The following is a 288,358-nucleotide window of genomic DNA, read 5'->3' as shown; positions in this document are numbered from 1 at the left end:
GGTCCACGATCGATCCGCTTAAGAAAGGGATCAATCGCGAACACGTATAAAAGCGGGCTCAAAGGACAACCCTGGCGGACGCCAGACCCAACCTCAAAAGAGCAGCCAGACCAACCGTTCACAAGCGGGAAACTCTCTGCCCCTGCATACAAGATCTTTAACCAATCGACAAACCCCCCCGGCAGGCCATACTTCAGAAGGACCGACCAGAGGTACTCATGGTTCACCCGATCAAACGCCTTTGCTTGATCTAAGGACAGCATGTACCCCCTCCAGTAGCCTGCTCTACTCTGCTCCACTGCCTCTCGGACACCGAGTACAGCACTAAAAGTGCTGCGGCCTGGAACCGAGCAATGCTGGGCCACCGAAAGGAGTTGGGGTGCAAATTTTACCAGCCTATTAAAAAGTATCTTGGCCAGAATCTTTCTGTCCGTATTAAGAAGTGCTATGGGACGCCAGTTCTCAATACGTCTCGGATCTTTACCCTTTGATAGAAGGATCAGAGCTGACCTCCTCATTGACCGAGGCAGACTGCCCGAGGATAAACACTCATTGAATACCTCAGTCAAGAGGGGACATAAAGAGTCCTTAAAGGTCTTATAAAACTCAGATGTTAAGCCATCCGGGCCTGGCGACTTCTTCAGAGCTAACCCTTCCACCGCCAGGATAACTTCCTCCTTCCTGATCTCTTCTACCAAACCGTCAAAAGAGAGGTGAGCTCCTGACTCAGGGGTGACCCCAGCCAGGAAAGCCGACATCTTGTCCCGATCAAGATCCCTCCTCCCCAAGAGGCACGAGTAAAAGGATCTAACGACTTCCAGGATCCCTGATCTGGACCTGCTCAGAGATCCCGTACTATCGACCAGTCCTGTTATTAACTTACTCTTCACTGACATCTTACAATTTCTGTAGGGGTCGGGCGAGCGGTACCTCCCAAAGTCCCTCTCAAAAACTAAAGATGTGTGCCTATCATACTGGCACCTCTTGAGCAAAGATTTCACCCTGGAGATATCCTCGCGGCTACCACCAGTCGAGACCAGATGCTCGAGTTTCCTCCTCAGACCCTGATACAGGCGGTACCTGTCCAGGGACCTGAGGCTCGAGAGCCGGCGGAAGAACCTTGCAGCCCGATCTTTGAATATCTCCCACCACTCTGACTTAGTATCACAGAGATCCAGTAAAGGTACCTGACTCTGAAGGAAGTCCTCAAAGGATTGTCTCACCTCCGCTTCCACCAAGACACCCGAATTCAGCTTCCAATAACCTCTTCCCATTTGGGGGGATTCTGAAATATTAAGAGAAAACATAATCAAACAGTGATCGGAGAATTCCACCTCCACAACCCTTAAGGGTGAAAAGGTAGCCTCCTCCTTCAAATAAAACCTATCTATTCTAGACCTTACCTGACTACCTCTATAGAAAGTGAAACCCCCGTGGCCTGGGGTATGCCTAATGTGGACATCCTCCAGACGAGCCTCACTAGCTACTCTATTCAGAAAAATACTATCATAAGTCAGCTGGTTTCTGGTGCCTCCCCTGTCTTGGGGCCTTGTGACAGTATTAAAGTCCCCACCAAAAACCACCTGCCGGCTTGTAAAAAGGAAAGGCTTAATCCTCATAAAGAGACATTTCCTGTCCCACCTGGACTGGGGCCCGTAGATATTAATCAGGCGCAGTTCCTGTCCCTTCATGAGGACATCCAAGATCAAACACCTCCCCATTTCTAATTCAATTACTCGTCGGCATTCTACCGGTGCGGTAAAAAGGACCGCCACTCCGCTATACGGCTCAGCCGCAAGAGACCAGTAGGAGGGCCCTGGTCTCCACTCCCTCTTGGCTTTATAAATCGCTGCCAAATCTGGCAGCCTGGTCTCTTGCAAAAACAAAATGTCAGCTTCAACACGGCTGAGAAAATCGAAGGCTGTGAAACGAGCCGCATCCGACTTAATGCTGGCGACATTAATGGTCGCCAGAGTCAGCAGAGTGGGTACCGCCATAAAGAGTAGTTAAATTAGACGGCCTTCTTCCCATCCTTCTCCCCCCTCCCGGGGCTGCCTTCTAGAGCAGCACGACCTCTCTTGAGGGAGATAGTGGTATCCATCTCTGCCACCACCACCTCCCTCTGCGCACCACTCCTGGCTTTCTCAGTCTCAGGGCCCGGTTTTGCCACCCCTCCTGAGGACCTTGCATCCCCACCAGAGGGGGGCGCGGGGCCCCCTGAAGGCCCTCCCTCCTTCGCCCCCCGGCCCCTCACCTTCAACCCCCTCCTCAGCAGAGGAGGCAGAGGTCTCATCCAAGATGAGGTACCGGTTGGAGAGCTCCAGAGGGGAGCCGGTTACACCTTCCCTGGCAACTTTGGTCGGGCTAGATCTTCTTTTAGTACGCCGTTTCCGTCTACTTTGGGACTCTGCCCCACTACCCTCTGCAGAACTTTCGTAGTGCGAGGACAGAGTCTCTTCGGCCCGGTCCAGTCTCTCAATCTCCTCCTCCAGCTCGCTGCCCCCTAGGGTCTCGGATTCAGGAGGGGCAGTCGTTTGGGAAGGAGCGGGCATCACCCCAGGACGAGGTTCCTCCCCCTCCCTCTCCGCCTGACGCCTCTCTCTCCGCCTCTGCCGGGACGGGTTGTTTCGGTTCCTCACTGACCCCTTAACTCCACTGCCTTTGCCAGTACCCGCCTCAGCCGAATGGACCTCCCAGCCCGCTCCTGCATGAGCTCGGGCCGCATTGGCCTCAGAGAGAGGACAGCGACTGAAGGGATGCCCGAGCTCCCCACACAGGTTGCATCTAATCTCCTCACAAGATGCAGCAAGATGACCAGTCCCCCCACACAACGCGCACTTCTGCACTTGGCAGCTGGCGCTGAAGTGTGTGGGGCTGCCGCACTTGTGACAGAGCTTAGGCTGCCCCCTGTAAAAAACCAAGATCCTGTCTCGGCCGATAAAGGCAGATGATGGAATGTGGGAAACTGTACTGCCCAGACGCCTAAGCTTGATATTAAACGTCCAGGCACCCGACCAAATGCCAAACTCGTCCAGGTTTTTAGCTGGTATTCCCTGGACCTCTCCGTACCTTCCCAGCCAGGTCATGATGTCAATACAAGAGAGCGACTCGTTACGGGTCAGAACGGTCACTCTCTTGACCTCACTCTGGCGGGTTATCGCTTTTGCAACGAAACCACGCCAGTCCGGCATGTTCTTCACCAGCTCATATCTGGACCAGAAGAGCTCAAGCCCCTCCGGCCGGACAAAGCTGATGTCAAACTCCTTGGAGCCAAAAGGATGGATCAAGGCAAAGATGTCAGTAGCCTTGAAACCCATCCCAAGCAGGAGCTCCACTACCCTCTTTCTAGTAGGGCAAGCTTCATCGCCACTCCACTTGAGACAGACCACATTCCGTCTGGCTCCAGGGCCGGTTGTGGGTGAAGACCAGGTGGTCTCGCCCCCGTTCTGTTCTCGGAAGGTCCGAACGCCATGTCTGTTGAACCAGAATGAACAATCCACCTTCTCTCCCTCTACGGAAAAGGAGCTCTCCCCCATTTTGAGGGCCTCCAACAGTCGCCGCTGCAAGTCACCATTACCAGGCCCTGAGAGTGAGGAAGCCAAAGAGGCCAGCCCCTCCCCCCCTACGGCCGCAGCCACACTGGCATAACTTCTGCCAGGCGCCACGGACGCAGGAGGGGTAGCAGAACCGGCTCCCCCCCCCCCTCTACCTGCCTCAACTGTCGCACCGGATCCCTCTGAGGGGGCCACACGGGGGGACCCCGCCACTTTTCCAGCAGCAGGGCAACCCCCCGCATTCACCCCCCCATCGGAACCCGGAGCGACCCCTAAACTAACACCCCCTCCATGACCCTTTTGGGTGACCACTTTTTCAGTAGTCACCTTTACAGGGACTAGCTCAATCACATTGGACCCCATACACACTGCTGGGCCAGCTGACACTTTATTTACATCATTTACATTGCTTTTATTTATATCGTCACTTTTAACCTTTTTACCCCTCTTATCCTTCCCTCTGCTACCACCTGCCCCACACAGAACCTGGGCACTGGTGGTCACTACCCCCACTTCCCCTGCGCTTGATTCAGCGCTGGGGGCAGAGGCAGAAGCGGAGGGAATGACACCAGTGGCCACATAGGCGGCCATGGAGGAGGGGGAGACACATCCCCTCCTCCTAACAGTTGTTCTTCTTAAAAAGCGCCGTGCCGTGGCACCACTGTGCTCAGCAAGCCGATGCCCTTCACTCCTAAATTGTCCTTTAGGAGCGCTCTTAATCTCATCCAGGGACACACCGACAGACACGTCCCCCGGCCCGCCCACCACCCCCGCAGCACCGCTCTCCGCCACCAACACTGCGGCGCAGGAGGGCGGAGCAACGGGCACTACCGGAGCAGCGGGACCGGGGGACAAAACAGGGAAACCTGGAGCCTTCTTTATGGGAGAGAGGGGAGGAGCGCCGGCCACGGCAGTCGCCCCCACCACGTCACTCCGCCGCAGGTCCACCACACACCCATTCAGTGTGTTTAGGACCGCGGCGGGGACGGGCGGGGTCAGCCGCGTCATCGGAAAGCCCCCCCACCCTCCGAACTCGCCGCCCTCAATGCCTGCGTGTTGGACTTTTCAGTCCCTCCTTCTCTGGGGCCGCCCCCACTACTGCAAGTGAGGACGGCGTCTTCCGCCATCTTGGACACCTCGTGTTTTTTCTCCCCACTCCCGTCGCCCGGTCCCACAGCAGAGACCGGGGCTGGGAGGATGGTGGGGGTTGCAATCCAAGCAGCCTTTTCAGCCTGCCCGGATTGCTGGGGGTGAGAAACATACACATATCTCACCTCCACTCTGCTTTTCTCTTTCTTCTTTTTTCCCTTCTTTTTTTTCTTTTCAATATCTTCATCCTCATCTGGAAGTTCTTCTCCAAACAAAAAACTGCCTTCATGGAGCCGGGGTGACTCCAAGCGTTTAATCTCAGCCATGAGCCCTCCCCCGACTCCACTACTTCCACTTTCAAATTCATCCTCTGAGCTTGTGAGAGGCAGGCACACCTGTTCAGCTGTGATCCCAGTGTCCATGGCCTGCTCCTCTTTCTCTGTCTTTCTCTCTGCCTTTTTCTCTGCCTCTGGTTCTTCCTCATCGTCTGGGGGGTCAGCCATTTGCAGACTTCCCTGGGCCATGATGAAAAATCTTTCCTCGTTTTTTAGTTTTTCTTGGAAGGGACCACTACTTTCCAGTATAATTGCCCTCCTTGCTTCCATTTCCTTTATCTTTTCTTTTAGGACCTTTATCCTTTCTGATATCTCAGGTCTTTTATTTTTTGAAGCCTTGTACGCCTTTACTCTTTCCAGCTTAATGTCGCTTCTGAGCTTTTTCAAGGCTTTGCCAGCGTCTTCATATTCCCTGAGGTAGGCCGCAATACGGGAGCTGTACATGGAGACCGATTCCTGGGGCCTTTTGATGCTCCAGTCAGTCTCCATCCTCCCTGGCCCACCCCAAGGAACACTCCGCTCACCTGCAGGGTTACCATCCACCCTCCCGGACTTGCTGGTGGTCTTCACAGCTCCGCTCCCAGGGGCTGCAGGGGACACCACAGCATGACCCCTGCTCGATCTTCTGACCGCTGAGACGGATGATGGTGCAGAGGCCGGTAACTCGCCTCCCCTACCTCCCGCCGGCCTACCCCGGGAAGCAGGATCCCGGGTCCCAACTGGAGACATAGCTCCAGGCCTCCACCAACTCCCTAAGGAGAGGCAGGGCCTGGGCTGGGGAGAGGTGCTGAAAACTCCCCGCATGCCTGGAGCTCCTCCTGGGAAGCAGATGTTAGAAAACTCCCCAGAGAGGCCCACTCCCCAGAAGTTCCAGGAGCTCAGTGGAAACACCTCCTCACTCTGTGGCTGCAGGAACCAGACACGCCCAAGTCTGATTCTCTGTTACGGGACCTCTCTCCTCTGCCTGTGTGCTGGGCCTAAATATATGCCAATGGACTGTTGCAGTGGTGGCTGACGTGAAGCCTGATTCTCTGCTATGACATGCAGACTGATTCTCTGCTGACATGAAGCCAGATCCTCTGTTACGGGACCTCTCTCCTCTGCCTGGGTGCTGGGCCTAAATATCTGACAATGGACTGTTGCAGTGGTGGCTGACGTGAAGCCTGATTCTCTGCTATGACATGCAGACTAATTCTCTGCTGACATGAAGCCAGATTCTCTGTTACGGGACCTCTCTCCTCTGCCTGGGTGCTGGGCCTAAATATCTGACAATGGACTGTTGCAGTGGTGGCTGACGTGAAGCCTGATTCTCTGCTATGACATGCAGACTAATTCTCTGCTGACATGAAGACAGATTCTCTGTTACGGGACCTCTCTCCTCTGCCTGTGTGCTGGGCCTAAATATATGCCAATGGACTGTTCCAATGTTGGCTGACGTGAAGCCTGATTCTCTGCTATGACATGCAGACTGATTCTCTGCTGACATGAAGCCAGATTCTCTGTTACGGGACCTCTCTCCTCTGCCTGGGTGCTGGGCCTAAATATCTGACAATGGACTGTTGCAGTGGTGGCTGACATGAAGCCTGATTCTCTGCTATGACATGCAGACTGATTCTCTGCTGACATGAAGACAGATTCTCTGTTACGGGACCTCTCTCCTCTGCCTGGGTGCTGGGCCTAAATATCTGACAATGGACTGTTGCAGTGGTGGCTGACATGAAGCCTGATTCTCTGCTATGACATGCAGACTGATTCTCTGCTGACATGAAGACAGATTCTCTGTTTACGGGACCTCTCTCCTCTGCCTGTGTGCTGGGCCTAAATATATGCCAATGGACTGTTGCAGTGGTGGCTGACGTGAAGCCTGATTCTCTGCTATGACATGCAGACTGATTCTCTGCTGACATGAAGCCAGATCCTCTGTTACGGGACCTCTCTCCTCTGCCTGGGTGCTGGGCCTAAATATCTGACAATGGACTGTTGCAGTGGTGGCTGACGTGAAGCCTGATTCTCTGCTATGACATGCAGACTAATTCTCTGCTGACATGAAGCCAGATTCTCTGTTACGGGACCTCTCTCCTCTGCCTGGGTGCTGGGCCTAAATATCTGACAATGGACTGTTGCAGTGGTGGCTGACATGAAGCCTGATTCTCTGCTATGACATGCAGACTGATTCTCTGCTGACATGAAGACAGATTCTCTGTTACGGGACCTCTCTCCTCTGCCTGTGTGCTGGGCCTAAATATATGCCAATGGACTGTTGCAGTGGTGGCTGACGTGAAGCCTGATTCTCTGCTATGACATGCAGACTGATTCTCTGCTGACATGAAGCCAGATCCTCTGTTACGGGACCTCTCTCCTCTGCCTGGGTGCTGGGCCTAAATATCTGACAATGGACTGCTGCAGTGGTGGCTGACGTGAAGCCTGATTCTCTGCTATGACATGCAGACTAATTCTCTGCTGACATGAAGCAAGATTCTCTGTTACGGGACCTCTCTCCTCTGCCTGGGTGCTGGGCCTAAATATCTGACAATGGACTGTTGCAGTGGTGGCTGACGTGAAGCCTGATTCTCTGCTATGGGACCTCTCTCCAATTGATATTGGTTAATTTTTATTTATTTTATTTTTATTCATTTCCCTATCCACATTTGTTTGCAGGGGATTTACCTACATGTTGCTGCCTTTTGCAGCCCTCTAGCCCTTTCCTGGGCTGTTTTACAGCCTTTTTAGTGCCGAAAAGTTCGGGTCCCCATTGACTTCAATGGGGTTCGGGTTCGGGACGAAGTTCGGATCGGGTTCGGATCCCGAACCCGAACATTTCCGGGAAGTTCGGCCGAACTTCTCGAACCCGAACATCCAGGTGTCCGCTCAACTCTACTCGTGAGGTTCAAAACAGAAGTAGAGAATAATTGAGCTCTACCTATTTCCTTTCTTGTCTGTATTGAATTGGTTATCATAGGTGAGGTGTGTATGCTACAAGCTTTTCATTCAAATGATCACCAGAGGATCACCGCAAAGGTTTAAATTACTGTTAAAGAGTTAACTTTATGCTACAGAGTTAAATGTAATAGCATTTATCTCTGTACTTAGCATGAGAATCAGGGAGATCACTGTTGTTCTCATCTTCTTTGTGTGGTGCCAAATCAATTAGAAGGAAAGGTATGCATGTGCTATACTACTTTCATAATGAGACCAGACACACAAGTTGGTTTCACGGAAAAGCACTTCCTCATCCCCCTGAGCCAGAACAAGAGAGAGCTTTATTCAAGTTACATTCACTTAAATAGCAGACATGACATCACAAAAGAGGTGTTCCTTAAGAAGAGACTATTGGCTCCTTAACTTGATAGGAGTGGTTTCAACAACTATTTGAAAACTGCAACCTAATTCCTCTCCCTCTCCCCCAGTGACTTTAAAGGGCTTCTGTCACCCCACTAAAGTCATATTTTTTTGGGGGGCTAGTTACATTCCTTATAGTGCAAATACAAAAAATCAGCAGCACTCATCAATTGTAGCAAATATGGTGTAGGTTTATTCCATAAAAAAGACCAAGATGATGCGACGTTTCGACCGTTCCCGGTCTTTTGTAAGCTAATTGTTACTGCCACCACAACAGGGTCAAACTGTAACCCATAGCAACCGTTACTCTAAAGCAGCAATCCCCAACCACCGGGCTGTGGATCATTTGGTACTGGTCCATAGGAGCACCGGAGATGAACGACAGGGACAGGAACTATTGGCTCCTGTGCCACGCCATTCAAACTCATAGGCTAAAGGCTGCTAGATATGAGGCTAGCACCAGGGGGTGAATGATGGAGGTCCATTTGGTTACAATAAATTCTTTCTTTACTAAAAAGATGATGGGAGTTGAAGTACATATGACAGCAACAGGCACAGTTCTGAGGTATGTTACAGAGTAGGCTCTTCCCAATAGATGCATATAGACAGCAGCAATGCTGATAGTGTAAGAGAGAGGTTTTTATCCTCTATATATAAATATGACGTCTTCTCACTGAAAGAGAAGACGTCATTGGCGCAGGCGCACTGAGGGAGTTCTGAGGAGACGAGCCTCCTCATCTCAGAGCGCCTGCGCCGAATGAACAGAGGCGCGCGATTTTTAAAATGCTGACAGGGCCGGCCGGAGGAGGAGATCGCGGCTGGCCCTGTCAATCAACACGACGAGGGGGCGGTTTTTTGCGGCGGCTACCAGCAAGTAGACGCCCTACTTGCTGGTAGAGACCTGATTTACATATTATAAAACTTTGTTTTTATAAGAAACGGCTGAATGAAAGTAAGTAACACCATTATATTTTCATATATCGCACTATAAGGAATGTAACTAGCCCAAAAAAAAAAAATGACTTTAGTGGGGTGACAGAAGCCCTTTAACCACCTCCCGACCGCTGTACGCACCGATGCGTCCGGGAGGTGGTTGTTTAGTTCCTCCTGGACGCATCGGCGCGTCCTCTCGCGAGACGCGAGATTACGTCACAGCCGGCCCGCGCGTGCGCATCGCGGGCCGGCATTTCGCAGAAGACTATTTCGTCAGCAGCCTGCCGGCCACGATCATTGGCTGGCAGGCTGCTGATTTTTAAAAAATCCAATCAGCAGCCATATAACCCCACATATTAGTAAATATGATGGGGTTATATGGCTGCTGTGCTCCTCTGCTCCTTCTTTTGGTCGGTTGGTTCCAGCAGAGGAGCAGAGGAGCACATCTTTACTGTGAGTACCCACCACACCACATTTAGCCCCCAGATCACCCCAATTAACCCTTTGATCACCCCTTTTATCCCCCCCCTGTCAATCACTAGTGAAAGGAAAAAAGTGATCAGTGCAAACTGTCACTTTTTTTTTTCACTGTTATTGACCGTTAGGTTTTAGGTATAGTTTAGGTCCCTTGGTTAGGTAGTTAGCGATCAGTTAGCGCCCAGCCCACCGCACCGCAGTCCGTTATTCGCTGATTAGCGTATCGCTAATCAGCATTTGTACTTTTATAGTATCTGAAAGTGATCAAAACTGATCACGGTCAGATCTATAATAGTACTAGTGTCACTTTAGTTCGCCCTCCACCCAAAACGCAGTGTTTGCCCGATCAGGCCTGATCGGTCGCCCACACGTGCGTTCGCCCACACCCGCCCCACCGCAGTGACAAAAATATTTTTTTTTTTGATCACTGCACATTCACTTTACACGCACTGCGGCGATAAAAAAATCAGTTTTGATATTTTTTATCAACCGCAGCAGCCTCCGGTACTTCGCTAGCCTCCCCTTTGTAAGACAGGCTTGCTTTTTTTTTCTTGGGTAGTCTCAGGGAATACCCCTAAATTTAGTTGCCCACATGTCAAACAGGGGGTATTCCTCTGAAGAGGCCTACAGGCTTCTGACCCAGTCGGATGAGGAGTGGGAACCCTCATCTGATGAATCCAGCGGGTCAGAATACGAACCTGTAGAAAGCAGTGGCTCTCTGACCCAAAGTTCGGACGAGGAGGCTGAGGTCCCTGATAGCAGCAGGCGTACCCGGCCCCGTGTCGCTAGACCGCAGGTTGCGCAGGATCCGCTTCAAGAGCAGCAGAGTGGGGCTGGTGCTGTCGGATTACGTGGTGAGGCATACACCAGCAGCCCAGCCCTTCCTGGACCTAGTACCAGCACTGCCGTACAACCTGGTGAAGTAGCGAGCACCAGAAGGGCAGTTGAAGCTGGTACGGTGGCACGTGCAGTAGTGACCCCGTCGCAGCCACCGCAAAGACGTGCCCGTAGAGCCCCTAGAATCCCAGAGGTGCTGGCAAACCCTGATTGGCAGTCCCCAACTTCAGCCGCACCCGTAGTTTTCCCTTTCACCGCCCAGTCTGGAGTTCGGGTTGAGACGGCTCAGATCGGTTCGGCCCTGGGATTTTTTGAGCTGTTCTTGACTGCGGAGCTTTTAGACTTAGTCGTGGCAGAGACAAACCGGTATGCCACACAATTTATCACCGCTAACCCGGAAAGCTTTTATGCCCAGCCTTTCCGGTGGAAACCAGTCCAAGTTTCCGAATTTAAAACTTTTCTGGGCCTCCTCCTCAACATGGGCCTGACAAAAAAACATGAATTGCGGTCATATTGGTCCACGAACCCAATTCATCACATGCCCATGTTCTCTGCTGCTATGTCCAGGACACGATTTGAGGTCATCCTGCGTTTCCTGCACTTTAGCGACAACACCGCCTCCCGTCCCAGGGGCCACCCTGCTTTTGACCGGCTCCACAAAATTCGGCCCCTCATAGACCATTTCAACCAGAAATTTGCAGATTTGTATACCCCTGAGCAAAACATCTGCATAGACGAGTCCCTAATACATTTTACCGGGCGCCTTGGCTTCAAACAATACATCCCAAGCAAGCGCGCCCGGTATGGGGTCAAATTGTATAAGCTCTGTGAAAGGGCCACAGGCTATACCCACAAATTTCGGGTCTATGAGGGAAAAGATCAGACCCTGGAGCCGGTCGGTTGCCCTGACTACCTGGGGAGCAGTGGGAAGACAGTTTGGGACTTGGTGTCACCCTTATACGGCAAGGGGTACCATCTTTATGTGGACAATTTTTACACAAGTGTGGCCCTCTTTAGGCATTTGTTTCTAGAACGGATTGGCGCATGTGGTACCGCGCGAACTAGTCGCGCGGGCTTCCCCCAACGGCTCGTTACCACCCGTCTTGCAAGGGGGCAGAGGGCCGCACTGTGTAACGAAGAACTGCTCGCGGTGAAATGGAGAGACAAGCGTGACGTTTACATGCTCTCCTCTTTTCACGCAGACACGACAATCCAAATTGAGCGAGCAACTCGTGTCATTGAAAAGCCCCTCTCAGTCCACGACTATAACCTCCACATGGGAGGGGTCGACTTCAATGACCAGATGTTGGCTCCGTATTTAGTTTCCCGACGCACCAGACGCTGGTATAAGAAGGTGTCTGTATATTTAATTCAATTGGCTCTGTACAATAGTTTTGTTCTCTACAGTAAGGCTGGGAGAACTGGATCCTTCCTCAAATTTCAGGAAGAGATCATCGCGAACCTCCTGTATCCAGGAGGTTCCGTGGCCCCATCCACCAGTGTAGTTAGCCGTCTACACGAGCGACACTTCCCCAGTGTCGTTGCTGGTACCTCAAACCGACCGCCACCCCGAAAAAAATGTCGTGTCTGTAGCAGGAGTGGAATAAGGCGTGACACCCGTTATTTCTGTCCTGACTGTCCCGACCACCCTGCCCTATGCTTAGGGGAGTGTTTCCGAAAGTACCACACACAGGTACACCTAGCATAGGGATCACATCTCACCAGGATAGGCACACAGGGCTATTAGGGCCCATTCACTCACAGCTGCTGCAAACGTCTCCTTTCACATGGGACAAAGTGCATAACGCACTTCGCCACATCTTTGGGCGATTTGCGCTTTGCACATTGACCCATGGGGAAGGAGAGGTTTGTTCTATAAAGGTAAAAAAAAAAAAAAAAAAACAGGTAAGCAAACAGGTTAATGTTTAGTTCCAAAAGTTAAAGTTACATGTTCTGTTCCAAAGTTAATAAAATTATTGCGTTGTGGCCTGGTTTTTTTTTTTTTTTTTTTTTTTTGTCTTTTTACCTTCCAGGTGGACCAACCGATCTACTAGCTGCAGCACCGATGTGCATTCTGACAGAAGCATTGCGCTGCTGTCAGATTACACGCAAGTCGGTGTATGCGGCGCTGCAAGACGGGATTTTCTCCTCTGCAGTGACAGATACGTTTGCCAAGGCATACGAGCTGAGGAGGAGGCGGCGTTCCTATGCTTTGGCAAGCATTTTGTATATATATATATATATATATATATATATATAAAAAAAAAAAAATCCCGGCAATGATTTATTCATCCACATCGATTGATGCGAATGGAGAAATCTGGTTTGCCAGGGCATACGAGCTAAGTGGGTATGGATGTAGGGCGGAGCTCCTATGTCCTGGCAGACGCCTTTCCCCTCCATTTTTTTTTTTTGGCAGAGATTTTTTCATCCACATTGATCGATGCGAATGAAGAAATCTGTGCCGTTCATTTTTTTCTTTCAGCCCAGAGGCTGAACGGAAAAAAAAATCTCATTACCTGTATGCTCAATATAAGGAGAATAGCAGAAACTCCTAATGCTGGCCATACATGTAATGATTGCGGAGACCCTCAAATGCCAGGGCAGTACAAACACCCCACAACTGACCCCATTTTGGAAAGAAGACACCCCAAGGTATTTGCTGAGGGGCATATTGAGTCCATGAAAGATTGAAATTTTTGTCCTAAGTTAGCGGAAAGTGAGACTTTGTGAGAAAAAACAAAAAAAAATCAATTTCCGCTAACTTATGCGAAAAAAAAAAAATTCTATGAACTTGCCAGGCCCCTCATTGGATACCTTGGGGTGTCTTCTTTCCAAAGTGGGGTCACATGTGGGGTATTTATACTGCCCTGGCTTTTTAGGGGCCCTAAAGCGTGAGAAGAAGTCTGGGATCCAAATGTCTAAAAATGCCCTCCTAAAAGGAATTTGGGCCCCTTTGCGCATCTAGGCTGCAAAAAAGTGTGACACATCTGGTATCGCCGTACTCAGAAGAAGTTGGGGAATGTGTTTTGGGGTGTCATTTTACATATACCCATGCTGGGTGAGAAAAATATCTTGGTCAAATGCCAACTTTGTATAAAAAAATGGGAAAAGTTGTCGTTTGCCAAGATATTTCTCTCACCCAGCATGGGTATATGTAAAATGACACCCCAAAACACATTCCCCAACTTCTCCTGAGTACGGCGATACCAGATGTGTGACACTTTTTTGATGCCAAGGTGGGCAAAGGGGCGCATATTCCAAAGTGCACCTTTCGTATTTCACCGGTCATTTTTTACAGATTTTGATTGCAAAGTACTTCTCACACATATGGGCCCCTAAATTGCCAGGGCCAGGGGCGTAGCTAAAGTCTCATGGGCCCTGGTGCAAAAGTTCAGCTTGGGCCCCCCTTCCTCATTGCTTTGTGGCAAGGGGTAGAGAAGCACAAAGTCTTGACGCTGCGCACTCCCACTCCCCTCCAGCCAGAGGTGTAACTTGACCAGCATGCATTTTCTATAATACCAGTGTCTTCTTATGCACCACAACGTTCTTTGAGCCCCCTCAGGCTCCTGGGCCCGGTAGCGACTGCTACCTCTGCACCCCCTATAGCTACGCCCCTGACTATGTGATTATCAATATAGGCATGCAAGCAAAGGGCCAGTCCGAGTCTGTGTAAGCGGATCCAACTTGACAGAAGGCAAGGGCAAAACAGGTAGTCAGGGGCCAGTGATACCACAGTGCGGCACAAAATACTGCCGCCCCCACTGTGGTAGAATTCAGGAGGGCACCTGGTGCTCCTAGCATTAAATAATGCTGACAGCACCAGAGTGTTATGTACCCATCCAACGGCTGTGAGGAGGGCTCGGGCGGCCCCCAGGGGTAGGCAACCTCCGGCACTCCAGCTGTTGTGAAACTACAACTCCCAGCAGTCATAATTGCTCTGCTCTTAAAACTGCTGGGAATTGCAGTTCAACAACAGCTGGGGTGCCGAAGGTGGCTGACCCCTGATGTAGGGTCTGTGACAGGTCTGCCCTTACCCCCCCCCCCCCCCCCCCAACGAGTTCTAGCCAGGAGCATGATATGATGGCGGTTAGGGCTCATGCACACAGCTTTCAAATATATATAATGAAAGCGATAATTGGGAGGAATATGCGGTGTCAGGCCATTGCTGAAATACATGAAGCCCACGGGGGCACTCAGGAAAGCGGCATTTGATATTTGCCATTCGGTGTTCTTGGAAAGGAGGGTGACCACTTTTTTGCGCGCAGTAATGGCGGACATATTGCTTAAGACTCATAGTCATTGGTTATTATTTTTGAACTTTTATTTTTGAAGAAAATTTTCCACAGCTCACAGATAGAACATTTTCCCTCAGAGCCTATGTTCATTTTTGAGGGCTATTTTCCCTCAGCACAGTTCAGTCATTAATCCCAATTCATCCCTGTTTACTAAAACTTCCCCCGACGTTAGTCTCCACACCTCCCCATTGACTGCGACCTTCATCTGTATTAGTACTGTAGAGGGCCCGGCCAGAGGCTATTCAAAACTCACCTCGCGCCGCCAGCCACCGCACGTCCGCTCAGTCACTTCCGGCTGCTGCTTCTGAGTGTCTGACTGGGAGGGAGCCGGAGATGCGCGGAAACCACGCCTCCGGGCGGCTCCTCCTCACTCAGACCTCACTCAATGTCTGCTTCCGCGGCCGCCCCCTCTGACACACGTGAGCTGCCTACTGCGCTGCGCCGTGCGCACTGCCCCCGGCACTATTAGATCCCATTTTGAATAGGAGGCGGTGGGGGGGCCGTGGGCCCCCCTGGCTCAGGGGCCCGGTCGCAATTGCGACCGCTGCGACCCCTGTAGCTACGCCACTGGCCAGGGCAGTATAACTACGCCACAAGTGACCCCATTTTGGAAAGAAGACACCCCAAGGTATTCCGTGAGGGGCATGGCGAGTTCCTAGAATTTTTTATTTTTTGTCGCAAGTTAGTGGAATATGAGACTTTGTAAGGAAAAAAGAGAAAGAAAAAAAAATCATCATTTTCCGCTAACTTGTGACAAAAAATAAAAAATTCTAGGAACTCGCCGTGCCCTTCACGGAATACCTTGGGGTGTCTTCTTTCCAAAATGGGGTCACTTGTGGCGTAGTTATACTGCCCTGGCAATTTAGGGGCCCAAATGTGTGAGAAGTACCTTGCAATCAAAATGTGTAAAAAATGCCCTGCAAAATCCGAAAGGTGCACTTTGGAATATGTGCCCCTTTGCCCACCTTGGCAGCAAAAAAGTGTGACACATCTGGTATCGCTGTACTCAGGAGAAGTTGGGGAATGTGTTTTGGGGTGTCATTTTACATATACCCATGCTGGGTGAGAAAAATATCTTGGTCAAATGCCAACTTTGTATAAAAAAATGGGAAAAGTTGTCTTTTGCCAAGATATTTCTCTCACCCAGCATGGGTATATGTAAAATGACACCCCAAAACACATTCCCCAACTTCTCCTGAGTACGGCGATACCACATGTGTGACACTTTTTTGCTGCCAAGGTGGGCAAAGGGGCGCATATTCCAAAGTGCACCTTTCGGATTTCACCGGTCATTTCTTACACATTTTGATTGCAAAGTTCTTCTCACACATTTGGGCCCCTAAATTGCCAGGGCAGTATAACTACGCCACAAGTGACCCCATTTTGGAAAGAAGACACCCCAAGGTATTCTGTGAGGGGCATGGCGAGTTCCTAGAATTTTTTATTTTTTGTCGCAAGTTAGTGGAATATGAGACTTTGTAAGAAAAAAAATAAAATAAAAATCATCATCATTTTCCGCTAACTTGTGACAAAAAATAAAAAGTTCTATGAACTCACTATGCCCATCAGCGAATACCTTAGGGTGTCTACTTTCCGAAATGGGGTCATTTGTGGGGTAGTTATACTGTTTGGGCATTGTAGAACCTCAGGAAACATGACAGGTGCTCAGAAAATCAGAGCCGTTTCAAAAAGCGGAAATTCACATTTTTGTACCATAGTTTGTAAATGCTATAACTTTTACCCAAACCATTTTTTTTTTGCCCAAACATTTTTTTTTATCAAAGACATGTAGAACTATAAATTTAGCGAAAAATTTATATATGGATGTCGTTTTTTTTGCAAAATTTCACAGCTGAAAGTGAAAAATGTCATTTTTTTTGCAAAAAAATCGTTATATTTTGATTAATAACAAAAAAAGTAAAAATGTCAGCAGCAATAAAATACCACCAAATGAAAGCTCCATTAGTGAGAAGAAAAGGAGGTAAAATTCATTTGGGTGGTAAGTTGCATGACCGAGCGATAAACGGTGAAAGGAGTGTAGTGCCGAAGTGTAAAAAGTGGCCTGGTCATGAAGGGGGTTTCACCTAGCGGGGCTGAAGTGGTTAAGACGAAGGAATGCACATGAGGCTCACATATCTGGTTTGCTGCCATCTAGTGGACGACAATGTGTACTACAGAATGTTTACATTATATATATAGAGAATAAAAACCTCTCTCTTACACTATCAGCATTGCTGCTGTCTATATACAGCTATTGGGAAGAGCCTACTCTGTAACATACCTCAGAACTGTGCCTGTTGCTGTCATATGTACTTCAACTCCCATCATCTTTTTAGTAAAGAAAGAATTTATTGTAACCAAATGGACCTCCATCATTCACCCCCTGGTGCTAGCCTCATATCTAGCAGCCTTTAGCCTATGAGTTTGAATGGCGAGGCACAGGAGCCAACAGTTCCTGTCCCTGTCGTTCATCTCCGGCGCTCCTATGGACCAGTACCAAATGATCCACAGCCCGGTGGTTGGGGATTGCTGCTTTAGAGTAACAGTTGCTATGGGTTACAGTTTGACCCTGTTGTGGTGGCAGTAACAATTAGTTGAATGGCAGTATGACTATAACAAGTCAGCATTGTTATAATGTTATATTTAAGCATGCTATTTATATCTCTTAGAAACTAATATACAAACCGGATTCCAAAAAAGTTGGGACACTAAACAAATTGTGAATAAAAACTGAATGCAATGATGTGGAGATGGCAAATGTCAATATTTTATTTGTAATAGAACGTAGATGACAGATCAAACGTTTAATCCGAGTAAATGTATCATTTTAAAGGAAAAATATGGGTTTTTTTCACGGTGTCAACAAATCCCAAAAAAGTTGGGACAAGTAGCAATAAGAGGCTGGAAAAAGTAAATTTGAGCATAACGAAGAGCTGGAAGACCAATTAACACTAATTAGGTCAAATGGCAACATGATTGGGTATAAAAGAGCTTCTCAGAGTGGCAGTGTCTCTCAGAAGCCAAGATGGGTAGAGGATCACCAATTCCCAAAATGTTGTGCAGAAAGATAGTGGAGCAATATCAGAAAGGTGTTACCCAGCGAAAAATTGCAAAGACTTTGCATCTATCATCATCAACTGTGCATAACATAATCCGAAGATTCAGAGAATCTGGAACAATCTCTGTGCGTAAGGGTCAAGGACGTAAAACCATACTGGATGCCCGTGATCTCCGGGCCCTTAAACGACACTGCACCACAAACAGGAATGCTACTGTAAAGGAAATCACAGAATGGGCTCAGGAATACTTCCAGAAACCATTGTCAGTGAACACAATCCACCGTGCCATCTGCCGTTGCCAGCTGAAACTCTACAGTGCAAAGAAGAAGCCATTTCTAAGCAAGATCCACAGGCTCAGGTGTTTTCACTGGGCCAGGGATCATTTAAAATGGAGTGTGGCAAAATGGAAGACTGTTCTGTGGTCAGACGAGTCACGATTCGAAGTTCTTTTTGGAAATCTGGGACGCCATGTCATCCGGACCAAAGAGGACAAGGACAACCCAACTTTGGTCCGATGTTATCAACGCTCAGTTCAGAAGCCTGCATCTCTGATGGTATGGGGTTGCATGAGTGCGTGTGGCATGGGCAGCTTGCATGTCTGGAAAGGCACCATCAATGCAGAAAAATATATTCAGGTTCTAGAACAACATATGCTCCCATCCAGACGTCATCTCTTTCAGGGAAGACCCTGCATTTTTCAACAAGATAATGCCAGACCACATTCTGCATCAATCACAACATCATGGCTGCGTAGGAGAAATGGCCAGTCTGCAGTCCAGATCTTTCACCTATAGAGAACATTTGGCGCATCATAAAGAGGAACGTGCAACAAAGAAGGCCCAAGACATTTGAACAGTTAGAGGCCTGTATTAGACAAGAATGGGAGAGCATTCCTATTTCTAAACTTGAGAAACTGGTCTCCTCGGTCCCCAGACGTCTGTTGAGTGTTGTAAGAAAAAGGGGAGATGCCACACAGTGGTGAAAATGGCCTTGTCCCAACTTTTTGGGGATTTGTTGACACCATGAAATTCTGATTCAACATATTTTTCCCTTAAAATGGTACATTTTCTCAGTTTAAACTTTTGTTCCGTGATTTATGTTCTATTCTGAATAAAATATTAGAAGTTGGCACCTCTTCATCGTTGCATTCAGTTTTTATTCACGATTTGTATAGTGTCCCAACTTTTTTGGAATCCGGTTGGGTAGAATGTGATTGACATGTGACGTGCATAGAACTGAAGTTATGCTGCCACCTGTTAAGCTATTTTTTTTTACCACAGTTTGAGAATACAAAGTTCTTTCTGATAAGCTGACCTATTTTGGGCTGTATTGAGCTCTTGGAGAACCGCGCACAGGAAGGTCCTTTGTACTGAAAACATATGTGCTGTATGAAAGCATAAATAAGATTGCCATGTATGCCTCATGTTCAGAGTTAGACAGGAAGGGAAGAGACAGATCCAGTGTGCATTCCTACATGTTCCATGTTGTTTTCAGAAGCAGCTCAAGGACAGATGTCCTAACATTTTCCTTTACAATTTGCTGGTATAATTCAGAATTCATTGTTACATCAATGATGCCAAGCTGTCCTTACTCAGATGCAGAAAAACAGGCCCAAACCATGATACTACCACCACCACCACCACCACAGATGGGATGAGGCGCATTTACCTAGTTCATCTTCTGCACCATTTATAATCTGTTCTCTTATACATAGACTTAAAGTGCATCAGACTTATTGTCAACAGGCGGTCTAATATACAGGTGTGTTTATCTAGTTTATCTGCTGCACCATGTATACTTAATCTCTTCTGTCATACTGTACATAGACTAACTGTGCATCAGACTCATTGTCAACAGGTGGTCTAATATATAGGCGCATTTCCCTAGTTCACTTGCTGCGCCATTAATACTTAATCTGTTCTGTTATAGATAGACACAATGATTAATAGATAAGCAATTCTATTAGGACCTTATTCACAAATTTGGGTGATACACCTGCGTTGTTCTACTGTTTGTGGTGTGTCCTCAATGATTAATAGATAAGCAATTTTATTAGACTCTGCAAGGTGGATCAAGCCTAGCAGTTGGATTATTGCCATACAGGAGTAGTGTCGTTATTGGAATGAACCACACAATTCACTCCACCAACTTGACCCAAATTCATTGTAGCTAATACGTTCTTTTAGTTAGTGTTTGGTCAGTGTTTTTCATCAGTATTTGTAAGCTAAAAGCAGGAGTGGGTTAAAAACACAGTTGAGATGCACATAATTCCACTACATTTTATCCCTGTTTTGGATCCACTCCTGTTTTTGGCTTACAATTATTAATCAAATACTGATGCAAAACACTGACAAAATACTGACCGTCTTTAAGAGGCTTTGGACGCTCAAAATACTTGTTTTATGTTCTTTTGACAGATTAGAAGAACAGAAACATAAAAAGTGATGTTAACAGAGCCTTACTGCCATTGCTGCTGCCCCCCCCTCCACCCTCTGTCATGGGGCCACTTTTGTCATGGTTACTGCCATTGCTACTGCTGCTGCCACCATTTCCACTCTGTCATCGGTCCACTACTGCCGTTTCTGTTGCTGTCACTGTCCCAACTCAGTCATGGGGCCACTACTTGAATCCTGGGGGACTGCACAGTTAAGGCTACTTTCACACTTGCGTTCAGAGCGGATCCGTCTGGTGTCTGCACAGACGGATCCGCTCCTATAATGCAGACGATGGGATCCGTTCAGAACGGATCCGTCTGCATTATATTTTAGAAAAAATTCTAAGTGTGAAAGTTGCTTAGACGGATCTGTCCAGACTTTACATTGAAAATCAATGGGGGACGGATCCGTTTGAAATTGAGGCATATTATGTCAACGTCAAACGGATCCGTCCCCATTGACTTACATTGTAAGTCTGGACGGATCCGTTTGCCTCCGCACGGCCAGGCGGACACCCGAACGCTGCAAGCAGTGTTCGGGTGTCCGCCTGCTGAGCGGAGCGGAGGACAAACGCTGCCAGACTGATGCATTCTGAGCGGATCCGCATCCACTCAGAATGCATTGGGGCTGGATGGATGCGTTCGGGGCCGCTTGTGAGAGCCTTCAAACGAAACTCACAAGCGGAACCCCGAACGCAAGTGTGAAAGTAGCCTAAGTCCATGGTGATAAATTTGACCTGGCGCTTTTATTGATGCACAGTAATTCCACAGCTAACAGAAGTGATTAGCCTTGAAACTTGGTGTCCTGCACAGTGATGTAGATGGCAATAAATTACAACTGCCTTTACAATACTGATGGCACAGTACCTATAGAACAGATTAACTATTAATGTGGGAGCACTAGAATGTAATGCACACGGCAATACCCTCTTCCTGTACTCTCCCTGCAAACTTCTCTGCACTGTCCCAGCATTTTAAGTTCCAAGCCTTCACACTGAGATTGTGCCACCAAGTCAGAACAAATCAAATTTCTTGAAGAACTTTGGCAAATTGTCGGAACTGAATTTTTCAAAACTTTGTTCATCTCTAATTTTTTACTCTTTTTTTTATTTGTTGATCTTTATGTTCTTTTAGGACTTATGTTAAAATCTGACGTAGTTTTCGGTCAAATGTATACACAAATATAGAAAATCTGAATGGTTCACATACTTTTAAGCACTACTATAAAAGAGACAGGCTTCAAGTGAATCATGAGGTAAAGCTATCACGATAGATAAGCATGAGTGCAATGGTTGTGAAGCAAAGTACCGGAACTTGGGAGCGTGTGTGCGCCAATTGGAAAGGTATCCTTGTTGATAAGTACAAATAAAGCCATCTACATTGTTGCCAGTCTGAGAAGACCAGAGCAAGAGTGTTGAATCTAGGGAGATTGAATGCAATGCAAATCAGAGGAAAAGTGAGGCGTTACTTCTTAAAGGGACAATAATGTATTTGTTGCCCCTTAAAAAGACAGTGTGACAAATTATGCTATTGCCTGTAACTAAGCCTGTGCCATCATTGAAAGACTGTAACCACTAAGTCTGTATCCTGTCAAAGACTGTTGACTATAAACTTGTTACCCCCTATGAGTCAAGCAAAAGCTTCCTTGTTCAAGTTACAAGTGTGCCGCCTTATTCCTCCCGCCATCCTAGAGTGGAGATCCACTCATACCACTTGGGGCCAAAAATATCCTCTACTTTTCTGTAAGGGGACCTGTTTACTACCCATTATATACAGAAACTGAGCTCATTTCGATACCCTCCCATAGCCCTGGAAGATTTTCTTTTCTATCTTGGCAGCTACGAGCTCCTCACAAATGTGAAGATCCTTTTTAACCAGAATAAATCAGCAATGATGAAGTTGTGGAGTGTCAGATTCAGTTTTCATTATCTTTATCTGTAATTTAATCATGTTAAGTTGTTATTGTAGGTTCGGTTTTATTCCTGGTTGTGAAACAACTTGTGAAGCGGCTACTCATGATAATGTCATCAGAATCCTGCCCAGAGCCCTAAAGGAACCTTCTGTCCCTCTGGGTTTAAAATATGTACTCAGCCAAGCTGCCGATATTCATCCAGTTGATATTTGTAATAGACACTAACATCCGGCAGAATGGATTTAAGTGGAAAATCACTGAACTGCAAAATGTAGCGTGAAATAATTACACTGCTTGTGCATCAGTGGGTACCTGTAGACCCACACAACCAGGAGTAAAGAGACAAAGAACAAAGAGAAAGAATGAAAAAGTCAAAAAGTAATCTATTATCTTGGGTTATTTTAATGTATTGTATTTACTACAGAGCCATTGGAGATGTCTTTAGGTTGGTGGGGACCCTATACCACCTTTGACTCCCTACTGCAGTCACATATACACTGTGTGCACAATTATTGAGAAGTGAGTATTTTGACCATATCATCATGGAGCCATTGGAGATGTCTTTAGGTTGGTGGGGACCCTATACCACCTTTGACTCCCTACTGCAGTCACATATACACTGTGTGCACAATTATTGAGAAGTGAGTATTTTGACCATATCATCATGGAGCCATTGGAGATGTCTTTAGGTTGGTGGGGACCCTATACCACCTTTGACTCCCTACTGCAGTCACATATACACTGTGTGCACAATTATTAAGCAAGTGAGTACCGTAGTTACCACAACATTGTTTCTTACTGCCAATTTCCCATTGGTCAACATAGTCAAGCCTCCGTAGTCAACCATCAGGATTCTCCTAAGCTCACTAAATTCAGATAAAACCTCTCAATACACTGAAACTGAGTCAGAACCATTCCCATTCCTTAACCTCTTAAATACCAGGCCTATTTTCATTTTTGCATTATTGTTTTTTCTCCCCACATTCCAATAGCCATATATTTTTTAATTTACCATTTATATAGCCATATGGGGCAAATTTTTTGCAGGATAAGTGTATTTTTTTATGGCACCATTAATTTAGCATGTCTTCTAATGGAAAACATTGGAATACAATTACAGCTATACCAAATTAGAATATTATTTTTTACTACTTAAAAAAAAAAAATTTTTTTAAAGATCAACATTTTCTTTGCATCGCCATTTTCTGACAGCCATTACTTTTGCATACCGTAAGGTATATTTTCTTATTTTAAGAATTATTTTCTGCGTCTTATGGGTTGAATACTAATGAGCGCTTCCATTATGGAAGCGCTCATTAGTACCGGAGGACAGGGAAGCGTTGAATGCTCAGTACTCACTGCTTCCTGGTCCTCTGCTGTCGGCTGTGCTGTGGCTATGCATAGCATGAGGGCAGTAGGAATAGCAGGAGAAGCGCTGGAGGTGAGGAGTGGCGGCGTCCGGAGCAGGAGAGGTAAGTGGTTTATTTATTTTATCTGACATGAGGCTTGGGGGCTGATATGAGGCATGGTGGCTGATGAGAGAGGCATATGGAGGCTGATGAGAGGCATATGGGAGCTGATAAGTGGCATACGGGGGCTGATATGAGGCAATGGGGGCTGATGAGAGGCATACGGGGGATGATATGAGGCAATGGATGCTGATGAGAGGCATATAGGGGTTAATGAGAGGCATATGGGGACTGATGAGAGGAATGGGGCTCTTATTTGAGGTCTGATTGGGGGTCATTCTGATTGGGGTCTTATTAACATTGGGGGTCTGATTGGGGCTGTCAGTTGAGGTTTGATTAACATTAGGGGTCAACTGAGGTCTAATAAAAAAAAAAATTCTTATTGTCCTCCTCTAAAACCTAGGTGCGTCTTATGGTCCGGTGCGTCTTATAGGGCAAAAAATACGGTATTTCTGTCTACAGAGCTGTATGAGGGATTGTTTTTTGTGGCACAAAATTTATTTTCTATTGGTACCTATTTTGGGTACATACAACTTTTTGTTCACTGTTAGGCTAGGCTAGGTGACCAGGAAATGGCAAATCGCATTTTTTTCTGTTACGATCTACACCATGCAGGAAAAATATTGTTATATTTTAATAGTTTTCAGACACGGTGTTAGCTGTTTTTCTAGGCAGGTTTATGATGGTTATATTATGAGGCTTCAGACCTCCACACCCGTGAATATTTCCCTGTGCAACGAATATCCCCTTTGCTTCTAATCAGAGAGATAAGACAACCCTGACTCAACATAGGTTGTCAATATCTGAAATCTTTATTTTCCAGCACATAATTATAGTGTTTCTTGGGGGTGGGAACATTGTGTCCTTCCAGATTCAATTGCACCAATCCTCCTAGAATTCAGCAGGCGTTTGGGAATCATGTGTTTGTCAATATACAGTTGAAACTTTGCTAAACAATGCTGACATCTGCTCTATACAATACATGAAAGGGTTATTTTACATTGAACAGGTTTTTTCTCTCCATGCTAACAAGTTAAATAGGAAATCACAGGTTCCTGTAAATGTATGTGAGGTGAGGTGTTAAATAGCCTTTTGGTCAGGAAGGCTGCTATTGTGTCCCGGACTGGCAGAGGAAGTGAGATATGTTAATGCTAGGTACTGTATTTCCATAAGAGATGAGGCTTGTATAATATATGTCTCTAATCTGTAATGTATCAAAAGTAAGATTATGAAAATCCCTTTCACACGGCAATACCTGTGTTTCTTTTTTAGGGTAATTTTACACTTGCGTTGTTGGATTCCGGCAGGCAGTTCCGTCGCCGGCAATCTGTATGCGAACTGATACTATTTGTAGACGGATCCGAATGCAGATCCGTTTCACAAATGCATTGCAATACCGGATCCGTCTCTCGGGTTGTCATTTGGAAAAACGGATCCGGTATTTATCTTTTTCACATTTTTAAAGGCCTGCACAGACCGCAAACCCGGATCCGTTTTTCCAGAACACTTGGGGCAGGATCTGGCATTAATGCATTTCAATGGAAAATAATTCCCGGATCCAGCATTCCGGCAAGTGTTCCGTACAGTGACTGAACTGAAGACATCCTGATGCATACTGAACCGATTGTTCTCCATTCAGAATGCATTAGGATAAAACTGATCAGTTTTTTTCCGGTATTGAGCCCATAGGACGGAACTTAATACCAGAAAAGTTTAACGCAAGTGTGAAAGTACCCTTAATTATATATTTTTTTAATGTAAAATTGGGAAAGGGGGTGATTTAAACTTTGAATATTTTTGGTTTTTTTAACTTTTTTTTTACTTTCTATATAATAAATTTTAGCCTACTTAGGGCTAGAACCTAGGATCTTTTGATCTCTTGTCCCATTCACCATAATAGAGCACTATCATGGTGAATGGGATTCTGCCGTTCTGCCTGCTGAGCGATGCTTTGTGCACAGCTTTGCAGGCAGATTACCATGACAGGCCTAGGAACCTTTATCAGGCCCCAGGCTGTCATGGTAAGCGATCTGACCCCCCGCGATTTCAATGCAGGAGCTTCGACAGGAATTTAAAAGGAGCCTTCTCCCTGTGCATGACTCCACAGTGATCACTGTTGACTGCGGCATCTGATGGGTTAAATGACCAGGTTCTACTCCATCAGCAATCTCAGTCATTGCAGCCGATGCCTGCTGCATTATACAGCCGGAACCCGCCTCATATGTAGTGGGCTCAGCGTAGCCCATATGAACTTATCCTCCGCAGCAGAGGTGACTCTTGGTCTTCCTTTTCTGGGGCGGTCCGCATGTGAGCCAGTTTCTTTGTAGCGCTTGATGGTTTTTGTGACAGCACTTGAGGACACTTTCAAAATTTTCCCAATTTTTCAGACTGACTGACCTTCATTTCTTAAAGTAATGATGGCCACTCGTTTTACTTTACTTAGCTGCTTTTTTCTTGCCATAATACAAATTCTAACAGTCTATTCAGTAGGACTATCAGCTGTGTATCCACCTGACTTCTCCACAACGCAACTGATGGTCCCAACCCCATTTATAAGGCAAGAAATCCCACTTATTAAACTTGACAGGGCACACCTGTGAAGTGAAAACCACTTCAGGTGACTACCTTTTGAAGCTCATCAAGAGAAGGCTACTTTGAAGAACCTAGAATATGACATATTTTCAGTTGTTTCACACTTTTTTGTTATGTATATAATTCCACATGTGTTAATTCATAGTTTTTACGCCTTCAGTGTGAATCTACTATTTTCATAGTCATGAAAATAAAGAAAACTCTTTGAATGAGAAGGTGTGTCCAAACTTTTGGTCTGTACTGTATATATATAATTACTACAAGACACAAGGCATAGCAGCAATCTACCTGTGTGTATTAAAGATACATTGAGCCTCAATAGTCTGTTCATGTACTGTATATTTCGTTTCCACATGCTCACAATTTAAATTTTTGGGGGATTTGTTCAGTTTAATTAAACCAGCATATACAGTAGGTGATCAATGCAAAGGCCAGCACGCAAAAGTACCTTTGAGGTATAACGAATTTAGGCCTAAATCAGTTTCCCTATATTCACACTTTTTTTATCTTTTATTTTTGGGGGGGGTCGTTGATTATATTCAAACTAGCAGTATATATACGTGTTTACTGCACCAATACACAAGGTAGTGCACAACATTATATGAGATGGTGGTGGTTATAGTGGCACCTGTAGCCACGGCATGGATGGTGGGGGCAATGGGAAAACAGAGCAGGGGAGGGGGGCTCAGGAGCCCACCATGTTATCTCACAGTTTGATAAAAGTGGCAGGGAGGGATGATTGTGTGCTGGACAGGACCCGGGAGCCAGATCGGGGTGCTGAGGAGGAGGCAACATCAGAGGAGAAGGACAGTGGCGGCAGCAATAAAGAGCAAAGGCCACGTAGCTCCTAAAGAACAGGTAGAGTCTTCTTTAGGATCTGATGATGCTGCTGATGCTGGGGGTGGGTTAGGCCCAAAATGTGCCAGAGCTTAGCCCAGCTTGGCTGACTGTAGCTCTGTGCAATCAACTGCAGTATGGTTCTTTTTCTCCACAAGAAAGGCCCTCAAAACCACAGCAGTGTGCATGATCTGTAAGATTAAAGTAAGCCAAGGTCTGTAAGATTAAAGTAAGCCAAAAAAGACGACTGAGGGGAGATCTAATTAATATGTATAAATATATCAAGGGTCAGTACAGAGATCTATCCCATCAGCTATTTATCCCCAGGACTGTGACTGTGACGAGGGGACATCCTCTGCGCCTGGAGGAAAGAAGGTTTGTACACAAACATAGAAAATGATTCTTTACGGTAAGAGCAGTGAGAATATGGAACTCTCTGCCTGAGGAGGTGGTGATGGTGAGTACAATAAAGGAATTCAAGAGGGCCATGGACGTATTTCTGGAGCTTAATAATATTACAGGCTATAGCTACTAGAGAGGGGTCTTCCTCTGGATCAACTTGCGGGATAACAGGCCGAACTGGATGGACAAATGTCTTTTTTCGGCCTTATGTACTATGTTACTATGTTATTCAAACACAATTATAGGTAATAGAGGTCTATTGCAGCACATAAGGCGGCATTACCAGATCCTTTGGGAAAATACAACTGGCCAGCATTCCCATTCAGAACAAGTCTGTCTCTATTTTCCTCGTTCTCTTTGTGGAAGCAAAAATGCACCCCAAGCAGTACGGTACCTTTGTCATCATCTTCATGTTCATCACGCTCTTCTTCTCCTGCTTAGACTCCTCCTTGTCATTGGCTTTATCGTGAGACATCTATAACAGAACATTTGGCCATGAAAAAACTTTTCTCCACCAGCAATTATCTTGTCTACAAGCTAAACCCCCACCTGGCCATGTTGCTGGCGGTGCAGTTGCTGTAGTACCATTGTAGTAGAACCTTGTACTCTCATGTGGCAGAGAATGCAGACCACTCCTTGCGATTCTCACTGTGCATCAAGCTGCACTCTACAGTGGACACCTGGAGGAGCTTTTACAGGGACAGTACATTTACGCCCAGCAATATGGCCAGGTCCTTATGACTACCTTCCACCATATCATAGGGCTGGCTCCCACAGCAGGCACTTATCTGCCTCCTCCACCTCCTCCATGGACACGGTCCCGTCCTCAACAGCAGCAGGGCACAGGGTCACTCTCCCTACCTCTTCTTGCTATCACATGTGTTGGGTTGTTGCCATGCCATGTGGGAGCTGATCGGCCTTGGAGAGAGTAGCCACACTGGTGAGCAGTTGCTCAACTACATCATGAAGCAAACATCCAGCTGGCTGTCACCCTGCCAACTCCAACTGGGCAAGGTGGTTAGCGACAATGGGTGCAATGTGGCCACACTGAACTTGGGTGAAATAACACATGCTCCCTGCATGGCACACGTGATATCTAGTGGTGCAGCGCTTTCTAAATAAGTACAGTAGCTTGTGCAAGGTGCTAGCAAAGTCCAAGAGACTGTCCAAGCACTTCAGTCTCAATTACATGGAGAGGAACTCTCTCCTGGACCTGCAGCAATAAAACGGCATGCAGCTACACCGCTTAATCTGCAACATGCCAACTCTATGGAATTTGACATTGCACATGCTTGAGCGTTTGTACAAGCAGCAGAAAGCTGTGAATGATTTTGTCATGCACCAGACAGCCTCATCAGCAGTGAGGATGTGTTGCTTCGAGGTCAGGCAGTGGCAGCTCATCCATGACACCTGTTGGGTGCTGCAGCCCTTCAAAGAAGCCACAAAATTTTATCAGCAGGGACAACTGCGACATGAACAACAGCATCAAAAACATCACTTTTGTCACAATTAACCAAGCCTGGATTCAGGAAGATTTTCACACTCTTTCTGCTGGCGGTGCCCCATCTTGCCACTGTTGCTGTCTGACTGCTGTCTGTCTACCTATTATCATGTTCTATATGGCTGCTGCGGCCTGCATCATGCTACTAATGCCTCTCAATCATCAGTTTACGTGTATTCAGTTTCCACACAGTTGAAAATAGTAAAATTCTGTATGTTATTGCTTACAGATCAAAAAATATATAAAACATAACATAAAATAAATTATTTAATTTATTTAAGGCGCAGCATAAATGTACGTGAATACTGCCTCAATATCAACATTTTGTCACAGTCCAGGCAATGCTGAGGCCTGCATCATTTCACTTATGCCTGAGGGTCTGTTTCCGTGTGCGCACTTACTACATGGTTGAAATATATACATTTTTTTGGGGGGGGGGGGGTATATTTTTTTTTAAGGCGCAGCATAAATGTACGTGATTACTACTACCTCAATGCTGACATTTTTTCGAAGACAAGGCAATGCTGGGGCCTATAGTACAGTGGCTGGCTTTGAGGTAGCCCCATCGCTACACTGGGTCCCCTGGACACCGTTGAGTTGTCACCACATGTTGCTGCTCTCCGGAAGAGATGGTAAAGCATGGTGCACCCCAATGGGAAATAAGTCCAGAGAGTCAGGGTCCGCAATAAACCAGTGTGCTTATTTACTGGAGGCATAGGTCTGGCTTCTCCAGTCTCCTCCCTGGCAGAAGAAAATTCAGTGAACTGGACCCGAAACAAATCTCAACTGCTTTGCTCATGTCCAACTGTTCAATGTTTCAGTACTTTTTGCACAACTTGCTGTTCTCTAACAAGGAGCTTAACTGCAAAATTGACAACAGGTGTTTGATCCATGAATTGCCCAATACATTTCCTGGTTCAATTAGAATTTGTATTAAAACGATCCTCCTCATCATGCTGTTCACATTTTAACATCATGAGACTAAGATGACACCTAACAATTGATCAACAGTATCTCGCCATTGCAAGGCTTCAAGCAGGATGTTCTCAGACAGAAGTGTCACAGAGTGTCATCAGCAGGTTGTGACAGAGATACAGAGAGACTGGAAGAGTCACAGAAAGGCATAGAAAAGGACGTCCTTTGGCCACATCGCAAACTGATGACCACTTCATTGTGAACAATGCCCTGTGGAACCGGATAAAGAAAGCCACTGAACTCCATTTACGATTGAAAACCATTTACATCTGTGCGGTCTACGTGCTAGATGACCTGCAAGGGTACCTGACCATACCACCAGGCACAGGCATGATCATTTCACATGGGCCAGGGAGCATCTACGTTGGATGAGGGATTCACAATAAGCAGAAATTATGGTGGCCAACGATGTTGGAGACGTCAAGGAGAGTGCTATGCATCAGCAACTGTTGTCACCAGATGAGCCTTTGGTTATTGTAGTGTTACAGTGTGGACAGGTGTGTCTAGTCAATACAGAACTGCCCTACACTTTGTAAATGGTACAGTGATAAGCCCATACTACTTGAATAACATCATTAATCCAGTCATTGTGTCTCTGTATGAACAACGCAGGCCTAATTTCATCTTCATGGATGACAATGCCCCAGCTCATTGAGGTTGTGTCATTAGGGAACGGCTGCTGGAGACTGGGGTGCCTCAAATGGAGTGGCCTGCACTTTCTCCAGACCTGAATCCCATTGAAAACCAATGGGATCAGCTGAGCCGCCATATAGAGGCTCGTAACTCTGTACCCCAGAACCTCAATGACATGAGGACCGTCCTTCAAGAAGAGAGGGATGCCATGCCTCAGCAGACAATAAGTTGACTTGTGAACAGTATGAGACATGGTTGTCAAGCTGTAATTGATGCTCAAGGCCACATGACAAGTTATTGAGACATTGACACTTTCTGTGGGGGTATAACAAACACTGTTCTTGATTGATTGGAAATGACCATTGCATGCTTATACTTAAATGCCCTACTTTCATGATATAATACCATTCTTTGTGCAGCTTCTTTACTACATATACAGGACCTGTCTTTTAACCCCTTAAGGACACAGCCTTATTTCACCTTAAGGACCAGGCCATTTTTTGCAAATCTGACCAGTGTCACTTTAAGTGGTGATAACTTTAATACACTTTGACTTATTCAGGCCATTCTGAGATTGTTTTTTTGTCACATATTGTACTTCATGACACCGGTAAAATGAAGTAAAAAAAAAAAACATTTTTATTTATAAAAAAATACCAAATTTGCCAAAAATATGTAAAAAATAGCAAATTTCCAAGTTTCTATTTCTCTATTTCTATAATACATAGTAATACCTACAAAAATAGTTATTACTTTACATTCCCCATATGTCTACTTCATGTTTGGATCAATTTGGGAATGATATTTTATTTTTGGGGGATGTTACAAGGCTTAGAAGTTTAGAAGCAAATCTTGAAATTTTTCAGAAATTTTCAAAAAAACACTTTTTAGGGACCAGTTCAGGTCTGAAGTCACTTTGTGAGGCTTACATAATGGAAACCACCCAAAAATGACCCCATTCTAGAAACTACACCCCTCAAGGTAATCAAAACTGATTTTGCAAACTTTGTTAACCCTTTAGATGTTGCACAAGATGGAGCAAATGGAGATGAAATGTGAGAATTTCAATTTTTGGGCAAATTTTCCATTTTAATCAATTTTTTCCAGTAACAAAGCAAGGGTTAACAGCCAAACAAAATGCTGTATTTATTGCCCCGATTCTGTAGTTTGCAGAAACACCCCATATGTGGCCGTAAACTACTGTACGGGCACACAGTAGGGCGTAGAGGCAAAGGTGCGCCGTATGATTTTTGGAAGGCAGATTTTGCTGGACTGTTTTTTTTTACACCATGTCCCATTTGAAGCCCCCCTGATGCACCCCTAGAGTACAAACTCCATAGAAGTGACCCCATCTAAGAAACTACACCCTAAAGGTATTTAAAACTGATTTTACAAACTTTGTTAACCCTTTAGGTGTTGCACAAGATTTAATGGAAAATAGAGACACAATTTCAAAATTTCACTTTTTTGGGCAGATTTTCCATTTTAATTTTTTTTTTTACAGTTAAATAGCAAGGGTTAACAGCCAAACAAAACTCATTATTTATGGCCCTGATTCTGTAGTTTACAGAAACACCCCATATGTGGTCGTAAACCGCTGTACGGGCATATGGCAGGGCGCAGAAGGAAAAGAATGCCATATGGTTTTTGGAAGGCAGATTTTGGTAGACTGTTTTTTTGGACACCATGTCCCATTTGAAGCCCCCCTGATGCACCCCTAGAGTAGAAACTCCAAAAAAGTGACCCTATTTTAGAAACTACTGGATAGGGTGGAAGTTTTGTTGGTACTAGTTTAGGGTACATATGATTTTTGGTTGCTCTATATTACACTTTTTGTGAGGCAAGGTAACAAGAAATAGCTTTTTTGGCACCGTTTTTTTTTTTGTTATTTACAACATTCATCTGACAGGTTAGATCATGGGGTATTTTTATAGACATGTTGTCACGGACGCGGCGATACCTAATATGTATACAATTTTTTTATTTATGTAAGTTTTACACAATGATTTCATTTTTGAAACAAAAAAAATCATGTTTTAGTGTCTCCATAGTCTGAGAGCTATAGTTTTTTCAGTTTTTGGACGATTATCTTAGGTAGGGTCTCATTTTTTGTGGGATGAGATGATGGTTTTATTGGCACTATTTTGGGGTGCATATGACTTTTTGATCGCTTGCTATTACACTTTTTGTGACGTAAGATGACAAAAATGGCTTTTTTTTTACCGTTTTTATTTAAAAAAATTTACGGTGTTCACCTGATGGGTTAGGTCATGTGATATTTTTATAGAGCCGGTCAATACGGACGCGGCGATACCTAATATGTATACTTTTTATTTATTTATGTAAGTTTTACACAATGATTTCATTTTTTAAACAAAAAAAATCATGTTTTAGTGTTTCCATAGTCTAAGAGCCATAGTTTTTTCAGTTTTTGGGCGATTATCTTGGGTAGGGTATGATTTTTGCAGAATGAGATGATGGTTTGATTGGTACTATTTTGGCGTACATGCGACTTTTTTGTTCACTTTTATTACCTTTTTTGGGAAGTAAGGAGGGCAAAATTTCAATTTCCTCATAGTTTATGTTTATCTTTTATGGCGTTCACCGTGCGGGAAAAGTAACATGACCGTTTTATAGATCAGGTCGTTATGGACTCGGCGATACCTAATATGTGTAGTGTATTTTTATTTATTTTTTTATTCAGTGATAAATGTGTTTTTTTTTATCTTTACTTTTTTCACTTTATAAAAAAAATTGACCCAGATCCACTTGGTTCTTGAAGATCCAGAGGGTCTGATGTCTGTATAATACAGTACAGTACACTATATAGTGTATTGTACTGTATTTTACTTACACTTTGTTTGAACAGATCTATGCCTTTAGCACAGATCTGTTCAGCACCATGGACAGCAGGATGCCTGAGAAGGCGTCCTGTTGCCATGGGAACCTTCCCCGTCTGCCACAACTGAGCAGACGGGGAAGGGGAAGGAGGAGGGCTCCCTCCCTCTGTGACCCCATCCTGTCTGGGGGCTGCAAAGGGATGATTATTGGCTTTTGGGCCAAGGGTTTTGGTATTTCGGAAACTGTGCAGTTTGTGAACTGTTCGCATGCTGCTGTTGTGAAATTGTACAGTGAGTTGGTAAATGGCACCATTGCAAATAAGTGACATGGAAACTGCAGAGCATCAAGTGCCATTGAAGTGAGAGGTGAATGTTGGCTATGAAAGTGTGCAAGGGTGGACTGACATGATAAAGTGGAGTATCTAACCTCCAAAATAATCCCGGGGGTTACCAGACTTGTGTCTAAAATAACAGTTCAGTGAACCCTACTGCGTATGGGGCTCAGAAGCAGACAGATGGTCTCTGCACCTCTAACAAATTTGGATTGGCAGAAAGGGCTTTCATTTTCAGAGTAATATCGGAATTGGACCTTCACTGATTGGCAAAGGGTTGTTTTTTCCAATGAGTCACATTTTCTGCTTCATTGAGCGGATGTTTATTGGCGCATCAGACGAGGGAACAAACAACCTGCAACAATTGCTGGAATAACACAAGCTGGTGGTGGCATGGTTATGGTCTGGGGCTTCCCTCCCCTGAGACACCCCACGCCGCTGTCGACCCAGGTCCACTAAACCATGCACCAACTCCCGTAACCCAGTCCAAAGCTCCCCTATCCACCACTAGCCACCGCCCCCGGGTCCCCCCCACCCCATCATATTTGCTACTTCCAAGGGGTTACTCCCTTGCGACTCACCTGGCTGCACAGATGCTGTGACTCCGCCAGCCGGAACGCAAGCTTGAGGGTATTGCATGCAGTCGCCTCCCTGTCCTGGGATTCTCAGGAACTCCTCTGCAGAGATTTCTTCTCCTCCTGTAGCCTGGGCGCACAGTTCCACTGCTGTACCACTAGGTGTCGCAAAAGCTTCAGAAGACAGTGAGCCAGCACTGTGCTTCCCGGCTTTTGAAGCAGATGCCGTGCCTCCATCTTGGCCACGCCATTCCTGCTGCTCTCCCCTGCCATCTCTCCCTCGCTGGGCATCGGAACCCCTGCTCAGAGGCCCTGTTGCACCTGGTCCTGCTGCCCACCTCCACTAAAGAAGAAGGGTATCAACTCCCCACGCCTGGGTCCCGCCATGCTGTCAGATTCCTCCTCGCCCGTGCCTGCCTGGAACTAACCTGCCCCACAGCAGCACAAACCGGAGGGTCCCTGGAGGCGATTCTCACTCTGCGTTATACCCTCGGGGTCACCTCTCGGCTCAGGCGCACCTTAACCCCTTGCCTGCTATTTTCTCCCCACTCCCTCCAAACCAGTCATGCAGGCCCGCCCCCAGGCTTGCAGCCCAGGTCCGGCCAGTCCTGAGTTGCAAAAAGGGATGATTATTGGCTTTTGGGCCAAGGGTGGCCCAATTTTCACAGTAATATCCGAATTGGACCTTCACTGATTGGCAAAGGGTTGCTTTCTCCGATGAGTCACATGAGTTACATTTTCTCCCATGGTGGCATGGTTATGGTCTGGGGAATAAACATATTTCACATGAAAACTTACAATTACTTGGCTTGGCCCTTGCGGATCTCGGACACCACTTCAACACTTGGCTGGGGAGCTCGGTGGAGCTGATGTTGTGTTTTATCCTAATGAGAAAGATTTCATAATAAGGATTTGGAGAAGGGGCAGAGGGATAGCAGAGCAGGGAGAGGCTGGTGCTGCTACTAGGGGGTCATACCATGGGGGAGTAATAAAGCCTACCATAATGCCCCCCCCCCCCCAGTAGAAATAATTCTCCTTATAATGTGACAGTGCAAAAAATACCCTCTTGTAATGCCGCCAGTTGAGCTAATGTCCCCATAGTGACCCCCAGTAATTGCCCCCATAGTGCTCCTCTCCCCACTTCCTCCTAGTGCCCCCCCCATAATATACCAATATAAAATGCCCCATATATAGTGCCCCAGTAGATGCCCTCAGTGTCTCCCATAATTTGACCCCATGGTACTCCTCTCCCCCCTTCCCCATAGTACCAACCATAATGTGTCCTGGTATAAAATTCTACTGTACAGAGCCCCCCATATAAAATACCACTTCTTTGTGGCCTCATTAGATGCCCCTATAGTGCCCCCAATAATGTGCCAGTAATAAGTGCCCCCAATAATGTGCCAGTAATAAGTGCCCCCAATTATGTGCCAGTAAAATGTGCCCCCATAGATGCCCCCCAATCATGCGCCAGTAACAAGAGGTCCCCCTATCATGTGCCAGTAATAAAAGCACCCCCCATAATGTGGCAGTAATAAGAGCCCCCCCATTATGTGCCAGTAATAAGAGCCCACCCATCATGTGCCAGTAATAAGAGCCCCCCATCATGTGCCAGTAATAAGAGCCCACCCATCATGTGCCAGTAATAAGAGCCCACCCATCATGTGCCAGTAACAAGAGCTCCCCCAATGTGCCAGTAACAAGAGCCCCCCCATCATGTGCCAGTAATAACAGCCCCCCATCATGTGCCAGTAAAAGTATTGTACATAAAAAAAAAAAATAATACTTAACTCCATGTCAGCAATGCGATGCAGGCCTCTTCCGGCCTGTGTCCCACGCTGTACGGCTCAGGCGGCGCGATTACGTCATCGCGCCGCCTGCGCCAGCCTCTGATAGGCTGCCGGCCTAGGGCCTGCAGCCTATCAGAGGAAAGGGAAGGGACACGCCTCTCCCTTCCCTGCCTCAGCACTGTCATCTGTATCGCTGTCCTGAGGACAGCGATACAGATGACTATGGAGATGAGCGCTTCCACAATGAGCAGGGCCGCGCTGCCAGGTCGGGGGGGGGGGTTATTCCCCTATTGCCTCCCCCCCCCCCCCCCCGGATCCGCCAGTGGTTGGATGAGATATTCTAGAAAGACAATGTGACAAGATACTCAGCTAGAAATATGTGACATTGTTTTGAAAAGCATGACCGAGAATTCAAAGTGCTATCCTGGCCCCCTACTTCCCCAGACTTGAACTTAGACATCTTCGATCATGGTGTTCTCTATATGGATCCTCCCCAACACATCCTCCAGCAGCTGTGGGATGTACTGCAGACAGCAAGGCTCCAAATACTGTACCTGTGACAACCTGCCAGGACTATTGAGTGACTCCTAGCCCATTTGGCAGTTGTCCGTGCTCCACACGGTGGTTATTCTAAATATTATAATAGAAATATAATAATGTGACTCAACTGTGTAGTATTGACAGTTGTCTAATTGCCAGATAGCAGGGGCAGATATTTAAGTTGCTGTCTCTTTAAGATAAAGAAATTCTGTGTTCCATGTTGTGCCTTTGATAAGGAGTTAAAGAAAAAGGAACATATTTTTCCATAGAATGAGCTTGCGGCTTCTTCAAACATTTGTTCAGCTCCCCTCTGATCTAACGCTGATGGCCTGTCCTGAGAATAGGCTATCAATATTAGAAAACTGGATCACCACTTTAATGCAGTAGCTGCTTTAGTTGGTGCAGTACCCCAGATGACAACTGCGAAGGGTTAATTATTGCTAAGGAGTTCATTTAAAGTATAACTGTCATATATGTTTTTTTTCCCATATTTTGATAAAGGTGATTAGTATCACCTTAGTGGCCATCTTCAAATTTTATATAAATTCTTCCTAAACCCTTAAAATCATTCAATTTGTCCCCCATAGCGCCTATTCTCACCTTACCCTAAAACTGCGTTGCTAGGAGAGGTCCGTCTATCTGTTGGCTCCACTGGAGGATGTGAGACGCACAAGCAGGCTGCCCTGCTACGTGCGTGCGTGCTCACATCCATTCCCGGAAGTGAGAACGCTGTACAGCCGAGTCTCGCCGAGTCCCGCCCGAGATACAATGGTATATTTTAACCCCCAGGAGTTCCCATGGTGATGAGGACGCTTGCCTGGGGGTTAGAATATACCATCGGATCTGAGTTTTCACGATCTCAGTGAGATCGTGAAAACTCAAATCCGAAATCCGATGGCATATTCTAACTCCCAGGCGTTCCCATGGTGACAGGGACGGAGCGACAAGAAGAGGCTGATGCCATGAAGATAGTACTGGGCATGTGCGGGATTTCACCGCGTCGGGAGAAAAAAAAAGCTGGGTGGCACTAAGAGACGGCAGTTGGGGCGCAGCTGGGCACAGAACTGAATGAGGGACAGCCCCCTGGGCACAAAGTAAGGTAATTAGCATATTGATAAAAACACTTTTTATCAAGTAAAGGAAAGGCAGCGAGGGGTGATAATGGTATAGTTTAATTAAGCATATTAAGACCAATAGAAGAATATATGTCACTTTATACGGTATGCTCTAACGGCCTGTCAGTGTCCCTTTACTGGGGAGGAGGGGGGGTGCACTGCCCACCGATGATTTTAATACTGGGGGGAGGGCGCACTGCCCACCAATGTAAACATTGTAGAAGGCACCCGACCTCTGACAGGGAGCTGCTGTCGCGCAATTAACCCCTCGGGTGCCGCGGATGGCAGCGCCCTGTCAGAGGTGCGTCCCCATCACCATAGGAACGCCTCCAGGTTAGAATATACCATCAGATCGGAGTGTATGTGATGGAAGGAGGAGGGGGGCATGTTTAAAGGGAACCTGTTACCAGTTTTATGGTGTCCTAACTAAGGGCAACATAAATAAGTGACTGATTCGCTTAGTAAAATGTTGGGTCACTTTCTTTAATTGACCCAGTCAATCTGCCAACATCTTGTATTGAAAAGCACCAGCTGATAATGATGAGTCCTGAATATTTATGAGCTCCTGACTCTCCCCGCCCACCTGCTGCTGAATGACAGTTTGTTTCCATATGAATCAGCAGCAGGTGGGCAGGGGAGTGGCTATAGCTCTGAATTAAATATACGCTGGACTCAATGACATCACGCCGGACTCCAATCAGCTCATTAGCATGCGGCATGTGGCATCTTTGTGTGTATATTATGAGGTAACCATCTGTCACACCAGTAAGTGAATACATCTAAGGTACTTTTTAGTAGTTAATGATTGTATATAATTAGTTAGATTATAATCAAATATCCACATGACAGGTTCCCTTTAAGTGGGGAGAGCTCGGATTGGTTGAGGTGCAGAAGCTCGTTCATGAGAGGAGCTGAATGCATAGTTGGTAGTGAGGGCAGGATGGTTTAGTCTCAGGGTGAGGGCATCAGCGGCCATCTTAACAAGAGAGTGAGATTGTAGTTTTGTGCAGACTGGTTGCTAAGGGCTGAATCCTATTAAATATAGGGAAAGTAAGTCTAATAGTTATTGATTCGGGAATATCCTGTTATTAGTAACTACATATCTGAAAATTGAAATTTTGGTCTAAATGTGACAGTTATCCTTTAATGTTAAAGCAGTGTGAACCAGTGACTCGACCTATAGACCGGATGAATAAGGGTGCTCACGATTGTCTGGCGAATTTTTTCAGGGCCCTTCTCCATTGGGTATTCATTTTATTTTATGCATTTTAGGATATTTTATGGAAATTTTTAACATTGTGATTGTTTGATGCATTGGCTTTTTAATAGGATTAATAAAATCTAGCCATTATTAATTTGCTGTTTGTATTCCCTTATACGGAGTGCCCCTCATTTATCTACTATCCTTTAATGTTACTGAGTTATGTAATTTTTTGTTAAAGAACTTATCTTTCTATGCTCTGAGTATTCCAAATAGAAATGTATTGGCAAATATAGGGTTTACGTTGGCAGATTGGTTAGGTTACCAGGGTGATGGACTTAGCCCACCCCTTGCTTATTTGGTGGGTCTAGTCTGAGCAGAGCTTTCGGAAGGTGGTTGATTGAGTTCCTGCAGACTAGGCCCAAGTCCAGAGAACCTCTGTCTCTGAGATCACAGCTGCCAAACAAGCTACTCTACTACCAGAGTACCGGTAAAAAAAATGGGATCTTAAAAGGTCCCGAATGTGTGCAGGATTTCGACAGCAAGATATTCGCTTGTTTATAGCATTGAGACTTTGTTGCTCTGAAAAGGATTTGAGATAGACTGGCCATCCAGTTCTAAATTGTCTAGCCATTGGCCCAGAAACTGCAGAATGGGTTAATACATACAGAATTGCATGCCTATGGTTATTAGTGGAGAGACTGTAAAGTGTTCTTAGAAGAAGAGACAAGGAGTATTACAGCTACCATCTTTATTGGCAATACATATCTATTGTGAAAAGTAACCTCTATGAGATACTTTGGAACTGTGTAGCTGCTGCTATTTGTACTACTACTCTTATCATAAGACTTCATTTATTGCAACCAAAGGGGCCAGATTATTGACTCCACCATCCATCCGCTGACCCTGTATTCATACTCCTGCCTTGTACCCATACAAACTTTTCACCATAAAGGTACCCCAACTACCACCAAGCAGGAGCCCCAGCACCAGTTTGTGCCCTGAGTAATGAAAGGGTGCACACTTCAGTCACTGCATGGCCCTAAAGAGCGCCAGTGTGGAGCTAACCACCGTGAACTGTGAGTACTACTGTAGTGAGCCACAGGGGAGCCACAGAGGATGGAAGTGGTTGTACTCATGGTGGAAGTGCTTGCTATGTCACTCCCTGGGCAATGGAGTGATGAGAAGGGTGCACCTTTCTTCCCTTTGGGGCACTCCCTGGCTTTGAGAATTCTCCTGCCTGATGGTAGTTCAGGTGCCCTTGGTGGTGATAGGTTTTGAGGTACCAGGCAGGGTCCCACAAAGTGTGTCAATGATGAGGCTGGGTTTAATGCAACATTTTCACTGTACCTTAACTGTTACCAGTTCAGTAGATGGTTGACACAGGCACTATACACATGAAATGCAGTCCTTACCTTACAGTTGGAATATGCAGTTCCAAAGGCTGTGTGTATATTGTGGGGATGTGCTCGTGGTAGGCTACGGTAGCGGCGGCAGTATTGAGGCAATCACAGACAGTCTTTGTGATACACCGTGACTTTATTCACACCAAAGGCATAACAGGCAATGTGCAGACCACACAGGGGCATATTCACATAAAACAAAAGTCCTTCCATAGATAATAAACAGCAGGTTTGAGTCACCTTGGTTTGGACAGACCACAGCAGTTCTGCAGGCTTGTAAGCTACCTGCCTTTGTCTCCCTCAGGCCAGAGCCCCTCCGGCTCGTAGCACCACAGGTCCCAGGGCTATCCTTCAATGTGTGCTGCGCCCAGACTCTCCTTCACCAGCACTGACTCTGTCTGTGGAAATCTCCAGCACAGCAAGACACACCCCACCCCCATCATCAGCAGGCTGGGTTCTTAAAGGCCCAGCTCCACCAAAGACCTGGGCTGGCCGTGGGGAACAGGCACCCCCCCACTCTTTACCTGTTCCCAGTAAGAACCGGCCCGGACACGCTGCGCCACCAGCATTCGCCGCTGTAACCGCAATGATCCGGTTCTTACTCCACCGAGGCCAGGACCTCTGGTGGCACGTATCGTCCGTCCATTATTATTCCGGGGACTCTCCTACAATATATACAAAGAAAGTCCAGCTCACCCACAATCCAAAAACACCTGCGTGCACGGAAAATGGCTGGTGAGCCTCTGTAGCGTTAATACTTGAAAGCAAGGAATTCCAGCACTTACGATTTTGGTAGCTAAAACTTCGTCTTTTATTCAGGCAGTAGACAAATGTACAGGACATCCACCCACAAGTGTAGCAAACTTGACGCTTTTCGAACAAAAGTTCTTATTCTTAACAATGAACTGTGGCTCCCTTGGTGGTTTTATACCATTTGGAAAAGCATTAGATCTCCTTCCACCTGGAGGGCGGGGAATGTAGGAGGAGGGAAACACATTAACCCTCTCTTTTCCAAAGGAAGCCCAGTTCATGTGTTTTACAATATAAAATTACGCATCTCTATAACCTCACTGAGTTTTACATGATCATAAATCTAAAGTGAAAATAACCACAAATAAGCACAAGTAAAACAGTGAACATAGTTAAAAGGTTGCGATCATATGTCGAAAAAAAATTATTTGTAACACTAAGTATGGATTAAAGAATTTAGTAACTATGAATTCATATGTGTTGAACAATATAAATTTCGACATTAGACCTTTTTTTCTCTATTTCTTTTAGGACAGAATGGAACAGAGTCGAAAGTTAAAAATTCGACTGGAAATAAGAGGATACGAAAATAGCTATAAAAATTGAAAATAGAAAATAGGAAAATCTGATTTTCTTCGATTATTTAATCTTAGAAAAATCGGATTTTCTTCGATTATTTCGACTCATTTTTCATATTGAGACCGTTTGGATGTCTGGTATTCAATTTAAAGATCCAAAAGGCCTCTCTAAGTCTCACCATACGTTTGAGATCTCCTACTCTTTTTGGTAGTCTCACTTGTTCGATTGCATAGGCTTTAAAATTTCGCACTTGTCGTTCATGTTTGTTAATGAAGTGTTTGGCCGCGTTCAATGTATTCACACTATGCAGATTTTTTATGTAGTTGAGATGCTCCAAAATTCGAACTTTGAATTTTCTGGTAGTACAACCCACATACATTATGTCACAGGTTATGCATATAATGATATATATTGCCCCTGTTGAATTACAATTAATATAAGATTTAATTGGATATGTATGTGAGTTATTAGCATCATGAAAAGTTTTTGTATTAAATGCAAATGAACATGTGCGGCAGCAGGAGCCTCCGCATTTTGTAAAGCCTTTGTATATAAACCAAGGATCACTCCTTTGTTTAACCCTTTGAGTATATAGGGAAGGGGATAGATCATTACCCAAAGTTTTGGGTCTTCTTGACACAATTTTACAACCTTGTTTTAGCATACAGTGCAATTGCTCATCATCGTAAAGAATAGGCAGATATTTCTGAATTGTTTGTTGAATTATTTTAAACTGTTTACTGTATGTCAAAACAAGTGTAGGTATATTCTTAAAGTTATCATTTTTCTCATTTTTGGCCCTTTGTTTATAACGGCTTGTCTTTTCATTTGCATTCAATTATATTTTTATTTTCATTTTGCCGTTTCTATCTTGTCTGAATTGAGGGATAGTTGTTGAGAAAAGTAGATCCTCTCTACTCTTTTTCTTCATTATGGCCAAACCTCTTGCTATCATCCATTTGGGGTATGCTCTCTGAATCAGCCTGCTTTCAATGATCTGAACTTCTTTTTCAAAGGCCGCAGCAGTGCTGCAGTTTCTATACGCACGTGTGAATTCTCCCACGGGGATCGATTTTATCGTATGAGCAGGATGGTGGCTATCTGCACGCAACAATGTGTTTCCTGTAATTTCCTTGCGAAAGGTTTTTGTTTGTATAGTTTGATCGGGTATTCCCGAAAGTGTTAGATCAAGAAAATTAGTATTTTCGGAGTGTTCTGTATATGTAAATTTTAAGTTATACTGATTATTTCCGAGGTAGTGCATGAAGTGTTGTATGGCAGGCACATCGCCACTCCATATTAGGAGCATATCGTTGATGTACCTGCCATACCACACCACATGCTCTGCAAATGGATTTTTGATGTTGTATCCTCCCAATAGGACATGGTTAGATTGGCCAGAGACGGTGAAACCCCTGAAATTTGGACATAATATGTAGAATTAAACGAAAAATAGTTGTGAGACATAAGGAACTGGGTAACGGCCAGAGTATAATCGATAAAATCATCGGAAAAAACACTATATTTATGCAGATGAAATTCGAGTGCTAACATCGCCACATGGTGTGGTATCGATGGGTATAATGACACCACATCGATAGTTAACCACCTATAGTTCTGTGCCCAAGTCATATCGTAAAAGGACTTTAAAACCGTTGAAGTGTCTTTAATATAGCCAGGGATTCTCTTAACAAGGGGCTGTAGGCTACAATCTAGCCAGTCACCCAGCTTCTCTGTTAAAGATCCGATTCCACTGACTATAGGACGTAAGGGGGGAGGGAACTGACCCTTATGAACGTTAGGAAGGGCATGCATTATAGGTGTAACTATATTCTCCACATTTATATACGTGAAATGTTTTTGGTTAATGTGGCCATGTTCTAAACCTGTGCGCAAAATTTCGAGAAATTCCACCTTGTATTTAGGCAAGGGATCTGTGTCCAGCCTATGATACACTGTGGAATCTGACAGAAGTTTATTCATTTGATCACAATATAAGTCGCTATCCAGGACGACTACAGAGCCTCCCTTGTCAGCCAGTTTTATGACTATACGATTATTATCGGACAATTCTTTGATCGCCTTTTTGTAATTCAAATTGGATGGCCCTCCTTCGTCTCGGATGCGACTATATATTTGTTTAAGCTCTCTTTCTATGATGTCCTGGAAAATATCCATATTGGTAGTTCTGGACATAATTGGGTAAAAACCTGGGTTATATGTTTTGAACTTCTGGACTAAAGGCTGGTCTTTTGCTCTTTTCAATCAGACTGTACAATCTCTTCTTTCCTGGCCTAAGGAGTTCACTTTCTCTCCTCACTCTCTCTCTCTCGCTCTCTCTTTCTCTCTCTCTCTCTCTCTCTCTCTCTATATATATATACACTCACCTAAAGAATTATTAGGAACACCTGTTCTATTTCTCATTAATGCGATTTTCTAGTCAACCAATCACATGGCAGTTGCTTCAATGCATGTAGGGTTGTGGTCCTGGTCAAGACAATCTCCTGAACTCCAAACTGAATGTCAGAATGGGAAAGAAAGGTGGGCTACAACAGCAGAAGACCCCACCGGGTACCACTCATCTCCACTACAAATAGGAAAAAGAGGCTACAATTTGCACGAGCTCACCAAAATTGGACTGTTGAAGACTGGAAGAATGTTGACTGGTCTGATGAGTCTCGATTTCTGTTGAGACATTCAAATGGTAGAATCCAAATTTGGCGTAAACAGAATGAGAACATGTATCCATCATGCCTTGTTACCACTGTGCAGGCTGGTGGTGGTGGTGGTGTAATGGTGTGGGGGATGTTTTCTGGGCAAACTTTAGGCCCCTTAGTGCCAATTGGCCATCGTTTAAATGCCACGGGCTACCTGAGCATTGTTTCTGACCATGTCATCCCTTCATGACCACCATGTACCCATCCTCTGATGGCTACTTCCAGCATGATAATGCACCATGTCACAAAGCTCGAATCATTTCAAATTGGTTTCTTGAACATGACAATGAGTTCACTGTACTAAAATGGCCCCCACAGTCACCAGATCTCAACCCAATAGAGCATCTTTGGGATTTGGTGGAACGGGGCCAACATTTCTAAAGAATGCTATCAGCACCTTGTTGAATCAATGCCATGTAGAATTAAGGCAGTTCTGAAGGCAAAAGGGGGTCCAACACCCAGGGGCGGATTAAGTGCATCATAGGCCCGGGGCTGTTTCCCAAACTTGGGCCCCTTTTCTCTATTTATCAATGACCCCGCGTCCCCCCCCCCCCCCCCCAATTCGGTGTTCTGCCCCATATTTATAGTAAATATTTAAAGATAACTACACAACATGAAATTCTTTGCAAACTTCGAACCTTTATTGAAGTTTTTATCACAATAGTAAATGGTCCTTCAAATAATATATTAAATGGATGTATTTCTTTTTATTACAGGGAAAGATTTATCCAAACTAAATTAAAAGGAAAAGTGACTTGGGTGACTTGGTTACTTAAAGCAAACAATCAGATTCCACCTTTCATTTCCCAAACGAGATCTGAAAAATGAAAGGTGGGATCTGATTGGTTGCTCGGGACAACCAAGTCAGTTTTCTGTACAACCAGTTTGGAAAATGTACAATAGTGCCATACTGTATACAATAGTAAGTGTCAGAGGACATACAGACCACATACATTTATAACATCCCCCATAATCATGTTCAGAAAATGAACAATCTAGAATCCGAAAATATTACAAAATCATATGTGCACTCTCCACCCAGTAACTGCCTCCAAGGTTGGCGCAAGTAAATGTGCCTTGTGTATAATTAGACCCCAGTATAAGGCTTTGTCTCACTTCAGTAAGTGGCATTTATCATGTAGAGAAAGTTAACACAAGGCACTTACTAATGTATTGTGATTGTCCATATTGCCTCCTTTGCTGGATGCATTTTTCCATCACATTATAACACTGCTTATTTTCATGCTTATTATGACCACCCTGCAATTCATCAAATCCATCAGTAGTGGTAATGCTAGCACACTATAGGAAAGATTGTGCACTCATGTGGTCTCGGCCACCAGCGAGTCTGGAACTTTCTCCTATAGTGTGCACGCACGACCACCGCTGCTGGATTATAGGGTGGTCGTACCTATGGAAACTAGCAGTGTATAAGGTGATGGAAAAATGAATCAAGCCAGGAAAGGAGACAATATGGATAATCACTATACATTAGTAAGTGGCTCATGTTAACATTGTCTACGAGATAAATGCCATTAGCTGAAGTGAAAACCGCTTAAGTATAGAAAAAGCAGAGGGTTATACATGTATAAGTTACAAGTTTGGATGAATATTTAACCCAAAAAACGTATAAAGCTCCTTTTGCTATATAAAAGTTATGTCTACAGTTGAGGACGAGTTGAAGAAAGCCAAGTTTTATTCCATATCTGTTGATATTTTATATCAATCCTTCATACAGCAGATTTGAACTTTACTACCTGGTGGCAGGTTACTTTTTTTTTATAATGGATTATTCTGCACTATATAGGCCAAAAAAATGAGTACGTAGTGCTTTAACTGGTTATTAAAGGGCTTCTGTCCCCCCCCCCCAAACTTATTTTTCATTTTTGGGCATATTAAAATCCTTATTGGACGACTATTCCCTATATAGGGCTCTTACCTTGTTCTGTGGCTTGGTTTCACTAAAAATCAATCTTTTAAAATATGCAAATGACTTCACTACCAGCAAGTAGGGCGTCTACTTGCTGGTAGCCGCCGCATCCTCCTTTAAAAATAAAAATAAAAACACCCCCTCCTCCAGTTGATTGACAGGGCCAGCGAGCGCTCTCCTCCTCCAGATGGCCCTGTCTGCAATTCAAATCCCGCGCCTGCGTCTTACGTGTCTTCATTCGGCGCAGGCACTCTGAGAGAAGGACGCTCGCTTCCTCAGCACTTCCTCAGTGCGCCTGCGCCGATGACGTCTTCTATTTTGGGTTTAGAAGTGATGTCATCGGCGCAGGGAGTGCTGAGGAAAAGAGCGTCCTTCTCTCAGAGCGCCTGCGCCAAATGAAGACACGTAAGACGCAGGCGCGGGATTTGAATTGCAGACAGGGCCAGCTGGAGGAGGAGAGCGCTCGCTGGCCCTGTCAATCAACTGGAGGAGGGGGTGTTTTTTTTTTAAAGGAGGATGCAGCGGCTTCCAGTAAGTAGACGCTCTACTTGCTGGTAGTGAAGTCATTTGCATATTTTAAAAGCTCGATTTTTTTTTTTTTTTTTTTGTGTGTGAAACCAAGCCACAGAACAAGGTAAGAGCCCTATATAGGGAATAGTCGTCCAATAAGGATTTTAATATGCCCAAAAATGAAAAATGAGTTTTGGGGGTGACAGAAGCCCTTTAAAACTGAAATATACGGTTGCTCACTTCAGTCATTAGCCGCTCTGAAAATTGCAATGTATGTCCACATGCAAACATTTCTCAATAGACCAAAGCCTTGCATTTGTTTACACTAAATTTCCTTTTATAGGGAAGAATGTTTTAGGCAGTCAGACAAACCAAAAGTTCCCAATAACTACTTGATCAGCAGAGATGAAGGTGCATTCAAGAGGACCTTTCACCTCTCCTGACATGCCTGTATTAATAGCTACATGCATTCCCCATGTAATAACAATTGTGGAACATCTATTCTTATGTCTGCATGTTGTGTCATTCCTCTATTATTCCTACTAGAAGTTATGAATGAATTGCTAGCAGTCTGCAGTAAGGGTACAGAGGGAAGGTAACAAGTTGGGGGGTGTCCTTGCACAGACTCACTCTATCCAATCAGTGCTGCCATTTTCAGAGTGTGCAGGGACACACCCCAACTGGTTACCTCCCCTCTGTACCCTTACTGCAGACTGCTAGCAATTCATTCATAACTTCTAGTAGAAATAATAGAGGAATGGCACAACATAGAGCCATAAGAATAGATGTTCCACAATTGTTATTACATGGGGAATGCATGAAGCTATTAAAACGGGCATGTCAGGAGTGGGGAGAGTATACGCAGAGGTTTGGCAGCACTACTGAGCCCAAAAGATAGGGAAAGCCATAAAAAATACCTTAAAAGGTGATGGTGGTGCAAGCAGATGAGGATCTTGGCTAATGGTCCCAACGTCAAATAAAATGCAAAAAATCTGCAGCACTCGCCAATGTGGAAAATCCAATTGTGGTTTTATTAAAAAACAGCAAGGTGATGCAACGTTTCGACCTTCCTCTGTCTTTTTCAAGCAATACAATGAATTAACAAACATGTGCCTTATATAGTGCCCAGTGGGTGGGATTAACCCTCCCCCAGGTGAGGTGATACATCCTTATTCATATATATATTCATACGTCATCATATACATTCATAGATATGGATCACTTCCGATACAACTCAGTATATTACAAAAGCTTCCAGTGAATTGTACAATCTTATAAGTTAATATTACCTCTTATGTTGTGATGGCGTCCCCGGGGTATTATACCATGTCCGCAGAGTTTGTAAAGTGAGCCGAACTCGGCGTCCCGGAAGCTACAGTGCGCATGCGCTCTCATCCGTCATCAGCCAATGGGGAAAATTCCCCAAGTGACGTCAGCTGTTGCCAATGCCATGGAGGCAGATTATGCTCCACGGCACTGCAGCACACAGAACATGTCGCTTATCGATGATGCAAGGGTTGCCATGGAGACGCGGCCATCCACAAAACAAAGTCATGGATCGTCCGCGTCGCACGGCTCCTCACTTCATCAACACTACAGTGGCTGCAGGATAGGTCCTAGTAGGCGGAGGTCCAATCAACTAAGGCTACTTTCACACTAGCGTTCTGCTGTCCGCTCGTGAGCTCCGTTTGAAGGAGCTCACGAGCGGAGCAGAACGCTTCCGTCCAGCCCTGATGCAGTCTGAATGGATGCGGATCCGCTCAGACTGCATCAGTCTGGCGGCGTTCAGCCTCCGCTCCGCTCGCCTCCGCGCGGCCAGGCGGATAGCTGAACGCTGCTTGCAGCGTTCAGCTGTCCGCCTGGCCGTGCGGATCCATCCAGACTTACAATGTAAGTCAATGGGAACGGATCCGCTTGAAGATGACACCATATGGCTCAATCTTCAAGTGGATCCGTCCCCCATTGACTTTACATTGAAAGTCTGAACAGATCCGCTCAGGCTGCTTTCGCACTTAGAAATCTTTCTAAGTTATTAATGCAGACGGATCCGTCTGCATTAATGCAGACGGATCCGTACTGAACCTCCGTCTGCATCATATTAATGCAGACGGAGCCTCCGTCTGCATTAATATGATCGGATCCGTTCAGAACGGATCCGATCAAACGCAAGTGTGAAAGTAGCCTAAGTCGCCACACCTCCAGGGCATGTGGTGACTTAGTTGATTGGACCTCCGCCTACTAGGACCTATCCTGGAGCCACTGTAGTGTTGATGAAGTGAGGAGCCGTGCGACGCGGACGATCCATGACTTTGTTTTGTGGATGGCCGCGTCTCCATGGCAACCCTTGCGTCATCGATAAGCGACATGTTCTGTGTGCTGCAGTGCCGTGGAGCATAATCTGCCTCCATGGCATCGGCAACAGCTGACATCACTTGGGGAATTTTCCCCATTGGCTGACGGATGAGGTGCATGCGCACTGCAGCTTCCCGGGACGCCGAGTTCGGCTCACTTTACAAACTCTGCGGACATGGTATAATACCCCGGGGACGCCATCACAACATAAGAGGTAATATTAACTTATAAGATTGTACAATTCACTGGAAGCTTTTGTAATATACTGAGTTGTATCGGAAGTGATCCATATCTATGAATGTATATGATGACGTATGAATATATATATGAATAAGGATGTATCACCTCACCTGGGGGAGGGTTAATCCCACCCACTGGGCACTATATAAGGGTCCATTCACACGTCCGTTGTTTCTTTCCTGATCTGTTCCGTTTTTTGCGGAACAGATCTGGACCCATTAATTTTCAATGGGTCCTGAAAAAAAAAAAAAACGGACAGCACAATGTCTGATTTTTTTTTCAGGACCCATTGAAAATTAATGGGTCCAGATCTGTTCCGCAAAAAACAAAACAGATCAGGAAAGAAACAACGGACGTGTGAAAGTGAGGCCTACACAAAGATAAGGTACAATTTCAATATTTGCACCTATTTTGTGACTCACGCCTGGTTTTGGCTCATAGTTACCAATGGAAATCACAGACCAAAAGACTGAAATATGAACTAGGCCTAATGATCGGTCTCGGTAAAAGGAAGTTAACATCTTAAACTTAAAGAATTTTCCTTCGAGACTTTCGGTGGCTGAAATCATTGATGATTTCCGATAGGTCGAGACTTCTTAATAGCTCATGTTCAATGCTCATTAAAGAGAGATTATTGAGTCTTTCTTGTCCCATTTGACTCCTTAGCTCATTTTTAATCAGTTTTAATTTTGAGAAGGATCTCTCACCTGTGCAGTTTGAAACCATCATACATAAATATATTCTCAAAATTATCTCAGTGTTGAAAAAGGTTTGTGTGAGGCCATTTTGATGAAGAAATAAGAACATATGTAGTTCTGGTATTTTTTCACCACAGGATGTCATTGTTTGTGACTTTGAAGTAGAGAGAAAACTTGAAAATTGAATCAATTCCGTCTCAGTCACCTCTGGCATTAGGTCATCTGGATATGACTGAACCAGGTTTGCAGCGGCTTCCCGAATTTTAGAAGTGGCAAGTGTAGACAGGTTGGATAAAAATCCAAACTTGGAGCAGAGATCATTATAAGCCTCCAGTCTTTGCTGTAAACCACTATATAAGTGATCAATGACAATGGTAAAAACATCAAATTTGAATTTCTCCCTGGGTGTCAGTACAGTGCTTTCTCCTTGCCCTTCATCATAGCGTGGATTACGTGGCCGAACCCGCTTTAGAGCAGCATTATAATCGCTGTGGCCACATAACGCAATTGCTTTCTGTTCAAAATGGTCAAAATTTTCTCTTTGGCTCTGTACAAAACTTGAAAGAGATTGCAGTAAAGAAACTACAGTGTTTAAATTCAAGCCAGCTTCTTGCAGCGAAAGGTTTGTATTCTGAAACCTTTCTAAAATGGTGTTCCAAAAAACTAAAAGAATAGTAGAATCAAGTTCAGAAAACTTGTCCAGCAAAGAGCAGGCTTCATTTTTACATGATGAATAGTCAGTGTCAGAGGACAAGCACTGTAACAGACCACATATAGACTCATAACCCTTATAAAGTGCTGATACAGCATCATATCGTGCAGACCATCTGGTACCAGAAAGATGCTTAACAACTGGTAGACCTAAAGCTTTCTGTTTTTCAACAAGCTGTCTCCATCTTGGAGATGATGAAGAAAAAAATACATAAAGTTGTTCAAGATTGTTAAAAAATGAGTAGACAACTTGGTTGCATTCTGCACTGTTTTTACCCACTAGATTAAGAGAGTGTGCAGCACATGGAATAAATGATGCGTAACAGCATCGCTCTCTTATTATAGTTTGGACACCATTATACTTGCCACTCATGTTGGCAGCGTTATCATAAGATTGACCCCGACAATCTTTGATATCAATTTTATGTTTATGTAGGAAATCCAAAATTAGCTGAGCTATTTTTTTGCCAGAGTGACCAAATACTGGTAAAAATGTTAAAAACCTTTCAACAGGGCCTGTTGGTAACACATATCGTACAATGAAAGTTAACTGGTCAGAGTGTGTGATATCAGGTGTAGAATCTACAGATATGGAATAAAACTTAGCTTTCTTCAACTCATCCATAATTTTACACATAACTTTGGACCCCAAAATTTGTATAAGTTCTTCACAGACAGTGGAGGAAAGATAAGATGTGTGGCCTTTTCCTTTGTTAGCATAATGCTTGATGTGCTCTTCAAGAAATGCATTAACATGTCCCATAACTTCTAAGATCCCTAAATAATTTCCATTATGGGGGGAGCCAATAATTTCATCTTTGCCTCTCAGCGGAAGGCCTCTTTCAGCAAGGTGCTGGATGACAATTATACATCTCTTAAGTACCTTGCGCCAGTACAGCGTTTCAGCTTCTAACTGTGAAATTATTTGACTGTCAACTCTCCCACAGCTTTGACCTCTTGCTACTAGTGCTAACACTGATTTTTTGTGATTATCACTACTTTCATGCCTGATGATACGACACACTGCATGTTTCCAATCATTAAAGCCAACAGTGAAAGGGCCACGTGTACTGGCTATCAGTTTGCAAGCAAAGCAATCTAACTTTCCATTACATGGAGAATAACATAACCAACTTCTCTCTGAGATTTCGTTGGTTTTTGGGTTAACATGAGTGAAGAATGATTTTTTACAGTAACGATAATATCCATCACTGGAAAATACACCATTTTTTTTAAAGTCTGCATCTACAAATTGGCAAACCTTACTTCCCTTGGAAACAAAGTACTCCAAAAATTCTTTGGAGATATGTTCTCCCCACATTCCTAGATCACTAGGAAATTGCACCATTTCGTCATGCGCATCCAAATCTTGAAGATGTTCCACAGGATCTTCTGTATGAACGTCTAATACAGAATCAGATGACTCTAATTCAATGGATATATTATTTGGGTCGCATGATAAAATAGGTGTTACACTGGTGCTAGGCTCATGGTCTGTTCCAGGCTGAGTTTTCTTTGTGAAGAATGAAGCTATCTTTGGCATTTTAGCAAGCTGTTCTCTTTGCTGTTGCTCTCTTAACTGTTGTTCTTTCCTTTTTTGAGCTCCTGATTTCTGTGTTGAATGCATCTATTAAAATATCAATTAAAGAAAAGTAAGTAAGAGTGCCGATCTTACTTATTTATAAAAATATGATGGTAGAAATTTGGTATGTATGTTATCACTCAGGGTATGGCCTCTTGCACACGACCGTATGCCCTCCGAGACATACGGTCCGTGAGCGGGCCATATGTCACGGAGCGGCATTAATCGTGCGCAGGGGAACACACAGCATCATAGATTACAATGATGCTGTGCACGTCGGGCCGCCAGCGGGACTATTGTCCCACACTCATATGATCTTATGAGTGCAGGACATTAGTCCCAAGGGTGGCCCAACGTGCACAGCATCATTGTAATCTATGATGCTGTGTGTTCCCCTGCGCACGATCAATGCCGCTCCGTGACATATGGCCCGCTCATGGACCGTATGTCTCAAAGGGCATACGGTCATGTGCAAGAAGCCTATAACAAATGTGAGAATAGTGCAGTGCAGTGTCTAAAGTGCAATAATAGGGGGAAATAGCTTACCTTCCCATATGGAGGATCCAGTCCTGTTCGGTTGTTGCTGATATCTGAAAGCACTGGATGCTTATCTGCAAGGTTAAAACAAAGCTTTTTATTTTATTTTATTAGACCATTTTGAAAAATAAATATAACTGTAGATAATATATTGTTACCAGATACCACAGGAGTCTATGTCTCATTGGGTTAGCTTCAGGGGACCAACACAATATGAGGAAGCAGCTTCTAATGTTGGGATTGATACCATTGATTGATGGACATATATGCCAAACAATAACAAAAGGATGCTCACCACAGCTCCTTCTCCTAATGCAATGTGCTTTCCCCATGGCTCAAAACAAGTCCGCAGACCAATGGACAGAAAACCAGTTGCAGCAAGCCTTGGTTAAAATCAAACTTTTATTCCATCGTCTGAATAAAATTAGCAGTACGGTAGTAGATCACCCATAACTTACGTGTAGGTTATGGGTGAACTACTACTGTATCGCTACTTTTGTTCAAATGATAAAAAAAAAAAAAAAAAGTAGAATGATTTTAACAAATGATTTGGTTTTCTGATTTACATATGCTCCATATATAAATATATTTAACTTCTCACCTTTGAAATGAATGGCTTGTGATTTTCTTGTTGGACTACCAGCCCTTGTCTTGTCAGACTGACTGCCTGCCCTCGTCTTGTAGGCTTCTGTGAGACGTATTTCGGAGGCGATAATGATATCTGTAGAATAAATATAACATATTCTAGCTGCACACTAAAATCCTTAAAGGGGTTGGACACTTTCTGACTACTGTTGATCAATGTGTTTGTGAGATCATTATATAGCACTTACTAATATAGTCCTTGTTGAAATTCTTCACCATTTTCTATATTTTATCAAGTATGCTTCCTTATTTCCATAGAGATCCTGTCCATAAAATAGCAGCTGATGGTCCTGTGACCAGGGAAATCACCTCCATTTGATGGCTCATTCATTCAAACACACTGCACCTGTACTAAACTCCGAACAGAACAAGTACACATGGCAGATGCAGTGGCTTTGAATTGAAGAGACATCACATGGAGGTGATTTGCCTGGTCACATGACCCTCCATCAGCGGCCATCTTATGGACAGGACCTCTGTGTGGACATCACAAGAGACTTTGTAAACAAGGGAGCATACCTTATGAAATATAGAAAATGGTGCAGAACTTCACCAAGGACTATTAGTAAGTGTCATATCATCTCAGAAACACATTGGTCAACAATTACCAGAATGTGGCCAACCCCTTTAAAGGGAATTTCTCACCAGCGACCTGCCTACCAGACAGTTTGCATAGACACAGCTTCGTACCGTCAAAATGAATGGCTTGTGATCCTCTTGTAGGACGGACTGCTGTTGTCTTGTAGGCTTCTGTGAGACGTATTTCGGAGGTGATAATGATATCTGTAGAATAAATATAACATATTCTAGCTGCACACTAAAATCCTTAAAGGGAATTTCTCACCAGTGACCTGCCTACCAAACAGTTTGCATAGACACAGCTTCTTACCGTCAAAATTAATGGCTTGTGATCCTGTTGTAGGACGGACTGCCGTTGTCTTGTAGGCTTCTGTGAGACGTATTTCGGAGGTGATAATGATATCTGTAGAATAAATATAACATATTCTAGCTGCACACTAAAATCCTTAAAGGGAATTTCTCACCAGTGACCTGCCTACCAAACAGTTTGCATAGACACAGCTTCTTACCGTCAAAATGAATGGCTTGTGATCCTGTTGTAGGACGGACTGCCGTTGTCTTGTAGGCTTCTGTGAGACGTATTTCGGAGGTGATAATGATATCTGTAGAATAAATATAACATATTCTAGCTGCACACTAAAATCCTTAAAGGGAATTTCTCACCAGCGACCTGCCTACCAAACAGTTTGCATAGACACAGCTTCTTACCGTCAAAATTAATGGCTTGTGATCCTCTTGTAGGACGGACTGCCGTTGTGTTTTTTGCTTCTGTGAGATGCTGGATTTCACTGGCGGTAATGATAGTGGAATAAGCAGATCTGTAGAATAAATAGAACATGATGGTGGATTAGTAATCTCTATATTTGAGGAGGAACCACTCTGGAGCTTTGGCTCGGTTCTGACTGAAATGGCGACTGCTGGCCAATGTCTCTGTGCCACTGCTCTTTCTCTCTCCTCACAGGTGCCCAGTAGTGTTGAGTGAACTTCTGTTTTCAAGTTCGGTATATAAGCTATGGGTTATCTAAGAATTCCGTTATAGATTCTGCAAACAGAAACCATAACTTAGGGTCCGTGGTAGTGGAATATCCATAACGGAATTCTTAGATAACCCGAACCTTATACGCCAAACTTAAAAACATAAGTTCGCTCATCCCTAGTGCCCAGCACACCAAGTGTTTGAACATCAAAATGGTGGATTACTATTGATCCTTCTCCTCACACGTGCTCATACCAGCACAACAAGTGTTTGAACATCAAAATGGTGGATTAGTAATCCCTGTATCAGATTCATACAGGGATTAATAATCCATCATTTTGATGGTCAACAACTTGGGTGTGCTGGGCTAGGCACCTATAAAGAGAAGGATCAATTGTAATCCACCATTTTAATATCAAACACTTGGTGTAATAATCCATAATTTTTATAGTCAAACACACTTTGTGATGGGCAGTGGCACCTGTGAAAAAAAAGAGGCAAAGCAGAGGCCAGACAGCAGCAGCCATTTCAGTCAGATTAGAGCCAAAGCTGCAGACTAAATTCCTGTAGCCTGTAATCTGACTAAAATGGCGGTGGCTGGCCAATGTCTCTTTCTCTCTCCTCACAGGTGCCCAGTAGTGTTGAGCGAACTTCTGTTTTCAAGTTCGGTATATAAGCTATAAGTTATCTAAGAATTCCGTTATGGATTCTGCAAACAGGAACCATAACTTAGGGTCTGTGGTAGCGGTCGGAATATCCATAATGGAATTCTTAGATAACCGGAACCTTATACGCCGAACTTGAAAACAGAAGTTCACTCATCCCTAGTGCCCAGCCCAGCACACCAAGTGTTTGAACATCAAAATGGTGGATTATTAATCCCTATATCATACAGGGATTAATAATGCATCATTTTGATGGTCAAAAACTTGGTGTGCTGGGCTAGGCACCTGTAAAGAGAAGGATCAATTGTAATCCACCATTTTAATATCAAACACTTAGTGTAATAAATAATCCATAATTTTTATAGTCAAACACACTTTGTCATGGGCAGTGGCACCTGTGAAAAAAAGAGGCAGAGCAGAGGCCAGACAGCAGCAGCCATTTTAGTCAGATTAGAGCCAAAACTGCAGAGTGGCTGTAGCCTGTAATCTGACTAAAATGTCCACTGCTGCTCTGCCTCTCACTCACAGACACAGGCAGGCAGCCCACAGTTCCACTGCCCTGCTGCCCAGGCCATCACCATTCATAAAAATGTACTAGCTTTGGCTGTTGCTGCGCCTGCTCACTGGAATGCTGGAAGTTTCAAAGCAGGTCCTCCTTGGTGCTTTCTCTCACAAGAGTCCCCAGCCAGGCTGTGGCTGTCCTGACTCCTGGTGCTGGCACTGAGAAGACTGGGGGCGGGCACATCGGTGGCGGGAACAAAGCACTGCAGCGCGCCTTCTGTGACGCTGTGTAGGAGGCGGAGCTACAGTGAGTGACTGACTGAGTCACATGCCCCCCTCCTCTCCTCAGCAGTCTGTCTTCCGCCGAATCCGCCCTGCTTCATTTTTACAGGCAGCCTTCCACCGCGACGCTGACGGGGGCGGGATCAAGCAAGCCGCCCGGCTGTTACTGTCAGGCAGCGCAGCGGCGTGTGTAAGTGAAGCGTTGGCTGTGCGTCGCGCCTACTACTGCAGATATGTTTAACTTTTAGTAACTTTGCGGTCTGGTGGTGGCGCAAAATGGGGCGTTTAGGATGGCAAATTGGCGATGGGCCCTTCACTCACCCTGGGCCCGGGGCTGCCGACCCAAACGCCCCAATTATAATCCGCCACTGCCAACACCGTATTAGTATGGTGTTCCTAATAATTCTTTAGGTGAGTGTATATAGATAGATAGATAGATAGATAGATAAAAACAAACACTCCTGGGCAGCACCACCAACCAAACGTACAAAGTGGAGTGCCAGCGGTCGAGGCAGTGGTCCAACTGCTATTTAACATCCATTAAAAATACGAGTATCGCGGCACTTCCATAAAATGACATGGGCTTTATTCACCTATAAGGCGCGACGTTTCGGTTTACTCCATGGAACTTTCACTGCTTGAAAAAGGTTCCATGGAGTGAACCAAAACGTTGCGCCTTATAGGTGAATAAAGCACATGTCACTTTATGGAAGTGCCGCGATACTCGTATTTTATATATATATACATGCAGTGAGCCGTTTTGGGACTAATGCACACTAGCGCAATACTAAGTGCTGACTGGGTCAGGTTTAGGTATAGTTAATAGTTTTTGTTTGTGATGCCAATTGCAATGTGTGCAGGCTATAGTCGCAGGGCCCTTTAAGATGTTATAACTCACGTACCAGGTGAGGAATGCCAGAGGGGGAATAATGTCTCTGTGTAGTGTCAACGGTGTCTCCTACCTTGGTACTGCTGGACTCCTGGATCCTGGCTCACTTGCAATAAATTTTGTGTTGCTAGTAGGAGTAACTGAGGAACTTTGGTAGTAAGGAATGAGATCCAGACTAGTGATATAATCCAACTTGTCTTTACTTAATGCAGCATTAATCCACATGAGTTACAGCAATAGTCCTTTAGGTCCCAGCAGGTATTGGCAATATGTGGCAGGGATCAATATCTCTTCTGCTTCTATACTATGTGCCTGGAGAATATGGCAGGTATCTATCTTCTGCTCTATCTTCTGCTTTGTATGGGCCTGACTAGCTGAGGAGGAATTTGGGCTTCTCCTGGACTCTGGATATGTACTCACAGCTTGGCTCACAGGGAATGCTTCTTCCTGGAGGCTGGAGGTGGCTGCTTCTCTTGTCAACCAGCTGAGGCTGATTGCTCGGGCTGGGAATGTCCTCTGGTCTCAACCGAGAGAGGGTCCTGATTTGGGATTCCTATTTGCTAGAAGCTCCAACTAACACAACCTTCCCCAAGCAGGGGTGGCTGGTACACTCCCTAGAACTTCCTTCTCCTCCCCATGAGACAGGACATGGGACCGGCCCACTTCTGCTCACAGAGGGGAAGTAAAACTGGAATGAACTATTCCAGTCTAGCAATACTAAACTGGCTATGGTCCTGCTACATACTGCTGCCACCTGCTGGTGCACATGGAAATTACAGCATAATACATGAAACAGGCCTAGAAAATACATATAATGACAATAATGACAATATGATTACACTTAACATGTGGTAGCAGGGAAAAAGAGTTTGGTAGCATAACTCCGGGATGTTATATAGATACACAGTCAGAGGTTTTGTCTGGGAAAAGAGGTATTTTCCTCCCAGCATGTGCTGCTGGGCTGATTTACAGCCAGGTAAGGTCAAGTACCGGACCGGATTTTAAGTGCCGGTCCGGGTTTTGGCAGCACCTGGCTGTCCTTAAATAGGCAGCTGTGCTCAGAAGCCAGGTCTCTGTGTTGGGATCTGGGAGCCTTGTGTCTGGATGAAGGCTTGCTACCTGTTTGGCGTGAAAACAGTTTGGTGCTGCTATAGTCAAGGACTCTTTGAGGCAGAATTGCCGCATGGTGTAAATTACTATCGACACCGCAAGGTGACTTTTTGTTTGATTATGACTGCTTGTTTTGTCACTTGCCTAAAGTGTGAATAAAACACTGAAGGGGTGCAAGGGGTGGTGTCAGCCCTGACTAGAAACAGTGTCTAGAAACTTCCCACTCTCTCCATCTACTGCCTATCGTACTTACAATGCACAGAATAAAATACATTAACATTTGCAGTGGGAACACTGCACTACTAGCACTATCATAGTCACTACCACTTCTCCTTCCATGCTCGCCTCCCCTCTGGTTCACTGCAGTGGTACTTGTGCTACTGCAGAAATATAGACTTGATGGTTGACTTGTTTAAGACGACTTGGGTTGACCCAATGCAGTGTGGTCTATTGACAAAATCAAAAGTAATGCATTTTTATTTTAACCAATGCGTATGAGAAAATGAAGCGCAGAAGAACATTCTCCAGATCTTCTTAAGCTGAGGCTACAAAAATCTGCAAGCCATTAGTATAAAAATAAATGGGGAAGCTCTGCAGAAAATACACCCATAAAAAGGAAAATCCCCCTTGTAAAATAACATATTTCTCATACTGTGTGTACATTGGCTCACTGAAATGTATCACATCCTTACCACAAAGCAGACACTATCCAGGGTGCGGTGTAGACATCAGAGCAAGTGCCTTTTTGGCCTTCAGTTGGATTCATTTAAAATATATGTACCTGGGATTAGATCTTTAAATGGGTTTGTATTGGAGAAGCTGCATGAAGCTGGTTAGCCACGGGATCCTCTGGAAATTGTTGAGGAACATTTCTGTAGACCCGAGCCAAGTACAACATTGCCTCTTCTGACATGAAACAACTTGTGTTATTAAATATTTTTATCCTTGTTGATTTGCTCTGTATCTATGATTCTTTTTATTATTGTTCAGGTTTTATTCATCATTGGACATGTGTTCTGTCTAGAACAGTATCATGATATCAAAAAGTCCTTAAAATATAGTTTTGGCTGTCTGAAGAATGAGAATAGAAAAAGGATAAATGAAAGATCCAAAAAGTCTGAGTCTCAGCATTTGACTTGTACCAGGACAGGTATTTGATAGGACTGCCCTTAAAAAAAAACAAGGAAAGTCCAGACAAATTCAGGACAGTTGGCAAGTATGCATCTGTTGCTAAGTAGTGACCAGATTCAAACTGGACCATCAAAAGGTCTGCCCCTGGGACAAGATACTGGCTCAATGACAAAATAGGTCCATCAGGATACAACCCTATCTGAAGTTCACATCTGAAAATCATTTGCTTCCTGGGGTTACACTGAAAAACTTCCTAATGAACAAGTAGAATTTAAAATTAATTTATTTGTAGGGTTGCCCTTTGACCTTTACCACACATGTACCACAGCGAAATAGCTAATCTAAAATCAAGATGACAACAAGCGTCACACACAATTAGATTTTCCATGATTCCAAAAAGAACTGTCTAGGCATTTAGTGATATGTATTCAACAGATATTCTATAATCTCTTTGTATAAACACTTTGAATGACCCAATTGACTCTCAAACACCAAAAAGATATTCTAATTAGAAGGTGAATTACTGTAGCTAAAGGCATGGCCAAAGTGGTCAGCAGCAGCAGGGTTCTTTAGGAAACCTTAGACCAGTTCTCTGGGATTAGAAAAAAAAAAGGATATTTGTGTTCTTCCCAAAACAGTATTTGGGGGGGTACTATGTCTCCTTGGAATGAGGAGACTTATAGGCCATACCCTGATTAAGGCACTCTCTCCCCAAGGAGAGCTAGTACCTCCAAATCCTGACTCTGGCCTGTCACCCATTTAATCCAGTACTCTCTGCTCTGCATTGATGAGGGGCAATCACCCCATAACAGCTGTCTGGAGATGAGATGCTGGCTTATTTAACCCTTTCATGACCGGGCCCAAAAAGGCCTGAGTGTCCAGGCAACTTTTTTGTGATTTTGTGCACCTGGTGGGTTAGTGACCATAGCTTTTTTATTTGTTTTAAGTGACTTTTTATTAGAATGTTTTTTTATATTTTATTTTTATTTTTTTAGGTTTAATTTGGAGGGAAAACATTAATTATTATTATTATTATTATTAAAAGTAATTATAGCTTTTTATTTCTTAACTATTAAAACTGACAGAAAAAATTATGATTGCAATGGGTTCCCTATTTTGCGACGATCGTTTTCATATATAACATGTATTGGTTTGAGAGAACAGGGCGACTATGGTGATGGCTTGTGTTAGCGATGGCATTTTTAATATAAAAAAAAAATATGTTATTTGTATTTTTGTTGTCATATGTAAATATTTTTTTTGCCACATAGAGGAAATATAGAGGAAAACAGCCTGCTGTGGGGTCAATACACACAGTCAGAGCTGATCAGGGTCTCCTGCTCCAGACCCCACCCCCCTGGCCGTCAAGACCGCAGGGACTAACAGAGGAAGCGGCTTCCTGTTCCCTCCACTGTGCGCTCCTTCAGTGACCTCCTGCCAGCACAGGAGAAGGCAGAAGCGGTAATAAACCACTCCTTTCTTCTCCTCAGGGTCCCCGCTTACTCTTTCAGCCAGGGCCCGATCTGCTCCTGCTAGATTGCAGGAGCAGGAGCTTTAATCTTTAAACGGGGCATGTGCAGATAGCACATATATAGCTGTATGGCAGTCAGAAAGGGGTTAATATCCGAGTCATGTCTCAAGGCCTATTTAAAGGGACAAACATTGACTTATAGGATAACTGCTTTACATCTGGTGGCGTTAGAGGCAGGCCTCTTAAGAGCTCATTTACATCCTTTATTCCCAAAACAGTGGCACACCTGTCCACAGTTCGAATGTATTAATGCAGCTCAGATCTATTCACTTCAATGGATCTGAGCTACAATACGAGACAAACGCATTAAGATGTGTGGCGCAGCTCATGGAAGAAAGCAGACATTTTTTTGTAATCTAACACAACCCTCTTAACTTAGGCAGTCACCATTTGTTAAATGATGTGAAGTTTGTATAAAGAAGAGTAGCAAAGCTCAGGTAAACCCTAAACTCCTTCTCTATGGGCAATTAAACCAAATCTCCACACCACTTATAGGGAACCATACCACCTATCACTGCCCTCAAGAATTCAAAGTAAAGGTGCACTAGGCTCTACTGTCTTTGGATGATGGAGTAATAGCAGCATGAATGGGGGAAGCAAGGACACATTTCAAGTTTTCTTTTGGTGCCTTAGGGGTCATTTCAATATTTTCTCTAACTATAATTTTTGTCTGACGCTGATGGAGTCAATAGAGTTAATGGTCTTCTGGTGGACAGGCTTTGATGGATCCTTAGAGATCCCTCAAAAACCAGACCTAGCACTTGAGAAGCCCTAATGGCACCAAGCACAAAAACATAATCACATTCAGAAATTCCCTTCACTTTTAATACGTTTGGACTAGAGAATTCCATATGTTTTCCAGGAGACGTAACATGATCGTTTTTAACAGGGCTGTAAATGTCTCAAGTTTTTGACCTGATTATTCAAGTTCTGAAGTAATATTGAATCGATGTGCCAGAAGCTCTGGTCTCTATTACTGGTCCTGCCAAAGAAAAGACCTCAAAGCTTTTTTTTGTTCTAATCTCCTGAGCCAAAACCCATACACCACATCCAAGCAGTAATACTGTATACACACTGCACAGGAAAAACTTGGAAACCATATCTTTTTAATGCACTTTGCAGACAGGAAGTGCATTGTATGGTATAGCTTCTACTATAGACAAATAAGGAACTCGATACGACACATGGTCAATAAAACAGGCAATTCTGGCTGAGGAATATTTTGGAAGTATGCTGATTCTGGGAAATTATTAAAAGATCTGTTTGTCTTTCAAATTAAGAAATATGACTACAATCTCTGGAAAATAACAGCTACTGCCTACATAACTCCAATACCATAAAGAAAAGCATATGCTGGATGTTATAAAAAGTCTGCCATTAGTTGGCTGGGAATAGAGATGAACAGGCCACAATCAATTCTACCCAAATTGAAAGTGCTCCAATTTGCCTGCAAATTTGTGGATGACACTTTGAGGTCTCGTAGGACTAATATATTTTCTCTCTCGTCTCTCAGGTTTTTAATTTTTTTTATAAATTTTCTTATTTTTTTTTTTTCTCACCTGAATCCATTCACCTAAACTTCAGTATTACAACATTTGGATCACATTCCACTTTCTATCTCTTTGTGTAACTGTCTCAAGATCTCAAATCACTTCTCTGGGCAGCGGCTGTAATCTGATCTTTCAGTGTAAAGCCGGTTCAAAACGGATCAGTTTGCATCAGTTCAGTCTCCATTCCGCTTTGGATACAGGTACCAAAACACTGCTTGCAGCGTTTTGGTGTCCGTCTGATGAAACTGAGCCAAACGGATCCGTCCTGGCACACAATGTAAGTCAATGGGGACGGATCCATTTTCACTGACACAATCTGGCACAATAAAAAACTGATCTGTCCTCTATTGACTTTCAATGGTGTTCAAGACCGATCCGTCTTGGCTATGTTAAAGATAATACAAACGGATCCATTCGGAACGGATGCAGACGGTTGTATTATCTGAAAGGGTCCGTCTATGACGGATCCGCACAAAACGCGAACGTGAAAGTATTCTTAAGCCCCCAAGATGTCGGAGTTGTAGATAATTGAAGAATTTGTCTTCCCTCGTGTACTGTAATTGCTGACTTATTATTCACTAGGCAATATGCCCACAGTCTCAAGGCATGACAATAAAGGTCCAATCAGGCATGGGCATAGGGATCACCATAGCAGCCATAGCACTGGCTATGGGGCCCTACGCCACTGGGGGCCCGGGCTGCCTGCTGAGGATTATTATAATTTTTTTAATTCATGTGGTATAGCTACAGGGGTCGCAGGCCCCTCCAGGACAGACAGAGAAGGCGCTATCTGCAGGGCCTGTAGGCTGTGGGCAGTGCGATAGGGGGCGGCTGGAGGCAGAGAGGCGTACCTGCAGTGAGGAGAGGGAGTGGTCCCGCTCCCAGTCTGGGCGGCAGTCCTACTGGCCGGAAGTGGAAGAGGCGGAGCGTACAGCGAAGCTGCGTGCTGCTGGGCCTGGCAGCACTGCTGGAGTGTGGGCGCGCAGACGTTCAAGTGGCTGTGAGGTGAGGGCTGGCTGACTCTGGGACTGGTAAAATTTACTCTGGAGTCCTGGACCATTATATCTAGGGAGGAGGGGGGGAGCAGGACCCTGGAGGTCTGGACCAGTACATTTAAGGAGAAGGGGGGAGCAGGACCTGGAGGTATGGTCTGGACCATTATATAGGGGGGAACATGACACTGGACCATTATATCTTGGGAGGAGGGGGAGCAGGACCCTGGAGGTCTGGACCATTATATTTAGGGGGAAGCAGGACCCTGGAGGTCTAGACCAATTTATTGAGCGGGGAGCCGCAGGATCTCCAAGGTCTAAACCATTAAATTGTGGGGGGGAGCAGGACACTTGATGTCTGGACCATTATATCTGGGGACTGGCAGTGGGATATTTAGGATGGGTGTGGGGGTGGGAGGTCTTGGAGGAGTGTGGGGATGCTGGGGTGGGAGGTACTGGAGGGGTGTTTGGGTGGAAGCTCTGGAAGGGGTGGGAGGTCTGAGAGGTATGTGGGGGTGGGAGATCCGGCAGGGGGGCCCATACATTTTTTGCTATGGGGCCCAGTCATTTCTAGCTACGCCCCTGCAAGCAGGGGTTGCTCAGGTTGCAGTTTTTTACTGTGATGCGCACAGGATGACAGCAGGATGAGACTGTAACACTAGATGAATTTTACAACCAAATATATACATAGGGCTCTTATATAACACCCATTGTTTACACCAGTAACACCACACCTATTTACACCCTCCGACCATTGTGCTTTCCAACCCCCTCACCCAACCATTATCACACATCTCACACTTGTCCTGCCACTGGAAGTCTCTTGAACAGGGATGCTCAACCTGCAGCCCTCCAGCTATTGTAAAACTACAACTCCTACCATGTCCTGCTGTAGGCTGTCCAGGAATGCTGGGAGTTGTAGTTTTACAACAGCTGGAGGGCCACGAGTTGAGCATCCCTGCTCTAAAATATTCCTTCCAAATTCCTGGAGGGCTGATTAAGAAACCTCCATCTTAACCAGAAGCCTCTAGAACTGTGATGGCTAACCTCCAGCACTCCTGCTGTGGTAAAACTACAACTCCCAAGATGCACACTTGTTTAGCTGTTTTCAGAACTCAATAGAAATGAATGAAGCATGCTGGGAGTCGTAGTTTCACCACAGCTGGAGTGACAGAGGTTAGCCATCATTGCTCTAGAACAGGGACGCTCAACCTGCGGCCCTCCAGCAGTTGTAAAACTACAACTCCCACGATGCCCTTCTGTAGGATGATGTAGGCTGTCAGGGAATGATGGGAGTTGTAATTTTGCAACAGCTGGTTGAGCATGCCTGCTCTAGAATATTCATTCATTATATAACACAGAATTTGAATTGTATTATACTACTCTCTCCTACATCAGGGAGGAGGAGAGTCTAATTAGTTGAGCAACAAGTGTGTTTGTGTAATAAGATATATTACATAGTTTCTTTTGTTTGGTTGTGCTATTGGTTTAAGATAAAAAATAAAGTTTTGTTCTTCTTTAAGGTCAACCGCGATAGTATTTTGTTATTACCAAAGTAATATTTTGAGGCTCCTGGCACCAACACAAATCTATTAAAGGTCCCCTCCTATAATGTACCATTTACCACTGGTGTCTGAGGGGTCCAACCCAGAAAAGGCAGACACACAACCAGTTAATAAACTGTTAGTCACCATTAGAAGAAACTCTTTGCTTGTCACCAAGAAATTCTCTGTTAAACCAGGCGCAATGCCTTGTAAGATTAGCTTAGCTGAATGTAATGATACCTTTCACTTACCAATACATTGCTTTAGGCTACTTTCATACTAGCGTTTTAGTTTTCCGGTATTGAGATCCGTTATAGGGGCTCAATACCGGAAAAAAATGCTTCAGTTTTGCCCCAATTCATTGTCAATGGGGACAAAACTGAACTGAACAGAACGGAATGCTCTAAAGTGCATTCCATTACGTTTAGTTGCGTTCCGAAACCGGAGAGCAAACCGCAGCATGTTGTAGTTTGCTTTCCATCCTGGGATGTGGAGCAAGACGGATCCAGCATGACCCCAAATGCAAGTCAATGGGGACGGATCAGTTTTCTCTGCTACAATCTGCCACAATAGAAAACGGATCCGTCCTCCATTGACTTTCAATTGAGTTCATGACAGATCCATCTTGGCTATGTTAAAGACAATACAACCGGATCCGTTCATAAAGGATGCAGATGGTTGTATTATCAGTAACGGAAGCATTTTTGCTGAACCCTGACAGATCCAGCAAAAACGCTAGTGTGAAAGTAGCCTTATTCTAGAGAAAGTATACTTTTAATTCATATGCAAATAAGCAGTTATGTAAGGTGGGTCCAAGCCACCCTGTGCGCCTATGCACCTCCTGCTTCCTCTACTAGCACCTCCCTCTCCATCATGATGGATAGATCCAGAAAAGATGACTATGTCAATTAATAAGGAGAGGAAGGGACTGGTAGAGAAAGCAGGAGGAGCAGCCTGGGCTGCCCTCGGTGAATGTAAGTGCTCATTTGATTATAAATTAAAAGTGCTTTTTTCTCCAGAATGAAGCAACAGATAGCTAAGTGAAAGGAATCATTACATTCATCTAGCTAGGCAGTGTACCTGGTTCAGCAGTGAATTTGCTGATGTCAGATTCCCTTTAAGTTTAGTGGAAGCCATATGAATCCATATGTAATGAGCTCCACCTGGTGGTGGTTTGAGGTGGAAAGAATGTTTCCATTCAACTCCCACTGTTATCTGAAATTGTTTGCTGTTTCAGAAAAAGTAATCATGTTGTATGAAGGTGAATGAGTAGAGCCTTGACGACATTTGAAAAACAGCAAAGATTGAAGCTTTTTATCGTCTTTACCAACCAAATAAATAAAGACTTCTGTTTTGTCAGACTGAATTTTATTATAATGAAGAACAGATGGTGATGTCTTCCTCTCTGGCATGTGTAGTATTCCACAATCCACATGTAAATGTCACTGGTCTATTTTTATTCCCTCAACACATGAAAATATCCCCGAGCAGTGAAGGGCACAGGACTGTCTTTTGTCTGCACTTCTGAACCATGAATGTGCAGCTGATGGTTGTAAGCAGCACGCAGCCTTCTCTTGCATTATATGCTATGTTACCCAATGGAATTAAACATGATCTGTGCTGTCAGATGCTGGCACATCCTTAATTCTTTCAGTTAAAGTAAATTAACCTTACTAGTCAGGTTATTAGAATGTCTGAAATTATGGAGAAATTTTTCATATGAAATAAGTAAGAAAAAAATGAATCGTCGCCAAGTATAAGTGGTGGCGGACTGGTTTCACTGGGTGCTTATTCAGGGAGCTCTTGACTAATGGAACCCAATAAAGGGGCTGAGATGTCATTACTAGAGTTGAGCGAACACCTGGATGTTCGGGTTCGAGAAGTTCGGCCGAACTTCCCGGAAATGTTCGGGTTCGGGACCCGAACCCGACCCGAACTTCGTCCCGAACCCGAACCCCATTGAAGTCAATGGGGACCCGAACTTTTCGGCACTAAAAAGGCTGTAAAACAGCCCAGGAAAGAGCTAGAAGGCTGCAAAAGGCAGAAACATGTAGGTAAATCCCCTGCAAACAAATGTGGATAGGGAAATTAATAAAAATAAAATAAATAAAAATTAACCAATATCAATTGGAGAGAGGTCCCATAGCAGAGAATATGGCTTCACGTCACCAACCACTGTAACAGTGCATTGTCAGATATTTAGGCCCAGGCACCCAGGCAGAGGAGAGAGGTCCCGTAACAGAGAATCTGGCTTCATGTCAGCAGAGAATCAGTCTGCATGTCATAGCAGAGAATCAGGCTTCACGTCAGCCACCACTGTAACAGTCCATTGTCAGATATTTAGGCCCAGGCACCCAGGCAGAGGAGAGAGGTCCTGTAACAGAGAATCTGGCTTCATGTCAGCAGAGAATCAGTCTGCATGTCATAGCAGAGAATCAGGCTTCACGTCAGCCACCACTGTAACAGTCCATTGTCAGATATTTAGGCCCAGGCACCCAGGCAGAGGAGAGAGGTCCCGTAACAGAGAATCTGGCTTCATGTCAGCAGAGAATCAGTCTGCATGTCATAGCAGAGAATCAGGCTTCACGTCAGCCACCACTGCAACAGTCCATTGTCATATATTTAGGCCCAGGCACCCAGGCAGAGGAGAGAGGTCCCGTAACAGAGAATCTGGCTTCATGTCAGCAGAGAATCAGTCTGCATGTCATAGCAGAGAATCAGGCTTCACGTCACCCAACATTGGAACAGTCCATTGGCATATATTTAGGCCCCGGCACCCAGACAGAGGAGAGGTTCATTCAACTTTGGGTAGCCTCGCAATATAATGGTAAAATGAAAATAAAAATAGGATTGAATGAGGAAGTGCCCTGGAGTACAATAATATATGGTTAAGGGGAGGTAGTTAATGTCTAATCTGCACAAGGGATGGACAGGTCCTGTGGGATCCATGCCTGGTTCATTTTTATGAACATCAGCTTGTCCACATTGGCTGTAATGACGCCCCCTGCCGTGCTGAATACATGTTCAGACAAAACGCTGGCCGCCGGGCAGGCCAGCACCTCCAAGGCATAAAAGGCTAGCTCTGGCCACGTGGACAATTTAGAGACCCAGAAGTTGAATGGGGACGAACCATCAGTCAGTACGTGGAGGGGTGTGCACACATACTGTTCCACCATGTTAGTGAAATGTTGCCTCCTGCTAACACGTTGCGTATCAGGTGGTGGTGCAGTTAGCTGTGGCGTGTTGACAAAACTTTTCCACATCTCTGCCATGCTAACCTTGCCCTCAGAGGAGCTGGCCGTGACACAGCTGCCTTGGCGACCTCTTGCTCCTCCTCTGCCTTGGCCTTGGGCTTCCACTTGTTCCCCTGTGACATTTGGGAATGCTCTCAGTAGCGCGTCTACCAACGTGCGCTTGTACTCGCGCATCTTCCTATCACGCTCCAGTGCAGGAAGTAAGGTGGGCACATTGTCTTTGTACCGTGGATCCAGCAGGGTGGCAACCCAGTAGTCCGCACACGTTAAAATGTGGGCAACTCTGCTGTCGTTGCGCAGGCACTGTAGCATGTAGTCGCTCATGTGTGCCAGGCTGCCCAGGGGTAAGGACAAGCTGTCCTCTGTGGGAGGCGTATCGTCATGCGTTTCCCCCCAGCCACGCACCAGTGATGGGCCCGAGCTGCGTTGGGTGCCACCCCGCTGTGACCATGCTTCATCCTCATCCTCCTCCACCTCCTCCTCATCCTCGTCCTCCTCGTCCTCCAGTAGTGAGCCCTGGCTGGCCACATTTGTACCTGGCCTCTGCTGTTGCAAAAAAACTCCCTCTGAGTCACTTCTAAGAGACTGGCCTGAAAGTGCTAAAAATGACCCCTCTTCCTCCTCCTCCTCCTCCTGGGCCACCTCCTCTTCCATCATCGCCCTAAGTGTTTTCTCAAGGAGACATAGAAGTGGTATTGTAACGCTGATAACGACGTCATCGCCACTGGCCATGTTGGTGGAGTACTCGAAACAGCGCAACAGGGCACACAGGTCTCGCATGGAGGCCCAGTCATTGGTGGTGAAGTGGTGCTGTTCCGCAGTGCGATTGACCCGTGCGTGCTGCAGCTGAAACTCCACTATGGCCTGCTGCTGCTCGCACAGTCTGTCCAGCATGTGCAAGGTGGAGTTCCATCTGGTGGGCACGTCGCATATGAGGCGGTGAGCGGGAAGGCCGAAGTTACGCTGTAGCGCAGACAGGCGAGCAGCGGCAGGATGTGAACGCCGGAAGCGCGAACAGACGGCCCGCACTTTATGCAGCAGCTCTGACATGTCGGGGTAGTTGTGAATGAACTTCTGCACCACCAAATTCAGCACATGCACCAAGCAAGGGATGTGCGTTAAACCGGCTAGTCCTAGAGCTGCAACGAGATTTCGCCCATTATCGCACACCACCAGGCCGGGCTTGAGGCTCACCGGCAGCAACCACTCGTTGGTCTGTTGTTCTATACCCCGCCACAACTCCTGTGCAGTGTGGGGCCTGTCCCCCAAACATATGAGTTTCAGAATGGCCTGCTGACGTTTACCCCGGGCTGTGCTGAAGTTGGTGGTGAAGGTTTGTGGCTGACTGGATGAGCAGGTGGAAGAAGAGGAGGAGGAAGCTGAGTAGGAGAAGGTGGTAACAGGAGGCAAAGAATGTTGCCCTGCGATCCTTGGCGGTGGAAGGACGTGGGCCAAACAGCTCTCCGCCTGGGGCCCAGCCGCCACTACATTTACCCAGTGTGCAGTTAGGGAGATATAGCGTCCCTGGCCGTGCTTACTGGTCCACGTATCTGTGGTTAGGTGGACCTTGCCACAGATGGCGTTGCGCAGTGCAGACTTGATTTTATCGGATACTTGGTTGTGCAGGGAAGGCTCGGCTCTCTTGGAGAAGTAGTGCCAGCTGGGAACAACATACTGTTAGACAGCAAGCGACATGAGCTGTTTGAAGCTGTCTGTGTCCACCAGCCTAAATGACAGCATTTCATAGGACAGTAGTTTAGAAATGCTGGCATTCAGGGCCAGGGATCGAGGGTGGCTAGGTGGGAATTTACGCTTTCTCTCAAATGTTTGTGAGATGGAGAGCTGAACGCTGCCGTGTGACATGGTTGAGATGCTTGGTGACGGAGGTGGTGGTGTTGGTGGTACATCCCCTGTTTGCTGGGCGGAAGGTGCCAACGTTCCTCCAGAGGCGGAGTAAGAGGCCAAGGCGGCAGCAGCAGAAGAGGCCGAGGCAGCAGCAGCAGAAGAGGCCGAGGCGGCAGCAGCAGAAGAGGCCGAGGCGGCAGCAGCAGAAGAGGTAGCAGGGGGAGCCTGAGTGACTTCCTTGTTTTTAAGGTGTTTACTCCACTGCAGTTCATGCTTTGCATGCAGGTGCCTGGTCATGCAGGTTGTGCTAAGGTTCAGAACGTTAATGCCTCGCTTCAGGCTCTGATGGCACAGCGTGCAAACCACTCGGGTCTTGTCGTCAGCACATTGTTTGAAGAAGTGCCATGCCAGGGAACTCTTTGAAGCTGCCTTTGGGGTGCTCGGTCCCAGATGGCGGCGGTCAGTAGCAGGCAGAGTCTCTTGGCGGCGGGTGTTCTGCTTTTGCCCACTGCTCCCTATTTTGCTACGCTGTTGGCTCGGTCTCACCACTGCCTCTTCCTCTGAACTGTGAAAGTCAGTGGCACGACCTTCATTCCATGTGGGGTCTAGGACCTCATCGTCCCCTGCATCGTCTTCCACCCAGTCTTCCTCCCTGACCTCCTGTTCAGTCTGCACACTGCAGAAAGACGCAGCAGTTGGCACCTGTGTTTCGTCATCATCAGAGACGTGCTGAGGTGGTATTCCCATGTCCTCATCATCAGGAAACATAAGTGTTGTGCGTCAGTGCATTCTATGTCTTCCACCGCTGGGGAAAGGCTAGGTGCCCTTGGGAAACCCTGCCAGCAGAGTCTTCAAACAGCATAAGAGACTGCTGCATAACTTGCGGCTCAGACAGTTTCCCTGGTATGCATGGGGGTGATGTGACAGACTGATGGGCTTGGTTTTCAGGCGCCATCTGTGCGCTTTCTGCAGAAGACTGGGTGGGAGATAATGTGAATGTGCTGGATCCACTGTCGGCCACCCAATTGACTAATGCCTGTACCTGCTCAGGCCTTAGCATCCTTAGAACGGCATTGGGCCCCACCAAATATCGCTGTAAATGATGGCGGCTACTGGGACCTGAGGTAGTTGGTACACTAGGACGTGTGGCTGTGGCAGAACGGCCACGTCCTCTCCCAGCACCAGAGGGTCCACTAACACCACCACGACCATGTCCGCGTCCGCGTCCCTTACTAGATGTTTTACTCATTGTTACCGTTCACCACAATAAGAAAAATATTATTTGGCCCAATGTATTGAATTCAAATTCAGGCCTTTTTTTACAGACACCTAACACTATCTGGCTATCTATTTAGGTACCGTATTACACTAATACAGGCACAGCAGTAATGACAGATTTAGCTGGATATAAATTTGAGGCCTATTATTTAGGCGCTGGGTGACAGGTATAGGTTTACTGACAGAATTAGACTTGGAAATGTACAGTAGCATGTGTGTAAAGTTATTCAGAATGACCCTATGTGCACCTTGAATCTTATATACCCTTTTAGGGATAGATTTAAAATAGCTCTGATACAGCAGAAACCACTAAATTAGGAAATTGCTAAATTGGGAATTGTATTTCAACCCAGAACAAAAACTGTGCTTTGACGGACACTAAATAACTTGACCAGCCACAGCAGTAATGACAGGTTTAGCTGGATATAAATTTGAGGCCTAGTATTTAGGCGCTGGGTGACAGGTATAGGTTTACTGACAGAATTAGACTTGGAAATGTACAGTAGCATGTGTGTGAAGTTATTCAGAATGACCCTATGTGCACCTTGAATCTTATATACCCTTTTAGGGATAGATTTAAAATAGCTCTGATACAGCAGAAACCACTAAATTAGGAAATTGCTAAATTGGGAATTGTATTTCAACCCAGAACAAAAACTGTGCTTTGACGGACACTAAATAACTTGACCAGCCACAGCAGTAATGACAGGTTTAGCTGGATATAAATTTGAGGCCTAGTATTTAGGCGCTGGGTGACAGGTATAGGTTTACTGACAGAATTAGACTTGGAAATGTACAGTAGCATGTGTGTGAAGTTATTCAGAATGACCCTATGTGCACCTTGAATCTTATATACCCTTTTAGGGATAGATTTAAAATAGCTCTGATACAGCAGAAACCACTAAATTAGGAAATTGCTAAATTGGGAATTGTATTTCAACCCAGAACAAAAACTGTGCTTTGACGGACACTAAATAACTTGACCAGCCACAGCAGTAATGACAGGTTTAGCTGGATATAAATTTGAGGCCTAGTATTTAGGCGCTGGGTGACAGGTATAGGTTTACTGACAGAATTAGACTTGGAAATGCACAGTAGCGTGTGTGTGAAGTTATTCAGAATGATCCTATGTGCACCTTGAATCTTATATACCCTTTTAGGGATAGATTTAAAGAAGCTCTGATACAGCAGAAACTACTAAATTATGAAATTGCTAAATTGGGAATTGTATTTCAACCCAGAACAAAAACTGTGCTTTGACGGACACTAAATAACTTGACCAGCCACAGCAGTAATGACAGATTTAGCTGGATATAAATTTGAGGCCTAGTATTTAGGCGCTGGGTGACAGGTATAGGTTTACTGACAGAATTAGACTTGGAAATGCACAGTAGCGTGTGTGTGAAGTTATTCAGAATGACCCTATGTGCACCTTGAAACTTATATACCATTTTAGGGATAGATTTAAAGTAGCTCTGATACAGTAGAAACCACTAAATTAGGAAATTGCTAAATTGGGAATTGTATTTCAACCCAGAACAAAAACTGTGCTTTGACGGACACTAAATAACTTGACCAGCCACAGCAGTAACGACAGATTTAGCTGGATATAAATTTGAGGCCTAGTATTTAGGCGCTGGGTGACAGGTATAGGTTTACTGACAGAATTAGACTTGGAAATGCACAGTAGCGTGTGTGTGAAGTTATTCAGAATGACCCTATGTGCACCTTGAATCTTATATACCCTTTTAGGGATAGATTTAAAGTAGCTCTGATACAGTAGAAACCACTAAATTAGGAAATTGCTAAATTGGGAATTGTATTTCAACCCAGAACAAAAACTGTGCTTTGACGGACACTAAATAACTTGACCAGCCACAGCAGTAACAACAGATTTAGCTGGATATAAATTTGAGGCCTAGTATTTAGGCGCTGGGTGACAGGTATAGGTTTACTGACAGAATTAGACTTAGAAATGCACAGTAGCGTGTGTGTGAAGTTATTCAGAATGACCCTATGTGCACCTTGAATCTTATATACCCTTTCAGGGATAGATTTAAAGTAGCTCTGATACAGTAGAAACCACTAAATTAGGAAATTGCTAAATTGGGAATTGTATTTCAACCCAGAACAAAAACTGTGCTTTGACGGACACTAAATAACTTGACCAGCCACAGCAGTAATGACAGATTTAGCTGGATATAAATTTGAGGCCTAGTATTTAGGCGCTGGGTGACAGGTATAGGTTTACTGACAGAATTAGACTTGGAAATGCACAGTAGCGTGTGTGTGAAGTTATTCAGAATGACCCTATGTGCACCTTGAATCTTATATACCCTTTTAGGGATAGATTTAAAGTAGCTCTGATACAGCAGAAACCACTAAATTAGGAAATTGCTAAATTGGGAATTGTATTTTAACCCAGAACAAAAACTGTGCTTTGACGGACACTAAATAACTTGCCCAGCCACAGCAATAACCACAGATTTAGCTGACTATAAATTTGAGGCCTACTATTTAGGCGCTGGGTGACAGGTATACGTTTACTGACAGAATTAGACTGGGATATGGCCAAAAAATAACCACATTATTGATGGTTAAATGCACTTGGTGTGACAGCTTGACCAACCACACTATTGAGGGTTAAATGCACTTGGTGACAGCTTGCCCCTGATGTAGTATATGGCCAAAAAATAACCAGACTATTGATGGTTAAATGCACTTGGTGTGACAGCTTGACCCTGATGTAGGATTTAGCCAAAAAACAACCACACCATTGAGGGTTAAATGCACTTGGTGACAGCTTGCCCCTGATGTAGTATATGGCCAAAAAATAACCACACTATTGCTGGTTAAATGCACTTGGTGTGACAGCTTGACCCTGATGTAGGATTTAGCCAAAAAACAACCGCACTATTGAGGGTAAAATGCACTTGGTGACAGGCTCAGCTTGCCCCTGATGTAGTATATGGCCAAAAAATAACCAGACTATTGATGGTTAAATGCACTTGGTGTGACAGCTTGACCCTGATGTAGGATTTAGCCAAAAAACAACCACACTACTGAGGGTTAAATGCACTTGTTGGCAGCTTGTGCTGGCGCACCACAAGACACAAAATGGCCGCCGATCACCCCAGAAAAAAGTGACTGAAAAACGCACTGGGCAGCCTAAAAACAGTGAGCAATTCAATAGCAGCAGTTCAATCATCCACAGCTGCAGATCGATCTCTGAATGAAGTCTTTTGGAGGAGTTAATTACTGCCTAATCTCGCCCTAATGTCGCAGCTGCAACCTCTCCCTATACTGATCAGAGCAGAGTGACGTGCGGCGCTACGTGACTCCAGCTTAAATAGAGGCTGGGTCACATGCTGCACTGGCCAATCACAGCCATGCCAATAGTAGGCATGGCTGTGACGGCCTCTTGGGGCAAGTAGTATGACGCTTGTTGATTGGCTGCTTTGCAGCCTTTCAAAAAGCGCCAAGAAAGCGACGAACACCGAACCCGAACCGACTTTTACGAAAATGTCCGGGTTCGGGTCCGTGTCACGGACACCCCAAAATTCGGTACGAACCCGAACTATACAGTTCGGGTTCGCTCATCCCTAGTCATTGCCCCTTTGACCTGCCCTCCTATTGTGCTAAGATCATATGCTGGGGTTGTCTTCCCCTTGTCACGGACGTTACCACGACAGGTGGCAGGAGATAGGTGAGATTGGCAACATGTGGTTTGATCTGACAGGTTTTCCTTGTGGATCAATAGGTGTCTGTGTTGTTTCTGGTAATGGCCACACCCCTTGCCTTAGGTGTTGCTAATGTGGTCATTAAGGCTGGGTTCAGAACTGAGCGTTTTACAGCGCGTTCCTACGCACTGTAAAACGCTCAACAGGCAAGAACCAATGATTCCCTATGGGAATGGTTCTCACCTGAGCGTTTTACAGCGCGTACGATCGCACTGTAAAACGCCCGACGCCCCAAGAAGTACATGAGCTTCTTTGGGGCGTTTTGTCACGCGTTCCCGGACATAGACTTCAGCGGGAATGCACGACAATGGGCGTTCGCTTGTCTCTGTATGCGCGATTGTCAAACGCCCGTACAATCGCGCATACAGAGCGCTCCATCGCGAACGCTCAGGTCTGAACCCAGCGTTAGCCTTCCTTATTTATTGTTGCTTCCTGCACAATGCTGCGCGGTTTATAGCTTCAGTTTCAGTTGTGGGTAGCTGGTGTTTCCATTGCTCCTTTGAAGATAAGTCTTTCCTTTCCCTTTTTGTATTTTGTTTGGGGTCTGTGTGATGCATTTCCCTATTGTTTGTATTAGGCCTGAAGGAGACTCCAGTTCATCCTTCCTTTTGGAGGAACAGGTAGTCTCGTCCATGCCATTAGTGCCAGGGTCCTATAGGGCTAGATAGGACCTAGGTATTCCTGTGTATGAATACACCTACCTCTGTGGTCTGTTCATACTGGTAGTCAGTCGGGATTTTGGTTAGGGTTTTACTAGGAGATGTCCATCTTCCTTCCCTAGTTCTCAGGCCTGATTCCCTGTTCCCCCCCCCCCTTCCCTTTTATGCTCGGTGTGGAGTTTTCCTCACACATTGAAGCGTGACACTCCTCCATTTAACCCCTTTCTGACACAGTAATCTTTTACCATCCAACACAGCCTATTTTTGAAAATCTGACATATCAGTTTGTATGCTTTAACATATCCAAGCCATTTGGAATGTTGTAGAAAACTGTGGCACTCCAATGCTTCAGAAATTCTTAAAATTTTATTCACACCGAATGTAGCGACGTTTTGACTGCGTTGGTCTTTATCAAGCTCATATAAACAAACAAATAGTGAACATATATAACCCTAAAACACCTATAATTGGCTAATATTAGCTCCACCTTAATTTAATATAAACACCTCCCCCTTTTTTTTTTTTATCATTCTTTATCAACCACATTAACATATAGTCTTATATCTAAAGTCATTATTCATATCCATTGCTCCATTTCTTACCTATGTCTCAGGCTGCAGGATACATACATGGGGGCATTGTAAATTTAATTAACTCACGCCGTATGTAACACACATGGTGTGTGTGTGGCGTCCCCGCATTCCCATCGCGCATGTGCCGCAACGTCACCTCTATCGTCAATTGTGACGTCTATTGTATTGGACAGCAGCCATCACTATAAGCGGTCAGTCATTAGTTCCGCCTTCTTCGGTCATGTGCGTCCTCATCTGATTTGTCACATGATCTAGTCATAAGATCTGCTTAGACATCACTGAATGGCGGCACTGTTCTATATGTTTTTTAACAGTTAATCATCGCTGCATTATTTTTCATGTTATCGGAGATCCCTTGGCCACGTAAACGAATTATTATTTGAAGATTCGCATTATCTAAATGTAGGTATTACTGATAGAAAGTATATATTTTTTTTAAAACATAGTAACAATGCCGTTCACCATCCTCGATGGGTCGCTGGCTGCCACATCCCTCACCCCTTAATAGGGCTGAAACTCAGACCAACGTATCAACCAAAGGGCGCATCCATATAATCATCCATTTTTTATATATAAAAATTAATAAATGTCAGGGCTTGTCTTTAGAGGGAACACATCATTTACTCCGGGCTTCAGTAGTATCTCAATTCCATTATTCATATCTTATTTAAGCCTGTTACCTTATGCCAGTTATTATCTCTTGGCCATAGGCTTCTGCCCATATATTTAGTCAGGGTTCACGCATTCTGAGTAACCTCTAACTAATTTCCAAGGAGGGAATTTATATTCCTCTTTCCCTATTAGGGTATAGACCATCATCAGACTATATAACTCTACTACCCGCAATTCATTTCACTCTGCTCACATACAACCCTCTCAATAGGCATCTTATATCTTGCCCCAACTTATTTTCTAATGAGTCAAATGGTGTGACATCAAGTCCACATAACTTCCCCACAGGAAATAAGCGGTGTTTGCCCAACGATCCTATCTTGGTGTTCCCAACATTGTAACTATTTTATCATTACTCATCTTTGATGGTTCCTTCAATTCATATCTTCAGATAATGTCTAATGTAAAGAATTCATAGTCCTTCCTCCATGGATGTTATTCCCACTGCCTGCACATAGAGATACCTGTAATAGATACAAAAGACAAATAATGTTAAAAACAACTAAAAACAAACACGGCTTGTGTTTGTTTTTAACATTCTTTATCTTTTGTATCTATTAGAGGTAGCTCTATGTGTAGGCAGTGGGAATGACACCCATGGAAGAAGGACTATGAGTTTTTTACATTGGAGCTGCTTGGCAATTGCCCCGTAGCCCTTTCCAGCCTTGTGGAGGTCCACAATTTTGTCTCTGGTGTCTTTTGACAGCTCTTTGTTCTTGCCCATGGTAGTAGTTGGCGTCTGACTGACTGTGGGGTGGATAGGGGTGTTTAAAGAGCTCATACAGGTGCTACTAAGTTAGATTAATGAGTGGAGTAGAGGTGGACTTTTCAAAGGCACAGGAACAGGTCTTTGAGAGTCAGAATTCTTGATGTTTCTCAGGTGTTCAAATACTTATGTTCAGCAGTGCAAGACAAATACATTCTTTAAAAATCATACAATGTGATTTCCTGATTTATTTATTTTTTATTCTGTCTCTCAGAGTGGGATGCACCTACAATGTGAATTTCAGACCCCTCCATGATTTCTAAGTGGGAGAACTTGCAAAATCGCACGGTGTTCAAATATTTCTGTTCCTCACTGTATATGGTTGTAAGCTGCTGTATGGGTACACTGTGTAGTTCAGAAGGGAAGGAGCGCCACATTGTTTTTGCTATAATAGTTTTTGGGTGTCATATCACATTTGAAGTGACCGTAAGTTACACCCATAATGGAACTCCCAAAAACTGATTTTGGAAACTGCACCCCTGAAAGAATTTATTAAGGGATTTCATAAAACTTAGAAACACTTGGCTGTGAAAATTAAAAATGTAATTTCTTTCAATAAAATGATAAATTTTCACAAGGGTAATAGGAGAAAAAGTACTCCACAATTTGTTACTCATTTTCTGCTGAACACGGCAACATCTCATATGTGGTCATAAACTTAGGTATGGGCACAGCACGTGGCTCACATAGGAAGGAGCGCCATATGGCTTTTGGAGGGCAGATTTTGCAGAAATTATTTTCAGGCACCATGGCACTTTTGAAGAGACCCTTATGTACCCCTACAGTTGAAACTCCCCCTAAAAATTATGCAATTTTGCTAACTAACCCCCCCCCCCCCCCAAGAAATTTATTGAAAAGTCTAGTGAGTGCTTTTATATAGTGTGTGTATAGAGTAAGTGTAGTCTGTATAGTGTGTGTATAGGGTAAGTGAGATCTATATAGTCTGTATAGGGTAAGTGAAGTCTATATAGTGTGAGTATAGGGTAAGTGTAGTCTATACAGTGTGTATATAGGGTAAATGTAGTCTATAGATGCATGAATAGGGTAAGTAAAATCTATATGGTGTGAGTATAGGGTAAGTGAAGTCTATATAGCGTGTACATAGGATAAATGCAGTCTGTATGGCATGTGTGTATAGGGTAAATGTAGTCTATATAGTGTGTGTGTATAGGGTAAGTGAGGTCTATATAGTGTGTATAAGGTGAGTGAAGTCTATATAGTGTGAGTATAGGGTAAGTGTAGTATATATAGCATGAATATAGGGTAAATGTAGTTTATAAAGTATGTGTGTATAGGGTAAGTGTAGTCTATATAGTGTGTGTGTAGGGTAAGTGTAGTCTATATAGTGTGTACAGGGTAAGTATAGTCTGTATAGTGTGTATTGGGTAAGTGTAGTATATATTGTATGTATATAGGGTAAGTGTAGTCTATATAGTTTGTGTATAGGGTAAATGAAGTATGCATAGTGTGTATAGAGTAAGTGTAGTCTATATAGTGTGTATAGGGTAAGTATAGTCTATATAGTGTGTATAGGGTAAGTGAAGTATGTATAGTGTGTGTATAGGGTAAGTGAAGTTTAAATAGGGTATGTATAGGGTAAGTTAAGTCTATATAGTGTGTATAGGGTAAGTGAAGTATATATAGTGTTAGTATAGGGTAAGTGTAGTCTATATAGCGCGCATATAGGGTAAATGTAGTCTACATAGTGTGTGTAGGTAAGTGTAGTCTATATAATGTGTGTATATGGTAAGTGAAGTCTATATAGTGTGTGTGTGTATATAGTAAGTGTAGACTATATAGCATGTATATAGGGTAAGTGTAGTCTATATAGTGTGTATAGGGTAAGTGAAGTCTATATAGTGTGTGTAGGGTAAGTGAAGTCTATATAGTGTGAGTATAGCATAAGTGTAGTTTATATAGTGCGTATAGGGTAAATGTAGTCTATTTAGTGTGTATATGGTATGTGTGATTTATATAGTGTGTGTTTAGGGTAAGTGTAGTATGTAGAGTGCATGTATAAGGTAAGTGTAGTCTATATAGCGTGTGTATAGAGTAGGTGAAGTCTATATAGTGTGTGTATAGGGTAATTGTAGTCTATATAGTGTGTATAGGGTAAGTATACTCTATATAGTGTGTATAGGGTAAGTTAAGTATGTAAAGTGTGAGTATAGGGTAAGTGAAGTCTATATAGTGTGTATATAGGGTAATTGTAGTCTATATAGTGTGTATAGGGTAAGTATACTCTATATAGTGTGTGTATAGGGTAAGTTAAGTATGTAAAGTGTGAGTATAGGGTAAGTGAAGTCTATATAGTGTGTGTATAGGGTAAGTATACTCTATATAGTGTGTGTATAGGGTAAGTTAAGTATGTAAAAGTGTGAGTATAGGGTAAGTGAAGTCTATATAGTGTGTGTATAGGGTAAGTATACTCTATATAGTGTGTGTATAGGGTAAGTTAAGTATGTATAGTGTGGGTATAGGGTAAGTGAAGTCTATATAGTGTATGTATAGAGTAAATGTAGTCTACATAGTGTCTGGAGGGCAAGTGTAGTCTATATAGTGTGTTTATAGGCTAAGTATAGTCTATATAGTGTGTGTATCGAGTAAGTGTAGTCTGTATAGTGTGTGTAGGGTAAGTGAAGTTTACATAGTGTGTAGTGAAGTCTATATAGTTTGATTATAGGGTAAATGCAGTCTGTATGGTGTGTGTGTGTGTGTGTGTGTGTATAGAGTAAATGTAGTCTATATAGTGTGTGTATATGGTAAATGTAGTCTATACAGTGTGTGCATAAGGTAAGTGAAGTGTATATAATGTGTGTATAGGGTAAGTGTAGTCTATATAGTTTGTGTATAGGGTAAGTGAAGTATGTATAGTGTGTGTATAGGGTAAGTGAAGTCTATATAGTGTGTTTATTAGGTAAGTGTAGGCGATATAGTATGTATATAGGGTAAATGTAGTCTATAGTTTGTGTACAGTGTAAGTGAAGTATGTATAGTGTGTATAAGGTTAGTGAAGTCTGTAGTGTAGTGTGATGTAGGATGAGTGTAGTTGAATGCTCTTTGTATTGTGTCACTCTGTGTATTAATATTAGCAACTCCCTCATAAGCCAGTGCTTAGTGGGCCCCAAGTCCACCACCACCATATTTAAAGGGGTAATCCAGTATCTACAGCAACTGGATAACCCCTTTAAGCTTGGTCACTCCCGCCCATAGCAGTCATGGCACTACCATTACTAAGGGGCTCAGTTGTCTTCAATATCTATTTGATTTCAGTTGTGTTTTTAGCACATAAAATAGATTTGTCAACCTGTGGTACACATACACTAGGGGGCACACACCACAAGGAAAACAAACAAAAACTTCCCTGCTAATATTTCATTACTGGTTGCCAGAACCTAACATGCAAGCTTATGTCTTGTCAGAGAGAACCCAGCTCAGGCTACCCGTCCCCCACTCTGTATCTGTACTGCCAATGTCCTGCCATCCTCTGCAGCCTGGTTTCCTTACTGCCACCACAGGAAAAAATTTTTTTTAAGGTTTATGGACATTGGATGACATTGATATGGTCTTATCTTGGGTCTTTACGTGAAGGAGGATCTGTATATGTAAGGGCCAGTTCACACAGTCTATTTGTGGTGATTGTGGAGCATTTCACCTCAAAACAGCCTCCAATTCATTTCAATGGGAAACAGCATTTGCTTTTTTTTACACATGGAAAAAATAAGCATGGAAAAAATAAGCAGTGTGCGCTATCTTGAAACAGAATCAGCCCTAAATCTCCCATTGAAATGAATAGGAAGCAGAAAACAAAGTTCCATGAAAGTCCATGCTTTTTTGTGAATTTTCCTCGCTTTTTTGGCACATATCTGCTTCAAAAACCTTAAGCAGAAAAGTCAGCTTTGTAATGAAGTGAACACCCATTGGTTATGCAGTGGCCCGGTTTGGGGTGGCCCCAATGATACACTGGGTCCCCCAGACACCGTTGAGGTGTCACCACGTGTTGCTGCTGGGGCATTCCTATAGATCAGGGATGCTCAACCTGCGGCCCTCCAGCTGTTGGAAAACTACAACTCCCACCATTGCCCTGCTGTAGGCTGATAGCTGTACGCTGTCTGGGAATGCTGGGAGTTGTAGTTTTGCAACAGCTGGAGGGCCGCAGGTTGAGCATGCCTGCTATAGATGCTACTGGCTGTCTTGATCCTTTGGGGCTGGTTCCTCAATGACTTGCTCTGCTGGCACTGGGCCGTATCCTGTTCATGATGCCAAAGTGTAGTGGCCAGGTTTGGGTTGGCCCCAACACTACGCTGGGTCCCCCGCACATTGTCGAGGTGTCACCAAGTGTTGCTACTCTCCGGGAGGGATGGTAAGGCATGGTACACCCCAATATGAAATAAGTCTAGGGAGTTATAGTCTGCATAGGGCTGGCTTCTTCAGTTTCCTACCTGGCAGAAGGACAGTTCTGGAACGTCCATTCAGAGATGTCAGCTCCAGTTACAGGAGAAATCAATGGTGGAAAAAAAAAGTAAAGGTAAATGTCCCCCAGAGGTCTTGTATGACCTTATGGGGGACGCAAAGTGTACAACAAAAAAAATGAAAAAATAAAGTGTTTTAAAGAAAAATAAAAGAAAAGGTTTACACATGTTAAAAAAAAAATCCCCAATTAAGTAATAAAAAAAGGTAAAAAAAGAAATAAAATAGACATTTTGGGTATTGCTGCGTCCGTAACGACCGGCTCTATAAATATATCACATGATCCACCACGTCCGATAAACACCATAAAAAACTGTCAAAAAAAGCCATTTTTGTCACCTTACATCGCAAAAAGTGCAACTCCAAGTGATCAAAAAGGCGTATGTCCCACAAAATGGCAACAATAAAACCGTCACCTCATCCCACAAAAAATGAGCCCCTACATGTTTCAAAAATGCTATTATTGTGTTTATTATAAGTGAAAAAAATAAATAAAATGTATACATGTTAGGTATCACTGCATCCGCAACAAGCAGCTCTATAAAAATCACATGACCTAACCCCTGAGGTGAACACTGTAAAAAAAAATATGAAAACCGTGCCAAAAAAGCAATTTTTTGTCACTTTACATCACAAAAATTGCAATACCAAGCGATCAAAAAGGCGTATCCCCCTCAAAAAAGTACCAATCAAAAATTCACCTCATCTCACAAAAAATGAGACCCTAGTTAAGACAATCGGTCAAAAAATAAAAAAAACTACGACTCTCAGACAATGAAGACACTAAAATATGTTTTTTTTCCTTCAAAACTGATGTTATTGTTTTAAAGTGAAATAAATATTAAAAAGTAGACATATTAGGTATTGCCGCATCCATAAAAAACTATCACATGACCTAGCCCCTCAGGTGAACACTGTAAAAAAATAAAATAAAAACAGTGACAAAAAAAACATTTTTTGTCACCTAACATCACATAAAGTGCAACACCAAGTGATCAAAAAGGCGTAGGCCCCCAAAATAGTAGCAATTAAACCGTCACCTCATCCTGCAAAAAATTAGATCCTAACTAAGACAATCGGTCAAAAAATAAAAAAGCTATGGCTCTCAGACTACAGAGACACTAAAACATCATCAATTTTTTGGTTTCAAAAATGCTATTATTGTGTAAAACTTAAATAAATAATAAAAAGTATACATATTCGGTATTACCACGTCCGTAACAATCTTATCTAAAAAAAGTCACATGACTTAACCCCTCAGGTAAACGCTTTTAAAATAAATAAATAAAAACTGTGCTAATTTTTTGGTCACCTTGCCCCATAAAGTGAAATAATGAATGATAAAAAAATGATATGCACCCAAAAATGGTACCAATAAAACTGTCAACTCTTCCTGCAAAAAACGAGCCCCTGCACCAGACGATCGGCAGAAAAATTTAAAAAAATATGGCGTTCAGAAAATTGAGACACAAAAACATAATGAAAGAAACAAACACAGAAAGTAGACATATTTGATATAATTGCGTCCATAACTACTTGGTCTATAAAAATAGCACATAAACTACCCTGTCAGATAAATGTTATAAAAATAAAAACAGTGGTTAAAAAAATTATATGTACTCCAAAATAGTACCAATAAAACTGGCACTTTATCCCGTGTTTCCCAAATGGGGTCACTATTTGGGAGTTTCTACTGTAAGGGTGCATCGGGGGGGCTTCAAATGGGACATTGCATCTAAAAACCAGTTCAGGTAAATCTGCCTTCCAAAAACCATACGGCACTCATTTTCTTCTGCGCCCTGCCGCGTGCCCTTACATTAGTTAACTACCACATGTGGGGTAAAATGGAATAAAATGTTAAATCTGCCCAAAAAAATGAAATTTAGAAATGTCATCTCCCTTTTCTTTTAATTCTTGTGGAACACATAAAGGGTTAACAAAGTTTGTAAAATCAGTTTTGAGTAACTCATTTATGGGGGGGTTTCCACTATGTAAGCCCCACAAAGTGACTTCAGACCTGAACTGGTCCTTAAAAAGTGGGTTTGGGAAATTCTAAGCCTTCTAACGTCCTAAAAAATTTAATTAACATTTCCGAAATGATGCAAACATAAAGTAGACATATGGAGAATGTTAAGTAATAAATATTTTATGATGTGGTATCACCTTCTGTTTTAAAAGCAGAGAAATAGAAATTTTGAAAATTGCAAATTTTAAACAATTTTGGGTAAATTTTGGATTATTTTATAAATAAAGGTGAAATACAGTACAGACCAAAAGTTTGGACACACCTTCTCATTCAAAGAGTTTTCTTTATTTTCATGACTATGAAAATTGTAGATTCACACTGAAGGCATCAAAACTATGAATTAACACATGTGGAATTATATACATAACAAAAAAGTGTGAAACAACTGAAAATATGTCATATTCTAGGTTCTTCAAAGTAGCCACCTTTTTCTTTGATTACTGCTTTGCACACTCTTGGCATTCTCTTGATGAGCTTCAAGAGGTAGTCACCTGAAATGATTTTCATTTCACAGGTGTTCCCTGTCAGGTTTAATAAGTGGGATTTCTTGCCTTATAAATGGGGTTGGGACCCTCAGTTGCGTTGAGAAGTGGATACACAGCTGATAGTCCTACTGAATAGACTGTTAGAATTTGTATTATGGCAAGAAAAAAGCAGTTAAGTAAAGAAAAACAAGTGGCCATCATTACTTTAAGAAATGAAGGTCAGTCAGTCCGAAAAATTGGGAAAACTTTGAAAGTGTCCCCAAGTGCAGTCACAAAAACCATCAAGCGCTACAAAGAAACTGGCTCACATGCGGACCGCCCCAGGAAAGGAAGACCAAGAGTCACCTCTGCTGCGGAGGATAAGTTCATCCGAGTCACCAGCCTCAGAAATCGCAGGTTAACAGCAGCTCAGATTAGAGACCAGGTCAATGCCACACAGAGTTCTAGCAGCAGACACATCTTTAGAACAACTGTTAAGAGGAGACTGTGTGAATCAGGCCTTCATGGTAGAATATCTGCTAGGAAACCACTGCTAAGGACAGGCAACAAGCAGAAGAGACTTGTTTGGGCTAAAGAACACAAGGAATGGACATTAGACCAGTGGAAATCTGTGCTTTGGTCTGATGAGTCCAAATTTGAGATCTTTGGTTCTTTGAGATCTTTTCTGTGTCTTTGTGCGACGCAGAAAAGGTGAACGGATGGACTCTACATGCCTGGTTCCCACCGTGAAGCATGGAGGAGGAGGTGTGATGGTGTGATGGTGTGGGGGTGCTTTGCTGATGACACTGTTGGGGATTTATTCAAAATTGAAGGCATACTGAACCAGCATGGCTACCACAGCATCTTGCTGAGGCATGCTATTCCATCCGGTTTGCGTTTAGTTGGACCATCATTTATTTTTCAACAGGACAATGACCCCAAACACACCTCCAGGCTGTGTAAGGGCTATTTGACCATGAAGGAGAGTGATGGGGTGCTGCGCCAGATGACCTGGCCTCCACAGTCACCGAACCTGAACCCAATCGAGATGGTTTGGGGTGAGCTGGACCGCAGAGTGAAGGCAAAAGGGCCAACAAGTGCTAAGCATCTCTGGGAACTCCTTGTTGGAAGACCATTTCAGGTAACTACCTCTTGAAGCTTATCAAGAGAATGCCAAGAGTGTGCAAAGCAGTAATGAAAGCAAAAGGCGGCTACTTTGAAGAACCTAGAATATGACATATTTTCAGTTGTTTCACACTTTTTTGTTATGTATATGATTCCACATGTGTTAATTCATAGTTTTGATGCCTTCAGTGTGAATCTACAATTTTCATAGTCATGAAAATAAATAAAACTCTGTGAATGAGAAGGTGTGTCCAAACTTTTAGTCTGTACTGTATATTGACTCAAATTTACCACGGTCATGATGTACAACGTGTCACGAGTAAACAATCTCAGAATGGCTTGGATAATAAAAGCGTTCCAAAATTATTACCACATAACGTGACACATGTCAGATTTGCAAAATTAGGCTCTGTCAGGAAGGGGGAAATGGCCCGGATGTGAAGTGGTGAACAGTAGGGTTTGAAGGAAGGGGTTAGGTTGAGAATTTGGAATGGGAGGTTGCCGTTTCAATTTTTGCCTCAGGCAGCAGAAAGGCTAGGTGCCACTGGCTACAAAGGGGGGTCACAAGCTGAACTCTTGCACCAGGGCCCATGAGCATTTATCTACACCCCTGATCACAACATACATATAAAATGCAGTATTAAACAGTGCAAGTTAACCCTTTCAAGTTAGATAAAGTAAGAACTTTATAACTTTGGATAGGGGAAACAGAGGAAAATATCCACAAATATCTAGACTTCACAGTACCCCTGCTCCAAGGCACTACAGTTTAAAAAAAGATACGTCTAAAAACGCATCCAAAATGCGTCAAAAAAGCATGAAAAAATAAACGTTGATTTTTTTTAAAAATCAGTCTTGTGAACTGGCCCTTGGCCTGCACTGTAAATGTTTACATGGTCTGTTCAATAAAAATATGGTAACATTTAATTCTTTGTGTGTTATTAGTTTAAGCAGACTGTGATTGTCTATTGTTGTGACTTAGAGGAAGATCAGATCACATTTTATGACCAATTTGTGCAGAAATCCATATCATTCCAAATGGTTCAGGTACTTTTTCATGCAACTGTAGATGACAGACCACTGAAATCAACTCGCCTGTCTCTACTTTTATTGGCCCACAGACAGGAATCAGTCTGTAGATTCCTCTATGCAGACCCAATGGGATCAGATCTTTCAGAATGCACATTCTAAATCACTAAACTCTACCCAGAGGGTATCACAATTATGGTCTGATGTCAGATCTCCAGTTTTAAGTTAGAGATTAATTTTGAAATTTCTATTCTGGGGTTTGTAAGCGCGGAATCGAAAAAAAATTAAGATCTTTTGATGATTAGAAAACTTTTGTTTTATGCTAGACTATGTATTGTTAGAGTGGATTAATAAACATGCCCATTTACTTCAAATATAGATCAGATATAATAACCGTACCATTCACTGTGAAGGCTTTGCTTTTGCCAAAAGACAAAAATTGCATAAGTTTATGAGCTTTTTGTCAATGTGGAACATATTAGTCGATAAACATATGCTACCAGAGTAACTTACTAAGTGGGATAGATCTATGGAGTAGGCATCAACGTTTTTTTTGTTTGGGGGGGGGGGGGGGTTTGGGGTAATGGATGTATTTATATGTATTTTGTAGTTACTTGACAGATTTTTTTCTGGAATTTTTAATAAAGATTTATATTTATAAATTCATACCTATCTTGGTGTGTTACTTTTTTGGTCAATTAGTATGATTACATAGAAAGATAGATAGATAGATAGATAGATAGCTAGATAGATAGATAGATAGATAGATAGATAGATAGATAGGCAGATAATAGATAGATAGATAGATAGATAGATAGATAGATGATAGTTGATGGTTGTGGTTAAAGGGGCTATTAATTGCCAAAGTTATGATTCTAAAGGGCTGGGGATCGGATATGCCCCCTGCTCTTGAAGAATGGAAAAACTATATGCGTAGAATAAAGGAATTTGAAATATTAAATGTAAAGAGCAACTGAATTTATGGGAGAAGGTATGGACTGGGTGGCACTGAGAGAGGATCCGATGGTACAGACCCCCTTTGTGAGAAATAGATAGATCTGGGTTCGGGCCGCACTGCTCCCAGAATGACAACCGTGGATAAGATGATATTTCATGTATTGGATATTTCAATGCCTTATTTATTTATCTATTTTTTTCTCTTCTTTTCTTTGTCTTTGTTTTTGTTGTATAGATATATATATATATATATATATATATATATATGTGTAGACATTGAAATGCTTTGTATATATTTTTTACGGAGAAAACAATAAAGGAAGAAAAAAAAGATAGATGATAGAGCGGTGCTAGGCAGCTTGCTGCAATGTGCATGCGGTTGCACCTTGCAACCTCTCTTTATAAGTGTGCCTTTTATCGGTGTGCACGGGGTGTTATATGTTATGTGTGCACTTCCCCTTTAAGTGACACTTACCTGGTTTGGTGATGGAAAGGTTAAACTCCTTTCCTAGTGTGTGTGGGTGTGGCCGCTTGGGTTATTTAGCTTCCTGCTGGATGGCAGAAGCTTGAGGGGTACTCCAGGCATGTTGCTGGAGTCGTCCTCCTGGTATCCTGTTACCATCCTTCCAGTAAGGGCCACCCTTCCGGTCATAAATCCAAATTCCTGATGTTTAGTTGATGTCCTATGTCTTTGGTTTTTAGTGCAGCTATGGATGTCCTGGTTCCTGTGTGTTCTTATGTGTGTGCTGTTTGTCTAATGTTTGTGTGGACAGCGTTTTCTGAGCACGGGTTCCAGTCAGCAAGGCTGTGGCAGGTTAGTGTGGAACTGTTTGGTTCACCTGTCATATTCATAGATCTGTTCATGTTCCCCTTCTCCATGCTTCTTGGCCAGTGAGACTCCTGTTCCTCCGTGCCTAGGAGGAGTAGGTCGTCTTACCCTGCTCCTTAGTTCAGGGCCATCCTGAGGGCTTGTAGGGACTATCAGGTTACAGAGAATGAAATGAGCCCTCCTACCATCAGGGTCGGCTCATAAGGATAGGAGACAGGGTCAGTGTTAGGGACGCAATAGGAGGTGACCTGCTCCCTAATTCTGCCGTCCTGGCCGAGTAGCGACCGGACATCTTCTGATCGTCGCACGGCTGAGGGTTTTCCCCATCCTCAGTCGTGACACCTGGACATAGAACGATGAATTGAAGCAAAAAAATGAAGGCAGCACTCCGGTCTTCAAGTGAAAAGGTGGATTTTTTTTATTACACCCAACAGCAATGCAGCATTTCAGGTCTCTCAATGGAGCCTTTGTCAAGCTCAGATAGAGAAATAGATAGATATGCAGTATATCACTAGATATCACTGAACGACAAGTTGTTTTATTAGGGACACAGTTGGGAGTAAAATAGATTTATTTTCTTTGTATTGCAGTATATTAAGAGGTTGCTCGCTGCACAGCTGCTGTCCTACTTGGTCTAACAACAAAATATATTTTATGTATCTGCTCATTCATTATCCCTTTTAACAGTCTTTCCATCTCTTGAAAGAAATCATCATCTCCCATGTGTTTTATAAAAACAAAAAAAATTTGGACATTTTAAATGAAAAGACATAAGAACATCTCATCGTCGGCATCATATGATCTGATGAGACTTTATCCAAATCCATCTTCAAGAAGGTTTTGAGGCTTTTTTATGTTTGAGGAACAGGCTGTACAAGACTCGCAGGGTGGGTTTTAAATCTCCATTCACAATCTCTAGGGACGGGAAGAAAAGAAAAATTTAGATTAAAAATAGCGTAAGAAGAACTCAGGGTAAAATGTCAGCAGACGCCAAGATCATAACTTATCTTATTTTACCAGATTTTCATTCCTTGATTGTGTACATTGTTATAGGAGATTGCAGTGCAGGATATTCAGAATAGTTCTTATCAACTTGTTTTCCTTTATAATAGTTGTTCTATTAACCCCTTAACACCCGGCACCATTAATGTATATAGCTGGGAGCCAGCGCTTTATGCCAAGCGTTGTGGATTTACAGCAGTATGAACGTGTGGTTTGCTCCAGCAAAATCGCCCACAGAGGAGACAGATGTGATTGACATCTAAAAATTACAAAGATAAAAATTGGTTGCCTCCTGGAAACCATCAACAAGCGGATGAACTGCTGGTGAATAATGTTATTCATTTTATGAAGGTCTTTATGAGACATGAAGGTCTTTATGAGACATGAAAACATGACCCACATTCTTTGAGTGCAGATAGAAGAATCAGGATCAAAAGGGGCTCTCAGGTCAGCAATATTTATTAAAACAAAGATAAAGAAACTGTATAAAATGACATGAGGGAAGTGCAACGCGTTTCGAAGGGGGTCCCCCTCCTCGTCATGCACCGTTTTATACTTTTCCTTTATCTTTGTTTTAATAAAGTCTGCCAACTGGATTGTCCTGTTTGATCCTGATTCTACTATCTGCAAGCAAACATTCAGGGAGTCTGCTGACCTTACCACCCCAGGAGGAAGCAGCTTGGATGCATTACCAGTTATCTACTAGCTACCTAAGTTATTACCAGTGTTGTGCCTACCACACAACAGAAGGCCCTGTGGTTTTACATCTGATTTTTACAATCTGAAGCACGGCTGTTTTTGTCTTCTATTTATACAATTGGATCCTCTTTTCCATATTCTTTGAGACACAGTCACTGCAGACTGCATAGGATTCAAGGGTACTGAATTGGGTACTCAAAGTACAAAAGAGATACAAATATTAAAATACAGATTGGTCAAGAGAAGCATGTCAGCCGTTTCCCCCCAAAAATTATATTTTTGAGATATAGTGAGATCATATATATTAGTAAATGAAATGCTGACCTATAGGTTCAACAGGGTTTTGTAAGATTCCACCTTCCGTGAGAAGGTCCAAGGCAAGTGAAACATTGTGAAGCTGTGGAGGAAAAAATATTGAAATATGTAATAACTACATAAAATAAGATTACTATTAGCTAAAACAGTTGCTATATAATCTATACATGTCTTGTGCAGATGAACCATCACCCCTTAAGCATTTTCCCCATACCTGAAATATATGACATATCCACAGGACTGCAGCAACATGCCAACAGTTTTACCTTGCAAGCAGCTCAGTGTCAAGAAAGTTGTCATCAGAAAAGAGGTTGTCCATTGAACTCTTTACTACTCTAGACCACCAGAGATATTATTGTTAACTCTGATTATAGCTAATAGGATTTGAATTGGGGCTACTTCAGAATGCATTGTTAATGTGGTCCTCTGGTATTTACTCTTTCACCCCCGTACAGGGATCTGGACTTTGCTGACGGGCCACAGGCCACTAACTCTAGGAGTAGTCTCCGTTTCCGTTTAGAGGCAGATCAAGAGACATTGAAACTTGGCACCAAGGGGACAGGCAGAAACAGGGTCAGAGGGCAAGTCAAGTTCAGGTCAGAGTTTTTGCAATATGGCACAGATGGCACAGGGTCAATATGGTAAACAGGAAGAGGTCTGGGCAGATGGCACAGGGTCAGAACTATTATCAAACAGAGGTCAAAACACACAATAGAAGTACACCTTTGCAGAGGTGAGAGGAGATGCCGGTGGACACAGACCGTCAGCATTATATTAGGCCTCTTAAAGTGGAACAGGCATTGTGAAATTAACATCATTTTGAGGTAACATGGGGAACCCCCCCAAAAGTCTGTACCTCGTTAAATTGAATGTTTCACTAGTTAAAACCAGATATCAAATCTGTTTTTATTTTCTGATTGCACATTTTTTAATTCTATTTTCTGAACATGATTGATTATGGGTGCGGCCATCTTGTCTGAGCTGTTCTTAATAACATTTCCAAAGCATTTAGAGATTGCTTTACAGCAGTCACATGGGCCACGGATAGGTCATCAATATCAGATTGGTGGGGGTAAGACTCCCAGCACTCGATCAACTGTTTAAAAAGGCCGCAGTGCTCCGGTGAGTCTGTGGGTCTTCTTTCAGTAAAATCATGTTCATTGGTCACAGGGGAATGGCCTGAGCTGCAATTCCAAGCACAGTTAGGTTAGCTGCTAGCCGTACCCTCTTCAAACAGCTGGTCGGCAGGGGTTCTGGGTGTCAGACCCCACCAATGAGATATTGATGACCAGTCCTGATGATAGTTCATCAATATAGGAGTCCCAGAAAACCTGTTTAGGGCTAAATGAACACGATCAGGATTGCATGCAGATTTTCCGCTCGGATTTGCGTGTGGAAAATCTGCATCATAGGTCATGCATATTGTATGAGAATTTGAAATTATCATGTACATGATGCAGATTTTTTTTCTATGCGTATTTTGAATACAGAGGAGTGTTTCACATCCTTTCAGGACCCTTTGGCCAATGTCCACCACAGTAGCTGCTAACAATGCAGTTCATCTGTGACGGGACACCTATACAGGTTCTCACCCAAAAACCAGGGAGAGTCCTTTTATCCACTTTGGTGCAGTGTGTTCTACCCCTTGACCCCTGGTAATCAAGGAGGAAGTTCTACTTTTTTTTTACTCCAGACGTAATCACATCCTCCAGATATCTATTCAGTCTTCCTAATCGTTATATTTACTGACAGGCATCAGTCATGTCACTCAATCTGTTCAATTCCTACTAAATTGTTCAGACTTTTCCAGGCAAAGAGGTTCTTCCTCCCCCGCCTGATTAAATGATGTGCATGCAGGGAATGAGCGGCTGACAGCTTGATTTGAGGTTTGAGTTCCTCTATCAGTGCTGGCAGACAAGAGGAAGCTGAAGAATATTTAGATCCGCACAAATGTTTTGATTTGAGCGACAGAATAAATAAAATGTTTGTTCGGGAAGGCATTGAGTCAGGAGAATCACAGTCCCCGCCAGAGGTTCATGAATGTTTCATCAATCAGGTGGAAATATGTAATTTATGTAAATTCCCCTGAAGAAGTCATCAGCGTCGCACAGATAGTTTGTCTCAGTTTGAAGCACAGTTCCCATATGACAACCTATTGAAGGAATATTTGTACAGCATTACATAGACATGTGTTTAACGGCAAGATGGTCAGGAAGGATGAGTCTATAACTGCCCCTTAAAGGACCTGTCATTTATTTTATGTTTTCATTAATTCATTGGTCCCTTTCACAGTCAGAGCTCACAATCTAATTTACCTCTCCTCCAGGTCAGTATGTTTCTACCAACCATTAAGAGCACATTGTCGTTGTCAGATTTGAACCCATGCTCTCCGCTCTTCCAGCTCCCAAGCCACTGCGCTTAAAGAAGAACTCCCACAAAAAATGTTTTATTCTCTGACCTGTTAGAAAGGTACATGATGTAAACTGTAGTGAATGTAATCTTCTCATCAGTGACTGTATATGTGAGTTATCCCCTCCCTTCTGTTTCTCAGCTGTGTCATGTGACCAACTCTCTAATCTCCAACTGATATAGGACAGGAAGTTAGTTACTTCTCTATTCATTCCTATGAGACAGACATTGGAATACATAGAGAAACTGGCTTCCTGTCTACACATAAGATGCTGTGTCATTTGGAAAGTCTGATTGCTGGTCACACGACACAGCTGAGAAACAGAAGGGAGGGGATAGCTCACAAATACTGACACTGGCAAGAAGATTACATCATGTACCTTTCTCGCAGGTCAGAGAATACATTTTTTTGCAGGAGTTCTTTTTTAAAGTTGCATTTCAAATAGATATTAAACCTCCTTTACTAATAAAGTAATAGAAAGTAAAAGCCATTTCACCCGTCACCTGTGGATGCACGACGTGCAGGAAACATGGCTAATAGAAAAATGTATCAAGGCACCAGCATCCAGACTTTCAAGTCTTTATTAGCAAATCACGTAAAAGTCCAAAACAAGAAATGTATCGTTGATGCATTTCAGCTAACAGGCACTCTTAGCCAAAACAATACATGTTTCCAGTTTTGGAATTTTATGTGATTTGCTAATAAAGACTTGAAAGTTTGGATTCTGGAGCCTTGATGCATTTTCCTTTACTAATAAAGTTACATTTGTAGATGACTACTTTATACAGAAATCCACATCTTTATTTTCAGTTACTGCAACAAGTGACTTAGATAGGACTAGGGATGAGCGAACTCGAACTGTATAGTTCGGGTTCGTACCGAATTTTGGGGTGTCCGTGACACGGACCCGAACCCGGACATTTTCGTAAAAGTCCGGGTTCGGGTTCGGTGTTCGTCGCTTTCTTGGCGCTTTTGTGACGCTTTCTTGGCGCTTTTTGAAAGGCTGCAAAGCAGCCAATCAACAAGCGTCATACTACTTGCCCCAAGAGGCCATCACAGCCATGCCTACTATTGGCATGGCTGTGATTGGCCAGAGCACCATGTGACCCAGCCTCTATTTAAGCTGGAGTCACATAGCGCCGCCCGTCACTCTGCTCTGATTAGCGTAGGGAGAGGTTGCGGCTGCGACAGTAGGGCGAGATTAGGCAGATTAACTCCTCCAAAGGACTTGATTAACTGATCGATCTGCAGCTGTGGATCATTGAGCTGCTGATCCTCAATTGCTCACTGTTTTTAGGCTGCACAGACCGTTTGTCAGTCTCATTTTTCTGGGGTGATCGGCGGCCATTTTGTGTCTTGTGGTGCGCCAGCACAAGCTGCGACCAAGTGCATTTAACCCTCAATGGTGTGGTTGTTTTTTGGCTAAAGCCTACATCAGGGTGAAGCTGTCACACCAAGTGCATTTAACCAGCAATAGTCTGTTCATTTTTTGGCCATATACAAAATCAGGGGCAAGCTGCGCCTGTCACCAAGTGCATTTAACCCTCAATGGTGTGGTTGTTTTTTGGCTAAAGCCTACATCAGGGTGAAGCTGTGACACCAAGTGCATTTAACCAGCAATAGTCTGTTCATTTTTTGGCCATATACAAAATCAGGGGCAAGCTGCGCCTGTCACCAAGTGCATTTAACCCTCAATGGTGTGGTTGTTTTTTGGCTAAAGCCTACATCAGGGTGAAGCTGTCACACCAAGTGCATTTAACCAGCAATAGTCTGTTCATTTTTTGGCCATATACAAAATCAGGGGCAAGCTGCGCCTGTCACCAAGTGCATTTAACCCTCAATGGTGTGGTTGTTTTTTGGCTAAAGCCTACATCAGGGTGAAGCTGTCACACCAAGTGCATTTAACCAGCAATAGTCTGTTTATTTTTTGGCCATATCCCAGTCTAATTCTGTCACTAAATCCATACCGGTCACCCAGCGCCTAAATACTAGGCCTCAAATTTATATCCAGCTAAATCTGTCCCTAGTGCTGTAGCTGGGCGAGTTATTTAGTGTCCGTTCAAGCACATTTCTTGTTCTGGGTTGAAATACAATTCCCAATTTAGCAATTTCATAATTTAGTGGTTCCTGCTATATCAGAGCTATTTGAAATCTATCCCAAAAAGGGTATATAATATTGAAGGTGCACATTGGGTCATTCAGAATAACTTCACACACACCCGCTACTGTGTATTTCCAAGTCTAATTCTGTCACTAAACCCATACCTGTCACCCAGCGCCTAAATACTAGGCCTCAAATTTAAATCCCTCTAAATCTCTCGTTACCGCTGTACTGTTGTTGCTGGGCAAGATATTTAGTGTCCGTCAAAGCACATTTTTTGTTCTGGGTTGAAGTACAATTCCCAATTTAGCAATTTCATAATTTAGTGGTTCCTGCTATATCAGAGCTATTTGGAATCTATCCCTAAAAGGGTATATAATATTGAAGGTGCACATTGGGTCATTCAGAATAACTTCACACACACCCGCTACTGTGTATTTCCAAGTCTAATTCTGTCACTAAACCCATACCTGTCACCCAGCGCCTAAATACTAGGCCTCAAATTTAAATCCCTCTAAATCTCTCGTTACCGCTGTACTGTTGTTGCTGGGCAAGATATTTAGTGTCCGTCAAAGCACATTTTTTGTTCTGGGTTGAAGTACAATTCCCAATTTAGCAATTTCATAATTTAGTGGTTCCTGCTATATCAGAGCTATTTGGAATCTATCCCTAAAAGGGTATATAATATTGAAGGTGCACATTGGGTCATTCAGAATAACTTCACACACACCCGCTACTGTGTATTTCCAAGTCTAATTCTGTCACTAAACCCATACCTGTCACCCAGCGCCTAAATACTAGGCCTCAAATTTAAATCCCTCTAAATCTCTCGTTACCGCTGTACTGTTGTTGCTGGGCAAGATATTTAGTGTCCGTCAAAGCACATTTTTTGTTCTGGGTTGAAGTACAATTCCCAATTTAGCAATTTCATAATTTAGTGGTTCCTGCTATATCAGAGCTATTTGGAATCTATCCCTAAAAGGGTATATAATATTGAAGGTGCACATTGGGTCATTCAGAATAACTTCACACACACCCGCTACTGTGTATTTCCAAGTCTAATTCTGTCACTAAACCCATACCTGTCACCCAGCGCCTAAATACTAGGCCTCAAATTTAAATCCCTCTAAATCTCTCGTTACCGCTGTACTGTTGTTGCTGGGCAAGATATTTAGTGTCCGTCAAAGCACATTTTTTGTTCTGGGTTGAAGTACAATTCCCAATTTAGCAATTTCATAATTTAGTGGTTTCTGCTATATCAGAGCTATTTGAAATCTATCCCTAAAAGGGTATATAATATTGAAGGTGCACATAGGGTCATTCAGAATAACTTCACACACACGCTTCTGTGCATTTCCAAGTCTAATTCTGTCACTAAATCCATACCGGTGACCCAGCGCCTAAATACTAGGCCTCAAATTTAAATCCCTCTAAATCTCTCGTTACCCACCGCTGTACTGTTGTTGCTGGGCAAGATATTTAGTGTCCGTCAAAGCACATTTGTTGTTCTGGGTTGAAGTACAATTCCCAATTTAGCAATTTCATAATTTAGTGGTTTCTGCTATATCAGAGCTATTTGAAATCTATCCCTAAAAGGGTATATAATATTGAAGGTGCACATAGGGTCATTCAGAATAACTTCACACACACGCTTCTGTGCATTTCCAAGTCTAATTCTGTCACTAAATCCATACCGGTGACCCAGCGCCTAAATACTAGGCCTCAAATTTAAATCCCTCTAAATCTCTCGTTACCCACCGCTGTACTGTTGTTGCTGGGCAAGATATTTAGTGTCCGTCAAAGCACATTTTTTGTTCTGGGTTGAAGTACAATTCCCAATTTAGCAATTTCATAATTTAGTGGTTTCTGCTATATCAGAGCTATTTGAAATCTATCCCTAAAAGGGTATATAATATTGAAGGTGCACATAGGGTCATTCAGAATAACTTCACACACACGCTTCTGTGCATTTCCAAGTCTAATTCTGTCACTAAATCCATACCGGTGACCCAGCGCCTAAATACTAGGCCTCAAATTTAAATCCCTCTAAATCTCTCGTTACCCACCGCTGTACTGTTGTTGCTGGGCAAGATATTTAGTGTCCGTCAAAGCACATTTTTTGTTCTGGGTTGAAGTACAATTCCCAATTTAGCAATTTCATAATTTAGTGGTTTCTGCTATATCAGAGCTATTTGAAATCTATCCCTAAAAGGGTATATAATATTGAAGGTGCACATAGGGTCATTCAGAATAACTTCACACACACGCTTCTGTGCATTTCCAAGTCTAATTCTGTCACTAAATCCATACCGGTGACCCAGCGCCTAAATACTAGGCCTCAAATTTAAATCCCTCTAAATCTCTCGTTACCCACCGCTGTACTGTTGTTGCTGGGCAAGATATTTAGTGTCCGTCAAAGCACATTTTTTGTTCTGGGTTGAAGTACAATTCCCAATTTAGCAATTTCATAATTTAGTGGTTTCTGCTATATCAGAGCTATTTGAAATCTATCCCTAAAAGGGTATATAATATTGAAGGTGCACATAGGGTCATTCAGAATAACTTCACACACACGCTTCTGTGCATTTCCAAGTCTAATTCTGTCACTAAATCCATACCGGTGACCCAGCGCCTAAATACTAGGCCTCAAATTTAAATCCCTCTAAATCTCTCGTTACCCACCGCTGTACTGTTGTTGCTGGGCAAGATATTTAGTGTCCGTCAAAGCACATTTTTTGTTCTGGGTTGAAGTACAATTCCCAATTTAGCAATTTCATAATTTAGTGGTTTCTGCTATATCAGAGCTATTTGAAATCTATCCCTAAAAGGGTATATAATATTGAAGGTGCACATAGGGTCATTCAGAATAACTTCACACACACGCTTCTGTGCATTTCCAAGTCTAATTCTGTCACTAAATCCATACCGGTGACCCAGCGCCTAAATACTAGGCCTCAAATTTAAATCCCTCTAAATCTCTCGTTACCCACCGCTGTACTGTTGTTGCTGGGCAAGATATTTAGTGTCCGTCAAAGCACATTTTTTGTTCTGGGTTGAAGTACAATTCCCAATTTAGCAATTTCATAATTTAGTGGTTTCTGCTATATCAGAGCTATTTGAAATCTATCCCTAAAAGGGTATATAATATTGAAGGTGCACATAGGGTCATTCAGAATAACTTCACACACACGCTTCTGTGCATTTCCAAGTCTAATTCTGTCACTAAATCCATACCGGTGACCCAGCGCCTAAATACTAGGCCTCAAATTTAAATCCCTCTAAATCTCTCGTTACCCACCGCTGTACTGTTGTTGCTGGGCAAGATATTTAGTGTCCGTCAAAGCACATTTTTTGTTCTGGGTTGAAGTACAATTCCCAATTTAGCAATTTCATAATTTAGTGGTTTCTGCTATATCAGAGCTATTTGAAATCTATCCCTAAAAGGGTATATAATATTGAAGGTGCACATAGGGTCATTCAGAATAACTTCACACACACGCTTCTGTGCATTTCCAAGTCTAATTCTGTCACTAAATCCATACCGGTGACCCAGCGCCTAAATACTAGGCCTCAAATTTAAATCCCTCTAAATCTCTCGTTACCCACCGCTGTACTGTTGTTGCTGGGCAAGATATTTAGTGTCCGTCAAAGCACATTTTTTGTTCTGGGTTGAAGTACAATTCCCAATTTAGCAATTTCATAATTTAGTGGTTTCTGCTATATCAGAGCTATTTGAAATCTATCCCTAAAAGGGTATATAATATTGAAGGTGCACATAGGGTCATTCAGAATAACTTCACACACACGCTTCTGTGCATTTCCAAGTCTAATTCTGTCACTAAATCCATACCGGTGACCCAGCGCCTAAATACTAGGCCTCAAATTTAAATCCCTCTAAATCTCTCGTTACCCACCGCTGTACTGTTGTTGCTGGGCAAGATATTTAGTGTCCGTCAAAGCACATTTTTTGTTCTGGGTTGAAGTACAATTCCCAATTTAGCAATTTCATAATTTAGTGGTTTCTGCTATATCAGAGCTATTTGAAATCTATCCCTAAAAGGGTATATAATATTGAAGGTGCACATAGGGTCATTCAGAATAACTTCACACACACGCTTCTGTGCATTTCCAAGTCTAATTCTGTCACTAAATCCATACCGGTGACCCAGCGCCTAAATACTAGGCCTCAAATTTAAATCCCTCTAAATCTCTCGTTACCCACCGCTGTACTGTTGTTGCTGGGCAAGATATTTAGTGTCCGTCAAAGCACATTTTTTGTTCTGGGTTGAAGTACAATTCCCAATTTAGCAATTTCATAATTTAGTGGTTTCTGCTATATCAGAGCTATTTGAAATCTATCCCTAAAAGGGTATATAATATTGAAGGTGCACATAGGGTCATTCAGAATAACTTCACACACACGCTTCTGTGCATTTCCAAGTCTAATTCTGTCACTAAATCCATACCGGTGACCCAGCGCCTAAATACTAGGCCTCAAATTTAAATCCCTCTAAATCTCTCGTTACCCACCGCTGTACTGTTGTTGCTGGGCAAGATATTTAGTGTCCGTCAAAGCACATTTTTTGTTCTGGGTTGAAGTACAATTCCCAATTTAGCAATTTCATAATTTAGTGGTTTCTGCTATATCAGAGCTATTTGAAATCTATCCCTAAAAGGGTATATAATATTGAAGGTGCACATAGGGTCATTCAGAATAACTTCACACACACGCTTCTGTGCATTTCCAAGTCTAATTCTGTCACTAAATCCATACCGGTGACCCAGCGCCTAAATACTAGGCCTCAAATTTATATCCCGCTAAATCTCTCGTTACCGCTGTACTGTTGTTGCTGGGCAAGATATTTAGTGTCCGTCAAAGCACATTTTTTGTTCTGGGTTGAAGTACAATTCCCAATTTAGCAATTTCATAATTTAGTGGTTCCTGCTATATCAGAGCTATTTGAAATCTATCCCAAAAAGGGTATATAATATTGAAGGTGCACATTGGGTCATTCAGAATAACTTCACACACACCCGCTACTGTGTATTTCCAAGTCTAATTCTGTCACTAAACCCATACCTGTCACCCAGCGCCTAAATACTAGGCCTCAAATTTAAATCCCTCTAAATCTCTCGTTACCGCTGTCCTGTTGTAGCTGGGAAAGTTATTTAGTGCCCGTCAAAGCACATTTTTTGTTCTGGGTTGAAGTACAATTCCCAATTTAGCAATTTCATAATTTAGTGGTTCCTGCTATATCAGAGCTATTTGAAATCTATCCCAAAAAGGGTATATAATATTCAAGGTGCACATTGGGTCATTCAGAATAACTTCACACACACGCTTCTGTGCATTTCCAAGTCTAATTCTGTCACTAAATCCATACCGGTCACCCAGCGCCTAAATACTAGGCCTCAAATTTATATCCCGCTGAATTTGAATACAATACATTGGGCCAAATAATATATTTGTTGTTGTGGTGAACCATAACAATGAGAAAAACATCTAGTAAGGGACGCGGACGTGGACATGGTCGTGGTGGTGTTAGTGGACCCTCTGGTGCTGGGAGAGGACGTGGCCGTTCTGCCACATCCACACGTCCTAATGTACCAACTACCTCAGGTCCCAGTAGCCGCCAGAATTTACAGCGATATATGGTGGGGCCCAATGCCGTTCTAAGGATGGTAAGGCCTGAGCAGGTACAGGCATTAGTCAATTGGGTGGCCGACAGTGGATCCAGCACGTTCACATTATCTCCCACCCAGTCTTCTGCAGAAAGCGCACAGATGGCGCCTGAAAACCAACCCCATCAGTCTGTCACATCACCCCCATGCATACCAGGGAAACTGTCTCAGCCTCAAGTTATGCAGCAGTCTCTTATGCTGTTTGAAGACTCCGCTGGCAGGGTTTCCCAAGGGCATCCACCTAGCCCTTCCCCAGCGGTGAAAGACATAGAATGCACTGACGCACAACCACTTATGTTTCCTGATGATGAGGACATGGGAATACCACCTCAGCATGTCTCTGATGATGACGAAACACAGGTGCCAACTGCTGCGTCTTTCTGCAGTGTGCAGACTGAACAGGAGGTCAGGGATCAAGACTGGGTGGAAGACGATGCAGGGGACGATGAGGTCCTAGACCCCACATGGAATGAAGGTCGTGCCACTGACTTTCACAGTTCGGAGGAAGAGGCAGTGGTGAGACCGAGCCAACAGCGTAGCAAAAGAGGGAGCAGTGGGCAAAAGCAGAACACCCGCCGCCAAGAGACTCCGCCTGCTACTGACCGCCGCCATCTGGGACCGAGCACCCCAAAGGCAGCTTCAAGGAGTTCCCTGGCATGGCACTTCTTCAAACAATGTGCTGACGACAAGACCCGAGTGGTTTGCACGCTGTGCCATCAGAGCCTGAAGCGAGGCATTAACGTTCTGAACCTGAGCACAACCTGCATGACCAGGCACCTGCATGCAAAGCATGAACTGCAGTGGAGTAAACACCTTAAAACCAAGGAAGTCACTCAGGCTCCCCCTGCTACCTCTTCTGCTGCTGCCGCCTCGGCCTATTCTGCTGCTGCCGCCTCGGCCTCTTCCTCCGCCTCTGGAGGAACGTTGGCACCTGCCGCCCAGCAAACAGGGGATGTACCACCAACACCACCACCACCACCTCCGTCACCAAGCGTCTCAACCATGTCACACGCCAGCGTTCAGCTCTCCATCTCACAAACATTTGATAGAAAGCGTAAATTCCCACCTAGCCACCCTCGATCCCTGGCCCTGAATGCCAGCATTTCTAAACTACTGGCCTATGAAATGCTGTCATTTAGGCTGGTGGACACAGACAGCTTCAAACAGCTCATGTCGCTTGCTGTCCCACAGTATGTTGTTCCCAGCCGGCACTACTTCTCCAAGAGAGCCGTGCCTTCCCTGCACAACCAAGTATCCGATAAAATCAAGTGTGCACTGCGCAACGCCATCTGTAGCAAGGTCCACCTAACCACAGATACGTGGACCAGTAAGCACGGCCAGGGACGCTATATCTCCCTAACTGCACACTGGGTAAATGTAGTGGCAGCTGGGCCCCAGGCGGAGAGCTGTTTGGCGCACGTCCTGCCGCCGCCAAGGATCGCAGGGCAACATTCTTTGCCTCCTGTTGCCACCTCCTCCTTCTCGGCTTCCTCCTCCTCTTCTTCCACCTGCTCATCCAGTCAGCCACACACCTTCACCACCAACTTCAGCACAGCCCGGGGTAAACGTCAGCAGGCCATTCTGAAACTCATATGTTTGGGGGACAGGCCCCACACCGCACAGGAGTTGTGGCGGGGTATTGAACAACAGACCGACGAGTGGTTGCTGCCGGTGAGCCTCAAGCCCGGCCTGGTGGTGTGTGATAATGGGCGAAATCTCGTTGCAGCTCTGGGACTAGCCAATTTGACGCACATCCCTTGCTTGGCGCATGTGCTGAATTTGGTGGTGCAGAAGTTCATTCACAACTACCCCGACATGTCAGAGCTGCTGCATAAAGTGCGGGCCGTCTGTTCGCGCTTCCGGCGTTCACATCCTGCCGCTGCTCGCCTGTCTGCGCTACAGCGTAACTTCGGCCTTCCCGCTCACCGCCTCATATGCGACGTGCCCACCAGGTGGAACTCCACCTTGCACATGCTGGACAGACTGTGCGAGCAGCAGCAGGCCATAGTGGAGTTTCAGCTGCAGCACGCACGGGTCAGTCGCACTACAGAACAGCACCACTTCACCACCAATGACTGGGCCTCCATGCGAGACCTGTGTGCCCTGTTGCGCTGTTTCGAGTACTCCACCAACATGGCCAGTGGCGATGACACCGTTATCAGCGTTACAATACCACTTCTATGTCTCCTTGAGAAAACACTTAGGGCGATGATGGAACAGGAGGTGGCCCAGGAGGAGGAGGAGGAGGATGAGGAAGAGGGGTCATTTTTAGCACTTTCAGGCCAGTCTCTTCGAAGTGACTCAGAGGGAGGTTTTTTGCAACAGCAGAGGCCAGGTACAAATGTGGCCAGCCAGGGCCCACTACTGGAGGACGAGGAGGACGAGGATGAGGAGGAGGTGGAGGAGGATGAGGATGAAGCATGGTCACAGCGGGGTGGCACCCAACGCAGCTCGGGTCCATCACTGGTGCGTGGCTGGGGGGAAAGGCAGGACGATGACGATACGCCTCCCACAGAGGACAGCTTGTCCTTACCCCTGGGCAGCCTGGCACACATGAGCGACTACATGCTGCAGTGCCTGCGCAACGACAGCAGAGTTGCCCACATTTTAACCTGTGCGGACTACTGGGTTGCCACCCTGCTGGATCCACGCTACAAAGACAATGTGCCCACCTTACTTCCTGCACTGGAGCGTGATAGGAAGATGCGCGAGTACAAGCGCACGTTGGTAGACGCGCTACTGAGAGCATTCCCAAATGTCACAGGGGAACAAGTGGAAGCCCAAGGCCAAGGCAGAGGAGGAGCAAGAGGTCGCCAAGGCAGCTGTGTCACGGCCAGCTCCTCTGAGGGCAGGGTTAGCATGGCAGAGATGTGGAAAACTTTTGTCAACACGCCACAGCTAACTGCACCACCACCTGATACGCAACGTGTTAGCAGGAGGCAACATTTCACTAACATGGTGGAACAGTACGTGTGCACACCCCTCCACGTACTGACTGATGGTTCGGCCCCATTCAACTTCTGGGTCTCTAAATTGTCCACGTGGCCAGAGCTAGCCTTTTATGCCTTGGAGGTGCTGGCCTGCCCGGCAGCCAGCGTTTTGTCTGAACGTGTATTCAGCACGGCAGGGGGCGTCATTACAGACAAACGCAGCCGCCTGTCTACAGCCAATGTGGACAAGCTGACGTTCATAAAAATGAACCAGGCATGGATCCCACAGGACCTGTCCGTCCCTTGTCCAGATTAGACATTAACTACCTCCCCATAACCATATATTATTGGACTCCAGGGCACTTCCTCATTCAATCCTATTTTTATTTTCATTTTACCATTATATTGCGATGCTACCCAAAGTTGAATGAACCTCTCCTCTGCCTGTGTGCTAGGCCTAAATATATGCCAATGGACTGTTGCAGTGGTGGCTGACATGAAGCCTGATTCTCTGCTATGACATGCAGACTAATTCTCTGCTGACATGAAGCCAGATTGTCTGTTACGGGACCTCTCTCCTCTGCCTGGGTGCTGGGCCTAAATTTATGACAATGGACTGTTGCAGTGGTGGCTGACGTGAAGCCTGATTCTCTGCTATGACATGCAGACTGATTCTCTGCTGACATGAAGCCAGATCCTCTGTTACGGGACCTCTCTCCTCTGCCTGGGTGCTGGGCCTAAATTTATGACAATGGACTGTTGCAGTGGTGGCTGACGTGAAGCCTGATTCTCTGCTATGACATGCAGACTGATTCTCTGCTGACATGAAGCCAGATCCTCTTTTACGGGACCTCTCTCCTCTGCCTGGGTGCTGGGCCTAAATTTATGACAATGGACTGTTGCAGTGGTGGCTGACGTGAAGCCTGATTCTCTGCTATGACATGCAGACTGATTCTCTGCTGTCATGAAGCCAGATTGTCTGTTACGGGACCTTTCTCCTCTACCTGGGTTCTGGGCCTAAATTTATGAAAATTGACTCTTACAGTGGTGGGTGACGTGAAGCCTGATTCTCTGCTATGATATGAAGACTGATTCTCTGCTGACATGAAGCCAGATTGTCTGTTACGGGACCTTTCTCCTCTGCCTGGGTTCTGGGCCTAAATTTATGAAAATTGACTCTTACAGTGGTGGGTGACGTGAAGCCTGATTCTCTGCTATGATATGAAGACTGATTCTCTGCTGACATGAAGCCAGATTGTCTGTTACGGGACCTTTCTCCTCTGCCTGGGTTCTGGGCCTAAATTTATGAAAATTGACTCTTACAGTGGTGGGTGACGTGAAGCCTGATTCTCTGCTATGATATGAAGACTGATTCTCTGCTGACATGAAGCCAGATTGTCTGTTACGGGACCTTTCTCCTCTGCCTGGGTTCTGGGCCTAAATTTATGAAAATTGACTCTTACAGTGGTGGGTGACGTGAAGCCTGATTCTCTGCTATGATATGAAGACTGATTCTCTGCTGACATGAAGCCAGATTGTCTGTTACGGGACCTTTCTCCTCTGCCTGGGTTCTGGGCCTAAATTTATGAAAATTGACTCTTACAGTGGTGGGTGACGTGAAGCCTGATTCTCTGCTATGATATGAAGACTGATTCTCTGCTGACATGAAGCCAGATTGTCTGTTACGGGACCTTTCTCCTCTGCCTGGGTTCTGGGCCTAAATTTATGAAAATTGACTCTTACAGTGGTGGGTGACGTGAAGCCTGATTCTCTGCTATGATATGAAGACTGATTCTCTGCTGACATGAAGCCAGATTGTCTGTTACGGGACCTTTCTCCTCTGCCTGGGTTCTGGGCCTAAATTTATGAAAATTGACTCTTACAGTGGTGGGTGACGTGAAGCCTGATTCTCTGCTAAGATATGAAGACTGATTCTCTGCTGACATGAAGCCAGATTCTCTGTTACGGGACCTCTCTCCTCTGCCTGGGTGCTGGGCCTAAATTTATGACAATGGACTGTTGCAGTGGTGGCTGACGTGAAGCCTGATTCTCTGCTATGACATGCAGACTGATTCTCTGCTGACATGAAGCCAGATTCTCTGTTACGGGACCTCTCTCCTCTGCCTGTGTGTGTGCTGGGCCTAAATATATGCCAATGGACTGTTGCAGTGGTGGCTGACGTGAAGCCTCATTCTCTGCTATGACATGCAGACTAATTCTCTGCTGACATGAAGACAGATTCTCTGTTACGGGACCTCTCTCCTCTGCCTGGGTGCCGGGGCCTAAATATCTGAGAATGGACTGTTCCAGTGGTGGGTGACGGGAAGCCAGATTCTCTGCTATGGAACCTCTCTCCAATTGATTTTGGTTAATTTTTATTTATTTAATTTTTATTTTAATTCATTTCCCTATCCACATTTGTTTGCAGGGGATTTACCTACATGTTGCTGCCTTTTGCAGCCCTCTAGCTCTTTCCTGGGCTGTTTTACAGCCTTTTTAGTGCCGAAAAGTTCGGGTCCCCATTGACTTCAATGGGGTTCGGGTTCGGGACGAAGTTCGGATCGGGTTCGGATCCCGAACCCGAACATTTCCGGGATGTTCGGCCGAACTTCTCGAACCCGAACATCCAGGTGTTCGCTCAACTCTAGATAGGACTTCTGTCCTTATACTTATAGAAGTCAGTTTTCCTCCTTCCTGTGCAGATGGAAACTACAAGCAGAGACTGATGGAAGATTGCCATGTGCTGTATCTCCGCCCCTCGGCAGCCCTTTATTCATTACAATCACTAAGGACGCAAGGACCTTTTGTCATCACATAGTCACGTGACCAGATCAAGTCATTTAGAAGAAAATTGAAACAACCTGCAAATTCATAGATCTATGTTGGCTATTCTATTAGCCCCTTTATATAAAAAAATTAAACATACTTAAAGGGGTTATCCTATCTCGGAAATTGGGGGCATATCATTAGGATATGCCCCCTATGTCTGATAGGTAGAGGTCCCAACAGCATCTATACTTAGAACGGAGCCCGCAGAGTGTGCAGCCTACCTCTCTCCATTCTCCCCATAGAAGTGAATGGAGCTGTGGCTGCGCTTTCACGGAGTGCTTCCCATTTAGGATGTCCAAAAATAGCCGGCTATTTTCAGCGCTCCTAAAGTAATGAATGGAGGGCAGCTGTGCACTTTGCAGGCTCAATTCTAAGTATAGGTGTGGGTCCCAGAGGTGTGGTATCCTATTAGGGGTGCTGGCCTTCGCAAAAAAAAGTCCTAGCTGATACAAATCAATGGAAAATTGGAAAGAGAAGGATGCACCACTAAGACATGGCAATGCATAAGTAGCCATCTTGTAGTAGCTTAAGGGAGTGGTCCAGGATTAGAATAAAAATCAAGTGTTCAAGTATATGGTGCCCAATGAAATGAATGAACTGCCCTTATAGCATACGGATATGCCAAGTCTTCCAGACTGAGAGATACTTTTTGTAGCTGTTTCCCTGAAATTGATTAGCATAAGGAAAAAAGCCACTTACCTGTTTACCAGTTCTCTGTTCCAACTCTGAAGTTATCCTGTGGACCACAGTGTGACATCCCATCCATCATCATGTGCACCCTGCAGACATTCACCAGCCTCAGATGTCACATGACAACGGGAAACCCTTGGCACTGGAACAGAGCACCCGTGAATAAGTGAGTGGCTTTTTTTTCTTCACGGTAATCAATTTCAGGGCTTAATTAAAATTGCTTTGGGGAAGGACAAGTTCTTTAACTCAGATTCCCTAATATGTTATATAAAAATTGGTTTTGTAAACCTGACGACCTCTTTACTGTGTAACTCGAACTTCAAAAACCTATAGAAAACAAAGAATTGTATAACCAGCTATTCAAAAGTGATTCATGTTGTCAAAATGTACCTAGATAAACATAATCAGAAAAAGTAAAAGAAGAGTTTGCTCATTGTACCTTGTCATTGTGTGATTCGGGTGTCAGGAAGAACGTAGATAGGTTTATAAAATAGCCTTCAAGTTGTCCAATCAACAGCAGGAGAATGACCCCATCAGCTAACTGCAGAAAAGTCGAGAAAGAGATGTGTGCAATTTCATAGCAGTTCCAGACAGATATGAACATTGTCCAATGTGGCCTATATTTTTTCCATATTATTATACACCAGTGGAAAATGTAAAAAGAGCATCTGGAAAACTTAATGTGATTGACCTGAGATTGACAAAGTATAAACTGCTAGTGGTGCGTGGTCAATGATCACAAAACTAAGTTGGTGCGACTTTTAATTTGGGTTCTGCAGTAGGGTATATGTTGAGGCAGGGCACATTAATACTGGGTGGCTTCTCCCCTTGCTGTGATGCAGGCTGCCACTCTGGCATGGTAATCCACCTGTGGTATCTCATTCCAAGTTTATTCAACTTGGAGCCGTTGTTCAGCCAAGGTGGTTGTTGGCTGCCGTGCACAAGAAATCAGTCACCCCATACAGTCCTAAAGATCCTCGGGGGAGAGATATGGTGATCAAGATGGACAGGTGAGCTGCTAGATACTGTGAGGAGAACATTGTCCAGTGTTCGTCACTCTCGATCACAGCTGTTCAGTTTCAAAAGTCCAGGGGAGCTACTGTCCCAGCATGCCGGTACAAGGTATTGGTTAATACCTTGTACCGGCATGCTGGGACAGTAGCTCCCCTGGACTTTTGAAACCGAACAGCTGTGATCGAGAGCGACGAACACCGGAGGAATCCCTGCACAAAAAGCCACAAACATAGTTTCGTGAGCGGATATCCAGGTGACATCGTGCCCACAGCGCATCTCCTTGAGTCCGGACGTAGGATAAGGACATACCGGCCAGGTAAAACAAAGCAACATAGTTGCTCAAATAGGTGGGACGCCACCTTGTTGCACTTTGTGACTACCGATTTAAGACTGGTGAATGTTCATAAGACTTTTTACAATATATGGAATTGCGATTTCTTCCAGACTGGAATAAGGGTTGTGGTATTTAAAATCCAAGCCGCATCGCTGCCTTAAAGTATATGACTACCATTGCTGCTATTGATCAGTGTTTTCCTTCATGTGGATTTATGTGATTTTATGGTATTTTATATTATTTTATTGGTATATTCTATTGGTACATTTTATTGTTATTGTGGGAACCTTCCCTTAATAAATAGTTTGATCAATTTACTCCACATTGAGTGCCTGGTTTAATCTTGGTATTTTTTGCAATCTTTTCCGTGACTAGGTGGGTCACATAAACCAAGAGCACCTTGAATCCATTACCCAGCTGTAGTGATCCACAGATACCTTATTTAGATATATATATATAATACAGAAATTATCTGCTTTATAAGATACAGCACACTGCACTCAGTGTCCCCTTGTGCTGCTTATTGCATACAGTCAGGTTTGATCAATGAATTTCAAATAAAAGGTCTTTCAGGAAATCCTGTATAATAGATGAATTTCTCCCTTCTGATGATTTTCTCCCATATATGATTTAATTTGTAATTTACTGAGATATCATCTGCCAGGGATTTGTCCTCACTTGGAGTTGAAATTATTGGTAATTTAAATTTTAACACATATTAGGAAAAAATGTTTACAGAATCATAGTATACTTTGAAGTCAGCACAAAGCACCTCTAAAGACATATATTTAATGCAAAATGTGTCTCAGACTAGATTGATGAAATAGAACAAAATAATATTAGATTAAAGGGAATCTGTCACCATGATTCTGGACTATTATCTGCAGGAATACATAAATAAGGAGTCCAGGTCGCAATATTTTATTTTCCTACTTCCTACTTTCCTACTTTCCCGTGTTCTCCAGCGTTCAAAGCTGTGCAGAAATACACAGTCTGGACTGCTGTGCTGTGCTAACATAATGGAGAGAACTGTGCACATGCACAGCAGTCCTGACAATGTATTTCAGCACAATTTTAAATGCTAACAGCGGGGGGAAAAGGGTACAGCAGGAAAATAACAAATGCTGATGATGATCTGGACTCCTAATCTGCAGTACTGTTCATGTATTACTGCAGATAATACTCCATGACTCTTGTGACAGAGTAACATAGTATATAAGGTTGAAAAAAGACATCTGTCCATCCAGTGCAGCCTGAAATCCTGCAAGTTGATCCAGAAGAAGGAAAAACAAAACCCTAAAAGCCCTAAAACAAATTCCTTCCCGACTCCAATCAGGCAATCAGAATAACTCCCTGGATCAACGACCCATCTCTAGTAGCTATAGCCTGTAATATTATTACACTCCAGAAATACATCCAGGCCCCTCTTGAATTCCTTTTATTGTACTCACCTAGGGCTGAAACGATTACTCGATTTAATCGAGTAATTCGACACAAAATAATCCTCGATGCAAATTTTTTGCATCGAGGATTCGTTTGTGTCATGTGACCATGGAGCGGGAGTGAAGCGCTTGCTATTGCTCACCGCTCCGTGGTCACCCGCCGGCCCGCAACGCGCTGTACTGGATCCTGACACATCGTCAGGTCATAGCGCACGTAAGCGCGCACTATGACCCGACGCTGTGTGCTGAGTGGCTGGCAGCGGAGGAGGCGGGGCGCGAGTGGCGGTACAGATTAGAACTGCTGGTTATCGGCGGAAGGCTGGTAAGTGGCTGCATGTGTGGAGGGGCACTGTGTGGTGCATGGACTTCTAGTTAGAGCTGTGTCACCTGTGCCGGAATGGCCAGAGGATGATAGGGGTAGTAGTGCTCACTGGCCTTGTTTAGAGGGGCTGATGATTGGCAGCATAGGGTGTTAGAGCACACCCTGTCGTTAGTGGCTGGTTCAGCGTGGTTTGGGTTTTGTTTCCTTTTAGTTTCTGATGTGGGTATATCCCTTCACCATGACATCACCGTGCGCACTATCCCTGCACTGTGACATCACCGAGCGCACTATCCCTGCACTGTGACATCACCGAGCGCACTATCCCTGCACTGTGACATCCCCGAGCGCACTATCCCTGCACTGTGACATCACTGTGTGCACTATCCCTGCACTGTGACATCACCGAGCGCACTATCCCTGCACTGTGACATCACCGAGCGCACTATCCCTGCACTGTGACATCACTGTGTGCACTATCCCTGCTGAGCTGATGGCACTGGGGGAGAACGAAGGGCGTTGGGGACTGATGGCAGGGGGTCTGGTGAGTTTTTATAAAGGAAAACAGTCTATTAATTCATTTTTTCTTATTAGAATACTCGATTAATCGTAAAAAATAATCGATAGAATACTCGATTTCTAAAATAATCGTTTACTGCAGCCCTATACTCACCATCACCACCTCCTCAGGCAGAGAGTTCCATAGTCTCACTGCTCTTACCATAAAGAATCCTCTTCTATGTTTGTGTACAAACCTTCTTTCCTCCAGAAGCAGAGGATGTTTTTTTTTCTAGAAACAATACCACTCTGGTTCATGGCCTGTGTCTGGTATTGCAGCTCAGCCCAATTCAACTGAATTAGGCTTCTTGCACATGATCGTATGCCCTCCGAGATATACAGTCCGTGAACGGGCCATATGTCCCGAAGCAGCATTGATTGTGCACACGGGAGTACACAGCATCATAGATTACAATGATGCTGTGGACGTCGGGCCGCCCGCGGGGCTATTGTCCCGCATTCATAAGATCATATGAGTGTCGGACAATAGCACCGCTCATGGACCACATATCTCGGAGGGCATACGGTCATGTGCAAGAGGCCTAAGGATGAGCTCTAATACTAATTACATCCTACATATACGAGTGGTGCTGCTCCTGTATAACAAATAGACCCTTAATGGGGTTGTGCGCTTTAGGCTACTTTCACACTCGCGTTTTGGCTTTCAATTTGAGAGATCCGTCATGGGCTCTCAAAAGAGGTCCAAAACGGATCAGTTTTGCCCTGATGGAAAAGGATCCACTCAGAATGCATCAATTCGCCTCCGATCAGTCTCCTTTCCGCTCTGGAGGCGGACACCATAACGCTGCTTGCAGAGTTTTGCTGTCCACTTGACGAAACTGAACCAAACCGATCCGTCCTGGCACACAATGTAAGTCAATGGGGACGGAACCGTTTTCTCTGACATAATCTGGCACAATAGAAAACGGATCTGTCTCCTATTGACTTTTAATGGAGTTCATGACTGATCCGTCTTGGCTATGTTACAGATAATCGGACAAATTGATTCGTTCATGATGGATGCATGCGGATGTATTATTGTAACGGATTCGTTTTTGAAGATCCATGATCCCAAAATGCGAGTGTGAAAGCCTTAATGATGGGTCAGGTCAGGATAGGACAGGTCATCAATATCAGATAGGTAGTAGTCCTACTCCCAGAACCCCCGCAGATAGCCGTTGGAAGTGGTTTCAGCGCTTATACCAGTGCTGCATTCTCTGCCATGCAGTGTAATTACAACTGCTCATCACATTCAAGTGATCGGAACGAGCAGTTGTAATTGCACTGAACGGCCACAACAAGCCAGACGACATGCGGATAAACATTGTAGAGGACGCAGCACAAACCACTTCAAACAGCTGACCCTGAGAATAGGTCAACAATATCATTACAGTGCACAACCCCTTTATGTTAAAAAACATGCAACTCATTTAAAGAAATGTATATGCATAAATAGCAATTTCCTAATACTTATTAGAAGCAAGAATATTTCTGAGAAGGTAATAGCATCAATGAGCGATTTCCCCCCGAATTAACCAGTAGACTGGGGTGGTAAGGACAGGCTGTCCTACAACAGATGGTGTTTAATGAGAGGCTTGTTTCAGGTAATTTTTCAGAATAAGCCGCCATGTGTGTACAGAGGGAATAGCACTATTTCTGTCATTATATGACCATTTTTAGCAGACATTTTTTCCCTCTGCTATCTATAATTCTATTTTTTTTCTGCTCTAGTGGGCGGAGACTAACTAGCATCATGTCTGCCCATACACAGGACATGGTGAAACAGGGGGATCCTGCATTCTAAAGGTGGATTTAGGCTGAGTTCACATTTAAGTTATTTGGTCAGTTATTTCCATTAGTTATTGTAAGCCAAAACTAGGTGTGGGTCAAAACCACAGAACAGGGGCAGATCAAATCATCATACCTGATCTCTGAGTAGACTTCACTACTGGTTTTGGCTTACAATAACTGATGGAAATAACTGACCAAATAACTGAAGCGTGAACTGAGCCTTATATGTCCAGATAATTGGACAGATTATCAGGAATGAACGTTCACCAGATGAATGAGTATAATGCTCGTTCATTGGCTGAAACTGGTGTTCGTGCAGGCACCTGCAGCGAGTTTGTGTGGGAGCCGGTGTAGAGGATAGGAGTAGTAGTGGCCCTGATGTAGTGTAACTGTGTCACGGTGTCCTTCCTCAGGCCAGCACTCCCTGGGGTCCGTTGCAGTGAATGTTGTAGCACTGAAGAACGCAGCCAGAATTGAATCTAATAAAGTCCTTTTACTAACTGCAACATAGAACTTGAGACTACAAACAGTAGTAGCAGGCTTTAGTGCAATTCTCTTCTGGCACCAGCAAGGATATTGAAGCAGGTTGGTTAGTTGGTGGTGATTCAGCACTTAGATAATACTGGCTTAGTGTTACTTTGGTGATGAGGGTGTCTTTGGCCCGCTTTCCCTAACTTCATGGCAGTGTCTGTAGAAGCTGAATGTAGCAGGTCACTCTGCTGTATATTATCCCCCTAAGGCTTTACTTGAGGCAATTTGATAATGGTTCTCTCCAGAGTAGTAGAAAATAGGAGTAGGAGTAAGGCAAACTGTGTCCTCTTCAGGAGAGTTGCTAGGTTAAAACATTCGGGGCCTGGGTCCCTGATGTTTTGTCCCAGGCCCCGAATGTACTGCCTGCCAGATACATACAACATTGCCCTCCTCAGGACGGCAATACAATTGAATCTAATGCACTTGCAGAGCTGAAGGACCTGTGGTGACAATACAGGTCATGTGACCAGTAAAACAGGCAGTGGTTTAGAAGGACCTGTGATGATGTCACCATCATGTGACCAGTGCAGGAGAGGATGGCAGTGAAGAGGAGAAGTCCTGGGGGAATATCCTGTGGTGATGTCTGCTACATGAGGAGAGGTAAGTGAGGGGAGAGGAAGAGAAATGCTTGGAGTTGTGGTTATTTAACTGGGACTGTATGTTAGGGCTAAAGGGAGGGATGTTATTTACATGGGACTGTGTGTTGATGGTGGCTGTAGAAGGGAGTGATATTTTGTACATGGGACTGTATGTTGGAGGGGGCTAGGGGAAGGAGTGATGTTATTTACATGGGACTGTATGTTGGAAGGGGCTGGTGAGGCAGTGATATTTACATGGGACTGTATGTTGGAGGGGGCTGGGGCAGGGTGATGTTATTTACATGGGACTGTATGTTGATGGTGGCTGTGGGAGGGAGTGATGTTATTTACATGGGACTGAATGTTGAGAGGGTGATGTTTACATGGGGTTGCATGTTGGAGGCAGCTGGGGAGGAGGTGATGTTATTTACATGGGATTGTATTTTGGAGGGGGACAGAGAGATGGTGTGATGTTATTTACATGGGACTGTATAGTGGAGGGAGGAATATAACTGCAGGGGGCATTATAAATACTGGGGGCACTTCAGGGTGAGCAGTGAGCATTATAACAGGGAGGGGCAACATAAATACTGGGGGTACTGTAGGGCTATTATAAATCCAGGGGACATTATAGGCGTTCTTATTACTACTGGGGGCTCTATAGGAGGTACTTCTAGATCCGCCTTATTTCTACTAAGAGCACTATGGGGGGCCTTATTACTGTGAGGGTATTATTAATACTGGAGGGTTCGTCTACTAATGGGTGCACTCTTGGGAAGTGTTATCACGGTTGGGGGCACTGTAGGGGGCAGTATTTCTAATGGGGGCATTCTTGGGCAGCATTATCACTATTGGGGGCACTGTAGGGGGCAGTATTACTAATAAGGGCACTATTTTTTCTTCAGGATAGTATTTGGGGGTATTAGGGAGCACAGCAAGCAGCAGGATAACACTGTGGGGACTCTGGGTTGGGGGATGATGATAGAAATGTGAGGAAGCTAAGATGTCTGTGTGTCACACTTTGCAGAGACGAGGCGTGGCTGAAAGAAGTTGTACGGACCAAATGTAGAAGATGTTGACAGAGAAGATTTACATCTGAGGAGACGTCACCTGGGAGGCCCTGGATGTGACAGGTATGTGCTGCTGTATAGCAAGTACAGCAAAATGCTGTGTGTGGGGGGAGGGGGGTTGACAGAGAACTGGGCCATATGCATTGGGACTTGGGCCCCGGATCTTTTGAGACCCTAGCAAGGCCCCTAGTCCTCTCCACACTGTAGCTACACAGGAACTCTCCCTCTCTTGGCAGGAAGCAGGACCAGCCTACTCCTACCAAGTGGTGAGGAACAGGGTGGTTAACCTACCAACCTTTGCCATACCTTCCTTGCTGGTAGTGATAGCCAGGAAACAAACTGTGAAATACAATGCATAACAATAAGCAATTTAGAGTACCCCTACTCAGGGGTACTACACACCTAAATGCAGATGTATGTGAACGAGCGATGGCAATAACAACCGCTCGTCCTAATACTGTGGAGGAGATCGCTGAATTTAAATGCAGTGCTTCACCTCCATATAATGGGCAGCTGACCGTCAGGAAGGGTGCTTCCTTCCCAACAATCTGCTGCTTATCTGCATGTCTAAATACACCTTAACTCCCTGTAGCCGACCCAGAGAATCAGCAACAGTCTCTGGGGGTCATTTATTAAACAGAAATATGCCTATATTTGGCGTATTTCTGGTGCAGATTGCGACACAAAAGTCCTTTGCACCGCAATTTGTGACTTTTGCCCCCTGACGCCAGGTCTAAGAAAGTGGGTGGGGCAGGGAAGGGTCGGAACGCCTGTCTCATTTACCATTTTTATTAAGACCGGCGTCTAAAACGCCGGTCTTAATAAATGTGCCCCTCTGTGTCTACACCTGTCTCCATCAGTCCTTACCTTCTCCTCTCTCCCTCTCCATAGATGTTAATGCCATATATCCTTCAGTGAGCAGGCAGCCTGTCTTCACTGGAGACGGATTTGAACAGTAGTTTTAGTCCGGCTGCCTCTCGCGGTGCGCTGCCGTGCCGCCACCAGAACTCCGCCCCCACCCCTTTTATAGTCAATAGGGACGGAGCGGCAGTCCAGGGGCACACGTGAACTAGTTTGAGGACGGATCAGACAGGCTGTTCACCCGCCGGAACAGCCTGCCGGAGTCCCCTGCCACTAGTGTGAAACTAGCCTTAGTTAAGAGGAGGGGGAGCAGGAGAAGAGTCTGAGAACAGGAGACGGAAGCATCTTTCTCTGATAAGATATATTAAATAGTTTCCTATATTCGCTTGTACTATTTATTTATTGGGAAAAATAAAAACAGCTACTCTTGTGGCTTGGTGCTGATGTGCTTCAAAGTGTAATTCATCTTTTAACGACATTAACATTTAAATTCATATAAGTTTTTGTTTAACTTTGAAATTACTTAGATTTTCTGCATTAGTTCTAACAGTTTCACTTTTTTTTTCTATATATATTCATAGCAGTTTTCAAAATTCTGCTATTTCCCTTGGAAACTGACAGCAGTTAAGCTACACTTTGCTGTCAGATGTGGGACCTAACAGCTTAGCTATAATTATAACTGCCATCTCTGCTTGGAAAATGCACTGGTCTCTGCTACCAGGAAACATACAGAATTCTTACTTTTAGCTTTAGACACGAATGGAGAAGAAAGAAAGCAAACCACTTACAAAATGTTCCAAGTATTTATTATATTTGGGAGAGAATTGTATGCAGTAGATGCTGCTAATGACAAACAGGGATTCACAATAGCAGGCACTGGACTGGACTACAATTCCCAATAAGACTTGCTTCTCTAGGGGATGGGTTGCAGTGAGAAGAACTGATCAGCTGAGCAAGGACTTGGGGAGGGGGACAAGAAGTAAGAGAACAGAGAAAACATGGCTAATTTAGGCTTGGAGCCGACTTCAGAGTGCAGAGGTCTACAATGAGAGCCACAAGCAAGAGGCGAAGAAGGAAAGTCCTGACAGTCCAGCAACTCATGAGAGGAGAAGCTCTAGAGTGGCATCACTGATCCCTCAGAGTTATAAGAATTACTCACAGAAGCAGTGGCATTGCTTAGAATCTAAAAAGATTGCAGGTAGGAGCCCTGAGCCATAAGTTTTGCCCCCACCCAAACCAAAAATATATTGGACAGCACTACTATTAGGGTACATCTACACAGGGTTTAAAAACTGTGGATTTGTAGGAGGCCACTTTCCACCATTTCACAGTAACAGAAATGTGGGTGAGATTGTAAGACATCTCGTCCACATGCTGTGAAAAAAAAATCTGCAGCATATATTGAGCTGCAGGGCAGATTCCCCCTACCATGGATTTCATCTGTTGCAATTGAAAGGGTAAAAACCACAGCAAATCTGCAACAAAATCTGCATGTAACTCCACAACCTAATCACACCCCCTTAGTGCCCCCACTTTGTAATGGTGTCCTCTTAGTGTCCCTAGTCCCTACTCCATTATAGTGCCCCCTTAGTGTCACGAACTATGGATCCGACCGCTCCGGATCCCACAGCTCTGACGTAGTGGTCTGTGACGGAGTCTGCGCACACACAGAGACCTCACGTGACCGGGGTATTACCACTCGGCTAACACCCCCCACTACACTTCGGTAACTGCCACCACGTGGGTTCCCGGTCCACGAGCCGACTATCCGGGTCATTCACTATCACACAGATCAGTGGATGAACCGGATATCACTTACTGACCAACCGCAGTCAATCACCCCCAGCTACAATTCCTAAATGCAATTTAACTAACTACCTGGTAACGTCTCTTCAAAGGCAAGGTACGTTGTTCAGCAGCTTAGAATATGGAAGACTTGGCCATTTAGATTTTATAATCTTTAATAAGCGGTAAAAAGCAGTGCAGACAAATCTAATGAAAATGACTATAAAACTACAGAATAATAATAACAATATAAATAATCACGACAGTTCAAATGAAAGGGAAAAAGATGAAAGAATACTTAGTTTCTCTGCAGGGTTTCAGATGGTCGTTCATATGTCCTTTTTGAATCCTTGCAAACCCCTTTTCAGTATGTATCAGGGGAGACCCTCAAAGTTCTTCTGATACAGGGATATGCCGTCAATGTCCAATTAAGTGTCTGGTGATGTTCCATGGGTCTCTCTGCTCTGTCCTTGTGCATGGGTTTTTATGAACTCTCCCATGGGCAGGAGACTTACTCCTGTCAGCCAATGGCAGCAGAGTGACTGTCAATCCTAGGGATTGCCCCCAAGTGTTTTATGACCCCATCAAAGTTCAGTTCCTACAATGAGGATTATACTTAAGCTCGTATCTCCTTGATACATCGGCATATTTTTATACAGAATACATATTTGCGATCCTTATTTATTTACCTACAGAATGAGACCACACACGGTAATGCTGGGACCTGTAGTTCTTCTACCACCCATAGGTCAGCTAAGGAATCACATCCTCTAGTCATATTTGATACCTAATTAACCACAATACTCTGTAGAGCCTGGATCTGGTGTCAGAAAGGGCATAAGTTGATTCATAAATGAAATATGAAAGTGGACTGGTTTTATGCCCAGAGCTAATTAAGGGCTATTAGCTCTCCTCAAACCAGACCTGGAAATTAATGACGTCACGCTCCAGCCAGGCTTGACAGCGAGCTGATCTTGGACAGGATGAGCTGGGCCTGGTGTAGCTTTTATGACCTTTTATTGCTGGCCTTACAGAGTAGTGGTAATAAAAGTGTCCATCTATATCATAGGCGACCCAGGCTTCAGAAAGATGAGAGTTCACAGCTTTTTACATGGGCCAGAAGCATATAAGATGGCTACCCAGAGGAATTATGTATGTATGCCGGCACACCTCCCTCTTTTAAAAGGTTGCCTGGGGAAATGGCCACAAGCCTATTCCACAGCAACCCAGCCATCTCCGGTCGATTCTCCCTGCCGCGACAACCCGTCGGCATTTCCATGTAAACTACCTTTTCTGTGCTGCACGGTGAAGTTGTACTGCTGCAAAATCAGGCTCCATCTCAGCAGTTTCGCATTGTCTCCTGCGAGACGTGCCAACCAGCTGAGGGGATTGTGATCAGTGATCACTGTGAAATTGCGTCCATACAGGTAGTGTTGTAGCTTTTGCAGGGACCACACAATAGCTAAACACTCCTTCTCTATTGTGGAGTAGCTGGTCTCCCTGGCCAGTAACTTACGGCTCAGGTATAGTACAGGATGCTCCTCCCCGGCCTGGTTCACCTGACTCAGGACTGCACCCAGACCAAAGGCGGAAGCATCCGTGTGGACCACAAACTTCCGAGTGAAATCTGGGGCCTGAAGCACAGGAGCACTGGCTAGTGCATCCTTCAGGGCCTGGAAGCCTTGCTCGCATTCCGGCGTCCATGACACCATCCTGGGCAGCTTCTTCTTGGTCAAGTCTGTCAGAGGCTTGGCCAGGGCGCTATAGTTCGGGATGAACTTCCTATAGTACCCGGCCGTTCCCAAGAAAGACATGACCTGCTTCTTGGTGAGAGGTGTTGGCCATCTCGTAATGGCTTTCACCTTCTCTATTTCAGGCCTCAGTGTGCCTCCTCCTACTCTGTGGCCTAAGTAAGTGACCTCATTCATGCCCAGCTGGCACTTGCTAGGCTTAACAGTTAGTCCAGCCGCAGCAAGTTTGTCCAGTACTTGCGACAGGTGCACCAGATGCTCCTTCCACGTGGGGCTATACACGGCAATGTCGTCTAAATAGGCGACAGCACATTCTTCTAGTCCTTCCAGCAAGTCATTCACAAGCCTTTGAAAGGTGGCTGGCGCATTCTTCATCCCAAACGGCATTACAGTAAATTCGTATAAGCCGAAAGGGGTGATGAAGGCCGACTTCTCCTGAGCCTCCGAGGTCAGGGGAATCTGCCAATACCCCCTGCTCAGGTCCATGATTGTCAGGTAGCTGGCTCCTGCCAACTTATCTAACAGTTCATCAATCCTGGGCATGGGGTAAGCATCCGAGGTTGTGATGGCATTCAGTTTCCGATAATCCACACAGAACCTGGTTGTCTGATCTTTCTTCGGGACCAGAACCACCGGTGAGGCCCAAGCGCTGTGGGATTTCTGAATGACCCCGAGCTGCTTCATCTCCTCGATCTCCCTCCTGAGGTCTGCCTGGACCTCCAGTGAGACACGGTAGGCGGACTGCTTGGTGGGAGCATGTGTACCTGTGTCCACATGATGGACTGCAAGGTGTGTTCTCCCGGGTTTCCCTGTAAAAGTGTCACGGTGAGCCGTCAACACTTCTAAGAGCTGAGATCTCTGCTGGGACGAGAGTTGAGGGTTGAGGGTTAAGTCCACCTCCAACTCTCGAGTGTCAGCTAGCAGATCTAGTAGGGGGTCGGCCTCCTCCCTTTCGGGCAGGCTGCAAACCGGCATAACATGTGGCGTTCTCTCGTGATGCTCCTTGAGCATGTTGACGTGAAACGTCTTCTGTCTCCTACCTCCCTCTCCAAGGCCCACCACATAATTTACCTTACTCAGACATTTGACAATGGGGTACGGCCCTTCCCATGCAGCTTGCAGTTTGTTTTGCCGCATTGGCAGCAGGACATAGACCTTCTGCCCCTCCTGGTAGATTCTCTCTCGGGCAGTGCGGTTATACCACTGCTTCTGTTTGCTTTGGGCCTGCACCATATTCTCCTGTACCAGACCTACCAGCGACTCCATTTTGTCTCGGAACCTGAGGACATAGTCTACTACAGAGACTTCAGTTCCGGCAACCCTGCCTTCCCAAGACTCTCTGATTAGGTCTAGGGGACCTCTTACTCGTCGACCATACAGGAGTTCGAAGGGCGAAAACCCGGTTGACTCCTGGGGAACCTCTCTGTAGGCAAATAGCAGGTGAGGTAGATATCGTTCCCAGTCCTTCCCTTGCGCCTCCACAAACGTCTTCAGCATCTGCTTCAACGCCCCGTTGAAGCGCTCACAGAGGCCGTTTGTTTGTGGGTGGTAAGGGCTGGCTACGATATGGTTCACCTGTATTTTCCTACAGAGCCCCTGCATTAGTTCAGACATGAACTGAGGTCCTTGGTCGCTGAGAAGCTCAGCTGGGAACCCCACTCTCGTGAAGATCCCCAGCAGGGCGTCTGCAACCTTGTCCGCCCTAATGGAGGATAACGCCACTGCTTCCGGGTAGCGCGTCGCGTAATCCACCAGGGTTAATATGAACCGTTTACCCGAACTGCTGGGGATGGCCAGGGGACCAATGATATCCACGGCCACCCTCCTGAAGGGTTCATCAATTATTGGTAAGGGATTCAATGGAGCTCGGTGACGGTCTCCTGCTTTGCCAACTCGCTGACAGGTGTCGCAGGACCTGCAGTACTTGGCGACATCTGCCCCGAGGCCAGGCCAGAAAAAATTCTGCATCACCCGGGACTTTGTTTTGGTTATTCCCAGGTGACCAGCTAAGGGGATCTCATGAGCCACTTGCAGTAATTGTTCCCTGAACTGCACAGGTACAATGAGCTGCCTCTTGAGTGGCCCCACCCTACTGTCACTGTGGGAGATGTCCTCCTTATACAGTTTCCCATTGTCCCAACACACTCGGTATTTGTCTCCCTCAGTGGGAGGGCTGGCAGCTAACCCTCTTAGCTGCTCCAAGGTAGGGTCATCTCGCAGGGCCTGCTCAAAGGCGGCACTACAAGTCCCAGCCAGCTGTCCTGTGGCGAACAGGGACAGTGGCTGAGGCTCTGACGCGGTTAAGTCCACGGGGTCCGAACCGGTGGAAGGGGACACTTCCACTTGCTCTTCCCCAATGGCGCGTTCCGCTGCGGCTTTTGCAGCCCTGCGAGTGACGGGCAACACAGGCACAATAATGTCATCACATTTAACATTTGCACAACTTGAATCAGTTAAACACAGGTTTGCTACCTGTGTACATACACCCGCCATCCCCTCTACATCTCCTGTCATAGGAGAACTGCTCCCACACACCCCACCTCCCACCTCCCGAGGTCCATCCCCGAGGTTATCTGATGTTATGCAAACATCCTTGCACAGTACCTCGGTATGTCCAGGGACCTCCATAGGGACGGGTGAGTCCTGTGTGCTTCCAGGGGGCACGTAGCACGAGACCAATCGTCCTAGGTCAGTGCCTAATAAAACATTTGTGGGGATCTCCGCAGAGACTCCCACCTCCCTTACTCCACTCCCAGCCCCCCAATCAAGGAAAACACGAGCTAGGGGAACATTAGGGCTCACCCCCCCAACTCCCGTGATGGTGAGGCTTTTGCCGGGAATAAGGTCTGCGTCATCCACTAGTTCAGGCCGAACTAGTGTGACTTCGGCTCCTGTATCGCGGAAGCCTGTGGTGCATCGGTTGCCCACAGTAACCGACTGTAGGTTGTCTGCGGTGTGTCTTGCAGCTCCATTCACTAACAGCACAGATGATGGGTTGCGGGCAAGCTTGCCAGGGGGTGCTGTCTTCTTCTCCGGGCACGAGTGGCTGAGGTGTCCTGGCTTGCCGCACGCATAGCACTTGCGCACGTCTGTCGGTGCTGGCTTGACTCCTTCAGGTCTTTGTGCAGGCCTGTGAAAGGGTCGCTGGACAGGAACCGACAAAGCTGGCCGGGAGGAAGAAGCAGATGAAGAGGTTCCTCCCAGACGGGACAGAGTGGCTTTGAATGCCCGAGTGCTGGGCATGGCGACGTATTCATCGGCTAGCTCAGCCGCCTCTCGCGCACTCTTCGGCTTGTGCTCACATACATATTTTTGCACATCTGTGGGGCAATTGGAGACAAACTGTTCTCGGACCATCAGATCCGCCAGGGACTGCTTGGTGTCCTCTGTGAGGGGATCAGACCACTGTTGGAAGGTGGTCTGCAACTTGCCCAGATGGTCCATAAAAGTATCTCCGGGCCCTCTCCGCAGGGACCGGAACCGTAAACGGTAAGTCTCTGGAGTCAGCTGGTACTTGACCAGAATAGCCTTTTTGATGACCGCGTAACTGGTACGCTCTGCTAATGGTAGTCCGACCAGGGCCTCCATAGCTTTGCCCTTCAGTGCGGACATTAGATGTCCCGCCCACTGTGGCTCTGGTACCTGGTACTGCTGGCATGAGGTTTCAAAAGCATGCAGGAAAAGATCAATGTCACAGTTCTCAGACTCCATCACAGGCAGTTTTGGCTTGACCATCAGGGATGGGCCTGTGGCTGTGGCATGCCGGTCGGACCCCTGAAGCTGTACTCGGGCCAGGTCCAGTTCATGCCTGCGGACAGCTTCCCGTTCTGCAGCCTCGCGCTCAGCCTTGCGCTCTGCAGCCTCGAGCTCAGCCTTGCGCTCTGCACGACGTGCCTCCAGCAGCCGAAAATATAAGTCCGGGTTACTGAGCATTAGTTGGTCCAGCCCATTTTGGGATGGCATAGAGACAGAGTTATGTCCAGCTAGAGGACTGCAAGCCCCAGCAGGCTGTCCTCCTCCCAGTTCATCATCCTCATTCTGGAAGGGGTCACCTGGCTCAGGGGCCCCTGAGTCTCCTCCATTCTCTGAATCCTGCAGGGATGACTCTTGACTCCTACGTGCACATAACTCCTGGATGAGGACAGTCTTATTTTTCCCATATACTTGGATGCCTTTGTGCTCACACAGAGCTGTGATATCAGCCACGCTCAGGGCGTCATAATTCACGGATTCGGACATTATTGCCAAATAAAAGATAGGACAGAAAACAAGAGAGAGGGGAGGGTACTGTCGTGAATTATTATTCTATCAAAACTAATGCACTGTGCTTCGTCTTCCAGAATTTTTCAATCCTTTAGTACAGAGTTATGGACATAACTTCATGCACTAATATTCTAAGCATACAGAATCCCGTAAGCTGCCACCATAAAAATGTCACGAACTATGGATCCGACCGCTCCGGATCCCACAGCTCTGACGTAGTGGTCTGTGACGGAGTCTGCGCACACACAGAGACCTCACGTGACCGGGGTATTACCACTCGGCTAACACCCCCCACTACACTTCGGTAACTGCCACCACGTGGGTTCCCGGTCCACGAGCCGACTATCCGGGTCATTCACTATCACACAGATCAGTGGATGAACCGGATATCACTTACTGACCAACCGCAGTCAATCACCCCCAGCTACAATTCCTAAATGCAATTTAACTAACTACCTGGTAACGTCTCTTCAAAGGCAAGGTACGTTGTTCAGCAGCTTAGAATATGGAAGACTTGGCCATTTAGATTTTATAATCTTTAATAAGCGGTAAAAAGCAGTGCAGACAAATCTAATGAAAATGACTATAAAACTACAGAATAATAATAACAATATAAATAATCACGACAGTTCAAATGAAAGGGAAAAAGATGAAAGAATACTTAGTTTCTCTGCAGGGTTTCAGATGGTCGTTCATATGTCCTTTTTGAATCCTTGCAAACCCCTTTTCAGTATGTATCAGGGGAGACCCTCAAAGTTCTTCTGATACAGGGATATGCCGTCAATGTCCAATTAAGTGTCTGGTGATGTTCCATGGGTCTCTCTGCTCTGTCCTTGTGCATGGGTTTTTATGAACTCTCCCATGGGCAGGAGACTTACTCCTGTCAGCCAATGGCAGCAGAGTGACTGTCAATCCTAGGGATTGCCCCCAAGTGTTTTATGACCCCATCAAAGTTCAGTTCCTACAATGAGGATTATACTTAAGCTCGTATCTCCTTGATACATCGGCATATTTTTATACAGAATACATATTTGCGATCCTTATTTATTTACCTACAGAATGAGACCACACACGGTAATGCTGGGACCTGTAGTTCTTCTACCACCCATAGGTCAGCTAAGGAATCACATCCTCTAGTCATATTTGATACCTAATTAACCACAATACTCTGTAGAGCCTGGATCTGGTGTCAGAAAGGGCATAAGTTGATTCATAAATGAAATATGAAAGTGGACTGGTTTTATGCCCAGAGCTAATTAAGGGCTATTAGCTCTCCTCAAACCAGACCTGGAAATTAATGACGTCACGCTCCAGCCAGGCTTGACAGCGAGCTGATCTTGGACAGGATGAGCTGGGCCTGGTGTAGCTTTTATGACCTTTTATTGCTGGCCTTACAGAGTAGTGGTAATAAAAGTGTCCATCTATATCATAGGCGACCCAGGCTTCAGAAAGATGAGAGTTCACAGCTTTTTACATGGGCCAGAAGCATATAAGATGGCTACCCAGAGGAATTATGTATGTATGCCGGCACACTTAGTGCCTCCTAACTCTGTAATAGTGCTCCCAATTAGTAATGATGCCCCATTGGTGCACCACACTAGGTAATGGTGACCCCGTTGTGTCTCCTCTCACTAATGGTGCCCCTTATGGTCCTATTGTGAGATGGGGAAACAGCTCTCATTGTCTGAACACTGTGTAAATCAAGTTAAATTATCTGGACTGACATTCTGCTGTTTGGCCACAAGATGCCGCTGTTTCCTAAACACAGCTAGCAGATTCCATATTTTCCATATTCATGAGAGGTGGAGTTACAAAGCCTGAAGAAGTAAGGGAGCAGCCATCTTAGAGGAAGCTGAGACTGAGGAACTGTGGGAGAGGGGGATCTGTCGACATCCACATGTGGGAGCATCCCTCAGTGATCAGAGCTGCAGCTAAGTGAAGCTGATAGTGTCTAAGATGCTGATCCTGTCCAGAGGAACGAAGATTGATTCCAGGAAGGTGAGGAGCAAAGCAACATACACTGCGGTACCACATGCTTGTTGGAGAGGCATTTGTTCGGTTCACAGTCACCAGCAGATGCAGAGCAGACTCGGGTCGGTAAGATCATGCACGCACTTCATTACAGTGTTGGCGCCTAGGATCCTAGAGACTGAGTTAGTTAGATAGGATTTCTGTTTGTGTCAGGCCACAAGTATTGCTGGCTGTTCATTGCAAGGACTCCACAATTTAAAGAGACATTTTACACTGGAGAGCTGATAAACTTCCCACAAACTCAAGCCAGGCTTGCATTTTGGCTCAGAAGGAATACTTAGGCACGTGCTACAACACCAGTTATGGGAGGGCGAATAATGTAGAGCACTGTAAGATTGTAAGCTGTTGTTCTGCACCACAGGCTAGCTTGTACTGCACACCCAAACAGTTTGGGGTAATAACAGGTAAGGCGCGGCTGTTTAGTGGTGCCCGCCAGTAGGTAAATTACCGCACTTTCCTCCGGCATCCATCGGAGGGCGCTGCGCAGCAGATGGGTTTCAGCATTTGGGCTTGGTGTATATAAATGTATTGTGTGTTCCCAGCATTTGTGGTCGTGCTCATTGCCACGTTTAAGTAAGATACTGTTTTGGCAAAAGCTGGTGTTGGAGTTGCTTTCCTCATTCATGACTTCACTGTATTCCCGGTACACGGCTTACGCTATCTCCCCCAGGGAAATAGTGCAAAAAAAATACATAAATACTAACCTCCCAACTCACCTCGCAGTCTCTTCAGGTCTGCAACACATGAGAGCCTGGGATCCCTGCATGGTCCAATACAATTTAGTGATGTTATTGCACCAGCCTACACGGGAGTCTCATCCCAGTGTCTCATAGGCTACAAGCCTAAAGTGGCCTACAACACAGAATGGCATAGCAGGGAGCTGACAGCATGTCCTGACGACATTGAGGGAGTTGAAAAGTGGTGGTCACCCAGAGAGTGCCCTTTAGACTTTAGAGTGTGAACATCGTTAGTGATAATCTGCCTGTGTAAAGGGGCTGCCGATTTCCCGAGGGGCGAGCAAAATGCTCATTCATTGGGTAATAGGATCATTCGTGCAGACACCTAAATCAGAGTTTTCAACATATGTTTATTGCATGGCTGTAGCTATAGTAGATTGTGTATTGTAGATAGCTAGGAGGTGAGGGCAAGCCATGCTTGCATTATATGAGCGTGTAATCATCATCGACTGTGGGTCACTGATAGTATCTGTGTTTATTAGCAGCTTCTTTCTAACCATTAAACCTGCCAGAAGGACAGTTGTACACTGCTACCCCAGCCAGGCCTGCCACATTTCTCCATTTCTTACCACTTGGGTGTATGATTTATACCAGAGGGTATTTGTGGTATTTGATTACATTTTGTATAAAGATCTAAATGTACATTCCTCCTACTTGGGTCTCTACTGTTTAACCATCTAATAATAACTTGTTTTATCACTATTTCTAGTGAGTGAGACCTGAGCTTGGGGGAGGTTTCCAGAGTCGATACCTGGCAGAAAGGGAGACTCTGTCCTGCACTCCAAAACAGGTTTGGGAGGAGGAGCTGTGCCATAGTGAGGTGAGAATTACATGACACCCTGCTTAGGCCTCTTTCACACTTGCGTTGTCCGGATCCGGCGTGTACTCCACTTGCCGGAATTACATGCCGTATCCGGAAAAACACAAGTGAACGGAAAGCTTTTGAAGACGGATCTGTCTTCAAAATGCGTTCAGTGTTACTATGGCAGCCAGGACGCTATCATAGTCCTGGTTGCCATAGTAGTAGTGGGGAGCAGGGGAGCAGTATACTTACAGTCCGTGCGGCTCCCGGGGCGCTCCAGAATGACGTCAGAGCGCCCCATGCGCATGGATGACGTGCCATGCGATCACGTGATCCATGCGTGTGGGGCGCCCTGACGTCACTCTGGAGCGCCCCGGGAGCCGCACGGACGGTAAGTATACTGCTCCCCCGCTCCCCACTACACTTTACCATGGCTGCCAGGACTTTAGCGTCCCGGCAGCCATGGTAACCATTCAGAAAAAGCTAAACGTCGGATCCGGCAATGCGCCGAAACGAAGTTTAGCTTAAAGCCGGATCCGGATCAATGCCTTTCAATGGACATTAATTCTGGATCCGCCTTTCAGCAAGTGTTCAGGATTTTTGGCCGGAGCAAAAAGCGCAGCATGCTGCAGTATTTTCTCCAGCCCAAAAACTTTCCGGTCCTGAACTGAAGACATCCGTATGCATCCTGAACGGATTTCTCTCCATTCAGAATGCATTAGGATAAAACTGATCAGGATTCTTCCTGCATAGAGCCCCGACGATGGAACTCTATGCCGGAAGAAAAGAAAGAGTGGTGTGAAAGAGCCCTTAGAGAGTTTGGCACCAATGTGTGTTAAAACATAGTATTGAAGATGTGAGGCAAGCTCCTAAGCTCCACCTAGTGGTGACTGCAGTCAGAATTTTATTGTTTAACTCTATGACTGTACAAGGGATTTGGTGATCTGTATTAGAAGAACGGAACAGACATTTATTAAGATAGTAAATGGCACAGAATTTTGGATCTAAAATTTAAAAGGTAGTTATTGTATCCTTGGGTTCTCTTCTCTGCCCTGGATTTGAAAGTAAATCAGGTTTTGATATTTTCCAGGACTCCAGGGATCCAATATCAGAGATCTAACACCCTGCACCTCCACCAATCAGAAATAGAACTACAGTGCTCCATCCAGTCTGCCGTGGCCAGAGATGGTTACTGCAGCGCTGCTCCCATTGGAGTGAATGGGAGCCACATTGGTGTGGCTCAGTGGTTATCACTGGTGAGTTGCAGTGCTGGAGTCCTAGGTTCAAATCTGTCCAAGGACAACATCTAAATAGAGTTTGTATGTTTTTCCCGTGTCTGTGTGGGAAAAATGTATAATGGATGGATGGATGCAGTTCCAACAGGTGTGGGGTATCAGACACCCAAAGATCTGATATTGATGCCCTATCTTGAGGATAGGCTATCAATTTCAAGGCACTGGAAAACCCTGTTAATCTAGGTTTTCTGAATATGCTATATATTTTTAAAAAAATTATAGGTTGATTGTCAGACAACTCAGCCATTCAGCTCTTATCTACATTGGCACTGCGGTTATAATTTGATGTTTCTAAAAACCTCAGGGAGCCCCTGTACGAATTTTACAAACATGCACTATGCTCAAAATATATTGCAAAACATTTCAACCTTACCTGAGTATCAAGATCTGTCACCGTGAGACTCAGATTGACCAACTGCTTATTCACGAAATTCAGCATTGCCTGAAAGCAAAGAGCCTCACTCAATTACCGTATTACAATCCCTTATTTAAAGGGCTCCAACATATTCTGCAATTACTGTATAATGTACTAACATGGTTTCCCAAGTCCAGAAGGCCTCCCTCTAATTTAGCCACCTAAAAGGGAAAGTGTGGCTAAAACACATATTCTGATTCCGACATTTCAATGTGACATTTCAGAAACTGTTGCTGGCAATGGTTCATGAACTAGCAGAACTCAGCAGCCCCGTTCCAGTTGTATAGAATGCCAGTAATGGAGTGACTGAACATCAAACTCTATAGAGAGGTATGGCCCTTCAGCTTTAGGAACCATGTGGGTTTATAGACTTCACAAATGCCATATTCTGAAATATCACTGTGATAAGACTGTCTTAAAGTAAATGCCCATCTTTTAACACAGTAGATTCTAGGTCCAAATATCTGTGCCAAATATAATTGTAACAGCTTTACAGCAGTAAGAGCACTATTATTTTGATTAACAGCTCCACATTTTCTCACATATACATAAGTGATAAAATGTTGTCAATCTTCAGCCACCACTAGGGGGCGCTTACTGCATTTGGTTTATACATTTAATACAAATAATATATGAGTAAGCAGTGAGCTCCCTCTAGTGGTGACTGCAGGCAGTCAGAATTTTATTATTTGACCCTGCTGCTGTGCGTTAGATTTTGAGCTCTTTATCAGAAAAATGTTGTTCTTAGTATTTAAAGACGTACTAAGAAAGTAATCAGAACAGAATTCTGAACTTAATATGTTGACGAGTGAATATTCACTTTAAAAGACGAAATTAAAAGGTCACTATGAGTAACGGCTCCAATTTTCACTTGCAATTGAAATACATTGCCCAATGATGATGAATGGTCTCAAACAATTATACCTGTTTAACATCATTTACTTTATCTGGATCAAGTTCAAAAAGTTGATCAAATCCATCCTTCTCTAGAAAACAAAAGACAAAAAAGTTTATAAATCCTGTAAAATAGTAATGTACTGCATGACAAAATGTGAATGTATTATCAGTGCTTAAAATTTTAGGCCCAGTGCCTAGAACGACTTTGTTCCTTTCTCTGATTCACACACCTATGTCAGTTCAACATGGTCAGGTGTGAGGTCTACTGTAGAGGCCTCAGCAGGAGAAATGTGGCATTACATGGCATCAATTCAAATGCATAGACTCACTAGGAGTCATTTATCAAAGACCTGCATTTTATGCCATTCTTTGTTATCCCTTGCACTGCCATAGGATACATTTAATTAATGACAAGGTCCAGGCCTCGTCCTAAATTAGGCGTGTCCTCTGGCAGCCTAGATTGAAATCTACTCCAGTCCCTAGGTGAAGTAGATTTCAATCATCATTTATGCCATGAAACTGTTAGCGAATTTGCCTGTGCTGATGCCCCTGCCTCTGCCACCCTTCCCCCAACCTAAATTTAAGCGCACAGGGGTTCGAAAAGTAAAAAAACAGGGCAGTGCAAATTTTTAAAGCCAGTTTGTGGCATAGGGGTCATAATAAATGGCCTCCACTGGATCCTCCAGAGCTGGAGAGAGAAAGTTCCTGAGTAGCAAACACATCCAAATACCTTAAAGGGGTTATCCCATGACTAATGTAAAAAATTAAAATCAGACATCATATAGTACACAACATTCTCTTTCTAATAAAGCTAGAACCAGCCCTGTAGCTCACATGGATCCAGAGATCTGCACATTCATTGCTCTGCTAGATTTTTATCAAGCTGAAAGCTAAAGGGGAGTGTCTATTCTGCTGCAGCTAAGGGGCGTGTCTATGCTCTCCCTATCACAGCTCAGGAAGCAGTTGAAGGATGAAACTGAGCATGTGCGGCCTTCTCAGTGAGCAGGACAAAGAAATAAGTAAAAAACAAACAGCAGGTGGCGCTATACAGATACATTTTATTGAATAACTCAGTGGCTGTGCTAAATTGTTAATTACATGCAATGACAAAAGTATTTAGAACCAGGTGCTGGTTTGAAAACTGTAGAATATTTTTTGTGGGACAATCACTTTAATATGGTATATGAACAAGGGGTATCATCCTGACATAACCCCTTAATTTACATAAAACTAGAGTACCTTATTAAATCATAGAATCACCTCTGCTGCATTCTGTACATTTTTCAGAATTTCTCGCCCAAGAAATGACTCTTGTTATCAGTACTAGTTCTCTATATTCCTGCTTTCTCAAAAAAGCAGCGAGACATGGCAGTCTGACAGTTTAGATATGTTCTCAGCCATTTCTCACATCTATGTCAATTACTGTCTATTCCGCTCCATCCTGCTGCACCCTAAACTGCATTTGTCGTATCCTATATAGTTGCCTTGGAAACCGAGGACCGGTCCGGCATCTCACAATGAGCCGCCGCTCGCTCCTGCAGGGTCAATGCATTTATCTCTATCCAATCCGGCTGCTTGGAAGGAGAAGAAACAGGGGCCATGAATTAAACATAATATCACTTACTGGGAGCCGCATCTTTGTTGCTGCAATGAGCCGTGGGAACACATTCATATGCAAAATGTGTTTAATGAGAAGAAAAAAAACAAGTGGAAAATATCAGTCAACAGGTCAAAAGATGTAAATGTTATACAGATACAGGTATCATGAAAACAACAGCAGGAGATACTGCTGAAAGCTCTCCGGCATTACAGGGAGAGGAAATATTCTTACTGCGAAGCTGAACCTTACAATATACTTGGTTCAAATGTAAAATGTATCACCTTTGTAATATATATTCAGCAGGTTGCTGTTGACAGATCAGTTATTCTTATTTAGGGTCTATTCACACATCCGTGTGTGTTTTGCGGATCCACGGATCCGCAAAACACGGACACCGGCAAGGTGCGTTCGGCATTTTGCGGACCGCACATCTCTGGCACTAATAGAATATGCCTATTCTTGTCCGCAATTGCGGACAAGAATAGGGCATGTTCTATTTTTTTTCAGGAAGTGCGGGTCCGCATTACCGGATCGGGGCTGCACATCGTGCGGCCCCATAGAAATGAATGGGTCCGCAATTCCGTTCCGCAAAATGCGGAGCGGAATTGCGGATGTGTGAATAGAGCCTTATTGTTCAGTAGCTTCGGTTTATAGTAGTACCCTGCTAAATGGATGTAACCAGCAAATAATCATTTTAATATGCTCTCTTACCCTACTCATTAGAGGAATATTCCCATCTTTAGCTATTATGGCATTCTCACAAGATACGTGTATAAATGACTCATAAGCAAGGGTCCATACCTTGGGACCTTCACCCGTGACTTCCATAGGCCAGGCAGGCGTGATGACATTTAAATTGCCTGGCCCCGTCAATCAAAAAGGAGAGGGAGCTGAGCCTCTAGGTGTAATGACAACGCCCCCATTGCTCATAGAGGTTAATTTACATATATCAGCAATGCAGGCACATATGAACATGCGACCAACACAGACACCTTCAGCTGCTAAGCACACATGCAACAGGTCAGCCAGTGTCATAGGTACAAATCTGCTGATGCCCCTTAAGAGGAATGTGCACAATCACATTCACTTCTATGGAGAAAGCAGATGGTCACAGAACCCCTGCTGTAATCATATGTGAAGGTTCCCTGTCATATTGTAAATATTGAAGATGTACAGTAGGTTCACATTTGTATATATCAGAGAGGTAGACCATGTGGTTCCTATAGGGCTCCCGGAAAGAGTGGGCACAAACCCTGGTGGAATGGTTTTTAATGGGTAAATAGATAGATCATAGATAGGAGACAGATAAATAGTAGATAGGGGTGAATATCTCACCCGAAATCCTCAGATGGGTGAGGTAAAAAGAATCCAGAAAAGCTGGGTTGTTTCAGCAAAGGGTAGTTTGCAGAGACACTTTTCTGTAAAGTGTTTTATAGATTTTTTATGGAATAGCGGGTGGGTGGGTTGGTAGTGGGACTTGCCATTCCCTCTTCACTCCAGTACAACACTTTCCCTTAGCCCTAGGCAAACCCGGGTGTAGCTACTGGGATCATTACAGGGCTGAAAAGCTCATTTATTGTTAGAGCCTGGAAACTGCTACACATGCTTTCTGTGCAAAGCCTGATCCTTTGTTTATGCTGAGAGATAGGTGAGTAAAGCCTAAGTTTAGCTAGTGACCAGACGGGATGTCAAATAAAGTATATTTGGACTTTTTAACTCTTGGAAGCCTGTGTCGTGTCATTGCCAACCCCGCCCATACGTATAAATCCCAACATTCCAAAAAATTTGGCAGGTCTGGACAGAGTTTCGGTCATCCTCTCAAGTACTACAACAACTCTCATCTCTGACACATTCCAACACGGACTGACTCTAAACCATCGATTCTGAGCCCTCGCCCTTTCACCACTCCCCTACACTCCCCTTTCCCCTCCCGTTCCTTTTCTAGTTGTATTATATCCTATGTTAAAGGTTTTGTATACGATGCATACAAAAATTATATTAGAACACAGCTCTGCTGTTGGCTTGGCGCCCCTATTTAGATAAAGCTTGATAGTTAAACCACCAAATATGATGGGATGGGCACTGTTCTGCTCACCTCTCATATATGGCTCGCGCTTTACGAGTGCGCCCTCACACTACCTATTGGCTTTGAGGTCAGGCGATCCATGGGCCTAACCACCCCTTGTCCGTGGTTGCATGACCACTCTGCCCAAGTGAACTTGCTTAGCCTGTTGCACTATATCTGTTCATCATACCCATTGATGCTGTAACACCCTGATACTTCTATGACTATGTATCGTATATCTTAAATGTTCATACGTTTTCCTTATTTCTGTAATTGTAACGGACTAAATTATAAAATCAATAAAAAGAAAATTGAAAAGAAAAGAATAAAGATATATTAGATAGGATAGTTAGATTAGATAGATATACAGATAGACAGGTAGACAGACAGAGATAAATAGATAGATAGAGTATTAGGCTACTTTCACACTAGCATTTAAGTTTTCTGGTATTAAGTTGCATCATAGGGGCTCAATACCGGGAAAAACCGCTTCCAAAATGCATTCCGTTCCGTTTAGCTGCGTTCCCATACCAGAGAAAAAAACGCAACATGTTGTATTTTGCTTTCCGTCCTGGGATGCAGAGCAAGACAGATCAATCATGACCCCCAACGCAAGTCAATAGTGACGGATCCATTTTTCTCTGACACAATCTGACACGATAGAAAACGGATCCGTCCTCCATTGACTTTCAATGGAGTTCATGACGGATCCATCTTGGCTATGTTAAAGATAAAACAACCAGATCCATTCATAACTGATGCAGATGGTTGTATTATCAGTTACGGAAGCGTTTTTGCTGAACCCTGCCGGATCCAGTAAAAATGCTAGTGTGAAAGTAGCGATAGATAGTTAGATAAGATATATCCATAGACAGGTAGATCCCTGGAAGATAATTTTCAGAACCTTTATGTCGGTGCATTAACTTTTCTCTTTTAGGGATTAGAAAAATGCTTGAATGAATGTACAAGGAGAAGTATAGTGTAGGTTCTGGTTTGGGTCTTAATGAGATACACAGACAGAAGATAGATAGATAGATAGACAGACAGACAGACAGACAGACAGACAGACAGACAGATAGATAGATAGATAGATAGATATGAGATAGATAGATAGATAGATAGATAGATAGATATGAGATAGATAGATAGATAGATATGAGATAGATAGATAGATAGACAGACAGACAGACAGACAGATAGATAGATAGATAGATAGATAGATAGATAGATAGATATGAGATAGATAGATAGATAGATAGATAGACAGACAGACAGATAGACAGACAGACAGACAGACAGACAGATAGATAGATAGATAGATAGATAGATAGATAGATATGAGATAGATAGATAGATAGATATGAGATAGATAGATAGATAGAAAGACAGACAGACAGACAGACAGATAGATAGATAGATAGATAGATAGATAGATAGATAGATATGAGATAGATAGATAGATAGATAGATAGACAGACAGACAGATAGACAGACAGACAGACAGACAGATAGATAGATAGATAGATAGATAGATAGATAGATAGATATGAGATAGATAGATAGATAGACAGACAGACAGACAGACAGATAGATAGATAGATAGATAGATATGAGATAGATAGATATGAGATATATAGATAATTCTTACCTGTTTTGGGTAACAAATTCAATAGCTTTTCCGGTCTTCATTCCAGTTTTTGTTGGCTACGATATTAGACGGAAAACATCAGACCACTCAGTGTCAGCCAAAGAAAATGTCAAATTTAATTGGCACATGAAGGAAATGCTGTTGCCAATGACACGCAAGAGCCTTACTATAACATGACCTTTAAAAAAAACTGGCTAACTATCACCACATGGAAAAAATAAGTTTGGTACAATTTCCTAAACACAAGTTGTGTATGTATTATTATTATTATTTATTATTAAAGCACCATTCATTCCATAGCGCTGCACATACATAATACAGACGTGAGTGACCTGAATTCCATGGCCCAGATTTACTAATCCTGTAGATGGCGTAAACTTAGCCAGGCTGTGTAGACCTGCCCCAGATGTATCACAGGGGCACCGACTGGATGGTAAATCTGGTGCAGGGAGAGACACTCCGACTCTATACCAACTATTGGTTGGCTTACTTTCAGAAAGATTTTTAATCCAAAATTGGGCCAATATTTTATGCCCCCCTTATTAGTATGACTCTGCCCAGTCTCTGCTATGCTCCACCACTTTTCAAGCCTGTAGGAAAAAAGTGTAGAAACCCCAGTTGCAGCAAATTGCCCCACTTTTTTAGACAGATTTTGGTGCATATACAGTATATATATATATATATATATATATTCTACATAGATAATAAAAGTACTTAGTGGTAATCTCTAACACAGTAGGTTTATAGTAGAGCTGGTCAATGAATTGAAACCGACAAGCACACTCACTAACCACCTAATCTGGCCCATGTCAGTTATTTTGGTTAGGTTACCCGCTCTCTGTTGTACTCTATGAATAGCAGCCACCATGATGCTAGCTTGTGGATATGAAACAGCACCACTCCTGCTCTCAGGTTCTGTGTGGTACTACAGCTCCAATGGAGCCTTGCTGCAAAACCAGACACATCCTATGGACAGGTGTGACACGGTTTCTATAAGGTAGGTGAAATTTTTTCCAATACTAGTCAACCCTTTAATGCGGTTTTTCCACACAGATTCCCGCGTAAAAAAAAACTGCAGCATATTACAGTACCAGCAGGTTACACAAATCTGATGTACACTTTGCGGATGTTTTCCACGTGAAAATTGATCTGGGTTGTGGATTTCAAAATCTGAAGCATGTCAATTATGTTTGCAGTTTTTAGCTGCAAATTTCACCCTTTTCAAAGTAAGGCCGAATGCACATGGCCGTGTTCCGCGGCCGAGAGCAGTCCGTGGTATGCCGGGCTGGATTCCTGTTCAGAGCAGGAGCGCACGGCGTCATTGGTTGCTATGACGCCGTGCGCTTCATGCCGCCGCTGCTGTACAGTAATACACTCATATAGATCATACAAGTGTATTACTGTAGTGCAGCGGCGGCATGAAGCGCACATAGTCATAGCAACCAATGACGCCGTGCGCTCCTGCTCTGAACAGGAATCCAGCCCAGCATACCACGGACCGCTCTCGGCCGCGGAACACCGCCATGTGCATTCGGCCTAAAGGTGAGATCTGTGGCAAAACCGTATCAAATCCACATCAAAAACTGCTGTGCAGGTGGCTTCTCGGTGCAAATTTGTGTGCAGTAAAATCTGCAAGAAATCTGCACCAAAACCACACTATTTTTTGCAGTTTTGGCACATTTGTTTGCACAGATTTTATGCATTTTGGGTGTTGATTTGACGCGGATGGAAAAGGACATGCTGTGGATTTCAAAATCCACACAGCAGGTCAATTTCCACATCTAATAAATAAAAGGAAAGTGTACATGAGATATGTCTAATCTTAGACATTTTTTTGGTACTGTATTACTCTGTGGTCTTTCCGCACTAAATATGCAATCTGCACCGTTTTCAGCCAATTGTAATCAAGGTAAAATGTTCAATTTATCGTGACTTTGACTTAAAGGGGTTGTGCAGTGCTAGTATATTGATGATTTATCCTCAGGATAGGTCATCAATATCAGATTGGCTGCAGTCCAATCCGCTATGTAGACTCTTATTAGAAGCCACCCTGTCGCTGGCAGATGGGCCTGATACACTTTTGATCTAATTTTCATATAGGAAGTATAGCACTAATGCAGTTTACATTTCTACGTTTCCAGTATTTGCATCTGTCTTTGTGCGTTGCAGTTTGCTGCTACTTGTAAATGGATCAGCCAGCACTCACCCTGTGCACGCTGCACGGGATAGGAGCAATCTCCACTAACGGTATAGAAGAAATCCCAGAAGTCGTGTCTTGATAATAGGATGTTTTTTTATTGCATCAAATCGATCTGATGCAATAAAAAATCATCATATTATCAAGACACGACTGCTGGGATTTCTTCTATACCATGCTGCTACTTGTAGTCCTTGTTTGCCTTTACATTGTAGCCATAGTAGCATGTAACTCAGCCCTCTTTTTTCATATTGTTTGGAGGTGCTGGTCTAACTTTGTTTTCTGCATTGTACATTTGGAGGAGTGGCTGCCCCCTTTTTGGACTGTGCACTCCCGCGCACCTGGCCAGGGATTTTAATCAGAGTATTATATAGCTGGATTTTACATTGCCATGAAATTTTGTAGGCCAAAAGCCCAAGAAAGGCAAGTCTGATAGTGTAGGTCCAGTCTGTTGGAAGCCACCTTATCGATGGTAGATTGCCCTGACATATTTTTGATAAAAAATGTTCACAAAGAGCTTTTAATTTTCATATAGTAAGTATAGCAGTGATGCCGTTTACAATTTTTTTATGTTTCTAGTGTTTGCATGTGTCTTTGCGCATGGCAGTTTGCTGCTACTTGTAGTCCATTTTTCCTATCCTGAAGATAGGTCATCAATATACTAGCACTACACAACCCCTTTCAGTCATAATTGCCCAGCCCTATTTTAGAGCCTGGTCACATACAGTGCTACATTTACAATCCCTTTTATTACTAAACTCACGTTAGATAACCTGCTTGTTTAATGTTTGTATAGAGTTTACTATGATGATGTGCACCAGTAACCTGAAAAAAAAAAATATTCTTTCAGAGTAGAGTTCAGTTCTGGCTAGTCCAAAAATATCATGTCCCACTCAGTTCTGCTTACAAAATGGGCAAACATATGACTTCATTACACAGCAGAGAGTCCCAGATCTGGCAGGACAGTCCCGGATTTCAGTGGCTGTCCCGCGGTCCCAGAACAGCTGAGGTATGTCCCACTCTCAGCTGTTTCTGTGTCCATGGAACTCAGAGACAGCTGATTGTAAAGGTGAAGCAGGGATTCGTCCTCACACATTGCCCTTCTGGTCTATATAGGAGGAGCTGTGGATTTAGCCTGTGCTCCTCCTCCTACACAGCAGCACAATGTGAGACAGTATCCTGCTGCTGCTGCTGTGGGGGATGCCAGGAACTGAGGTGTAATCATCAGAGGAACTATGTGAATATTTACTGTTTGTTTGTTCTTTACTTCCTTTAGAGGGGACACATATCTGGCTATAACTATTGTGAGGGGGCACATGTCTAGCCATAATTACTGTGAGGGGGCTCGTATATGGCCACAACTACTGTGAAGAGGCACCTATCTGGCCACAACTACTGTGAGGGGGCACCTATCTGGCCACAACTACTGTGAGGGGGCACCTATCTGGCCACAACTACTGTGAGGGGGCATCTATCTGGCCACAACTACTGTGAGGGGGCACCTATCTGGCCATAGCTACTGTGAGGGGGCATATATCTGGCCAAAACTACTATGAAGGGGCACATATCTGCCATAGCTACTGTGAGGGGGCACATATCTGGCCACAGCTACTGTGAGGGGGCACATATCTGGCCACAGCTACTGTAAGGGGGCACATATATGGCCAGAACTACTGTGAGGGGGCACATCTGGCCATAAATATTGTGAGGGGCACATATCTGGCCATCACTACTGTGAGGGGGCACATATCTGGCCATAACTACTTAAGTGGGCACATATCTGGCCACAATTACTGTGAGAAGGCACATACTGAATTATACCAGAATTGAACCACAGGGGACCAAAGGTAATCACAGACATAGTTAATGCAAATCATCTTACTCTTCCCACTTTTCAAAAACCTCCTGAAATACCCCTACATCCATTCACCCAGCAAGGAACTATTCATCTCTCCCTTTATCCCACCTTCTCATTTGACCACTTGCTCTAACCTGTTTGGCAACGTAAAACACTTCCTTCCCAAACACACACAGATACCTCCTGCCCTCTCTTATTTTCACCTACTAACACTTTCTCTGCTTCTCCTTATTGCTGGTAATATCTCTCCAAATCCACTATCTATCTATCACGATCAATGGCTGCACACTCTCCCCGGTCAACCAAGTACGCTGCCTTGGAGTGACCCTGGATTCTGCCCTCTCCTTCCGACCGCACATCCAAGACCTTTCCACCACCTGCCGCCTCCAACTCAAAAACATCTCCCGCATCCGCGCTTTCCTCAACTTTGAATCTACGAAAATGCTTGTACATGCCCTCATCATCTCCCGTCTAGACTACTGCAACATTCTCCTCTGTGGCCTTCCATCTAGCACTCTCGCACCCCTCCAATCTATCCTCCACTCTGCTGCCCGACTAATCCACCTCTCACCCATGCCAATCTCTTCAGTGGCTCCCCATTGCCCAGCGAATTCAGTTCAAAATATTAACAAATACATACAAGGCCGTTCACAACCTGTCCCCTCCCTACATCTCTGAGCTACTTTCCCAACACATCCCTACACGCCATCTCCGATCCTCACAAGACCTCCTTCTCCCCTCTCCTCTTATCACCTCTTCCCACAATCGCCTCCAAGATTTCTCCCGTGCATCCCCCACACTCTGGAACTCGCTACCCCAACATATCAGACTTAAACCTACAGTAGAATCCTTCAAAAGAAACCTAAAAACCCACCTCTTCAGACAAGCCTACAACCAGTGACCCTGCTGCCTCTATACCGCCATGACCAGCTTCACCCTCACCTACTGTGTCCTTCTACTATACTATGTAGATTGTAAGCCCTCACGGGCAGGGCCCTCTGTCCCTCTGTACCAGTTTGTAACTCGTCTTGTTTATGCTTAGTGCAATTGTCTGTATTATGTATGTATACCCCTTTTCATATGTACAGCTCTATGGAATGAATGGCGCTTTAATAATAAATAATAATAATATCTGGCCACAGCTACTTGAGAGGGCACATATCTGGCCACAACTATTGTGAGGGGGCACATATCTGTCCGTAACTACTGTGAGAGGGCACATGTGGGCATAGCTACTGTATGTTGGCACAAAAGAGGCGTAATTACTCCTTAAGGACCCTGCCATTTTTCACCTTAAGGACCAGACCATTTTTAGCAAATCTGACATGTGTCACTTTATGTGGTAATAACTTTAAAACGCTTTTACTAAGGCCTCATGCACACGACCGTTGTTTGATTCCATGTCCGTTGGCTAATACACCGCTTGCCATCCGTGTCCGTGATCCGTGGTTCGAGTCCATCCAAAAAATATAACCTGTTCTATTATTTCCGCGTAAAACGGTTTGCGGACCCATTCAAGTCAATGGGACCGCTAAAAACGCGGAGGCACACAAGATTGTCGTCCGCGTCCATTTTTTTCCTATCATTTGCATGGCAAACCTGTCTTAGATTTTTTTTTATATTCCTTTATGTCTGGTGGTCCTCCAAAAATAAAGGAAGACACACGGAAACAAAAACGGATCATAGCTCAACGGAACCCCATTTTGCGGACCGATAAAAACAACTGTCGTGTGCATGAGGCCTTATCCAGGCCATTCTGAGATTGTTTTCTCGTCACATATTGTACTTCATGACAGTGGTAAATTTGAGTCCAAATATTTCATTTTTATTTATAAAAAAAATACCAAATTTACCAAAAATTTGAAAAAATTCACAATTTTCAACATTTCTCCCAAAATAGTTCTTACTTTACATTTCCCATATGTCTACTTCATGTTTGGATCATTTTGTAAATTACATTTTCTTTTTTTAGGACGTTAGATTTTTCAGAAAATTTCCAAAACCCACTTTATAAGGACCAGTTCAGGTCTGTAGTCACTTTGTGAGGCTTACGTAATACATCCATAAATGGCCCCATTTTAAAAAACTACACCCCTCAAGGTATGCAAAACAGATTTTACAAACTTTCTTTACCCTTTAGGTGTTCCACAAGACTTAAAAGAAAATGTAGATGAAATTTCAGAATTTCACTTTTTGGGCAGATTTTCCATTTTGATCCATTTTTTTCAGTAACAAAGCAAGGGTTAACAGCCAAACAAAACTCAAAATTTATTGCCATGATTCTGTAGTTTAGAGAAACACCCCATTTGTGGTTGTACACTGCTGTACGGGCACATGGCAGGGCGCAGAAAGAAAGGAACGCCATATGGTTTTTGCAAAGCAGATTTAACTGGGATAATTTTAAAGGGATTCTGTCACCAGATTTAACCCCATTAAGCTAGTTGACATTAGCAATATGCTAATGTCAGCTAAACCTAACTAGCCTATTCCTACTTTATCTATGCCCCCCTTACACCAAAAATCTAACTTGTATCATATGCTAATTAGCCTCTAGGAGCAGGGGGGCGTTGTTCCTGTTCCTAGAGGCTCCGTTCTCCCACCTTTGTCGCCTCCCTCCAAGTCCTGATTGACAGGGCCAGGCAGCGCTCGCATCTGTCTGCCAGCCCTGTGCTCTGCTGAAATTCGGCGCAGCCGCGGTGAGGAAGCTGGCAGCCTGCAAGTGTCTTTCCCATACTGTGTCTAGTGTCTATATTCTGAAAGCCATATTTTATGTATTTTTTTGGGCGACTGTCTTATGTAGGGGCAAATTTTTTTCAGTATGAGATGATGGTTTGATTGGTACTATTTTAGGGTGCGTATGACTTTTTGATCGCTTGGTATTACACTTTTTTTGTGCAAGGTGACAAAAAATAGCTTTTTTTACACCGTTTTTATCTTTTTTTTTAACGGTGTTCATCTAAGGGGTAAGCTCATGTGATATTTTTATACAGCAGGTTCTTATGGACGCAGCAATACCTAAAATATGTACTTTTTTTATTTAAGTTTTACACAATAACAGCATTGAAACAAAAAAAATCATATTTTAGTGTCTCCATATATTGAGAGCCATAGTTTATTTTTTATTTTTTAGGCGATTGTCTTAGGTAAGGTATCCTTTTTGCGGGATGAGATGACGGTTTGATTGGCACTATTTTGGGGTGCATATGACTTTTTGATCACTTGCTATTGCACTTTTTGTGATGTAAGGTGACAAAAATGGCTTTTTTGTGATGATGTTCATGTGAGGGGTTAGTTCATGTGATATTTTTATAGAGCAGGTCGTTACGGACGTGGCAATACCTAATATGTACTTTTTTTTATTTATTTAAGTTTTACACAATAACATAATTTTTGAAACAAAAAAAATAATCATGTTTCAGTGTCTGAGAGCCATCGTTTTTTTTATTTTTTGGGCGATTGTCTTAGGTAAGGTATCATTTTTGCGGGATGAGATGACTGTTAGATTGGCACTATTTTTGGGTGCATATGGCTTTTTGATCACTTGCTATTACACTTTTTGTGATGTAAGGTGATGAAAAATGCCATTTTTGACACCGTTTTTATTTTATCTTTTTTACGGTGTTCACCTGAGGGGTTAAGTCATGTGGTATTATATAGAACAGGCATTGTATTTTCAGCCATAGCAAAGTGCACCTGCGCATTGGGATGTGCTGACCCCCCCCTTTTTTGTTTTATTGTTATAGAACAGGTTGTTACAGACGCGGCGATATATTTTTTTTACATTTAACACAATAAAAGCATTTTTGAAACCAAAAAAATCATGTTTTAGTGTCTCCATAGTCTGAGAGCCATAGTTTTTTTATTTTTTGGGCGATTGTCTTAGATAGGGGCTCATTTTTTGTGGGATGAGGTGATGGTTAGATTGGTACTATTTTGGGGGCCTACACCTTTTTGATCTCTTTGTGTTGCACTTTTTGTGATGTAAAGTAAAAAAAGTGAAAAAGTGAATTTTTTAGCACAGTTTTTATTTTTTTATTTTTATGGTGTTCACCTGAGGGGTTAGGCCATGTGATATTCTCATAGAGCCGGTCGATATGGACGCGGCGATATTTACTTTTCGTTCTTTCTCTATTTATTGCAATTTTTTTTTTACTTTATTTTGGGAAAAGGACCCTTTTTTTTTTTTTTTTACTCGAAACTTTTTTTGTAAAACGTTTTTTTTTTTTTACTTCTTTTTTCACTTTTTTGTTTGTCCCACTCTGGTACTTCAACTTTTGGGGGTCTGATCCCCTTTACAATGCATTACAATACTTGTAATGTAATGCATTGGCTGTAAGTGTATTACACACTGTAATACACTTACAGCTTCCTGCCTGTGAGATCCAGGGGGCTGGATCTCACAGGCTTACATGGAAGGCAGCCACAATGCCTAAAGAAGGCAGCGCGGGGACCAGATGTGTGCTCTCTCCCTCTCCACACATCGCACGTGCCGCGGGGACCCGATGTGTGCTCTCTCCCTCTCCACACATCGCACGTGCCGCGGTCAGTGCTGACTGCAGCACATCTAGGGTTAATGCGCCGGCATCTGTGTTTTCACCAATGACGGCGCATACAGCAGGGGTCCGGTTTTCAGTGACTGCTGGACCCCTGCCGCTGATCGGACAGGCGCAGCTCCTGCACCCGCCCGATCAGCATGATGTACATGTACGTCACTGGTCTTCAAGTTCCGGCCAGATATGATGTATGCAGTCAGGTCCATAAATATTGGGACATCGACACAATTCTAACATTTTTGGCTCTATACACCACCACAATAGATTTGAAATGAAACGAACAAGATGTTCTTTAACTGCAGACTGTCAGCTTTAATTTGAGGGTATTTACATCCAAATCAGGTGAACGGTGTAGGAATTACAACAGTTTGCATATGTGCCTCCCACTTGTTAACCCCTTAAGGACATAGGGCGTACCGGTACGCCCTATTTCCCGAGTCCTTAAGGACCAAGGGCGTACCGGTACGTCCTAACTTAAAATCTTAATTCCGGCGCCGCTGGGGTTAATCGGAACGGGATTTCGGCTGAAATCATTCAGCCGGCATCCCGTAACAACGCAGGGGGGGGTCATTTGACCCCCCCGTATCGGCGATCGCAGAAAACCGCAGGTCAATTCAGACCTGCGGTTTGCTGCGCTTTTTGCCGTTTCTGATCCCCGCGGTCCCTGACCGCGGGGATCAGAAACTTCAGAGTGCCCGAAATCAATATTGTTAACCCCCCCCTGCACCCCTGCACGATTTGATGGCGGCGGGTGGTGCAGGGGGGGTGTCGCATGCAGTGGGGGCGTTGCGGGAGGCGGGCGGTGCGGCAGGCGGGATCGCGATCCCCCGCCCGCCTCCCATTGCATAATCGTTGGTGTACAGTGGGTATACCAGGGTGCCAGCACATTGCTGGCACCCTGGTATAAACGGCTGACATCGTTGATGCGATGTCAGCCGTTTAACCCTTTCCATACAGCGGTCCGTACGGACCGCTGTATGGAAAAGGTTAACAGTAAGAGGGAGCTCCCTCCCTCTCCGATCGGGGGGCTGCTGTGCCTTTGCAGCCCCCCGATGGGAGAAGGAGAGAGCCCCCAGACAGCCCCCCCAGAACCCCGTCCTTACCCTTCCCCGTCTGCGAAGTTCTGACCATAACTGAGCAGACGGGGAAGGTTCCCATGGCAACAGGACGCCTGATCAGGCGTCCTGCTGTCCATGGTGCTGAACAGATCTGTGCTGAAAGCATAGACCTGTTCAGTGTAAGTAAAATACAGTGCAGAAACCAATATAGGTTCTGTTCTGTATTTTACAGACATCAGACCCACTGGATCTTCAAGAACCAAGTGGGTCTGGGTCAAAAAAATCAAATAAAAAGTGAAAAAAGTTAAGATAAAAAAAAAAAACATTTATCACTGAATAAAAATTAAAAAAATAAAATACACTACACATATTAGGTATCGCCGCGTCCGTAACGACCTGATCTAGAAAATGGTCATGTTACTTTCCCCGCACAGTGAACGCCATAAAAATAAAAAAATAAAAACTATGAGAAAATTGAAATTTTGCCCACCTTACTTCCCAAAAAAGGTAATAAAAGTGATCAAAAAAGTCGCATGTACACCAAAATAGTACCAATCAAACCGTCATCTCATCCCGCAAAAAATGAGACCCTACTCAAGATAATCGCCCAAAAACTGAAAAAACTATGGCTCTTAGACTATGGAAACACTAAAACATGATTTTTTTTGGTTTCAAAAATAAAATCATTGTGTAAAATGTACATAAATAAAAATAAAGTATACATATTAGGTATCGCCGCGTCCGTATCGACCGGCTCTATATAAATATCACTTGACCTAACCCCTCAGGTGACCACCGTAAAAAAAAAAAAAAAAAAAATGTGTAAAAAAAGCAATTTTTTGCCATCTTACGTCACAAAAAGTGTAATAGCAAGCGATCAAAAAGTCATATGCACCCCAAAATAGTGCCAATCAAACTGTCATCTCACCCCGCAAAAAATTAGACCCTACTCAAGATAATCACCCAAAAACTGAAAAAACTATGGCTCTTAGACTATGGAGACACTAAACAATTTTTTGGTTTTCAAAATGAAGTTATTGTATAAAACTTACATAAATAAAAAAAATTGTATACATATTAGGTATCGCCGCGTCCGTGACAACCTGCTCTATAAAATTACCACGTGATCTAACCTGTCAGATGAATGTTGTAAATAACAAAAAAAAAAAACATGCCAAAAAAGCTATTTCTTGTTACCTTGCCGCACAAAAAGTGTAATATAGAGCAACCAAAAATCATATGTACCCTAAACTAGTACCAACAATACTGCCACCCTATTCCGTACTTTCTAAAATGGGGTCACTTTTTTTGGAGTTTCTACTCTAGGGGTGCATCAGGGGGGCTTCAAATGGGACATGGTGTCAAAAAACCAGTCCAGCAAAATCTGCCTTCCAAAAACCGTATGGCATTCCTTTTCTTCTGCACCCTGCCGTGTGCCCGTACAGTAGTTTAGGACCACATATGGGGTGTTTCTGTAAACTACAGAATCAGGGCCATAAATAATGAGTTTTGTTTGGCTGTTAACCCTTGCTTTGTTACAGGAAAAAAAATATTAAAATGGAAAATCTGCCAAAAAAGTGAAATTTTGAAATTGTATCTCTATTTTCCATTGAATCTTGTGCAACACCTAAAGGGTTAACAAAGTTTGTAAAATCAGTTTTGAATACCTTGAGGGGTGTAGTTTCTTAGATGGGGTCACTTTTATGGAGTTTCTACTCTAGGGGGGCATCAGGGGGGCTCCAAATGGGACATGGTGTCAAAAAACCAGTCCAGCAAAATCTGCCTTCCAAAAACCGTATGGCATTCCTTTCCTTCTGCGCCCTGCCGTGTGCCCGTACAGTAGTTTACGACCACATATGGGGTGTTTCTGTAAACTACAGAATCAGGGCCATAAATAATGAGTTTTGTTTGGCTGTTAACCCTTGCTTTGTTACTGGAAAAAAAATATTAAAATGGAAAATCTGCCAAAAAAGTGAAATTTTGAAATTGTATCTCTATTTTCCATTGAATCTTGTGCAACACCTAAAGGGTTAACAAAGTTTGTAAAATCAGTTTTGAATACCTTGAGGGGTGTAGTTTCTTAGATGGGGTCACTTTTATGGAGTTTCTACTCTAGGGGGGCATCAGGGGGGCTCCAAATGGGACATGGTGTCAAAAAACCAGTCCAGCAAAATCTGCCTTCCAAAAACCGTATGGCATTCCTTTCCTTCTGCGCCCTGCCGTGTGCCCGTACAGTAGTTTACGACCACATATGGGGTGTTTCTGTAAACTACAGAATCAGGGCCATAAATAATGAGTTTTGTTTGGCTGTTAACCCTTGCTTTGTTACTGGAAAAAAAATATTAAAATGGAAAATCTGCCAAAAAAGTGAAATTTTGAAATTGTATCTCTATTTTCCATTGAATCTTGTGCAACACCTAAAGGGTTAACAAAGTTTGTAAAATCAGTTTTGAATACCTTGAGGGGTGTAGTTTCTTAGATGGGGTCACTTTTATGGAGTTTCTACTCTAGGGGTGCATCAGGGGGGCTTCAAATGGGACATGGTGTCAAAAAAACTGTCCAGCACAATCTGGCTTCCAAAAACCATACGGCGCACCTTTCACTCTACGCCCCGCTGTGTGGCTGTACAGTAGTTTATGGCCACATATGGGGTGTTTCTGTAAACAGTAGAGTCAGGGCAATAAAGATACAGTCTTGTTTGGCTGTTAACCCTTGCTTTGTTAGTGGAAAAAATGGGTTAAAATGGAAAATTAGGCAAAAAAATGAAATTCTCAAATTTCATCCCCATTTGCCAATAACTCTTGTGCAACACCTAAAGGGTTAACGGAGTTTGTAAAATCAGTTTTGAATACCTTGAGGGGTGTAGTTTCTTAGATGGGGTCACTTTTATGGAGTTTCTACTCTAGGGGTGCATCAGGGGGCTTCAAATGGGACATGGTGTCAAAAAAACTGTCCAGCAAAATCTGGCTTCCAAAAACCATACGGCGCACCTTTCACTCTACGCCCCGCTGTGTGGCCGTACAGTAGTTTATGGCCACATATGGGGTGTTTCTGTAAACAGCAGAGTCAGGGCAATAAAGATACAGTCTTGTTTGGCTGTTAACCCTTGCTTTGTTAGTGGAAAAAATGGGTTAAAATGGAAAATTAGGCAAAAAAATGAAACTCTCAAATTTCATCCCCATTTGCCAATAACTCTTGTGCAACACCTAAAGGGTTAACGGAGTTTGTAAAATCAGTTTTGAATACCTTGAGGGGTGTAGTTTATAGAATGGGGTCATTTTTGGGCGGTTTCTATTATGTAAGCCTCGCAAAGTGACTTCAGAGCTGTAGTGGTCCCTAAAAATTGGGTTTTTGTAAATTTCTGAAAAATTTCAAGATTTGCTTCTAAACTTCTAAGCCTTGTAACATCCCCAAAAAATAAAATATCATTCCCAAAATAATTCAAACATGAAGTAGACATATGGGGAATGTTAAGTCATCACAATTTTTTGGGGTATTACTATGTATTACAGAAGTAGAGAAACTGAAACTTTGAAATTTGCTAATTTTTCCAAATTTTTGGTAAATTAGGTATTTTATTATGCAAAAAAATTAATTTTTTTGACTTTTTTTTACTAGTATCATGAAGTACAATATGTGACGAAAAAACAATCTCAGAATGGCCTGGATAAGTCAAAGCGTTTTAAAGTTATGACCACTTAAAGTGACACTGGTCAGATTTGCAAAAAATGGCCTGGTCCTTAAGGTGAAAATGAGCCCGGTCCTTAAGGGGTTAAGGGACCAAAAGTAATGGGACAGAATAATAATCATAAATCAAACTTTCACTTTTTAATACTTGGTTGCAAATCCTTTGCAGTCAATTACAGCCTGAAGCCTGGAACTCATAGTCATCACCAGACGCTGAGTTTCATCCCTGGTGATGCTCTGCCAGGCCTCTACTGCAACTGTCTTCAGTTCCTGCTCGTTCTTGGGGCATTTTCCCTTCAGTTTTGTTTTCAGCAAGTGAAATGCATGCTCAATCAGATTCAGGTCAGGTGATTGACTTGGCCATTGCATAACATTCCACTTCTTTCCCTTAAAAAACTCTTTGGTTGCTTTTGCAGTATGCTTTGGGTTATTGTCCATCTGCACTGTGAAGCGCCGTCCAATGAGTTCTGAAGCATTTGGCTGAATATGAGCAGATAATATTGCCCGAAACACTTCAGAATTCATCCTGCTGCTTTTGTCACTAGTCACGTCATCAATAAATACAAGAGAACCAGTTCCATTGGCAACCATACATGCTCACTCCATGACCCTACCACCACCATGCTTCACTGATGAGGTGGTATGTTTAGTATCATGAGCAGTTAATTTCCTTCTCCATGCTCTTCTCTTCCCATCACTCTGGTACAAGTTGATCTTGGTCTCATCTGTCCATAGGATGTTGTTCCAGAACTGTGAATGCTTTTTTAGATGTCGTTTGGCAAACTCTAATCTGGCCTTCCTGTTTTTGAGGCTCACCAATGGTTTACATCTTATCTTATGGTGAAACCTCTGTATTCACTCTGGTGAAGTCTTCTCTTGATTGTTGACTTTGACACACATACACCTACATCCTGGACAGTGTTCTTGATCTGGCCAACCGTTGTGAAGGGTGTTTTCTTCACCAGGGAAATAATTCTTCAGTCTTCCACCACAGTTGTTTTCCGTGGTCTTTCGGGTCTTTTGGTGTTGCTGAGCTCACCGCTGCGTTCCTTCTTTTTAAGAATGTTCCAAACAGTTGTTTTGGCCACGCCTAATGTTTTTGCGATCTCTCTGATGGGTTTGTTTTGTTTTTTCAGCCTAATGATGGCTTGCTTCACTGATAGTGACAGCTCTTTGGATCTCATCTTGAGAGTTGACAGCAACAAATTCCAAATGCAAATAGCACATTTGAAATGAACTCTGGATCTTTTATCTGCTCATTGTAATTGGGATAATGAGGGAATAACACACACCTGGCCATGGAACAGCTGAGAAGCCAATTGTCCCATTACTTTTGGTCACTTAACAAGTGGGAGACACATATACAAACTGTTGTAATTCCTACACCGTTCACCTGACTTGGATGTAAATACCCTCAAATTAAAGCTGTCAGTCTGCAGTTAAAGCACATCTAGTTAGTTTAATTTCAAATCCATTGTGGTGGTGTATAGAGCCAAAAATTATAGAATTGTGTCGGTGTCCCAATTATTATGGACCGGACTGTATGTACGTCATGGGTCCTTAAGACGTTAAGGGAACTGGATGGGACTGGGTGTGTATAGTTATGTTTTTGGTGGCGTTAAAGGCATAGCCTAGTGTGAAAAAAATGTCCCCGTTTGTGTTTTTCAAAAGTTGGGAGGTATGCATCATACAGCGGTGTGGGGAATCAAACAGGGATGAGATAGAAAACTTGCTAAAGCAAGCAGCAGCGTGTCTGTAAGCCTGTGCTTTTATCTACATCCGGAAGCTTCCTCCTCTCTTTGGACTTGTATGGGCAGCAGCTATAACCTGATCCCTCAGTGAACTGCTAAACCATCTTCACTTTAGACAGATTTTAACAGGGAATTAAGAGTTGATCATCAGCACAAGAGGGAAAAAGGAGGAAAGGAGCCTTATAAGTGGCATTTGTAATCTATCTATTTTAAGCTATTACAAACTTTCTTTTGTTCAATTGTACTATTATTTTTTTATGTAACAACAGTTTTTGAACAATTGTACAGGACTTGAAAAACGTGGCTGCTTTCTTTTAAAAAGACACAAGTCCAAGGGCTGTGTTTGGTATTGCAGCTTAGCCCAATTCACTTCAATGGAACTGAGCTGTAATAGCAGGTACTAACCATGGACAAGCGTGGCACTGTTTGTGGAAGAAAGCAACCATGTTTTTTCTAATCTTGGTGAACTTATTTAAAGGGTCTTTCCAAGTGTTAAATACTGATCACCTATCCTCAGGATAGGTCCATTCACACGTCCGTTTTTTCTTTCCTGATCTGTTCCGTTTTTTCAGGAACAGATCAGGACCAGATCTGGACCCATTCATTTTCAATGGGTCCTGGAAAAAATCGGACAGCACAATGTGTGCTGTCCGTTTCCGTTGTTCCGTTCCGCATGTCCGTTTAAATATAAAACATGTCCTATTCTTGTCCTGAAAAATCGGATCCTGGTACAATACAAAGTCAATGGATCCGCAAAAAACGGATGACATTCAGATGTCATTCCGTATGTCATCCGTTTTTTGCGGATTCCGTTCCTGGAAACACATAACAAATTTTTTTATTTTTTTTTCAATTTTTTTTCAAAGAAATCCAAACAACTTTATTTGATTATTGAAATGTATACATGTTCCCGTTTTTTGCGGATCCGCAAAAAACGGATGACATACGGATGACATACGGAAACATTTTCAGGAACAACGGATCCGCAAAAAACGGACCGTTTTTCAGGATGAAAAAAAACAGGACGTGTGAATGGACCCTAAGTCATCAGTATCAGATCTGTGGGGGTCCGACATTCGGCACCCCTGCCGACCAGCTGTTTTAACACTTAGATAACCTTCACCAATTGGGAATGGTGGATTCTGTGTTACATAGGTGTTATCTTTCCTTTTAATGCTGCCTTTGATGATAATAAGATGACTACTGATAAGTGATCTCTACATAACAAGGAATTGTAAGCCTATTATGGGGTTTAGTGGGCAGAATGAAAACTACAGGATTTCAGGATTTATTTATAGAGACTGAGATGGAAAGTAAAAAAAAATACAAAAAAGACAATATGTTTAATCTGATTTAAACAGGTCATATTCTGCTGACATGGTCTCTTTAATGACAAGGGGCAGGTAAGCAGTCGTAGCAATTCAATGCTGGATACTCTCCTCCTTCACCCCCTCTCATCCCAGGCTCCACAGCAGTGGTGCAGTTGCCTCCATGATAGATACTAGGTGAAAGTTATCCAGTATGTTAGAAAAAGAGTAACGTAATTTGGCTTACCTCTACAACAATGACTTCTACAGACACATTGGAAGGAAGAGGTAGATCAGGCTGAAAATGACAGGCTAGGGCAACAAGCAGATGTAGGGTGGCAAGAAGGTCCTTACTGTGGATCACTGGAAGAAGAAAGTCAAATAGATAGATTATATGGTTTGTAATGTCTCATTGCAATAAGGTTTTGGGGTTAAAATTCCTGTGTGGAGGCCACAGCTATAGGAAAAATGTATATAGGATTGTAGGATGGTGTTATAAGTGCTATAGATTCTGTAAGTGGCATTGTCTGCCTTGTCTTTACTGGAGGTTTCTTATTTACTTGCCAGGGACTGATGATCATCTCATGGTACACTAGCATTATCTAGTTGTAACATATATTGTATATGTTTCTATTCCTCTGAGGTACTGGGCAATCTGAGCTATACTGGGTACTAGGGACATGCCACCTGGCATTATCCAATCTATTGTTAAGGGATTGTTCCACAAAATATATTCTACAATTTTCACACCAGTAGCTAAAACTAAATGCATGCAATTAAAAATGTTTGTACTGCCACTAAGTTATTCAATAAACTTTATCTGTATAGTGCCATCTGCTGTTCATTCTTTTTCTCATTTCTCTGTCCACCACTCTGAGGTGGATGCACATGCTCAGTTTCATCCTTCAACTCCAACCATAGGACACGCCCCCTGTGCTGCCAGCTTACAATAAATCTAGCAGAGCAATGGATGGGGGGATCTCTGGATCCATGTGAGGTACAGGGCTGGTTCTAGCTTTGTCATGTCCTATATGATGTCTGATTTTCATTTTCTCATTAATCGTGAGATAATCCCTTCAAGCTCTATATCCCTCACAACTAATCCATCTCATAGAAATCACCTTTTATCATCACAAAGTTTTCACATCCACAATTTTGTGCTACTTAAAGGGGCCTGCTGTCATCTGCTTTTTGGGGAGCCATCTGACTTGACATTGCAACCATGCCCCTATTACTTTTTGTAGATTTCCCTTTGATCGGAAAAATAAGTTTAATACCAGCACACACAGAGCAGCTTTCACATATTAACTCTCAGGGACCAAATTTTAAAGAAGTTTTCCCCTTCACAAACATTTCTGGCATAGGACTACTGCATCATAATTGAAAGCAGGTATGATGCATAGCAGTATTCAAATCTGAGCCTTCTGCTTCATGAACAGAATACCAGATCTTCAGTTCAAACTGCCACACAGACCAGTAGGAGATGGAGGTGAATCTGCATAGTAATTGAGGATCTGTAACAACTCCTATGTTGTAGCAGACCAAGATGTATTAGAAACCAATGAATAACAGTTCATTTAAATTTTATTTTATTTTTTTATTTATTTTTATTTGGGGGGGGGGGGATATTTGTGACCACTATTAAAAATAGCATGTGATAGTTGGGAGCCCTGTTACAGATTTTACATTGGGACCCAGCAGCTTCATGTCATTGCCCTGAGCGAGTAAGGCTACTTTCACACTGGTGTTTTGGCTTTCCGTTTGTGAGGTCCGTTCAGGGCTCTCACAAGCGGTCCAAAGCGGATCAGTTTTGCCCCAATGCATTCTGAATTGATAATGATCCGCTCAGAATACATCAGTTTGCTTCCGTTCCGTCTCCATTCCGCTCTGGAGGCGGACACCAAAACACTGCCTGCAGCGTTTTGGTGTCCGCCTGACGATGCAGAGGCAAACCGTTATGTCCTGACACACAATGTAAGTCAATGGGGACGGATCCGTTTTCACTGACACAATATGGCACAACAGAAAACGGATCCGTCCCCCATTGACTTTGAATGATGTTCAAAACGGATCCGTTTTGGCAATGTTAAAGACAATACAAACGGATCCGCTCTGAACGGATGCATGCGGTTGTATTATCGGTGCGGATCCGTATGTGCAGATTCATGGCGGATCCACACCAAACGTGAGTATTTGTTTAGCTAGAAGGATGATATTTTTTCCTTTCTTTCACAATATTTTTGAGTTTAAATTTGATGTAGGATAACAGAGAGACAGCACGGTTGTCAGGGAAACTATAATTATCCGCCGTCCTATTGTACAATATCCCAAGCTCTTTTTTCTGCTGAGCGTTCACATTACTGGATGAAGTGAGCCATCTGTTGATCTGGATTTTGATTCATCTTTCACAGTTACATGTTCATTTCTGCTCATCTGGGTTTGGCAGACGACATTTCACAAGATGTTTGCCGCTCAACCGGTCTCACTACAGCTCCTGATACAAGAAACTTTTACAGAAGAGTCCTGCACCTTTATTGCTGTACACGGATGAGGGATATCATCATGATTCCATGGCAGTGTTCCCAGAATCCCTGGGGTTCCTAGGACCCTGATAAGGGGCTCCCCAGAACACAGCAACAAGACCTGTCTCTTTTACAATAGGGAAGGCAAAATAATTCCAGCCTGCTGAAAGATGCATTACAAAACCGTAACATATATACAGTGCCTTTGGAAAAGTATTCATGCCCCTTTAACTTTTCCCAATTTTTTCACGTTACACCCACAAACTTAAATGTATTTTATTGGTATTAAATGTTATAGACCAACACAAAGTAGCACATATGTGTGAAGTGGGGAAAAAAATTATACATGGTTTTCAACATTTTTAATAAATAAAAAGAGTAGCGTGCATTTGTATTCAGCCCCCTATACTCTTATACCCCTAAATACAATCCAGTGTGACAAATTGCATCCAGAAGCCACCAAATTAGTAATAGAGTCCACCTGTGTGTAATTTATTCTCAGTATAACTACAGCTATTCTGTGAAGGCTGTTACATAGTTATATAGTTAATACGGTTGAAAAAAGACATACCGTAAGTCCATCAAGTTCAACCATTCTTATTCTGTGAAAAGGATTGTTAGAGAACATTAGTTATCAAACAGCATCATGAAAACCATGGGACACACCAGACAGGTCAGGGATAAAGTTGTGGAGAAATGTATGACAGGGTTAGGTTATAAAAAATATCCCAAGCTCTGAACATCTCACAGAGCCGTGTTCAATCCATCAGTATGGCACAACTGCAAACCTACCAAGACATGAGTCCATCTAAACTGACTGCCCAGACAAGGAGAGCACTAATTAGAAAAGCAGTCTAGAGGCCATGGTCACTCTGTAGGAGCTGCCGAGATCCACAGCTCAGGTAGAAGAATCTGTCCACAGGATGACTATTAGGCGTGTACTCCACAAATCTGGCTTATTTTTTAAAGCAAGCCATAAGAAGTCCTGTTTGCCACAAGCCATGTAGGGGACACAGCAAACATATGGAAGAAGGTGTTCTGGTCAGATGAAATCAAAGTTGAACTTTTTGGCCTAAATGCAAAACACTATGGGGGTAACTTACTAACCATAAATATGTGTATATTAGGCGTCTTTCTGGCACAGATTGTGGCGCAAAGTTTATTTGTGCCACAATCTGCAACTTTCGCGCCAGGTCTAAAAAAAAGGGTGCGTGGTGTGGGCGGGCAAAGGGGACGGGCGGGTAGGCCCATCTTATTTACTATTTTCTATGCCTGCTTCAACCCGTATGACCTGCATCCAGTAGGGTATTATCGCATGACCAGAAAATATGGTATAAGGAAGCCCCTGGTCGGGAGCATCTCCAGCAGACATCTGGCAATACAGGGTTTAGGGTATATAGTAGTCCTGGTGTATGATACCAGTGTGTAAGAATCTTTAACTGGTTTTCCCTGTAAGTTAGGCAAGAGGAGCTAGAATGTGTCCTCTTCCAGATAGAACGCCAGGTCTCCGCTGGGAGCTCCTTTTGGAACCAGTCCTCCCAGTTCTGCATGTTTCTGCAGGAAATTCAAAGGAATTCAAAATATTATATATATCAGAGATAAGACCCCTAGATGAATGAACACGGGTACACAATCGTTCAAAAGGGTGGAGGGTCGGGCCGTCTAGTGACCCTAGCACACTTCTGCAATAATTCAGGATTCTGCTGTATTGAAATTACATTTTATTAGGCAGGGAGAATTTGGCCTGGAGGTCTTCAAAAGATATAATCTTGGCTGAGAAGGTGTCCTTCAGGTCGGTAAGGCAATATAATCCTGCATCTGTCCACGGTCTAACCATCCCCGCCCCTGAGCTATCCGGTAGGAGAGGAGTAAAGAGAAATAGAGTAAGGGGTGGCGGAGGCAATATCTAATAGAGTAACGGAGCGTGGCGAGGCCATATCTAATTCTGCTTCTACACCAAATCTTCCTAGTGAATGCCATTGGGCTGAGCAATTCAGAATTTGGGATAGGCGGAGGGAGTGTAGTGTAGCACAAGTTGCCTCAGTAGCAATATGCCTCAGGTGAGTCGCTAAGTAGCATATTTGTATGTTGGGAAGTGCAGCAGAGTCTGTTTTGCGAATCGGTGGAGCCTATAGTTCCAAACAAAGTTGACCAATGTGGACTGGATCAAGCGAAGAATCGCGGCCGGCCCCCTCACCGGGAGTGTTTCAAATAAATACAGAAATTTAGGGAGGATGGACATTTCGATTGCCGCTATGTGGCCCATGAAGGAAATTGGTAGGCCTTTGCATTTAGCCAATAATGTTGACATTTTCGATAGCATAAGGGGTAGGTTAGCCTTATATAGGGAGGAATAGGTAGCAGTAAGGTGTATACCGAGGTATCTAATGGAGTGGGCGCGCCAAGAATAATTAAATGTAGATTGGAGGAGTTGGAGCCTATCAGGGGGGATGTTGATCGGTAGTGCCTCCGTTTTAGAAGTGTTTAGTTTATAACCGGACAACTTAGAGAGACGGAGAGAAACGGGTTTATCAAAGTAAGTAGGACATCGTCTGCAAAAGGGAGATAGAGAATGATTTATCTCTTATTGGGATTCCGTGGATGTCTGGGCTATTCCATAGGAAGGCGGCCAGGGGTTCAATACTAAGCACGTAGAGGAGGGGGGAAGGAGGCCACCCCTGACGGGTTCCATTATAGATTGGTAGGCAAGAGGAGTTGGAGTGCGCTAGACGAACCGTCGCGCCTGGGGAGTCCCCTCAAAGAGGTCACAAAGGGACCCCTGAAGCCATAATGGGGCAGGGTTCGGAACATTAAGTCCCAGTTTAGGCGATCAAAGGCTTTTTCTGCGTCAAGGCTCTGTAATAGGGCCTCGACACCTCCCCTGCCCGCCGCGTCAATGAGGTGGATGGCCTTTCTGGTATTGTCCCCTGCCTGGCGGAATCGGACGAACTCAACTTGGTCTTTGTGGATTAAGTGATGTAGCCATGAGCTCAGGCGATTTGTTAAGGCCTCGTTCACACTTCAGTGTTTGGTCAGTGATTTCCATCAGTGATTTGTGAGCCAAAACCAGAAGTGGAGCCTCCACAGACATGAGGTAAAAGGGAAAGATCTGCTCCTGTTCTGTGTTTAGAGCCGCATCTGGTTTTGGCTCACAAATCACTGATGGAAATCACTGACTAAACACTGAAGTGTGAACGAGGCCTAATAGTTTTGTAAATATCTTAAAGTCCAAGTTTAACAGGCTAATAGAGCGGTAACTAGAGTACTCAGCTGGGCCCTTGCCTGGTTTGGGAAAAACGGTTATGTGTAAATTTAACATGGTGTCTGGGATCTTTTAACCCGCTAAAAATCCATTAAACAGATCAACCATGTGTGGGGTCAGTAAGTCCTCAAAGGTTTTGAAATATGTGTTAGTCAGACCGTCTGTAATGTTCTGGTTCAGATGAGCTAAGGCTTCTGAAGACAGAGAGGGTAAGCGACACTCCGTTAAAAACTTGTCCAGTAACTAGTTCCTCTTTGTCTCATTTCTAGGGATGGAAGAGGGGAGAGAGAATAGAGCCGAGTAATGTGGAACAAATCGGCAATCATCTTAGGGTGGTATTGAAGGATACCGTGCAGATTCCTGATTACATAGGGGGTGGACTCGGCTGTGCGATCCTTCAGTTGTCGAGCTAAGGGGGTTTGAGGTTTGTTACCATATGTGAAATAGCGCTGTCTAGTGTAGCAAATCTGTTTTTTGGAAAGGGTCAGCTTTTTATGCTTGGATCGCAACACTTTAAATCATCGCAGTAATCGTTTAGACGGTCTAGAGTCCAATTCCCTCTCTGCCGCTTGCAAGGAGGGTAGGCATTCCCTATATTGGGCTTCTCTATCTTTCTGTAGGAGTGAGGAGAGAGAGAGGTCCAAGAACCACGAAGCACTGCCTTATGGGCTTCCCACAGGATGGACCGAGAGGGCGGCTTATTTTCAGCAAAGTAATGGGCGAGGGACTCACGTAATTCGGTGCAGGGCGTCGGGTTAGTTAGTAGGGTAGCATTAAACCGCCAATGGGTATGTCTCAGTGGGGTAGAGGAGAGGATCAGTTCAAGGAATATGGGTGCGTGATCTGACCAAGTGATCGGACCTATGGAGGCTGATCCCAAGGACCTGAGAGACAGTACGGTTCCCAGGAAATAATCTATCCTGGTATGAGTGGAATGCGGAGGGGAGTAGAAAGTGTATTGACGTGAGGAAGGGTTCTCCACCATCCAGAGGTCAAAGAGGGAGTGCGTGGGAATGAGTTTACGGAAACCCCTGGACAGGCATTTCACCTGACTAGACGCTGTATGCCTGCAAGATTTTCCGAAAATGGGACATTGTAATCCCCCCTATTAGCTGTATACTCCCTCTAGTAGAGGAAAGGGTAGTGAACAAAGACGAGAGGAAGGTGAGCTAACCAGAGTTAGGGGCATCGACCATGCAGAGCTGCATATGGACACTGTACAGGGTACCTTGCACAATGAGGTAATGACCCATGGGATCCGCGTCTACCTTGTCCACCTGAAATGGTCAGGATCAGGATATCAAAATCTCTACTACTGCTGATTTTGAGCTGGCCAGAGCTGCATAGGCTCTTCTGAACCAGTGCTTTGCGAAAGTGAAGGACTTTGCGAGGAGGTCAGATGAGTCTCCTGTAGAAAAACAATATCAGCATTAGCTCTGTGAAGTTCCAGTAGAGTAGTGCGCTTTTTGATATTGGAGTTGAGGCACTTAACATTTAAAGGTTCCCCCCCCAGAGAGCGCCAAGCTGCCCCTCCCAGCAGGTGGAAATAGTATGTGAAACTCTAGACTAATGACATCTCCAAGAGCTAATTGGAGTGAGGTGTCAGCCAATCAATGGAGTCCAATCAATGAGATAAGATTGGAGGTGTTGGTTACAGCTGCCCTGCCCTAAAAAAAACACACACCAGTTCTGGGTTTGCTTTTCAAAAGAAGCATTGCCTGATGTGAATGATTACGATTAAGAATTGTTGCTACTGCTGCTACTCTCCCTAGGAGTGGCCACCCTGTAAAGATGACTGCAAGAGCACAGCGCAGACTGCTCAATGAGGTGAAGAAGAATCCTAGAGTGTCAGCTAAAGACTTACAAAAGTCTCTGGCATATTCTAACATCCCTGTTAGCGAATCTACGATACGTAAAACACTAAACAAGAATGGATTTGGGAGGATACCACAGAGAAAGCCACGGCTGTCCAAAAAAAACATTGCTGCACATTTACAGTTTGCACAAGAGCACCTGGATGTTCCACAGCAGTACTGGCAAAATATTCTGTGGACAAATGAAACCAAAGTTGAGTTGTTTGGAAGTAACACACAACACTATGTGTGGAGAAAAAGAGGTACAGCACACCTACACCAAAACCTCATCCCAACTGTGAAGTATGGTGGTGGGGGCATCATGGTTTGGGGCTGCTTTGCTGCGTCAGGGCCTGGACAGATTGCTATTATCGAAGGAAAAATAAATTCCCAAGTTTATCAAGACATTTTGCAGGAGAACTTAAGGCCATCTGTCCACCAGCTGAAGCTCAACAGAAGATGGGTGTTGCAACAGGACAACGACCCAAAGCATAGAAGTAAATCAACAACAGAATGGCTTAAACAGAAGAAAATACGCCTTCTGGAGTGGCCCAGTCAGAGTCCTGACCTCAACCCAATTGAGATGCTGTGGCATGACCTCAAGAAAGCGATTCACACCAGACATCCCAAGAATATTGCCGAACTGAAACAGTTCTGTAAAGAGGAATGGTCGAGAATTACTCCTGACCATTGTGCACGTCTGATCTGCAACTACAGGAAACGTTTGGTTGAAGTTATTGCTGCCAAAGGAGGTTCAACCAGTTATTAAATCCAAGGGTTCACATACTTTTTCCACCTGCACTGTGAATGTTTACATGGTGTGTTCAATAAAAAGATGGCAACATTTTATTCTTTGTGTGTTATTAGTTTAAGCAGACTGTGATTGTCTATTGTTGTGACTTAGATGAAGATCAGATCACAATTTTTGACCAATTTGTGTAGAAATCCATATCATTCCAAAGGGTTCACATACTTTTTCTTGCAACTGTATATGACAGCTATATGTTTCTGAGCTATATGACAGCTATATGTATCTAATCTATATGGCAGCTATATCTATATAAGCTATATGACAGCTATATGTATCTAAGCTATATGACAGCTATATGTATCTAAGCTATATGACAGCTATATGTATCTAAGCTATATGGCAGCTATATGTATCTAAGCTATATGACGGCTATAGCTAAGCTATATGGCAGCTATATGTATCTAAACTACAGTACAGACCAAAAGTTTGGACACACCTTATCATTCAAAGAGTTTTCTTTATTTTCATGACTATGAAAATTGTAGATTCACACTGAAGGCATCAAAACTATGAATTAACACATGTGGAATTATATACATAACAAAAAAGTGTGAAACAACTGAAAATATGTCATATTCTAGGTTCTTCAAAGTAGCCACCTTTTGCTTTGATTACTGCTTTGCACACTCTTGGCATTCTCTTGATGAGCTTCAAGAGGTAGTCCCCTGAAATGGTCTTCCAACAGTCTTGAAGGAGTTCCCAGAGATGCTTAGCACTTGTTGGCCCTTTTGCCTTCACTCTGCGGTCCAGCTCACCCAAACCATCTCTATTGGGCTCAGGTCCGGTGACTGTGGAGGCCAGGTCATCTGGCGCAGCACCCCATCATTCTCCTTCATGGTCAAATAGCCCTTACACAGCCTGGAGGTGTGTTTGGGGTCATTGTCCTGTTAAAATAAAAATAAATGATGGTCCAACTAAACGCAAAGCGGATGGAATAGCATGCCGCTGTAAGATGCTGTGGTAGCCATGCTGGTTCAGTATGCCTTCAATTTTGAATAAATCCCCAACAGTGTCACCAGCAAAGCACCCCCACACCATCACACCTCCTCCTCCATGCTTCACGGTGGGAACCAGGCATGTAGAGTCCATCCGTTCACCTTTTCTGCATTGCACAAAGACACGGTGGTTGGAACCAAAGATCTCAAATTTGGACTCATCAGACCAAAGCACAGATTTCCACTGGTCTAATGTCCATTCCTTGTGTTCTTTAGCCCAAACAAGTCTCTTCTGCTTGTTGCCTATCCTTGGCAGTGGTTTACTAGCAGATATTCTACAATGAAGGCCTGATTCACACAGTCTCCTCTTAACAGTTGTTCTAGAGATGTGTCTGCTGCTAGAACACTGTGTGGCATTGACCTGGTCTCTAATCTGAGCTGCTGTTAACCTGCGATTTCTGAGGCTGGTGACTCGGATGAACTTATCCTCCGCAGCAGAGTTGACTCTTGGTCTTCATTTCCTGGGGCGGTCCGCATGTGAGCCAGTTTCTTTGTAGCGCTTGATGGTTTTTGTGACTGCACTTGGCGACACTTTCAAAGTTTTCCCAATTTTTTGGACTGACTGACCTTAATTTCTTAAAGTAATGATGGCCACTCGTTTTTCTTTACTTAGAATTTGTATTATGGCAAGAAAAGAGCAGCTAACAGTCTATTCAGTAGGACTATCAGCTGTGTATCCACCTGACTTCTCCACAACGCAACTGATGGTCCCAACCCCATTTATAAGGCAAGAAATCCCACTTATTAAACCTGACAGGGCACACCTGTGAAGTGAAAACCATTTCAGGTGACTAGCTCTTGAAGCTCATCAAGAGAATGCCAAGAGTGTGCAAAGCAGTAATCAAAGCAAAAGGTGCCTACTTTGAAGAACCTAGAATATGACATATTTTCAGTTGTTTTACACTTTTTTGTTATGCATATAATTCCACATGTGTTAATTCATAGTTTTGATGCCTTCAGTGTGAATCTACATTTTTCATAGTCATGAAAATAAAGAAAACTCTTTGAATGAGAAGGCGTGTCCAAACTTTTGGTCTGTACTGTATTTGACAGCTATATGTATCTAAGCTATAAGACAACTATATCTATCTAAGCTATATGGCAGCTATATGTATCTAAGCTATATGACGGCTAGATCTATCTAAGCTATATGACTGCTAGATCTATCTAAGCTATATGATGGCTATATATAAGGTATATGGCAGCTATATGTATCTAAGCTATATGACAGCTACTGTATATGTATCTGAGCTATATGACAGCTATATGTATCTAAGCTATATGACAGCTATATGTATCTAAGCTATATGACAGCTATATGTATCTAAGCTATATGACCAGGGGCGTAACTACCATAGTGGCAGACCATGCGACTGCTATGGGGCCCAGGGCAAGATGGGGCCCAGTTGGGATCAACTGGGGGGGGGGAAACTTGGTCAGGACTCTACCCTCTAGACCAAGAACTTTTAGCAAATGAGACAGTGGAAAAATGGCCCACGGGTCATTGAAAAGCGTTTAGGCAGAAACCCTTCTGTCCTGTGTGAGGGGCCTGGTTTGATCCTTGCTATGGGGCCCTTACTTTTCTATGTACGCCACTGTATATGACAGCTATATGTATCTAAGCTATATGACGGCTATATCTATCTAAGCTATATGGCAGCTATATGTATCTAAGCTATATCCACTGAGCACAATTTTTTATATATTTATTGATAATCATGTATATGTATTAACACTACCATAAGTTTTTACACTATATGCACTGTATATGTACTATCAGGTATTTTATGATTGAATAATCATGATATCATATCACTATGTTTTGACAGATGAATTACGTTTTTAAAGTCACTTTGATATTTTTATAGCACTTTATTAATTCATTATGGATGTTCATTATGTAAATTGATTGCACTATTTATGCATGACACTGTGAACATGTTATTCAGCTGGACAAAGGCTCCATTGAGAAAGCTGAAACAGTGCTGTCAGATGGGTTAATAAACCATCCACTTTTTTTTTTCATCACAATTTGGAGTGCTGCCATCTTTTTTTAACATAAGCTATATGACAGCTATATATATCTAAGCTTTATGACAGCTATATGTATCTAAACTATATGACAGCTATATGTATCTAAGCTATATGACAGATACATATATCTGTCATATAGCTTAGATACATATATCTGTCATATAGCTTAGATACATATAGCTGTCATATAACTTAGATACATATAGTTGTCATATAGCTTAGATGGATATAGCCATCATATAGCTTAGATACATATAGCGGTCATATAGCTTAGATATATATAGCTGTCATATAGCTCAGATACATATAGCTGTCATATAGCTTTGTTACATATCAGTCATAAAGCTTAGATACGAATAGCTGTCATATGGATTAGATACATATAGCTGCCATATGGCTTAGATACATATAGCTGTCATATAACAATGCGACAGGAAGATCTTCTGCCTTTATGAACTAGGAGATGATCATGTGACAGTGTTTGTATGCTAGGTTAGGTTGTGCAGTGCAGGGGGCGGGGAAGGTCAGATTATTCACGCCCACAAATATTTATGAGGGAGAGCTCAGGCATTGTTGTTACACGCCCCCACAGCTTTGCTGCAGCATGTAAACAAAGCAATAATAACAGAACCATGCAAAGGTATAAGTATGGGTTTTCTATTAAGAAATCAAGCTTAACTAATGTATATGCATGTCCTGATGAGTTTTATAATTTTTATTTTTTTTCCATAACTGGTATAACCCCTTTAAATCTGTGGATTCCACCAGCACAAATCAGATAAGAGGAGTAGAGGAGAGAGTACTCCTGTGAGGAAGAGTAGAGGAAGTCATATGAGCAGGTCAACAAGTCCAAGTCATTCCTCCCAGGACTTCACAGAGCAAAGGGAAAATAACCTGACTAGCCCTCATTAATTAACATGGCCTCTCAGGGAGGGAAGAGTTAGAGAAGGAGTAAAGGGAAGTGGGTAAAACTGCCTTAAACTTGGACAATTCAAAGTCCGACTGCTTACAAAGAGTCAGGTCTCATCAGCGTTCCACCATAGGTGGTCGCAGGCGTCTCTTACTGTGACCCACGTTGTGCCAGGTCAGCGGAATTGGAGGTAGTTGGATGGGCAGCTCTCAATCAGGCAGAGATGGAGAAGTTATAGCCAGGCGGGAGCAAAAGTCCAAAAGATCCTCTGGGTTCTTGCGGACCGACAGACTAAAGGGGAAGCCCCATCTGTAAAGTATTTCTTTTTTACGGAGGAGATCCAGCAGGGGTTTCAGCACTCTCCTCTTTTGAAGTGATCCAAGATAAGTCCTAATATAGGAATATCTGGGGCCCCTGGTAGTCCATACATGGAGCTGAGAGTGCTTTAGCCATAATCTCCTCTTTCAAACGGAAGTCATTCATGTAGCACATGATGTCTTCTGGGGCTCCTTCCAGGGACTTCTGTTGAAGGGCTCTGTGAGCACGATCCATCAAGATAGGTTGAGCTAAGGGATGGTTCAAGATAGTGCTGAAAATTGAGGTAAGAGTGGCAAGGACATCTTCTTCCCTTTGTGTTTCTGGTACTCCTCGGACCCGTATGTTATGGTGACGGCCTCTGTTATCTAAATCTTCTACGTGGTTTTGTAGATTGCGAAGTTGAAAGATATGGGTGGATGTTTGAGCTTGAAGGGAATGAATCACCGTTCTAGAGGCAATGTGGTCTTCCTCCATTTGGTGAAGGCGATGGCCCACATTTTGTACATCTTGTCTGACCGCAGCAATTTTCTCCTTAAAGGTGTCTTTTACTTCTGAGATGAGAGCTCTAAAGTCTTGCATCGTGGGCAATTGTTGGATTTGAGACCACCAATTATGAGGAGGTGCATTATGAGAGCTGGGACCATTAGAGTCCGAGGAGGAAGATTACCAGTGGTCTGAAGGGGAGCAAGAGCACAGGGCTCGAGGGACACCCAGGCCCTGTATAATAGGAGTCCAGTAGCAGGGTGGAGGAGCCAGACTGGGGATGTGGTGGGCTTCCCAGACCTCTGTGGCAAAGGAGGCAATTTCCTGGTCGATATAGTGATGGGGGGAGCTGTCCTGGGATAGGAGTGTGGCCAGGGGTGGCTGGATATGGGCAGCCCCCTCATATGGCAGATAGGCCTTTACTGAGATGGCAGTAAGTCCCTCAGCAGCAAGGTGAGAGTAGTGGGGTGATGGCTGCATAAGCTCCCCAGAGAGAGTGTCCTCCAGTAGCCAGCTGGTGCGTGCTCTGACAGGCCTCAGGGCGGGCGGCTGTTCTGCACCGCCATCTATTTCCTCTGCCTCCAAGTGACGGCGCGCCTCCGCAGCTTCATGTGGTAAGGCGGTAGGTGGGTCAGCTAGCAAGGAGCTGAGAGGAGAGCACATGGACCCTGATGGAGAGGGCTGGTGGCACGGCCTTGTATTCTGGGCCAGCAGGCTGTTAGCCAATATGCAAGAGGGAGAGGGAGTAGGTACCTCTTCGTCTTCTTCCCTGAGCTGTCGCAGCGGTGCAATCTTGGATCCCTCATGGTCAGCGCCCCGTTGCAAGAAGGCGCCCAATGTGTGGGAGTATGGGGTCCCCGGAGTCTCAGACCCAGGTTTAGAGGCTTTCCTCACTCTCTTCTTCCCCATAATGTGGAGGGCTAAGTGCTGATTTAGCATAATGGAGTCAGGGAGGCACGGAGCGCAGAGCCTACATGACCTTCCTCATCGGCGTCCAGCCACGCCTCCCCGTTTACTTATTTTTAATATGGGAAAACAGGAGTGATTTTAATTTTTTTATATTTTTGAGAACCTTAAGAGAATTGAACATGGATAATCTAATCACTTCTGCAGTCTATGGGAGATTTGCTATGTTCAGAAGAGCATAACTGTGGCAGGCTTCAATCCTTTAAAAGGCCCAAGGCTGGCAGAGCAACTGAACAGCTTCCTTGATCATGGCTCGAGGGAGCCGTTCGGGTTTCTGGAGCGCAATGCTCTAGGGGGTTCACTCCTCAGATGAAAGTCCAGTACCACCAATCATGGACATTGCATCTGGGTATCTGCTGTTTATAACGGCAGAAACCCGGTGGCTATGGTGCCCACTCAGCTTCTGAGCAGGTACCATGTTTAAACCCCAGAATTCTGCCATATATGCACAGCTGTCGTATTTAACAGCTTAATGTCCACCATTTTATTTTAGGGTCCAAAATCTGGCCCTCATTAACCTCATAATATGCAATATATTTTCAGAGGAGCTTTATAAATATGTCTGTGGTGAGCTCCCCTAGTAGTGGTGGCAAATGGTAGTTTCTTGATACACAGAGGAAGTGGTCATTGTTGTGTCACGTCCTGTGCCTTGCACCAAATTCCCTGTGGTTGTAGTCTATAGTGATGCGGCAAGTTGCATGATGTTATAATTGACCGTTTATGTGCCTATATTGTATATGTTTATATTAATAATATTTTATAAATATTTCACTGTGTGTGTTGAAGCGATTCCCTCCCAGGGCTGCCAGTACTCTCTTCCCTAGGATTTATGTCCAGTGTACAAACTGAAATTACAACACCAAGAAGGAAAAGTCATGGAATTAGGAATATCACAAGATGGATAGGCAAGATAATGATATGCAAATGCTAAAAAAAAAAGGAAACTAAATATTCAAAACATCTTGTTTTATTCAGTATCAAGTATTAAAAGAAATGCATGCACTTACAGACTTTGGCATGTAATTAAGTTATTAATGGCTGTCTGAGGAATGTTCTGTCTGAATGCATTTAGGCACACAAATCCAACAAGGTCAGCTGCTGGTAGCTCCCTTTGCATTTGCTGACCAATCATGTCCTACATGTGCTCGATGGGAGACAAGCCCAGAGATGCTGCAGTATATATTGTAGTACATTTAGGCCACACAAGCTGTTCACAGTAGCACAAGCAACATGTAGCCCAGAGTTGTAATATTGGAAAACAGGTTCTTGTACAAACTTTGGAGAAATGGCCATACCACTGGTTCCACAGCCAAACCAAGGTGGTGCAGACCGTCACTTATAGGAAAGAGGTGTCAGGAAATTCCATACTGAACGCCAAGAGTCATCATCTCATACATACTGTCAGAGCAATCCCCGTAGGCGAATTTACTCGTGCTGTTAGAAATTGCAGTGGAATGGACGGATTAGAGGAGGAACTGGATAGGGTGGAGAAAAGATTGAGGGACAGAAATTATCCAGGTTGGATGATCAATAGAGGAAAAGAGATAGCATTACAAAAGGAGAGAAAAGATATGTTGTTTGGGAAACCAAAACAAAGGTCAGCAAAAACTCCTGTTGGCAGTGTGGAGACACGGGTAGACGGTTGTCAAGACAGTATTCCCACCCTTTCCCTGACATATAGTACTGAATTTAATACAATCAGTTCTGCAATAAAAAAATGCTTACCTATTTTGTTTGATGACGAAATTTTATATCAAGCACTTAAATCAGGTTGCAGAATTGTTTCCAGAAGGGCCCCTACCCTGTCCTGTTCACTGTCCCCGTCTCTCTACACTGCCAGCAGCAGTGGGACCAATTTAAAGCCAAGCTGGCTTATCTATAAGGGATTCACGAGATGTGGCAATAATCGCTGCAAGACTTGCGACTATGTGCTCCCTACGAGATCATTTGATAATGCAGATCATTCATGTAGCTATCCAATACGTACGTACATCAATTGTAACACGGAGGGTGTCATTTATGTCATTCGATGCACCCATTGTGACTTGATGTATGTGGGAAGCACAGCTCGCAAGTTTAAAAGTCGAGTATTAGAACATCTCAATTATATCAGTAACCCTAATATCTTAAACATTTCAAATATAGCAAGGCACTTTATCCAGGTACATTCTCGCCAGGTGTCATTCTTCCAGGCTTATGCCATGGAGCGAGTATTGGCTCCGAAAAGGGGCGGTGACCATCGGAAGAAAATTCTTCTCTGTGAGGCCTACTGGATCTTTAGACTGGGTACTAGGGTCCCAGTGGGTCTCAATATTAACCTCTTAAGGACACATGACGTACCGGTACGTCATGATGTCCTGGTACTTAAGGACACATGACGTACCGGTACGTCATGAATGGTTCCGATCACCGCCGCTCGGCGGGCGGTGATCGGAACCCGGTGCCTGCTCAAATCATTGAGCAGGCACCTGGGGCAAATGCGCCGGGGGGGTCCTGTGACCCCCCCATGTCGGCGATCGCAGAAAACCGCAGGTCAATTCAGACCTGCGGTTTTCTGCGTTTCCGGGTTATTCGGGTCTCTGAAGACCCGATAACCCGGAACAGGATGGTGATGGTGGTGTGATTTCACTCCACCAATCACCATCGAGCGATCCTGAGTGGTGATGGTGACATCACCACTCAGGATCGCTTTCTGATTGGTCAGTGGGCGGTCCGGCGGCAGATTCAAAAGAGGCAGGCGCTCCTCTCCTCCTCCTTTTGTGTTCCGGAGCCGGAGGAGAGAGGAGCTGCCTGCACGTGTCTGCTGCCGCTGCCTGCACCCGATCTGTGCCCCCAGGACCCGATCTCTGCCACCAGCACCCCCCATCAGGTACATAGGGACAGCTAGGGAAAGTTTGGGTTAGGCAGGGAAAAAAAGGGAAAGTTAGTTTTTTTCACTTTTCATTGCATCACCCTAGTTAGGGTGTCTGGGGTCCACAGCACAGCTGTGTGACCCTAGACCCCCCAGGGGTGCTGCCACTTGCCCCCCCCCTGCCCCCCCTCCCCCCCCCCTTTGGGGTGCAGGATTTTTTTATTTTTTTTTGTGTACGCTGACTGTGGCCGGCACTCTTAGTGTCCGGCCACTGTTAGCGCATCGCACACCCCACCGCTTATCAACTTCGGACGGTTGATCAGCGGTTTTAGAATTTTTTTTTTCCACATTTTTTGGCCTTTTTTTTAGTCAGTTTATTTTTTTATTTTTTTAGTTTTAGGGTGAGTTCGTGAACACCCGTGCCCCCACACACACGCACACAAAATAAAGAGTTACACACACGCACATATACACGCAGACACACACTCCCCTATGGCCCGCCGGACGTTCTCGGCCGAGGAGGCATACGCCCAGCTTGCCTCCGAATCCGAGAGTCCCAGTGAGGATGAGGATGACCCCACATTCCTGTTGTCATCCGCATCCTCCTCATCATCTAGCGATGATGATGAGCCCCCAAGGCGGCGGAGACGCCGCCAGGCGGAGCAAGGGGACCGCCATGTTAGGGACCCTGTGGCCCAGCCTAGTACGAGCAGCTCTGGGGCTCGTACTGGTTTCCCGGCCCACCAGTTAAATCCACCGGAGCACCCTGCCGGTGAATTTGTCTGGTGTAGCCCAGAGCGATACGAGCCCGTGATTCCTGATTTTGTAGGCCAATCAGGAATCCAGATTTCCACAGTGGGCTACACTGAATATGACTTTTTTCGTCATTTTTTCAGTGACCCACTGGTAAATCTGATGGTGGAGCAGACGAATCTGTACGCCCAACAGTTCGTCGCTCAACACCCGGGCTCCTTTTTGGCCAGGCCCGGTGGCTGGACGCCGGTCAGTGCAGCCGAAATGAGGACATTTTGGGGCCTCGTGCTGCATATGGGCCTGGTCAAGAAACCCAGTGTCAGGCTGTACTGGAGTGGGGACGTCCTATACCAGACCCCACTTTACAGTACAGCCATGACACGCTCCCGGTTTGAGGCCATTCGGAAATGTCTGCATTATTCCGATAATGCAGCATGTCCCCCCCGAGGTGATCCTGCCCATGACCGTCTGTACAAGATACGGCCGGTCATCGATCACTTTGGGGCCAAATTCATGGAGGCCTATGTACCTGGAAGAGAGGTCGCGGTTGATGAGTCTCTCATTGCGTTCAAGGGGAGACTCATTTTCCGCCAGTATGTGCCCACCAAGCGAGCGAGGTATGGCGTGAAGCTATACAAAATTTGTGAGAGTACCTCAGGGTACACTTACAAATTTCGTATATACGAGGGGCGAGATTCCCGGATTCAACCCCCAGAATGTCCCCCCACTCTGGGTGTTACCGGGAAACTTGTGTGGGACCTTATGTTCCCACTGCTGGATAAGGGTTACCACCTTTACGTGGATAACTTTTATACCAGTATCCCCTTGTTCCAGTCCCTTGCCGCCAGATCCACGTTCGCTTGTGGGACCGTGCGGAAAAATCAACGCGGCCTCCCTGCCCTCCCCCTCCAGGTACCTATCCCCAGGGGTGAGACCCGTGCCCTTACCACTGGAAACCTGTTGCTGGTCAGGTATAAGGACAAGAGGGATGTCCTTATGCTGTCCACAATTCATGGTAACGGCATCACCCCTGTCCCTGTGCGAGGTACCGCGGCAACGGTCCTCAAGCCCGATTGTATCGTCGCCTACAATCGGTATATGGGAGGAGTTGATCTCTCTGATCAAGTCCTCAAGCCATATAACGCCATGTGCAAAACCCGGGCATGGTACAAAAAAGTTGCGGTCTACTTGGTGCAGGTTGCCATGTACAACTCTTTTGTACTATCCCGAAGCGCTGGCAGCACAGGGACATTCCTCCAATTCTATGAGGCAGTCCTCAAAGACCTGATCTTTTCGGACCGGGAAAGAGCAGGCCGGAGTACCTCGGGAACTGGAGGCGCCCGGATCGTCCCTGGCCAACACTTTCCAGGTGTGGTCCCCCATACTGGAAAGAAGGGACGAACCCAAAAAAGGTGCAGAGTGTGTCACAGGAGGGGGATACGGAAGGACACCACAACTCAATGTGACACGTGCCCCGATCATCCGGGCCTCTGCATTATTGGTTGCTTCAGGGAGTATCACACTTCCATGGAGTACTAAATTTATATCCCAATTTAGGACTGACATGGGATAAAAAAAAAAAGGGTTCTGAGACTTGAGACACCCAAAAAAACTATAATTTATTAAAAGTAGACATATTAGGTATCGCCGCGTCGGTAATAATCTCCTCTATAAAAATACCCCATGATCCAACCCCCCCAGATTAACACGGTCCAAAAAAAAAAAAAAAAGTGCAAAAAAAGATTTTTTTTTGTCACCAAACATAACAAAAAATTTAATAGCAAGCGATCAAAAAGTCATATAGCCCCCAAAATAGTGCCAGAAAAACCGTCCGCTCGTCCCGCAAAAAATGAGCCCCCACATAAGATAATCAGATAAAAATTAAATTAAAAAAATGACACCTAGACTTTAGAGATACCAAAAAAATGTTTGGGTATCAAAAAGGATAATATAGTCAAAAACCTAAATAATTATAAAAAAAAGTAGACTTATTAGGTATCGCCGCGTCCGTAAGAATCTCCTCTATAAAAATATCCCATGACCCAACCCCCCAGATTAACACGGTTAAAAAAAAAAATGAAAACGGTGCCAAAAACTCAATTTTTGGCACTTTTTCATTTCAATCCGTTTTTTTCGGTAACAAAACAAGGGTTAACAACCAAACAAAAGTTAATATTTATTACCCTGATACTGCAGTTTACAGAAATGCCATATTTGTGGTCGTAAACTGCTGTATCAGTAAAAGGGAGGCCGCAAAAGGAAAGGACCGACATGGTTTCTGGAAGGCCGATTTTGATGGCCTTTTTTATTGACACCATGTCCCTTTTGAAGCCCCCCTGATGCCCCCCTAGAGTAAAAACTCCCTAAAAGTGACCCCATCTAAGAAACTACACCCCTCAAGGTATTCAAAACTGATTATACAAACTTTATTAACCCTTTAGGTGTTCCTCAACAGTTAATGGCAAATGGAGATGAAATTTCAGAATCTCAATTTTTGGTAACCTTGCCTCACAAAAATGTAATATAGAGCAACCAAAAATCATATGTACCCTAAAAATAGTCCCCCAAATAATGCCACCTTATCCCATAGTTTCCAAAATGGGGTCACTTTTAGGGAGTTTCTACTCCAGGGGTGCATCAGGGGGGTTGAAACAGGACACGGTGTAAATAAACCGGTCCATAAAAATCAGCCCTCCAAAAACCAAACGGCGCACCTTTCCCTCTACGCCCCGCTGTGTGGCCGTACAGTAGTTTACGGCCACATATTGGGTGTTTCTGTAAACGGCAGAGTCAGGGCAATAAAGATACAGTCTTGTTTGGCTGTTAACCCTTGCTTTGTTAGTGGAAAAAATGGGTTAAAATGGAAAATTAGACAAAAAAATCTAATTCTCAAATTTCATCCCCATTTGTCAATAACTCTTGCGCAACACCTAAAGGGTTAACGACGTATATAAAATCAGTTTTGAATACCTTGAGGGGTGTACTTTCTTAGATGGGGTCACTTTTAGGGAGTTTCTACTCCAGGGGTGCATCAGGGGGCTTCAAATGGGACATGGTGTAAATAAACCAGTCCATAAAAATCAGCCTTCCAAAAACCATACGGCGCACCTTTCACTCTACGCCCCGCTGTGTGGCCGTACAGTAGTTTACGGCCACATATTGGGTGTTTCTGTAAACGGCAGAGTCAGGGCAATAAAGATACAGTCTTGTTTGGCTGTTAACCCTTGCTTTGTTAGTGGAAAAAATGGGTTAAAATGGAAAATTAGACAAAAAAATCTAATTCTCAAATTTCATCCCCATTTGTCAATAACTCTTGCGCAACACCTAAAGGGTTAACGACGTATATAAAATCAGTTTTGAATACCTTGAGGGGTGTACTTTCTTAGATGGGGTCACTTTTAGGGAGTTTCTACTCCAGGGGTGCATCAGGGGGCTTCAAATGGGACATGGTGTAAATAAACCAGTCCATAAAAATCAGCCTTCCAAAAACCATACGGCGCACCTTTCACTCTACGCCCCGCTGTGTGGCCGTACAGTAGTTTACGGCCACATATTGGGTGTTTCTGTAAACGGCAGAGTCAGGGCAATAAAGATACAGTCTTGTTTGGCTGTTAACCCTTGCTTTGTTAGTGGAAAAAATGGGTTAAAATGGAAAATTAGACAAAAAAATGAAATTCTCAAATTTCTTCCCCATTTGCCAATAACTCTTGTGCAACACCTAAAGGGTTAACGACGTATGTAAAATCAGTTTTGAATACCTTAAGGGGTGTAGTTTCTTAGATGGGGTCATTTTTGGGAGGTTTCTATTATCTAAGCCTCACAATATGACTTCAAACCTGAACTGGTCCATAAAAAGTGGGATTTTGAAGATTTCTGAAAAATTTCAAAATTTGCTTCTAAACTTCTAAGCCTTGTAACATCCCCAAAAAATAAAATATCATTCCCAAAATGCTTCAAACATGAAGTAGACATATGGGGAATGTAAAGTCATCACAATTTTTGGGGGTATTACTATGTATTACAGAAGTAGAGAAACTGAAACTTTGAAATTTGCTAATTTTTGCAATTTTGGGGTAAATTAGGTATTATTTTGTGCAAAAAAAATAATTTTTTTGACTTCATTTTACCACTGTCATGAAGTACAATATGTGACGAAAAAACAATCTCAGAACGGCCTGGATAAGTCAAAGCGTTTTAAAGTTATGTGCACTTAAAGTGACACTGGTCAGATTTGCAAAAAATGGCCTGGTCCTTAAGGTGAAATAAGGCTGTGTCCCTATGGGGTTAAGAAAGAACTTATATACATCTATCAGTAAAATTCTGGGTATGCCTAGTGGAAAGTTATTACTATTGTTTATTGCTTATTGCATATCATCATCAGCATTTTATGTTTATTAAATTAATATCTGGGCGGATATGCTTCAGATGTACATCATACCATTTTGAATGTGATGGGATAGTTTATTGTGACCTTAGTAATGGTGCATGACACGTATAAATTATATATTCCGGATTCGCACGCATCTTTGTTCATCTACTTACTAGAACGCTGGCCAGACGGGGCGGTTTCTTTTCTTTTCCTTTATTTATTTTATTTTATTATTTTATCTATTCTGGTTGTGCATGATAAATATCAACAGTATGCACCCATGACTATATTGATAACCAGCCCTCTGTATCTGATATATATGTATTTAATCTGTATCACTTGCAAGCGGTAAGACTCTCAGCCTGTTATTAGGACGGTGGAGATATTGTCTTTTTATTCCTACTTTGTTACCTATTATCAAAAGGCTAGATTAGTCCAACCAAGGTTGCTGGTATCGGATAAAAAAGTAGTTATGTGCCGAAAGGCAGGAGGCCATTGAATTTGTTATTGCATTTGTTTTTATATATATTATATGTTTGTAATTGATTAACCAACTGAGTTTTCACACTGTGCGGTTTTTCTTGCGGAATGAATACACGGGGCAACCCGGGGTTAACAAGTCAGGGGAATGTCCACACAGTGTGTCACCAATTACTATCTGATTAAGGTAAAAAAACGAAAAAAGGTGTGTCTGAGTGTGTAGCAACTAATGTTGCCTGAAATCAGTTCTGCCCTATTGGAGGAGGGTTGTTTTCAACCCCTTTATATTGAGGGGTCACACTCAGCTTTTTGTTACGACTAAGGGTACTCACCCGAAACGCGTCATCCTGCCGTGTACCTGATGGTTTTGTCTGTCTATTGTTTATAAACCAATAAAGAAGAGCTGAAAGAGGACTTTATCTGTCTCCGGGATCCTCCTTTAACTTTTTACTGCCTGCTACGGGAACACTTCCCCAGGGCCCCAGGAGCCGGGACCATACACACGACCAGAAAGGTGAGCTGGAACCAATTTTTTTCCAAACCAATGTAACTCAAAGCTGTTTGTGTATCTGAAATGAAGATGAGGTCCTGTTGTGGTACCTTATACCACCCACACCATAATCCTGGGAGTAGGATGGGTTTGACATTCTCTTGTGAAGGCCTCTTCATGGCACTGCCCATGTGGTCTCCAGGCTAATCTATGACTATCATTGCATCTGAGACAAAAGCAGGACTCATCACTGAAGAGAACAGACCTCCATTCCAGCTTCCATTGCCATCTTGCTGTGTACCAAGATAGCTTTTGACAGCGATGGTGTGAGGTGGGACACCTGTAGCTGGATGTCTAGCTGGTAGCCCAATGTCGTGCCATGTGACATCCAATTTCACCTGCAGTTCAGACTAGATAACTATGTGCTATTCTTCTAATCAGATGATCCATCCATGCAGAGGTTCACCTCCATGCACTTCTTGCAGTCATTCTGGTTCATTGTTGTTCTTCCAACTATTGGGACACACAACTTTGAACAGTGCTGACATCTTGGCTTAGGAATTTAGTCATCTGCCAGAGTGATAAACGAAGGTCTCTCAGTTCAAGGATTTTGTCCCTCTCAGCAACAATTGGCTATAAGTGGTACGTTGACAAAGAGGAGGCATCGTATAATTATCTCACATGAGGGTCTGATTTTTGAGATTTCATGTGGCTAAAAAAAAACTACTTCCTCTATTTGCATAATGTTACAGCTCCTTCGTGTTGCAATTTCAATGTTGTGTATATGAGTGTATATTTCCTCTTTAAATGGGTTTCCGGCCATACAGTCATGATATAGTAGCTGAAACCTCACAGTGAGGGCAGTGAGAGTGCGCCTACATGTATGTTCCCCAAGGAGAGAAAGGGGGACACCTAGGTAAAAAACAGCCCTAGCATGTGGGTAGTAGAAACCTCTACACTTCATTCGAACTGTTCAAGCTTTGTAATGAAAAATAGAGGGGCACTCCATATAAGGGAACAGAAGACGGTACTAGGAATATCACTATTTAATAAAGCATCAGATATTCTAAAAAACATCCATAAAATACAACCATACAATAAATAAAATGATATAATCAAGTTATGAGAAGGGTCTTGTGTATAACCCGCTATAATGGAGATTCAATCAAGTTCCAAATAGTTCATATGAAATGGAAATTTCCCACAATGATCGTCAAGCAAGGCAGATCTCCATGCTCTCAAGGGAAATCCCAGGCACTGCAATCTTGCGACTTCAATGCAATGTTGCTGATAAGGTAAAGTATCCAAATCCAAAGCCCAAATGCAGAGGGACAAGTTATAGTGTCCAATTTGGGGAGGACTCTCTGTTCAGATGAATAGAAGATGGCAACAAAAAGTCTCTTACCCCACTCTGTTACTGGACTCAGCGTGATGTATCGAAGAACAGCCGATTACCTACTGCAAACGCGGCGTCCCACGTGGTATGGAGTCTGAACGTGACGTCTCACGTGACTCTTCGGCTGTGGCGGTGATGATGTAATCCGTCTTTCTCAAAGGTGTATTCTTAATACGAGATGGATGGTATGGATAAAATCACCCGCCGTTGTTTCTTCCTAATCACTTATGTCTCCTTGAGGGGAACGGCTCACTGTCCCAGCCCAAACGCGTTTCAGGGTATACACCCCTTCCTCAGTCCTCTGAGGAAGGGGTGTATACCCTGAAACGCGTTTGGGCTGGGACAGTGAGCCGTTCCCCTCAAGGAGACATAAGTGATTAGGAAGAAACAACGGCGGGTGATTTTATCCATACCATCCATCTCGTATTAAGAATACACCTTTGAGAAAGACGGATTACATCATCACCGCCACAGCCGAAGAGTCACGTGAGACGTCACGTTCAGACTCCATACCACGTGGGACGCCGCGTTTGCAGTAGGTAATCGGCTGTTCTTCGATACATCACGCTGAGTCCAGTAACAGAGTGGGGTAAGAGACTTTTTGTTGCCATCTTCTATTCATCTGAACAGAGAGTCCTCCCCAAATTGGACACTATAACTTGTCCCTCTGCATTTGGGCTTTGGATTTGGATACTTTACCTTATCAGCAACATTGCATTGAAGTCGCAAGATTGCAGTGCCTGGGATTTCCCTTGAGAGCATGGAGATCTGCCTTGCTTGACGATCATTGTGGGAAATTTCCATTTCATATGAACTATTTGGAACTTGATTGAATCTCCATTATAGCGGGTTATACACAAGACCCTTCTCATAACTTGATTATATCATTTTATTTATTGTATGGTTGTATTTTATGGATGTTTTTTAGAATATCTGATGCTTTATTAAATAGTGATATTCCTAGTACCGTCTTCTGTTCCCTTATATGGAGTGCCCCTCTATTTTTCATTACTAATTCTGTTTTTCATACGGTTCGGGTGGACCGAGAGGTGAGCACCCTTATCCACTTAGTCTTGAGGTGAGCCGCTGATCTCTATTACTGTTCAAGCTTTGTGCCTCTTCATTTCAGACATGAAAACCATAATGATTATGTACCTCTGCTTGTCTAAAGAGAAACCACTGTATCTGTGTGCTAGTAAAATGTGAGCTTTGAACCTGTTCCGCAGTTTTCCAGGACTTACTTATTTGAGGTACACTATATAATATCACAGCTGGGGAAAAAGTACAGCTAGGTGCATCCCATTCCATTGTGGTACACACAAGGAAGATTGAAAATTGGCCCCCTTAGGGTACTTTCACACTAGCGTTATTATTTTCCTGTAATGAAATCCGGTAACGGGTCTCAATACCGAAAAAAAACGCATCAGTTTTTTCCTAATGCATTCTGAATGGAAAGCAATCCGTTCAGTATGCATCAGGATGTCTTCCGTTCAGTCCCTTGTACGGTATTTGACCGGACAAAATTCCGGAACAATACCACACTTACCGGATGCGGCATTAATTTCCATAGAGATGTATTAATGCCAGATCCGGTACCAAGCGTTCCGGAAATTGCTGCATCGCCAGATCCGGTATTCCGGTTTGTGCTTGCGCTGGGGCTTTTGATCTTTGAAAAAATTAAATACCGGATCCGTTATTCCGGATGATAGGGATGTTTGCCGGATTCGGCAGGCAGTTCCGTTGCCATAACTGCCTGCCAGATTCTAACAACGCTAGTGTGAAAGTACCCTTAGAGGTGCTACAGAGAGGAAGTAATGGTAACAGTGGCTACATAATATCATTACAGTTGTCTCTCAAGATACAATGTCCTCAGGATACAATATTTTCAACATACAGTACAATGGTCTTTCCTGGGCCATTGTAAACTGAAACTAGACTCAACATACCAATCAACCTGACCATTAATCTGGTAAAACACCTGGTTGTCTAGTAGCTCCTCTTTACAGCACAGTGCAGTACTACATGTTCTGCACTGCCTGCTGTCTGTGCCAGCATGGGCAGCTTTTCTTTTGGATGTCAGGTGAACATGGCTCCATTTTGGTTTTCTGGTACATTGAGTGCTATACAGGACCCTGAAGAATCTCCTGTCCTAATCATAAAACGTGGTTTACAGCTTCAAGCATCTATTCCTGATGGCTATAGGTAAGGTTCTGGTTTATCTGTCTTAGTTATCTGTGTATCTGTTTTCTTAAAGCTGCATGTATTCTTATCTTGGGATGACATTTGAGGCTTTCGGACCAATTATTCGTTTTCCATAGAGTTATGGACTCAAGTTACAATGGTTTGAACATACAATGGGCGCCCCGGCACCAATTAATATTGTAACTTGAGAGACTACTGTACTGCTTTATTCAGCTAGTTGGAGGATATCCACAAAGCCTAACTCGGTCCATGCTGCATCAAAATCGTACAAATCCTAACACAAGTTGGGTACTGCCTTACAGGTCATCCCACAGCAGCTCTCCATTGACTACCACAGATAGCTGCTGTGCATTATGTAAATTCAAGTAATAGTCAAACTAAAGCTGTAAACACAAGATAGAGGTCTGCATACCACTCCAAGTTCAAAAAGGAACTAGCACAAACATGTGTCACAGTGGGTGTTTCTATGAGGTCTTATGATTGTCTATAGCCAGGGTGTAAGGGCATAGGTGGGAGTCAGCAGGTCATTTACTTAAACAGTCACTAGCTTTTCACACAACTATGCATAAATCAAGTAAAAGTGACTATAAGAAACTTCCTAATATATCTTATCAGAGAATAAGGTCTAGTTTTTCTGTAGTATTGTAAGACTCATTACTATTATACAATACTGTATTTCCTTGTTTTTTTTCTGCAAGGCTTTCCAGGCACTGTTAATAGAATATGCATGAATTACAAGGCACAGAGGCAGAAGGAATAAACCCTGACTTCATTTTTCTGCAATCAGCTGATTTTTTGGGGGGAAAATTATTTTTAAGCCATCCAAAATGGACCAGCTCACTGAGGGATCAGATTACATCAACCCATACAATTCTATGCAGAGAGGAGGGCTGAGGAGTGAGCAAGAGCTGAGTGAAACAGAAGAGACACACATCGACAAAGAGATTGCTGCATAAAGTTTACATCTCAGCCCAAGTGTTTTATTCACATCCTTACAGTTATGTAGCAAATTCATATATAAAGAAGCATGTATATACAGGTGAAACTCAAAAAATTAAAATATTGTGCAAAAGTTCATTTATTTCAGTAATGCAACTTAAAAGGAGTTGCATTAATGCAACTTAAAATCAGAATATTGTGAAAAGGTTCAATATTCTAGGCTCAAAGTGTCGCACTCTAGTCAGCTAATTAATCCATACCCCCTAAGCAAAGGGTACCTCAAAATTGTGACTTTGGGGTTTTCATAAGCTATAAACCATAATCATCCAAATTATACCAAATAAAGGCTTAAAATATCTCGCTTTACATGTAATGAGTCTATCTCATATATTAGTTTCACCTTTTAACCCTTTCATGACCAAGGGTCATTGATGCCCCAGTGTCCAGGTCAAAATTTACAAATCTGACATGCGTCACTTTATGTGGTAATAGCTTTGGAACACTTTTACTTATACACGCCATTCTGAGATTGTTTTCTCGTGACACATTGTACTTCATGATAGTCATATATTTGAGTCAATATATTTCACCTTTATTTATGAAAAAATCCCAAATTTACAAAAAAAATTGAAAAATTCACAATTTTCCAAATTTCAATTTCTCTGCTTCTAAAACAGAAAGTCATACCTAATAAAATATTTATTACTTAACATTCCCCATATGTCTACTTTATGTTGGCATAATTTTGGAAATGTCATTTTATTTTTTTAGGACGTTAGAAGGCTTAGAAGTTTAGAAGCAATTCTTACAATTTTTAAGAAAATTTCCAAAACCCACTTTTTAAGGACCAGTTCAGGTCTGAAGTCACTTTGTGGGGCTTACATAGTGGAAACCCCCATAAATGACCCCATTGTAGAAACTACACCCCTCAAGTTACTCAAAACTGATTTTACAAACTTTGTTAACCCTTTAGGCGTTCCACAAGAATTAAAAGAAAATGGAGATGAAATTTCAAAGTTAACATCAAACAAAACTCAATATTTATTACCCTGATTCCGCAGTTTACATAAACACCCCACATGTGGTCGTAAACTGCTGTACGGACACACGGCAGGGCGCAGAAGGAAAGGAATGCCATGCGGTTTTTGGAAGGCAGATTGTGCTGGATTGGTTTTCTGAACGCCATGTTTTTTATTTTTCTGCCAATCGTCTTGTGCAGGGGCTCGTTTTTTGCAGAAAGTGTTGAGGTTTTTATTGGTACCATTTTTGGGTACATAGGATTTTTTGATCATTCATTATTACACTTTATGTGGCAAGGTGACCTAAAAATTGGCTGTTTTGGAACAGTTTTAATTTATTTATTTTTACAGCGTTCATCTAAGGAGTTAGGTCATGTGATAGTTTTATAGAGAAGATCATTATGGACGTGGCAATACCTAATATGTATACTTTTTCTTATTTATTTAAGTTTTACACAATAATAGCATTTCTGAAACCAAAAAATGATGTTTTAGTGTCTCTATAGTCTGAGAGCCATAGCTTTTTTATTTTTTAGGCGATTGTCTTAAATAGGGTATAATTTTTTGCGGGACGAGGTGACTGTTTGATTGGTACTATTTTGGGGGTCATAAGCCTTTTTGATCGCTTGCTGTTGCACTTTTTGTGATGTAAGGTGACAAAAATAGCCCCCCAAAATAGTACCATTATTGTATAATAATAGTGCTATTATTGTGTAAAACTTAAATAAATAAGAAAAAGTGGACATATTAGGCATTGCCACATCCGTAACGATCTGCTCTATAAAAGTCACATGAGCTAATCCCTCAGATAAACGCTGTAAAAATAAATAATAAAAACTGTGCCAAAACAACCAATTTTTTGTCAGCTTGCCCCATAAAGTGTAATAATGAATGATCAAAAAATCATATGTACCCGTAATTGGTACCAATAAAAACGTCAACTCTTCCTGCAAAAAACAAGCCCCTGCACATGATGATCGGCAGAAAAAAATAATAATAGGGCGTTCAGAAAATTGAGAAACATAATATAGAGCAATTAAAAATCATATGTACCCCAAAATAGTACCAATAAAAATGGCACCTTATCCCGTAGTTTCAAAAATGTGGTCACTTTTTTGAGTTTCTACTGTAGGGGTGCATCAGGGGGGCTTCAAATGGGACATGGCATCTAAAAACCAGTTCAGCTAAATCTGCCTTCCAAAAACCATATGGCGTTCCTTACCTACTGCGCACTGCCGTGTGCCCGTACAGCAGTTTACGATCACATGTGGGGTGTTTCTGTAAACCGCAGAATCAGGGCAATAAATATGGAGTTTTATTTGCTTTGCTGCTGGAAAAAATGGATTCAAATGTAAAATCTACCCAAAAAGTAAAATTCTGAAATTTCATCTCCATTTTCCATAAATTCTTGTGGAACACCTAAAGGGTTAACAAAGTTTGTAAAATCAGTGTTGTATACCTTGAGGGGTGTAGTTTCTAAAGTGGGGTCATTTTTGGGTGGTTTCTATTATGTAAGCCTCACAAACTGACTTCAGACCTGAACTGGTCTTTAAAAAGTGAGTTTTGGAAATTTTCCGAAAAATTTCAAGATTTGCTTCTAAACTTCTAAGCCTTCTAACTTCCCCAAAAAATAAAATGTCCTTTTCAAAATGATCCAAACATGAAGTAGAGATTTGGGGAATGTAAAGTAATTACTATTTTTGGAGGTATTACTATCTATTATAAAAGTAGAGAAATAGAAATTTGGAGATTTGCTAATTTTTCCAAATTTTGGGTATTTTTTTATGAATAAAAATGTTTTGTTTTTTTTTCTAATTTTTACCACTGTCATGAAGTACGATATGTGGTGAGAAAACAATCTCAGAATGGCCTGTATGAGTAAAAGCGTTTTAAAGGTATTATCACATAAAGTGACATGTCAGATTTGCAAAAAATGGCCTGGGCAGGAAGGTGAAAACAGGCCCAGGGTTAAAGAGGTTAAGTCACTGTACATAACTCTCTTTCTGTCTCTAATATATAAACATAGGAACTTTATAAAAATTATTGGCAAGTCTAGCAATATAAACATGTAAGCCATATTAGCAACCAAGGCCAGGTCTTAGCTGGCCAGCTACACCATCTTGGATGGATTTTTTGCGACTGTCGTGTCGCAGTATGTCACATGTCGCAGTGCGACACCATAGCCTATCATTATAAAAATTGTTGAGACAAAATGCAGCGCGACACATGTCGTCGTGTAGCCCTGGCATTAAAGAGGCAGGGCGCTGTGGAGGTCACTTTTAAGGGGGCAGGGGCCACTATTAAAGGGGCAACTGTTGTGGAGGTCACTGTTAAGGCAGCGGGGTACTGTGGAGTTTACTGTTAAGGGGGTGGGCCCCTGAGGAGGTCACTGTCAAGGGAGTGGGGTGCTGTGAAACTCACTGTTAAAGGGGCTGACTGCTGTGAAGGTCAAAGTTAAAGGGATAGGCTGCTGTGGAGGTCCCATTTTAAAGTGGTGGGGCACTGTGGGGAGGGGGGTCAGTGTTAAGGGGCGTGGGACTGTGTAGTTCACTGTTAAAGGGGAGGGGTACTGTAGAGGTCTGTTATGGGGGATACTGTCAATATCTTTTAACGACACACACAAACATTAAATGAAATATATTAAATATACCCGTGCAAAGCCAGGCCCTTCTGCTAGTAGGTTATAAAACCCAAACAGAACTTTATCTCCTAATCTCTGTTTATTTCTGACGTGACTTGCTGCCCAGCGCCGTACTATTACGGTGCGACGAACCACCGACCCCTGGGCATAATCGCTCGGGAACCGGGGTGCGATGGCTGCTCTGCCAAGCAGGCGGCTATGTTAGCTAAGGGCTGCAGGAGGTATTTATGCCCCCCTGCTGCCCCGATCGCTGCTATTGGCCGGATTCCATAGGAATGCGCATTGCGCATCCGGCTGCGATGCGGAGCTGCAGGGGGGGTGGGGGGTGTCATCTGTCTCCTCCTAGGTCAGGCAGGGGACACCACACCAGTGTTTGGGGTCCCCTGCCAGAGCTGCTATTGGCTGGAACAATGCTCCAGCCAATGGCAGCGCTATAGCTGCACAGGAAGAGGCAGAACTTCCCTGCATGCAGCCATCCTAGCTGGTGACTGCGTGCAGAGAGGTTCTGTGTCTTTCTGTGCTGCTGTTGGCTTGCTGGGACTTCTGGTGCACCACCACTGCGATTTAACCCTTTTTTGCTGAAAGAAGAACAAAAGAACAAAATAAGAAAGAAGAAGAACATCTGGAATAGCTGCACAGATTATTTTTTTTCATTTGCAGCTGTTCCAAATCCCTAAACCACCCTCCATACCGGTCCCTGTAATGAATTTTTCTAAAACAGTTCTTACACGCACGCACGATCTGTAGTGTGTGCTCAGTAGCATCTGCAAATTTTTGAGTTTTGTTTTTTTTTTACACTTTTTTACTACTACTCCTATATTCAGAGCGATACAAAAGTTACAACTTTGCGTCTGGTTACCTCTGATACGCATGCATGAAGTGCCGGCATGAATGCGAAGACTGCCTGGAGATTCGGGAGGCTGCTAGTGTACAGCGAACACATAACAGAATCTTCGGAGCCACACCGGAGATCGGTAAGAGGCGCAGCAGCGGATAACATTCTCCGAGAACGTACAGTAAGAAGACTGAGCCCATTTATAGGGTTGCATGTACACTGGTTTACACGCAGCCATACCGAAGTCCCGCTAACAAGCGCAACAGTTCAGGACACCATATAGAAGCCCATATGTAGTGTTTTGGGTGCATTACCATATACCGTATTTTTCGCCGTATAAGACGCACCTAGGTTTTTGGGGAGGAAAATAAGAAAAAAAATATGTTTAACCAAAAGGTGTGCTGTGTGTTTGGAACTAATGGTGGTCTGTGGATGGCACTATTACTGGGGATCTGTGGATGACGGACACTGTTATGGGGGGATCTGTGGATGACGGACACTGTTATGGGGGGATCTGTGGATGACGGACACTGTTATGGGGGGATCTGTGGATGATGGACACTGTTATGGGGGGATCTGTGGATGACGGACACTGTTATGGGGGGATCTGTGGATGACGGACACTGTTATCGGGGGATCTGTGGATGACGGACACTGTTATGGGGGGATCTGTGGATGACGGACACTGTTATGGGGGGATCTGTGGATGACGGACACTGTTATGGGGGGGATCTGTGGCTTGCACTGTTACAGGGGGATCTGTGCCTGGCACTGTTACAGGGGGGGGGGATCTGTGTATGGCACTGTTATACATGTGTCATCCACAGACCCTCCCAGCCCATAACTGTGCCATCCACAGATCCCCCGCCGCTCCAGTATACTAATATAATATGTCTTATTCAATTAATAGTTATTAAATATGCCTCTTTATTCCTAATAGTACCTTAAATCCTAAGCACTTCAGTACAATGCCGGCAGGCCGGGCGGCCGGCACGGCGCGTCATTCACTGACGTCACTTGCCTGCGCCGCCTGCTTCATTCATAAAGTAGGCGGCGCAGGCACGTGACATCAGGGAGTTACGCTGCCACCCGCCCGGCCTGCATTGTACTGAAGCGCTTAGGATTTAAGGTACTATTAGGCATAAAGGGGCATATTTAATAACCATTAATTGAATATGACATATTATATTAGTATACCGGAGCGGCGGGGCTATAGTACAGTGACTGCACCGCCCCGCCGCTATTGCCGGCCCCCAGCTCCTCCTCCCAGTCCCTCCCCGAGTCCCCGCTCGCTTTACATCGCAGCTTGCGATGTAAAACTGACAGCATTCGCCGTATAAGATGCAGGGGCATTTTCCCCCCATTTTGGGGGGAGAAAAAGTGCGTCTTATACGGCCAAAAATACGGTATATAATTGCACTGAAGTTTGATAAGAAGCGCACTAGCACAGGACATTCTGTACAAATATACTAGAAGTACGCTCGACAATAAAAGGGGTAAATCCAAGACTGAACATTTATTCACCTGTTAAATCAGGAGTGAGACATGGAAAATCGTAACATATGAATTATAACATATGAATTGTAGGTTGCGTGAGCTCCGCAACTTATATTACATGAGGGACCGTGACTTAATATATTTTTATAAGCATATATTTTTAGAAGTATTAATTTTAAGTGATGATGTGTATTTAGTGTTAGTGATAAATACTGTATTGATTGCTTGTGAGCCGACCATTATTCTAGTTATTTATAACAGACAATTCTTGCCTACAGGCTCATAATGGACTAAAGATAGGCCATTAATGTTATGGTTCCAGACAATCTCTTTAATGGAGAATTGGATTTAAGGAACCTCTCCAAAACAAAAGTGAAATTTGTTCCTGAATTCTTGTAAGCAGTCTCTCTCTAGTAAGCTCAGATGTTTATGTTCCTACATTCCGTTTCAGGAACTGGAAATGTTTGACATCTATTATTATTTTATGCATTAGAGGCAAGGCATTTATTTACATTTATGCAGCTATTATAGCTGAGGGGTTAAGTGCCTCTAATGCAGAAAGTCCGAAACCCGGCAGAATCTATTATTATTGTAACGCCCCAGAGGTGCATTACCACCTTCCACACCTACCCACTGTCTTCTATGGTTAATATAATGTCATCATATGTATTAATTTCCAGGTCCTGTATAATGTACATATTCTTTTCAATGTAAATGTTATGTTCAAGTGTAATATACCTGGTTAACCAGCAGGTGGCGGCAGTAATTGCAGAGCTACCTTGTCTAGAATGGAACCTTCTTTTCATTCTAGCTTTCTCCCTCAAGGGAGGAGTTTTAGTTAGTGAAAGTGAGTCTAGCTTACCCCTTGTAAGGGGAAGGCTGTGTACAAGCCAGCAAAGCACCCCTAAGCTCTGCTGGACATGGAGGCCAAAGCCGCAAGCCTTACGAGCCAGGAGTAAAGTTCCCTGGATAAAGATAAAGACAGACCAGACTACAGAAAGTAAAATTCAGGAGAAAGGAAAAGTTTCTATTTAATTCTGTCAGTACAGCAGAGCCAGAGAGTAACATATGTAGCAGGGCCAAGAGTGTTTGCCTGCCAGTTTTAATGCCAAAGCCTGCTGGTAACCAAGGCAAAGTTGGAAGATTGTTTCCTTGATGAAATTTTATTCAAGTAAAGCTGTTATCAACTATATACAATGTCTGGATTCAATTTGTTCTACAAATCCCTCAGCTATTCACCCTATTTGCTCTGCCGCGAACGACAATGCCTGGGGTTCCAGGATATCAATGTAGGAGCACCGTGACATGTGCACAGCCACATCTAAAGGGACATTATAGGCTACCCTTACACCACTCTGGTATTCCTACACCTGGGTACCTCCAACACCATCTACTTAAGGGGACTCTGTCCCTTGTTGCTCCAATGAAACTGGCGTCAAGACAAAAAACACCCCTGGCCGCCGTCGTGCGCCACATTATCAACTATATTAACTGTTACAGAGGCAGCTTTTCTGTCACCAGGACCCTCCCTCCCTTCCTGGCATCCGTGACCAAATATGTATCTGTCCATCAAGGATGTGTCAGACAGATATGAGACATCAACCAAATTTTGCAAAATTTGAGAAAAAAAAAACAAGGAATGCATGTACTGTAATGAGGAAGAAAGTAGCTAACTTCTCCTATTTGATTTTAATATAAACCAATATCTCTATTGTCTGTGACAAAACTGCTTAAAAATAGATACCAAGGACAGATGTAGTATTTTTTTAGCTATCAGCATAGGCACAGACCCTGTATATAATAACTGGTACTTACAGTTCACGTCCCACTTCAGCTGGCTTTCCTCCAGTTGCAGATGTGAAGACACGGCTTCCAGTATCACTCCCAGCTTCCGTTTCTGGTTGATAGAAGATAATGTGATTTCTTCCACTTCTATTTTGATGTTTGCCATTTTCTCTGTGAGGGAGAAGGAAATTGTCAGGTTTCCCATTGGAGCTCACCTTTATTCTCATGAGGCTGCAATGCAATAGCAGACACAGCCCATGGACAAGAGTGATGAAGAAGGCAACCACTTCATGGCATTGACCTCTATAAAGTTGAAAAATTATAGTCAGCTGTTTCTGAGCTATATGACAACCAACCAGCTCCTAAAGGGTTTGACGCTCAGCTCTTTCAGATGTATATCTTACATATGATAACTGCAATGTTCAATGGAATTAAAATGTTCTGGGTTTGTTGAGTACAAGCAGATTCTTTGAAGTTATATCGGCTCATCCATAGGATATACCATATGAGAACTGACATCTCGTCCATCACTGCTTCTTTGACAAAGAGGGAGGAGATGAACTATTGGAGTGATGGAAACAACTGAGTGGGCTTACAAGACCATGGAAGATATCATGAAAGCCAATGGTGGATTATACTATAGGTGGTTTGGACGAATGCGAGTAGCTATTAAAACAGGGATGTCAGGAGAGGTGACAGCCTGTCACTGACAGGTCCTCTTTAATCTGGTAATAAAGTAAAAACTTTGACAACCACTTTTTATGTCTTGTTAACACCAAAAAAGAATTAACTATGGGGAGATTTATCATTTCCCTGCACCACTTTTCCAGCATAAAAAAGTAGCACATATTCTGTTTCAATGGCACTTGAAACTAATTTTGTTGCAAGTGTTTTTTTATGCTGTCATAGCCACTTTCCAAAATGAGGGGTGGGGATAGGCCAGTGGGCCCGACACAATTATCTTTAATTGTGCCACTTTCCTGTTGCTAATGAAGACAGATTGATATCTATGGCAACTCCGATCCACCATAGATTTAGGCGCATCCTCTGGCAGCACAGGAGATTTTTAAGCGTTTCTATGATAAATCTCCCGCTATATGCATTGAAATAATTATAATAATCCATCTAAAAAGTAATAAGGAGGAATGGGGCCTAGTGTTCAGCACTGTTTAGTGTAACTCCAAGATACTGAGTTTGAACCCCGCCAAGGCAACAACTTTACAGTATTTGTAAGTTCCATCAGAAAGGGGTATTTAAAAAATATATATAATACAGTACAGACCAAAAGTTTGGACACACCTTCTCATTAAAAAAGAGTTTTCTTTATTTTCATGACTATGAAAATTGTAGATTCACACTGAAGGCATCAAAACTATGAATTAACACATGTGGAATTATATACATAACAAAAAAGTGTTAAACAACTGAAAATATGTCATATTCTAGGTTCTTCAAAGTAGCCACCTTTTGCTTTGATTACTGCTTTGCACACTCTTGCCATTCTCTTGATGAGCTTCAAGAGGTAGTCACCTGAAATGGCCTTCCAACAGTCTTGAAGGAGTTCCCAGAGATGCTTAGCACTTGTTGGCCCTTTTGCCTTCACTCTGCAGTCCAGCTCACCCCAAACCATCTCGACTGGGTTCAGGTCCAGGGACTGTGGAGGCCAGGTCATCTGGCGCAGCACCCCATCACTCTCCTTCATGGTCAAATAGCCCTTACACAGCCTGGAGGTGTGTTTGGGGTCATTGTCCTGTTGAAAAATAAATGATGGTCCAACTAAACGCAAACCGGACGGAATAGCATGCCGCTGCAAGATGCTGTGGTAGCCATGCTGGTTCAGTATGCCTTCAATTTTGAATAAATGCCCAACAGTGTCACCAGCAAAGCACCCCCACACCATCACACCTCCTCCTCCATGCTTCACGGTGGGAAGCAGGCATGTAGAGTCCATCTGTTCACCTTTTCTGCGTCGCACAAAGACACGGTGGTTGGAACCAAAGATCTTAAATTTGGACTCATCAGACCAAAGCACAGATTTCCACTGGTCTAATGTCCATTCCTTGTGTTCTTTAGCCCAAACAAGTCTCTTCTGCTTGTTGCCTGTCCTTAGCACTGGTTTCCTAGCAGATATTCTACCATGAAGGCCTGATTCACACAGTCTCCTCTTAACAGTTGTTCTAGAGATGTGTCTGCTGCTAGAACTCTGTGTGGCATTGACCTGGTCTCTAATCTGAGCTGCTGTTAACCTGCGATTTCTGAGGCTGGTGACTCGGATGAACTTATCCTCCGCAGCAGAGGTGACTCTTGGTCTTCCTTTCCTGGGGCGGTCCGCATGTGAGCCAGTTTCTTCGCTTGATGGTTTTTGTGACTGCACTTGGGGACACTTTCAAAGTTTTCCCAATTTTTCAGACTGACTGACCTTCATTTCTTAAAGTAATGATGGCCACTCGTTTTTCTTTACTTAGCTGCTTTTTTCTTGCCATAATACAAATTCTAACAGTCTATTCAGTAGGACTATCAGCTGTGTATCCACCTGACTTCTCCACAACGCAACTGATGGTCCCAATCCCATTTATAAGGCAATAAATCCCACTTATTAAACCTGACAGGGCACACCTGTGAAGTGAAAACCATTTCAGGTGACTACCTCTTGAAGCTCATCAAGAGAATGCCAAGAGTGTGCAAAGCAGTTCTCAAAGCAAAAGGTGGCTACTTTGAAGAACCTAGAATATGACATTTTCAGTTGTTTCACACTTTTTTGTTATGTATATAATTCCACATGTGTTAATTCATAGTTTTGATGCCTTCAGTGTGAATCTACAATTTTCATAGTCATGAAAACAAAGAAAACTCTTTGAATGAGAAGGTGTGTCCAAACTTTTGGTCTGTACTGTATATTCATAGAAAATATTTTTTAAAAATGTTGGCAGCCAAAATGTATGTAAATGAAATACAAAATATTAGCTACAATTCCTATACTGATAGTAAAGACTGCGCTGGCACAGTGCGCGTCCTTCTCTTCAACCAGCTGATCGTCGGGGGTGCTGGGTGTTGGATTCCCACCGATCTGATATTGCTGACCTATCCTCAGGATAGGTCAGCAATAAAATTAGTTCAAAAACCCCTTTAAGGGTACCCTGAACCACCACCAGGCAGGAGAACCTTCAACACCAGGGTGTGCCCAAAGGAAATCAAGGTGCACCCTCCCTTCAGTGTGCACAGGCCCAGGGAGTGCCAGGGAAACCCATAGCCACTGTGAAGACTACTACCACAATCTGGTGTCTACTACCACTCCCATCCTCCCACCTGTGCTGCTGCAAATGGTCTGACTGTGAAAGTCAAGCAAGGCTATTTACCATGCCAAAAAGCCCTAACAAATAGGAAGTTAAAGAGCCAGGACAGGAAGTCGAATACATGGAGTGACATGAAGAAGTTATATACATCGAATATTAAAATATAGGCTGTTAATATATGAGCAAAAAATATGTTAGGGTCCCTTTAAGTTCTCTGGTTTCCTCCCACACTCTAAAAACATCCTCATCAGATAAATAGCTTCCTATAAAATTGTCCCCAGAAGTGTTTGAGTGCGATTCTGAAACAAGACTGTGAGCTCTACTGGGAACAGGAGCCATCTGTGTGTAGTTATGTTGTGGTTTAAGTTGGTGGGTATAATATAAAAGTGATGGGGGGGGGGGGGGATTTCAAAACTGGCAATGCCCAGTTAAAAATAAAAAGGAAGGCTTCCCTGTAAACTAAAGCTGAACGTAGAGTGTATTTCATACATAGTGGGCATGCTTAGGATTCTGCATGGTAAGCAATCTGGATATCACAAACTCAGCCAGGTCCTTCATGTAATCTATATCAACAGCTTGAGCACTTGATTGCTGGCAGACAGTAATAAGGTATAAAAATATCTTACGTAAAATGTGATGAAGAATTAAACCATCAAAGAGATCCTCTTCCAGGCTTTGCACAACAATATGTTCCTCCTTTAACTCATTGTTGATCCAGTCAATAAGGAACTGAAGAGCAGAACAAAAAGGATGGCATCATATATAAAGAAAATAGAGGAACGTCTAGACAAGTCAATAGGTAGTGTGATCTTCAGACCCATCTCTATTTTATGACGGGAAGATGCCAGTAACTTTACACTGTAAAAAAAAAAATCTATATAATAGTTGTGTACTTTCATGGTATGTCTTGGAGTCTACTGACAGACACCAGGTCCACTTCTACGCTTCTATGGTCATGTCACTGAAAATTCTTTAAGGGGAAACTCATAGTACCTTTCTCATATTCTTATGGTGCTCTAGTATAAACTCTTGAGAATAAAAGTAACTTTTTGTAACTTGTAAATTAGTAGATTGAAGTCAAGGAGGCCAGCAGTTTGCCTGACCCTTGCCTTCTGAAACTTGATTGATGTTCTCCAGGCCAGGAACACCATCTTCCATTCTCATGAGATCCTGCACAGGCTTTGTTCGTTCTCACTTCCGGCACATCCCCAGTGAATTTAGGTGTACATGCGCCATACGTCCCAGAGAAAAGCTTTCCTGCTGTGCGATGCATGTGCAGCTGCAGGGGCTGTACACCAAAATTCACTGTGTTAAGTAAAAGGCTAAGGAGCAACAACAGCATTACAAAGAGTGGTGTAGCCCTCGGTTCAAGTGGTTATGGTGGTCCCAGAAGTTGGGCCCACATCAGTATACCTTATAATTATTTTTATTTGTATGCAGGCCCTTGAACCAAATAATTTACATTTAAGTCAATTGTCATTCCAGAGCCTTCAAAAGTGAACATTCTAATTTAACAGATAACGAAGTCCAGGGAGCAGGGGTGCACCACCAATGAGGCGAGGTGAGGCGATCACCTCATGCAGCTCCAACTAGGGGCAAGATGGGGGCAGCAGAAGGTCATTATATGTTTCCGCAGTATAGTATTGGGAAGCACAGTGGGCACAGTATGGCGCTGTATTACCCTGTATGTTTTGTAGAACTGTATGTAATGTTTTCCAAGTAGGTCTTTAACACTAGGGCTGGAGGGAAGGGGTTAGGTTAAGAAATTGACATTGGGGGTTGGGGCACCCTTTCAGTTTTCACCTCAGGCAGCAGAGGGAACACAATCTGAGCAGAACATATCCGTGTCTATGACAGAAGGTTACATTGAGGATATTGCATTTTCATTCTCTGCTATTGTAAGAATATTAAAGGTCAATCCCCTTTTAACAATATTCCAGATACATATACATTTCATTCCTTATAATCTCCATCATTTCAACTCCTCATGATATACTGATTAAACCTCCGAAGTCTGGATAATGAGTTGGAAATTAGCACATGGCTACAGACTTCTCAGTCTCGTAAGAAATTATTTCAGATACAGTGTTCTGTGCAAAAGTTGCAAGTCAAAGGCATTGAGCGGCATTTGATTGGATATGCAGAGTTCCTATGGATTCATATTATGAACCTGAAGGCACCCTGTGTGCCGCCATATGTTGCCTCCATGTGGTATGCATTGGAGCATGAGACCATTTTTTCTTTCATGGATTCCATATGACAAATACATGATGTATTGGCTACCTGACATCCGACTTCATCTAATACTCACCTGCCCCTGAAACAATCCCCCTTCCCACCAATCCATTCCCACCCATTGCCTCATGCCCCTTAACCTTAATTAAAACTCAGACACCAGGCTGGAATGAATCGGCCACAGCAGCCGTTTTTATTAACAAACAACATAAATATATATATATATATATATAAATATATATATATATATATAAATATATATATACATACATACATACACACACCCACCTAAAGAATTATTAGGAACACCTATTCTATTTCTCATTAATGTGATTATCTATTCAACCAATCACATGGCAGTTGCTTCAATGCATGTAGGGTTGTGGTCCTGGTCAAGACAATCTCCTGAACTCCAAACTGAATGTCAGAATGGGAAGGAAAGGTGGGCTACAACAGCAGAAGACCCCACCGGGTACCACTCATCTCCACTACAAATAGGAAAAAGAGGCTACAATTTGCACGAGCTCACCAAAATTGGACTGTTGAAGACTGGAAAAATGTTGCCTGGTCTGATGAGTCTCGATTTCTGTTGAGACATTCAAATGATAGAGTCCGAATTTGGCGTAAACAGAATGAGAACATGTATCCATCATGCCTTGTTACCACTGTGCAGGCTGGAGGTGGTGGTGTAATGTTGTGGGGGATGTTTTCTGGGCACACTTTAGGCCCCTTAGTGCCAATTGGACATCGTTTAAATGCCACGGGCTACCTGAGCATTGTTTCTGACCATGTCCATCCCTTCATGACCACCATGTACCCATCCTCTGATGGCTACTTCCAGCAGGATAATGCACCATGTCACAAAGCTCGAATAATTTCAAATTGGTTTCTTGAACATGACAATGAGTTCAGTGTACTAAAATGGCCCCCACAGTCACCAGATCTCAACCCAATAGAGCATCTTTGGGATGTGGTGGAACGGGAGCTTCGTGCCCTGGATGTGCATCCCTCAAATCTCCATCAACTGCAAGATGCTATCCTATCAATATGGGCCAACATTTCTAAAGAATGCTATCAGCACCTTGTTGAATCAATGCCAAGTAGAATTAAGGCAGTTCTGAAGGCAAAAGGGGGTCCAACACCGTATTTGTATGGTGTTCCTAATAATTCTTTAGGTGAGTGTATATATATATATATATATATATATATATAACCATAAACTCTAATAATTAATTCCTTGCAAGGGGAAGTCCTTGCAGACCCAAATAACTGAATTACCCCACCATTGCCCGTCAGCTCGGAAGCACCACTGAATGGCCCCCTCTTTAATTCCACCACAACTGGGAGTCCAGCCCCAACCACAGAGCCCTCCCATAAATCCTCACCAGTGAATAAAACCAACTTCAAGGACCTCCCTCCGCCACAGCTGCCGTGACAAAAACCCTCCCCCTTATCTCCACACCTCGCCATCCAACAATCTTACCCCCAACCAACTTCTACAATCTGCCACAACCCCCCCCCCCCCCTCCAATAAAAAGAAGGGGTCGGTGGGAGGGACTCCTTTCTGCTCTACCTAAAATGGCACCCTTCTTCTCCCTGTCTCAATCTTTTAACCCCTCAACCCCCACCACACCTAAACTCAAATTACCCAATCCCTATCCCTCCCTTTGACCAACTATCCTATTCCTACTTCTGGGGTCTCCCTGAGTCAAACCCCCCCATCATGCTGGCCTCCCCTAAAGCTCTGCCCCCAGTCCGGCCATAACTTTATATATATATATATTGCGCGGTTCAACGTCACTCTCACCCTAATCACCCCTTCCACTGATCTAGCCCCTCTCCATACCATCCTCTGAACAATGTCCAACCATACTGTGACTAACTTCGGAAACAAAGCCCACAACTGTAACAAATCAAATTTTTATGTCACACAGTAGCTCCCGCAATGGCCACAGCGCCAAATCGTTGCCGCACACATGCAGCACTAAAACATCAGGTGCTGTATCCAGCCTCGCAAAACTATGCACTTCAGGCAGGACCCCACTCCAAACCATGCCCCTATGTCCCAACCACCTTACCACCACCTCATACCAAGAAAATCCCAATTGTTGACCGTCCAGCCGAACCGCTGCCCGGACAGCCCCCTAAAAAATGTAAGAATGTCCCAGGATCCACACCAGGGCTGGTACCGCACCTGAAACGAGAAAAACACCTTAAACTACAGGCGATTCAATCAGATATAAGACCTGAACCGAACAGACTCCTAACGCCAAATCAGTTTAATATTCTCATCGTCCAAGCGCCATGGGACGCCTTCGTCGCCGCTTCGATCTTCAACAAATGGCTTGAGTATCCCGCCTGACCCAGCCCTAACCACTCTAAACATTTTGAAAAAGCAGCTGTAAACTGAAAACGGGACAAAAAAGACCCATCAGCATGCACTAACAGTGGTCTAATCCCCATCCTCATATCTGCCCCGTACTCGCGCATACATTGCGCCAGAAACATTTCACAGCCCGGAATACCGAACAAAACCACCCTCCGCCCCCTTCCTTCCACATCAGTCTTTGACCGGCGGATAACAAATTCCACCCTATCGTGAAACAAATCTGTATCAACCCTAAGCAAACCCCCCCCCCACCCAATTAACCGGACAAACCACTGTCAACGAGAGAGAGAGAGTCAGCGACACAGTTGTCAACCCCCGGCACATGCACCGCCACCACCCAAGCGTTGATCGAAAAAACACTCCAAAACCAGCCACTGTAGCAGCCGTACTACTAAAGGCGATGAGGCAGACAACCCATTTATCGCCTGAATCACTCCCATGTTATCACAGTGGAAACGAACCTTTTTATCCCGAAAAAACTCCCCCCACAACAGAACTGCCATCACAATGGGAAAAATCTCCAGTAACGCAAACATTTTTAACCAGCCATTCTCCGCCCAACTCCAACGCCAAAACCAAAAACCCCCGCCGCGTCCGAAAACAACTCACAATCGAACAAGTTCATCATTTCACTCATGAATAGCAAGCTACCGTTATAATTCTCCAAAAAGGAACTCCAAACTTGCAAGTCCGCTCTGAAGTCTTTTCCCAATTGAATGTAGTGATGTGGTGAAACAACGCCCACCGTCGGCCCCGCCAACCTTCTACAAAAAACCCTCCCCATGGGCATAATCCGACATGCAAAATTGAGTTGCCCCAGGAGTGACTGAAGCTCGCGCAATTTTTACTTTTTTAACGAAGCCGCCCTCGCAAACTCCCTTTTTAGGTTCTCCAACTTGTCCCTCTGCAATCTACACTCCTATCTCAATGGTATCAATGACATTCCCCAGAAAACTAAACCAGCCCTACCGTCTTCTCTGTCGCCAATGGGACCACAAACGCCTCAAACACCTTACTCAATGTATGCAGCAATAATGAACACACTTTCGAATCCGGAGGGCCGATACAAAGGAAATCATTCAGTAGTGAATGATAGATTCACAACCAGACGAATCCACCACCACCCACTCCAAAAACAAACTAAACGCATTGAAGTATGCACATGACAAGGAACAACCCATAGGCAAACACCTATCGACCAAAAATCCCCCATTCCAAAGACACCCCAATAAATGCAAACAATCCAGATGTACTGGCAATAACCTAAAAGCCGCCTCAATGTCAGTCTACGCTAGCTCCTCTCAAACTTCTTAACCCACGCAACTGCCACGTCAAATGAGGTATAGACCACAGAACACAAGGCTGGATCAATACCGTCATTGACCGGCGTTCCCTTTGGGAAAGACAGGTGGTGAATAAGCCGAAACCTATTCACCTCCTTCTTCGGAACCACACCCAGTGGAGACACTTGCAAATTTACAAATGGCGGATCCAAAAACGGGCCCGCTATCCTACCTAACGCAACCTCTTTTTTAAGTTTCTCTGACACTACCTCCTGATGTTCTCTGGCCAACCTCAAATTCCTTTTCAACAGCACCGCATCTCCGGGAACAAATGGAATTTTGAAACCCAGTGAACCCAATGCCATCCTTTCCAGATGGCTCCATCCTTTCCAGACGGACCGGCATCTCCCGCTTTGCTATTGCCATTTCCCCCTCTTTGTCTGTTTCCCCTAGCACCGTGCCGCTCTATGAGATCCCCCACATACGGAGCATTCGTGCTTGAATTTACACTTAGCTCCAAATTTACAGTTCCCATAATTAAATGAGAAGCACAGGCCCTTTGCGGACGCAACGGCGACACTGGATTGACCACCACTTCCCGATTTCCCCCAAAAGGACTGCCCTAACTTAGGGGGCCCAGTCACCTTCAGCCACAAAGCTATATCTTTGTGATTCCACCTCATCTCTGGACATACCGCTTTCCGCTGCCTGAACTGCTCATCATATCGCAGCCACGCTATCCCCCCCATATACTCAATACGCCTCCTTGATTGCATCCAAATAACAAAACAATTGCGAACAGCATTCCGGCGCCTTCTCCCCTATCACACTTGCTAATATCGCAAACGCCTGGAACAAGTTCTGAAAGGTTTGCGGTATTAGACATTATCTACGCTTCTCTTCCTCCTCTTTTTTGCCCTTTTCCTTCCGTAACCTATCCAGGTTAAGCTTATCCAACGGGAGCAAAGAAAAAATCTTCATATATTCACCCTTCCAAATACGCTCCCGTACCTCCTGCTTTAAATGAGTCCCCAACGGACCCTCAAAGCAGACATATACCTCCCCTCTTGCTTAGTCATGCAACCGCACCGTTTCTTTGTCTGCCACCTCCCCCCTGCCTGCGTTTGCACCAACGCCACATTACTCCCTAAACTACCTCCTCGCACCACCATGCTGGCAACGGGGACATCCCCCATACCTCAACCTGCTAATAAGCCCGCTAATCCCCCCAACAGTTGCCCTAAGCCCCTACCCAAATCCACCGGGACCCACCGCCACCCCCCCATTAACCGCCGCTACCTGCGCTAAGGTTCCCCACGAAATCTCACCTGGCTGCCTGGGTGCTGTAACCCCATAAGCTGAAGATCCTTAGTCCAGGTGTCTGGTCCTCTGCGCTGATCCTCCAGCTTCAGACCCAAACGCTTCCACACGCTGTCCCCTAGCTACACTCCTGCCAGGGATGTTAGAGCTGCTCTCCTCTATGGAAAGGTCAGAGAGGGTGGAGCTTCTTCCCTGCTGCAGACTGGGTGATGGTGATGGGGTCCTGCTGCACGACGCGACCGGACTCACAGCAGCCCTGTGCCTGCCAACATCTTGCTCCCACTGGGGGGCACCTTCCTCCCCAGGACATTGGAAGGTGCCCGCCGTTCCTGGTCCCACGCCCACACCGCATCCAGATGTAGAACAAGGTGACCGAGCACGGCCACCTCGTGGGCTCCGCCTGCATGTCGGATTCTTCCCACGCCATGGGGTGCAGGAGGAAGCTTTCCCCGGCGTGGAGGGTCCTCTGAAGGGCTCTGGGGGGTAGGAGAGGACTGTGGGCTGAAGCGTGCCGGCGGTCTGGTCTGCTGAGGCTGGGTCACCAAGGGCTGAGACAGTACTGAAGCCTCAGCCGCCCCCCTTAAGAGATGCTCCAGCTGGGGCCCCGAACCTCCCTGAGTCTCCTGATGGTGTCTTCCAGTTGCTCTATTCTGGTAAGTTCAGCTTGAACAGCGTTGACTCTTTTAATCCTTTCTGCTCTACCCCCACCCCTAAACTCAAATTACCCAATCCCTATCACTCCATGATCCCATTAAACCCACCCCATTGACCAACTATCCTATTCCTACCTCTGGGGTCTCCCTGAGCCAAACCCCCCATCATGATGGCCGCCCCTAAAGCTCTGCCCCCAGTCCGGCCATAACTTTATGGGTCCACTGCCTGCATGCTTTAGGAGCACAGCTTTATAATACAGCTATGTGAATCATTACAGTTACACTATCATAATTTTTATTACATTATTGAATGCTTCAGCTTACATAATTTTAATAGCAGAAAGTATGATCGAATACAGAGATCATATGCAGAAATCTGTTAACGTGTTGGCTGGAGCAATGGTGTTAACATGACAAGCGGACACTATGGCTCTCCGCAGCATGGAAAGGTGTAATTTTCCAAGGACCTTAAAGGGGAACGACTCCAGTCTTCCAGTGCTTGTGCATCGAGTTTGGAGGGGAAGAGGCAGGAGGAGGTGCAACGGGCCTACTAATCACCTGGGGTATCCCTTGCCCCTTAAGAGGTTTTTACGATATATGTCCCTCTGATAGAGAAAGTTGTCGTGATGCCAGTTGCATTGAAGCAACGAGGACATGGAGTCCCCTTTAAGTATAGTGGTGTTGATACCTAGATGTAGGCATGCCAGAGTGGTATGAGGGCTGCCTATAGTGTCCCTTAGGTGTGGCTTTAGCACTTGTCATGGTGCTCTTACCTGGATATCCAAAACCTCAAGCGTTGTAGTCCGCAGCAGTGCAAATAGGGTTGTGGATGAAGTGGGTGAAGAAAGGAATTGAGTCCAGACTTGTATTAAAGTAATTAAACGCAGCTTTACTTGGCCAACTTTCATTAGGAAACAATCTTCCAACTCTATCTTGGTTACCAGCAGGCTTTGGCTTAAGTTCTGGCTGGCGAACACTCTCAGCTCTGCTATATCTGAACTCTTTTGGACCTGCTATGTTGGCTGACTTAGATAGGTACTTTTCCTTCTGCTTTCTGCTGCAACTTCTTACTTGTGTAGTCTGTCTCTATCGTCAACCTAAACTTGTCCAGGGAAACTTTCCTCCTGGCTTCGGAGGCTTGCAGCTGGGGCGTCTATGCCCAGCAGAGCAGACAGTGCTCTGCTGGCTGTAATCCAGCCATACCCTTACAGGGGCAGCTCTCAACTCACAACCTCTCCCCAAGGAGTGGAAGGTCAGACTGCCTTTACTAGCACTGAACTCCTCCAGAAATGCCACCATCTGCTGGTGAACCAGGCACATTACATAGGTAAAATCATGAATACATTTACACATTATGCAAGACAGTGTATTATTTGCATGAGATGACACGGGAGTACATTGTGCAGGACATGGTATTATTTGCATGAGATGAGATGGAGTACACTATTACAGATAATGGGGATCCAAAAAGAGGTGGTAATGCCGCTATGGGGCGTTACAGAGGGTAGTGGTGGCTGTGGCACTGATAGGAATGGTAGTGATTTACAGTGGCTGTCCTTACTCCAATGTTCCCTGGGGCCATGCGGTGAGTGGAGGGCGCACCCTTTCTACCCTCTTGATGGGTGTTAGGTGGGGTGCGTGCCCTTGATGTTAGGTTGATGGGTGCAAGGCAGGAGAGCAAATGTAGAGGCTGGCGGATGGTGGAGTCAATGACCAGCCCCATTAGTTACAATAAATACATTCTATCTTTGCTGAACTGATGATGGGAGTACTAAAAGTACAAAGAGCAGTGATAGGCAAATTTCTAAAATATATAACAGTGTAGCAATTTCCCAATAGGTGTGTATAGACAGCAACAATGATGGTAGTAATCCTCCTTGAGTCTCACTTTAAGTATACTTTGCAATCTTCGAAACACACTTAAGAATATCAAGTTGTATACATTCCTGTTTCAATTATTTAGTTCACAACCTGATAGAACGTTAAAACAAAAGATATATATTTTATTAAGAACCACTATATAAAATGGGCTAATCAGCCCTTGTTTATGTGCAACAGGCATACAGGGATAGAGCGTATAAAGAGGGACTATCTATATACGCCATCTACACGCTTAAATTCCTGAAGTAACGCATCTGTAGTGTGTTGGGATTTAATAGTCGGCTCCTAATTTTTACAGTCAGTAAATCCATATCAAGTACAGATGTTATATTAAGACCACCAGGGCAGGTATTTAAGGTGCACCGTACTGGTGTTTGATACCTAAACACTGGGGGCTAAAATTGGGGAGTATCGCTTACCTTAAATGTTTGGTCTTAATATAACGCCTGTACGTGATATGGATTTGCTGACTGTAAAAATTAGGAGCCGACTATTAAATCCCAACACACTACAGATGCGTTACTTCAGGAATTGAAGCGTGTAGATGGCATCTATAGATAGTCCCTCTTTATACGCTCTCTCCCTGTATGCCTGTTGCACATAAACAACGGTGGATTAGCCCATTTTATATAGTGGTTCTTAATAAAAATATATATTTTTTTGCTTTAACGTTCTATCAGGCTGTGAATTTAACACATTGCAATCTTCCCAAATAACTACTGGCAATTCTCATTAACTCTTTCTGAAGCTTCTAGTTGTAGGGTGGAAATCTTAGATCCAGATGGGTAGTCCGTCTCAAAGTGTTACGGGAACTGAAGCAATATACCCTTGACACAAGCAGTAAAGTCTTAATGCCATAAACAGGTGGTACCTTACTATCTAAATCCAGAATGCCCTTGATGGTTCTAAACCTCCTGTGAATGTCTGTTCTCCTTCCCTCAGGGGTAGTCTCACAGTTAAGTTATTCTTTGGCAGCTTTTCAGTCTCAAGAATGGTGTTTCCTGGATGAGGATTCTCTTTGGGCCTGCTTGGGAGGCGCTCATACATGCAGGTCTTGACTCTAGCTTTGCTCAGCTAAGACGCACACTAGCTGGGGGCAAGACCAGCCCACCACTCTGGAAACTAGGCTAAAACTGCCAGTATTGACTTTTTATTGCCCATACATAACCATGTAGGTTACAAAGTGCATAAAGAAATAACTGATTTTAACATTAAATCACAACGGTTTAACTTTTGGCAAACAATTAACTCTTAGCAGTGATCTACTGGGTCCCTGCACGTGGTTTATCAGTATCTGTGGTGAGTTCCCTGGTTATTTTTCTGTTTGTGCCTGACCTTCTGACCCTGCTTTCTTATCCCGTCTTGGATCTAACATGGTCCTGCCTGTTGCAACCTAGATTTGTAGTGACTATGTGTTTAGCCCGCTTGCTATCTGCTGTCTGGCCATCTACTGGGGACATTCCTAGAACTGTGGCCTGGGTATTTGATTTGTAAAGTGTAGACCTCTCTGCAGGAGTTAAAGGGAACCTGTCACCGGGATTTTGGGTATAGAGCTGAGTACATGGGTTGCTAGATGGCCGCTAGCACATCCGCAATACCCAGTCCCCATAGCTCTGTGTGCTTTTATTGTGTATAAAACCGATTTGATACATATGCAAATTAACCTGAGATGAGTCAGAGCTTGAAAATATGACTCTTCTCTGCTCACACAAGTAAGATATGAGTCTTATGTTAATTTGCATATGTATCAAATAGTTTTTTTTCCCACAATAAAAGCACACAGAGCTATGGGGACTGGGTATTGTGGATGTGCTAGCGGCCATCTAGCAACCCATGTCCTCAGCTCTATACCCAAAATCACGGTGACAGGTTCCCTTTAAGGGGGGAAGAATGAAGACTCTGCACCTCAGATCAGACTGCACCAACCTAAACCAGTTTCCTGACATTGTTCTCTGCCTACTTGCCAAACATCTTCCAACACTCTCAAGTCCAAATTGGTTTTGATTATCACTATGCTACTCTGTGTCCCTGTCTGGGCTTGGAAACCTGCCAGCTGACTAGGAATTGGCATCCAGGTACTCTCTTGGACTAGAAAGCATAGGGAGTATAACAAGTGATTTTGATGGGACATTAATAATCCATTTTGAATATGCTACTGCTAATGATAGCCTTGTACTGTAGAATATACCATACATTTGAGAGATTGCTCTGTAGTATCAAGTAAGCACTAATCAAATTAATGACTTTGTCATATAATGGAAATTACATACATAAAATATGAAACATACCGTCTTCAGCTCCTGAAGCTTTGCATCATTCTCTGAGCTCGGCTGCAAAATCTTTCGCACTTCACCTGCGCACAAGTAGCATATTAATGTTCACATTTACATGATGACCAACATTTGTCTATAAAGGCAGATATAGTCAGATATAGTCAAGTATTCCTTAAAAGGGTTGTCCTACTTCAGCAAATGGCAATTAGTACGTGGACAAAATTAATACAAGGCGCTTACTAACGTATTGTGATTGTCCATATTGTCTCTTTTTCCATCTGATTATATACTGCTTGTTTCCAGAGGTTACGACACCCGGCAATCCAGCAGTGGTGGCCGTGCTTGGACACTATCATGGGCGGACTGGCCATAGACCCGACAGGGATATTTCCCAGAAGGCCGACCAAGCTCCCCTCTGAGCCGCCAGCCAAGTGCATAATGATCTGATGCTCTCAGCATTAATTAGTGTAGGAGCATCAGACACTTATGCACTTGGCCAGCGACTGCAGGTGTCCTGAATTCAACTGCCATCCTCAGCACCAGTGGCGTAGCTAGAATTGACTGGGCCCCACAGCAAATTTTTGAATGGGGCTCCATCCCACACAATTTTTTTTAGCGACCCCATCCTTTCATGCTGCCCCCATTCCTGTGGCTAGTAAAGATCGCTCTCTCAGACCAGGCCCGGCAGCTGTTCTTACACTGTCTATACTGTCACTGTATCTAATTTCATTGTGTAATACTGTTGAGGGGGCTATGACCAAATCCTTTAGTCTTCCTCCTCCTGGATGGGCCCCTGCTGGGTCAGGGCCCCAAAGCTGCAGCTTCCCCTGCTTCCCCTATAGCTACGGCCTTGCTCAGGACGATGATTCAGTTTTTATATAGTGGTGCAGGCAGCAGTATTTTGTGCTACACACTGGTATTGCTGGCTCTGCCTAATTCTGCTGTCCCACCTTCTGTCAATTTGGACCCTCCTACAGCACGGAGCCACTTTAGTTTTTTTTTTCCAGGGCCACTTTAAGTTCCTAGTCAAATTTCTAAATCACTTCCAATTTAAAAAATCTGCCTGCATCCACCTGAAAAAACCTATAGAGTCATGGCTACTAGGGGTCTCACTTCCACCTTATTTACAGTCCACTGCCTGTTGTCATATCCGTCCCTAGTAACAGAGACACAGAAGACGGCTCACAGGAAACGGGGGCGTGTCAGAGCTAGCCACTCTCTAGCATTCCTCAAGCTTTACAGAATTGGTCAAACCGCTCTCTGTTTACAAGCTCCACCCCATAGACTTGGCCACAAATAGCCACACCCCCTACACTTTTTGCATCTAATTTTCCATAAACGTTATTGCAAATAGATTACACATAAAAAAAATAGTAAAACTAGACATAAAAGTTTAATACATATGTCTATACCCCCAACAGTGGGCCAACTCTATATCAATACGATTACCTACAAAAAACTCTCTGTAGCTCAAAAAATAGTAAATTTTATTTAAATGTATATGACATGACATGATTAAAAATAGATGAGAAACTCACAAGAAATAAAGGTGCGGTTCCCCGAGGGATGGTATGGCAATAGATTAGTACAATATGCATATCGAGGTGACTGTTAGTATTAGAGATGAAGCTATCAACAAAAATGTATACACCAAAGGAAAATACCTAATGCCAAAGATTAGAGGCAAGTGCCACGACATACAAACATCATCCCAAACTTATGTACAGAAAAAGGACCCCTGTACAAATAATCAGTTAATAAAGTACATACCCATCAGAATATAGTGTCCTCAGAAGAACCACACACCCTGAGGACACTATATTCTGATAGGTATGCTAGAAGCTAGAATGCTCCCCATTGTTCATTTTTTGTTTTATTTTTAGCGTCCCTGAATTCTGTGTGAGCCATAGTTAGTAGTGACGCAACTGCGAGCATAGAACATTATTTACTGTGATCCTTCTGTAATTATAATTTTCCATAAAGAAGCTCAATGAGCTAATAAGTATTAGACTTTGGAGAAATGAATATATTGTAAACTAACATTGATTGTAATCCGTAAAACAGTGATAGGTGCCCTCTAAATATTACCTGTGGTTGCTTCATCAAATAATGTTTGCTGGGAATCTCCAGACTGAAATGCCAGATCCATTTGGTCTGTTGGAGAATAGAGTCCAATAAATGAAAGACATCAGGATAGGTCATCAATATCAGATCGGCGAACTCCAACTCTTGCCCCCCCCCCCCCCCCCCCCCCCACCAATCAGCTGTCTGAAGAGGCTGCAGCTCTCCGGTGACTCTGGCACTCTTCACTGTTTAGCTGTCTAACCTGTAGCGATGGAGCACTGTAATTACAACTGCTTGACCCATTCAAGTGAGCGCTGCCCCCTTATCAAGCCGCTAATTGGCAGGGGCGCTGGGAGTGGGACCCAAGTCAACATTATATTAGCACTGCACAACTCCTTTAACCAGTAACTGCAAGCGCTTACTTTACTCGGTGGAGCACATCATAGAAGTTGGGTCCTCTGGAGCGAGACATGCTTTACAGACAGCCCCCACTGTGGCCCATAAATGAGGGTTCTGAATTGAAGAACCATACCACCTCTATGAAATCCAATTTTCCTAATAGAGGACTTGAAAATGGGTTTTTGTACACCAGATAAACCCTAAATAAAATAAAGTCATGGCTGGCTAAAATCTTTGTTCAAATGTCTTACCTCACTGGCCCTCTCAATCAGACACGAGTCAAGGTGTTTAAGCAGCTACTGAGTCCACGCCAGGGGCCAACTGATGCTCAGTTAGTATAACCCTGCGATATCTAGGAAATGAAAATGTGACTTGAATTTAGGCTTTGAGTTGTCACTTCCTCATCCTGTGCTGCAAGTGACAGTGAAACAAACTGCGGCTTGAGACAAGATGAGAAACTTCCCCATTCTGATGTAAATGAGAAATCAGCAGCACAAACCTGATGGTGACAAATGTCAGAGGAGTAGGAAAAAAAATATACAGTAAAATCCTTTAATCCGGCATCAATGGAACCTGAAAGGTGTCAGCCTGTCATATACAGGTCCTTCTCAAAAAATTAGCATATTGTGATAAAGTTCATTATTTTCTGTAATGTACTGATAAACATTAGACTTTCATATATTTTAGATTCATTACACACAACTGGAAGTAGTTCAAGCCTTTTATTGTTTTAATATTGATGATTTTGGCATACAGCTCATGAAAACCCAAATTTCCTATCTAAAAAAATTAGCATATTTCATCCGACCAATAAAAGAAAAGTGTTTTTAATACAAAAAAAGTCAACCTTCAAATAATTATGTTCAGTTATGCACTCAATACTTGGTCGGGAATCCTTTTGCAGAAATGACTGCTTCAATGCGGCGTGGCATGGAGGCAATCAGCCTGTGGCACTGCTGAGGTGTTATGGAGGCCCAGGATGCTTCGATAGCGGCCTTAAGCTCATCCAGAGTGTTGGGTCTTGCGTCTCTCAACTTTCTCTTCCCAATATCCCACAGATTCTCTATGGGGTTCAGGTCAGGAGAGTTGGCAGGCCAATTGAGCACAGTAATACCATGGTCAGTAAACCATTTACCAGTGGTTTTGGCACTGTGAGCAGGTGCCAGGTCGTGCTGAAAAATGAAATCTTCATCTCCATAAAGCTTTTCAGCAGATGGAAGCATGAAGTGCTCCAAAATCTCCTGATAGCTAGCTGCATTGCCCCTGCCCTTGATAAAACACAGTGGACCAACACCAGCAGCTGACATGGCACCCCAGACCATCACTGACTGTGGGTACTTGACACTGGACTTCAGGCATTTTGGCATTTCCCTCTCCCCAGTCTTCCTCCAGACTCTGGCACCTTGATTTCCGAATGACATGCAAAATTTGCTTTCATCCGAAAAAAGTACTTTGGACCACTGAGCAACAGTCCAGTGCTGCTTCTCTGTAGCCCAGGTCAGGCGCTTCTGCCGCTGTTTCTGGTTCAAAAGTGGCTTGACCTGGGGAATGCGGCACCTGTAGCCCATTTCCTGCACACGCCTGTACACAGTGGCTCTGGATGTTTCTACTCCAGACTCAGTCCACTGCTTCCGCACGTCCCCCAAGGTCTGGAATCGGTCCTTCTCCACAATCTTCCTCAGGGTCCGGTCACCTCTTCTCGTTGTGCAGCGTTTTCTGCCACACTTTTTCCTTCCCACAGACTTCCCACTGAGGTGCCTTGATACAGCACTCTGGGAACAACCTATTCGTTCAGAAATTTCTTTCTGTGTCTTACCCTCTTGCTTGAGGGTGTCAATGATGGCCTTCTGGACAGCAGTCAGGTCGGCAGTCTTACCCATGATTGCGGTTTCGAGTAATGAACCAGGCTGGGAGTTTTTAAAAGCCTCAGGAATCTTTTGCAGGTGTTTAGAGTTAATTAGTTGATTCAGATGATTAGGTTAATAGCTCGTTTAGAGAACATTTTTTTATGATATGCTAATTTTTTTAGATAGGAATTTTGGGTTTTCATGAGCTGTATGCCAAAATCATCAATATTAAAACAATAAAAGGCTTGAACTACTTCAGTTGTGTGTAATGAATCTAAAATATATGAAAGTCTAACTATTATATTTATAGTTTATCAGTACATTACAGAAAATAATGAACTTTATCACAATATGCAATTTTTTTTAGAAGGACCTGTATTCTGGATAATCAAATGAACATAGGGACATGTAGAGACCATCCAGAAGGACCAGTCCAGAGATGTTAACCTAGGAAAGCCATTAACGGGGTGAGACTTGCACAGTAGGTGGAGGCAAAAATGTGGTGCCACACAAAGCTCATTATATAAACACAACACTAGAACCAAGCATGGTACACAAATACAGCACCAAAACTAAGCAGGGTAAATAAATACAGCACCAGAACCAAGCATGGTACACAAATACAGCACCAGAACCATGCAAGTTTATAAATACAGCACCAGAACCAATCAAGGTACATAAATACAGCACCAGAACCAAGCAAGGTACATAAATACAGCACCAAAACCAAGCTCAGGACATAAACACAGCACCACAACCTAGCACAGTACATAAATACAACACCAGAACCAAACTCCTAACATAAATTCAGCAACAGAACCAAGCAAGGTACATATACAGGTAGCACAACCAACCTCAGGACAATAATGCAGCACTAGAACCGAGCATGGTACATAACTACAGTCCCAGAACCAAGCGCATAACATAAATACAGCATCAGCGTTAAGCTAATAATATAAATGCAACCCAAAAACTAAGAACAGTACATATATACATGAACAGCTGAAAAAAAAAGTACAGTACAGTTACTATTTGCATAGTCACGTTAGCCCTTGTCATATAAGTTTATACAGTGTAAAACTACAGCTCCCAGAATGGCCTGAATAGTTTTAATAGTATTGCAGTACGCAGCCCTGAAGGGTTTTAGCGATGGTGAGGTCACAGGGGTAGTTACTAACCGAGGGTGTTTCTGGTACTCACAGTTTTTCATATACCCTGGGCAGGCGTACAGCAGTGATGGAGAGGCTGACACATGGATCCTCTGGGGCACTCTCTCTGTGTATAGGGACCAGGCCAGGTGGTAGGTGAGGTGCCCTGGGTGTTGCAGGTTTTTAATGTGCCGGTGGCAAGATCCCTTTAAGTTTGTGACGCCAGTGCCAGTAACGGTGGCACACCGATTCATTGTAGTAATAATTGAGGAACATAATGTTGTAGTGAACCAAAACTTCCTTTTACTGAAACAGTTCAACTATTTAAAGTCTTTGGTCAGTTCCACATGTAAACAGGTTGTAACAGGTAGGCTTTATATAAAACGGCAGGCAATGTCCTTGCAAGATACTCAAAGGGAATAACACTTACAGATCAGGCTGCACTTTTCCTCAGAATCCTGTCTGTTTTTCTCCAAGGCCCGTATGCCCTATAGCTGGCTTTATCCTTAGGTAGGGAAAACTTCCTCTGTTATAAATCCTTGCTGTAGAATATCCTTCTGCCCTTCAGCTCTCTGTTTGGCTGGAATTAAACTTGGCTCTGCACTGTACTTGATAGGAACTTGGTTTCTCAGAAGGCAAACTCTTCCCCTGGATGGCAACTTCTGAGCTTCTTTTACTCAAGAACCTCAGGCAGGCTAGACTGCACTAACTAGCCTCCTGGAATATACTGCCCTCCCCCTTTCCTGTCTGGGCCTAACTATATATACTAGGGGTTCCCTAGCTCCCTCTACTGTCTAGGAGGAGGAACTACCCCTAACAGGCCTGATACAGGAGATAACAGGAAGAACACATGAAAACATCATATAAAATATAATGGCCCTGTTCCACAGGAGGTGGAGAATAACAAGGCCATATTGACCCTTGTGTAGTGTCCACATTTACCTAGTGGGACACTACAGTATGTTGAGAGTTGTTTCACAAAACATGAATGCTACCACCCATCATCACGATGTAGACTATGCGAGTGACTAAAGCACTGATTACATGCAGTCAGTGACAAAATAAACTTTTACCCTTAGCAACTCATCCAGAATTCTTCTCCACCTGGCTCAGACCACCATGATGATTTCTCCCAGCCACAACTAAATATAAAGAGGCCAGAGAACATGAGGCACAGATCATTAAGGAACTATTTATAGATTTCAAAGATTATTTAGCATTCTCTATAGGGGTGAACAAGCATGTGGCACTGTATGTAAAGTAATGTAAAGACGGCACAGAGTGTGCAGTACTACCTTTAAGAGAACTGTGTTTGTGGCACTTTCAGTGTGCAAAATATGTCACGATTGTATTCAGGGGCACAGTGTATGCTGCTATTATATTCATGGTACAGTGTGTCTCACTAAGAGAAGTTTGTGTTAGTATGTAGTATGCAAATATGTTCGTAAAGCAATAAGCTGAAGACATCTAGGCGTTAGACTCTGCAGAGACGTATACAAAAAATGTATACAAGTTGTGTTCAAAATAATAGCAGTCACACATCACTAACCTGATTAATCACAGTTATTGGTAGAAATGATATTTCTACATAGCAAATAATTTACTAGCAGGTGTAGTAGAGTAATAGAAATCCAACAGACCCGACAGTCATGACATGCATGCTGCTGATTCTTTGTAATTTAATCAATAATTGAAAGGGGCATGTTCAAAATAATAGCAGTGTGGAGTTCAATGAGTGAGGTCATTCATTCTTCGAAAAACAGGTGACAATTATTGCCCTTATTTAAGGAAGGAAGGCAGAAAATGTTGTGCATGCTGGTTACAGTGCATTTCTCTCTGAAATTCTGAGAAAAATGGGTCGTTCCAGACATTGTTTAGAAGAACAGTGTACCTTGATTAAAAAGTTGATTGGAGAGGGGAAAACATATAAAGAAGTGCAGACGATATGCTGCTCAGCTAAAATGATCGCAAATGCTTTAAAATGGCAACCAAAACCTGAAAGACGTGGAAAAAAGCAAAAAACTACCATTCGAATGGATAGAAAAATAGCCAAAATGGCAAGGACTCAGCCAGCAATCAGCTCCAGGAAGATTAAAAAAAAAAAAGACATGAGCTGAAGAGGTTACAATTTGCCAAAGAGCACATTGACTGGCCTAAAGAGAAATGGCGCAACATTTTGTGGACTGATGAAAGTAAATTTGTTCTTTTTGGGTCTAGTGGCTGGAGAAAGTTTGTTATACGACCCCCAAACACTAAATTCAAGCCACAGTACACTGTGAAGACAGTGAAGCATGGTGGCGCAAGCATCATGATATGGGGATGTATCTCATACTACGGTGTTTGGCCTATTTATCGCATACCAGGGATCATGGATCAGTTAGAATACATCATAATACTTGAAGAGGTCATGCTGCCTTATGCTGAAGAGGAAATGCCCTTGAAATGGGTGTTCCAACAAGACAATGACCCCAAACACACCAGTAAACGTGCAACATCTTGGTTCCAAACTAACAAGATTGAAGATTGACGTTATGGAGTGGCCAGCCCAATCCCCGGATCTTAATCCAATAGAAAACTTGTGGGGTGACATAAAAAATGCAGTTTCTGAGGCAAAACCAAGAAATAGAGAAGAACTGTGGAATGTAGTCCAATCATCATGAGCTGGAATACCTGTTCACAGGTGCCAGAAGGTGGTTGACTCCATGCAACACACATGTACAGCAGTTCTCAGAAACAGCGGTTATACAACTAAATATTAGTTAAGTGATTCAAAGGAAAGCAAAATCTTCAAACATTTTTAAGTTTATATAGTGAATGTTTGAGTTTGTAAAGAAGAATACTGATATTCACTTTTCTTCATTTTTTTTTAAGGAACAACACAAATTTGATATATTTTTCTTCATGTTTTGATTTGGAATAAAATGCGTAGTGTGCCCAATGCATTTGTGTGCATGGGAAAAAAAAACTTTTAGAAGGATTTTGAGCTTTATTCACTTTTCTAAACACACTGCTATTATTTTGAACACAACTGTACGTTAAACAGATGCCTCAGATTGATGCCATACTGTGAACCCAGCCTTACAGCCTTTACCTTTAATATGTTTATCTATCATTTTCTTTCTAATCTCCTGGGAACAACTCTCTCGTTAGCGTTCTTCGGTCCATGTTCAGTGTGGTACACACCATGATACCAAACAGCACAGTGACTACTTTTCACCCTTTAAATAGGCAGACTGAGTGATTACAAGTTTGAAGACACCTGTGATGCTAACAGGACACCTTAGTTTAAAAGTCCCTTTGGTCAAATGTTTTTCTGTCTTTTCTAGAGGTACCATCATTTTTGTCTAGGACAGTTTCATTAGTTGGTTTTATAAATTGTGCTGAACCACAATTCAAAAGCAATGTCTGGTTTTACATTTTTATATATTATTACTATTGTCAGTTTCCAGTTATTCCAGTGACCATTGTGGGTTTGTCGACACGTGTATATACAAACTCCATGCAGATACTGCCCTTGGTTGGACTCAAAACCACGACCTATTTACTGTGAGGTAAGAGAACTGGTCATCAACGCCTTCAGTGACTAAGAACAACTATCACTGCTTAAAGTGGATTTCCTTCCAAAAGTTGGTTATATATACCGTAAGTAAATCAGAAGTTAGAGCGGTAGCCAAAGTCTGATAACCATGTTTTATTTTCTAGCAGAGTAATTGGCGTTTTGGTCGTTTGTTGAGCTGGCCATCTTTGCCAAGGTTACAAAAGCCATGAGGTCTGCCATATTGGGTAGAAAGTTATGATAAGCGGTGGCATGCACCAATTATTTGTCATGTACACGTCTATTAACATCTCAGCCCTTAGAAGGAAAGGCTTTGTTGGGTTTTGTGTAAATTTAATTTGCTTTTGTATAAAACCATGAACAGCAGACATAGAAAACGTGCCATGTGTGGTGAGAAAATCTAAAATCCACCCTGGCTTCTGTATATTAAGTAACAGACCTAACAACTGAGGGATAAATGTGGCGAGCCACCGAAACATAGTGTGGCAGGTTGCTAGGCAACCAGAGAACAAACTAGGCCCAAAGCCCTGTAATAAACATCAGAGAATAGCAAATCACTTTCATGGGCTGCTTTATAAATAGCGATAAATATTTTTTTTTTCACAAAGCAGCAAACTACAGTATGTGAAAGACTGACTGAAGCCTGAAAAGTGCTTCTTGGTATTCGGCCATTTTGATGAGGCGAGAGAATGTTCTGTATCTTCCAGAACACAAATCAATGGCAGTTTTGCTGACTACATGGCGAGTCCTACGAAAACAAAATATTCTACTTTATCAAACTAGTACCTGGATATAAATACCGTATTTTTCATCCTAAAAGACAAAAAGTGGGGGGAAAAAGTCAGTACGTCTTTTGGGGCGAATACTAATGAGCGCTTTTATTATGGAAGTGCTCATTGGTACAGGAGGAGCAGGGAGCAGTGAATGCAGCACTCCCTGTGCTGGCTCTGTACTCACTGCTACCTGCTCTTCTCCTGCAGGGCTCTGCACACTATGCGCTGGTCACAGCACAGCGCAGCAGGAAGACCAGGAACAGTGCTGGATATCAGCAGCGGCCGGTGGGTAAGTTCATTTATTAATTTTTGTCTGCACTGAGGTCTGACTAAGGGGGGCTCTTACACACATTGGGGCTCTGATCTGAGGTCTGAATGGAGGTCATATTCACATTGAGGCTCTGATCTGAGGTCTAAATGGAGGTCATATTCACATTGGGGCTCTGATCTGAGGTCTAAATGGAGGTCATATTCACATTAGGGGTCTGATCTGAGGTCTGCCTGGGGGTCTTATTAACATTGGAGATCTGATCTGAGTTCTGCTCAACATTGGGGGGGGGGTGGTCTGATTGAGGCTCTGAGCTGAGGTCTGACGAAAAAAAAAAAATCTTATTTTTCTCCTCTAAAGCCTAGGTGCCTCTTATAGAGCTAAAAATATGGTACTTTTGTAATTGCATGTAAGTAAAAATGTATTTCAGCCGAGTTATTCAATAAAATGTAATCTATATAGTGCCATCTGCTGTTTGTTCCTTTTCTTATCTCTCTGTCCACCTCACTGGAGGTGGACACACATACAGTTCCGTCCTTCAACTGCCACCAGCCATATCTACTATTAGAAGCTGTGACAGGTACAAGGCAGCAGAAAGGACACACTCCTTGAGAAAGAACACGTCTCTTTATCTGCCAGCTTCAAGAGAATCTAGCAGAGTACTTGAAGCAATGAATGGAGAGATCTCTGCATCCATGTGAGGTAGAGGGCTGGTTCTAGTTCGAGTTCAGAAGGTCACAGTGAACATGGTCTCCCTCAAAGGCTGCTAGCAGTCACCAAAAGGAGGAATTCACTGCATATGCATTTACATTGCTCCTATTGACTTAAATGGCTGCTGTGAGCTGCCCCAACCTCTACTCCCACCCTACCACACACACACACGTGGCAGGAAGAATATTATTTGAAAGGTATAGCCATTACTGATTTCCGGTATTGCATTACTTTATAAAATACCCCCACTGTTAAAATGCCATTCTACTATACACCTACAAGGAATATGATTGATGACCTGCTTGAATGTAGATCCCCATTACATTTCTATGTACACATATTTGTAAATTTTTTGAAATGTTACTCGATATTTCTAATTTCCCTTTTCTTTTCTCTTTCCTGATTTCTTTTCCATTGTTATAATATATATTATGATACACAGCAGCCATTATATCATAAAGTCATTTATTATAATAATTTATAACCCCAATAAATAATTTTCAAAACTAAAAAAGGGTTGGCCAGGATTCAAGAGATTGGCCTAAGGACAGAAAACCCTATTACTTACCCATTCAACACCCCCACTTCTCTGGTGGTCCTTAGCGGTCCTGCCGAGATGGTATAATGTACAAAATTGCGATAGCCAATCACCGACCTTGCATGTATATCATGTAACCACTGAGGCCAGTACTTGGCTGCAGCAGTCACATGAATGATATATGTGACATCCTCACTGTAGAACCGGTGGGGACCACTAGGGCAGCAGGGAATTGAACAGGTAAGCAAGTTACATTCTTTAATACAATTCCCTCCTTAAAGGGAACCCCTCCCAAAACCATCCCAAGCCGCCAGCAGTGCGTTTCTGACGATGCCTTTCTTCCTGAAGGCAGATGCAGAAAAAGTACTGAAAACGTTGTTTTATCCCCTGCCTGGCGCGCTTCTTGTCACGGCTGAGGATGGGGAAAACCCTCAGCCGTGCGATGCCAGAAGATGTTATTGGCTGCTCGGCCAGGACGACAGAATTAGGGAGCAGGTCACCTCCTATCTCGTCCCTAACCTGACCCTGACTCCTAACCATATGAGCCAACCCTGATTGTGGGAGGGCTCATACACCGGAACCTAATAGTCCCTGCTAGCCCTCAGGGTGGCCCTGAACTAGGAGCAGGGTAAGACGACCTGTTCGTCCTAGGCACGGAGGAACAGGAATCTCACTGGCCAAGCTGCAAGGAAAAGGGGTACAAAAACAGACCTATGGATATGGCAGGTGAACTGCACTAGTTCCACCTACCTGCCACAGCCTTGCTGACTGGATCTCTGTGCTGACACGCTGATGTCCACACCATACTTAAATGGACACAGCCAACACACATACACACACAGGAACCCAGATCCATAGCCGCATTAAATAACAAAAGGAATACAACATCAACTGAACATATAAACATCTATGACCACAAGGGTGGCCCTCACTGGCAGATGAAAAATAAGAAGGAGGATGACTCCAGCTTACATAGCTGAAGTACCCCTCAGACTTCTGAATCACAGCAGAAGCAATATAGGCCCAAGTAGCCACACCCACACAGACACACCCAGTGTTCACACACACAGAAGGGAATTAACCCTTCTCACACCAGGGAAGGGAAGACAGCCACTTAAAGGAGAAAGTGCACACATAACTAAAACCCTGTGCACACCAGATATACAAAAGACACACCTAACAAAGATAGGTTGCCAGGTGCAACCGCATGCACATTGCAGCAAGCTGCCTAGCACCAGCTCAGGCTGCTAAACTGCGAAATAACTACATGTTGCCAGCGGCAACCACAAGTGAGGCAACATACTAGCGGCCCTCACCTGTGGTTGAACAACCAAACCAGACCGCAGGCAACAGCATGCGGATACAGGAGTCACGACCATGACCAGGGTCGTGACACTTCTCCACACATTATGGAAGTCAAGGAGGCAGCGGCCTCCTTGCTTCAAGTCGCGGTAACCGTGCCCCTTTCCCTGCCCCTTCGCTGTGACTGTCAGCCGGCTGTTCGACAAAGGCAGCCGAACTCTCGTGCATAAGCGCTGTCAGTCACAGCGAAGGGGCAGGGAAAGGGGCACGGTTACCGTGACTTGAAGCAAGGAGGCCGCTGCCCCTTTGACATCAAGCAGGTGTGGAGAAGCGCAACGGGCAGGGGATAAAACAAAGTTTTCAGTATTTTTGCTGCATCGGCCTTCAGGAAGAAAGGCATCATGAGAAACACACAGCTGGCTAAACGCAGGTACTGCTGGCGGCTTGGGATGGTTTGGGGAAGTGACAGGTTCCCTTTAATGATTTTTCTTTTTTGAGTGTTCATTTTTCTTCCCTATCTTCCTTGAGCCATAACTTTTTTATATTTCCATTCACATAGAAGTATGAGGGCTTATTTTTTGCGGGACAAGTTGTACTTTCTAATGCCACCATTAATTATGGCATACAATGTAGTGGGAAATGGAAAAAGCACAATTCCTCCACCGTTTTATGCGTTTTGTTCCCACAGCGTTCCGTTTGCAGAAAAATTGACCCATACCCTTCATGGGTCAGTATGATTACTACAATACCCCATATGTATAGGTTTTTATGTCTAAATAGTGTAAAAGTAAAATTGTAAAACTTTGAATTTTTTTTTTCTTTACAGCACCATATTCTGATCCCCATAAGTTTTTTTTTTATAGTTATATCTACTGAGCTGAGCATTTTTTGCAGAACAATCTGTAGTCTTTATGAATACAATTTTGGAGTGTGTGTGACTTTTTGATCACATTTTATTACATTTTTTGGGTCAGAGAAGCAATGAAAAAAAATTACAAATGTCGCGGTGATACCCATGATGTTTATATTTTTTTGTTATTTAGATATTTCAGGGTTTTTTATACTGAAAGGGGGATGATTTAAACTTTTATATTTACATTTTTTAGATATTTTTATTTATTTTTTTACTTTTTTGTAATGATTTTGAAGCTCGTATTTAAGCCTACAAAATCACATATTTTTTTTTCATTTTGAATAATCGTATTTTTTAAATGAATTTATTACTGTCTATTGCTTATTTCTAATGTTGGCCTGCCACCTGGTGGCCAAAATAAGAATTGCAGATTGAATGATCTTAGCAGATGGTGTTCACTCTTGCTTGTGTCACAATCGGGGCAATAGGAGTATCAAGACTATTACAAAGACAATAGATCTAGCAAAAGCAGATAGCTGATGGTTTCCATAAGGATTTTACAGTTGCAGGTAAAGCTTCAGGTAACCAATTATAGCTTATAACCGGAAGAAAAATGAACCATAAATTCTTATCTCAGAACATCATATTTTATTATATTTATCAACACAATTCCATTGAATAAATATATGGACGTTTATTACAAAAGGCAAAAAGAACCAACTTTGATATAAATAGCAAAACAGCAGTGAAAATAACGGTGGATCCACACAAAGAACAGAACCTGAGGCATTCTCTGTATGGGTTTTCACCAGGCACACAGGTTAATAAGTAGAACAGTATAGTTATACAGAACCCCATGGTTCTTTGGTATAAAAATCGCAAAACAGTGATCCTAATATAGGCAGTAACTCAAGTAATATTACAGCAAAAACCACATTCGTAGATATTATCAGAAAATAAATTCAAGCGTTATTTTTTTAACTCTATTGTTGGGTCTACTATTTTCCCTGAAATAGCGGCACTCTAAACCATGGGCCATGCTTGGAATTGCAGATCAGTCTCAAATTAGGCTCAGCTACAGTATCCGACACAGCCCACGGACCGGAGAGACGCTGTTTCTGTGGGGGGGGATTAGAGCCGTTTTTTGGAATCTAATGTATGATACAAGAAAACAGTAGTACATACAAAGTTATTTTCTGGCAAATTCTCACCATATCAAGTTATGTCTGGTATAATTGGGGGACAACCAATAGGACCACCCCCAACATCCCCAAAAATGGTTGTGCAGGATTAGAAAGCCGTGGCTGCATGGCACCGCAAGATGGCATGACTGTTAGGTCTCTTTATTACAGGTTTATTGGACTTTTTCCTGTTCAGCTACCGCTGCCATTTTTGCAAAAGTGAGAACAGGAAATTCAGCCATACTGGTAGTCAGTTTAGCAAAAATGGCTACCAAAACAATATAGAAAACGGAGATGAAGATGGAGCGCAAAATTTTGTTGCAATTTTTTTTACATTTCTGATAAAGAGGGACTTGTTTTTTACTGGTCTGTACCCACAAACAACCTTTTATAGTTAAAGGGGCGTTTCTAAAAGTTATCCCCTATCCACAGGATAGGGGATAACTATTAGATCTGTGTTGGTCCTACTGCTGGGACCCTCACCGATCACAATAACAGGTACCCCCCCTACCCCTCAGAACCCCACCCTCTTCCCAAAATGGTACAGCAGGGCCAGGCCGTTTAAGGAGAGACACACACGAGTAAGTTGAATGCGATAAACTCGCGGCGTGTGTCAGTGAGAAGTCCCGTTCTGGCTACCCCTCCTCTGACAGGATTGTACAGCATTATACAGATGTCTAATGATGTGTAACCCTGAGGGTCCTGGAATCTACTGAATTACACTGACATAATGCTGTCAGTGTAATACAGTACATTTCAGGACTCTCAGGGTTACAGAGCATTATAAATCACTATAATGCTGTGCGATCCTGTCAAAGGAGTGGAAGCCAGAATGGGAACTCTCACTGACACACGCCGCGAGTTTATCGCATTCAACTTACTCGTGTGTGTCTGGCCTAAACGTGATCACACCTGGCCCTGTCAATCAAAGTGCAGACAGCATGGCATTTGCAGAGAGAGCAGAGTCTCTAGGAGTAAAGGCAACGCCCCTGTTGCTCCTAGAGGCTTGTTTGCATATATAAAAGCATTTTTCTTAGCAGTGTGGGCACATATGAACTTGGGACCAACACAGATGCCTTCAGCTGCCAAGCGCACATGTAACAGGTCTGTTTCATAAGTACAAATCTCCTGACAGATGCCCATTAAAGGGAACCTGTCACGTCGAACATGGTTTTAATCTGCAGGCAGAAAAACCCTTGGGTGAACTAGGATCAAGGAGTTTTCTGAGATTTTTGAAAACCCCTTTAAATATATCATCACTCCATTCCCTGCAGCGAACATGTGTTGTACTTGACCACTGCAACCAAGCACTGGCATCAGCGGTTAGGTGCGAGAAACAGCACGTGACCACTGGGGCTAGTGATTGGCTGAAGTGGTCAAGTATAGGATGAAGGGAATATTGTCGCTGAAGGACCAGCAGGGACTGGTGCAGCTCTAGATTATAATATAGGCTGCACGTTAAGATCAGGAGAAGCCATGTAAAGTAATTACTAAGTATATTATTCTATATAATATCTAACAGTTATGTCTCTAACTGTAAGGTGCCATACATATCAATATATTAAATAGTGTAAGCTGCCATTGTTCATAAAGGTTTCCAGTTCTAGACGACGTTATGACCTCAGATTTGGATACAGCTACCTTCACGTGACAATACAATATGCCACAAAGAGGTATTCAGTCTAGTGGTGGGGGTGCGTGTACGTCATCAGAAAATAGTAATGCTGGAGATAGGGAAACCTTATGTGGCCTCATGAATTACTTAAAGTGACAATGATGAGGACTGGCAAAATACTAAAGTAGTCATAACCATTTTGGATGGCATTGTCCCATAATATCTATCTAGATAGATCTAGGTCGATCAATCAATATACATATACTGTATAGACATATATATTAGTTGTTTTATATTATTATTGTTATTACCCCTTACGTAAATCTGAAAGCAGAAAGTATCTTTGAAAAGGGTCTCCCAGGACTACTAAAATTATGGCCATCAATGCCAGATCGGTAAGGGTCAGACTCAGTGTCTTTTTCGATGTTTACCAGAGACAGCTCCATACTATTAGACCACCACCATTCTGATATTGATGGCTAACTATTTAATAGTCCTGGAAACCTCCTTTAAAATACAGATGTAATTACCCCCCCACCCGAGCTTAAAGTAGTGGCTTGTCACAATGAGGACACTAGCTTTCTCTCGACAAAGGAACGGAAATTTATGTCGGACAGAAGGACTCTTAATTATCCGCTGGCGTTACTAATCAGTATCAAGACAGTGGATCAATTATTCAGTAGCCGCAGACATTAATGTAACCTGAATGTCTCCACTGCTTTTAGCTCTCTTGTAATCCAAATTGTGCTGAATTCAAGCGGACCGCAAAAAAGGTGCAAACTTACAAGACACATCTATATCGAGCAGAGTTCCTTTACTGCTCACAAGATACTGCCCAACACTAACCGATCTGAGGAGCCTTGAGTCCCTCAGAGATGTCAGTCATTGATAAGGAGTAGTAGTCACAGCAGCCATTAAACTTCACGCATGTAGCTTAGGCAACCAGGACAACTACAGTTCCAAAGTTTTTTTATGTGACAAAACTTCAAAGACAAAAATAATAAAAATAATATATGTACAAAAAGTTTTTCTTAACTAAAAAAAAAAAAAAAGGAAAAAAAAAATTAGAAATTCTCTGGTTTAGGGCCCAAATTTGTGATTGACTATATAAATACAGAATGCGCCATTTGTAGTGAATCCAGTGAGGGAAAATTCATGGTGAAAAATTGAGACCCATTGACTTATAAAAAAAAAAAAAAAAAAACAAACAGACACAGAAGTGGCTTTTCTCTAGCGGTGTCTCATTCGAAGTTCTTGTACTTTGTAAACAGGTTGTACAACACCCTCATCGTGGACTTCAAATCCAGATTTACAATGTCTGCAAAAAAAAAAAAAAAAAGATTACTTTTTTTTATACTTAGGAGTTCACTTTAGACAACCTCTACATTTCAGATCACAAAGGGGGTCATGTATTATGGGAAGCACCTCACTTTTTGGCGTACTTTTGTTGCAGGTTTGGTTCCAAAGGGGATTTGCAGGCAAATCTGCGACTTTTCCCCGCTCACTCCCCTTTCCGAGGTGGCAGAAAAAGTGGGCAGGCCAGCTGGCCCATCTCATTCACCGTTTTGGCATGGAAAAACGGTCTTAAAAAGGGAGCTGGTGTAGTTTAGACCATGTCGCACGGCCAGCGGATCAAAGCACTAAACTTATGTAGAGGCTTGCACCTCTACACAACTTTGGCGCATCCACCGCCAGCGCAGGGGCATTAAGACCAGCATATACATCACTGGTCTTAATAAAATGACCCCAACAGTGTTTAAGCCCGTTCCGATCCCACTTAGTGATTGAAAGCCTTCCCTATATGACTGTGTATATAGAAATAGCTGACCACTGGACTCCAAAGCATATTAAAAGGGCTTTTACGAGATTTTGATACTGGTGATCTATCCTCGATGCCAAGCACTTCCTCTACATAATGTACGGCGCTGTGCTTAGTAAGAACGACAAAGGCCGTTGCCTTCTCAAATACCTGATCAGCGAAGGTCTTGGGTGTCGGACACCCACCGATCAGATACTGATGACCTATCCTGAGGATACGTCATCAGTATCAAAACCTCGGAAAACCCCTTTAAACTGAAGAGATTTAAATGACTAAAGTAAAAGTTACAAAAAAATGTATATACAAAAACAAACTATACCAAAAAACATCAATGGTTTCCTATGGGGAAAAAGGTGGTTAATTTATGAGGATCAGATTGAGCATGTCAGAACTTTTCCGATTGTGATGTAACTTTTTTGCTCTAGAGGAAAATATTTTATTCATTTGATGGTTATCAAATTTTTATACCCATTCGATGTATTAAATTATAAAAATAAAAAAATATATATACTTCTATTCTATATTAATATATATATTCATCTCTGTGACAGACGGCTCCAAGCCCAATGTCACCGGGGACTTGTTGACAAACTTATAGAGAGACAAGGTTACACCAGGAATAATTATGCAACCCTGACAACAGACTGAACCTATCAGATTTTTGCGTCGGTGCCTCTCGAGGGAAAACGGAAATGGAATTGTCAAGTTTTGCTGTGAAGAGCAAAGTCCATTATCACATTGATTTATAATCCTCGCCACCTCAGGGCAATGTTGAAAATCAGAATAATAACCCCAATTTAAAGAGTAATTTTATTCCAAGGCATGAAGACACAACAGGGACGGAATACTGACAGATACCAAGATGGGGATTCTAGTCTTGCAAATGATCTGCAGCAAATTACTAAAGATCAAATCCAACAGTCAGACGTCAAGCTGTATGGAGAGGTTTCCTTTTAATATAAGATAATGAAATTCGAAAAAGGGATCCCCCCCATGATGGATGCATAGTGTATGTCAATCTCTGTCTATCAAAGCTGGAACCAGCCCTGTACAAGGATCCAGAGAGGTCTCCATTCATTTCTCCAATTGTTTTGATAGGATGGTCTTCAGGATGACCGCTCAGGAGGGGGTGTCCTTTCTGCTACAGCTCTCTCCCTGTAACTGTCACAGCTTTAAATAGTAGGTAGGGCTGCTGGCAGTGGAAGGATGGAACTGAGCATGTGCGACCACTTCAGAAGGTGGACATGCACATTACTATACAGATTAAATACCAGGGGCGCTATGTAGTGTAGTATAGAGAAGATCTCCCAATTACAGCATTTTTTGTAGCAGAAAGTAAATGACAAAAGCAACTAGTTTTTCATGCTGAATATTTAAATAGGATTTCATAGTGGTACAAACCCTTTAAGTATTCTCCTGGTGTAACCGGAAAAGTAAAGAGAAGTTGGCCAAAGCAACCAATCAAGTTACTGCTTTTATTACTTCAAGGGCATTTGAAAAATAAGAGCTGGAATCTGATTGGTAGCTATGGGCAACCGCATCATTTTCATGTGGCATGAAACTCTTATTTAGAGGGGAAATCCACCTAAGGGTTCATACACCCCACCATGGCTTTGGTCCGCATTTTTTGCGGGTCAGATGCGGACCCATTTACTTCAATGGGCTGCAAAAGATGCAGACAGCACACCACGTGCTGTCTGCATCCGTATGTCCGGTATACAAAATTGAGGTTTTGGCAGCACTACTGATCCCAGTTTTGGGAAAGACATTAGAAGTACCTTTATAGGTGGTGGTGCACGCAGGTGGGGATCCTGGCCAAAGGTCCCAGCGTCTCAATATAATATAATGATCCGCAACACTCGCCAGTGTAGAAAATGAAGATGGTGGTTTATTCACAAAAACGGCATAGTTATAGCGACGTTTTGACCGTCTCCGGTCTTTATTAAGCAGATAAAGACTGGAGACGGTCGAAACGTCGCTATAACTATGCAGTTTTTGTGGGGGAAAAAACACCATCTTCATTTTCTACACTGGCGAGTGTTGCGGATCATTATATTATATTGAGACTGCTGGGACCTTTGGCCAGGATCCCCACCTGCGTGCACCACCACCTATAAAGGTACTTCTAAGGTCTTTCCCGAAACTGGGATCAGTAGTGCTGATATTATTATGGACAAAGCCAGGACAGTTCTATAGAGGGCAGGACTCACCCTTTCGCAAAATGTAGAACACAACCGGACTGCCAAAACGGCAACAGCCGTATGCATAAGCCTTAACTGTGACTTGTAACATGCTAGAAGACGAGGGACTAGAAGGCACTTTCCACATTGGGGATATATGTCAGCACTATTTCCCCATATAGGCTCTACTACAGTGGTATATGTCACCCATAGGGACCCACTGTAAACAGTATATATCCTGCATGGTATGGTATAGTCTACTGCAAGATTTCATACAGTGAAAAAAAGGGTGCAAAGTATGTGGCGCAATGTGGTCCCTCTACTGCATAAGCCAGACCTGTGGGGTTTATGGATGCATTCAAAATGGGCACCGGAAGCTTTACTAATGTGGAATGCAGTGCAACGATGAAATGTGAACATAGCCTTAGCCAGAACCTGAAAGATGCCCAAACAGAAAGGGCTGCTATGGCATCCATAGAGAATTACTGCCCCGGGGTGTAGCAGCAGTCACATGTGGGCCCTGGTGCCTGACGGGGGATTGGAATGTGGTAGTTGGAGGCCGTATTACAGCATTGCATTGGGGCTCAGGAGCTTCATATTATGCCCCCTCCATCCGATAATCCAGAATACTGGATACTGCAGGTGCCCATCCGGTGCTATTGCTTTACTATTATGAAGTCCATACCTTCTGGTCTTGCTTTTGGCTTCTTGAGTCCTCCATCTTGCATCAATTCAAAAGCAAAAGTGACATTGTGAACCTGCAACAAGACAGCTCGTTTACATATGGTGACATAGGTGTGATCGACAGTGGCATGTTATGTAATGGCATGATCTCATCTGTATGTGTAACCATGCAGTCTGGAAAAGCTAAGTGACAACCATTCCTGGAAAAGCCTGCAGCCTACACTCCATCAAGTTAGGTCCCCAAGACATAACCATACCATTTCTGCGCAAATCTGGTCATCTAAATCTTGAAAAATGTTTCTTTATATTTTTATGCAAATAAACTTTTAGTGCACCATGGGTGAGGCCCCTCTGTTTGGTGCACCATCTCTTATTAATGCAGCCCAGCGCCTTCCCTTCTTTTTTGATTGAAAGTCCCTGACATTTCAGAGCCAGTAGTGAGGACACAGGGGACACCAGATGCACCAAACTAGCTGGTCCTGCCCACAGTGCACCAAAAATAAGCATTTCTCAACATAAGGGAACTGGACTTTCACAAGCAAGGTATGGCTATATTACAGGGAATCTACCTACATGGTGGTACGCTTACATTGATTTTGAAGATGACAGACTACCTTTCAAGGGGTTGTCCAGTATTTTGATATTAATGGGTTGTCAATATCAGATCTGCAACCCTTCTGATCAGCTGTGACCTTGTAGCTCTTGCTCCAGAACTACACAGCGCCGTCCATTGTGCAGTGGACAGAGCTGGTAAGTGCAGCCCTGCTCCTACTCAATTCAATGGGAACAGCACTGCAGTTATCAGTTCCAAGACAGGTGTGTGTAGTTGCGGCACTGACCTCCGATGCATGAGCTACAAAGTAACAGCTGATCGGCAGGGGTGACCCACAATCATGTGATATTGATGACCCATCAATATTAAAATCTCCTTCAGCCATGAATGGCTTTAAAATGTCTGTCTGCTTTTACAATATAAAGCAGAATACTGCACGGTCATTCTTATAACATCTAGAGCCCTCTCCATGTCCATCCCTGGGTGTCTTCTCACTCCCAAAGTGCTGTGATCACCTACATATGGATACACACAGTGCATTGTATTCATATGTAAGCGTTGCCTCCGATGGATACCCTTCCCCTAGTACAGCCTATAGGCACACACCTATAAATCCAGTGCACATTACAATACATAACTAACTAAAGGTTACATATAATGTTTAAAGGCTATGGGCCCCTTTGAGGGCAATTTTATTTTATTATTGCATTGTACTCATTTTGAGCTAAAAATCAAATTTTTATTTGGTCTTTAGTAGTGGTGGGACAACGAATCCCTCGAATCTTGTTGGATTCGAATCCCGACGTATTTAGTAAAATTCGAATCCGACGAATCCCACAACGCGATATAACCCAATTATACATGGCCGTTGCCATGGCGCACAGCGCGGTGGGCGGGTGTATCAACAGAGGGAGGAGGGGCTGGGGGCCGGCATCTGGATTAGGAATGACAGCGGGGATCGGTGCAGTCCCTGCATTCTAATGCCCCGGCCCCGCTTACTGTAGTATAATCTTATCTAACCTGTAGGCATTGTTAAGATATAATAATTATGTGTAATCCATCTGTATTACTTACAACATTAAGTTCCATAGCAGAGAGGAGAGAGGAGGCAGGCCGGGAGGGCAGGGCGGCGCGTCACTCACTACGTCATGCGCCTGCGCCTGCCCACTTTATGAATGAAGCAGGCGGCACGGTGCGTGACGTAGCGAGTGACGCGGCGCCCGCCCGTCCTCCCTCCTCTCTGCTACGGAACTTAATGTTGTAAGTAATACAAATGGATTACACATGAATGATTAATTATATCTCAACAATGCAGGTTATATAAGATTATGCGGTCATTTACAATCCAGATGCCGGCCCCCAGCCCCTGTATTGGGGGTCATTCACACTGCAGGGACACTGTTATGGGGGGGTATCTGTGGATGGCACATAGCATAAGATGCTATATATGTGCCATCCACAGATCCCCCCCCCCCCTCCCCCATAACAGTGCCATCCACAGATCCCCCCATAAGTGTTTGGATCACTTTGTTTCTTACACCGTTCACACAATTCTTATGTACAGGATTCGTAGGATTCTGTTCCGTCAGGCAGCTCATCTGACAGCTCCTGATCTCTGACCTCCTAAACACATTATAGTTAACCCTTTATGACAGAATCAATGAATATTTAGCCCAAAACGAGTTAAATGCAATCATAAAAAGAGGACTTGTCCACTCTCCTGTCTATTTCAGCATATGTATATACTTGTGTTCTCCATGAAATAACAATTCTGGAGCATCTTTCCAGCATTGCTCCTGGAAATGCATCAATAAGTTAAAAACTGGCAGGCATCATTGCCTGGTTAATAGTTTATGTGCTTATACAATCAGATCTGACTGGACAGAGTAAGTAAGTAAAACAGCAGGCGTCTGATGGCTATGGCACCCGCTCAGCTTCTGAGTGGGCACTATGTATAAAGCACGGATTTCTGCTGTACGTGTACTGCGGAGGTCCTTAAGGCCCCTTTCATACGGGCGAGTTTTCCGCGCGGGTGCAATGCGCGAGTTGAACGCATTGCACCCGCACTGAATCAGGACCCATTTATTTCTATGGGGCTGTGCACATGAGCGGTGATTTTCACTCATCACTTGTGCGTTGCGTGAAAATCGCAGCATGCTCTATTTTGTGCGTTTTTCATGCAACGCAGGCCCCATAGAAGTGAATGAGGCTGCGTGAAAATCGCGAGCATCCGCAAGCAAATGCGGATGCGGTGCGATTTTCACGCACGGTTGCTAGGTGACAATCGGGATGGGGACCCGATCAATGCTATTATTTTCCCTTATAACATGGTTATAAGGGAAAATAATAGCATTCTGAATACAGAATGCATAGTACAATAGGGCTGGAGGGGTTAAAAAAAGATAAAAAATAATTTAACTCTCCTTAATTGACTTGATTGCGCAGCCTGGCTTCTCTTCTGTATTCTTATTTGCTGTGTGCAGGAAAAGAACCTGTGGTGACGTCACTCCGGTCATCACATGGTCCATCACCATGGTAAAAGATCATGTGATGGACCATGTGATGACCGGAGTGACATCACCACAGGTCCTTTTCCTGCACACAGCAAATAAGAAGACAGAAGAGAAGCCGGGCTGCGCGATCAAGTTGATTAAGGTGAGTTAAATGATTTGTCTTTTTTTTTTTTTAACCCCTCCAGCACTATTGTACTATGCATTCTGTATTCAGAATGCTATTATTTTCCCTTATAACTATGTTATAAGGGAAAATAATACAATTTACAGAACACCGATCCCAAGCCCGAACTTCTGTAAAGAAGTTCGGATTTGGGTACCAAACATGCCGATTTCTCTCACGCGCGTGCAAAACGCATTACAATGTTTTGCACTCGCACGGAAAAATCCTGCATGTTCCCGCAACACACCTGCACCTTTTCCCGCAACGCCCGTGTGAAAGAGGCCTAAGGAGTTAATCAACAAGAAAACAAAAAAAGTCATGAAACACAAAACCAAGCAGAATATAAAAACAAAATTAAAGACACTTCACCTTAATTACAGATAAACATGTTATTTTCTGCCTCCATTCAACATAAAGCCCCCCTCGCATGGCACTTAACGTGATGTTCTGATTAGGTAGATACACACTGAATGTCACATTACAGAAATTAAAATGTCACCCTCTGATTTATGAAAGTCTGATGCAGAGTCATGAGCAGCGGTTAGAGGGAAATACTACATTTACATGAATAATTTGTTTTACATTTTTTGTAAGTGTTTCCAAAAGATGTGCAAATATGAAGTCAAATAAATTGGCCTTTTGGTACAGAAGGTTTTATAAGTAATTATGAGCAATTTCTCTAGAAATCACCTTAAATCACCTTTAAAGGAGCACTAAACCTAGACAAAAATGCTAAAAAGGGAACCAGATATAGTGTCGCCCTCACTGGTTGTCAGTCTAAGAATTTCAGCATGATCCTGAAAAAAAAAACAGTCTGGTAGAAACCCTGAAGAAAACCCAGGGGTTAATCTCCTGCTGATCTCATCTAGCTTTGCAGGTGTGTGGGGCTTTGTGATCCATTTGTCCTTCTATAGACAGGAAACCGCAGGGAGGCACCTGCTCCAGCCAGCCATCTTACAGCCAGGAGGATGAAGGGACACAGAGGAAATATATATTGCTCAGTTTTAATTGTAATACAAATAATGGAGGAGATGAAGGGAAGAGGGTTTCTAGTACCCTGTGACCTTTCAAGAGAAAACATTTAAACACCGCTCAATGCAAACTGATATTTTATTGAGTTCAATACCCCAGAGCAGGGTACTTAAAACTGTTCTCGTTATGTAATGCTATTTAAAAGGGTTTTCTGAGACTTCTCTACTAATGGCCTAACCTCTGGATAGGTCATCAGCATCTGATTGGTGGAGGTCCAGGACCCCCGCGATCAGCTGCTTGAGAATGCACAACATTGTATAGCAGCTGTGTTTGCTATGACAGCTCGGCCCCATTCGCTTCAATGGGGCTGAGCGGCACCTAGGCCACGTGAGAGATGAACATGACGACATTTGGCCTAGGGAAAGCTGAGAGAAGGCCGCAGTGCTACTGCAAAGCCCCACTGCCTTCTCAAACAGCTGATTGGAGGGGGTCCCGGGTGTCAGACCCCCACTGATTAGATACTGTTGACCTATCCACAGGATAGATCATCAGTATACAAGTCTCTGAAAACCCCTTTAATGTTAGTTGTTAATAAATTGTAATGTACCAGCATATCTCTGTATGGATCAGTTGGGGTTAATAATCCTGACTGCCCCCGCAGGAAGTTAGGTGTTGGATTTCGATAAACCCCTAGCTCAGTCGGTTTCTAGCTGAGGAGGAGCTACATGTGCTCATTGGCCTTCATCCCAGAGAATAACTATGCCTTAGAGATCCACAGAGAGAAAAGTCTCTCTACTTCACAGTACTCCAGTGAAAGAGAAAGAAAAGACCCATGAAAGTCCAGAATATTTCTTTCCGAGTATTAGAGTCAGTCAGTAAGGAGTTTGCTGATGAAGACTTTAATGCAGTGAGAGACATTGCTAAAACACCTTTAAAAGGGTTGTCAGAGTTATGAAAAAAAATATATATATAGCACTGATGGGCAGCAATATATAACTGAGCTAAGCAAGTTTTAGGTAAAAAAATATATATTTCCTAATTTCCCTGGTTCTCTTCTGGCTCTTTGTTTACCTGCAATAACAACAACAAGCTCTGCCCCTCCCCCTGCTGTGCAAAGGGAGTGAATACAAGAGCTGCCCTGAGTGACATGTCTGCCTGCTGGGAGAGACTGCAGCATGTTGAATGCGTAGGACTACAAGTCCCAGCTGTATAATGACACTGCAAAGGGAGTGAATACAAGTGCTGCCCTGAGTGACATGTCTGCCTGCTGGGATACTCAGCAGCATGTTGTATGTGTAGGACTACAAGTCCCAGCTGTACAATGACACTGCTGATGCATACAGGATTTTCCCCCTACCTGTTCTTGTGCAGAACTCCTCTAGTCTGTGAGCTCCTGTGCCCAGCATTTGTCTCCTCACTGCAGCTACTCAGTAAAGCCTTCAGCCCTGAGTCTGTGCAGCTGAAGGGGTTAAGCATCCAGGGAGAGCAGATGGCAATGCAGGGGGGCGTGGCCAGCACAGTGAGGTCCAGTGTACATACACACATCTGCTCTTTCAGGCTTGCGCAGGAATCATCATCAGAGCAGGGAGAGAAGCTGACATCACAGGCCACGTGACCCTCAGTGAAATCTGAGAAACCAGCCACTGGAGATAAAGTAAGTGAATTGTAAAAGTCCTTTAATTTGCCTAGTTAGAAACATACAAAGAACAAAAAACTCGGACAACCCCTTTGGACACAGTCCTGGTCAGCCATATCTTAATCCGTAACCCTTCAGCGGAAAATTACCGCCACCACTGCAAGAATACTGCCAGCCTTAGATTCTGCAGGGGAACTATGGAGAGGGGAAAGGAGTACAACAATTCCCATCATGGCCTATAACCATACATTGCTGTCTGTGAAGATTTGCACTGCCAATTGTTTGAAACTGTTTTGAAACCACTACAACTCCTATTCTGCACTTCAGTAAAGAGACATCTATCTTCTACAATTGGCCTGGTTACTGACTCCAGCACCATACGCCAACCACAGCACCTACATCTCCTGCACCAAAACCACAATACCAAAGGCACCCCAACTACCATCAAACAGGAGCGTTAGGAGTGGTGTAGGGAAGGGGCATGTATTTCTTACTTCTAGTGTTGAGCGAACTTGTGTTTTAAGAGCAGCATCTAAAGTTCGGGTTATCGAAGATTTGAGTTATGGATTCCACTACCACGGACCAAGTTATGGTCCGTGGTAGCGGAATCCATAAGGCGATTCTTCAATAACCCAAACTTTAGACGCCGAACTTAAAACACAAGTTTGCTCAACACTACTTACATCTTATGTGGGCTTGGTGGTGTACTCGTCTGGTGAAGGGCATGGAGGATGGAGAGCATCATTAAGATGGTTTGTGGGGGGAGGGTATGCAGGGTTTGGGGTATATGTCTGTAAATTTTAAAATATGTTAATAGAAATTACTTAATTTAAAAACGATATAGGTCCCTTCCAAAAACATAACAGTCAGAGGGAGGGGGATGAAAGTGTTAAACATGCCAGACATCTGCCCTGTTTGTAGGGTTGGAAATCAGTTCACAAGCTTGCTGACAGTTTCCAAATACTCCAACAGTACTGTGACTCAAGAGCACGACAAGATAGGTCGTCCAGATTTACTTGTTTCTGCTGCTTACCTTCTGATCAAAGCTTTCTGGGGTCAAGAAGAAGTTGTGTAGAGGGATGAAATAGTTCTCCAGAAGCCCCATAAGGAGGACTAGGTAAACACCATCTGCAAACTGAGGGGGTGGGGTGGGGTGGGGTGGGGGGGGGGGGGATTACAGGAAAAAAAATGAGAAAACTAATTATAAAGTATGAAAAACATCCTAATGAGTATTTACAACAGGAACGTCTACTTTCCGTCCAGAAAAAAGTGCTGCTTTGTTCAATGGACAGTGTCTGGTGTTACACTTCCCTCAAGTGAATGAGACAGAGCAGTAAGACCAGAGGCAATCATGGCAGGAGTGGCAGGATTGCTGGGGAAGGGGGTGGTCTTGAGAAGGCAAACTTTTTTCGAGTCCCATACAACCCCTTTTATGTTGCAGACTACCGTGGGCACTCTCTAACACAAAAAAAAGCCATCACTTGTCTTGCACTGATGAACACTAGGGAGGAGCAAATCGACTTCGGATGAAACATCCGAAGTCGATTCACATGAAACTTTGTTTTAATACTGTACGGAGCGAGCACTCCGTACAGTATTAGAATGTATTGGCTCCGATGAGCCGAAGCTATTACTTCGTGAAGTCTCGCAAGACTTTGCATAATAACTTCAGAAATTGATTTATATTGTAAAAAAACATTTCCCAAACTCGGGTTCAGTTCCAAGGTACCACTTGGAACCGAACCAGAGTACGCGCGCTCCTGTGCAGTATTGAAACAAAGTTTTATGCGAATCGACTTCGAATGTTACATCCGAAGTCGATTCGCTCATCCCTAATGAGAACAAAAAGATCCGAAATGTATGCAGGCTATAGTAAATTATTTTGTAGGGAGAGGTTGTATCTGTGCTGTATACCGTAGGTCTCAGAGTAAGGGCTCATGCCCATGAACATAAGGGCTCCGTGCCTATGCTGCATGCCGCAAATTGCGGTCCGCAATGCACGGGCACCGACCGTGGACCAGCCGCATGCGGATCGCGGACCCATTCACTTGAATGGGGTCCACAATCCGCCTCCGATGGTGCATGCACTACTTTTTTGCGGTGCAGAGGCATGGCCAGAAACACCACGGAAGCACTCCGTAGGGGTTCTGATCCGTGCTTCCGCAACGCATCTCTGGGTTTGGGGACCCATTCAAGTGAATGAGTCCTCATCCATGATGAGGTGCTGGTGCCCCGTGTATTGCGGACCCACCGTATGCGGGGCAACGGCCGTGTGCATGAGCCCTTAAATTGACCCCCATTTCCATATTCTCTGTTCAGTCATATTCTACAAGGCAGCATATTGCTTGCAGGAGGTTACACAATAAATGATGGAAACATGGCCGCTTTCTTCCAGAAACAGCTGCCCACAGGTTGTGTGCGATATACTGTTGAGGGGGTCCTGACCAAATCCTTTAGTCGTCCTCCTCCTGGATGGGGCCCTTCTGGGTCAGGGCCCCAAAGCAGCCGCTTCCCCTATAGTTACGCCCTGGCTCAGATCTATACATATCACTTGGAGCTGTTAGAGATTAGCCATGTCTTTCTAATCCATGACAATCCCTTTAATTTGATATAGGGAAGTAGTCAATATATGTCCCCTACTACTTAGGCTGAGCGATTTTCACGCAGCCCCATTCACTTCTATGGGGCCTGCGTTGCGTTAAAAATGCACAAAGTAGAGCATGCTGTGATTTTCACGCAACACACAAGTGATGCGTGAAAAATCACCGCTCATGTGCACAGCCCCATAGAAATGAATGGGTCCGGATTCAGTGCGGGTGCAATGTTTTCACCTCACGCATTGCACCCGCACGGAATTCTCGCCCGTGTGAAAGAGGCCTTACTCTTGCAAAAAAATAAAAAATAAAAATAATAATTTAAATATAATATAACTCTAAATGGATTGCATGAAATAAAATAAAAATAAAAAATAGATGTCTGCTTTCTCCCAGAAACAGCACCACCCCTGTCCATGGATTGTGTGAGATATTACAACTCGGCTCCATTAAAATTGATGGGCCTGAGCTGCAATACCATGCATGACCTAGGGTCTGGTGTGGTGCTGTTTCTGAAGCAACTCCCCCTGTGTGACCCCCTTAAATTAGAGGTGTATAGCACTTGTACCTGTGTTTCCAGCTCTGCGACCTCCAGGTTCAGCTTGTTTAGATGCTTGTTAACAAACGTGATCAATGACTGCAAATGAAGCAGAGCCATCTTGAGACCATTCATTATATGATCAAAGGAAACGGCATTGATGTCAGGAAGACAAAACATTTACCTTCTTTACAACGCTCAGCTTATCAGGAGCATGGTCAAAGAGAGTGTCAAACGCATCGCGCTCTGAGAGAAGAGAACAATATTCAATAGGGGTTCTTAGCGCTCTATACATTTAAAGGGATATTCTGGTTGGGCGACGTTATCCGCCCTACCACGGGATAGGAGATAACCATTAGATCCCAGTGGTCGGACCACCACCAATCAAGAGAATGGGTGCCCCAAACCCTCCAAATGAATATAAGTGGCAGGTCAAGCATGCATACTGCTGCTCTATTTATTCAGGGGTACAGGGTTCCCATTCTCATGATTGGTGGGGTTGCAGCATTCGAACCCCCACCAATCTAATAATTATCCCCTATCCTGTAGATAAGGGATAACGTCGTCTAACCAGAATAACCCTTTCATTTCTACTAGACGGCACTCCCAGTGTGTGATGCAAGTGGCTGTAAAAGAATCTTTACACTGGATCTCATTTTTTCGGACACAAAGCTCCTCTGCTTGGACATACAATTAACAGGGCTTTCTGTGACTTTAATATTCATGGCGTATCCTTACAGCCTATCAATATTAGATCTGTGGGAAGCTGACTGCCAGCACCCCCACCGATCAGATGGTTGAAGGGGTTGCAGCGCTCGGACAAGTACCAGCCACAGCGCCATTCATCCTGTAGTGGATGTGTGTGGTACTACGCATAGCTATGCCACATTCTGGAACAGGGAGAAGCTGCAGTACCACACACAGCCACTACAGGATGAATGGCGCTGTGCCTGGTAAACTAATGAAGAGGCTGCATCGCTCATCAGAGTGGCGTTTCCAGTTCACAGAGGTGTCTGGTGTGAACACAGAGTGTCCGACCACCACCGATCTAGTATTGATGGCCTATCCTAAGGATAGGTCGTTATTACGGAAATCCCAGATGACCCTTTTAAATTATAAATTCGGTCTTCTGCATTCACCACTAGAGGGAGCTAACAGCAGACAAGAACGTATTAAACTCGCTATAGCACTTTAAATATGAGGTTCTTACCAAATTTTCCCATCATCATCCTAAATAAAAAGAACAAAAAAAGACAATTAGTCTATAAATAAGAATATAGTCACCGTATTACTAATCACCAGGGGGATCTTAGTGGCCGGAAAACAAATTTGACAAATTGTAAAAAAGGGGTGAATATCGATTTTTATTTCTACTTTCAAGACATATATGATCCACCGTCTGAGAATTATTACAGGGTCTGACGGGCCAGAAAAGGACACTAGGGGTCTCCCTTTTAGCCCTTGTTTTGTGCCGCACTCCAAGGGTGGAACAAACGGTGTACGAACAGTATATGGCTTATTATTTATAGTATTTTATTGTTTGTCTCAAATACCCCTAAGGCTATTTGGTGCAAATTCATCACCGAAAATTACACGGCATCCATATTGAAACGGCTCCCCATTGTTTTCAACAGGAGTCTGCTCCACCGTTCATGCGGCTACGGATTATTTACGCGTGTTCTTCCCGACTGTGGCAAGAATGGACATATCGATTCTTGGTGCAGTTTTCCCATGGACAACCCAAGGAAACTGCAGCGGGGAGTCGACGCGCGGATTAGCCCATTGAATGCGGATGCAGACAGCACATTCCAGCCCCATTGAAAATGAACGGGTCCGCACCTGTTCTGCAAAATTGCGAAACGGATGCGGACATGTGAATGGACCCTTAGGGTATGGCCATCAGGTTTCTGCCATAGAACTGCAGTGGGTTCACCAGCCCCACTCAATGGGGTTAATCCGCATGCACCTAAACTGCATGAAGAAGTCATATGTCACGTCCACACGGAAAAAACTCTGCATGTGTATGAATGGTAATATCAAAAGGTTGTCAATCGCTGAGCAGGACCGTCCACTGGACTCCTAAGCAGAGAAATAATTAAATGTGGAATGAAAAATGAAAAATGAAAAAAAAAAAAAAAGCTGCATAATGTATATGAAACATCTGGTTTGGGGCTGATCTTCACAAATGTAAATTGTCTTAATTTAAAGTAATAGCTTTAAAATATCTGTAAAAACTGAATACAAATTAAAATATAAAATATGTATTTATCTAATATATAAAGCTGAGTGTATATATGTGTGTATGTATGTATGTCCGCTAAAGGAATCCGCATCGTCGCATTTACAATCACGAAATTTCATCAGATGTCCGGGAAGGTTTTAGACCGGGTCTCAGCTCTCTAGGACATACCGTTCCTGAAATATTCCCAAAAACACAAATATGACACATCACATGACCTACATTAGCCAATAGAAGCCTGCAGGTCTTTCTCTTCGTATCCCAACTGCCATACACACGCTCACATGTCCCTTATCAGTCCAATAGAAGCTTGCAGGTCCTTAGTCTCCACACACACACAGTTTTACACCAGGTTTCCATAACAACCCAGCCATTTTTCTTCACTGCTGTAGGTCAGCTTTAAAGGGGCAGGGCGCTGTAGATGACACTGTTAAGAGAGCGGAGTGTGGTGGAGGTCACAGTTCAGGGGGCAGGTAGGGTGGCCATTCAGGCCACCCTCAAAAGACGGACTTAAAAACCCCTGCCCCCAGATCACACAAAGCCACGCCCTGATTCAGTTAGGTCACACCCCCTCCCACTTCACAGCCAACAGGGATTGAAAAAATGAAGGTAAAAATCAACTTCTGTCATCTGCAGGGATGGGAGGGCGACTTTCTCCATGCAGCTCACTGCTCAGACAGCACAGCACAGTGCTGCTGTCTGAGAGTGAACTGTTCAAAAGGACATCCCTGTCTGAGATATTCCCAAAACATGCATTAGCCAATAGAAGCCTGGTCACATGACCCTATCAGCCAATAGAAGCTTGCAGGCCCTTAGTCTCAACATACACACAGTTTTACACCAGGTCTTCATAACAACCCAGCCATTTTTCTTCACTGCTGCAGGTCAGCTTTAAAGGGGCAGGGCGCTGTGGATGACACTGTTAATGAAGCGGAGTGCTGTGGAGGTCACAGTTGAGGGGCAGGTAGGGTGGCCATTCAGACTTAAAAACAGGTGACTTAAAACCCCGCCCCCAGGCCCCACTAAGCCACACCCCCTCCCACTCAGACGGGGATTGAAAAAAAATGAAGATAAAAATCAACTTCTGTCAGCTCCAGAGGTCAGAGGGAGGGTGACTTTCTCCCTGCAGCTCACACTCAGACAGCACAGTGCTGTTGTCTGAGATTGAGCTGCTCAAAAGAACATCCCTGTGTCCGTCCAGGCCCTGCGCCGGACGGAGGACAGGGAGATTGAAAGCCGGACTGTCCGGTCTAAAACCAGACCTCTGGCCACCCTAGGGGCAGGCTGCTGTGGAGGTCACAGTTAAGGGAATGGTCCGCTATGGAGGGCAGTGTTAAGGGGCAGATCGCTGTAGAGGCCACTGTTAAGGGGACAGGGTGTTGTGTAAATCCAAGTTAAGGAGACTAGGTACTGTGGAGGTCACTAATAAAGGGGCAGAAGCTGCAGAGGTCACTGTTAAGTGGGCGGAATGCTTTTGAGGTCACCGTTAAAGGGGGTGGGCTGCTGTGGAGGTCACTGATGCTGTGGAGGTCACTGTTAAAGGGGTGGGCGCTGTGGAGATCTCTGTAAAGGGCACAGGGAACTGTGGAGGTCACAGTTAAGGGGATGGTCCGCTATGGAGGTCAGTGTTAAGGGGCAGGGTGCTGTAGAGGTCCCTGTTAAGGGGGTGGGTTTTTGTGGAAATCACTGTTAACGAGACGGGTACTGTGGAGATCACTAATAAATGATATTAAAAAGATGATATATACCCGTGCGAAGCCGGGTACTTCTGCTAGTTATAAAATAATTATAAAAATTATAATATGAAACCTTTTCTTTATTTGGAATATTGCAAATGAAAAGATTTGATCTGGGGAAACATGGGCATCTTTTTTGAACAATACAATAAAATGTCTTTAGAATACAATGGCATTGCTGTGTTCTCAGCTACCAGCTACGTCATGTGTGACTTCAGGGGGTGACACCGGGCTAACCGGCGCACAAAATTAATTGACCAGACCCCATTACTACCATACTGATAGCAGAAGGCAGGGGGCTCGGCTCTGCAATTTGAAAGCTTTGGTGAAATGGAAGCCAGCGGCAACCTGTGGATGTCATGAGCCAGCTCACACCTCAAGAGCAGGCGTTCATTATTACCAAGACTCGGCTGGCTGAAGATTAGTTAAAAAGCAATTATTCTTTAGCCACGTGTCAGTGATTCCACGCTTCACATGACACCCGAATTTTCAGGATGCCAGTCACGGCAAGGCCTGCATGTACAGAGGAAGCAGGAGGAATAGATGAAAGGAAGAGAGTGAGAATACTCTGTACGAGCAGGCCGGGGAAAAGCCAGTTAAAAGGGTTGAACAGTGCCACGACTGTCCACAGGTTGTAAGTGGTATTGCAGTTAGGCCTCTTTCACACAAATGTATTGGTTCTGCAAATTGCAGTTCCCAATGCACGGGCAACGCCCGTGCGGCGACCGAAACTAATCCAGACCCGTTCAACTTGAATGGGTCTGTGATCCGTCCGTTCCGCAAAAAAGATAGAGCAAGTTCTATCACAGTGCTTCTGTGGGGTTCCGTTCCGTGCTTCCGTTCCGCATCTCCGTATTTTGCAGACCCATTCAAGTGAATGGGTCCGCATCAGTAATGCTGCGGAATGCACACGGCCGGTGCCCTGTGTATTGCAGAACTACGGCTGTAGTGCGGTTTAAATCTGTGAATAGGTGTGGGACGGTTTCTTGAGAAAGCTAGCCATTTTTAACCCTTTCTACCCCCAGCGATTTTCCATTTCTGTTTTTCACTTTCTGCTTTCCCAGGGCCATAACTTTTCTATTTTTCTGCTCACATAGCTGTATGAGGGCTTGCTTTTTGTGGGACAAGTTGTAGTTATTAATGGCACCATTAACTGTTGCATACAATATAGTGGGAAGCTAAAAAACAAAACAACAAAAAAATAAAGAAATAAAACTCTAAATGGAGTGTAATTGGGGGGAAAAATAAAACACGGAATTCCATCCATTTTATGGGTTTTGCTTTTCCCTATGCGGTAAAGACCGGTTACCTTCATTTTCTGGGTCAGTACGATTACAGTGAAACATTTATATAGTTGTTCTAAACTTATTTTGGCCCCATACTGACCCCTATAACTTTTATTTTTATGTCTATGGCACTGTGGGAGGGTTCATTTTTAGCGGGGTGATCTGTACTTTTTAGTGGGGGTGTGTATGACTTTTTGATCACTTTTTAATAATTTTTGGGGGGAGGTGAGGCAACCAAGAAAACTGCAAATTGACTTTTTTTTTCCATTACGCTGTTCGCATGGGGTAAATATTTTTAGGTTTTAATAGTAGGGCTGTCTTTGGACACAGCGATGCCTATGATTATTTTATTTTTTGACACTTTTAAAAAGTTGTCCTAGGAAACATGAACAGAAGATCATCAGATCGCTTCCATCATAGACTCCAATGCATTAGCACTTAAATCTATGAGAAATTCTCTTTGTTCCTATGGAGCCCTGCCACAGGCAGAGTCTGGACAGGAGCATAGCTGCGCCAGCCTCCGATCATTCAGGTTAACTGAGCATGCCGCAGGGAATTAAGTGCTCCACCAATCGCCACTAGGGTAATCGGTTTTTAAGCTCTCAGACGCCATGGTCACTTTGACCACTGCATCTGAAGGGTTAAAAGTCTACTATTAGCATTATTGCCGATCACAGACATTGCTCATTTCAGGCTAAAAATAATTTTTTTCATTTATGAAAAATTTTAAATGTTTCTGTTCTACAGTCCTCCCCTGTCAGTGAATGTGCAGAATTTCTCGGTTTCTGTATTGCACTGATGCAGTCAGAAAACTGTTGTATGTGTAATAAAGACTAATTTAAAAAAAAAAAATTTGCCCAAAATGAGTAAAATGAAATGATAAAAAAAATGCCCCAAAAGTGTTCATAGCTTTTAAGTGATGTTAAGGGGGTTGTCTCACTTCAGCAACTAGTGTGGGTTATGTAGACAAAGTTTATACAAGGCACTTACTAATGTATTGCGATTATCCATATTGTCTACTTTGCTGGTGTGATTCATTTTTCCATCACATTATACACGGCTCTTTCCACCATACTACACTATCGGAAAAGTTGCTGGCCTCTCTGGTAGCCAGTACCACAGGAGTATGCATAGGCCGGCACTTTTTCCTATTGTATGCAAGCACGACCACCGCTACTGGATTACAGGAGGGTCGTAACCCCTGGAAAAATGAATAAAACCAGCAAAGCAGGCAATATGGACAATCACAATACATTAGTAAGAAAACTCCCTACATGTGCCAGGCCCCTCACTTGTAATATACTTACCCCGCTCCCGGCGCTGCTCCTGGTTCCCACAACGCCGCTGCTGCTCCTCCCTGCACAAGGATGAAAACATCCGGTGTCGGAGGGGGAGCAGCAAATTACAGTCAGGGACAGAGACGAGCCTTCCTAGCGTCTCCCCCAATGCGGGGATCGGGAGCGGGGTAAGTATATTACAGGAGAGGGGCCCGACACATGGGGGGGGGGGTTCTTGAAATTGGATAACCCCTTTAACTTTGTCTACATGATAAACTGCTGAACTGAGACAAACCCCTTTAAGTGTCTACCTGCCTTGCCCTGTAATCCTGAACATACACCAGTGAATGGCAAATGCACATTTCGGATTTCAGAAGGCTTTCCTTTCCTTCAATGCAGAGACCCGAACTACTGAATGAACACTCTCCAGAGCATGCGTGGGTTTACAGGGTCAGGAAGGAAGACAGTAAGGGCTTATGAACATGGCCGTTGCCCTGCCTTGCCCATATTGCGGCCCGCAAACAATACGCAATATACGGGCACCGGCCATGTGCACCCTGCATCACGGATGTGGACCCATTAACGTAAAGCGCGGAACCACATGGAAGCACTGCAGAGTGCTTCCGCAGTGTTTCTCTCCGTGCTTAAACACCACAACAAAAAAAATAGCGCATGCGGAATCCACGCGGATGTTGCCCGTTCATTGATGACCACAAATTGTGGTCCCCAATGCACGGAACGGCCATGTGCATGAGCCCTAAGGATGTAGTCACACCTCAGGTTTGATGCCGAGAGTATTCAAAGACCCATCAGCCACATATCAAAACAACAGTATCATAAAAGGCGAATAGTAGGTGGGTGGCCATGTTACAGATTTTGCTTTGAGGACAGGGGGCTTTGAGTCACCCCCAGGCCCGTCGCTAAGGGACAGGCAAAACAAGCAATTGCTTGGGGCCCCGAGCTGGTTGGGGCCCCGAGCTGGACGGGGCCAAACAGAGTAACTCAGAAGATTCGATGGTATATTCTAACCCCTTGCCTGGGGGTTAGAATATACCATCGGATCTGAGTTTTACGAGCTCAGTGAGATCGCAAAAACTCAAATCCAATGGTATATTCTAACCCCCAGGCGTTCCCATGGTGATAGGGATGCTTGCCTGGGGGTTAGAATATATAGGGCCACGCCGCTCACAGCAGTATATTTTAAACCAATCAGTAACTACTTTAACTTTATTCATTGCTCATTGCTGAGCTCTTTACTTGGATTATTTGGATATCTCTTACTTTGTCTTCGCTCCGGTAACTAACAGCAGGCAGCGGGGGGGCGGCTCTCACTCACTGTCACTGACGTCAGGCGCCTGCTCCTCCCACTAGGCGGCGCAGGCGCGTGACGTCAGTGAGTGAGCGCCGCCCCCCGCTGCCTGCTGTTAGTTACCGGAGCGAAGACAAAGTAAGAGATATCCAAATAAGCCAAGTTAAGAGCTCAGCAATGAGCAATGAATAAAGTTAAAGTAGTTACTGATTAGTTTATAAATATACTGCTGTGAGCGTCGGGGAGGGGGATCTGTGGATGGCACTGTAGGGGGATCTGTGGATGGCAGTGCCATCCACAGATCCCCCTACAGTGCCATCCACAGATCCCCCCTCCCCTAAACAGTGCCATCCACAGATCTCCCTACAGTGCCATCCACAGACCTCCCCTAAACAGTGCCATCCACAGATCTCCCCCCTAAACGGTGCCATCCACAGATCCCCCTACAGTGCCATCCACAGACCTCCCCTAAACAGTGCCATCCACAGATCTCCCCCCTAAACGGTGCCATCCACAGATCCCCCCCTAAACTGTGCCATCCACAGTATTTGCACTGTAAACCTCCTTTTTTATTTATATAAAGTGTGGGTGAACTTAAACTGTATGACTATACTGTGGTTCCTGTAGGCTTTGCGTGCGTAAGGTGGGGAGGGCGTGGAGGGGGGGGGCCTCCATGTCTATTTTGCTTGGGGCCCCCAAATTCCTTCAAACGGCCCTGGTCACCCCACAGTTCAGCCAACAAAATGGGACTGGGTGCTGCATACTAGAAGCTGCATAGTAAATGACATTGGATCTCACTCTGTTGTGGTCGTCAGTTCCTCGGTCACATGGGTCGTCTGCAGGAGGCCTTCTCGTTTCTGAAATGCAAAAGCAGGAAATTCTGTTGAGTTTTATCAGCACAATAAGATTATCATAAAAAAAAGATAAGAAAATTAAAAAGTAAAAAAGGAAGCGTTGAAATTCTGACACTGGAAGTCCTTACCCCCTTAAAGGGCTTACACAAACACACACAAAAAATATATAAAGAACACCAGCATTCAACTTTACTGCATTAAAATGGATGATGAAGTTCTGAGTGCATTTTGAGTCATCCAGTGCAATTGTGATCTGAGAACCGCGCTCTGAGTTTACATCCTGGCACAAGACTCGCGAGGAGTGTCTGTAGCATCAGGCCTCTGGTTCTGCTTCCCCTCCCAGCCTGGACAGCACAGTTACAAGCCTGCTTGAAGCCCTCCTGGAAAAAACCCGCTGTTAGGCCTCATGCACACGACCGTTGTTTTATTCAGTGTCCGTTGCGCCTTTTTTCTGCGGACCCATTGATTTTCAATGGGTCTGTTGAAAACTCGGCTAATGCACCGTTTGCCAGACGCGTCAGTGATCCGTGGTTCCAGTCCGTCAAAAAAATATAAGCTGTCCTTATTTTTGTGGAAAATGGTTCGCGGACCCATTCAAGTCAATGGGACCGCTAAAAAACATGGAGGCACACAAGATTGTCGTCCGCGTCCGTTTTTTTCCCCATCATTTGCATGGCAAACCTGTCTTAGACTTTTTTTTACTTTCCTTTATGTCTGGTGGTCCTCCAAAAATAAAGGAAGACACACTGAAACAAAAAACAGAAACGGATCACGGAACAACGGAACCCCATTTTGCGGAACGGAACACAACAACGGTCGTGTGCATGAGGCCTAAGACACAGCATCATTGCTAACATCACATCTACAGGGCAGGGTCAAGAACAAGCAGGACACTGCCCTTAGAGGCAAGATTATTGATGATGTTGCATCGACAGAGTAGAGCCTTACAAGGCTTGCCATGTCATTATTGACCATGGAAATCAACGGGTTAAGAGATTCCCCAGATCCTGCCCAATGGCGAATCTGTAGGAGTGACATCATCCTATAGTGACACATTTGCTCCATGGTTGTACGAGACACAGATGTAAGACTTATCCTAAAAGGGTTAAAGCTCAGTTCCATTCCAGTTCTAAAACGTCATGAGTAACTGCAGATAACCCCCAATATCCCTGAGAAGCTGAGATATGAGGTGCTGCTTGACGTGCTTCTTCGACTGTAGAGCTGATCTAGGTGTCCCTGATCCTGTCTGTGACATAAAGGGAACAGAGCAGTCACCAGTCACTTTTCTTTTTTGTATAATTGCCCAAATGAGGAAGATCCAAACGTTTAAATACTTTTAAGAAAAGGGGATCTCATCTAAAAAGTAAGTGAATAGACCATAACAAGTGAGAAAACAACTGAGGCCCAGAAACCACAAGGCATTGCCAATTGAAAACCAATTTTAAAAAGCAATTTAACGGCAGGAAATTTTTGGAAGACTGATCAAACGTGCAGGGTGATTGGATGGATGTTTTCCCAGGATGGATGTTTTCATGTTGCCCTATGCTGACATCTGGTGGTAGTTTATGAGTATTGCCCATGTACATCATAAAAAAAAAAAAAAAAAAAAAAATATTCACATTTTTCACACAACATCACAATTGATACAAAAGGCAATTACACCATGCTCTACAAAACATGAAAATTCTACCACAGTACAGTTCAGTGAGGAAATGAACATATGAGACTCTAATAAAACTTCCCTCACATCCAATGGTTTATACAACTATAACTTGCATTATTTCATGGACAAATTGGCTTTGAAAAAAAAAAAATTACAGCACAGCTTTCATTTTTTATAGTGCTCTGGAACAATGAAAACTATAATTAGTGGCTATGGATAGTTTCATATAATTGGTAATAATGGAAAAGATCTGACTGCCTGCAGCCACCACTAGATGGAGCTATACTGTATTCACTGCATAAAAAGTATGCGGTCAATAGCAGATTATGATATGGCAGTTTCGGCAGTCATCCAAAGACTTCATTTAAAAAAAAAAAAGCAGTTTTATCACAGTTTTTGCTGTGAATCACAACAAAAACAGCAACAAAACTGCTATGTGACCTCTTTTGCTGGACCTGCAGAAGAACATTTCCATGGTCACATAACCTCTGAAGGTCCTCTAGCCACAAGAGGGAACAGCAAGGGGAGCAGGAGATGCTGTATGGGTTCTAGAATCTGTATTAGTTTAGGGGGTCTGGAGGTTGAATTTATTTTTGAGGTATGCCTGAAATCTGTATTTAGAGGGTCTAGGGACTGAATTTATTTAGGGGGTCTGTATCAGTATGTATTCTGTGCTGATATTTTCTACGGTGTGTGGAGGAGATTTGATAATATTTCATCCACGTTGCTGCCACAGTAAACACTGCAGATTTTTTGCCCAGACAATCTGCAGTATATCTGCCCCTAATAGTTTCAGGGACAGGAGTATGCATTTGTTTATTCAGGCTTGTATTTATTCCTGGGCCTCTGTTTATTTGGGGGATCCGATCTGTAGGCTAAAGAGGTTTCAGCAGCAAATTTAGCAGTCACCAGGGGAAAACCTTGTGGCCGTCTGGGCCAGACGGAGAACAAAAGGACAAGAAATGTCTATAGATGATGCCAAGTTACTGCATTTACGCAGGAGCTGTCACCATTACTAACATTTCTATCTGTGTATCCCACAAAAGCAGCAGTATAGCCCTCGACTGACAACGGAAATTGAATTTTTCCCTACACAGTCTGACACTGTTGATGATTGGACACTGTCAGCATGTAGGGACAGGCAATGTTGACTAGAGACATAGCATGGCAGGGCAGAAGTGGGGAAGGGGGGTATTAGGGAACAGCCAGGACCTGTGGTGTACTTAATCCACCACTGCATGTAGTAATCTCACCCTAGTAGTGGATACAGACAGCCAGAATTGCCTCACCATGTAGCAGACACACACCCAGACGTTTTTACCTTTACGACCACCACCTGCACACACACGTGCTCCGGAAGTCGAATGGGAGCTCGGAAATGCATGGCCAATGCTACTAGAAGGTGCAAAATGGCAACCAGGTTCTTTCCATGAATTGCTGCAGGCAAATAAAATGGATCACTGAGGACATTATATTAATATAATTAAAGTAACAACATTACTATAAGAGGAACAGTCAGTTGAGAATATACTCAAAACCTTATCTCCTCCTGGCCTCTCACCCTGTCATCTCTTAGGCCCCATGCACACGGCCGTGTTTCACAGCCGTGTGCGGGCCGTGGAACCGTGGCCTGGATCCCTCCTGAGAGCAGGAGCGCACGGCGTCACTGGTTGCTATGACGCCGTGCGCTCCCTGCTGCCGCCGCAATACAGTAATACACTGGTATGATCTATACCAGTGTATTACTGTTCTGTGCCGGCAGCAGGGAGCGCACGGTGTCATAGCAACCAGTGACGCCGTGCGCTCCTGCTCTCAGGAGGGATCCAGGCCGCGGTTCCATGGCCCGCACACGGCTGTGAAACACGGCCGTGTGCATGGGGCCTTATAGTGCATATCTAAAGAATTCTTCTACATGTATCCCAGGAGATCAGCCATCTGTAACTGTAAGGCATCTGGCTGCAGCAGGAGCCCTGCCCCACTGCTCTAGCTGTAGAACAGCTTACTGCCAGGTTTGCAGATAGCAACTGATCACTAGAGGTCCCAGCAGGGGGACACTTTGGTATCAGCTTCCTACAAAGGGACCCATGTAACAAGTAGGGATTGTCCGATGCGGAGAACCCCTTTAACTCTTATCACTTGCTTCACTGTATCTAGTCTGGAAACAGCTGTAAGATATATTATTTTAAAATGACAATTATATATAACCATGGTGGTCCCTCCTATCTACTTACAATCGACGTTCCATCGAATCGGCCATCCTTGTGGTCTCAGATATTCCTGTATATCGTCCACGATGGTCTGAAGCTTCTGTTTCTGTCCAATCTCAGACTGGGTCACCTCAGCCACGTTCAGCTTTCTGTCTGCCAACTTCTCTGCAATAAGAAGAAAGGCACCACTGTAAACTTTGAAGGTTTTGGGGTCGAGGTTTGTCATGGAGATTAGAGGAAAAAATTACATAAAAAAAAAAGATTCATTTTTCCCCCCCAAAATAGCAAAATTCATCAGAAGGCTTATTCCATCCTCATAAAAACCTGTTAATGTGTGGGTGTGGGGGGTATTCATTTTATAACGCAGAGTTTTGTAATGCACTTTCCGTATCAATTCCACACAGTTTTCAAGTTCTCTGCTTGCTGTTATCCTATGGTCAGAGATGTATCTTGTAGGAGCTCCCCAAAGAAAATCTATGCCCCCTACCGGTGTCCCTTAAAGAGCCACCTCTCCTGACAGGTCTGTGTTAGTAACTACCTGCATTCCCCAAGCAGTAACCACTCTGGATCATCTATTCCTATGACTTTATCATGTGCTATTCCTCCATTATTCCTGCTAGAAGTTTAGAAATGAATTGCTAACAGTCTGCAATAATGGCTCGGCTGTGGCAGCAATGTCGCACAACATTTTTTTGTAATAATGGGCAATGGTGTTGCAGTGAGACATGCTGCAAAGTGACAGTCGCTCAAAAATCCAACTCGGATGGATTGGATTTTTGTGCAACTGTCTCGTCGCAGTGCGACACCATTTACTCATTAAAAAACTTGTCTGAGTGTAGTTGCACACTTTCTGTCGTAGTATAGCCATACCCTAAAGGTACAACTGGGTGTTAACAGTTGGGGCGGCTGTCCCTGCACACTCTGACATCATCCAATCAGTGCTATTGGTGTCAGACTGTGCAGGAACCCCCCCCCCAACTGGTAAAATCCATCTGTACCTTTATTGCTGACTGCTAGCAATTCATTCATAAACTTCAAGTAGGTATAATAGAGTAAGAAAACACAGTCATGGGGAAGTAAGTGATTAATAAAACAGACATGTCAGGAGAGGTTATAGGCCGTCTCTAAAGAAGTTGTCCGGTTATGGAAACTAGTTATCAGATATTTTGGATTTCCATACAGTGGATCAGCTACAGAGATGATCTCCCACTCTGGAGGACTCGGCATATCCATACATTATAAGGACATCCTACCAACTGTGCACTGCGTAATATCTCACCTTGCCCGTGGGGGCACTGCAGATAAACTGAATACTTGCAACTTAGGTTTCCCCAAGGTTTACCTTCAGGGTCTCCAGGCTTTTAATATTGATGACCTATCCTCAGGATAGTTGAAAATCAAACAGCGGTGGCAGCATCTACCATCATTCCATCTTTATTAGGACTTCACAGCATACAAAAAAAATCTGCAAAGTTTCGGCTGTGCAACAGCCTTTGTCAAGCATAAAAAGCATACGGCAGAATTGCATATAAATACCCACACCCAAGACCACCCACAATCGTCAGTACCAATTAGAAGTAACCATACACCAACCCACATATCCCATTACCCATCTTAGCACAGACTTCCATACTGATCACTGAAGGAAGTCAGGATAGGTCATCAATATTAGATCGGCGGGAAGATCGAAGGGAACGCGTGTGCAGTGCGCGCGTGCCGTCTCCGTTCCTACTTGCCATAGACATAGCAGCAGCGAGCAGGAAGAGAGAAGGGAGAAAGCAAGCGGCGTACTGCGTGCGCACCGCCCCTTCAAACAGCTGATCGGTGGGGGTGTCGGATCTGATATTGATGACCTATCCTGTGGATTGGTCACCAATATTAAAAGTTCAGAGAACCCCTTTAACATCAGGGAACCTCTCTAACTAAAAAGGTACAGTATAGACATTCCCTTTAACAAATTTAGGTAAATGACCAGTCAAATGAAAGGGGAAATTTCCTTTCTTATTCCCACATTAATCATGTAGCTTAGTGAAATGCCATATGAATTTATGAACAGCCGCCGTGATTTTTGCAGATTTAAGAGTAATTTAATTTGGACTTAACCTTTAAGACGGCAGAATGAAAGAAGAAACGTAATTAAAAGCCATAATTCCATCCCATCCTACTAGATCATTAAATCCCAGGAGCCAGGTCAATGAAATGAATTAATGCGTCTGCAACAAGGCAAGCAAAACCAACCCTAAAAAGAAATACACTACTTTATAATCCTCTACACATGATGGGGCTCATGAATCATCTAATATAACAGATACACGTTGTTTTACTAGCAGGGCCTGTATAGCAGCATCATACAGTCCTGATCAAAAGTTTAAGACCACTTGAAAAATAGCAACAACAAAAAAATCATATTTAGCATGGCTGGATCTTAACAAGGTCCCAAGTAGAGCTTCAACATGCAACAAGAAGAAATGGGAGTGAGACAAAACATTTTTTGAGCATTCAATTTAATGAAAACAACGAATAAACAGAAACAGGCTGTTTTTCAGCTGATCAAAAGTTTAGGACCACACCTTAAAAAAAAACAAAAAAAAAACAAAACCCCCCCAAAACAGAAATCCAACTTCCAAACATGAACTCAGTAATGAGTAGCTCCGCCGTTATTGTTTATCACTTCCAAAATTTGTTTCGGCATGCTTGATACAAGCGTTTCCATGAGGCGAGTGGCAACATTTCTCCAAGTGGTGAAGACGGCCGCACGAAGGCCATCTACTGTCTGGAACTGTTGTCCATTTTTGTAAAGTTCCCTTGTCATCCATCCCCAAAGGTTCTCAATTGGATCTAGATCAGGGGAACACGCACGATGGGCCAAAAGAGTGATGTTATTCTCCTGGAAGAAGTCCCTTGTCCTGCGGGCATTGTGTACTGTAGCGTTGTCCTGTTGAAAAACCCAGTCGTTACCACACAGACGAGGGCCCTCAGTCATGAGGAATGCTCTCTGCAACATCTGGACATAGCCAGTGGCCGTTTGACGCCCCTGCACTTCCTGAAGCTCCATTGTTCCACTGAAGGAAAAAGCACCCAGACCATTATGGCGCCCCCTCCACTGTGGTGCGTAGAAAACATCTCAGGTGGGATCTGCTTGTCATGCCAGTAACGTTGGAAACCATCAGGACAATCAAGGTAAAAAAATAATCTCATCAGAGAATAAAACTTTCTTCCACCTTTGAATGTCCCATGTTTGGTGCTCTCTTGCAAAATCCAAACGAGCAGTTCTGTGGCGTTCAAGGAGACGAGGTCTTTGAAGATGTTTTTTGTTTTTGAAGCCCCTCAGTCTCAGATTCCATCTGATGGTTATGAGGCTGCAGTCAGCACCAGTAAGGGCCTTAATTTGGGACCATCCAGTGTCTTGACGGACAGCCAATTGGATCCTCCGGCTCAGTGCTGATGAACTTTTTTTGGGTCTTCCACTTGACTTTTTTGTTCCATAACCCTCAGGATCATTTAAGAAATTCCAATGACTGTCTTACTGCGTCCCACCTCAGCAGCGATGGCGCACTGTGAGAGACCCTGCTTATGCAGTTCAACAACCCGACCACGTTCAAAAAGGGAGAGTTTTTTTGCCTTCGCCATCACATTGTGTGACTACCTGACAGAAAATGACAATGAATCCACATCTTTGCACAGATTTGGCCTTTTAAAGGCATGTGGTCCTAAAATTTGGATCAGCTGAAAAACAGCCTGTTTCCGTTTAATCGTTATTTTCAATTAATTGAATGCTCAAAAAATGTTTTGTCTCACTCTCATTTCTTCTTGTTGCATGTTAAAGCTCTACTTGTAAAATATGATTTTTTTTGTTTTTCATTTTTCAAGTGGTCATAAACTTTTCATTAGGACTGTATATAAAGTTATGTTTAGACCTAGGTAAGAGGTTCAGTTCGGAGCCTCCAATGCAGTTTTTTCTCACATATGACAGAAAGATAGGCCTGCATGCAGTTAGCGGTCTGTCCGGTGGTGGTGATGTCTGTCGTCCAACAGATCTGGCTCTGTGTCATGGTTTCTGTAACAACAGATGTGAACAGAGCCTAAAAGGATACTTTAAAGCAGTGTTTACCAACCAGTGGGCCTCCAGCTGTTGCAAAACTACAACTCCCAGCATGCCCGCACAGCCAAAGGCACACTGGTTGGGAAACACTGCTTTAAAGGGGTTGGCCACTTTATGGTTACTGTTGACCAATGTGTTTGTAAGATGATCACATGACACTTAATAATATAGCTTTTGTTGAAATTTTGTGCCATTTTCTATATTTTATAATGTATGCCGGTCTTGTCCATAAAATGGCTGCTGATGGAGGGTCATGTGACCAGACAAATCACCTCCATGTGATGTCTCCTCTGTTATATACACTGCACCTGCCATCTGTACAGAATGGAGGAGGCTGAGTGATGTGTCTGGTCACATGACCCTCCATTAGCGGCCGTCTTATAGACAGGACCTCTATGAGGACAGCACAGAAGATCTGACTAACAAGGGAACATGACTTATGAAATATAGTGAACGGCACAGAATATCAACAATGGCCATAATAGTAAGTGCCACATAGTCATCTTAAATACATATTGGTCACCAGCAGCTGGAAAGTGGCCAATTCCTTTAAGTATAGCGCTGTGATTTGGTTAGAATAGTATTTGAGCACTGTAGGGCAGCATTTATTTAGGCACTACTACTTGGGCATTGCACAGTAACATATGACGGCGTATAGTGCTGTTATTTAGGCAACCGTATAGAAGTTTTAATGTATAACTGGGCGCTGTACAGTATGGTTATTTGGACTCATCATAATAAGGGTAAAAGAATGTACAGGGCACCATTGGAGGTTTGACCAGCCGCAGTTCTAACCATCAAGCATCCTGGCCACCTCTCTATTCAATCACAGATTCAAGGGCCAAAAATATGCCTTATAAAACATTTTCAGAATCAATATGTAATCTGTGCAGATTTTTTGGGTGGCAGACAATATAGTAAATTTACATTTTAGTTACCTAGAAGCTTCTGCAAGACTTGTCCATCGTAGAAATCTTCCTCCAGGTTCTTCACGATTATCCGCTCCTCCACAAGAACCTCATTAATCCAATCTATTAGAACCTGTGGGTGCAGAAAAAAAAAAAAAGGTATGGATAAGGCATAAAAATGTGAACATACCCATTAAAAAGATGCAGGCTGGATGAAAACATGCTGGCGAGGAACAAAACTTGTTGCAGCTAGTTTTAGAAAAAATCCACTGCATCTAGCTGGCTAAAGGGTGTGGCTGAAGGGAAAGCAGGAACATTTTGGGAAAAAATGTTGCCATAAAATTCATTCAAAATTAACGAACCTATAGGTGGTATAAAACAAGAGAAAAGTGTCTGTCCGTGCACCAAACTTAGTTTGTCATATCTTCAGACTGCCTTACCCGGGCTACAATTTAGACAGGACTAGTAAATCAGCCCTAGTACTTAGTACTACAACCCAAACATTGCCCCCGATGGACGAGAATAACCACACTGATAATATTCATTTCGAAGGGCTAATGACACAACTTTGATATTCGCTGACCAGAAACCCCCAAACTTTCTCTAGGCCGACCGTGAGGCTGCCGCTATAGCATCTTCTGGAACTAGTCAGACGCCTGCACTGACTGAGAAACAGATCTGTTAATAGATGGTAATGTGAGGTAGGTTGAAGGGCTGTCAAGGATTAGAAAACCATGGCTGCCTTCTTCCACAAACGGACCCACATCTGTTCACTGCTGCAGCTCAGCTCCATTGAAGTGAATGGGGTCAAGCTGCAAAACCAGAGAGAGACCCTTTGGACATCGTTTTCTAATCCTGTACAACTCCATCAGATTCAGGTCTATATCATGTTAAATACTTTTCGGTTAAAGCAAAGACAAAAAGGTATTACACTAATGATGTCTTTCTTGGCTAAGGCCACATCTGCATGGTGAACTCCGGCACTCTGTTCTGGTCACTGTATTATGCATATATGCCAGACAAAAATAAATAAAATACTACACGCAGCATATATGCCGGTAATCGTCCGGATCCTATTGAAGTGAATGGGGATACAGAGGTGCATGCTGGTATGCGGCTATGCCGGATACAGTGATCTCCGACAGTCTGTTCCTCCACCTGAGTTCACAGCACAGATGTCAATGTGGCCTAACCAGAAATTATATTTGCAAACTTTCAGAGCACATAGGCCCCCATAGTCTGGAAACTTGCCTGATGGGAGCCCATTGTACAGCAACATGCAAATACGAGCTGCCCACACCTGAAGAATCTACGATACAGGCTAGCCTGGCTGTGTACCTAGAAGTCACATCAGTCACCTAAAGAATCTACGACTACAATACAGGCTAGCCTCGCTGTGTACCTAGAAGTCACCTCAGCCGCATAATGAATCTATGGTACAGGCTAGCCTGACTGTGTACCTAAAAGTTACCTCAGGCACCTGATAAACCTAGGATACAGGCTTGCCTGGCTGTGTACCTACAAGTCACATCAGTCACCTAAAGAATCTATGACTACGATACAGGCTAGCTTGGCTGTGTACCTAGAAAGAAAATAAAAAGGGGAATAAACTCCAAAAAAAGAGTGTTAGTCGCAGACCTCTTTGGATAGAATCCAAGAAGTCTTAGAGTAACTAAGGGGAGGAAAGGGGAATTTCAGTAGATGAGGAAAGTGATGGGAGGCTTCCAGTGGTGGCTGAATATGCGGCAAAAGGTTGCTACATACAGAAATAGGTAAAAGGACAGAAAAAAGGAGCAAAAACAGCCACAGCGAGCGTCAATCACTTAAATGCAATTCTTGGAAGTGAAATGGGGTGGGGGAAAAAAAGGTATAGCCCCAAAGGATGTGGTCCCCAATTTAGGGTGTATAATAGATAAGTGTATATAAAAGCATACATAAAAATAAATATATAAGTGACTCATTTCACTGGGGAGGTAGTCTATGGGATAAGCTCAAGACACTCCCCTGTCTGGATCGCTTGTAGAATCTTAGGAATAACCACAGTCGCCACGGATGGTACTTCTGGAAAATTCCCTTTATTGGTATCAAGGCTCAAAGCGTTTCGGAGTTTTTTTTATAGGTACCCCCTTCTTCAGGAGCAGTCAATATACAGTACAGACCAAAAGTTTGGACACACCTTCTCATTCAAAGAGTTTTCTTTATTTTCATGACTATGAATATTGTAGATTCACACTGAAGGCATCAAAACTATGTATTAACACATGTGGAATTATATACATAACAAAAAAGTGTGAAACAACTGAAAATATGTCATATTCTAGGTTCTTCAAAGTAGCCACCTTTTGCTTTGATTACTGCTTTGCACACTCTTGACATTCTCTTGATGAGCTTCAAGAGGTAGTCACCTGAAATGGTCTTCCAACAGTCTTGAAGGAGTTCCCAGAGATGCTTAGCACTTGTTAGCCCTTTTGCCTTCACTCTGCGGTCCAGCTCACCCCAAACCATCTCAATTGGGTTTAGGTCCGGTAACTGTGGAGGCCAGGTCATCTGGCGCAGCATCCCATCACTCTCCTTCATGGTCAAATAGCCCTTACACAGCCTGGAGGTGTGTCTGGGGTCATTGTCCTGTTGAAAAATAAATGATGGTCCAACTAAACGCAAACCGGATGGAATAGCATGCCGCTGCAAGATGCTGTGGTAGCCATGCTGGTTCAGTATGCCTTTAATTTTAAATAAATCCCCAACAGTGTCACCAGCAAAGCACCCCCACACCATCATACCTCCTCCTCCATGCTTCACGGTGGGAACCAGGCATGTAGAGTCCATCCGTTCACCTTTTCTGCATCGCACAAAGACACGGTGGTTGGAACCAAAGATCTCAAATTTGAACTCATCAGACCAAAGCACAGATTTCCACTGGTCTAATGTCCATTCCTTGTGTTCTTTAGCCCAAACAAGTCTCTTCTGCTTGTTGCCTGTCCTTAGCAGTGGTTTCCTAGCAGATATTCTACCATGAAGGCCTGATTCACACAGTCTCCTCTTAACAGTTGTTCTAGAGATGTGTCTGCTGCTAGAATTCTGTGTGGCATTGACCTGCTCTCTAATCTGAGCTGCTGTTAACCTGCGATTTCTGAGGCTGGTGACTCGGATGAACTTATCCTCCGCAGCAGAGGTGACTCTTGGTCTTCCTTTCCTGGGGCGGTCCGCATGTGAGCCAGTTTCTTTGTAGCGCTTGATGTTTTTTGTGACTGCACTTGGGGACACTTTCAAAGTTTTCCCAATTTTTCGGACTGACTCTCATTTCTTAAAGTCATGATGGCCACTCGTTTTTCTTTACTCAGCTGCTTTTTTATTGCCATAATACTAATTCTAACAGTCTATTCAGTAGGACTATCAGCTGTGTATCCACCTGACTTCTCCACAACGCAACTGATGGTCCCAACCCCATTTATAAGGCAAGAAATCCCACTTATTAAACCTGACAGGGCACACCTGTGAAGTGAAAACCATTTCAGGTGACTACCTCTTGAAGCTCATCAAGAGAATGCCAAGAGTGTGCAAAGCAGTAATCAAAGCAAAAGGTGGCTACTTTGAAGAACCTATAATATGACATTTTCAGTTGTTTCACACTTTTTTGTTATGTATATAATTCCACGTGTGTTAATTCATAGTTTTGATGCCTTCAGTGTGAATCTACAATTTTCATAGTCATGAAAATAAAGAAAACTCTTTGAATGAGAAGGTGTGTCCAAACTTTTGGTCTGTACTGTACATATAGAATAAAATCATACAGTATTGAAGTCAAGTGGTCAGCATCATGATGCGGTGTGAACACGGCCAATATGCACATTTTGTGGACCGCAAAACACTTACAGTAGTTTGAATACTCCCTGCCGCTGATTCATAACTCAGCCACAGTTTCTTTTTATCTAAGGGAGAACCCCAGAAAGAAAAAAGATAAAGGCATAAACTTATATTGTTCTCACCTTTATAAGTTCCTTAAACTTTGGTTCTTCTTTGGAGCTTGGGTCGATCATGGTCCGCTCCTCATTCTCCTCTGTGTGTTCATAAAACAGAGAATCCATCAGAGCAGCCTCGTCCATTAAGAAGAAATGAGACAGATGGACATAACAGGAAGGACAAGAACACAAAACGTCTATGGAAACTATTCATAGATACCAAGTGACCCTGAAGTCATTTAGTTTTATGGAATATATCAATAAAAGAGGAAGGAACACAAAACAAAAGGAAGTAAGATAATTTAAAGGGGGTCTATCCTTAGAACAGGCCATTGATATCAGATAGGGGCAGCTCACAGACTGGGACTGAGCTGTAATTCCAGGCACAACCACCGCCAAAAGCACGCCACTGTACCTGCTCCTCAGTTAAGGAGATGCACTTTAAAGAGGTTTTCCGAGATTTTTTTTTTTTTTTTTTACTGATGACCTATAGTCAGAGAACCAGGAGCCCGGCCGATCAGCTGTTCAAAAAGGCAGCGGCCTTCTCGCTGCTTTTCCTAGACAAGTGACCTCACGCTCATCGTTCACGTGGCCTAGGAGCAGCTCAGCCACTTTCAAGTGAATGGGGCTGAGAGCGATACCAAGCACAGCTGCTATGCAATGTATGGCGCTGTGCTTAGTTAGCTGCTCAGAGGTACGACGCCTTCTCAAAACAGCTGATTGACGGGGGTCCCAGGTGTTGGACCCCAATCGATCAGATACGGATGACCTATTCAGAGCATAGGTCACCAGTAGAGATGAGCGAATCGAAGCTGACGAAGTGGAATTCGATCTGAATTTTTAGGAAAAATTTGATTCGCAACTAATGCAAATATCATCGCGCTTCATGGTAACGAATCGCCATTTTCCTAAAATGGCGGCTACACGTGTGAGGACTGAGGACATGGGGCAAGAAACTCTGGGAAGGCGGGATCACCCAGATTGACATGCCTGCCTGCAGCCAATCAGCAGCCAGCCCTGTGATGTCACAGCCCTATAAATACGGCAGCCATTTTAGATTCTGCCATTTTCCAGCGTTCAGAGTACAGGGACAGACTTTGAAGGCGCTAGGGACAGCACCTTTCAGAGAACTGATGGCATGTGCTGAGCCGAGGTGGAGAGTCCCAAGCCATCATTTATTTGCGAAAAAGGCAGTACCAGCCCTGCACAAATATGTAGAACAGAAGGTGGGCCCAGTCCTTGAGCCTGTCGGTGTCTGCCAAAGGGCACGGCAGCGCCGATGTGTGGAGCTGTAACAACGGTCAGGGACAGAAAATGTCATTTACAGCCCACTGGGTCAATGTGGTTCCTGCACAGCGACACCAGCAACTTGGCAGGTAACACCGCTTCCGCCTCAACGTGGTCCTTGGTCCTGCGACAATGTCCGCCTCTGCCACCTCATCCTCCACCGTGTCCTCAGCTTCCACTGCAGGGACAATTCACAGTGCTCCCCCAGTATACCACATGTGGAGGGCACAGCAGTGTCACGCTGTTTTGCACTTCGTTTGCCTTGGTGAACTGAGTCACACAGGGGAGGAACTGCTCCGTGTGATGCATCAAGAAATCGAAACATGGCTTTCTCCGCATCAACTGAAAATCGGAACCATGGTGACTGACAACGGGAAGAACATGGTGCCGGCGCTGCGTCAAAGAGGGTTGAGACATGCGCCCTGCATGGCACACGTGTTCAATCTGGTTGTCAAGTGGTTCCTGAAGTCTTCCACCCATCTGCAAGACATCCTAAAAATGGCCAGGAAACTTTGCATGCACTTCAGCCACTAATACACTGCAAAGCTCACCCTTGAGCTGTAGCGGCAGAACGGCATCCCCCATCATAGGCTGATATGCGACGTTTCCACCCGTTGGAATTCCACAATCCTTATGTTGGACGGACTATACAAACAGAGAAAGGCCATCAACGATTTCTTGATGATGCAAGCGGACAGGAGTACTCCACTGTGTAACTTCGATGTCATCCAGTGGCAGCTCATGCGTGACACCTGCCATTTGCTCAGGCCCTTTGAGGAGGCCAAATTTTTTGTCAGTCGCCAGGACTACGGAATAAACGTCCTTCCACTGCTTCATGTCCTGGAACAGATGCTGGTAATAGCTGGTCAGGGCACTGGAGACGTGGCACCTAGATCTCACGGCCACATGAGCACTGTGGGGGCTGAACTGGAGGAGGAGGAGGACATTGGAGCACAGGCAATGTGTAGCGAAATGGGTGGTTTTTCTACTCAGCTGACAGGAGAGGAGGAGCAGCCAGAGGAGCTACAGCGCGATCAGGAAGACGAGACAGAGGACCCGGACACACCGTGGCAGTATGCAGTGGAGATGGAGGCAGGGAGTCCCTCCGAGTCACTTGCACAAATGGTTCGATGCATGCTCACTTGCTTGAGTAGTGACAGCCGAATTGTCACCATTTAGTAGAGGGATGACTTCTGGCTCTCCACCTTGTTGGACCCTCGCTAACAGTCCAGAATGGGGGACCTTTTTAACACCCACCGAGAGGGAGGACAAACTGAAATACATGTTATGTAGTCACTTGGCCGCTACCTATCTTCACCATCGTTCATCCTCTCACAGGTCTGATCAGGGAGCCCTCTGTGCTCACTTTCCACTGCCATGGCTGCTGGGGAGGGGTGGGGTGGAAGGAGCGGTACCAGCTCCATCAGCAGCAGCCTGAGTCTACAGTCGCTGACGAGTAGCTTTCTTCACCCGCATAGTGAAGAAACTACTCACCAGCAGTAGCAGGTAGACCTGGAGCAGGACCTGAACCAGCAGGTGGTGGCATACTTGGAGAGCACCCTGCCACCCAACATTGAATATCCGCTGGACTACTGGGTAGCCAAACTGGATTTGTGGCTGCAACTAGTAGAGTTTGCCCTGAAAAAGCTGTACTGCCCGGCCAGTAGTGTGGGATCAGACCAGGTGTTTAGTGCGGCAGGGGCCATAGTTACCCCAAGGAGAACTCGCCTGTCCACCCAAAATGTTGAGAGACTGGCCTTTGTCAAGATAAATCAGGCATGGATCAGCCAGGATTTCCAACCACCAATTCCTGATGCATCAGACTAGATCATCACTGGTGCCACACCAACACTTTGACAAAAGAGACTGGTTTCTTCTGGCTACCTGCCTCAGCTACTACTCTGATGCTCAGGGCCGGACTGGGGATAAAAAACAGCCCTGGAAAAAGTTGCATACCAGCCCCACAGGGGGGGGGGGGGTCTTTACTATTTGGTGGAATAGAGGGCGGCCTGTACTATATGGCGGCACAGAGGGAGAGCTTGTACTATATGGTGGCACAAAGGGGGAGTCTGTACTATCTGGGGGCACAAAGGGGGAGTCTGTACTATCTGGGGGCACAGAGGGGGGCTGTACTATATGGGGGCACATGCGGGGGGGAGGGCTGTACTATATGGGGGCACAGAGGAGGGAAATTTTAATAAATGTAGTATTGTAGTATGACAGACTTGTATGACTTTAAAGGGGTTATCCAGTAATTAAAAATGTATCCCCTATCCACAGGATGGGACTCCCCCAGCGATCTCCAGAATGGGGCCCGTATTTGTCTTGGCAGACAGTGGTGGACCACTCAGCGCTGTCCCTTTATAGCCGGTGATTGGCTGAGCGGACTCCACACGGATTGGCACTGTAAGATTCATGAAGTCACTATAAACGCATTATGCAAGCAAGATGCAGCGTGTCTGAGCCTCTGCTACATAACGCACAAACATACAGCGCAGCCGGTTCCTACAGCCCTGACACGGCCGGTATTCTGCCAGATTCCTATACCTTAGCAGAATGCTATACCCGGAAGTGACGCAGCCGCACCGGAAGTGACGAGGCCGCACCGGAATCAGTTGGAGGAGGGCGTGTGTGGATTCGTAAAAATAATTGCACCACCGCGGGAGAAGCACCTACTTAATTTGCATGCGCAAAACCGTACTCCGCACGTGCGCACTCAGCTCTGCTATGTGGTGATCCCACCACCCCAATATCCTGCAATCACCTCTGCTATGTGGTGAGGCTGAACTGCTCCAGATGATGTGTCCGCGCATGCGCATCTACCTACCCCTGAGTGCGCACGCGCGGTGTACAGTTTTGCGCATGCAAATGAAGTAGGTGCTTCTCCCACGGCGGTGCAATTATTTTTACGAATCCAGTGGATCTGCGCTTGCGCAGATCCACACACACCCTCCTCTAGCTGATCCCGATGCGGCCGCGTCACTTCGGGGTATAGCATTCTGCCAGGTATAGGAATCTGGCAGAACACCGGGCCCAGTCATGAATCTTTTAAAGCTGTTGATAATTTTGGCTGGCTAGGGTTGAGAATTTATATGTGATCAGGATCATTTGTGATCAATGATAGAAAACTGTTGTCTGCCAAAAGTTTGATCTCTCAGGTTGGATTTGGCATTGTCAGTATGGCAAGACTGCTGAATGTGGCTGATCATTTGATTATATAATTGTGCCTCTAGCCTGAGACTGTGCATCCTCGATGCTGCTATTGAAGTATTTTCATTAGAAGCATCAGTGTGGCTACTAGACCTCAAGACCTCGTCAGCCTCCTAACTGACAGCGCTGAACAGCCTGATGACAGCTCCACACAAGCAGCAGCTACCAGGCTAAAGGACCTTGTGTGATGTCATGATCACGTGATCAGTCACATGTGTGGGAGGAGTCAGGCTCCGGGCAATGTCCGTGCTGATAGGGGGAATGGTCTCCTCTGTTACTGCACCAGCCAAGGAGCCTCAGCCTCCTCGCTGTCGGCACAGCCGGCCGTGCGGCAGTCAGAGCTACCGGCCTAACGGGAATTTTCCCGGTATCCCGGTAGGCCAGTCCGGCCCTGCTGATGCTGCAACCAGCCTGATGCCACACACCTGATGCCAAGTGCTCATTTCACCCACCTTCATCAGCGGGTACTGGTATTGCCACCCACCGCCCCACTCTGTTACCGGGTCACTTTGTGGTCTCCTGATGCAGCTGCTGCCATCTTCACACTATGTCACCTTGCCACACTGTGGTCTCCTGATGCTGCTGCCATCTCCACACTATGTCACCTTGCCACTCTGTGGTATCCTGCTGCTGCTACTGCCATCTACACATTATGTCATCTTGCTACTATGTAGTCCCCTGGTGCTGCTGCTGCCATCTCCACACTATGTCACATTGCCACTCTGTGGCATCCTCCTGATGCTGCTACTGCCATCTACACATTATGTCATCTTGCCACTATGGTCTCCTGATGCTGCTGCTATCTCCACACTATGTCACCTTACAACTCTGTGGTATCCTGCTGCTGCTGCTGCTGCTACTGCCATCTCCACACTATGTCACCTTGCCACTCTGTGGTCTCATCATGCTGCTGCCATATCCACACTATGTCACCTTGCCACTCTGTGGTCTCCTCATGCGTCTGCCATATCCACATTATGTCACCTTGCCACTCTGTGGTCTCCTCATGCTGCTGCCATCTCCACAATATGTCACCTTGCCACTCTGTGGTATTCTACTGAGGCTGTTACTATCACCACCTCCAGAGTTGGCCATCGTGCCACTCTGTGGCCTCCTGATGCTGCTGCTAATACTTCCATCTCCACACTATGTCACCTTGCCTCTCTGTGGCCTCCTCATGCTGCTGCTACTGCCATCTCCACATTATGTCACTTTGCCACTCTGTGGTCTCAGGATGCTGCCGCCATATCCACACTATGTCACCATGTCACTCTGTGGTCTCAGGATGCTGCTGCCACCTCTAAACTATGTCACCTTGACACTCTGTGGTCTCTTGCTGCTGCCGCCATCTCTACATTATGCCACCTTGCCAGTCTGTGGTCTCCTCATGCTGCTGCCATATCTACACTATGTCACCTGTGGTATCCTGCTGCTGCTACTGCCATCTATACATTATGTCATCTTGCTACTATGTGGTCTCCTGATGCTGCTGCTGCCATCTCCACATTATGTCCCCTTGCCACTCTGGGGTATCCTCCTGATGCTGCTGCTACTGCCATCTCCACACTATGTCACCATTCCACTCTGTGGTCTCAGGATTCTGCCGCCACCTCCAAACTATGTCACCTTGCCACTCTGTGGTATCCTCATGCTGCTGCCATCTCCACACTGTCACCTTGCCACTCTGTGGTATCCTCCTGATGCCGTTACTGTCGCCACCTTCAGACTCTGTCATTGTGCCATCCCTGTGGCCTTCTCATGCTGCTTTCACCTCACCACTATGTCATAGGGCCACTCTGTGGACTTCTCATGCTGTTCCCACCCTCCCCACTTCATGACTGGACCGCTATTTTGCCTTTTGGCCTGGCTGACATAATGATTTATTTGACCTTTCTTCTGATCTGTCAGAAGGAAGAAAAAAAATGAGACACACAACGGATCCTGTCTGTGTAGCAGCTGTAAGGCTTGTATGGTCCCATCAGAACTGGCTTATGATTTGGTAGCCAAAAACAGGAGTGGGTACAAAACATAGAACACATGCAAATATTCCATTCACGTGTCATCTCTGTTTTACATCCACTCCAGTTTTTTTTTAGTTTTTTTCGGGGCATTAGCAATACTGATGGATTATTGGGCAAATGCTGACCGAGTGAAGGCGTATGCTCCACAGACAGGATCTGTTTTTGTGGGTTATTGTTTTGACGGATCAGAGGAAGGGCAAAATAATCAGTAACGTCAACACAAACTTACTGCCGACACCCTCTCCACTCTGTCAGGGGGCTCTACTTGTATAAGCAGTAATGTTAATGGTGTGTCTGGGAGCCAAACCCCATTAGTAAAATGCCTGAAACTAAAGTCTGTATTAGACTACATGCACACGACCGTGGTGTGTTTTGCGGTCCGCAAATCTTAGATCCACAAAACACGGATAAAGTCTGTGCGCGTTCCGCAATTTGCGGAACGGCACGGAACTGCCTATTCTTGTCTGCAAAGCGCAAACAAGAATAGTACATGTTTTTGTTTTTTTTGTGGGCCCACCGAACGGAGAAACGGATGCGGACAGCACATGGAGTGCTGTCCACATCTTTTGCGGCCCCATTGATGTCCCGCAGATGTGTGTTAGCGATCATCTGGCAGTGTAATACTGCAGTCGACTGCCCGATGAACGGGCAAACACTCAATCATCGGGCAATCCAAATCTTTTGACATGTTAAAAAATTATCGTTTGCTAGCGGCAGATCACAGTCTCTAATTTCGATTTGCCACCGGTAAATCACTGTAGAGCACGGAGACGAGCATAGCATAGCGATCACCCCTACCCATGTTGTGGAGGAGATCGCTGTATGTAATAGCACCGGTCTCCTCCGCTGGCGAGCAGCGATTGCCAGGAAGGAACGCTTCTCTATCGACAATTGTCTGCCACATCGGGGTGTGGCAGACAATTGTTCTACCCCAGTCCTAATAATATTATGTTAACGGCACGTGGCAATGAATGGGGTTGCCTCATCAGAGACAAACACCTTCAGTATGTGGCTGCCGTGCAATCAGCTGGTCACCCTGGATCCAGCTCCTGGCACCCTCAGAATGCAGCTGGCTTTGTTGGCAGAAGCCATAACGAGGAATGAATTTACAAGCATGGCTTGAGTGCGCCAGAATGGGAGCAGCTCCTACAAAGATATTACATGGAAGGATTCACTTTTCACCAGCAGATGGCAGACTAAGCAACATTACATGTAAAATAAAATTGTGCCATTCGGTGGCTATACAGTGTGCACTAAAGGAAATATACTGTACCGAGTAGGGTGTCCTCCGGGTGGATGTCAATGGTGCTGGGGGACATGGGGGCGTTGATCGCATTTCTGCCTTCATCTTGGAGATCACTCACTAGAAGAACAAACAAAAGAAACATACCGTACATATTAAAGGGGGTCTCCAACAGCACAGAAAAGTAGCAGAAATAACAGAGCACAAGACATATGCGCATTCCCAACATCCACTGTGCACATTTGGGGTCAGTGTTCAGTTTGGGGGATGTGGCCTTAGGAGGGGGATGGTAGATGTTTACATAGATTCCTATGGGAGTCACAGCTCCGCTGCAGGGAATGGTTTCATATTCTAGACAACTCCATTAAAGGGGATGTGTCACTTAAAGGGATTCTGTCGCCAGTTTTTTACCCCCCCCCCCTCCCATTCAAAAATATGGTTATGTTCATGGAGCTCTTGTGATTCCTAATGTGGTCTTATAACCTAAATCTGTAGGCTCATTTTGTCTAAAAAACGTTTTATCTAACCTGTCATTCATCTCACTAAGGTGCCCAAGGGGATGCTCAAGTCTTCCAGATGCCGCCCGCACCCGCCGCCGTTCGTGCCCAGCTCCTCCTTTGCTGTCATCAGCGCCGCCTCAGAATCCTTTGCTACGCCTCCGGCTCTCCCTCGCTCCCCCCTCCTTCTTCTCTAACATCCCGCGCGTGCGCACAGGCCTGTGCCTGATGCGCCAGTGCGGACTTCTCCGTTCGGCTTCATGGAGCGAAGTGCACATGCGCCGGCACTTAACTCAACATCCCGATGACCTGAACTGTTCAGGTCATCTGGAGGTTGAGCGAAGTGCCGGCGCATGCGCACTTCGCTCCATGAAGCCGAACGGAGAAGTCCGCACGGGCGCATCAGGCACGGGCCTGTGCGCACGCGCGGGATGTTAGAGAAGGAGGAGGGGGGAGTGAGGGAGAGCCGGAGGCGTAGCAAAGGATTCTGAGGCGGCGCTGATGACAGCAAAGGAGGAGCTGGGCACGAATGGCGGCGGGTGCGGGCGGCATCTGGAAGACACAAGCATCCCCTTGGGCACCTTAGCGAGATGAATGACAGGTTAGATAAAACGTTTTTTTAGACAAAATGAGCCTACAGATTTAGGTTATAAGACCACATTAGGAATCACAAGAGCTCCATGAACATACCCATATTTTTAAATGGGGGGGGGGGTAAAAAACTGGTGACAGAATCCCTTTAAGCAAGTGGCATTTATCATGTAGAGAAAGTTAAAGGGGTGGCATTATAGGGGGTTGGATAACCCGTTTAATACAGGCCACTTACTAATATACTGTTATTGTCCATATTGCTTCCTTTGCTGGCTGGATTAATTTATACATTGCTCGTTTCCATGGTTACAACCAACCACCCTACAATCCATCAGCGGTGGCCGTGCTTGCGCACTATAGGAAAAAGTGCCGGTCTATTTGGTGGCAGCACACATAGGCTGGTGCTTTTTTCCCATAGTGTGCATGCACGACCACCGCTGCTGGATTGTGGGGTGGTCGTAACCATGGAAATGAGCAGTGTACAATGTGATGGAAAAATGAATCAACCCATCAAAGGAAGCAATATGGACAATGACAATACATTAGTAAGTGCCTTGTATTAACTTTCTCTACATGATAAATGTCACTTACTGAAGTGAGACAACCCCTTTAAATGTAATGGCTTTAGGACCCATGCACACCGTCATATCAGGCTTTTGGCCCATTGTGTACCTCTAATCTTATCGGAGGTATTGTGCACCATACAGCGTGTATGGGTCTGTAATATGGAGCCATAGAGACTCAAGGCAGAAATTTAGCATTTAACAACCCCCAGGTTGTCACTGACAAACCAGCCATTCCCATCCCCCGCCCCCAATAAACAGTTCCATACAACCAAAATTCCAGCAGTCAGTCATACTCAAGTACTACATTCCCTATCTTCCAAACCTTTTTTGTCCACCTTCTCTCCTGCCTCTACGGTGTCCTTCCTGCGTTTTCTGCACAGCAGCCCGGACATGGTGGTCCCAGATTGAAGAAGGGTACTGCAGTGTAAGACTGGAGCCGGGCTATTTCTGACCGTGACAGGAGCTGGTCAGCTTGGAGGGGTCTGGACAGCTGGAATCCTGGCAGTAAAATCAGCTCAGGGGGCGTCTAATGACTAAGGAGATCTAATGGGAAGCTATAGAGATGGACAAGCGGTGGAGAAGTAGGAAAGACGTGCTGGAGGTGTGTGCTGTGCCAGGAGCCGTGCCAGCTGCTATGCAGCATAATTAGTGCAGTACAGAGATGCTATGGTCTGTGCCCAGGCTGCACCCACCCAGAAACACACAGCGAGTCTGCCAAGTACTAAGGCTGGTAAAAGTGTATTGCAAAAGTACTCAACCCCACAAGAAAGGGCCCGAGCCATCGCCTACAGGAAAGAGTGGCAAGGTAAGCTGTGCCCCTTCCATTGGTGATAGACGGGTAATAATGGGATGACATCACATATACCCCCCTGGGGGGACGATACCAGTAGGGGGGAGCACAAAGACCAGTCACCCAGTTGAAAGGCATTCAGCCCTACCCTCCGTTGTTAGTATTAACATTAATTCCATGGCGCTGTACATCCAGACGGGTTCCACAAATATAAAATACAAGAAACTATTAACAGGCTGGTATAGAGGGGGAGAGGACCCTGTCCGCAAGAGCTTCCAATCTATAAGGTATACCTCCATGAAATGTTCCAAGTGCATGTATATTCTGCTGACATTTCTGCAGAAGATTACTAACCACATAACAGGGCCCCACGCCCTCATGAGGTTCACGAAACACAACATGACTCACATGATAACTACATTGACCCAACCAAGTATCTCACAAGAATGAACGAATGCTGCTACCTGCACTGCGTCTTAGGAACAGCAGAGGGCGCCAGTGTTGCGAGCAGATAGACTGTAGATCCCTGGCTGCCAAATGTTACTCCCATCCGGTAAAGTAAAGCAGTGTTCAAACATGGAGAAATACTGGGTGATGCCATAACCATAACTAGCAGAAGCTACGAAGTCTGATACTCAGGCATCATGGTCAGTTAGTGATTACTTTGGATGAAGGAAGGGGGTGATGAGGATTTACATTTCCTCCCTATTCTAAGTTTTACTAAGATACCCGATAGTTACCCCTGACATGAGCATTAGCCGTTCTCCACTGCATTTTTTAAATATCCCTGTACTGTGACATCACATGTACACTATACCTGCGTGTGACATCACTCTACATTTTTCCTTATTTGAACAATCCCCATGGGGTGACCACACTGCGTCCCTGGCCCCCTAAGGGGGCGTCAACGCCGCGCCCCATTTCCCCTGGGGGGGGCGACCACACTGCATCCCTAGCCCCTAGGGGGCGACCACGCGACACCCCATGTCCCCTGGGGGGGTGACCACGCTGCGTCCCCGGCCCCCTAGGGGGGCATCATCACCGCGCCCCATGTCCCCTAGGGGGGCGTCCACGCCACGCCCCATGTCCCCTAGGGGGGGGTGACCACGCTGCGTCCCCGGCCCCCTAGGCCAGAATTGTGGCGCAATTTTGCACAAAATGTCACATCTTAGGCCACACTCCTTTCCTGCTAAGCCATGCCTCCTTGAATGGGGTCAGTAGAACAGGGGGGGACAGTTCTAAAACTAGATGCACCTAACCGAGGTAAATGTTGCAGCAATGTCTAGGTGCACTCACATTAGTAGATGTGGGACAATGTATTTATTCATATTGGCGTAGAGCCTCACTACAAATTTTGCTTGGACGCCCCATGGTTACTTGTCACTTGGTAGGGTCTGATCTGAGCCCCCACCAATCCTGAGAAATAAGAGGGTCACAGCGTTGATTTAGCCCTGCATCCCTGTCAGTTTTCCCTGCAGTGGTGCTCCAGAATACCTACTGCGCACGGATTCTCCGGAAGTGTAGGAGTCCCATAAGGACCTCACCAGTCATAAAATGATTGCATATCTACGCTATAGGTCACCTGTTTACCGGATGACGATACCGCTGTAACCCCGATTTATGCATGTAAACCGCCATATACAAAGGCTGGAACATTAGGCGGGTATATCAATTGCCAGTACAAATAGACAACAAGAGCATGTTCTGCCATATTGGTACTGCCTGAAATACTCTGTGGTGCTGTAAGCTTCTGATTCTTCCACTCTGCCCATAGCCTTCTTCCCCTCCTCACAATATGACACTACCCCAGTCACACCACTGACATCACACACTTATCCTAAAATAATCTGTGCTGCTGTGGAATTCTAATCCTTCCATTTTGTCCTAATTACAGAACTCTGACAAAATAATTTAAAGCACGTCTTACTTTTTCTCGAGGCGATTTAGCAGATCTGAACAGGAAGACCATTGCGCTAGGAGAGGGAGCCTCTCCAGTATTTATACAGCATAACCCCAACCAAAGTGACAGAGCACATAACGTGGCCATGGTGCTTCCTGCAGATAGCGTCATATCACACGGACATGCTAAACAGGGGGAAATGGCCGTTCCGTTTAAAGGGGCACTCCACCTGTCTTGTTGGAACCCCCATTTCAAGAGGATTTCCTCTTCAGCATAAGGCAGCATGGCCTCTTCAAGTATTCTGATGTATTCAAACTGATCCATGATCCCTGGTATGCGGTAAATAGACCCAACACCGTAGTATGAGATACATCCCCATATCATGATGCTTGCGCCACCATGCTTCACTGTGTACTGTGGCTTGAATTCAGTGTTTGGGGTCGTCTGACAAACTGTCTCCGGCCACTAGACCCAAAAAGAACAATCTTACTTTCATCAGTCCACAAAATGTCTCTTTAGGCCGGTCAATGTGCTCTTAGGAAAATTGTAATCTCTTCAGCGCGTCTTTTTTAAACAGTGGGACTTTGCGGGGGCTTCTTGCAGATAGCTTGGCTCATTGTAACAGTACTTACAGGTAACTTTATACCTTCTTTGATCTTCCTGGAGCTGATTGGTTGCGTCCTTGCCATTTTGGCTATTCTTCTATCTATTTGAATGGTAGTTTTTCGCTTTCTTCCACGTCTTTCAGGTTTTGGTTGTCATTTTAAAGCATTTGCGATCATTTTAGCTGAGCAGCCTATCATTTTCTGCACTTCTTTATATGTTCTCCCCTCTCCTATCAACTTTTTAATCAAGGTACGCTGTTCTTCTGAACAATGTCTGGAACGACCCATTTTCCTCAGAATTTCAGAGAGAAATGCACTGTAAACAGCATGTGCAACATTTGCTGCCTTCCTTCCTTAAATAAGGGTACTTATCGCCACCTGTTTTTCAAAGAATGAATGACCTCACTCATTGCACTCCACACTGCTATAATTTTGAACATGCCCCTTTCAATAAGTGATTGAATTACAGACAATCAGCAGCATGCATGTCATGACTGTTGGATTTCTATTACTCTACTACACCTGCTAGTAAATTATTTGCTATGTAGAAATATAAATTTCTGCCAAAAACAGTGGTTGATCACGTTAGTGATGTCTGACTGCTATTATTTTGAACACAACTGTATTAGCAGCTTGTCATATAACAGGGCAGCTTTGGGCCCCCTGTGTATGGCAGAGCTGTGTGCACAGTGACAGTCTTCTGGCACAAAGGGTCCGTATAGTTGTGTATTATAAGTTGTGTTGCTATAGAGCAATGCACGGATGTGCCATGGACCACAAATAAAAATAAAAAATACTCTATGGGGAGATTTAAAGGGGTTGGCCACCTTTGGGCAGACCTGCAAAGTGAAGCATACTTACCTGCTTCTTGGCACTGGGACCAGCTCCTTCGCTCAAATCAGGGGCGGACTGGGAACTTACTAAAAGTGGCCCCGTTTTGTAGTCCGGTCCAAATTGATGAAAGACAGAGCCAGCAATACCATATTGTGGCACATTATACCACCCCAACAGAGCTAAATACCGCAGTCCATCACTAAATCCATCCCTACAAACCTCCACAGGCCAGCCATGAGGAGGGCCCAGGCGGCCCCTTGGGCATTGGCCCAACGGGAAAATTTCCCTGTATGGTCTATGGCCAATCCGCCCCTGGCTCAAGTCCTCAGCTTTGACACCACTGCAGCCAATGGCTGGCCGCAGAGATGACCTGCTCCCCTTGCATCAGGTTGTGACACAAGAGAAGCAGGTCACTGCTGCAGCCAGTCATTGGCTGCAGTGGTGTCAAAGTGGATGTTGACAGTGGGGTACCCCAGCAAGGCAGTTCTCCAGATAGGAGCCATGCTTCAGCACACCGGCACCAGACACTACAGTGTACTGCTTCCACTCCATACACCGTCCGCGGCTGCCCAAAACAGCTTACGTCTCTTGTCGTGTAAAAAAGTTGTGAATTATAGCACACACCATAATTTGTTGCTTTTTGCCACTTTTCTAAAGTAGTGATAAAAGAGTGTATCAGCAATCTATGGGCCCCCATTTACAGACCCGTATTGGCACCGATCCGTAATATGGTCTGTGACTGGCATGAGTCTTTACCCAGTTCCAGCTACTCATCCATCCTGCAATTTCTAGGATCCCTCCTCCCTGCCCTCAGGATGCACATTCCTCACAGTAACCCTTACAGTGCCACTGCCTCCACCCTCAGCACACAGTCATATGACTCTATAGCACACAGGGGAAGGGGGGATTCATTCCATGGCGTTGTACATATGATAAGGGGCATATTTTATATGTATATATTTTTTAAAGGGCACGTCCAATTTCACAATTAATTTCCTTTTTTATTGCTCCAGTGTATACGAGATGAAAAATTAAGCAACTTTTCAATAGCACTTGATTATGAAGAAAAAGAAAGAAAAGAAAAAAATAAATAAAAAAAAGTCTTGTTTTCACGGCACCTATGCATCTCCATGGTAACTGACAACAGGCAGTGTTGAGGGAATCTGGCCCTGCTGTCCGTAGCAACCAATCAGCACTCAGCTTTTATAAACAAAAGCTACACTGTGATTGGGTGGTACAGCCACCATTAACACCCAGCTTTCCAAGGTAAGGGCTCATGCACACGAGCGGGTGTGCCCCGTACCCGCATTACAAACCGCAAACAGCGGGTCCGCACTATACGGGCACCGGCCGTGTGCGCTCCGTATCATGGATGCGGATCCATTAACTTGAATGGGTCCACAATTCTCAAGATACGGAGCGGTGCGGAGGAAGTAGTAGGAAGCGATTCCATGGGAATAATCCGCGCCTCCACACCGCAATCTGCGGTGTTGCAGATTACGGACCTATTCAAGTGAATAAGTCCGCAAACAGAATGCGCACGGATGGTGCCCGTGTATTGTGGTCCACAGTATGGGCACGGGGCACCACGCTGGTGTGCACGAGCCCTAAAAGACATTATCAGGAGGCTGGGCAACTGGCAGACGCCATAACGGTCACCCAGCTTTCCTAGAAACGGAGAGAACTAAGTACATTTTTCTGTTCACCAGTGTCAGTAGCGCGGAAGTCTATGTGAATTTTGAACAGCTGCCAGGTCTACATGGCAAATTCTGTGGTAACGGGTGTCCTTCCTCAGGGGTGTGCCCTTTCTGCTGCAACAATCACAGCTTCTAACAGACTATATGGCTGGCGGCAACTGAAGGATGGAACGGAGTACATGCAACCACCTGAGTACATGGACAGAGAAATAAGGAAAAGAAAAACAGCAGGTGGCGCTCTACAGATAACTCACTGGCTATACTACATTTTTAATTACATGTAATTACTAAAGTATTCAGACCTTGGTGATAGAAAAAAATAAAATAAAAAAATAGAAAAAAAGTTGAACGCTGTTCATGAAACAACCCCTTTAAATGAAGGAAACGTCCCATTAAATGCAGGGGGCTGTGAGAAACTCTATGCAGTGAGCTCCATCTAGTGGTGGCTACAGGTAACCAGAATTGTATCACTATGGCTGTGTGAAGGAAAGCAGAGGATTCGGAGCTCTGTGTCACCATCGCCCCTATAAAGAGGAGTCCCTTTCCTGATATCTCACGTCATCATCCGAGGAAAGAACAGTCTGGAAATAAACAGCGCAGTGTGAATAGGCTTATGTAAATACGTGGAGTGCAGGCCTTTCCTGAGCACAGGGACATGTGTACAGTAATAGAACGGGGTGTGAAAGTGACGCAGGGAACAGGAAAGGACGGAACTAAGGACTCCAGATGAGGGGGCGCAGCGAGCTGTGACACATTCCAGTTGCAGAAGCTACAGCCAAAGCTTCTCATCTGTTGGGCAGCTTAAGGGCTCATGCACACGGCCGTATGTATGTATTTTAAGATCCGCAAAAAACGGACCCGCAAAAAATACGGTTGACGTCCTGGTGCAGCTGGCCCCTAATAGAACAGTCCTATCCTTGTCCATAATGCGGACAATAATAGGACATGTTCTATTTTTTTTTTCAGAATGGATAAAAAAGGAAAGCACAAGGAGTAACTTCTGTTTTTTTGTTGTTTTTTTGCGGACCCATTGAAATGAATGGTTCCGCATACGGACACGGAAAGAAAATACGTTTGTGTGCATGAGGCCTAAAGGGATTGCCCAGGACTAGAAAGAGATAGCTGCTTTCTTCCTAATAGCCCCACACCCGTCCTCAGGTCGTGTAGCCCCATTCACCTCCATGTGGCTGAGCTGCAGTACCAGGCACAACCTGTGGACAGCGGTGGGGCTGTTTTTGGAAGAAAGCATCCATTTTTGTTTTTTGTCCTAGACAACCAGTTTGACACAATCTAGCATTGCTCTCTGTTGGCAGCCATTTCAGGCTCTGTAAGGCTGAAGATGAGGAAGACGACCACAGACATGTTCAACATACATTCATTACATAGAATTTATCCTTATTTCCCCTCAGAAGCTGCTCTTGCCTTAGGGCAGACTTGAGATTGTAGGCGGACCCCATAGAAAGTGATAATATATATACGATAATGTCCTGGAACATGGATAAGCGGCCGCCAAACGCCGCTCATCTCCATGAAGTGCTAACGTTCTTGCTTTCCCAGCAGCCAGGACAGTGTGGCTGACACACACATTACAGTTATTTCATTTGATTACCCTTTAAGACGGCGCAGCGCTGCTCTGCTGAGCATTGTCTGTAACAGATTGCGGGCACTATGAGTGGCATCAGTGTGAGCTCCCGGGGGGTGTCCTGGGCAGCATTGGTGCCTTCAGGGCTGGCAGTACCAGGAGAGGAAGGTATGGAATGTAAAGACTTGTAATATCGCTTGATCTTCACCGGCTGCAGTAACCGCCATCAGATCAGACACGTCCACTGTACAATTTTTATATATATATATATATATATATATATATATATATATATAAATAATGTGTGTGGTTAACCCCATACTGACTGCCCAAAATTACAATCTCTACTCCGAAAATCAGTCCATGGGGGCCTCTGCAGCAACAGTTATCACCTAACCCACTCCTGTCTGTGAAATCAGTCATTTCTGCTCAGTCCCAGATTTAACCCTGCCCTGTCTGATCCTACACTAGTCTGCCCTTTATTCCTGCCTGGGCCCACAACTAGCGTGCATATTTAACCCATTGCTATCCGATCCCACGATAGTCAGTCCTTCACTACTGATCAGTCACACACCAGTCAGTCCCTTATTCCTGCCAGGTCCCACACCAGTCAGTCCCTATTCCTGCCAGGTCCCACACCAGTAAGTTATTCCTATCCAGTCCCGCACTAGTCAGTCATTATCTCTAAAGTGCCATTTATTCCAGGGCGCTGCCCATGTACGAACAGCAGTTTCCATCCATGATATCACATCAAAACATAAAGGCGTGAACAGCTGGTGCAGAGGGAGAGAGAACCCTGTCCACAAGAGCTTACACTCTTATTCCTCTCAGTCCCTTTAACCCTTTCATGTCCAGCCCCACACAAGTCAGTCAGCCGGTCCCACTCAGATCAGTGGGGATTAGCAGTTTGGGTCTGACCCCAGTACACCGCCTATTAACCCTTTCCTTCAGTCCTTGCCCCCTTCTCACCTTCTTTGGCTTTCTTCTTCCTGACCAGGGTGCCCCCCAGCTTGCCCAGGAAGGACTCGTCCTTCTTCATCTTGTGGCTCTGCAGGGTGGGAGACCTGACTGGGCTGGCTGCTGACATGTTCCCTGGGTGAGTGAGGTGAGAGGCTTGTCCTCATGTGATAATAGGAGACAGGAAGAGGATGTGGGGAGCCACACACTTCTCAGCCTCCAATGGAAGCGAGTGGAGGGCAGGGCAGGGAGGGAGGCTGTCCCTACATACTCACCATGGCCAGATTGATGTGGGCATTATCACCGTCACATTCCTGTGCAATGCTCTGCTGCTGCCCCCCTCCCACATACAACAATGTCACATGAATGATGCAGCCTGGAAAAATGGTGTCAGTCAGCATGGAGGCATGGACTGTTGTAACCTCACCTAGCTAAAACAACACTGCACACACTAGAGCTGTAGAAGTGTATGAAGCCTGTACGTTACCCCTATATACCTCCAATATACCGTCACCCAGGCTCCTGTAGCCCATACTAGGCCTACATAGGTCGTCTTCATCTTAGGGCTCATTCACACAGGTGGTTCACATCCGTGTGCGGGTCAGGTACACGGACTGAACACTGACACGTTCTAGTCAATGGCCAATTCAGATAACTTTTTTTACACAGACCATCACAGCGTGCGCTTCTTTCATGCAAGACCCATTGCCAGTGTGTCATAAAAACGGGCAGCACATAGATGCCATTTGTGTGCCAGCTGTTTGTCGTATGATTTTTTTATCATTCATGTGAATCCAGCTTTAGTGGGGGAGATTTATCAAAACCACTGAAAAAGAAAATTAATTTAGGCCTCATGCACACGACCGTGCCGTTTTTTTGCGGTCCGCAAAAAAAGGAAGTCGTCCGTGAGCCTTCCACAATTTGCGTAACGGAACGGGTGGCCCATTGCAGAAATGTCTATTCTTGTCCGCAAAACGGACAAGAAAAGGACATGCTATATTTTTTTTGCGGGGCCACGTAACGGTGCAACGGATTCGGACAGCACACGGAGTGCTGTCCGCATGTTTTGCGACACCAGTTTTAATAAATCAAACCCCTGGACTTCCCAGAGCTCAGACTGTCAGACCTCTCTGTGTACTGACGCAGGCACCATGGAGCAGAATACGTTTATGTCAGTTTGCTGGCCTGAATACATTATAGGAATGTGGCATTGGGGTTAAAGCCACATTTATCAAGCCACGGCGCCACTTTTGCCACGCCTCCAAATGTTTCTGAAAAGTATTTGCCACTTATCTAATAGGACCTGACGTTTCTGGTAGTCGGCACCATTCATACTGTGTGGAGGAACGTAGTGCACAGTCAGGCCTAGTTCACGCGGTCAGTGATTTCCATCAGTTATTGCGAGCCAAAACCCGGAGCGGGTCTAAATACGGAACAAGAGCTGTTCTTTCCATTATACTTCATATGTACATCTAGGAGAAAGTATACATAGATAATATGAAACACGTGTACAATAAACAGGAGCTTGGTAACAGACTGACACAGAGGGGGAGAGGACCCTGCCCACAAGAGCTTACAATCTATGAGAGAAGGGGAAGGATAGAGCAGATAGCGGTAAAGTGCCTCGTCTGGCTGTGTGGTGGCAGCATGTATTGCAGGTGGTAGGCATTCCTGAAGAGGTGGGTTTTCGGGGTACTTTTGAAGGTTTGGATTTTAGCAGAGTCTGATGTGTTGGGGTACTGAGTTCCAGACAGGGTCGGAATGGTCATAGATCCTACAGGGAAGTTTCCCAGTGGGCCGATGCCCAGTATGGCTGCCCAAGCCCTCATCATGGCCGCCAGCCGTGTACGTTATGATCTGATGCTCTCAGACAGTTCAGTGGGAGGGGGACCATTCATACTAGTGAGCGCTTCCATTATGGAACTGCAGTCACTAGACCGCAGGACACCCCAGACGGAGAGCTCTGGCGGAGAAGGAGAGGTAAGTTTATTTATTTATTTTGAGTCTGATCTGAGGTCCGATGGGGGTCTGAGCATCGATATGGGGGTCTGTCTGAGCATATGGGGGCCTGAATGAGCATCTGATATGGAGGGCCCGAGCATCTAATAAGGGGGTCTGAGCAGCTAATATGGGGGGTCTGAGCTTCTCATATGGGGGGTTCTGACCAACTGATATGGGGGCCTGAGTCATATGGGGGCCTGAATAACCATCTGATATGGGAAGGGGGGGGCTGAGCTTCTCATATGGGGGCCTGACTGAGTATCTAATATCGGGGTGTCTGAGCAGCAGTTATGCCCTCTCTGTGCCCCTTCACAGTAACAATGCCCCCTCTGTGCCCCCAGTGTTAAAGGGAGTCTGTCACCACAATTTGGTACCCAAAGGTACCATTTGACTCATGTATAGTTATGATACAGCGCTATGTAAGCGGTCTATAATGTCAAATTGTGGTGACAGACTCCCTTTAATAAAATAAAAAATAAAGTAACTGCTCACCTTGTCCCGTTCCTGATGATCAGATCACCTCCAGCGCTCCCCTGCAGGCACAGATTGCGCTGCAGCACTGTATGAGAGTAGTGGACGATCTGTCCCTGCAGAGCAGAATAGTGGAGGAGAGAGCAGATGCTCCCTGCATCACCAATTAGTGTGCCGGTCTGGAAGAGGGAAGGAGCATGGGGGGCTAAGCAGTCAGCAAGTGAAAGGACTGCCAGCTCCCGGCACAGTCCCTTAAATCCTTTTGTTTCCAGCTGGAGAGATAGGGAAACAAGGCGCCTGCTCGCACGTGCTGCGGGCGTCATGGCCTGCGGGTCTCTGCTGTTTCATACGCCAGAGACCCACAGCTGATTACCGCGATCGGCAATAATGCCAATCGCAGTAATTAAAGGGATTCTGTCACCATAGGCGTGCGCACGGGGTGTGCCTGGGCACACCCTAATAGGTTTGTCACCTCCGTGCGCACTGCCCCCCAGCTGATTCAATTTGTCTGTTTTGCTGGCTGCCGCCGCGGTGGCTAGTATTCTAATAGGGGGGCGGCGTCCCGGACCCGGCGGAGGCAGTGCGTGCTGTGCGGCGCGGGCTGAGTTGACGTCACGTCACGCTGCATCTGAGTACCCTGCGCGCCTGGCCGCCTGCTAGCTGGTGAGGTGAGGGCATATAAAAAAAGAAGTATGTTATGTACCCCCCCTGTCCCACAGTGCTACGAATCCTCTGTTGTCGCCTGTATTACCCTGATATCCCTCAGTTATATAATATATCTGAGGGATATCAGGGTAAATTATACAGGGGGTAATATAACTAGGGGTATCAGGGTACATGAGGGGCAATATAACTGAGGAGGGCTAGGCTACTATCAGACATTTTACAGGGGTAATATAACTTATCTTACCCCTCACCCCTGTATTATGTCCCTGATAGCCCTGCTCACTTATATTACCCCTGTATAATGTACCCTGCTAGATACCCCTTAGTTATATTACCCCTGTATAATGTACCCTGATAGATACCCCTTAGTTATATTACCCCCTGTATAATGTACCCTGATACCCCTCAGTTATATAATATAACTGAGGGGTATCAGGTTCAATTATACAGGGGGTAATATAACTAAGTGGTATCAGTGTACATTATTATACAGGGGTAGTATAACTAAGGGGTATCAGTGTACATTATTATACAGGGGTAATATAACTAAGGGGTATCAGTGTACATTATTATACAGGGGTAATATAACTTCATTATTATACAGGGGTAATATAACTAAGGGGTATCAGGGGACATTATTATACAGGGGTAATATAACTTAGGAGGGCTATCAGGGGACATTATACAGAGGTAATATAACTTATAGCCCTCCTCAGTTATATTACCCCTGTATAATTTACCGTGATACCCCTCAGTTAAATTACCCCTGTATAATGTCCCCTGATAGCTCTCCTCAGTCATATGTCATCCACAGATCCCCCATAACAATGTGTCATCCACAGATCCCCCATAACAATGTGTCATCCACAGATCCCCCATAACAATGTGTCACCCACAGATCCCCCATAACAATGTGTCACCCACAGATCCCCCATAACACTGTCACCCACAGATCCCCCATTACACTGTGTCACCCACAGATCCCCCATAACACTGTGTCACCCACAGATCCCCCATAACACTGTGTCACCCACAGATCCCCCATAACACTGTGTCACCCACAGATCCCCCATAACACTGTGTCACCCACAGATCCCCCATAACACTGTGTCACCCACAGATCCCCCATAACACTGTGTCACCCACAGATCCCCCATAACACTGTGTCACCCACAGATCCCCCATAACAGGGCACCTGCGCACTATGGAGAGACTGAAAGGAGGGGAAGATCCGCGGAAGCAAGCAGAGGACAGCACAGCAGACGACTGAATAGCTTCTTTTGTAAGTAAATTATTTTATTATAGTGCTGAAACTGCTTTAAACTCTAATGAAAAGTTTAGGCAACGTTTCAGATCATACAAAGGCTGCTTGAAAAAGGCTCTTTGTATGAGCTGAAACGTTGCCTACACCACATGGGTGAATAAACCACTTATTTTTATCTGGAGTGCTGTCCGGTTTCCTCTCTCTCTCTCTCTCTCCATATATATATATATATATATATATATATACATATATATATATACACATATATACACTATACACTCACCTAAAGAATTATTAGGAACACCTGTTCTATTTCTCATTAATGCGATTATCTAGACAACCAATCACATGGCAGTTGCTTCAATGCATGTAGGGTTGTGGTCCTGGTCAAGACAATCTCCTGAACTCCAAACGGAATGTCAGAATGGGAAATAAAGGTGATTTAAGCAATTCTGAGCGTGGCATGGTTGTTGGTGCCAGACGGGCCGGTCTGAGTATTTTACAATCTGCTCAGTTACTGGGATTTTCACGCACAACCATTTCTAGGGTTTACAAAGAATGGTGTGAAAAGGGGAAAAACATCCAGTATGTGGCAGTCCTGTGGGCGAAAATGCCTTGTTGATGCTAGAGGTCAGAGGAGAATGGGCCGACTGATTCAAGCTGATAGAAGAGCAACGTTGACTGAAATAACCACTCGTTACAACCGAGGTATGCAGCAAAGCATTTGTGAAGCCACAACACGCACAACCTTGAGGCGGATGGGCTACAACAGCAGAAGACCCCACCGGGTACCACTCATCTCCACTACAAATAAGAAAAAGAGGCTACAATTTGCACAAGCTAACCAAAATTGGACTGTTGAAGACTGGAAAATTGGTTTCTTGAACATGACAATGAGTTCACTGTACTAAAATGGCCCCCACAGTCACCAGATCTCAACCCAATAGAGCATCTTTGGGATGTGGTGGAACAGGAGCTTCGTGCCCCAGATGTGCATCCCTCAAATCTCCATCAACTGCAAGATGCTATCCTATCAATATGGGCCAACATTTCTAAAGAATGCTATCAGCACCTTGTTGAATCAATGCCACGTAGAATTAAGGCAGTTCTGAAGGCAAAAGGGGATCCAACACCGTATTAGTATGGTGTTCCTAATAATTCTTTAGGTGAGTGTATATATACACACATGCGCGGGGCGTGTGTGTTTGTGCCTTAGGGTGCACACCCTAATGCAATAGGCTGCACACGCCTATGTCTGTCACCTCGTTTTAGCCTATAGAGATGCAGGACATGCACGGCTAGATCGCCGCTAGCATGTCCACAATATACCTGTCCCATAGCGCTGTGTCCTTTTATTGTGTTTAAAAAATGATTTTATAGATATGTAAATGACCCTGGTAAGGAGCCCAAGGGGCTGTACTAACCTCCTTAGAGCCCAGCCACGCCCCCTGTGAAGGAGCCCAGCACCGCCTGCGTCCTCCGAATCGCCTCCTAGCTCACAGTTAGATCGTCGTAATCTCGCGATGCGCGAGCTTGCACATGCGCAGTTCCTTCCCTGAGGCTGATGCCAGCACAGGGAAGGAACACTATGCCGGCACTGCGAGCAAGGAGGAGATTCGGAGGACGCAGGCGGTGCTGGGCTCCTTCACAGGGGGCGTGGCTGGGCTCCTTCAAAGGGGGGCGTGGCTGGGCTCCAAGAAGGTTAGTACAGCCCCTTGGGCTCCTTACCAGGGTCATTTACATATCTATAAAATCTTTTTTTTAAACACAATAAAAGCACACAGCGCTATGGGACAGGTATATTGCGGACATGCTAGCGGCGATCTAGCCGTGCATGTCCGCAGCTCTATAGGCTAAAACGAGGTGACAGAATCCCTTTAAAGCCTTTAGATCCTGTGATCAAGTGAGATCACAGCATGCAAACGGTGATAAACCCTTCCTACTGGCATCCTCTGTGGCCAATGAGGATGCCGGTAATTGGTTTCAATGCGCTCAGCCTCACTGAAGAGGCTGAGGGCATTGAAGCTGCAATTCTTATTTTGGCCACCAGGTTGTAGGTCAACATAAGAAATGAGCAATAGTCAGTAATAAATGCATTTTAAAAATCCATGATTGTTCAAAATAAAAAATAAAAAATTGATTTTGTATGATCAAATAAGAGCTTCAAAATCATTACAAAAAAGTAAAAAAAAATTTTTTAAAATATATATAAAAAATAAAAAAATCACCCCCCCCCCAAAAAAAAATAAATAAATAAATACATAAATAACAAAATATATAAACATCATGGGTATTACCACGATCAAAAACGCTCATACTATTAAAATATAAAAATATTTTTTCAATATGGAAAAAAGGGTCAAAATGGCCAATTTGCCATTTTTTCATTGCTTCTCTCACCCCAAAAAATGTAATAAAATGTGATAACAAAGTCACACACTCCAAAATGGTATCAATAAAAACTACAGATTGTCCTGCAAAAAATGAGCCCCAACCCAGCTCTGTAGGTATAACTATAAAAAGTTATGGGGGTCAGAATATGGTGATGTAAAAAAATATATTTATTTTTTCAAAGTTTATTTTTACACTATTTTGACATAAAAATCCTATACATATGCGGTATTGTTGTAATTGTACTGACACAGTGTCACCACCAGACATCTGAGAAGCTATGACAGATGTCTTTCAGAACCTCCTCCTTGAGCTTCCTTTTGTTTTGCTTTCATTTTCTCATCTCGTTAGCCTCTCTCAGCTGTCATGTAGTTGCATTGATTGCATCCCTTTAAATCCCTTCCCAGACTGCTTCACTTTGCGGTTTATATTCCTTCCTGGAGTGTGTGCATGCTGATCCTACTTCTGAGTCTTCTACAGATAAGTTTTGTTCATTCATTTGTGTTTTTCTGTTTGCTGGATCCCAGGTGACCCTGACTCCCTCCGTATCAAGTGTAGGGAGCCGGTGGTCGTGTCCCTTCACTATTATAGGGTGTTCAGGTGTTATACAGTCGAGGTACGAGGATATGCGATCATCTACCATTGGGATTTTCGCATAGGCTGAGCAGTCAGTGACAGAGCCAGGTCTGATGCAGGGCTCTCCCTTTTGTTCCTTAGTTTTGGATCCAGTCAGTCGGATATTCATTTTGTGTCTTCTAGTTTCCTGTACACCTTCCGTGACACACAGATAATGAAGGGCATGGGTCAGTTTTGCCGCAAACGGAACGCCGTGGGAACAAAACCTGTAAAACAGTGGAGGAATTGCATTTTTTTCCACCCCATTTGGAATTTTTTTTTTACCGCTTCCCACTACATTGTATGCTATAATTAATTATAGTGGCATTAAAAAGTACAACTTTTCCCATGAAAAATTAAAAAGTTATGGCTCAAGGAAGATAGGGGAAAAAAAGGAAAACGCAAAAACGGAAAAACCTCCAGTATCCTAAGGGCTAAATCTACTAAACGAGTGCCAATTGACATGATGTACCTCTGAACTGCGCTAGTTTATGAGCAGATTATCTGCCCGTGTAGCAGTGACATACCTCCAATGAAAAGACCAGACCCAGGGGGACCACCTGGTGAACTTCTTTCTCAAGATGTAAAAGCACCACAAGGAGGAACTCAATGCAAAGACATTATTTCAGGTTCCAGTAAATTATTTATTTTATGCACTTACGTATCTAGCTTTGATATGTTCTACAGCGCTTTACAGACATTATGATCACTCTGTCCCCAATGGGGTTCACAATCTAAGTTCCCTATCAGTATGTCTTTGGAGTGTGGGAGGAAACCCATACAAACTCTATGCAGATGTTGTCCTTGGTTGGATTTTATATCTAGGACCCCAGCGCTGCAAGGACCACAGTGCTAACCACTGAGACACCATGCTGCCCATAATAAATGTTAAAGGGAACCTGTCACCGGGATTTTGTGTATAGAGCTGAGGACATGGGTTGCTAGATAGCCGCTAGCACATCTGCAATACCCAGTCCCCATAGCTCTGTGTGCTTTTATTGTGTAAAAAAAAAACTATTTGATACATATGCAAATTAACCTGAGATGAGTCCTGTCCCTGACTCATCTCACCTACAGGACTCATCTCAGGTTAATTTGCATATGTATCAAATCGGGTTTTTTTACACAATAAAAGCACACAGAGCTATAGGGACTGGGTATTGCGGATGTGCTAGCGGTCATCTAGCAACCTATGTCCTCAGCTCTATACACAAAATCCCGGTGACAGGTTCCCTTTAACTGTATAGTAAATGGTAATTCTATACATTTCTTTGCACTGGGTTCCCCCTAGTGGTGGCTGCAGGCATCCAACTTTGGAATAGAAGGGAAGCAGGTACATTGAGAAATATGGTAGTTAGAATGTGCCATGTTTATGAAGCATTTTTATGCACTTGTGCCCAGCCTCTCCCACAGGTGCCCTTGATTAGGTGGTACATATACAGTACAGACCAAAAGTTTGGACACACCTTCTTATTTAAAGAGTTTTCTTTATTTTCATGACTATGAAAATTGTAGATTCACACTGAAGGCATCAAAACTATGAATTAACACATGTGGAATTATATACATAACAAAAAAGTGTGAAACAACTGAAAATATGTCATATTCTAGGTTCTTCAAAGTAGCCACCTTTTGCTTTGATTACTGCTTTGCACACTCTTGGCATTCTCTTGATGAGCTTCAAGAGGTAGTCACCTGAAATGGTTTTCACTTGCCCTGTCAGGTTTAATAAGTGGGATTTCTTGCCTTATAAATGGGGTTGGGGCCATCAGTTGCGTTGTGGAGAAGTCAGGTGGATACACAGCTGATAGTCCTACTGAATAGACTGTTAGAATTTGTATTATGGCAAGAAAAAAGCAGCAAAGTAAAGAAAAACGAGTGGCCATCATTACTTTAAGAAATGAAGGTCAGTCAGTCCGAAGAATTGGGGAAACTTTGAAAGTGTTCCCAAGTGCAGTCACAAAAACCATCAAGCGCTACAAAGAAACTGTCTCACATGCGGACCGCCCCAGGAAAGGAAGACCAAGAGTCACCTCTGCTGCGGAGGAGAAGTTCATCCGAGTCACCAGCCTCAGAAATCGCAGGTTAACAGCAGCTCAGATTAGAGACCAGATCAATGCCACACAGAGTTCTAGCAGCAGACACATCTCTAGAACAACTGTTAAGAGGAGACTGTGTGAATCAGACCTTCAGGTAGAATATCTGCTAGGAAACCACTGCTAAGGACAGGCAACAAGCAGAAGAGACTTGTTTGAACTAAAGAACACAAGGAATGGACATTAGACCAGTGGAAATCTGTGCTTTGGTCTGATGAGTCCAAATTTGAGATCTTTGGTTCCAACCACCGTGTCTTTGTGCGACGCAGAAAAGGTGAATGGATGGACTCTACATGCCTGGTTCCCACCGTGAAGCATGGAGGAGGAGGTGTGATGGTGTGGGGGTGCTTTGCTGGTGACACTGTTGGGGATTTATTCTAAATTGAAGGCATACTGAACCAGCATGGCTACCACAGCATCTTGCAGCGGCATGCTATTCCATCCGGTTTGCGTTTAGTTGGACCATCATTTATTTTTCAACAGGATAATGACCCCAAACACACCTCCAGGCTGTGTAAGGGCTATTTGACCATGAAGGAGAGTGATGGGGTGCTGCGCCAGATGACCTGGCCTCCACAGTCACTGGACCTGAACCCAATCGAGATGGTTTGGGGTGAGCTGGACCGCAGAGTGAAGGCAAAAGGGCCAGCAAGTGCTAAGCATCTCTGGGAACTCCTTCAAGACTGTTGGAAGACCATTTCAGGTGACTACCTCTTGAAGCTCATCAAGAGAATGCCAAGAGTGTGCAAAGCAGTAATCAAAGCAAAAGGTGGCTACTTTGAAGAACCTAGAATATGACAAATGTTCAGTTGTTTCACACTTTTTTGTTATGTATATAATTCCACATGTGTTAATTCATAGTTTTAATGCCTTCAGTGTGAATCTACAATTTTCATAGTCATGAAAATAAAGAAAACTCTTTGAATGAGAAGGTGTGTCCAAACTTTTGGTCTGTACTGTAGCTGTGCGACTTCTTCTGATCGGTAGCTGGATGCACATAGAGATGACTAGGAGCAGCACACTATGTGTGCAGAGTCTGCACTCCTGAACATAGATGCCCAATGGCATAGGTAGCTTTAGAGTAGGATCTGCCTGACTGAGACCACCTTGGCGCTGGTAGGCGTACATAGATGTGTTTTTATCAAAATATATTGACTGAGTCTCAGATTTTATCATATCAGAGTGAGGGCTTAGTCTATATGTTGTCCTTGCATACTGAATTATTTTCCGTGATTTTATAAATGTAGCCGTGGGCATATTCATTATCATATCGTGCATGATGTTTTACGCTGGGTTCACACCTGAGCGTTCGCGATGGAGTGCTCTGTATGTGCGATTGTACCGGCGTTTGCAATCGCGCATACAGAGACAAGCGAACACCCATTGTCGCGCGTTCCCGAATGTCTATGTACGGGAACGCGCGACAAGGCGCCCCAAAGAAGCTCCTGTACTTCTTGGGGCGTCGGGCGTTTTACAGCGCGATCGTACACGCTGTAAAACGCCCAGGTGAGAACCATTCCCATAGGGAAGCATTGGTTTCTCCATGTTGAGCGTTTTACAGCACGTAGGAACGCGCTGTAAAACGTTCAGGTGTGAACCCAGTCTAATATGTTTTTTTTGTGATTTTCATGTTTATGAAGCACCTGTTCCACTTTTTCCAACATAGAAGTTGGATAAAGTGGGTGAGGTGGAGGGCAACTTTTTTTTACTACCCTTTTTTAAAATAAAAAATTCTTCCCCTTAATAAAAAAAAAAGGTAAATTTGTCATAAATCAGGGGAGTTGCACTTTGTGTTGCCTGGGAAAAATCGCTGCATATTGGGAAACTGGATTACGTAGGGGAGGGGGGAGGGGGGAATACAGTTTTGCTATGAGGCCTATGAGATCTGTGTACTCCTCTGCTGTGTAAAAGAACCTTTAACAAATCCATCACCTCTACTGCATAGATTGGTTTACAGAAGCAAAAAACTGTTATCATTTCTTCAGAAACAGACCAATAAAACATTAAAAGGGTTGTCTGCTTTTTACTATTGATGACCTATCCTCAGGATAGGTTATCAATATCAGATCGGAGGAGTACCGACTCCCAAAACCCCTGGCGATCAGCTGTTTGAAGAGAAGGCAACGCTCATACGAGCACTGCTTTCTCTGCTCTGTTTATCTGCTCATTGCAGCAATTGCAGTGGTGAACAGGTGTAATTACATGTATGGCGTCCCCATTCACTTCTATGGGAGTCTCTCTAATATTTACTTGAGCCGTCCCATAGAAGTGAATGGGGACGCCATACTTGTAATTACACCTGTTCACCACTGCAATGAGCAGGTAAATAGTGAAGAGAAGGCAGCGCTCATATAAGCGCTGCCTATTCTTCAAACAGATGATCGGCGTGGATGCTGGGAGTTGGATCTGATATTGATGACCTATTCTAAGGATAGATCATCAATAGGATAAAGCATATATATAATAATATAATAACCAATATAACAGGTAGTGTGATGACTACAAGCAAGTAAAATCACAGACTGTGACACTGGACATGTGTTTGGCCCCCACACTTTTCAGCGTCTTCGCCATTTAATCAATTCAATTAATTATATATGCACCATTTGGGTCCCTCAGTATATGAATGGTAGATAGGGATATAAAAAGGAAGCATTTGGGTTCCAAAGATGAGCCCCCAGGAAGAAGCTTGGCCGAAACTTACGTTTTTCCTGATACTGACCACTTATAACTGGTAAATATGACCCTTAGGGCTCATGCACACGACCGTATGGCTTTTTCAGTGTTTTGCAGTCTGTTTGTAACGGATCGGTTTTTCCATTTTTTGTTTCAGTAGTGTTTCCGGTTCCGTTCAGTTTTTCCATATGGCATATACAGTATACATTAATTACATAGAGAAAATTGGTCTAGGCCTAAAATTTCCAATAGATAGTTCCGCAAAAACGGAACGGATACGGAAGACATACGGAGTACATTCCGTATGTGTTCCGTTTTTTTTTCTGACCCATTGACTTGAATGGAGCCACGGAACGTGATTTGCGGGCAATAATAGGACATGTTCTATCTTTGAACGGAACGGAAAAACGGAATGCACACGGGGACACTTCAGATTTTTGGGCGGACCCAATGAAATGAATGATGATAATAACGCATACTGAACAAAAAAAACAGCCAGTATACTGAACGCAAAAAACCTTTGTGCGCATTACTTTGCAGGGGTGTTAACTATTTGGTTCCCTCTGCTATTGCACTGATAGCAATGTATTTCTCGTGACAGTTTCTGTCTGTGACTTTACTTGCTTGTAGTCGTCACACTAGTTACTTTTGGAGTAATTTACTTGTTTAGACAGCAAGATACCTATGCACTGCTATGTATTTATAATCAATTTGTGTTCATTTTATGTTTTAATAAAGATGTTGCTTTATTTTACTCAGTGTGGCAGATTTTTTGGTTCAGGGTTAATAGTAAAAAGCAGACAACCCCCTTAAAACCCAATACACAAGCGAAGATTACGACCCTTCATGCAGCCATGAAGGGACTGAAGCCTTGCATCTGCATTAGGTGAATAAAGTCGCTCTTTTCGCTTGAACATGCTTGGGGCGCTGCTTCTTCCATTAGAGTGGGTCTTGAAGACAAGGTTTGGAGTACAACCTTTATTGAGGCCTTCACCCTTTTCTTGGCTTTAGGTTTGCTGCTCAATGGCCATGACATTTGTGGTTCTAACATGTTTTACTCTTGGGGCTCTTAATTTTAGAGGACAAAACATGATTATTATCTCCATCAAACACATAATATTTGGGGGAATTTCCTCCCAGAAGTCGTTCTCCGTCTAATCCCCATTTCCACCACCTCTGATCACATTTTACAAAACTTTTCTGTTTCCTCCATCCCCCATAAACACACATACCCTATAGATTTGTACCTTTTGGATAATAAAGTTGTAACTCAACATTTTTTTTATATATTTTTTTTTTTGTAACAATCCTGCAAAGATGTTATAGCACAAGCTAGAGTTGATTTCCTGAACATCCTGAACATCTCAGGGTACTTTTCACATACCACTTTGACCCCAGGGTTGAGAGGTTCCCCCTGTGCTTCTGCATTGTTGGTTTTGCTGCAGGTTAGATTTGATGGGTTGGTGGCCTCCTCCTCTTCTTCCTGAAGAAGTTCTGGGTTCTTTCAGGGTGGGCCGCTTTGACCGGTGATAAGGGTTTTGTCCAGACTTGAGGGGTTCTCACCGTGCTTCTGCAGGGTGTTTTTTTTTTTTGTTTTTTTTTGGGGGGGGGGGGGGGAGATAATCCCACAGAGATTGTTTGCTGCAGGTGAGGGGCAGTTGGTTGATGATACCCTTGGGAGTTGTACACTCCGGTTGGCTGATTTGTCGTCTCTATGGCAGGTAATGTCCTGGTGGAAAGCTGGTTCTTGGTCCTGTTGTATTTTTCGACCAGTGCACGCTGAGAGCATGACGCCACAAGAACCTGACCAATAAGGTGATAATAAGACAGCAGCATAGATGGCATAGCTGATATGGCTCTAGTGGAGGGGCCATGTGGCTTTAGTGGAGGGGCCATGTTCGATCCTCTCTTCCTCCTGTGTAGGCAGCTTTTCTACCAGAGCTCGATGGAAATCAGCTTCTACATCCTTGCCTGCCTTGGATTTAGTCACTGAAGATAATACAAGTAAATATGGTGATAAGGAGAATGTTGTCTCCTGCAGTGCTGAATGAAATACAGAGAAGTTATCAGAAAGAGTTCTTTACTGTAAGAGCAGAGGCAAGAGGGGCCTCTTATCTAGTATATATATATATATATATATATATATATATGTGAATACACATGTATAATGTTCCCCACCGATGCTGAAAGGGAATTGGTTCTGATCACTGCATAGCAGTGCAAGTAAATAGGGCCGGCTGCAGCTCCCAGCACTGATTGGTGGTCAGGACTTTCCCTGTGCAAAGAAGACTTCAAAGGGGAGCAGTGTCAGGCTGTGCTTCGCTAGGCCCACCAGAGGAAATTCTGCTTAGGACCCAACCCCTAAATTATCAACAATGATTAAAACAAATAGACTCTAGTGGTAAGTGATTGGCTCTAAAGGCAGCGCCAAATGATTTTTTTTGTCTGGACCTTTGACGTCCACTATGGTATCAGAGCTTAGGTCCATCGGAGGTCCCTCAGGTAGGCCACACTAACGCTTAAACGGGTTCTGCACTTTGTTTAAACTGATGATCTATCCTCTGGATAGATCAATTTCTGATCGGCAGGGGTCCAATACCCGGGACCCCCGCCGATCAGCTGTTTGAGAAGGTAGCGGCACTGCAGCAGCGCCGCGGCCTTCTCACTGTTTACCGCTGGCCGAGTGACGTCACGACTTGTATCAACTAGCCTGGGCAGAGCTAAGCTCCATTCAAGGGAACGGAGCTTAGCCGCGCCCAGGCTAGTGATACTAGTCATGACGTCACCCCCTTCACCTACTTTTTACACTTCGGCACTACACTCCTTTCACCGTTTATCGCTCGGTCATGCAACTTACCACCCAAATGAATTTTATCTCCTTTTCTTCTCACTAATAGAGCTTTCATTTGGTGGTATTTTATTGCTGCTGACATTTTTACTTTTTTTGTTATTAATCAAAATGTTACGATTTTTTTGCAAAAAAATGACATTTTTCACTTTCAGCTGTGAAATTTTGCAAAAAAAACGACATCCATATATAAATTTTTCGCTAAATTTATAGTTCTACATGTCTTTGATAAAAAAAAAATGTTTGGGCAAAAAAAAAATGGTTTGGGTAAAAGTTATAGCATTTACAAACTATGGTAGAAAAATTTGAATTTCCGCTTTTTGAAACGGCTCTGATTTTCTGAGCACCTGTCATGTTTCCTGAGGTTCTACAATGCCCAGACAGTAGAAAACCCCCACAAATGACCCCATTTCGGAAAGTAGACACCCTAAGGTATTCGCTGATGGGCATAGTGAGTTCATAGAACTTTTTATTTTTTGTCACAAGTTAGCGGAAAATGATGATGATTTTTATTTATTTTCTTACAAAGTCTCATATTGCACTAACTTGCGACAAAAAATAAAAAATTCTAGGAACTCACCATGCCCCTCACAGAATACCTTGGGGTGTCTTCTTTCCAAAATGGGGTCACTTGTGGGGTAGTTATACTGCCCTGGCAATTTAGGGGCCCAAATGTGTGAGAAGAACTTTGCAATCAAAATGTGTAAGAAATGACCGGTGAAATCCGAAAGGTGCACTTTGGAATATGTGCCCCTTTGCCCACCTTGGCAGCAAAAAAGTGTCACACATGTGGTATCGCCGTACTCAGGAGAAGTTGGGGAATGTGTTTTGGGGTGTCATTTTACATATACCCATGCTGGGTGAGAGAAATATCTTGGCAAAAGACAACTTTTCCCATTTTTTTATACAAAGTTGGCATTTGACCAAGATATTTTTCTCACCCAGCATGGGTATATGTAAAATGACACCCCAAAACACATTCCCCAACTTCTCCTGAGTACGGCGATACCACATGTGTGACACTTTATTGCAGCCTAGGTGGGCCAAGGGGCACATATTCCAAAGTGCACCTTTCGGGTTTCGCCGGTCATTTTTTACACATTTTGATTGCAAGGTACTTCTCACACATTTGGGCCCCTAAATTGCCAGGGCAGTATAACTACGCCACAAGTGACCCCATTTTGGAAAGAAGACACCCCAAGGTATTCCGTGAGGGGCACTGCGAGTTCCTAGAATTTTTTATTTTTTGTCACAAGTTAGCGGAAAATGATGATTTTTTTTTTTTCTCTTTTTTCCTTACAAAGTCTCATATTCCACTAACTTGCGACA

The 288,358-nt window shown here is 44.2% G+C and overlaps 2 protein-coding genes across 5 annotated transcripts; both read right to left on the bottom strand.

Moving 5' to 3' along the window:
- Positions 1-89,574: 89,574 nt before the first annotated feature.
- Positions 89,575-205,626, bottom strand: PARVG (parvin gamma). 2 transcript variants are annotated; one of them, XR_006387875.1, is made up of 14 exons: positions 205,489-205,626; positions 204,863-204,928; positions 202,790-202,854; positions 191,367-191,469; positions 187,478-187,618; positions 152,284-152,399; positions 135,626-135,681; positions 131,937-131,956; positions 130,340-130,401; positions 129,374-129,442; positions 108,278-108,379; positions 91,206-91,278; positions 90,198-90,441; positions 89,575-90,095 (listed from the first exon to the last, which is right to left on the bottom strand). XR_006387875.1 is itself a non-coding variant. In XM_044281087.1 (13 exons), the coding sequence occupies exons 2-13, from the start codon at positions 204,921-204,923 to the stop codon at positions 90,010-90,012; spliced, it is 954 nt and encodes a 317-aa protein (XP_044137022.1). In that variant the 5' UTR covers positions 204,924-204,928; positions 205,489-205,626; the 3' UTR covers positions 89,575-90,009. The 2 variants fall into 2 exon arrangements, 1 of the variants encoding a protein (XP_044137022.1); XM_044281087.1 differs by lacking the exon at positions 90,198-90,441.
- A 12,828-nt stretch (positions 205,627-218,454) lies between these two features.
- PARVB (parvin beta) lies at positions 218,455-272,178 on the bottom strand. 3 transcript variants are annotated; one of them, XM_044281084.1, is made up of 13 exons: positions 272,014-272,178; positions 262,013-262,102; positions 254,249-254,319; positions 250,293-250,395; positions 245,277-245,417; positions 244,367-244,482; positions 241,327-241,385; positions 233,892-233,911; positions 232,866-232,927; positions 232,712-232,780; positions 230,583-230,684; positions 223,714-223,786; positions 218,455-220,347 (listed from the first exon to the last, which is right to left on the bottom strand). In XM_044281084.1, the coding sequence occupies exons 1-13, from the start codon at positions 272,129-272,131 to the stop codon at positions 220,271-220,273; spliced, it is 1,101 nt and encodes a 366-aa protein (XP_044137019.1). In that variant the 5' UTR covers positions 272,132-272,178; the 3' UTR covers positions 218,455-220,270. The 3 variants fall into 3 exon arrangements, with proteins under 3 accessions (XP_044137019.1, XP_044137021.1, XP_044137020.1); XM_044281086.1 differs by lacking the exon at positions 272,014-272,178 and adding an exon at positions 266,354-266,384; XM_044281085.1 differs by lacking the exon at positions 272,014-272,178 and adding an exon at positions 263,959-264,438.
- Positions 272,179-288,358: the final 16,180 nt, after the last annotated feature.

This window comes from Bufo gargarizans, chromosome 2 (genome assembly GCF_014858855.1).
Source record: "Bufo gargarizans isolate SCDJY-AF-19 chromosome 2, ASM1485885v1, whole genome shotgun sequence".
Taxonomy (NCBI): Eukaryota; Metazoa; Chordata; class Amphibia; order Anura; family Bufonidae; genus Bufo; species Bufo gargarizans.
This window is presented reverse-complemented; position numbering and strand designations above follow the sequence as displayed.

What these genes read in the sequence shown, in the direction of transcription:
- PARVG (XM_044281087.1), bottom strand. Translation starts at nt 204,923, where the DNA reads ATGGATCTGGCATTTCAGTCTGGAGATTCCCAGCAAACATTATTTGAT. An exon ending in AGCTTCAGGAGCTGAAGACG is followed by an intron (nt 191,470 to 202,789) that starts GTATGTTTCATA and finishes TCTGCTCTTCAG; the next exon opens with TTCCTTATTGACTGGATCAA. An exon ending in AAGTAAATGATGTTAAACAG is followed by an intron (nt 129,443 to 130,339) that starts GTATAATTGTTT and finishes CTTTGCTTTCAG; the next exon opens with GCAATGCTGAATTTCGTGAA.
- PARVB (XM_044281084.1), bottom strand. Translation starts at nt 272,131, where the DNA reads ATGTCAGCAGCCAGCCCAGTCAGGTCTCCCACCCTGCAGAGCCACAAG. An exon ending in GATGATGATGGGAAAATTTG is followed by an intron (nt 232,928 to 233,891) that starts GTAAGAACCTCA and finishes CTCTTCTCTCAG; the next exon opens with AGCGCGATGCGTTTGACACT. An exon ending in GCCAAAAGCAAGACCAGAAG is followed by an intron (nt 220,348 to 223,713) that starts GTATGGACTTCA and finishes TTTTTTTTGCAG; the next exon opens with ACATTGTAAATCTGGATTTG.